The 288,358-nt window shown below is 39.6% G+C and overlaps 10 protein-coding genes across 15 annotated transcripts; 5 read left to right on the top strand and 5 right to left on the bottom strand.

Moving 5' to 3' along the window:
• Positions 1-22,199: 22,199 nt before the first annotated feature.
• pus7l (pseudouridine synthase 7 like) lies at positions 22,200-30,472 on the bottom strand. 5 transcript variants are annotated; one of them, XM_022202899.2, is made up of 11 exons: positions 30,384-30,472; positions 30,138-30,283; positions 28,951-29,771; positions 28,201-28,360; positions 27,882-28,101; positions 26,607-26,705; positions 26,396-26,477; positions 25,869-26,034; positions 24,564-24,690; positions 23,000-23,053; positions 22,200-22,920 (listed from the first exon to the last, which is right to left on the bottom strand). In XM_022202899.2, exons 3-11 carry the CDS (start codon positions 29,732-29,734, stop codon positions 22,609-22,611), a joined length of 2,004 nt encoding a protein of 667 aa, XP_022058591.1. In that variant the 5' UTR covers positions 29,735-29,771; positions 30,138-30,283; positions 30,384-30,472; the 3' UTR covers positions 22,200-22,608. The 5 variants fall into 5 exon arrangements, with proteins under 5 accessions (XP_022058591.1, XP_022058592.1, XP_022058593.1 ...); XM_022202900.2 differs by having other exon boundaries at positions 30,254-30,283; positions 30,384-30,466; XM_022202901.2 differs by having other exon boundaries at positions 30,138-30,280; positions 30,384-30,466.
• Positions 30,473-37,212: 6,740 nt separating this feature from the next.
• Positions 37,213-50,116, top strand: LOC110957064 (tetraspanin-8-like). The gene is made up of 9 exons (XM_022202898.2): positions 37,213-37,452; positions 44,991-45,056; positions 45,438-45,554; positions 45,643-45,717; positions 45,962-46,048; positions 46,566-46,658; positions 48,148-48,216; positions 49,309-49,392; positions 49,819-50,116. Exons 1-9 carry the CDS (start codon positions 37,393-37,395, stop codon positions 49,945-49,947), a joined length of 780 nt encoding a protein of 259 aa, XP_022058590.1. The 5' UTR covers positions 37,213-37,392; the 3' UTR covers positions 49,948-50,116.
• Positions 50,117-54,691: 4,575 nt separating this feature from the next.
• On the bottom strand, positions 54,692-63,804 carry LOC110957063 (tetraspanin-8-like). Its single transcript, XM_022202896.2, has 9 exons — positions 63,566-63,804; positions 62,958-63,023; positions 62,396-62,509; positions 62,171-62,245; positions 61,927-62,025; positions 58,900-58,986; positions 56,888-56,947; positions 56,694-56,777; positions 54,692-56,050 (listed from the first exon to the last, which is right to left on the bottom strand). The coding sequence occupies exons 1-9, from the start codon at positions 63,644-63,646 to the stop codon at positions 55,946-55,948; spliced, it is 771 nt and encodes a 256-aa protein (XP_022058588.1). The 5' UTR covers positions 63,647-63,804; the 3' UTR covers positions 54,692-55,945.
• Positions 63,805-65,984: 2,180 nt separating this feature from the next.
• Positions 65,985-72,974, top strand: LOC110957068 (ras-related protein Rab-19-like). Its single transcript, XM_022202905.2, has 4 exons — positions 65,985-66,899; positions 69,450-69,633; positions 71,823-71,926; positions 72,016-72,974. Exons 1-4 carry the CDS (start codon positions 66,705-66,707, stop codon positions 72,199-72,201), a joined length of 669 nt encoding a protein of 222 aa, XP_022058597.1. The 5' UTR covers positions 65,985-66,704; the 3' UTR covers positions 72,202-72,974.
• Positions 72,975-76,028: 3,054 nt separating this feature from the next.
• lrrc17 (leucine rich repeat containing 17) lies at positions 76,029-101,188 on the bottom strand. Of its 2 annotated transcripts, XM_022202895.2 has the most exons (5): positions 100,895-101,188; positions 91,991-92,354; positions 89,962-90,448; positions 80,418-80,573; positions 76,029-77,040 (listed from the first exon to the last, which is right to left on the bottom strand). In XM_022202895.2, exons 2-5 carry the CDS (start codon positions 92,240-92,242, stop codon positions 76,598-76,600), a joined length of 1,338 nt encoding a protein of 445 aa, XP_022058587.1. In that variant the 5' UTR covers positions 92,243-92,354; positions 100,895-101,188; the 3' UTR covers positions 76,029-76,597. The 2 variants fall into 2 exon arrangements, with proteins under 2 accessions (XP_022058587.1, XP_051811712.1); XM_051955752.1 differs by lacking the exon at positions 91,991-92,354 and having other exon boundaries at positions 100,895-101,182.
• A 30,231-nt stretch (positions 101,189-131,419) lies between these two features.
• ccdc146 (coiled-coil domain containing 146) lies at positions 131,420-185,621 on the top strand. The gene is made up of 23 exons (XM_022202892.2): positions 131,420-131,585; positions 132,329-132,525; positions 148,435-148,517; positions 149,498-149,713; positions 152,657-152,714; positions 154,340-154,422; positions 154,633-154,726; positions 154,945-155,018; positions 155,850-156,077; positions 156,380-156,469; positions 157,260-157,356; positions 158,456-158,548; positions 159,615-159,782; positions 160,410-160,498; positions 161,475-161,639; positions 161,870-161,945; positions 162,872-163,020; positions 163,126-163,354; positions 175,781-175,891; positions 175,995-176,132; positions 177,564-177,689; positions 178,915-179,037; positions 183,223-185,621. Coding segments are annotated over exons 1-23 (2,889 nt in total). The 5' UTR covers positions 131,420-131,584; the 3' UTR covers positions 183,424-185,621.
• On the bottom strand, positions 132,812-144,035 carry fgl2a (fibrinogen-like 2a). Its single transcript, XM_022202893.2, is given in 6 exon segments — positions 132,812-134,849; positions 134,948-135,118; positions 136,934-137,153; positions 142,156-142,360; positions 143,155-143,513; positions 143,516-144,035. Coding segments are annotated over 6 exon segments (1,524 nt in total). The 5' UTR covers positions 143,769-144,035; the 3' UTR covers positions 132,812-134,533.
• Positions 185,622-187,452: 1,831 nt separating the features above from the next.
• Positions 187,453-236,226, bottom strand: gsap (gamma-secretase activating protein). The gene is made up of 32 exons (XM_022202891.2): positions 235,458-236,226; positions 233,090-233,160; positions 232,115-232,171; positions 231,916-231,985; positions 231,442-231,489; positions 230,735-230,823; positions 230,334-230,403; positions 229,091-229,140; positions 228,637-228,747; positions 228,474-228,530; positions 228,301-228,347; positions 228,077-228,162; positions 225,514-225,591; positions 225,330-225,416; positions 224,958-225,050; positions 224,644-224,812; positions 224,078-224,168; positions 220,887-220,956; positions 220,121-220,200; positions 219,873-219,953; positions 219,316-219,447; positions 219,016-219,071; positions 215,853-215,884; positions 211,493-211,554; positions 206,628-206,723; positions 200,799-200,869; positions 200,571-200,665; positions 199,786-199,905; positions 193,522-193,583; positions 189,961-190,065; positions 188,794-188,890; positions 187,453-188,625 (listed from the first exon to the last, which is right to left on the bottom strand). The coding sequence occupies exons 1-32, from the start codon at positions 235,543-235,545 to the stop codon at positions 188,525-188,527; spliced, it is 2,622 nt and encodes an 873-aa protein (XP_022058583.1). The 5' UTR covers positions 235,546-236,226; the 3' UTR covers positions 187,453-188,524.
• A 4,196-nt stretch (positions 236,227-240,422) lies between these two features.
• Positions 240,423-266,942, top strand: nampt1 (nicotinamide phosphoribosyltransferase 1). Its single transcript, XM_022202889.2, has 11 exons — positions 240,423-240,601; positions 248,662-248,818; positions 250,541-250,644; positions 251,866-251,994; positions 256,374-256,532; positions 258,296-258,432; positions 261,896-262,121; positions 262,226-262,345; positions 262,459-262,599; positions 262,723-262,857; positions 263,189-266,942. Exons 1-11 carry the CDS (start codon positions 240,548-240,550, stop codon positions 263,300-263,302), a joined length of 1,476 nt encoding a protein of 491 aa, XP_022058581.2. The 5' UTR covers positions 240,423-240,547; the 3' UTR covers positions 263,303-266,942.
• A 313-nt stretch (positions 266,943-267,255) lies between these two features.
• sypl1 (synaptophysin-like 1) lies at positions 267,256-288,136 on the top strand. The gene is made up of 7 exons (XM_051947856.1): positions 267,256-268,104; positions 269,515-272,335; positions 272,446-272,638; positions 281,746-281,864; positions 281,943-282,147; positions 283,456-283,647; positions 286,176-288,136. Exons 3-7 carry the CDS (start codon positions 272,567-272,569, stop codon positions 286,302-286,304), a joined length of 717 nt encoding a protein of 238 aa, XP_051803816.1. The 5' UTR covers positions 267,256-268,104; positions 269,515-272,335; positions 272,446-272,566; the 3' UTR covers positions 286,305-288,136.
• Positions 288,137-288,358: the final 222 nt, after the last annotated feature.

Raw genomic sequence — 288,358 nt, 5'->3', positions numbered from 1 at the left:
CCCCACTCTGAAAAGGCTGCAGTCAGGACACACTGTGAAAAGACTGCCAGCTGCTTATTCACACTAATAAATGGTTTCCATTTGTGAATTTATTCTGGATTTTTGCAAGCGTTGTCACATTTAACCCGTCAGTTGCATTAAAAGTTGGATGAACCCTGTGTGATGTCACCCATAGGGTTTCTTGCACAGTGGTTTTGAAGTTCATTGTGGTAGCTCTGGGTGTTGCCATCTCACCAGCGCCTGACTCCGGCTATGTTCTAGCTAATTGAAAAATTAGCAAAAGAATGAGATGGACTTTCTTGTCACTCAAAGTGGCCTTAATCCAACTTAAACCACTGATTGATATAAACATTCACCCCTTGTACAATTGTCGTGACTGGATAAATTAGCTACAGAGATAAGAACTAATTTTCTGTAAACATGTATATTTCTGACAGACTGGCGACCTGTCCAGGGTGTCCCCTGCCTTCGCCCGAGTCAGCTGGGATAGGCTCCAGCACCCCCCGCGACCCTAGTGAGGATAAAGCGGTGTATAGAGGATGGATGGATGGATATTTCTGCTGTAAACTTTGGCATTTTTGTTGCTGTTGTTTAATACAGCAAACGGGCTTAGAAAACGCTACCGAACAGCTCATTGAAGATGAGAAATGGTGAGAAACTTATACCAGAAGTCAGTGTTTAGCAAGTCAGACTGGGTTTAAATAGATTTCTTTGTTCACTTTGGGTAAACACAGCAGTAGACTTAGTTGGAGTTCGTTTATGTACGTCTGACTGCCAACTCTGTCAGCCTGTTGTTCGATACTGGAAAGGTAGTGTAAATTGGGTGTGTCCAAGCTGTTTAACTAGTAACAGTTGCCAGCCAGAAATTAGTCCATAAAAGCAGTGAGAGTGAGCTAAAACAGTAAAGTTGTGGGCTGTTAAAAAACATGGCTGAGGGAAACCACAGTGATAAATCTCTGCGGGTTCCTCACTAGGAGCAACATCCTGAACATCACATGCAGTCATTGAATCCATTTTTAAAATCCAAATTAAGAATAAGAGCAGCTTTGAATGCTTAAATCGATATAGGTTACGTAATATGGTCAAACAAACAGACAAAACTGCTGTGAAATCCATTTTAATTCCACTAAAAACCGCCACCCATCCCAGTTCTCTAACACATAACAGAACCTGGAAGTGAATTCTCATATTACTCAACAATAACATCCATTAGTGATGAAACTATTAACCTGATGCCGTTTGTATTGGCAGGCTGCACCTTTCACATGGCCAAGGAAGGGGCGGAAAAAAATCAGCAATGGGAGGAAAAAAATAAGTCTGCGGCATTAAGGCACTATCACACGCTAATTTGGACGCATTTCACTAAATCCTGCCGAATGGAGTTTAGTCTGGGACATTGCTCAGGCTCTTTTAAGGAGATTTAATCCAGGCTGAAGGTGATGGCCTGTGACACTAATAAGCAGCCACCCAGTGACACGGACCACCACTCTGGAAAAAAAAAAAACACCCATAAAGTTGTTCTGATACTGAATATGGTGCCCGGAATCCAATGAATGAGATAATTTCATTAGATTTCCAGAACAAATTTATTTATTTATTTTTTTTAATTGAGTCTCCTTGGCAGACGTGAGGCCATTAGCAAACAAAAAGACCTCCGACTGGCTGAGATGGAGCCATGGGTGGAGGTGTGCAATCAAAATAGAGAGCCCTTTGGGGTGACAGAGAGATCTGGTGGCCAGAAATATGAAAATTATCGTTTCCATCACTTATATCCCTTAAGTCCTACTTCATGTCGGGAATGCTTTCTTGTAAGTTGGGCTTCCTAGACTGATTCCACGCCTCGGGTCTGTACAATACAATCAGCGACATATCTATAACATACAACATGTTCGACTCGCTTTCTCTGTTCCCAACACAAAACCAAGTCCTTTGTGTTGCTTTAACTGCAGCTTGACTATCTTTTTTTTCTTGGATCTCGTCTATTGTTATGGGGAAATCTGTCCTCAATCAGCATCGTGCTCTGAGGGGTGGTTCAGCAGTACTTTTCATGATGAAATTGTATGCTCAATGGTAAAACCTCAAGCCAGAAACGATAAATATCACAAACACATGTTTGTTTACCCGCCTGCCAGCGCTTGAACATGTGGATGCGGTGTCGTGTATCGTGATACAGAGATGTAGAGACCCGATGCTTGTGGGAAATGGATTAGTTACAGATTTCCTCCTTTTCCCTCCCTTTTCCCCCCTCACACAGACACAGAGCGACCAATGGCCACTAAAACCTGCCATCAAAGGCATGTTTGAGGCCATTCTTTCCGACTGTAAAATGCCCGTTGTCAGTCCATTCATGTGACAGCACCAAGCTTCGACGCTTGGTTCTCACCTGACCTGTGCAATAGGAGTCCTGTGGGGGTGTTTGAAGGGTTTTTCTTACAAAGGGTCGCAGTGGGAGCATGAATGTCACAGACACTCAACAAAACTCAAGGTCCTCGGTGCAGTGCCATTAAACATGTAGTCCATCACTGAAACATCCTGGGTGAAATCCAATGCTCTGAGGGTTGTTTTCTTTATAAGAACAGGTCAACATTTTTGGGAAATAATGGGAAATATGCTCTTTAGTTTTCTTGCCAGCGAATAAATGAGTTCCCTTTGAATCTAGTGTTTATGCTAAGCTAACTGACTGCTGGCAGTTGCTTCAGCTGCGAGAATGGTATCAATCTTCTTGTCTAACTTTCAGCAAATAAAGCCATTTCCCACAAAGTATTATGTTTTACAACTTCTGTACATTCTCATGTCTTTAACTTTTTCTCATCCCATTTCTCTTTTAGTCTTTCTAGAAGTCTTTTAGCCTTTTATTAATCCCAAAGGTCTGATAATGATCTTGAATCTGCCCGACAGCCTGAGGTTGTCATCTCTCTTATCTCAGCGCTTTCTCATTTCTTGCGTATTTTGCATGCCGCTTACTCTTACAGATTGCACATGCACAGGGACATCACTGCGGATTATCTGGGTAGGTGTCTACGTCTATGTGGGCCAGTTCTGACAGAGGCAGCGAGGCACGTGTGAGGCCAGATCGTGCCTTTCTTACCCACCCATCCAACTCTCCCATGCCTGACTAGGAGTGTGGGAATGTGTCATCTAATATCATACCTCCAGCAGGACCTGTGAGGACAGGGAAGGTAATCCAGCAGGAGAGAGGCGTGTCCTGATCTGATGCAGATTAGAGGAAAGCTAAAGAAGGGAGCATTTTTTTAAAACTACTTCATGCAGCCTTAAAGAGTTGGGTCGTGATTTAGCAAGTTGAAACAAAGGATGCCAAGCAGATGCAGAACTTAAACGATGCATCAATTTAAATTCTTTAAGAAAGGCAAACAGCTGCTGCTCGGGTGCTGCTTCTTGAGCTGCAGTGGAAAGTGTCCCAGTGTCACACACTTCACACCGAATCATGGCCAAGTTAAACCGAAGCTGTTTTGGCAGTTTGCAGTGGCCCAGCACTCCATTAAGGCATGGATTTAGGTGTTTCTTTAGTATAGGGAATTCCCATAATCCAAATCAGCATGTCATCATTACAGTTTTTCCAGTGTGTAAGTGTGCAGTTTCATTTAGATGCAGAGTGTGTGTTGGAGTGTGGCCAAGTTAAGTTTTCCGTTGCAGGAACTGATGCCCTTAACCCTTTGATGCGCAGCATGGGTCAAAAGTGACTCGAATCCAATGGAAAATGTTGTTCCTGACCCACACTGAGCATCAAAGGGTTGACAGCAAAAGTTAACAATACTTGAAATAGAAAATAAAGTACAAGGGTACTTTCTGGGCATCACTGAAAAAGTCAGACAGATCGTTGTTGCATTATTTTTCAACGTAGCCGTCTTTAATTCAATGTACTCCAACAACTGATGTTTACATCTTGAGCCTCCTCAACAGCATGCGTGACCTCATCATTCATCTGAAAATGGTGACAAATGAAATGGGGATTTCAGTTTGGAGAGCAGAAATCAGAGGGTGAAGGTCTGGTGGTTCATGGGGCAACAGCTCAAAGTCACATCTGGTTGCATCTGCCACTCGTGCCAAAAAGCGTCACAAGGATTGTTTTTGCATTATTTTTCAACATAGTCTCATTAAACGTCAGTGTTCTCGGGCCACAGACGGTCATATCTTGAGCATCCAGATACTCCTCAACAGCGTGCATGACCTCATGAATCTGAAAATTGCGACCACGTAAGTGGGTTTAAGTTTAGAAAACAGAAGTCGGAGGGGTATATAAGGTGCTGCAGCAACAGTTCAAAGCCACATTTGGCTGCTTCTGCCGCCTGTGCTGTGTGGTCAAGGACATTATTCTGGAGCAATGGCACGCTAGCTCAAGACTGCCTAAAATGTTTTGAAACACCCTTGGAAATATCAAAGTAGTAAAATAATACAATAACTTCAAGCAAATATGGTAAACATGATGCCAAATGATTGACCCCTAGCAGACACAGAGTAACTTTACCATGTATTTGGGATTGTATTTCTTGATACCTGATGTCCAACTTTCACTCCAACTCCTGAGCAAATTATCTGACTGTTGCATACTCCTACGTATCTGCCTCCTGTTGAGGCTGACATGAGCTCTCAAAGTGAACCAAAGCAGCAACGTTTTGGGACATAAAACAAAAACACAGAGTTTAAAGATGATAAACTGCTCTCCAGAGCTCAGAAGTGCAGAGTAGGGTGGAAATTCTCTGTGGGTTTGCCACGAGGAACAACCCCTGCCACAATACATGAAGTCATCTGAACAATTATCAATAGAAAAATATTGACTGAAGCAGCTTATTGGATGAACAGACATTGTAAATTCAAGCAGTGCAGATGGACACCCCATGAGGCGTGACTCAGCAATGGAGAAGTTCATATCCTAATTCAATTTCTGCAGGATTTTATTGCCCAATCAGCCAATGCACAATATCTACAATAAAAGGAGTTCATCTGTTCACATTTGGTCATTTGGCAGCTTCACTCCTTTGCGGACTCATAATAATGTCCGAACATTTCCTCTTAGATGTCAAGAGGAGTAATAATATCCACTTCACAGTTGCATAATGCAGATGTGTGACAACACCGCAGACCCAGCCAGCCTGACCATCACATGCTCCCAAAAAACCACAGAGGTCTGGCTTTCTTAAAAAGCCATTCAGAGTCTATTAAGTCACTCTCCTAGCAGATGACAGGGAGTGAGAAGGAAGAGAGAAAGATAAAGAAAGGCGACAGAGAGGGAAGAAAAGCGAACATGAGATGAATATAGTGAGACAAAGATGAGTAATACAGTGGAAGACAAAACCCAAAAAGACAGAAATGTGAACTGTGATAAACCTTAAACTTTCTTTAAATTAACTTTTTAGACAGGAGCCCTTTTGAATTTATATTCCCTGAAATTGTGCCTTGTTTTCCTTTATAGTGGGAATCATTAAGACCCACCTATTTGTGATTCTTTGCACACTGTGAGGCCATCAGAGCCACTAATCCCAATGAGCTGTTCACAGGAGACCACAGGAATTAAAGGGAATTAAAACCACTCGTTTTTATTCCTCACAATCACACTGTCTTATTATTCTATCTCTTATCAGCCACATCGTTTAAATAATGTTTCTTTATCCGCTTTAGTCTAAATATACCAAAGTCGGATAGTTTCCCTTTCTCTTCTCCTTGTGGAGCTACAAGAAAACATGCGAAAAAGGTTGATGCAATAACCCAGAAATGGCACAAGTGGAGAAACCTTGCAACATACCTCAGGAGATGTTCAGACATTCTCCTGCTGGAATGCGTCTGGAGGTTTTGCTCAAATGCTGAATATCCCTCATAAGGTAATTCCCTCTGACACATTGTGCATTTATAAAAAAATAAATAAATCCTTACATGTACGAGATGACTCCTGTAGGAAATCATCTGCACTGGATCCACAGCCTCTCAGCCCTTATCTTGATAAATCACACAGGCTTCACAACAAACCTGAGAGTCAGAGTCAATAGTTTCAGCCTACAATCATTCCAGAAGTCTGTTCGAGGCCCAAAAAAACATGAGCAGCTTTTTCCAATGTGATACACATCACTGTGAAAAGTTGCAGAATTGAACAGTGTGTGTGTGTGTGTGTGTGTGTTTTTTAAATAAGCTGATGAATTTCACACCCTGGTCTGCTGCCAGTGTGACATAACCCTGCAGAAATGGTTAAATATTGCACTCACAGATGCAGTTAAAGGTAGCAATTTTTTCTGCATGAGATGGATAGTGACTTGCTGGATGGAAGCAATTATTTTTAGGGTCATAGTGATTCAGAAGTGCCAGCTTAATCACCCAACTTGCCGATCAGATTCTCTACTTTACTTCCCCTTGAGTACAGTGAGATGCTCCTGGGCAGAACCTGCAGATTTATGGGCTAATGATTCCACACACCAGAGATGAAGAGTTCATGACCAAAATACTGTTATCCTTCCAAAAATGGAGTTCAGCTGCAGTGATTAGCTTACAAGAATAATAGTCACAAAACAGATTAAGCTGATGCAGGAAATATAAAATAAATGAACTAAACACCAACATGACACACTCCAAAATGACAAAATAAATGCTTTTATAGCGGGTATGCTGTTTACAAATTTAACCATCATCGTCTAGTATATCAATATGCTAACATTAGCTAATTAGCATGAAATCCAAATACAGTTTTATCTTCTTCTGAAAAATGAATGTCACTTCCTGCTCTGAAAAGTGAAAATAATGCAGATGTGCCTCAAATCTGTGCCCTTTCTAATGACCAGCAGTGACTAAATGCTGTAGTTGCAGTAAGATGTCTAATAGTGCGAAATTCTATGTGAAAGTATTCTATTTCTTGCTGAATTTTTTTTACCTAAGAAACACTTGTTCAAGAATTTATGGTCTGTCTCATGTGTCAAGTGTCCTTTAATACTGTACAGCTTGATGTTCATTTGGTAAACTATGGTCCCATTTAGAGAAAAATTAATGAAGCAGAATATGCTTTAGAGTAAGGCTACTCTGTGATTGACAGGTCACTACCATGTTGGTGTAGAGCCAGGTCCACCTTCACCAAATTGGTTGATGGCAAAATGCGAATCTCAAGGATTCAAAACTGCAGTGCACAAACCAATGAATGATGTCATAGTCACTATGTCTGTCTTTTAGATCCAGCTGGGGCTGATGGAAGAGCATGAATATTTTTTTTGTATCTGACTACAAACCAAGTATTGTGATGATGGCAAAGGGAAAGTCAGGGAATTCCCAAAGTTAATACAATACACTTTAGAGGCAACATGAATCCAAATTTCAAGGCAATCACCTCAAAGCTGCTGAGATATTTCACTGAAAAAGCACATTTTTAACCTCATGATCATGGATCACTACAATCTGTAGGGATCATCCAAAGGGAACCAGTGAATAACCCATCAGTTTATACTGAGATATTTTATTGGTTTTGTGAGAATTCCAAACTATTAGTGGTGCTAGAGGAAATATTAGTGGCTGTCTAAAGTCTGTTAGATTCATACAATACAAACCATAAATATATGTACTGAGGTTCATGGAAATCCGTCAAGGTGCTATTGAGATATTCTAGTCTGGAACCAAGCAGTGATACAACCATGGCCAGTTTGACATTTTCCCTCAACTTCCTAAGAACAAAAAGTTTCATCTCTCATCCAAGATGCTTCTTTCGTTCTAAACTGAGGTAGCCTCTTGGATGAGAAATGAAATCTCTTCAAGAACCTCAGCTGCCTTCCACTAAAACTCTTAGGATTATCGTGACCAAAATGACTGAGAATCTACACATTCCTTTAACTTATTTTAAACAAAAACTAATCATTTGGTCATCTTATCTGACTTTTCTGCCCACAAGTCTCTTCAGTTTGAAAACACCGAAGATGATAGTGCTCTCTGAACAATCTTCAGCTGAGAGGCTTGTCCAGGCAATGAGTCATCCTTACATTTAAATGTTTATTATTTTGCAAGCAGCTTGAGAAGCGTCTTGAGACCCGCTATCATGAACATTTCTCAGGCCGGAGCAGTGAAAGCTTACTTCAATTCCAACGGCATTTCTTACTTTCATGTGTGACTACTCCAACTCAAACATTCAGTCAAAAGATGACCTTGCGCCCATACTCATCCTCCAATGGGACGTATCTTGACATGCTGATATTGTTGACGTAGGGGATAAATTGACTGAGACGGATGTTCTCATGTCTCGATCTGAATGTGTTGAACTTCCATCAGAGATCAGGGAGACATGCAGGCTTTGTGCTCCTCCAAAGAACCATGTCAGCGAATGAAAAGAAGGGCAAGGTGGTCTACTTACCCTGCGTATTTACTGAAATCATAGCAAACTGCTGATAAGACAGTTCAACAACAGAGAGAAAATGGCTGGGTGTTTGGGATCAGTCATGGTATGGTTTTGAACGATTTAGCTACAAAAGAGTTTTGTTATATCATTCCAAACATCTACAAAAATGTTATATTCACATTTATTTCTCCCTGTGTGGCCTAGGATCGCATGTGTTGGGCTCAGTTGTTGCTACTCAGCAAAATGCCACCAGTTCAGCGTTTTCATGTTCGTTTATGGTGATGACTGATTTTTCTCATTCTCTCTTTTCTCGTCTTAACTGGACCAAATCCATTTCCTCTGCAGAACAATGACTTTTAGAGAACCGCTCACATAAATGCATGTCAGGTTTTTCCAGATGCTCCAGAACAAAGCCTCCATTCTTGGGAAAATTCCTCCAGTATGAAATTTAATTAGACATTGAACTGTGCTTGCTTCTCGATGCTTTTGTTTCTTGTTGTCTCGCCCCCGTCCACCGGCAGTTGGTGTCGTCTGGGTTTACAGGCCGGCCGAGTGACGCCCAGCTTTTCTGAATTGAGTTTAGCTGGAGCAGAATGTTTGTGTAAAGCACTGACAAGAAAGAAAAGTATGGGGGCCTGAATTGAGTTGTACACGTTGTGGTTGGAGTCTGGTGCAGCATCTCTGTGATGTGTCACAATGTGTCTGGATAGAGGACCAGCATCCATCGTATTAACTAGACTCAGAAGTAAAGTTCTGACAGTGGTGACAAAGCAGTGCACCAAAAAAAAGGCATGGAAAAAGACTGCTAGCAAAAAAAATACAGATGTAAATAATGCAGGTTTCAATTGTTTTAGTGGTATTAAGGTTTTATGATGAAGGAAATGCATTCAACACCATTTCCTGGACCTTTAAGATACACATGATGAACATTTGGTTAGGATAACTTTACTTTGACTTTTATTTTTCCAAAATGAGTTTCACCTTCTATTGACAACACGTGGCCAGATAATCCATCATTATAAATGTTTTTAATGACCAAAATAGTCTCACATAAATGCTTTGGCAAGCATTGGCTGGTTGCAACCAACTTTGACTGAAAACAATTCTTTTAGGTGCATTTTTGGGAAAAACGTCAGAGGGATCTATGAGCAGAAACGGAATATAATTTTAACAAATGCAGCGGCATTTAATCACCAAACTATGATCTGTTGTGTAGTCATCTTAGAACAAGCCCTTTTAAGGGAACTGCAATATTTCTACAGTTGTCCGTAAAAGGCAAAACCAAACTTTGATGCTGAACAGAAACTGTTATGTTTTTACATTGAAGTTTCAGTCACCATGGGTCCTCCTACATGTTTGGAAAGGGAAGAATAATTGAGGGATATGCAGTTGGTTTCAATTGGCAACCTCACACTGGCCCTTTAACACTTGCTGCAGAAGAACATCTTATAATGAAATGAAAAACAGTTGTCATCTGTGTTCAATTGCTCTTTTTCTTCTGGGTTTGATTTTCAAATTTAGAGGGAAACCGGTTCCCAACTGGCATAGAGAGGGAACACTAAGAACATTTTAATCACCTCGCTAAATGAAATTGTAGTTAAAAAATTAAGAAATCGCTAAAAGCCCAGAGCAAGAGACAAATATACCGTCAGTGGCTGAAATAGGAAATACATCTGGAGCCCACAGCTGCTCTTGTTAGAAATGCATACAGATGACTTAATGCTTATTAGGATGGATTTATGATCTAAAGGGAAGTGTTGAAGTTGATTTTCACATTTCTCCGAAAGTTGGTTTTGCCTGGACAGGCATGGAAAATTTATTCATGTAGCACATTTCACAGCCAAAGGCAACCCAAAGTCCTCTACAGAGTGCACATACAAATCCAAGGTATGAAATCAGAACCAATGGTATACTTTGGCAGCCATATGAAGTGCTTTATGACTAATGGGCTCAAAGAAGGTCACACTTTAAAATGCTTTGCTCTCTCGGAAATGATGCAAAAAGAGGACATTCCATTGCAGATTTGCTTGTTTCAAATAATTTTGGTAATGGAAAGTGACAAACCCATTTAGTTGATTGTGCAGATGATGGCAAAAAGCTTATTCTTTTAAAGATAAGCTTTACATTATACTAGTTTAAATGTATGCTAGCAACTTACGCTAGTTTAAAATGTTTGCTAAAATTTTGGGGAATTAGGTCAATTAGAAGTCAAAATAACAACTGCAAATCATATGTTGTACTTAAATGTATTTGTGTGCAGATGAAACAGATGAGGTGTGTTAATTGGTGACCTAATGCTGGCAGGTGTTGTTACCTGTGGACTGTGCTAGTTGTTTCATCCTGCATCTTTATGCTAAGCTAAGCTTATCCTCGCTTTGAGGGTTTTGTATCGATCTTCTCGTCTAAGTCTCAACAAAAACATGAATGAATGCATTTCCCAAACCTGGTCCCTCACGTTTGTGTTATATTGCAGCATAGATGTGAGGCTGCAACAGGGGAAAAAAGTAAGCTAATTAATTGGTATACTATATCTTGTATACTATGAGAAAGTTGATGTGTTGGGGTAAGGAATGTCAGCTTGTAGTCAAAATGCAAACTACAAATCACAGCATGTTGTATTTGTGTAAAAATGAAACAAATGAGATCTGTTAATTGTTAAAATGCTAATCTATAGTCAAAGGCAGGCTAGCCGTTTCACTCTGCGACTTTATGCTAAGCTAAGCTAATTGTAGCCCCTCCCTGAGTTTCGGAGTGCCAACAAGAGTTTGGTATCAATCTTCTCGTCTATGTCTGGATAAAAAAAGTGAATGAGTGCATTTCCCAAACAGAGTAGACTTAAGGCTCAAAAGGAAGAAAATTTGGGCGAGAAACGAAAAGGGAGTTACTGAGCGAGAGTAAAGCTGTAGTCAAAAATGAGTGGGAGTAGACAAACATTGGAAAGATAAATGTGCCACGAGCCTGATGCCTGTCTGTTTGTGTAGACACACCGAGAGAATAACAGCGCTAAGTATGTGCCATATCGCAACCATATCCAATTTTAGCAGCCTATAACGTGTCTGTTTGCCTACATCTATGATGAATAGTGCTTTGACTTTCCTCAACATATTATCTAATGGTCTAAGCACGACTGGATGTGAGATACTGTGGAGATAATTTGGTGCATGGAGATATGAGCGGGTCGTATGTAAACAGTATATGTCATTCCTCTGTAAAACAAGAAGGGAAGGTGGGGGGAGCATAGAGAGGAGGTTGAAGCGATGAGAAAGTGGAAAAAAAGATGACGGGCAGAATATTTAAGAGCATCAGGAAATAAAGATGGTTCCTCAGAGCGGCTCAAGAAGCTCTATCAGGACAGGAAGCTGCTCCATCAATCACCACGAGGACAGCTCTCTCTGATTTTCCTCCTCAGGCGTTGAGGCCAGCAAACGCACCGGTGCAGCTGCTCCAAAGTTGCCTGACTCCTATTTTCATTCCTATCTTTCCACGAACACACACATTTTTGTTGCAAATGCAGAAACACACACACAGCTGGGATTTAGTCAACAAGGTAATTACAGGACTACAGTCAGGCTCCAACCCAGCGTCACCGCAGAGACACCGACTGATGCAGAAGAGAGAAGTCGATGGCCATGAAAGGACGCAAGACGCCTAACCTCACCGATCTGAATGTGATTCTCTGACATCCAAGAAACATTACAAAAAAGAAAACACACCTCCTTTTATTCATAGGTGCAGTTGCTTAAAGATTATCTCAAGTACACAGTAGCTGTTTGGAAACCTTGATACTTTAAGACTACCTTATGGAGGTTTAGAAGACTGGAAACAGGAAAGCTGTCAGCCGGCTTCTATTAGGAAGTAAAGGTGTTTTCCTACAAAATGCAAATATGGAGCAAATCTGTAAAATGTCAGAGATGAGAGCATGTGTGATTAATTACCTGTTCAGCTGTGTTGGTGCAAAGTGATGCAAACAAGCATCCACTTGAGTTGAAAAATGTGTGCTTATCCGAGGACTTAGGGGCAAATCCATATGAAGTGCTCAAATGGTTTAATGGGCAAATAAGGCGACGTGAATATTTGCTTTCTGTTTGACTACATCGCAAATATGTCCTGGCTTAAGTGGAACAGTTTTGTGGAGTCTCGATGACTTTGCAAAACAACTACACTGCAAAAAGTTTCCTCCTTTTTTTAAAAAAAATGCCAATAAGACTATTTTTTTTCTTTTTACTTTGCAGATTTTCTTCACTGTTTTTGAAAAACACGCAAACTGCAAAAATATATGTGACAGTTAAGATTAAAGAATCAAAGTCTGCAACAGAAAATAACCCTACATTTTTGCAAAGAAATTCCTTTTTCTAAACATAGACTTACATTTGGAAATACATTGTAATTTCACAAATATTTTGTTTTTATTTAGTAGATGAGACTGTTAAATCCAATTTAATACTTATAATTCCTAAAATTGACACAATTTGTGACAACTCAAAGAATTTTATAACATTAATTATAATAAAATTACTTTGAACTTTGAAAACATTTGCTTTGTTAAATGAGTTATATCTCATATATCACCTATCTCATATAAATAAAATATTTTCACTACAAAAATGTTGAATGGATGCATTTTTATTGGTGTAAAATAGTGTCAAAATACTCTATAAGCAGTGGCACAGTTTCAGTACATAGTTATTAATCGTGTATTAATGTATTTGCATATCTTGATTTGATTTCAACATTTTTGCTCATATAAATATGCTTCATTACACATTAAAAAGACAAAAAATAGATCTGTTCACATGTAAAATTAAAACTAGCATATTTGTAATTAAAGAAAATGAAAATGCATTATTGAAAAGTTTTCAGAATGTATTTTGAAAAATTTCTGTGTATTATAAAATATGTAACTTTCCGGTATTTGACAGCATTTTTTGGCCAGTAATACTTCTTTTCTCTTAATATTTTCCCTTTTTTAACAATATTATTTTTTTACAGTGCATCAAAAAAACTATTTCTGTGCTTAATTGGTACAGAACTAGTTCAAATGTGTAGACAACTGTAAAACCACAACTTGTTGCCCTCTCTTTAAAAATAGCTTAGCGTTATGGTTTCTCCGCATTTCCATAAATCTGCATGCTAAGCTAAGCTAACCATCCCTTGAATTAGCTTCATGTTTAGAGTTTAGACACCACAGTAGTTTCCTAAGACTCTTATGATTTAATATGTTAAAAACCAAGAACCAGGCCAATGTTTTTTGTTTCAGAACATGGGTGTGCACGCTGCTCACTTTTCATATCTTAAAGTCTGTCTATCATTCCTCGCCAACAAGCCTTCAGTGTTGCCGTCTGCAGCGAGCTAATCTGGTGTTCTGGTCTCTCTCTACTTCTGCCTCCACCAGCAGAGACTGCGGCCCATTAAAAATAATGAGCTTTCCTTCACTTCTCTGTGCTTTGCAACCAGTCAACAGAATCTGCTGCTCTGGCACAGACTCCTCAGCGTACCCAGGCAGAGGTTTGACAGTTTTTTTTTCCCCCTTAACTTTTACAGTGTGAGAAAAATTCCCAGTTGTAGCGGGTAACCCATTAATGGCTCATGTGCAGGCAGTTTACCACGATCCTGCTGGTGTTGTACCGGAGCGCGTTTTTTTAAAAAAAAAAGTTGGGGGTTGTTCTTTGGGTCACAAACAGGGCAGGAAATTAACTTTTTCCACTGACTGGACACAGTGACTGGATTTCTTATACTTTAGCAGCCAGATTTTTTATGGCTTCTTATTTATTTTATTATAATAATAAAAATAGACCTGTACAGGGTCTGTGCTTCATTTACAGCCAGAAACGGGATCTGGCTTATGGTTAAAATACATTAAATTTCCACTCTGGTTGCAGCCACAATGTGCCACAATGGTTGGCGTTGGGAATATAGCTGTAGGTGCACAATTAAACAGAAATGAAATGGGATATCCTAAAACTTTAAGTGGCACTTGACATGACCTTGTCATGATGTTTTTTTAAATACACAGTTGTTCCTGACCTTTCCAGGAGAGCCTGACCAACCATGCACTAGTTTTTTGTTTGTTTTTTTACCACACTGAAACATGCAGTTGAAAGGATTTGATTTAGATTAATTCACATCTATCATACACTCGTTGTGGATTCATATTTTTCATCGTTATCTAATTGTACTGTGGATGTAACCGTTCTACATGAACTAATGATGCTCCCAAAGCTCTGCAGCATTAATCGTTAATCAATCTCATTTCCCTGCTCCTTTCCACTCATCAATAGCTCGGCTGCAGTTATCAGGTCAGCGTATTTTCCACATGCAGCCGTCTCACATGTGGGACACTGGCTGGAGCATGTTAAATGGGTGACAGAGCCGCCTCTGGGCAGCGCCGAGGTCCTCTGACTTCACTGTCGACTGGCACAGTCCCATAATCAAAAGGTTGCAAGTAAAGTCTTGCACATGGCTCACGTGTCCGGCCATGCGTGGGTTTTAAGATTCGGATGAAAACAGACGTCCCATCAGCTCATTAGCGCAAAGTCCAGGAAGTGCATTTGTGAACATTAAATAAATTTGAAAGCTTCTTTTATCAGTGGAATAATAACTTTAGTGCTGTCCGCGATGTTTTCCTTTTGGGTCCTAACCTTGAATGAGATAACAAACACAGTGATGTTTGATGTTGGAATCAAATGTTATGTTATGATATGTTGTAATGTCTCATTCTCTCAATTGTATAGTAAGTGTTTGAATATGTATCTTGTATTGTATTCTATAGGTATTGTGTGCCCTGTGCTCTCTTAACAGTTTGTCATGTATGTGTTATTTGTTACATTAGTGCCATATCAATGTGTTTAACCATGTTTTATCTCTTGTAGATGTATTTTATATCATGGCCAGGGGACTACAGATGAAAACTAGCCTTTTGGCTAATTCTGCCTTTTTTAACCATGTATAATCATGTGTTTTAGGAAATTGTATTGTCCCCTTTCAAATAAACTAAACTAAACTAAACTAAACTGCTGGGTTGTCTGTAGATTTATTATTTTTAACAATATGGAGAATGAGATTTCAGCATTGCAGTGGGGTAAACCTTAGAAATCTCACTCCTCTTTCCCCCAACAAAGAAATATGATTGTACCAGCATTTATAGTGAATACAAACTCTTTTTCTATTGGTTCGTTGCAAATAGATTTAAACCGTCTGGCTTTGCGTCCATGCCTTGTAAGAAATGCTGAGTCCGTGTTTCCAAAGACGAAAACCTTTTAGGGGTAAGCATTTTCTCTAATTGACCTTAAACCTTAACCTTTTTGACCCCATAGGGAACCCTTCCATAATTAAACTAGAAAAACACTCAGAGTGCAGTACTCCTCCAAGGCTGCTCATTCCTTGTATCATCTCCGACAGATAAATCCGTAGCGGTCTATTTGTAGGAGGATCACAGGCAGCGGACGTAGTGTTCACTTGATGTCATAGTTACAGTGACTCCGTGCTGTTATCAGTGATACGGAAATCATAGTTCCGGACTATAAGCTGCATCACTGTCAAAATCTAATCAGCTGGTCCTGGTGTCATTTCTGACCTTCCCTGAAAATTTCATCCAAGCCCATTATTCCCTTTTTGAATAACGTTGCTTCCAGACAGACAAACCAACACCGATCGTCACATAACTCTGCCGTGTTCCTTGGCCGAGTAACTACAGAAAAGTTACTCTAACAAAGAAATTTGTTCTCCAACAACAAAGTTAACCAGATAAGAAATGGCAACCAAAAAGCTTACGGTCTGATTTTGCATCCACAGTAGGAACAAAACCAAAAAACTTGCGTGCTTTTGCATAAGTTGAGTTGCAAAATAGCAGGATTTAAAGAGTATCATTTGAATAAATCGTTGAAAGGCAGTGATTTTGTTGATACCTAGCTGGTTGGAACATTCAAATAGATATCCAAATTTACCATCCCCTGCCTCCTTTTCCCTCCATCTTCCCTCTTTGTCCTGTTCAGTACATGAGCATGAACAGACACAGGACACACTAGAATAATGTTTTGTGGTTTGGTCCAAGGCATTTTTTTTGGTTTCCCAAGTTCAGAGCCAAAACTGTGTTCCAGCAGACTGTGAGGAGATATTTACTAAATCTAATTTTAAAAAACTGTGTTGGATTAGTATTTTGACTCACAATAACAGCATCCTAAAGACTAAATGATGGATATTCACAGTGAAAACAAAAAAACGATCACCTACTCTAATAAATTTACAGCACTAAAGGGATTGTTTTCATTTACCGAGACTCGTCAAACTGCATTTCGACACCAATATTGCTTATCCAATGCTCTCATGACCACCTTGTACTGATAGACTGTCACGTCTGGACGGCGGTGGCTCCTGCATCATCATGGTTGATAGGAACTAGAAACAACAACACACACACACACACACACACACACACACACACACACACACACACACACACACACACACACACACACACACACACACACACACACACACACACTCATACTTTATCTTTTCGCAGGCACTGACAAGCTCCAAACACACATACAGGTACACGTGCGTATCAGCGTCTGCTCCAGTAAAAACACACCGTACACGACCTGCCAATCAACCGAGGCGGCTCAGGAAGGTCAAAGGTCGCTGCAGGGTTTATGTGACTAGTCATGACTGTGTGTGTGTCTGCCTGCACGTACGTGTGTGTGGACTTTTCACACTGTTTTTTGTCAAAGCAGAAACTAGCATGCATGACTAAAGCGATCACTAATCCCTCCACTACTCACATATCCAATATTTTATTGTTTTTGCGACTGATTTACACTTTATTTGTGCTTTTTTTCCTTCATTTATTGTTGTACATCACATTGAATTTACCCCTTTCATTTGATTTTTCCTCCTCTATCCCTCTTTTTCTGAAATTTTATGAACAATTACACTCAAATTCCCAGAAAACGTCTCTTTTTATCATTAACTACGCCTCTTTAAATAGGCAGCAATCAATAAATCAACGTCCTCAGTTATTAGCTTAATTTCAAAAAGTCAGCTATTCTGCTTGATCAAAACTCTTTGAACTTGGAGAAGACAGTAAGACATGCTGTCTTTCAAGCAGACATACATTACAATACACTGATAGTGAATGTTGTTCTTGAATTCTTCTCATTCTTAAGCTAGCAAGACATTAAAGAATTGTCATCTTTGGTGTTGAAGTGGGTCACTGAGAAGCCACTATGTCTGTGTAGAAGAATCCCAGCAGAGGATTATATAGTCGCTGCTCTCTCTGACTGTAATGTTCAATCAGATTGATTATCTTCACCAGTGCTCTTAAAGTGAAGTTGCCTCAGTCTGCAAACATGAAAATGATACCAGTCCTCTCCCTTACTAAATAAAACATCAATGAAGCACTTTCCTAAAAGGTCAAACTTCCTCTTTTAAAAGAAGAAGAGTATGATTCAGTTTGTTCATTTTTATGCAGTGGGTGGTGACTTGGACTGTTTGTTTTTTTATCTACTATCCTTTTATTTTAAGTGAATCTGCTGCTAGGTACAAAGGCCATGCTTCACCAGTAATCATAGATTTCATGAATCTCAGTGCCAAATCACAATCAGATATTCTTGATTTTTAGAATAATTTTAGTGACATCCAACATGTAGTTGCTTGTTTGTATTGTAGATTCAATTTTTAAACTGATCAACTGTAATACCATGGCTTAGCATGATTGAAAAGTTAAATCCTAAACATTTTCCATTTAAAATTCTATACTTTTCTCAGATTTTCTCGGTAGATTTTCCCAACCATATCCAACATCTGAGTGCAAATAGGTGGACATAGAATATGTAAACAAAAAGTTTTAAAAATCCAATGTCTTCATTCAGACTATGTATGCTTTTAGGATGCCAAGTGATTGGCAGAAGATTGTAGCTTAAACCAATCAGATAACACCAAACCCTGACAATGGAATCCATGGTCTTTTACTCAAGCAGCAACATCTCTGCTCAGACATGACCAATGCCACATTTATATTATTAATACCATAACTGTTAATATAAACACATAAACAACCTCATGTCATTCCTGTATCATCCCACCCCATTCCCTCCTGCATCTTATTGTTATTACTTACTTAATTTGTTATTTTATTTTGCACCTTACCTTATTTTATTGTATCTTGTGTTTTTTATCGCATTTCTTCACACTGTTTTGCACTGACTGAAAAGCTTTTGCAATTTTGTTGTACTTGTTGCAATGACAAATAAAGTTCTATTCTATTCTACATGAATTGGTGCTAGACACGCTACCGTTCACAAGTTTGGGGTCACTTAGAAATTATTTTTGAAAGAAAAGCAATTTATTCAATGACAACAACATTAAATTAATCAGAAATACAGTCGAGACATTGCTAATGTGGTAAATGACTATTCTAGCTGGAAACAGCTGATTTTTAATGGAATATCTCCATAGGGGTACAGAGGAACATTTCCAGCAACCATCACTCCTGTATTCTAATGCTACATTGTGTTAGCTAGTGCTGTTGAAAGCTAGCCTAGCGGCGCTAGACAACCCACGGCAACGAATTTAATTCTCTGCCAGGGTGGGTCTAGTTACCCTCCATAAGGCTCGAGGTTGTATGCTCCTAAAACTGGCCGGATGAATCACCATGAAGTGTAGAGTCAGAAGGCGGGCGTAACTAAGTGACGACAGAGGCGCGACGATTCTGACAGAAACAACCGGCGCACAATAAACAGTTATCTTTCGACTCGGCTTTGGCCACAGCCCTTAAAGATTTGAAGCTAAAATTCAACTTGAAAGATAAACAAAGGATGGCACTGAAGTGTTTCATTGAGAAGAAAGACGTATTTGGACTTATGCCGACGGGATATGGCAAATCCTTAATATACCAGTTGGCTCTGCTGGTTGGGAAGCTAATTGAACTTAGCCACAATCCGGCGCTCTAGGAACTCCGTCAGCCTACTCGTTGCGTTGATTGGTTGTATACCTACCCAATTGCTGCAGAGTGATTTGATAGACAACCTTTAAGTCCGCCTCCCGCCCTGTCTAGCGTGCCTAGACCCTTGCGTCTTCAGAGCATGGGTGTAGCGCAGCTAGGCTAGTTGAAAGGCTCATTGATGATTAATTCTGACTCTGTAAAATGCAAAAAAATGCCATCAAAACTTCTTCTAAAGACTGATTTGTGCTACGTCAGTCAAAAATCCAACATATTTACCATTATTTTAGTCATTTTGCACTTAAAGTGTGACATAGCAGCAAATCATCACTTTAAAGCACCAGCTACCTGCAAATATTTAAAGTTTTGCTGTAAAAGTCATAAAACTTTTGAAATTTGAAGATTGTTGGGGCGATTTGCTGTTTTAATTTGTGCAGAATCACTGACATGTCACACAGAGCATAAATTACTTTCAGATCCCGGGGTAATCATGAAAAAATGTGCATGTCAATCTGAATTTAAAGAAATCATTACCCCTCAGAAGGAAGAATCTGGCATAAAGCAAGCTGTGGGCAAAATCCTGAACTTCCTTAACAAACAGAAATAAAAAGGACATAACAGATCTACTGACAGGCTTCATAAAATGAGAGCATATTTAACATCATGTGTATTGAGGGGGACAGTTTGGTATTTACTGAGTACTGAGGGGGGGATACAAGCCCCTAAAGTATGCGTAGTTACACCCTTCTGCAGCGTGAAGGGATGAGGGGAATTCACCCAACACATGACTCCCATTAGCTCCCATTTAGTGTCAATATATGAGTGCTATTCAAAACATTTTTTAAAAAATCACCTCATAAAAAACAAAGAATCCTCATGTCATCTGTCAAGCTCAACTCCTGAGACATTTAATATCTAGTTGAAGATTTATAAGTACAAGGATTTCAATTATCCCCTTTCTGATGGATCGTGTGTCATTTTGTAACAAACCTCCTCAACAAGTGGAGAAACTCATTACTGCTAATGTGTGTCTTTGGCAGACAGCTTAGCTTACAGGCAGACACTTTATCAAGCAGCTCTATGACAGGCTGCATGTCAGAACCCACCTCCAACTAAAACACCCATAAACTCACTCACTTTTCACATTTGCTAACAGTATAGGGCATTAAAAAATAGCTCCCAGGTACATCCAGCATGAGTTATTCATGACAGAGAGGTTTTATACGCCGCTGTCTGCATGAATTAATCACAGGGGCTCACTTTTAATACATATCGAAAGCTGCCCCTCAGCAGCGTAATTATAGCGGAGTTTTATGCTTCATTATGGTTTCATTGGGTCGTAAAATGAGTTTCTTGCCGGTCCACGAGTCTATATTTACACGAGACTGTATCATGTGGGCTGGTGTGGTGGATTCAGTCTCAGATTAGGATGCAATATGATCCGCTGATTTATCACCACACTCTCAGTCGAGCTGTTTTCTCTCAGATAAGGAAGTCAGCATCATCCTAAGTTGACCATCATTAAATTGGAGGTCATTTAAGAAACTAAATGTTCAAACTTTGCTTTCTAATTAGTTGAAACCACATTTCTATGGGACAGGAGAGCAGCTGGAGCATCTTTGGTATTTGCCTGACAATTACTGTTGCTTGTCTCCATCTAGTGGTAATTGGTGGTTAGTACACTGAGCAAAGTGGGCAGAGTCCATATTTAATTGCAAAGTGTTTTGACTTTATCGCATGTTTCTAATGGAAATGTGGTTAAAAAATGTTTTTAAAGTGTCATAAAAAGTGTGCATACTAAATTCAATATCTGTTATGAAGCAATAATGGATGGACTTTGTGAATAAAATGCATAAAAGAAAATTTGAGTTTGGATCTTTTAAATACTTGAATGCTAAAATCTGACTATGGGTTTGAAGGACATGTGATTTTATGAAAAGAAACCCAAAATATGACAATTTATCAGTGCAAGAAAGGGGTTTTTGACTCTCTGATGCTCCTGAAACTACTTATTAGCAACTATGATTTTTCATTAAAATCACTTTATTCGACGTCTCATTTAGAAAATGCTAAAAGAAACCATTTGCTTGAACCAGATTCTGTAAAAATCAAAAACTTCTGCAATGGACAGCACAACTAGGAGGCCATGATACGCTCGGATGGGAACGACAATCACGTGACAAAATTCTGAGACGTTTTCAGCTGAACTGCAGGCTGTGCGTACACATAGCAGAGTATGAAAAACCAGCAGTATTTAGAGCCACATTTTTGCCCGATATTGGTAGCATGTGTGGGCACTTAGAACAATGTGGTACATTTTAATTCCAGGTTACTTCAGTTTTTGTTTGATAGGGTTCATTACTGAGTCCTTTCAACTCCTACTCATGGTTGAGGTGTTTCCATAGAGGTGCAGGACTTTGTATTATAGTGAAAAATGAACCAAAAATGTGACAGAAGCAAAAGACGTCACAAAAACTGCATGGAAAGCACATGCCAAAACACAATGCCAATTGTTCAATAGCTACAGGATACTGAACACAATCAGTTATTTTACAAAGAAATGCATTTTGTTATCTTAGAAGGAAAACATTTCCCCAAAAGTTGAAGTTATGACTGGACTATTTGTCACCATTTTCCAGAGGAAAACAACCAAAGAGGCCAAACTAATGACTTTTCAGCCTTTTTTTGTATTTGTAGATTTATACAGACATGATGCAAATTGTATGACACACAAAGTTGTTCTTTTTTGTAGTAACTACAAGGATGTTGTCCTTTTATTAAAACTTTGAGTGTGGAAACAATGAATGGAATGAGAAAGTGTTGTGGGGTGACTACCAAAGAAATGATGGGAGATTTTTGTATCTCTTTACATAAATACTGGGTGAAGAAAGGAGAATTATACCACACTTTTATCAATGCACATTTAAAATGGGTAAGATTGCACATTGTTAAACATCATCTTTATTGTTTTAGAAGATTATCAATATAGAGTTTGACCAGTGAAGGTTTTAAATGGGGGGAAATATTAGAATTTCTAAATAAATGTGAAGAACAAAAAAAGTACATTGATTTCTCTTATTCTAAAGGTTTTATTCATGGCACAAAACACTGTTTTCATGCTTTTACACCTAAAGTTATTTACATTTGGCAGAGGTCCGTTTTCATTCGAAGTTTAATGATTTTTCTTTCTGTGTAACTTCTGCTCAGCACTTCAACAAATCAAAAGGCTACAGATAACGTATCATAATCACGCTCAATGAAAGTACAAAACAGTGTTTGTTACAAAAAGATGCATGTTTTCCTTTAAAAAAAAAAAGTCTACACAAATACAACAACAGCGCCCCCCTGAGCTTTAGGGGTCACACTTCATGATCTCTCTGAGGCAGATGGTAGCGTAGCAGGACGAGTCCAGGTCGAAGTTTAAGGTGAGAACGTCAGAATCTAAATCCTGCTTGTCCTCCCTGCTGGCTGCTTTGTGGAGCTGGTAGCTGAGGTTGTGAGGAGTGGCCAGCAGGGGGCGATAACAGCCGGGCAGGTTCAGTTTGAGGCTGCCGACTCTGAAGCGACAGTCGTTCAGTCCGTCTCTGGCCAGTCTCTCCTGGTACCAAGTCCCCATGGCGTTTTCTGGGTACTTCACTGTATTTCCTAGCATCGGTAACAACACCTGACAGGACAACAAAGTCACCATTAGTGACTGTAAAACCACAATTAACAGCATTTTTTTAACACAACTAGTTCCATACTTGATCTAGAGTGTAGACTGCCCCTATTTCCTCTTCATCTGTCACCACATGGATCTGGAAAAGCAAAGAAGGAAATGTCAGCGGCACTGGCAGGATGTCTGCAAACCTTGAAAATCTGTCCACACGTTTCGATTACGTGCTCAGATCAAGAAAATATGTCCCTAAATATAGCATGTCTACTGACAAAAGGTGCTTGGCATGTCCCTGGATTTACAACAGAGGCAAAAATTAAACCATAACAAGTGTGTCAAAGTGCCAAGTCACTGTATTAAGAAAACTGACTGAAAGTGAGAGCTGTTTTCCTTCCTCCTTGGTGAGGCTGCAAAAACCCAAAACGCTGACACCTCTTTTGGAAACCACAGGAAACAGGGCCGATGTTTAACTCACCCTTTGCTTCCATTTTGCTGAGATTAGTCTACCACCACTATTTACTGCCGCCTCATTTTGTGTCAGCACTCTGCTTTGGAGCATAAAGTCAAACTTCCGCTTTACCTCCTCAAACTTTAGATCAGTGCTCACAACCTGGAATTACGTAGAAGGGATGTATTTTGCTTTGACTATTGTCAACTCATTTGCATCTAAACTCTAAAGGGGAATCAGCGTCACAGGCATGTGTAGGCACATACTTGGTTTTCGATAATGAGGTGTGTCACAGACGCACCCCAAACAACAAGTTTATGACCGTGTTTACTCTAGTTGGAGCAAAGCGTCGCCTACATTAGGTCCACATATTACAGAGCCTTTGAAAGTATTCACCCTCTTCGAAGTTTTCTCTTTTAAGGTCAAATTTATGTGGCTTTTTTTGGACGACAATATAATGTATAGGTGTAATATAAGTGACTGGACTGCACATCATTACAAACACACTATGCTCACTGTGAAGCATGGTGGTGGCGGTATCATATTGTACAGACGCTTCTGAGTAGCAGCCACTGGAGGGCTTGTAAAGGTAGAGAGTAAAATGAATGCCGAAAAGTCTATGGAAATCCTGGAGGGCAACCTAGTGTTGTTGGCAAGAGAACTGTGCCCTGGAGGAAGATTTGTTTTACAGCAAAAACAATGAGTCGAAGCAAACTGGCTGAAAGCTTCGACTCATTGTTTTGCTGCATAGAAATGGTTCAATGGCAACAAGGTAAATGTTCTGGAGTTGGCAAGTCAGAGCCCAGACCCTAATCCACCTGAGGATTTGTGGCTGGACTTAAAAAGAATGAATGTTTATGGAATCATTTAGTTTACCGCCTATATTTTTAATTAATTTACATTATTTGAGTGAATCTGTTTTTACACGGACACAAAAGGACTCAGTGTTGTCTTTCGAGGGGGATTTATTGGCAAAAAAAAGTGTTTTCTCTTCTTTAATCTTTTCAGTCATTCAGTGGCTGCTGTGTTGCATAAACTATTAAATGGTGTTTTAATGGTTTTAATATTTGTATCGGCTTCTAGTCTCCCAATGGGCTTCATGGAGAATTTCCATTCCTGATCAAAATGTCATCCTAAAATACTGGGACATGAAATGAATGCCACAGCAAACATGTTTTACTATTTTCTGTCTTCTTTTTTTTACCTGAGGAGTGCTGCTTTCTCCAGAGTCCTCCATTGTGTTTTGTCCTTCCCGTATCCACACCAGGTCTCCTTGTCTGACACTATGCCCCAGAGTAGCCAGTCTGTGTGCTACTGCCTCGTTCCACACTCTGACAACCACAAACACATCAGCGCAAATATTAAAGACTCTCCTTGTGACATTCAGAACACCCTAGCTATGACGATACATCATGCTTTTCTCAGTTTTATCCATAAATGAATCGAATGCCCTGGCTATGTCGACCAACGTATTTATCCAACGTTGGTCACGGAAAAAAAATGATGTTTTCAGCTTCACTAGATACTTTCGTGTGTTTATGCAGAGTTTGTTCGGGAGTTGGCCGTTTGTTGATGTCCATTTCCAGAGAAACGTGAAGCAGTGACGCACACTGCTGGTGCTGTAGGGAAGTGAGACAAACCACTCAGAATTGACCATAAACATCCAATTTTTTTTGAATTTCCCTGGAAAATTCAAGTGTTTTAGATAGAAAACTGTCTCCGGACTGTTATAGATTTTAATCCATTCACTTATTGTCATTAAAAAAGGCAATTAACACATTTAAAATGTCAACTTTTAGTACATTTAGAGAAATAAAATATTCAGTGTGGGCTTTAATTTGACAAACTGACAATTACTTATTGTTAATATGACTATTTTAGTCTTTATTTATTTAAATAATTTTATAAAAATCGAATAATTCACTGACGTTAAAGAGAAAACATTTATTCTTCATGTAAAATTAAACCCAAATCCTAAAGATAAATACAAAACTAGATGTATAAAACCTGTCAAATCATTTAACACCCCTCGCTGGTGTCTTGAACAAATTTCCATCTTATCAGTAATATTAATCTCTGTTGAGGTTACTTTTTCCTTGTCTAAATTTCAGAGACAAAACGCTGTATTTTATTTGGCAGATCTAATTTTTCAGCTATTTGGATCCATAATGCAATCTCAATTATGAAAGTGTGTTTTTCACTCTGCAGCAGAGAACATATTTATGCCAAGGGTTGGAACGGCCTTTCTGTTCTCTGAAAATATCTTCACAACAGCATGGAGAATTTCAGCCTCATGACTAAAACGTTGTGGTGATGCAAAGAAGGCATCAACTGGGTCAAACCATAAAGCTAAATGAGATTAAGAAAATAAACAACGTCTCCATTTTTAGCATTATCTGACAAGTGAGTAATTCTCTTATCTCCCAGTCGCTGTAAAAAAAATGCTCACAATCAAGATGTTTGAACTGAGCAGGAATCCCATAAAAATAAATGAGTCCCTGCAGCTGACCTGCTACAGTAGGCATGAGGGTAGAAGACCCTCATGCTGTGCGGCAGACTGAGCCAGGCTTGGGCACAACCGTCCGAACCGGTACCGTAGCGGTTCAGGGCCCGAAGCATCAGGCGCTCCCTGGCCTTGGACAACGGCATCAAGGCCAAAGACTCCTTGGCGTTATCTGGTTGATAGAAGCAAGAAAGACAAGGAGAAAACAAGAACATAGGGTGAAAAAGAACAAAGAAGCATGTTTAACTAAAAAGATGCAATAAAGGATTAAGATAGACTTTTAACAGACCCAATATGCTACGTTAACTGTTCTCTAAACTGCAAAACATGAGCGGTTCTCGATAAAATATGATGAATTTCTTTGAAAACAGATAGAGGAACTGTGGGATTCATGCAAAATGTGCCCAAAAACACCAAAAGAAACGCAGCAAAATGTGGGGAAAGGTTTAAGGGTTGCTACTTTCACAGATATTTTTGGTGGCTTTTAGAAGAAATGAAACTGAATCGGTTGGGCGCATTAGCCGAGTTCTCACCAGTTTGGAGGAAGTGTCTCTTTGCGTGACTCTGAGGATCATCGCCTTCTTCTGGAGTGAAGAAGAGACGCACAGCGCTCACCTGACACACAACGACATACATCAAGACAGCATCAGACAGTCTGACAGAACAGGACTGCTTTCATGGGAATTGTTGGAATTTCACAATAAAAGACCATCGAGTCCTGCACACTGTAAACGTCAGTCTTACCATGTCCTCTTTCAGTAGAGCTAATCCTACTCGATCAGACTGGGCGCTCTGTCCACTCCCAAACCTCTGTGGTCCGTAGTAGTTGACGAAGCCTCTGGTCTGCAAAGAAAATCAACCAAACTGAATGCGGCAGTCGCTGTCACAGCTTGTACAAACCAAGAAAGGATGCAGATATAATGCAATGGTGCAAACAGGAAACAGTAAGATATTAGCTGTACGGACATGTAGCGAGAAGGAGCTAACAAGTTAAACTTCATCCTACTTGTTTTCAGACAGTACTTTAGGTTCTGGATTTGGTTTGTTTTGTTTTTCGTTTTGTGCATTTTATTTTCTCTTTTGCCTTCATATTATTGCATGTCTGAACTAAATCAAATCATTTATTTAATTGATACAAGAGGCTATTCTGCTATTTCAGTATAAAGCAGTTGATATTCTGTATTTTTCTTAACACCAACAAACCTATAAAACCGCTAACTTAAACCATCTCAATCTTGGCAATGCATTTCTCGGGCTCTATTTTCAGCGACTTAATATATATATTTATATTTATATTTATATATATATTTGATGCTCTAATTTGGCAGCAGGATGTCAGCTAGTGATCGTCAAAAGAAAAGAAAAGTAAATCAAACTGTACAGCATTAAACATCAGGAAAAAACACTTGTTAAACAATATTTAAAACAAGTTTTAAATTGAAATGTTGACCTAAAATTCCTGATACAATTCACTGCAAACATTTTCACAGGGATCTGAAATGACACTATAAATGTTTGCTGTGATCTTTCTTCTTCACATATTGCCTTAAAAGATCAAATATCAGCAGTAGAGATGGTAGCACAGTGCTGTCTCAGAGCTTATTCTTAAATCGTTATAAAAAAAAGTGCTTGTCAATTAGTAATAAGTTTCCATGTTTGTTGTGAAAGCAGTATTTTTGGAGAGTTTTCGTTAATTTTTCAACAATTTGTGAGTAATTTGGTGTTTTTTTTTGTCACTATGGATCATTTCTGAGAATTTGGGCTTTGGTGATGTATTGTAATGTTGTTAATTGTGGAAATACTTGTTAAAAGGTTCACTTGATGGTGATTTTGGTCGTCCTGTGTTGAGAAAGTTCAGGATATCACCAGACTTAGAATTAATCTCCCTAAGACAATACAGTATAACATAATGATAAAATGCAAATGGTGCCTTGTCCTTCAAGAAATTGTTCGTTTTCAGAATCACAAAACCAAGCACAGTCTGTTCTCGTACACAATTTCCGACATACTAAATGCTACCTTGACATTCTCCACTGCTTCCTTCACCAGCGTTGCCAGGCGAGTGTGCATGTCTGCAGCAGAGGAAAGAGCGTCACCGGACCCATGTGGTCTCAGGTCACGGACCACCAGGTCAAAGTGGTTCCCCTGCAGTCGGCCGAGCCTCAGAGGCTCACTGACAGAGCGGACCTGAGAAACACGCATCCCCCTCCTCTCAAAATCTGCCGCCTTCTCTTGTAACCTACATGAACAAGATGAATAAGCGGCTGTCAAAGGAAGAACCATAACATCTGAAACAAGAAGTAGTGACATCCAGTCCATAAAAGAGAAACAGCAGTACCGTTGAGGCGAGACCTTCTTGACCACCATCGATTGGTAGGTGATGGCTCTCTTGTCCTTGATCCCAGCATAGGTGAAATCTGACGGCAGGATCCCGAGAGCTGCTGCCATGTAGCTGATGGCCTCCAGAGTCTCCAGGTTCTCCTTACGCAGAGTGAACGCTGGAACACACATAATAAACACAGTTGTTTAATGTGTCTCTAAGTGTTGCTCATGGGAATTCTGAAAGGAACCGTTTTAATTACTTCTGCAGCATTTCAAACTAAAGACACTGTCTTATTTTTTATTTTTTTTAATATCAAGCACTTTGAATTGTCTTGGACATGTGATTTTGATGACGCACGCTGCATCATCTTGGGACACTCAATTAACCAAGGGACTAAAATAACAGAAAATGCATTGTCATATTTGCACTTTCTTGTATTTTTCCTAGACGTTTCTGCACTTTTCCTGTCTATTTTCTCCAGACTTGGCAAATACTCAAACAGAAAAAAATAAACCGTGACAAACTTGTGGTGTAATTATCATGTTACTACACCGGGAACAGTTACTACATCGTAATTTTTATGTCTGATCCAACACTGAAGTCTTGTTTTTAAACAGGAAGGTCATTTTTTCAGTAGTTCCAGCCACTTAAATGTGAATTTCTGGTTTTATTGGTGCTATATGAGAGGAATTTGAATATCATTTGGTGTTGAACTGTAGGTTGGAATGGAATATCAACCTAAAGATGACATTCTTCTTTTCTTACCAGTATAAACTTCCTCTTCCTTCCGCTCATCTGCGCTTCTCTTCTTTGGCCTCCCTCGCTCTCTCAGTCTAACTGAGATCGATGTCCTCCCCTGGTCATTGAAGCTTTTTGTCTCCACCAGTTTCCCAAACCTCCGGTTCAGGAAGTGATGGACCGCCGTCCTGTGCTCCTTATTGTCATCAGGTCCAAACGTATAGGACGAGCCTCGCACTTTAGCATCTATAAACCTGAAGAAGTCCTCTGCTTCATCCTCTTTAACCAGCTGGGTGAGCTCTCTGTAGTCCGGATCTTCCCTCACCCGGATCTCAGGCTGGATGGTGACGGTCATGAGGAAGGGGAAGCGGTGTCTCACGGCCCGGTGGACGTTGGCTCTCTGGTGTTTGTCGGCAAAGGACCCCAGGGAAAGCTCCAGCTCGGTGGGCTTTTTGTCTCTGAGTGTCAACACAAAGTGCTCGAGCTCTTCACTGACCGACGGGCCCAAAATCACGCCTAAATCAAAACTCCCCAGATTAGGCAGGGGGACATCGACCCCCCACTCCAACGAAACATCCGAATCCTGCGGGACTGAAGAGTTCTCCTTACAGTCTGCATCGGTTTTGCTGTTTCTATCTGAGGAGGCACAACCTGGAGACTGTCGGGCTGCTGCTGTTTTAACATAATGTCCATCGATGTCTATCTCAGTCACCACGAAGTCTTCGATAAAGTTCTTGATGCTCCCCAGAAAACCTTCATGGTCTGAAATGAAGCATGCAGGGACGTTCGCAACCTCACTGCCCTGCTTCATGGTTACTTTATCCAAATAAGGCAGTTTTTACTTATTCCTGGAGACGAAAAGGGCAGAAATATTAACAAAATGTGCAATTGCTGAAATGTTAGGTGAGGTAAATTAAGTACATATGGCATATGTAGCACAATTTAGACAACTTTAAAGTCTCATGTAAAATTGTAAAAAAGACAAAAGCAACTTAGAATATGGAAGAACATTTTTTTTTATCAGGAATATTTTATCGTCCAATAGTTTACAAGATCATTTAATGATTCTGAATAACAAAGCCAATGTGGTTTTAAACGACCTTGTGTTGATTTTCTACAGCATCTTAGTTTTAATACTATGACCTGAATGTATGCTAACACAGGACAGACACAAACTAGCACCAGATTTGAAACCTATTACTCTCGGTACATACCTTTAAAGTAATGCTAGGATGTTTAACAAGATGACTGTTGCTTTATTTCCCCGTTATACACGCACATTAGTCTGACTTTGTGGAGCACAATCTATATAACCTGCACAAAAACCTACCTCGACATTGGTGACACCGAGCAGCGGCTGCTATAACAAAGAAAACAAAGAGCATTGCTGGCTGTAAATGAGAATATAAACGTATTATGACTTTATAATAAAAATGTGATTGTTTATTTACTGGACGAACCTGCATGCGGTATGTAAACGAGCCGCTTGTAAACACAACCACGCTGAAAAGATGCAGTCTGCTTCCTGGTCATGTGACCGTCATGTGACTTTTCTTAAAGGGACAGTGTCACTATAGCTGCTTGGTAGAGAGACATGGATGAGCGAATTAAACATAAAAAGTAATACGCATGCATTTTGGATGTGAACTTGTGGATGGTTCAGTCAAGACAAAATTGAAGTTTTGAAATCAAAATAAAGAGTGAAAATCTCCTTGTTAAACTGCAGCACTTGCATTAAACCCATGTAAACAAGTGAGAAATGGCATTCATCTTTGACCCAGATCTCATTTTTTATTTCCAGCACAATAGAAACATATCTAAGGATTTATTTGACCATTGTCAGATCACTGTTAATCTCTAAAGGCAATACAGAGACAATGCTACACATTTCTATTGCCTGCAAGATTGTAATCCTAATGTATCTCCTATCTAAACTACAACAGCTTCAAAACTCAGCTACGCATTACAAGGAGAGCACAAATTTGACCCATTTTAAAGCCTTTGTGCTGGCTACTTGTCAGTTTCAGAACTGATTTTAAGATGTTTTAACTGGTTTCTACAACTCTTAATGGTCTAACCTATTTATTGGATTTACTTTGACCCCTCCAGTGGCCCTTTAATTAAACCCAAAGTCTGAAGACAAGCCTGAAGTGAGGCATCCTTTTGTTTTCATAGTCCATCTGGTTTTTCTTCATTGCATTACTTCATGATAGCCTGTCTACAATCCTCAGCCCTTGTTTTCACGGAGTCCTTTATTTACTACTAGATGATGTTTATTGAGGAATCAGGAGGGCCAAAGCTATTGGTTTATGTATTTTTTAAATTCAGTTTATTCTGTATAATGTGGCATTCTATTTGTATGAGAAGTGTTAGACAAATAAAGTCTGCTTGACTGACTCACAATGTTGCTGATTATATTAACATTACTGTAACACAATAATAGCATTTAATTATACAACAGGAGAAAATATGATATACAATTTTATCACAATAGCCTATAAAGAATAATCCAAGGACATTAATTGTTGTCCACTTGACATATCAGAACAGCAGTTGCTTGTTTGCATGTCTGATCATCAGATAAAGACAAAATATTCACTCTCTTTAGGCTCCATATTTGGTCTCCACCAACAATGAAAATCATATCTTACTAGCTAGTCATTAACTGTGTCTGCTTGTTGCTTTGTGCTGAGCAATTTGTGTTCAAGCAGGTTAACGGAAACTGAAAACAGCTTCCTGTTTTGACTGGAAATGACAGTATCAGAACATGACAGTGAACCAAAAGTTAGACTTCAGGGTCAGATTCAGAATTCATTGAACCAGCTTTCTGAAATAAGTCACTGGACTCAATATGCATTCTAAATAGATGAAATGCATATAGATTTTGCTGGTTTAATTCATATTTTTCTTTGTTTTGCTTATGTTTGAGACCGATTTTGCTACTTTTTTTGTTGCAAAGAATCCTTGATGATGACGATTTCTTAAAAAATAGCAAAAGTCAAGTCGGAAAATTGCCTGATCATAAATTCATAAAGGAAAATTGTCTGATCTGAACAACATGCTACATAAGGAAAATTTACACATCTACAATTAAATCGTGATGTGATTATAAGGTATTGAACAGCTACTTAATGGGTTGTGTTGGGCCTTTTTAGAGTGACGCTAATCTCTATGCACTGCAATGTTTCAGCAATATCTTTTACAAATGACATACTTCTTGTCTTATGTAACTGTTCAGTAGTATTGATTATTATCTGTGTTATTATCATACATGCCAGAACAAATCAGCAACAAACAACATGTCATTCTTTAAACATAAGTGTTTCTCTGTGATATATCGTCATTCACACAGAACTAGCAGGTCTGTTGGGTGTGTGGTTCACTGGTTTAAAGCCTGGGGATGCCTTGTGGTCAGACACTGTTCACAGTGAGAAGTTGTTTTTAATTTGCCAGCACTCCCACTTCCCAGAAACATGCGCATCTACACATACTCAGAGGATGGAAATTCGAGCCAGTAAATCGCCCATGCATTAAGATTTGATACCCACTCTGACACACCCGCTTTCTCTCTGCACTCTTCAACCGTTAATGTTTGCTCTCCTAAACTGATCCGCAATTCCTGGCATTTTGTTTGGCAAATCTGTTCTACCTTAAGTATGTTGCGAAAGGGAGGACATGAGTCATTTTCAGGAGGATACGAGGAATGCTCTCCAGCTGATCATAACAAAGGGGATTAGACGATGTTGTTGCAGTTCTTGGGACCAATTGGAAGGCAATAGGTCAATTTATAGGGAATTTATGGAGAAAAAAAAAGTCATTCAGCCTGACTGGAGCGAAAAAGAATGAGAGCACATTCACCAGAGTTCCCTTTTCCCGACAGCTAAACTCGAGGCCTCATTTCAACATTGTAGATCCAGATTAGTTACATAACTTCCTGCAAATCTTGGAACCGCTAGATCCAGATTGCACAATGATGATATTTACAGTGAGATGCTTCCAATACTTGCTCTGCTGCTTTCTAAGGAGAGAGGGCAGAAGACTTGCATTTGGAAGAGAACGTCCTCACAAAGTTGGGCTGTTTTTCTTTGCAAATCCTCAAAGCTTCAGTGACACTGGCTCAGTGTTTCGGAGTGAGTCGCTGAAGCATCAGGAGCTCTCCCCCACAGGAAGCAAAGAATTCAAAAACAAAACCTCTGTGTCTTTCTCGGGAGGGACATTTGTAGGGAGACACTCAGTTATTGTGTGCATGAAGAAGTAGCTACAGACAGCTTTAGAAGAAGAAAACTAGGCAAACTGGAAAATCTGGAAGTGTACATTCTGTACAAACAAGCAGAGGTATTACATGATTGGAGACAGAGAAGTAAGAGAAAATTTCTTGGGAATTCTTGTCTTTCCGCTTACTGACATCCTCCTCTGTGCCTTCATGTTAAACAGATGTGCGAGTGTGCGCCAGAGATCTAGAGGATGTCCACCAGTGAGCCTAACCAATGTAGGTCAAGGGACACTAAGAAAGCTTAACGCATGTGTCTGTATGGATGTTTGCATTAGAGAGTGATGTGTGTGTGGTCATCGTGTTCTCCAGATGTTTCTTTGTGAAGAAGTGAACTCAGGATCTGGAAGAACTCCAAGGACTAATAACACTGCATCCATGTGCATGAGGTGTGTGGGCGGGTGAGCTCTAGCAGATAGACAGACCTATGGTGTGTGTTCATGGGTGAGTTGTAAATGAGAGGTCACGTGAGGGAATTTCTCTGCATTAGTTCTTCTGAGACAATGGTAGACAAAAAGTGCTTTATGGGAGATTGGGCCAAGCTGTCATGGAGGCATCAACACACAGAGAAACACGAGTACCTCTGGTCTCTTTCTGTTCTTGCACTGGCAACATTACCAGATTTGGTAAACCCTCTGCAATGCTTTTCACTGTTGGTAGTCCACAGATGCACAAGACTCTCCCTGATACACACAATGAGCAAAATAGAGGGGAAAAAATCAGACAAATTGCTCTTTGTGTCTTCAGGATGGCAAATTTTAGACACATCAATGATTTTTTTACTTTCTGGACACTCCTTCAGGGACACACTGACTCATTAATGTTATCTTCATTTTTAAAAAATGGTTTTCTTTCAAAAATAAAGACATTTCTAAGTGACCCCAAACTTTTGAATGGTAGTGTACACAGATGTAAATGTAACTCTCCTACCAGTTTTCAGACCATTTAAGTCAGTTTAACCAGTAAGTTCTTCTTTCCTAAACCCAAAACCCCTTTAGGAGTGTAAACATATCTTCTCTGGTAGGCCTCAAACCTTAACCTTTTGATCCTGAGCCAATGAGCTACCGGAAGGTTACTCTACCAACAGAAATAATTCCACAGCAGCAAAGGTATATGTGCATGAAATGAACGCACAGATAATAAATGAGAACCTAAGAGTTCATGATTCATTTTACTTTCACAACATACAACTTGTTCAGTGCAAAAACTGGACACACAGTCCAGTGTTTTACACAAAGCAACAAATCAAAAACTGAAGTACACAATCAAATACAAGCAAACAAACAGGTTTAGATTTAGAAAGAGTTTGACCATTGTCTGTCACATTAGCAGAAAACAATGTTTGGAGGTAGACGTTGACATTCTTACTCTCGTAAAAAGCAGAATTCCATGACAAGACAATAATGAGCAAGCTGTAATGTACAGATTCCAAAGAAACTGTTTCATTTCCACCGACTGCATGAGGACACATTCCAGTTCTGCAACTCCTGATAAAATCTCTGTGGAGAACAGAGGGGAGGCAATAACAACAGATGTTCTAACTCCTCTGCATACCGCTCGCTCTCTTTCCAAGTATCCTTTATTTGTTGCAAAATGATGCAGTTCGAAGCCACTTAATGCACTGTGATAAATGACAAAAAAAAGAATAAATGTCATGCCCGGGGCCGGAGTGAGACTCATTTTCGGCCCTGGACTTTCATGCCTCAGACCGGCCCACTTTAGATCATGACTTATTACTATGAAAGTCATGTAATTCTAGACTTGTCTTGTAATTCAGTGTGTTTTTCTAAAATATTTCCAATTCAGTGCAAGTAAGGGTTGCTTCACAATGAGGATTTATCCCAACATGAGTGCACATCTCCAACATTATTCTTTACAACAATATCAGACTCTATATTCTGTTCAAATAAGTGTTCAAGGATATCCAAACCTTAAAAATGAAATAAAAGAAGAAATAAAAATATTACATTTAAAAAATTAAAAAATAAAATAAAAGGTGTTGCATTTTCTCATAACACTATCATCTCTTTTTCCTCTGCAAGGAAACAGTTCCATCACAACTTAAATTTCACAAATATGAGAACATCAGTTAAAGGGCTAATCTCCAACACAATTCTTTACAACATCACAATGTCCTTTTTTGCAGTATCAAATATCAAGCAAATCAGTGTTCAGATATCTAATCCTCATGAATAAAGAATATTTATTGCACTGTTGTCAGCACGTTTGTCATTCACAGTACAACATAACGTGCTCATGAAATTTTAAAAGTGCTTTGATTTTCATTTTATGTTAACAATAACAAGAAAATATAATCAACGAGAAAAGCACTCAGAGAGTGCAGACCTCTGCCAAGGATAGAGAGGAAAACAGGAAACTCATGCAGTAAAGGATCTTGAGCTGGAATCAAACCTGCATCTCTGACACAGTTCTGTTTACAAATCACCTTCTTAACCAGTTGAGCTATCTGGACACTTTGTTCCAATTTGTTGGACGACATACTAACCTATGATGTTTTTGTCATATTTTGGACCACATACTAAAACATACTAAAAAATTCAAAGTGATCCAGAATCCAGGATCCTTTCCGGATTGCCACCAAAATTAAATCAGCACTTCCTCTTACCATAGTCTACATCCCCTCAAAATTTCATCTGAATCTGTAAAGGTGTTTTTGAGTCATCTTGCTAACAGACAGACAGACACACAAATGCCGGGTGTCACATAACCTCCATGGTGGAGGTAATAAGAGACAGAAAAGAAAAAAGGTCCGTTTTTTCAGTCCGGAAGTGGTCATCAGCAAGTGTGGAGCCAAACAGAGTACGATGTATAGACTGTATATAATTTTTTCGTTAGTTTTCATGGTCAAAATGAGAGATCAGGTGGTCGATCCTAAAATAAATCAATATTGAATTTTTTATGGATTATTAATGTGTCTGACCAAAAGCCTCTAAAGACTCACTACAGCCAAGATAAAGACACAACTCAGCTGCACCAAATCCACTAATCACTGCACACATTAGCACCATGTGCTAACTGTGGCTAAAGAACCACATTTACCAAGACAGCTATCCAGTACAAAGCCCTAAAACACACCAAGAAACACATTAAAGATGATTTTACTGCTGGAAGCTGCAAGCCAACGCCTAAAGAACAAACTAAAGCAACGGAGCCAAACCCGGTTTAGTGAAGAGAAGCAGAGGAAATGTTTGACTGCAGACATAAAACAGTAAGGCACTCAGCTGCTCATGTTTTCCTGATAACACCAAGCAGCCACCTGGACAGCCAATAGGAACACAGCTTACAGGAAGTCCAGAGGGCTGGCTTCGTGAAATAAATTTAGTTTAAAGTTCAAGCAGAAAGTTAACAGAAAAAGTTGAAAACCACCTTCTGATACCTGAAATCTGAGTTTTCACACAAAGAACCTACTTTAAATTACTCCAGTAGAAAGATATGAGCTATATAAAAGGTGTAAACTGCAAGAAATTAGGCTTTATTGACCAGAAATAGTAGATCAATTTGATCTACACTCAACTACTTAAACCTGTATTAAATTAACTTGAATTTATAAACTTGTACTGATCTTTATGGAACTGGTTTAACTCTGGCTGATTTCTTCGGTTAGTCTAAGTCAGGTGTTAGACTTTAATGCCAACATTTCTTGCCGTGGTTTATGGCCCCAGGTTAGTTTGGACGTGTGTGTTGTCTTTATGTGGTCTTGAGGTGTTTTGTACAAATATTTCAAGGGAATTTCAATATTTTTTTATCTGTGATGTGTTTATTGTTGACCTCTAGGCTACTGGCAGTGGTTCTCTTGTTATCAACCAACCTAATACACATTTTAACATCATTGTTAACATGTCCTCCTTAATTTGATCTATAAATCCTCCATTCTAGAAGAGAAAAAGTCACATAAAAAGTTTGTAATAACTCTGTAAAATCTGTGCATCCGTGCAATTGCGTCACAAAATGACATAAATTATTAATTATTTGCCGAACTTCTCCAACTCCACCTCCTTTCAGATGGGGAGGACCTCTCTCCCTCTGAACACGGGGGTTTCCTCTCCCTCTCCCTCTCTCTCTCCACCCATCCAGATGTAAAGTTTCTCATTACTAAATCGCGGTTATCCTTCTGTGTGGCATTCGGATTGGCTTTCAAGGAAAGTTTTAAACTGTGGTGGGAGATCAAGCGAGGCAAAATGGGGAAAGTGAACGTTTGTTTGAAACGGACTTACTTAATTGTGATCAGTTTGATCGCGGTAAGTGTGTTTTTTCCCTTTTCGTTGCTGCCTTTATCATACAAATCTGCGCTGTTTGCGCACGTGTTGAGACAATTCTTTGTATTATCCATAAAAAATATCGAAATAGAAGTGCCAACGCTCCTCTTGTGTGTGCATCGGCAAGTGGTCAAGTAGTACCCTGAATTTCACCGGTGATAGTAAAAAGAAACCTATAAGGAGATGCTCGGAAAGACGCACACAGCGCGCTCTCAGGCGCAAAGAGAGGACTGGTTTTACGCATCTGATAGTTTTAATGTAAACTGGTGCAAAGGAGTCAGTAGTTGCTGATAGTTATGACAGTTTTTATGTTTTATTAATTAATTAATTAATTAATATTCATCAGTACATGTGCACATATGTGGAGTTTTGTTGGAGTCAAAGTGCCAAACCTTGTGTGTAGGTTCTGAAAGCAAGTTTGGGTTGTTTTTGGAGTAAACTAAGTGCTGAACCCCAAGTCAAGGTATGCAACATACAGCCAGTCATGTCTTTTGAAGGTCCCATGTGGTGAAAATCAATTTTCATTGGGTTTGTAAACTCAGAGGTGTAAAGTAAGCGCTGTTAACTTATGAAGATGTTTACTTCTACCAATCCTCAAGCCCCCCTCCACAACTAGCTTTACAAGCCAGCAAGAATTTTACTGAGCTGCTTTGTATCAGCTGAGAAAGCAGCAGTCATCTCGCTCAAGCTTTGTTTAATCCTTCAATGCCTGTTGTCTCAAAATGTATTTATGTTCTGGAGCTGCTTCTGCTGACTGTATAATGTCTCAGATACCAAATGTTCTTCTGTTGGCTGTAAGACTGAATACAAGTGTCTTCATGTACTCCCAGCATCTGAGATCGAATGGATTACTTTAATTATCAATGCCAATGTCACCACAAGAATAGGAAAATCCTTTTAAGTGTGTTGTACAGCTAATGTGGTGAACTTTACTATTAGCTTTGATTGTATGCCCACAGGTCAGAGCGCTGTGAAAACTGTAAAGCTGAGGGACTTTCACATGTGGTGGAAACTTTAAGAGCAATTTGAAACCAACAAAGACTAGATGGGTTACTGTGTTTTCAAGTTGCCTGTTGTGTTTCAGTGCAACCTCGGCTCAGCTGGTGTTTACGTCTCCTGCTGTCTGTGCTCACACATACAGCATTTTTATACAGTCGATTTCCCAATGCAATTGTTCTCATTTACATATTTTTCTGTTGTTAGACCATGGAGTACAAGTGTGAAAGTTATGACTAAAAGCCCATCAGGACTACATGTTATCCGAAAGTCGGTTCAGAGACATTTCCACGTGGCTGCTCCGCACTGCTAGAACTGCTTTTATAACCACAATGTTGATTTAAAAGAACAGTTGTGCTGTGATTCTGCAATATTTTCATGTAGAATGATCACTCACAGAGAAAGTTAGAAGCAATAGCATGTTTCGGTCTCATACAGAGAGAGTCTTCTTCCTGAAGGCGACGCGAACAGCTGCAGTTTTGTTGTATTTAAAGCTAGGTTGTTGCTAGAGATACGGACCCGTACCCGTAGTCTGTGGACTACGGATACGGCACTTGCCATTTGCCAATCAGATACGCGAGATCTGGTCACGTGACTCCCGGTAGACGCTAGCGGTACGGACCCGTAGCATCGGTACTACAGGTACGGAGCGTAAACCTGACCCTAACACTAACCCTAACCTTAACCTTTGCTTACCTTTCAACAGTTTGCAGTGGTTAGCAGCTTCTTGACTCGCGAGACTCGCGTACGGGTCCGTATCTGTCTGGCAAATGGAAAGTGCCGTATCACGGGTCCGTATCTGTAGACACTACCTTAAAGTTACAGACATTGAAACATCCTGCTTAGATCAGGTCTAAAACCAGGAGTTATACTGTCATGGTGAAATGAACCATTGTTGCAGTATGTTGAACAGATAAATTAAAAGACAAACTCTGGGGGCACATGAGACTTTCATTGTTTTGCTGAAAGGGGCAAAATATGGGACCTTTAAAGAAAGGAAGCAGGTAGATCAACCGTAAACATCACATTGTAGATATGTACATCGATAAGTCAAGACATAAAAAATAGTGACAGGTGAATTTGATTATCTTGGTAAAATGCAGTGTTCTGCTGGAAAGTCTTGCATTCATGTGGATACTGCTTTGACAACCACCTGACTTGACATTGTTGCAGACCAACTACCCCAACAAAGGCACTGACTTGGCCTCCAAACTCCTCATCTCACAATCTGACAGAGGTTCTTAGAGATGCACCAGATCCAGTCTGGTCTACAAATTCCCCACCACACAGTATTAAACAGGTGGTTTGGTGGTTTCAGTGTTGCGGCTGATCGATCTATTTACGCAGCTTAATAATCTGGGCATGTCTGTTTTCATAAAACAAAGAAGCAGCTATTCAACACTAATACTGAGATAAATGATCTTTGGCATTGGTGATATGTTTTGTCACACAAGTTGCTGCATAGAAAACCTACAGTATATAGCTGAAAGTATATTGACTTTAACATTACACCTGCATGTGATCTTAATCACACCCTTGAAAACCCTGAAACAATAACATGAGGTTGGTGTAATTTTGCATTTATGCGTAGAGACGCATCAATGAGCAAATTAACAGATTTTGATTTGTGTTGGAAGCCCAGTCTGGAGTGGGACGTTTCATATTTAGTCATAACAGCAGTCATTTTGTCCTCTGTGATACTGGTATCCATCCTCCAGGTGACAATTTTTTCTCCTGATATGTGGAAAAGGAATCTGTTGATCAATCTGAGCCTATAGAGTTGTGGATGAAGAAAACCTGTCCTGAATGTCTCTATGCCATTAGAAAAACATGTTAAGCAATATAATCATTTAAGAACATGAATGTATTTATATGTCATACTGACATTTTGTCATTTATTTTGTGTTGGAACCACTTCATCAGTTTGTGACCACAATGCCCATGCACTTCCCACATTCTGGATGTTGGAGCTCTGGCCTTAAGTGTTGGCTGTATGACCTGAAATATCCCATGACTGGTACACTAACTCATGCCTGTGGTGGATATACTGTATTTCCCCCAAAATTCCAAGATCTTTTTCTTTCCTGCATGCAAAATGTGCCTAAATGGTTTGATATGAAGCAGCTTTACTTGAATAAGACTCAAAAATCAAGCTAATGTGTAAGTGTTAAAATTCGTATACGGACAGAAGACAAATTCACTCACAACTTGCTCTGTTTGATGTACACCGTTAAAATTCGACTGAGTATTTCTTGCACATGACCACAGACTGTATGTAAATACTGGATGCAGCTACATGGACTACAGTTTTGAAGCCAAGAATTTGGAATTTATCCATTTTTATCTTGATCTGTCAAAACCAAGTGTGACAGGTAGGAGTGGATTTGACTGAGAACGAGTGGATTTGACTGAGAACTCAAAGACACTATGAAATGCACTTGTGGCAACATGTCAGTCACGCAGGAAGCTACACCGTGAAACATACCCTGCTTCCTCATTAACTTTTCTACTAAATGGGACCATAGTTTACACAATGAACATCATGCTGTACTGAAGGAGATGTCTAATGATCAGCTAAGACTATGAATGTGTTAGAAAAAAGGCAACTGAGGTAGCAAATCAAGTGAGAAGTAGTGTAATTTTCTCATTGATTTCTATAGAATCATACTAATTTCTGCAACCAGTGGAGTTGCCCTCTGCTGGCCATAAGAAAGAATGCAGGTTTAAGGCACCTTCTAATTGGTTTCACTTTTTAAACCCGAAGCCATATCATCAGTTGTGTACATACCCTCAAATAAGACCAAAAAACCAAACTAGACAAAATACCAGACAAGGAGCAAAATTATCTGATATAAAACGGTCCACTGATGCAGCGGATCACCAGGATTTGTTCTGGTTTGGCCAATGGCCACCCCACCACTGTTCGAACCCAAGCTGACAATGATCCAGCTGTTGTGGGGGCAAAAATACAGCATTTGATTCTTTGACCAACAGGCAGGCCCTTTATCTTGACTGATGTTATTGTTAAAGTTGTAGATGGCTGCTGAAGCAGTGACGATAGCTGTTCTATTGTCTATTGGAACAATGGAGATCCCTCTGAGGCTAAACACAAGAAGGTGACAGGCAGGCCAGTTAACCCCGTTGACTGTACAACCAGCACAACAGACAGAAGGTTCCTTCCTCTGTCCGTGGATACTGCAGTAAGCACACACATTGTTGCTGATGCTAACGTTACATTAACAGGCTTTATGTGTGGTGCTAACACTTGCCTGCTGCTATCGACCTGCGTGTGGTACTGGCTGGATTGGATAAAGCATTGTTGTCATCGTCTATCTGATATTTTCATGCTGTTTTGTTGCCAAGCCAACGTTATTTTGAGGTTATGTGGTGTAAATTAGATTAGCTGCTGACAGAGAGAAGCAAGCAGGTGAGAAGAGGAGCAGGTGAGAAGAGAAGCAGATGAGCGCGATGTGGTGCCCCGTGGGTAATGCAGCTAATTTATGGCCATCCAGAAAACCTGATGTGGAGAGGGCAATATAGAGTCCAGGCAGCTTGTAGGAAGTCACTGTGTGCAAAAAAAGTCTCTGTACACCAAAGAATAAAATCTAGGAGTGCTACAGTGCATATCAGTGAGTGCACAGCCTTTTCGAGCACCAAAAATATTCTTTTGAGAGGATCCTTTTTTGACCACTTAATTGAAATTCAGGACATTGTGTTAGCTCTCCAGTTCCTAATAACAAATTAGGTAAATAATAAATTGCTTCAGCAGTAAAAACAGAAAGCAAAACAATAAATCTTGGATTAACTAATTAAGGCCCCTGCTGATAACTTTTGATTGTCAGTCAAACCAATTATACTTCTTTGTAAAGTTCCAACCTATAAAGTGTATTGCCTTAATTGATGCATTGCTTAGTGTCTCTTAAATGTCTCATCATGATTCCTTTAAGTAAAAAGGTTGTGCCATGGAATTAACTCTTTTGTTTGACTAAAAGAAAAACTAAGGAAAGATAGATATCCTTATCAACCTTGTACTTCTGCTAGTAGTCATGTTAAGAACTTGTGATGCTCCTTATAGATGTTGAAATGTTACACAAAGATATGTTTCTAATGTGACCATGACAACGTGATCTAAACACATATTTTGGCATCTTCATTGGTGCCAAACTGGTTGGAACAGATGGCACATATCAGTGGTGATTTTGTGCCAACAGGGTCATCCTGATGCTTCTTCTGGGAAAGATCAGTCCTGTGTGAGTGGTAGTTATTCAGTGTAGTTGAGTTAGGTTGCGTTTTTATCTTCTCCTTTCAACTCCTCTTCATGGAAACTGCATTGTGCAACATGTGGCTTAGCTCGTTTAGGCAGTTTGCCCCTTCACATATCTATTAACTGTCTAACTGTTTTATCTGTTACTGGTCTTTCACAAGTCTGGTAGTTGCCTCTCTGTTGCTTAGTTGCCATTTGACTTTTTACCGCCATGCTCCTCCTCATGATTTGGCTCAAAGTTCTACAACAGAGCCAGACTCTGTATAATGCCTCAGTATTACTAATGCTGGTGTACAGACCTTTACCAGCTGATGTGAAGGATCGAACAGAACAAGTGCAGTATACAAATAGTCTGCTGTTAGATTACCAGAGCTATGGATAGCTTTATGAGCTTATTTCTCAACAAGTTACACCAGCGATGCCCATCATGTGAGTGATGGATTCGAGCAATGCTGCTTATTTTGAGTTTCGGGTAATTCTCACAAGCTTCTAGAACCTCTTTTTTGAGGTGCAAAATGTCCTGGTTCTCTAATGTTCTTCGGTTTCCACGCTGTTATAGCTTTCTTTAAATCCCACCAAAGGTTTTTCAGTGGGATTCAAATCCGATGACTGAAATAGCCACTCAAATACATTCCAGGAAATCTGGAAAGTTCAGTGTTTCAGTTCATGCACAGAGGTCATCACATACGTCTATAAAATGGCCTGGGAGTTCAAAGAACCCCAGATCCCGGTCACATGGTCATGGTTGCCAGTTTCTGCAATGGCAAAACATCTCCACGACACAAAAGACACCATTCCAGTTCCCAGGCTGTCAGGCCCATTCAGACAAGACTTGCCTTTATCAGCATTGTCACGGTTTGTATGTGACACAGCAGGAAGGGGGATCCAGCAGACCGGCAGGAACAATTCTGTGGCTTTATTTGAGAAGGAATAAAAGCTTACAGGAAGACAAGCAGGCACAGGTAGAAGAAAAGTGACTGCAAGATGGCGAGAACATACACAGAAAATGAATGATGTGACATTTACAGACTGTGAGCTGATTGGGAAGAGGCCTTTAGACTTGTCACAGTAGGGAATTAATCATGCCTCAAAGTAAGCCATTAAAGTGATCTGTGGTAGTGAAAAGTCAATTGGACAACAAATGAGGTGGGCGACTGCGTGAGACACACAGGCAAACAGGTTGGTGTGAGATATGGGTACTATTCTCTGGAAAAACACAAAATCAGCAACATGGGTGCATTTTTCCATTTCCCCAACGCTAATTGAAAATCAAATAAGTGGTTTGATGTAACCCAATTTTAAATGTGAAATGAAACAGCAGCCTCTTTTTCATTTTCCTGCTGTCCATTAACATTGAAAATTCCGTGGAGCAAAATGGGAAAAGAGCACGTTTTCACAGAAATTGAAGAATGGGCCGTTTTTGTTTTTGGTGTTCGATGGAAAAATGGATTAGAAGTAATTTACTCAACCAGGCAGTGTGGAGACTCTGATTACGGACACAGGGAGGAAAGTCTGAGCATATCTGGTGACTGAATGGAAAGTGATAGGAGATTTAGGAGCAGGGTTGATACGGGAATCATCATGATTAGGAATGGTTGCTACTCAGCTTGAACATCTCCACAAGTCTTATAATTATTAGTGTTTAATTCAGTGTCATTAAAAAGTTCCCAAACAGCTCGATTTAACTGTGTTATAAAACAGTTGGGTAACCTGACATACTAAGTAATTAAGACATATTGGATTCAGGAAAGCCATTATGGTTTTTCTGTATTACAAAGATGCTGCATTATTCTTCATTTAACATTGAACCCATATTCACTTTTAAATCATATTTACTTCTTTAGTCAACAATCAATAACCACTTCTCTGTGGAGTACCACAATAGTAACTTTATTATTATGTATTACACTGTATACTCTTGCTTTTATTTCCTAGTACAATGCACATTTCTGTATTTTTTAACTAATATTTATCTTGTATTTCTACTGCTTAAATTTCTAATTCTCTGAATGGGACCAAAAAGTCATCAAGAACAAACTCTTATTTGCAACTTGGCAAAGTGCAAAGCCTTTTGAGGAAATAATCTTGATGTTCTGTTTTGGATTGTTCTTTGACTATGGTGTTTGAAGACATCCCTTGCAGCTTGATGGCATGTCTTACTATTTAATAACTCTTTATTATTACTGCACAATAAATAATACAAATAATTGCTGCTTCTATCCCTGAAAGTAGTGAATAACATGGTGTGTTACTGTTGCAGATCATTGCTGTCCTGCTGTTGGGACTCACTCTGTTCAGTCATGGACACTTCCACAGAGAGGAAGAGGTAATTCAAGCATTTACTTGAAACCCTCAGGAGGGAGAGGCATGCGACGGTGTGTGTGTTTTAGCTCACCAGAATGTGTTTTTTCCATCACATTAGTGGCAAAACAAATCCAAGTGCCCCTTTTTGGCATTTTGATGCAAAATTGTACAACCTGCTTTTAATAAATGGTAGCAAAACACAACGTGTGCATAGTTTGAGTGGAAGTAATTGCAAAAACACCAGCATGGACCTTCAAGTAATAACTTGGTCACTCATAAAACTTAAAGTTGAGTCTTATTAAAAGCTTTAGTTTTTGTTTCCTTTTACACACACAATCTAAATGAACTCATGTTTTGAGTTCCACACATCCTGTGGAACTTTTTCTGTCTGTTTGCTCCATAGATAGAGGAAGTGCTCACAGCACTGCACGTCATGTACGCCGTTGCCGTTGTAATTCTGGTCTTGACCATCATTGGTGGGTTTGGTGCCTATAAAGAGAAGAAGTGGGCCCTGATAGTGGTGGGTAAAGACAAAAAAACACATTTTAAGTGCTAGTAGTAATAGTAAACCAGCCTATCTGATCACTATATATGTATTTGTGAATCAGTTTACAGTTGGAATGATTATGGGCAGCCTGTACATGATGGTGTCTAGTGTTGGTGGATTGGCTTCTCACCAGCAAGTAAGCTGACTTTGCAAAGCTTTTTTGTGTGTGTGTGTGTGTGTGTGTGTGTGTGTGTGTGTGTGTGTGTGTGTGTGTGTGTGTGTGTGTGTGTGTGTGTGTGTGTGTGTGGTGTGTGTGTGTGTGTGTGTGTGTGTGTGTGCCGCGCGCAAGTGTATTTCATGCTTCACAAATGAGCCTTAAAAACATACACTGTGATTTCCAAAACAAATTTTTAAAAATATCAACTTGTTTTGTTATGTAGGTTGAAAAAGACATGAGGAAGAACCTCCTGGCCAAGCTGCCGCTGAATAATCAGAGTGAGCATGACCTCATGGACGTACAGAGTGAAGTAAGTAACCTTTTGTCAGTGTGTGAATGGTCAAGGTCGGTTAAAGCATGCATTTAAAGAAAACAGCAGTTTCAAACATTTAGGAAAGTGACAAACCAATGAAAACTTCAAACACAGGCAGAGCACACAGAATTATCCAAAGATAAAGGTGAAGGTAAATACAGGCATTTATATAAACCAGGTTTGGTGATACAGAACACATGAGATGTGGAGGATCAAATACAGAAGCTTCAGATGTGTTCCGAACAAGAAAAGACCTTTAAGTGCATTGCAGTAATCTAATCTGACGATACATTTCCGTACAAGTGTTTATGATGACTTTATTTTCCTGAGAACACATGCACACCATCCTGGCACAAGTCCACATGGGTGTGTTCAACTCATTTTTCAGTTGCACAAACCAGGTGGAAGAAAAACAAGCCATTGTGATTAGGACTTCGAGGCTGGGTCAGGATTTGTTTTGTAGCGACAAGTTCTTGCTGTGTATTCAGATTTTCTCCTCTGACTTCCTCCTCAGTTCCAGTGTTGTGGGCTGGATCAGGGCTACCAGGATTGGAACTATTATATCCCAGAATCCTGCCTGTGTCTTGAAGGCTCCACTAACCCATGTGTGAGTGTATAGTTTCTGTACCATTGATGTATGGTGCTTCTTGGTAGAATTCAAACAATACTGCATAGCATTGTGGGTAAATTTATTTTCATGCGAAATTACGAATTCCAGCCCTTCCTTTTTAAAATGAATTCAAGCCATGAAAGCAAAATGATGGCATTTGGTTGGTCAGTCAAGTGTTTTGGTCCAGACTAAGGCATGTCAACTACTATTGAGTAGATTAGCCTGATTTTGCAGAGATATTCACAGTCAAGGGATGTACCAGTCAAGTTTTTCTTGCCCTTTGATCCGATTTGAGCCAGTTAATGTTTAGTATCAGCCGATATCAAGTTCCAATCCAACGCCATTTTCCTAGATAATACACACTTCAACTATGTTAAAGTTATTGAAATTGAATCATTATATAGACTACCATTTATATGTTTGGGGTCACTTAAAAATGTCCTTAGTTTTGAAAGTTTTGAAAAGCATTTTTTTCTCAATGAAGATAACATTAAATTAAGCAGAAATACAGTCTATACATTATTAATGTGGTAAATGACTATTCTAGCTGGAAATGGATGATTTTTAATGTAATATCTCCATAGGGGTACAGAAGAACATTTCCAGCAACCATCACTCCTGTGTTCTAATGCTACATTGTGTTAGCTAATGGTGTTGAAAGGCTAACTAATGATTAGAAAACCCTTGTGCAGTTATGTTAGCACATAAATAAAAGTGTAAGTTTTCACGGAAAACAGGAAATTGTCTCGGTGACCCCAAACTTTTGAACTGTGATGTATATCCGACAACTGAGCAGATCTGCAATGCATTAAGGAGAAAAAGCATTTCTTCATCCAAGCAGTTCCTTAATGTTCTGTAGATGTCTGAAATGTAGTGTAGAGCAGGTAAAGTGTAACGTGACTGAAAATGGCGAAAACCTGTGTTCTGTACTGTGACATTAGAAAATGTATTGTAGATTAGTTGTAGTACCTGGTTACGCCACTAAGCAGAGCCTCCTACTGTCTGATACCCAAGAAGGCTGTCACTCAGACTACTGGCAGCTGCCTGTTGGCAAGTAGAGGCCAGGGCATTGTGGGGGTTTAGCTAGCAAGAGGACATCAATGGTAAATGGTAAATGGTCTGTATTTATATAGCACTTTACTATACCTGCAAGGACAAAGCCTTCTGTGATACTGAATGCCCTCCAAACAGAGCTTATATAGGTACCAGAATCTGCTAGGAGAGCTTTCCTGTATCCCAGTGGTATATGTAACCGAGCTGCCATATGTCAACATAGAATACATTTTTGCTCACTTTAAATTGTGTTACCATCCAATCAGTTGATATTTTTATTGGTCTCACATGTGCACAGTGTTGATAGCATTCACCTGCTAAGTAAGGCTACCCTGCCTTAAGTCCTGTTCCTGCTCTACCTCACCGGAACATCAGCAGCTATTAAAATGCATTAGTCATTCAGCTAATGGTTCATCTCTAGTATGTTTTCTAGGTGGCGGCACCAAGAAACAGCAGCCTGTTTGTGGACAGGGCGGGTGAAGAGATTATGATTTATTCTCAGGTAATGAAGACATTTCCATCCACACACTCACTTCTGTATTTATGGGTACCCGATTAAACTTTGTGCTGCTGTGTCTTTATATATACAGTACATGTATGCACCGATCAGGCATAACATTATGACTACCTGCCTAATATTGTGATGGTCCCCCTTTTGTGGTCAAAAATGCTCTGAAACATTTTTCAAAGGACCTCTCAGGGTGTCCTATGGGGTCTGGTACCAGGATGTTGGCAGTGGGTCCTTTGGGTGCTCTGGCTGGGTTGTGTAGTTGGACCTCTGAGAATCAAACTTGTTCCCCTATGTCTTGTTGATGCTTGATCAAAATGGGGTCTTGGAAGTTTGGAAGTCAAATCAACATCTTGGGTGATTGTATGTTCCCCAAGGTATTCCTGATTGTTTGATGCTTTTAGGCTAAGTGACATTTAGGATTGCTATTGGCATGAAGGAGTGTGCTTGTTCTGGGGCAATGTATTTTGGTGTCTAAGTCTCATAAACACAGATGCCAAAATCCAAGGTTTTCCAGCAGAACACCGCATAGTACCAGTATGATTAATGTTGTTCACCTAACCTGTCAGTGGTCATAATGTTGTGACTCATCAGTGTTTATATATACGTTATGTGTGTATGAAGCAAAAGTATGCCCATTGAATTTGATGAGGATGCTATTAAAATACTAAAATTAAAACACCAATTTTTCACAAAGGGGGATTTAATTGCATTTAAAAAATAATTTCACAGTCTTTACAAAGGAAAAGTCAAAAAATATGACCTCACATTGAAACAGGAGAGTCTTTCCATTCATCACAAGCAACAAGAGTTTAGTATAAGTTATTTTTCATATGGTTCTCTTACAGAACAAACCAAATAAGAGTCTTTACTTTCTTACCTCATTTGACCTGTGATTCCACAAAAAGAAGCAATGTTTATCTCCAGATGTCTGCTGTTATGACCAGTTCAATCACAAAAACATTTTTAGTGTCATCTTCAAAATTCTGTGAAATCTCCGCTAGCTCAATTGAAACTCAAATTCTGCATTTCTAGTGTACTTGCTCAATGAAAAGTTGCACTAATTGATGTTCTCTCTTGTTCCAGCCGTGCCTTTCATACATCATGGAATACGCTATGCATATCTTGAATGCTGTGCTGGGCATTTTGCTGGGAATCACATTATTGTGGGTGAGTGCTTTCAGTCTATCTGTGTCTGTCTTGAATATACGTAGCAATGTGTCTCTATATTTATCTAGCTTCACTTTGACTTATGCATGGATTATTTGAAATTTGATAGGTGGGATGTAAAATGTCCTCCAATTCTGGAATGACCCTTATACCCTTAAATATACTTATAGAATTGCATTTATACCAATTATTGAGGAAATTAGCCTCTTTCCTGCTTTTGTATTAAGTCTTCTGGCTTCATTTTCACCCGAGCATTGCTTTCTACTGCCCGTCTAATTATCAGTCAACCTGCCATCTCATTTCCTTTGTCCTTTCTGCCCCCTTCAGTCTCTTTCTAGAATTGCAGCTCTTTTCAAAACTGGCTAAAATAACAAAACGTGAACAGAAAGTAAAGAAAAGTCTCTCTTTTTTCCCTCTGGACTTCAGGTGTTGTCGGTTGTGTTGGCTATCGTCATCTTGTGTCGGCTGGATCGGAAGCAGGAAACTCCCACAGTGGTTTACAGTCCGGAGGCAAAAGCAGGCAACTACGCCTGCCTCACAGAGGACTGCACCTGATCTTTTGCTCTTTTTAAATGCTTTGGCTGCATGTCTGCATATTTAGCAAAGATAAGAACAACTTTGAGATCAATGGGATTAACACAGCAACAAAAAAAATTGTATTGGTGATGCTTGTTTATACAGTATCCAACAAGTGAAGCTGCATTAAATGCATGAGGTAACATTTTTTTGGCCCTCTGAACCAGCAAATCTTGATGAAGCATTATATTAGTTGTATATTATTCCAGAAATATTGAGGTAATTCCCTTTATTTGTGATAATCACACACATTTTATCAGATAAGTGATGAAGTGTGTGAATTGTGTTAACATATTAATACATTTGAAATCTGTAGAGGCACTTCAGCCCCAGGGGGAATTGTGTAATTGATCCATGAAGTCAGGAAATTGAGGTGAGACATGCAGATGGAGTGAAACAGATAATGGGGCCATTCCAGGTGAAATGACCAGATATTCCTTGGGGGTGTTGCTGCACCATCTTCAAATTAGTCCTAAATTTGTATGCCATTAGATAGTCACAAAAGTACTTTCTATGCAAAATTGTAGGCCTGTAGCTCAAATAGTTTCTGAGTTGTGCGGGTCTGAAATTTTCAGAATTTGGGCTATAAAAAGCCTCGCCATTTTGCATCTTTAAGTGGTTATTTCTCAGCCTCTAGACATACCAGAGAGCTGTAAGTTGGTAAACAAGGCCTCTGCATGTAGCTAGTGCCCCACAAACATCCCCAGGTGTTTCCCTACACTCTGCAGGCCGTGGGGGCTTGCTAAAAATGCTAAAAATTAAGAGACACCTACTCACGAGTGGAGTTTGGGACCTTGAAAGTACTAGAAATACTGCACAGAAGTGTTCTAACACCCCTGGGTTCCATTCTACACAAACTTGTGTGATAACTTAGCAAACTGGAGCTTTCTAGGTACCTCAGTTTGGAAAATATGAGCTCCCAAAGTTGGACGAGATTTTAAATTGGCTATTTTGGGGGGCAAAAATCTCAGTGTGGGACAGGTACCAGAGACCCCAAATTTTTCTACAAGACAGTTCTATCTGTCGTCTATTACTGTACAAAAAAGCAGCAAGGTTATATTTGTAGTTACTGAGATATTCTTACTCAAAATGGCATGGATGATGTCAAAATCGTTTTTTGCTTTTCAGTACTTTAAATTGGGATACAAGTATTAGTAGTCATTCCAATGGTAGTATTATGTATGTTTTGTTCTTTTTGAAATGTTACTTGTTAAAGGTGACTACCTTCAAAAAGTGTAATGGTATAACTTAGGTATACCTAAGTTATAACTTAGGTATAGGTTCTTTTGCTTGTAACATGACATTGTACAATTAAATTTAACATGTTTAATCCCACTGCACTGATACTGTAAAATTCAACATTATTATTGTATTTTTAAATTAATCAACCATGAACTACTACAGAGCTCCCTGAATTCAAGTTAGTACATGTAATTTGTATGTGTATGTTATAATTACATGGATGCATTGCAAATGGTTGTCAACATGTCATGATATCTACAGGTATGGCTCTAAACGAAACCTTGTGACACAAAAAGGGCATTACACTTTTTTGCTTTTTAGTACTTTAAATTGGGATACAAGTATTAGTAGTCATTCCAATGGTAGTATTATGTATGTTTTGTTCTTTTTGAAATGTTAGTTGTTAAAGTTGACTACCTTCAAAAAGTGTAATGACATATTGACACCCATTTGCAATGCATCCATGTAATTATAACATACACATACAAATTACATGTACTAACTTGAATTCAGGGAGCTCTGTAGTAGTTCATGCTTCATTAATTTAAAACTACAACAATAATGTTGAATTTTACAGTATCAGTGCAGTGGGATTAAACATGTTAAATTTAATTGTACAATGTCATGTTACAAGCAAAAGAACCTATACCTAAGTTATAACTTAGGTATACCTAAGTTATACCATTACACTTTTTGAAGGTAGTCACCTTTAACAAGTAACATTTCAAAAAGAACAAAACATACATAATACTACCATTGGAATGACTACTAATACTGGTATAACAATTTAAAGTACTGAAAAGCAAAAAACGATTTTGACATTGCCCATGCCATTTTGAGTAAGAATATCTCAGTAACTACAAATATAACCTTGCTGCTTTTTTGTACAGTGATAGAAGACAGATGGAACTGTCTTGTAGAAAAATTTGGGGTCTCTGGTACCTGTCCCACACTGAGATTTTTGCCACCAAAAATAGCCAATTTAAAATCTTGTCCAACTTTGGGAGCTCATATTTTCCAAACTGAGATACCTAGAAAGCTCCAGTTTGCTAGGTTATCACACAAGTTTGTGTAGAATGGAACCCAGGGGTGTTAGAACACTTCTGTGCAGTATTTCTAGTACTTTCAAGGTCCCAAACTCCACTCGTGAGTAGGTGTCTCTTAATTTTTTAGCATTTTTAGCAAGCCCCCACGGCCTGCAGAGTGTAGGGAAACACCTGGGGATGTTTGTGGGGCACTAGCTACATGCAGAGGCCTTGTTTACCAACTTACAGCTCTCTGGTATGTCTAGAGGCTGAGAAATAACCACTTAAAGATGCAAAAAACGCTGGCGAGGCTTTTTATAGCCCAAATTCTGAAAATTTCAGACCCGCACAACTCAGAAACTATTTGAGCTACAGGCCTACAATTTTGCATAGAAAGTGCTTTTGTGACTATCTAATGGCATGCAAATTTAGGACTAATTTGAAAATGGTGCGGCAACCACCATGTGGTGAAACCACACGGAATGACCCAATGGGGTTTTCAAAGGAAGCACTGATGAAGATTGTGGAGCTTTAATAGGAATGTCTGTATTTTGTGGTTTTGTAGCTTTTAAATTTTCTGTGTTGTATTATTTCAAATTTTTATGTTTTATTTTCTACATTTTTCCAACTTTTGCAATGACATTTTTACAGTTTTATTACTTTCACATCTAATAGGCCATCACTGCTACATGTTGGTGTTCAACTTCTGTATTAGTGAGCACAGGGACGACGCAGCGAATGAAGGCAAAAATAAACACAAATATTCTTCTTTCACCTTTGCTGCATCGTGGCCTCCTCTGATTCATTTATCTACTGCAAAAATGAACGGAAGACATACTGAAAGTAGCATATATTGCTCAAAATGTCGATATCGATGCTTGTTCCTGGGTTTGTGGAGACATTCGTGACAAGCATTTGACTAAATGTGACATTATCAAGAGGATTTAAATGATAAAATATCCACTGCCTGTAAAGGAAATGATGTGTAATGCTAAACATGAGGTTGGCAGAAGTAACTTGAGGTTTCCAAGTTATTGGAACAAACAGCTTTTATAAACTTAGAACCTGTGAATGAAAGTCCTACATACACTACAGTCACCCGGGCAATCTCATGCTTTCCATAAAAGTCACACTTTTATCCATGTGCTAACATAATTGCACAAGGGTTTTCTAATCATCAATGAGCCTTTCAACAGCATTAGCTAACACAACGTAGCATTAGAACACAGGAGTGATGGTTGCTGGAAATGTTCCTCTGTACCCCTATGGAGATATTACATTAAAAATCGTCCATTTCCAGCTAGAATAGTCATTTAGCACATTAACAATGTCTACACTGCATTTCTGATTAATTTAATGTTATCGTCACTGAAAAAAAATGCTTTTCTTTGACCCCAAACTATTGAAGAGTATTATATAAAATGATATAAAAATGTCTTGTGGAATTTTGACAGTAATGTGAGAAAAATATGTTAAACTTGCTTGTAGGAGTGGACAGAAACTGCAGTTTTAAGATTCTTATGCTATTTTTGGAGTATTTAGAAAGTAGTTGTTTGATATTTCTGCTCAACTCCATTTTAGGGGGGATTTTCTTTTTATCTTTTAAACGCCGTTTAGCCAATAGATAAATTTCAATTTTAGGTTCAAATAAGCTCTCATTAAAATATCTCTTTACCTTCACAGCACTGTTAAAGTTTAAACCAGTGACTCTTGTCCTTTTGACCCCTTACAAAAAACTATTTCTTGTCTTGTTTCAGATTTCTGTGTTGTTAGCAGAAATCAGAAAATCAAAATCTGTTTTATTGCCAAGTAGGTTTTCACATGAGGAATTTGTAATTTGTGCATTACAGTAAACGCTGGCAAAGCAGGGAATTTAAAGAGGGACTTTAAAGAGAGCAAGTGTTAGAAATCAATGGACAATGTCAAATGGGCAGCTGCATGAATATTAAATGTATTTATTTTGATAATCATTCATTTAAACCATCAATTTTTGTTCCTCTTTTTTTGTGCCTGTAGCAACAAAAGAGTGTAAACTTCTGTGCAAACGTTTACTTGCTATCAACCTCTTAAGCTCAAGGCTATTTTCCTACATTTCCATTTGAAAAGACGTCTCTACAGGAAATACTGTAACAATTCCACAGCTTTAAGTCTAGAACCAACACACAGGGATCTATGGATGTGAGACACTTGGACGAAACTTGAATTATAATAAGTGTAGTTCTCCGCATCCCTAGGCCAGAATGAGATAAGAAAAACTTCACACCAAACCATGTGGCAATATGTCTGTTCACAGTGGTGCTACTGAACTTGTTCTAAAAATTAAACACCGGGAAAATCTTCCAAAAATGGTGGCGGGTTGTGTTTTGATAACTGACACAGGGATCATGACTTGTGAATGACATGACAGGAAGTTCCTACGCCAAAGAACACAACTTCAAATTAAAGTGAAGACAAGAAAAGAAGAATCACATCTTTATTCCTGCTATTTACAAAATATTACAGAAGTTCATCCCATAAATTAATAAATACATAAACAAAAACAGTGTATGACGGAAATGAAAACACCAAACACCTCATGAGAACATACTGTATAGTAGGCATTAATGGTTAAAGTGCACAGGTAGACACTGGATCTGCTGTTTTCGGATGAAATTCGTTTGACCGTACAGACGTCAAGGAGACATTTGAACTGCGGGCAGCTCATGCAGCAAGTCATATTCGAAGTGGTGTGGCGTAAAAAAGGCTTCTTCGGTGAGAGTGGCATCAGCATTTTCCTACAAGAGCCTCTCACGACCTTCTGCAGCGGCCTCGCCAACGATTCCACAAACCATGAAGTCAAAAGAACTGAGGATTCTCACCGCATGTCTACAGAATGTGCAGCTAAACACAATCTGCTCTCCCTCTAGTGGACGGATTTGCTCGCTACATGTGCTTCAAGAAAGAATGAAATATACAATCTGCATAACAAGGCATCAAGACATTCTGGTGTCCTAATGAGAGATGAGCCTCATTCCCCTTCCTGATAAATGTACCCAAGAAAATACATTGCTGAATAACATTATTATAATTGAATCACTTTGTAAACACTGTTTAAGAAAAGGTGCTACATAAAGGTTATTAATATTATTATTATTTAAAAGATTATTTGTTGCTCTAATGCAGAAAATTTGTGTGCTTAAGAGAGGTACTAATATTTAAATATGTTTGTTTAGTCCAGATGATGTGCTAAATTAGAACAAAATCAAATGAGGAAAAAAGAAATGCATTTTTTGTGAGTGCGTTTGCAAGTTTTACATGAATTAAATATAACTTTATTAAGATAAGTCTTTAGTTGTGCTGGAAATGGAGATGATTTTTACTGTAAATAACAAAACACTACAATAAAACTAAAAAAAACAAATGCTTTGGCAGGACATTCATTATAAACACAACTTTAAATGTGACTAAACCCTTTGAAAATGATTATTAAAGATCGGTTAACTTCATTAAATTGCTTTTTTTTTTTTTTTTACAGCAGTAAGGCAAAACAGAGTAATTTCAAATCGATCTATGCATGTAGATTACTTTTAGACATCGGTTACATGCATTAACATGTAGAAAATCATAACATATATTGCTATAGCACAAAAGTAGCCAGGTTATGGTTTACAGCATCATGTGCAAATTCAAACAAGTTCTGCTTGAAGTGGATATTAAAACGTACGAGGTGACTAGAAAGCACCGGGGACGTATCTGTTGGACTGGAGGAGAGCCATGAACTCCTGTTTCCTCTTGATCTGACCCATCAGCTTGATGCTCATAATGAGTAAAACAACCTGGAAACGGAAGCAGAGGCTACATTAAGACCAATGTTTCATTATGCTCATTTGAGTTTCTTCAAAATAATCAAGCTATCATGGTGGAATTAGTGCTCAAATTACACTTTTTGTCATATTTTCAAAACTCCAGTTAGGACTCCATTAGGGCAATTCACGTTCTTTGTCAATTATTTTAATTGTCTGTAAAATGCTTCTATTTTATTAACTTGCCACTTGATCAGTAACAAAATCTTCCATCTTTCTTGCCTTCTTTACAAATGTGTGCACGCATCATGCCAGAAATAAAAATCTAGTCTTCAAAGCCCTAAATTAAAGTTATAATAAGCCTCTACTTCCTAAAAAAGCCACACTGAAACAGCTGATGAGCATCTCTGAATAAATGCATCATTGAAACATTGAGAAAAAGCTGATTTAAGTTCTGTAGAATAAAGCAACCACACCTGAATCAATTCTCAATGGGAGAACAACCAGGTGTTAAAGTTAGAAACATAAAAATGCACAAAAAGGGACTTTTTGTTCAGTCTGGTTACAGAACAGAACAGAGGAGCAGGGACAGAAGCATAACAGCGGCATTAGGTTGTGATGAAAAGGAGAACATGTGGCCAAATGTTGATATTGTACTTTTAAAAAAAGCACATACCCAAAACACTCCACTTCCAAACTGTATACCCATCGCCAGTGAGAACGCAAGCTTCAGTTCAGAAACATAAATTGGTAGACAGGGCTGTGAAAAACACACGAGATACAGAAGATAAAGGTTTACACTAAAGAACATACTTCATGGGAAAATCAAAAGTTTATTGTATCAATAAGTCTCTTTATTAAGATTCTCACCTCTTGATAAACATATTGGTTCTTCGGTGCTCCGAGTGTAGCGCTGCCTCTTAGCCGGATCTGTGGAAGAGACAAAATCATCACATAATATGACGAATATAATACAATACAATAACTTTATTTACGCCTGGAGGGAAACTCAATATGAATACAGGGACAAATTCAAGTAACAATTAAAAATATGCCTGTTTATGTTACATTCCAGGTCTTTTATTCCCGAGTTTTCCCTTCACCAATCAGTTATGACAACATATTCCCCTCTGTGATGTGAAGCTACACTGTACACATCTGTTAGACACTGTAAACTGACTTCACAGTTCAGCTTACTGACTTACAGCTTTTCATTCTTTGTTTTCGTACTGTATATGTATTGTTGACAGGAATACCAGACTGTCACGGCTCTCAGATGAAGCCAGATTACATTTCAGTCCACTTGTTTCGCAGGTGGAAAACTATTTTTAGACGTACCTGAAGTTTGTTCCATCTCTACTGCAGCACTCTGGTAAACAGCATAGATCCTGCCCTGTGCTGTATGTAGACGTCTTTACTATAAAGTCAGTTCAACAAATCCAGGATATTTTTTGTTATCAGGCTTTGTTAAACCTAACAAAGCAGTCACATGATGCTGGTTTTGAATCTTGAACAAAAAAGCCACTATATTGGCATGAGATAATCAGTCAGAGATGAGCTGAATATTTCTAACATGGAGATTAAACTATAATCCTAAACCCATATGAGGAATTAAAAATATAATAATAATAGAGGCTTAAAATAACAGCTGCTGCAGTAAAAGTCAGGAAGGGAAGCTGGCAAAAAAAATAGTAGATTTGACTGTTATTGTAATTGTATATTCCATAAAATGTGCTGCTTAGATGTTCTTGTGGCATATAACCAGTTTTACTTTTATTATTTCAGGTAGCGGTGTCACAACAGTCTTGGGAGCAATTTGAGAGCAAACATAAAAACATAATTCAAACTGATAAATAGACTATAGAACAATAAAACTGCATTGAAATAGCTTGAAATGAAATAAAATAAAGCAAGAAACACTGAAATTCCCTTTACATGAGAATTTTTCTCTCATATTTGTGATCATCAGGGGAAAGAAAACGGTTTTGAACACTAGAAAGCGTCACTTTCTGTGCGCTGAGCTAAGCAAAATCAACAGAAAGAGAACTGATTGGTCACTAGGTGGCGTTTTTGTACAGACTGATCTGTTATCTTGAACAAAATGATGGAAGAAGTGAACCACTGCTGCCACCCAGAAAAACGGAATCGAATGAAACCAATGCAGACGAACCTCAAGTAGAATCTAGACTACATGTGCTGGTTTTCATTGATTCCTCATACATTTCTTGGTAGTTTTTGGCTGTAATACTGTGACAGTATCTACTTGGCACTACCTTCATCTTTATTTTGTTTATATCATCATGTAACACGATAGCTCGTTTTATATTGATTTGGTTGTTGTAATGGTCTACCTGCCTGTCTATTCTGTCTATATGTTCCATTTCTATACTACAGCAGGCAGTGGGACAATAAAGACACATGGAGCCGGTGTTTTTTTCTCCTGTTCTTCCTCAGTCTGAGAGCTTTGTGCCATTCAAAATAACAAACATCTCACTGATCAGCCATTCAGACACACATATTCTCACTATTTACGACACCGACTGCCTCATTTTGTGGCATTTTTTTGTCTTTTTTGTGCTGCTTTCACGTTTTTGCAAAGGTAAAATAGTAGACCTTTACCACGAATCTCACTTTTGAGTGAAAATAAGCTCAGATTCACATTATGTACCTGGAACTTGCATTTTAAAAATGCACTAAAGTTGACCTGATCCAAGCAACCTTTTCTGGAACCTGTGATTTCCAGTCTTTTATTGCTTCAGCGATAAAATCAGTGATCAAAGCATTTTTAGTCCTATTCTACAAAGACAAAGTGTGGCTATAAAACCAGCAATCCTGATGTGGGAACTTCACCGCCTATACTACATATAAAATGAGACGCTTACACATTTTCCTGGATACTGACAGTTACAGGAGGGAGGGATGGAAGAACCCCAGTCTTTGTATCCTTCAATAAGGCCACAGCATTCAAACTGGAGGAGACAAACACATTTAAAAAAAAGCACGTCAAATAAACAGTAAATCTCAAATGCAGCCTTTACTGCCTATTAATCCTCACATTTCAGTTTAAAATCTGGATTATTCAGCATGGATTTGTATGTAGAATGATTCCCCCACAGCTGGAAGATGTTTCTTTAAGAGAACACACACCTACTGATCAGGTGACGCCCTTAAACCTTTATATACTGCAGGTGTGGCTTCAGTCTTGTTTGATACTTTCTGAATGCTGTGTGTGTGTGTTTGAGGGGTTACTGCATGAAAAGAACATTCACTTTGGGGTATTTTAAGCTGTTTTAGCGACATGAGGCAGAAAGATGTTGGCTTCCATGCTTCAGGGTTACACTGAAAGCTGCCAGAACACTCTAGAAACCTAAAGACTGAATGTGCCAGCAGATCTAACCGCAAAGTTCATCACACTGTACAAGTCCTGAACAAGATGGTGGAAGCTGTTTGCTAGCAGGGATACTCTCATATGGGCTGGGTCTTCTTGATACCAGAGATAAGGTGTATGATATGTGAAGCCATTAGCATGAAATGCGGCAAGTATGCATCTTTATTCTTTTAAAACACCCTCATATACAATCTCTGCTGCTAAGAGATGATTCCAAATAAAAGGCCCAGTCCAAAAATACACAGGCCATGTTTGAAAATGGGGAATTTTCCTACTCAAGTGATCCCTGTCCACTGTGAAAATATGACTGAAGATCAGTCAAGAGCATGTTAAAGCAACAAACAGCGGTATAACCTTAACCCTACAACCATGCTGGTCAATCAGAAGCCTGAATAAAAGCTAATGCTACAAGCTCAAAGAGGCTACTAACTGTGGCACACTGAGAATGAGGGGAATATTCCGTGTGGTTTGAATCTAACAACTGCTTCACAATGTAGTGGAAGAGTAACTGTGCATTAGGCAAGGAAAGTTTTTAGTTGTATAGCACTATTCATCCACAAGACAAGTCAAGGTACTTTACAGAGACAGAGAAATACATTTGGAAAGGAATACTGAAATTAAAATCACAAAATAAATGCAAGATATTAAGGCGCAAAAATTAAAGACTTGCATTGAAATAGACATTAAAATCATAGAAATAAAACATGATTTTAATAATTAAAGAACAAAGATGATTCATTTGAGGAAGCTGTAGTAAATAATGATGTTTCCAGGCCTGATTTAAATGAGGGGATGGTTTTAGCAGACCTCAGGTATTCAGGACGTTTGTTCCATAGACTGCATGCTGCTTCACTTTGTTTGGTTTTGGTTCTGGGAACACAGTAAGCCTGTTCCTGATGACCTGAGGGGTCTGGATGCTTCGTAGGGAATTAACAAGTCTATGGCTGCCATACAACATAAAATTCCCCCCAAAAAGCAACAACATGTACACAGAAGTTTAAAAAGTAAAAATGTCGCACTGTAGAGTTAAACTGGAAACTTGAACATAACAAAAAAATGAAAAGAAGGCCTTGGTCTATGGATTGAACAAACTGCACTGTGGACAAACTACATATGTCTTGATTTTTGTAACCGTTCTCTGACTTTGGTGGTAGCAATCCTGTAAAAATACAGATGATTTCACAGCACAACCATTGTCTTTAGCTTGCGAATAGGGAGTTGGGAGGTGATTGGCATTAAATGTAACTGAGGCTGCAGCAGTTTGGACATGACTGCTCGCTAACATGTAGTCTCAATGGGTGGCTTTCCAGGTACCATTTCATGCTAACTTTTTTGTCTTAACACAGAAACAGAAAATACCTGAATGAGAACAACCTTATTGGGGATTTAGTTGTATTACAATACAATATATGTGAGCACAGAGAGCAAACAGAAGTTCCCTCTGTGTGTTTTCTGTGCGCAGTTTATAAATCACCTTTTGGTTCTGTGTTCATTTAAAATACTCCCAGAGTTTTGAAGCCCTGTTTTTTGGAATTCCCCCCCACTGAACCAAGTTGCGATTGTCTGAAATTGTAGCACTGACTGTAGCTGACCAATGACTGCCGCCAAAACCAAAGGACATCATGATGCAACAATTATGAAGCGATACTGATAGAAAAACATTCACTATAATGAACTGGAGAAAAAATAAAAGAGCATATATTATGCGTTATACGGTTAAAAATACTGATGTTCCTGCATTTGCAGCGTCTGTCATCAATTACACCTCTACTGTCCTGTTTGCAAGGTTAATATAGGCACTATTTTGGTCACACCTGCCATTGCATAAAGAGTTTCAGAACAGTTTCATCCTACAGTAGAAGGGTGAAGATATTTCCAGATAAAGCTCAGTTTGTAGTGACCTAAAAGTGTTTCTGCACGTAGACAAAAGGCCACAACATATAGAAAAGGCTAGATTTGAAGTAACGCCCATGTTCATGTGGCCATAGTCACAGACTAAAACAATAAAGCTCAAGATAAAGGCTTCAGCCACATTAAATAACTCAATGCGTGGTACAGCATACTTCCTATTTCCTTGTCTTGAGCATTATGGGAAATGTGGTTGAACAACTATCCTAATTAACTTTTTATTGAACACAATCAGAGTCTTGGATACATTGGGGTAGAAGTGGCTTGCTGGCCTCAGAGGGTCAGACTCTACAGTTAGTATTAATTGTACATGTGTGAGGACTCTAAAACAGTAAAAGAGCTACCGGGTACACTCAGGTTTGAATCATTTTTTAAAAGCCGAATTATTAGACAATATCTTGAGATGTCAATTCTTGTAAGTGTACCTCTATGTTCAGTGTGCTTTTGACACATTTTTTTAACCCTCTGATGCACAAGGTGGGTCAAAAGGGGCCCAAATCCAACAGAAAATGGGTGTCTCCTGAACCACAACGCGTGTCAAAGAGTTAAAATGACTGCATTCAAAACTTGGCACAACGGCAACAAGCTAAAAATACTAAATAATGCCGCTCACCTCTTCCTGAATGCTGTACAGCAGCGTCCTGTTGGCTTTGCTTGTTGTGCTGAGCGGCATCATGGACAGCAGCTTGGTTTCCTCACGCACCACACGTTTCTGAGGGGAGAACTCACATTGAAATCTTTTCTATGTAAACGCACACATGCCACAGCTTTTTATAAGCTTTAGTTTAGCACTCTAAAGAATAAATGAAATGTTGTGAAAATAAAATCCAAATTGCTGTTCAAACTGTGTACCGTACCTCATAAATATCTTGGTAACTTAGTGCTGTTCTAACAATTATTGTTTGACTGGCTGCTGCCATCCCAGCTGCATACTGCACACACACACACACACAGGAAACAGAATTTTGCACTATAAAGCACGTATAGTTTACACACACGGAAAAAGAAAATCGTTTGACAGAGATACAATAACACATACAGTCAAAAAAAATGCATAAGTTGGTGTTTTTTTTTGTTTTTACCAGAATCAAACACCATCTCTTTCCTTGGCAGGCTCCAAACACACCGAGCACCGAGAGCAGCAGGCAGCCGATCTCTATGATGTACATTATCACTACAGAAGCATGGGACACCATCTGCAGAGGGAAATCACACATTATGCTAGTTTATTGTAACAAAACAGGCTAGAATCAAAGGATACATGCAGGAAGAAAAAGTCACCCGACCTGCGATATTCACTTACACTTAGAATCAATCTCATTTCGTTTGTCAAGGATGCATTGCAAAAACAGCGTGGCTACAAAAGAGGTCATAGGTCACGGTCGGCCACAGAACTGCGTGAAGATAACTCACTGTCTGGCTCAGGGATGCTTCAACAAGCAAACACTTTCAAAATACGAGCCAGCAGTTCATCCAGAGGAGGGGGAAAGAAAAGGACACATTTTTAAAAAGGTGCTGCGTTCAGCCGGTATTGATGGAAGGAGGCTCATGCATTAATAATCATCTCCTTTTTGAAGCCGGGACAAGAGAGGAGTTATTTTTTTCTCCTGCTGGGACTAAAAAAGAAGCAGAAGTCAGTCTTACTTTGCCAGTTTGGAGGAGGTCCCTGTGCCACGCCACTGTCATCGTCAACATGAAGAAGCACAGCGCCTTCAGAGAGGAAACACATTTGTTAGAGAACAGAAAGTGTTTAAAGCTGCAGAATAAAGTGTCTCTGAGTTGGATTTTGCAGCTTGGACATGTTTTGAATTTCACTTCTTAAAGGAGCAGAGGAAGGCAGTGGGAGGAGATCAGGATTAGACAAAACAAAGGAAGGCCTGCACTAAACAAAAAAATACAGCATTATGAGCTTTTTATGAATATTTTTATGAATTATTTTAGGGAATACAGGGTCATATGAGGAAAAATAAAAAGGATGCAATTATAACCGTCACTGCTGCATCTTTTATGCAATCAACCAACATAATTTCCCCTATTTCTTTACACATTTGTGTATAAAACCAATGTAAAAACGTTCTGCAGGCGTTGCAACACAACACTGATGGAGATGCCTCGCTGCAGTAACAAATAAACTCCATCGCGACCCACAATGATGAGCTGCAGCAACATTTCATCACAGAAAACAGCCCCTACAAAGACAATCAAACAGGCCTCGGGGGGGCTTAAGCTGCATTCATGAGAAATGCACCTACCATATGGACAGCATTTGCAAAGATAAACGGCCTTTTCAGGCTCGTTTTATCCGCCACCACGACCACCGCGCTCCGCTGCATGCTGCTGCTCGCCAGGCTTTCAAAACGCCCTTTTCACATAGAGAGAATATTAAGGCTGAGGACCTGGAGCTGTAGCAGTGAGGGCATCTGTCTCCTGCATCCGCACAGGACGTCACTGTGATGTGCTGGATGTAGGGGGCTGTGCTGCGTTCAGGGGCATCAGGGAAACGCCGGGAGCAGGAGGATTTACAGATTCAATCAGGAGCGGCTGCAGCAGCGGTTGAGTGGATTATGTGCCTGATCCCTCCCTACTGGGTCTAAAAATACATTAATCGGATGATGTTTTGTAGCTGTGACACATGTTGACCATAAAAATACACGAATCAACAACAATATAAAGGTTATGTTACAGATATTTTTGCAAAACATTATAAAAAACCTGAAATTTCTTTAGAAAAATAAGTGCAATTTCAACAACATTATGCCTCAGTTTATCATTTGTATATTGCAGTTTTCAGATCGCAATGTATCTACAAAAGGCACAAAACATTCAATCTCATTCAGTATCTATCTATTATTTACTTTATGAACAAAACAACTCGTCAAGATCTAGAAATGATTTTAAAATTACGCTCATTTTCACATTTGTGTAGTAATCCTGACCAACCACACCACACAAACTAAAATGGGAACTAGAAAGAAGATTAAGTTACCCCCCCCACCCCCCCGCATTGTAACTGTATTAGATTTATACATAAAAAATACGTGAGCGGTGGCAGTACAGTGGACAAATTTAAAATGGCTGTGACTTTTACTGAAAAATTGCAGTTCATGTTTTCTCTGTAATTTTTACACTTTGCAAAGTCATCTGTATATTTGACACTCATGATATAGAGGAGCTAATCTCTAAATCCTTATACCATCATTTATATAAGGCCATTGTTCGTGTCTTCCTCATTGACCGCTCTTAAATAAATCAGGAAACCGCTAAACTGTCGTTTTTATCTGTTTCTTGCTTTGAAAATTGGTTGTAGCTGTGTACTTCACCTTTAAATATTCAAAAACACCCTCTTTTGTTTTCATTTTCAAGCCGCACATTTGCTGATATAAACAAGTATCTGAGTCATAATCCATACTTGTCCTTTCAGCATTGTTCAAATTGTCAGATGGAATTTAAAATCGAATTCTGAGATCCAAAGCTTTAAAGGATCCAGCATGTGTCTGCAGGCACAAACATCTAAAATAAGCTTTGCGCTGTAATGTAAACAAACATTGTTATGGTTCAAAAAGGCTTAAATGAAGTGTTGGAGTTTCCACATTTTGGTCAAGTAAAAGTTAAATTTTATTTTTAAAGAAACACGCTGAAGCACTGCACAACTAAAAAAAAAACAAAAAAAACAGCAAGTCACAAGAACAGTGGAACACAAAGGACAAGTCTTGATAAAACACAGTAAAATAATAAATATGGAAAGGGTGCACTATGATAAGGGTTGGAATCAGGGTCTCAAGCTCTATTTAGATGGAATACCAAAGAGAAAAGGTGGGTTTGAAGCAACTGGAGTTTCCAAACTGAGGTGAAAAGGCAAACTGTTCCAAAAATCAGAAACAGCTGCTGCAAGGCCTTGATCATCTTCGTTTTAGTGTCTAGATCTCAGAAGAACATCTGGTCTTTCAGTTATCTATCTGGGGTATGAAGATGTAAGAGTTCTGCCTTTAACCTACAACCCTTTCAAAACCTGAAAAATAACAACAACAACAAAAAAAATCCTCAAACGAATGCTGAAACTGACAGGAGACAGATAATATGATACAGTCAGGCAGTATGGAAAACAACTTTTCAAACTATAAAATACTTTAAAATTTTAAAAAAGCTGAATTTCAAGATACTAATTATACTAAATAACATTTTATTTGGTTTTACAATGAGGTAATATTGACAAAATTGCTCATAATGCAACATACATCTCTGCTTACCTGAGCATAAAACACATGAAATTATTATTTTTTATTACTTTCATGCCACTTTAGTTTGAAAAATAACAACCTATTCGCTATAACAAAACCTTGGAAAAGGAAAAGTGTATTACAGCTGCGTGTCTACAGAGGTGGATTTTGAATGAATGAATGAATGAATGAATGAATGAAAATTTTTAAAAACTTGATGTAAAAATGCACAAATGCTTTTGGAAAACTATAACAAACAGTTATGCACTAAAGTACAGTTGCTAAATTAATACCCCTGGATGCATTAATGCAGCATTTAGTGACTTTAAACAGACACTATTTCTGTGGGGTTTGAAGAGGTTAAGTGACTACATTTCCCAGAATCCACAGCGATAATGGGGCCGGGCCACTTGCCTGGAACAGGTAGGGTGGGTTTCTATTGTTACCACAGGTGCTGTGAAGACTGTAGAGAGACAGCAGGAGGAAGGAAAACCTGATGAGAGAGTCAGGTGGAGGAAACATACTGACACGTGTAGCAGCAGGTGGATCACACAGCAACCTGGATTATAAACAAGCATCTCTCTCAAAGGAAGCTCCTGTTTTGTTTTGTTTTGTCTTTCACTTTTACAACCAGAACCTGAGCAGGAGAGGATGGGATTCATGCTGTGTTCTGCTCTGGGCCATAAAGTGGGTCAACACCTGAGAAGGAGCTGAAAGGAGAAGCAGAACTGAGGCAGTTTTGTCCTGGGAAGGACTGAACAGACGGAGAAAATGCAGAATTACAAAGAAAATACTTCCCGTTTTTAGCAACAGAAATAAACATAAACAGTTGATTCCTTGTCCTTTTAAATGTACACACGGCTAATAGTTGAAATTTTAGCTCAAGTAAATGGATTGTTTTGGTGTTTTGTAGCATTTGAGCAGCTCCAGTTTGCATTTTGACAAACTGTGTTACATCCCTAAACTGGTTTTACAGGCTGAACTAATGCAGCTGCTGGAAATCTACCTGGCTGATCAGCTGTAGCTTCTGCTAGAGGAAGAAACTGAGCAGCTCTTGTTTTGGATAAAGATAACTCAGCATCTCTCACCTCAACCCCAAAGGCCAAACATTCCAAGTGATCGACAGTAAAAGGAGGCAGCGTTTCCTCCTCATCCGCACAGAAAAGGCTCCACCATGCAGACTCCAGGACCCGAGCATGACGATTCCTTTGATTTTCTGTTCAAGATCATACTGATCGGAGACTCCAACGTGGGGAAAACCTGTGTGGTTCAGAATTTCAAGTCTGGGATTTTCTCAGAGAAGCAGCAGAACACAATCGGGGTGGATTTCACTGTACGAACTGTGGATATCGATGGGAGGAAAGTGAAGGTTAGTCCTGTTTGTGGTGTGAAAATGGACTTTTCTGTGCAAGAAACCAAATGAAACAGCTCAGAATTGGAGTATCGGGAGTTATTATTGTTAAATATGACTTAACAGAAAACCTAGTAAACACTCTGATCCTTATCATTTGGCTGTAGAGTCAGCTGGCTCTGACTATGATAGCAAGGAATCAGGCCTTCTGGTAAAATATTGATTGAAATACACTGTATGCTCAAAAGTATGTGGACACCAATGGACTTCTGGTGTGTAAACGGGTTTTAGTGTTTCGTGTTCAGTGAAATTTGGAACAACAGGCAGGATTTTCCAAGTGCAGTTCTACAAAGCAAGGATTTTTTTTAACACAGTATTTCGAATAAATACTAGGTTTGTTTGTATCTTCTTTAGTCTTCTTGGTCTGCAACCTGACAGTACATTTCTATGCAGGACCGTCTTCTTTGAGATAAATTGTTCACCAGCGTCATGGCAGTTGACTCAGGTTTTTAGACACGTCCCTCATGAGTCTTTGGAATCTTTCACTTCTGCCAGTCTTCTTCTGTACTGTGTGGGTCTCTGTGAACTTCTTGATAATACTTCTCACCTGGAAATGCTTCAATTAACTTGGGTCCTTCTGCTTTGTGAGCATCAACAATTGTTTTTCTCAAGTCTAAGCTGATTCCTTTAGCTTGGTTTCCAAATACTTTTGCGTATCTAGAAAAGTAAATAGAAAGTGTAAGGTTTTGCTCCTATAAATGGGGCCATTTCTGGACTTACTTCACACATGCAAATGTGACAGACTTTGCGTGTAAATGACACAATAGCGACCAGTCTTTCAGCTACAGTTGGTCCAAAACCAGTCAGACCAGCCGCTCACATGAGGGACCTGCTGTTCAGGTTTTTCTGCTTGAGCTTTTGTGCAGACAAAAATAAACTTCTCTGTTCTGTCCTGAAGCTAGAAAAAGAAGTAATTGTTTAGGCTGATCACAATTAGTTCTGCCTGAACTGAAAGTCACTATATTACCCGAGTACTTCTGCTATGTGAGTCAGTTAGATTGCAGCTTATGCAGTTGTTATAATCTTCAACAAACTGATTATTCATGTCAGTTTTGTCCAAGCAGGCAAACACAAACACTATAGTTCACTGCCAGGTATAAGCTAAGGGTAAGGAAGGCCAGAGGGGTAAAATGAAAGCCACTTGCTGTACTGGTAAATCCCAGTTTACTACACTCTCTGATGCCTCTCTGTTTACAGCACTCTCTCTCTCTGTCATAGCCACAGGGGGAAGCTCGGTCTGTCACTCAACACACAAACCTACAGCTACTGTATTTGTGCACAAGACAAATGATTATATGATAACATTCCATGACGTGCTTTCTCCTCTTAACAATCAGCCAAACCTTAAAACATCAAGGAAATATTCCAACTCTCTGCACCATAAGTACTGATCTTTAACACAACAATGATACTAAAGGTCCATTCCAGACTCAAACATGCAACAGGAAGTCACCATTTTTACACAGTTTGGTTTTTTTGTACCATTGCTGATCTTTACATTTTAGCTGCATTTCTCATCTCATTTTTATATTTTTCCCATTTATCCATGTAAAAGGCTGCACTGGATTGAGTTACTTGTAGAATTGGAGGTTCAAAGAGGTTATTACAGTTCAGTGTTTTAATTCAACACCAACTATTACTTAAAGCCTGATGCTTTATATGATTGAGACAGTTGATGTTTAGTGCCTTTTTCTTTAGCATGTCTGGTCTCTTTAGTTATCAGAAGATACATTTCTTTGATTGTGCATGCACAATGATGACATTATCTGTAAATGAGTATGTTTGTTTATTAAAATTAATCGCACTATTGAAAGCACACTGCTTAAACATACTGGGCAAAGTGCAAAAGATTTCATATTTCAGTTAAATCACAGCACTGTCATGTAAGTTAAGGTTGCAAAGCAGGCATGTAGTTAGAAAATAGTATAAGGAAGTTAGTAGTGTTTCAACAAGAGCCAGTTCACTTAATGGTTTGCTAATGTTTTTACAACTTGTACATAACGGAGGAGTCACAATGCAGGGAAAAATACTGCCAGGATGGTCACTTTAACCTTTAATTGCTTGATTATATTCAGATTTTTAAGCCGAACAAACCATTTACACTTGCACTGAGAAGACAAATGACTGGGACTGTGAGTCTCATTGGTTGCTATGACAGTTGTTACCATACTAGTCTGTTAGATCCTCAGGGAGATTTCTGCACAAGGAGGCCAAAGGATCTGCTCTGAAACACTATTCCAATTGTGTGTGCGGGTGTGTGTGCTGGCATAGCCCAATTTCTTGCTGTTTATATGCATATCAGTCATACATCCAGTCATGTATAGTTTATTCACCGACTTACCGAATTGTAGGGGATCATTTGTGTGTCAGAACCCAAAGAAAAAACACACTGTGAGCAGGATATGATGCCTTTTATGGGAAAACCCCATTTAATTTCAAATCTCACACCTTAACCTGGATACTATTATCTTGATTGTGGTTATAATTTTCATACTTTTCGTGTCACAGATGCAGGTGTGGGACACGGCGGGTCAGGAGAGGTTTCGTACCATCACCCAGAGCTACTACCGCAGCGCTCACGGAGCCATGATCGCCTACGACATCACAAGACGCTCCACCTTTGACTCAGTGAATCACTGGATCAAGGAGGTGGAGCTGTACGGAGCCGCCAACGTCGTGCTGGTTCTCATAGGTGAGCGTGAGTGGGAACGTTAACGTATGAGTGCATGAAAACCATATGTGGGTGGACAAAACAACAGGAATATTCCAGAATATTGTGGAATGATTACAATAACCCTGCAACAAGAGCACTGTAAATATCAATATATTAACCTTCTCACTTCTAAAACCTCCTGATATGTCTGATAGCCATGTTTATTTTTAAATTATATCCAGAAACTGTGAAAAGAATTGTCAACTTTTCGATTTTCCAATGCTCCCCCTAAGTGCCATGGTTCTGGATTGGTTCCATCAATTAAACAAACCGAAAATAAGCGTAAAATGTGATAATTCATCAAAATCATTTAATTTTTCATGCCTCAGCACAACTGGAAAGCCATGACTGACTCAGCTGTGAGCAATAATCATGTAGCTAAAATTCAGATAGTTCTCAAGTGGACTGCAGGCAGTGTGGAAAATGCATTGCTATTATGCAATAATATAATAAATACAACATGGCTCAAATACAATGTAATATACAGTGGAGCAAGTTTTCAGCAAGATGTTGGAGGACACATGCAGCATGTGGAATAACTTTTTATAGTGGAGAGTAATGTCAAAGGGCAGCGCTTGTCGAGGTTACAACAACGTGAATATCCATTGCATTTTCAGCTTCCGTGTTATTCAGTGTTGACAACATCAGTGGGCCGTTGGTGAACTTGTGGTACATGTTGATTCCATGTTTTTCAGTGTTTTAAAAATACATTTTTGTGATTTAGGTCATTACAATTGTCATACTGCACATAGACTGTATATATAGTGGACGTAGCATCTGGCTCCAGAATTGAAACCCACCCGGAAGTGTCAAAAACTTGCAATATCACGCCATCCACTAGGGTTGGCTCCAAAAAGCTTTTTCTCCATAGACCCCAATTCATTTTTGGAAAAAATAAAATTTGATAGACTGATGTTCTACAGCTCAGGATTTTTTCCCCGTTAGTTTTCATGGTCAGAATGAGAGATCAGGTGGCCGATCTTAAAATAAATCAATACTGAATTTTAAATAAATCGTTAAAGTTGGCGGAGCCAGGGGGCGTGGCTATACTTGATGGACAGCAACAGAAGCCTCTGCGGTAAAACGTGGGCGGGATAAGAGAGTCCTCAGCCAATCCTACCCCTAGTTGCTCTCCGGTCCAGTCTGTTTGATGACGCTTTTTACGTCACTGGCTCCAAAAAAATCCAAAACGGCGACCAGGAAGTAGCAAAATCCGGGCTTCATTTTCTCGGCGTTGAAACCAACGGGTGACATCACGGTTAGTTTACGCCTGATACTGCACAGAAGACATTTGAAAGTTTGTTCCAGAGAGATGTAGGACTTTATATTGCTAGTTTGTAAAAATGGGACAGAAGCTAAAGAAAAGCCCAGAAACTGCTTGTGCTTCTGAGGGTTAAATAAAACTGGAATCAAGCACTGTGAGCAGTATTAGTACCTGCCCATTATCCAGCTCAGTACAAAGTTAAGTGACTTACACTTTGTACTACTACTGCTACTAATAATAATAATAGTTTTGTTTTGTTGTTGTTGTTGTTGTTGTTTTATCCCTAATGACACTATAGTTCTTTATTTTTAAAGGTAGTTTGTGTGGAAAGGTGGCACACCCAGGTCAACTAATTCCAAAAAATGCTTAATTACAAATGCATAATTAATAGCTTAGTGTAGTTTGCTCATGCAAATCTATACTATACACCTTGTGGAGTTAGTCTGTGGCCTCTAAATATTTAAATATTTAGCTTACAAGTCAATATTGCATATTATGCTTCACATTTTACTCTAAGGACTTTGAGCAGCCCACAGGTATCAACAGCTGTGAAAGAAAATCTAATTGAAAATACATTTCTAACATCAACTTATTATTATTTAAATAATAAAACGCAAGTGAATTGAAACACAAAGCAGTGTACTGCTGCTGGAGGGGTTGATAAATATTTTGAACTTTAATTCAAATGTATCCTCTTTATGAATGCTAAAAATTCAAACTGTCAGTTTGCTGAATCAACTCCAGTCCAACAAAGTACCTTCAAGCATATTGCTGTTAGCATTTAAAACGTATGTTTGCAGAAGTACTTGCAGCGCCATATTTACACATAATCATGCTGAGAGGTTAGCATGTAAATTGGGATACTGTGCATACACCACTCAGGTTCCCGTTTGTTCCCATACAGGTAACAAATGTGACCTGGAGGATGAACGGCAGGTTCAGTTCGAGGAGGCCTGCAATCTAGCAAAGGAGAGAGGGATCCTAGCTGCTCTAGAAACATCTGCAAAGGTAAAGAGTGTTTCTGCACAACTACAACACAAAGGAGGGGATCTGCAGTTGGTTATAGATGTCACACAAATGCTTTTTTCCCCATCTAGGAGAGTCAGAATGTAGAAGAAGCCTTCCTGATGATGGCCAGAGAGCTGTTGTCTCGTAATGGCCTTTATGTCCAGCAGGGGGACTTGGACGGCAGCACACCTCACATTCTCCTCAGATCCAATTCTCGGCCAGTCGATGGCGCTGCAGCTGCATATACGCCTCCAGAGAAGAAGACGTGTTGCTGATGCACAGGAGGAGAGGATGGGGATGTTAGAGATTGTAAATTGAAGGACTTGAATTATTAAAATATTCGAGAGAAATGGAAGAAAAGTGTTTGGATGTGTGTCAGAACCATCAGGACCTCGATAACCAAGAACCTTTGCATTGAGGAAGTTTAGGAAAATATTGTAAAGTATTAAAAACAATTCAGTGTAGTTTCTGGGACCTAGCTGACCTGAGAGAACTGTGAACCAGGCATTTTTAATAGTAAACAGATAAGAGATAGTGGTGATTGTGTTGGGTGTCATCAGTGTTCTAGGAAGGTTACAGTAACCAGTCTCATTTGCATCAATTATACCTGAACTGTTTGTTTTTTAGTAAATGCTATGTTTTTTAATGTCACACCAGGAAACAGATTCACGGTTCTGTATCTCTTCTGTGTTTTTACATTGGAATTACTGTTCTTTGTGTTGTATTTTGTCTAAATTCTGTCTTCATGCTTCGCTCTGCCGAGAAAACTTTTGAAAACTTGGAAAAGGACAACAAGATGAGACTTCAACCCTTCTTGTGATGCCGCTCTAATGAGCTGTAATGCTGGAAAACATCCACGAGAACTTGCTGCAAACCAAAACACTGTGAATTATGCATATTTGTTTGACTTTGTCTCGTGATAGTTCCAAACATGACGAGATCTCAGTTTGTCATAAACTGCTTTGGTTGTGTTCCAAATGATTTCTTTCAGTTTCTTTTTAGTTCGAATAATAAATCAGGGTCAAGACTGACCTGCTGTGAGGAACAACGGTTCTCTAAAGCAGGTTTTTCAGCCACTAATTCCCAAAATAACAGTGCCAAAGTGTCACAACTCCAACAGTCCCCTGAGGTGGTTGACTTATTACCTTCATTTAAGCTCACCTAATGAGGGGGCGTGCATTACGCTTGGAGCAAATCTGTTCTGTTTGGGAACCTATTTCTTTGTAAGTGCTTTGGTTAAGAGTGTCACATACACATTAGCAACAAATCAATACTGTGACTTAGTTTCTTAAATATTTTCTCATTTAGTGTGTTGATGGTGGAAAAAAGATCTGGCCAGTTCAACATCTACCAAAACTTCCAAGTAGGTTGAGAGGAAAGTTTGAAGGCCATACCAGATGATTCACAGTATTTTCAAATGGTTAAAACCATTCCGTAATCTGTGGACCATGTTAATTTTGTTGTCACCCACCCAGGTACAAAAATATAACTGCAGCAAGTAAATGTTCCTATGATTATCCTTTAGTTAATCCACACCCTTGTAAGATATGGCTTTAAAGGACAATGATCAGGTTGTGACCAATAAATATTCTTGTTTGACCCATGATGATCAAAAGTCACCTCAAAAGTCAAGGATGTTCAAATGGGATGATGCCACAGATGACAAGAGGAAGACGAGGGTTGGTTGTTGGCATGCTGGTTGTTAGTATGTTAGCTATGACCGTAATCAGGCACTTCAGTATCGACAGCTCCACCATTTGTCGTCTAATAATTTGTTTCAAACAACATAGTACAACAGACAATCTGCCACATAACTACAGACTGTCAAAACTAAAGCTTATGATCTTCACATCCAGCTCGTCCATCTTCGAAATCATTTGTGTTGAGCTCCTGAAGTTGGTGGTGTTTCACCAACAACCAGAGAATATCTGCTCAAAGTGTGAGGAATCGCCAAAGGGAATATGGTTTTCTATCATGACACCCACAACAAGGCCTTGACCTAAAAGCAGAGCATTGCACTCGGCTCCAGTCGGTACCCACTCACGTTTGTTGGACACTATCAAGATTGAGGACGGCCTTTATTGTTAACTTATCTTCTTTTCAGCTGACAGACTTTGCGTTTGGTGTCCTATGGGTGAACGATGTGTGGATGTCAACATTTAGGTGGCTCACAGAGAAGGACAAGTGATGTTGTAGGCAGGATATCAAGATGAAATCCTCACATCCATGGTTATCCTGTCCATTCGCCACCATCTTTTGACATTTCAAATAGACAGTATGCCATCAGAACATGCACGGTCTTTCTATAGCAGCTGAAAATCTTCCACTCCTACTATGATCTGGATACTTCTAGACATGTCACCCATTGAATATCTGTGGAATGTTCTGGGTGAACACGTCCAACAACATGATCCTGTCTCCCAAAATGTCTGCCAACTTCACCCAGCCCTTCAGGAAGGGTGGGAAAGCATTTTACAAGCTGGCATCGATAACCTTTATTAACTCTATGCATCACAGATATGTGACTTGTGATTTCTGCTCTTTGACTCCACTCGACTCCTACAGTGTTTTCTAGTATCATGCATACTTTGTTGTTTCATGACGTCTATTCTGTTGTAGAACTCAACCACATACTAATTCAGTACATGAAGAAGAATGGATAGAATATAATCAAATATAACAAGCTATATTCATATTTTTCTAATACTGGCACAACACCTTCCTCAAATCTTGAAATCATCCTCTGACTCAGCTTCTTCCTTTGAACACTAGATGGCACTGTTCTGTTACACATGACTGTCGTTGCTGGTCACTCACTTCCTTACACAATAAAGGTGATTTAAAACATCTGTGAGCGCACTAAGAAACAATTAACCAAGTTTAGATGCAAGCCAGGAGACAGGAAAAAAGTCAAATCATCCTTAGGGGCAAGCTGTGCCAAGATTACTTCCTCTAAAATCGAGCTGACAAGGCTCACATTCAGGATATAATCTTTCTTTTAGTTCTATGCCAAGTTGGCAGACCTTATTGAAACCTTGAAGTAATGTAGCTGGAACCATTCCGATTGTTGTTTTCTGACAGTGATGCAGCTAATCTGCATCAGAGTTTATCGATTTGGTTGCGCAATATTTGGGCCACCTGGCTCTCACCTTAAAGGAACAAAACAAATTTAGTTTGGTTCTTTATCGAAAACAGTGCTCAATCTGACAGTCAATCAGTGATTAATATACAATGTGACTCCTGGCATCTTTCTGCATGGAGTTTGCATGTTCTCTCTGTGCGTGCGTGGGTTTTCTCTGGTTATTCCATCTTCCTCCCACAGCCCAAAAACATGCTGAGGTTAATTGATGATTCTAAATTGGCCATCGGTGTGAATGTGAGTGTGATTGTTTGTCTATATATGTAACTCTGAGACAGACAGGCAATCTGTCCAGGATGTCCCCTGACTTCACCTTAAGTCAGCTGGGATAGGCTCCAGTGCACCACGACCCTAATGAGGATTAAGTGGTGTATAGATAATGAATGGATGGATTGTATTAAGCTCATTTTGGGGCTCAATATGTGACGTCCTCATAACTAAGAATACATGAGGTTTTGGAGAAAGAACTCTTATTGGGGCCACCAACTGACTATCAGTGAAAAGTGACTGTTTTGGTTTCCAAAAACATCAAATATCACTGACAGAGTTCCATTTTTGCACATGCAATATGCATTTTATGCAGAAATGTCACCTGCAGACCCTTTGAGGTGTATTTCAGTAGATTCAGAGGTCAAAACGCCAAAAACGCCTGATTTGCACTCGACTCAAAGTTTCCATCATCCTTACTGTTCATTGTAATCATCTCATATCTGGTCATTTTTATAATCTGGCAGGCTTTCCCCAAATTATCAGTCGTGGCGCTTTTTTTGGCATATTCTCGGCAAACTATCCGGAAATTTCGAGTCCTCGTTAAACCGATGAGTCACTGCACTGTGAGGTACATCTGCGTCCTGTCATTTTTAATGGATGAGTGGGAGCTCTGTGCTGTAGGTACAAAGTCAGTATGTTATTAAAAATGTTTGCTTTCGGTTATGTCTGTCCATCACTTGACCAAAGCAAGTATTCAGAAAAATAAACCCAATTTTATTTCCAGAAAAACAGGTAGACAATATCATACATTAATACAAACAAGACCAAAACTACTTTTTTGAAGGAGAGGGGAAAGGAAAAAAGTAGTATATCCTGAAGTCAATATTAAAATTACTGTAATGGAAAACAAAAGAGAGCACCTGCAGTTCACTGTCTGGGAGATTCAAAGACATCTTTCTGGAGGGAAACTGAGAAATATTAAATCCAAAACAGACCTTATTGGGAATGCTTTGCAAAAAATATAAAAGGAAAAGCTCAAATGAAATCTCTCCTAGCTCTTCTATTAAAGGTAAACTTAGCAGAATGGCACTGCAAGTAAAAAACTTTTAATCTAACAAAACAAATGGATCCTTTTTTGACTACGAAGATGACATCATAAGCCCAAGTAAGGGATTTTATCACAAAATTGTGCTTTTTAACATCAAATTACTGAGTCTACCTTTATTTAACCACTGTTCAGTTTATCCTCAGACCTCCATTTTAAAGCTCTTGTGGAAATTTCCCTCCATACTAAACCACCAGTCCAATGCTCTACCTCCATTCTAACTCAACCTGATGATCTCGAAGGTGTTGGGCTTCTTCTCTTTCAAGGGTCTTGGGAGATACTCATCCTGTCCCTCAGTCGTCTCCCCAATCACCTCTTGCGCTTCATTTTCGGACCCTCCTTGCGCCCCCTGTCCCGTATCGTTCTCCTCAGTTTGTTTATCCTTGGGACATTCCCCGTTGTAGGTCTTGACGTAGTCTTCGACCCTCCAGCCCTTGAACTCCTGCGGTTCCGAGCAGATCAGGCCGGTGTGAAACACGCCGGGGTGATGCTTCAGCCAGTAGACCAGGTAGTGGACGTTGTAGTCGCAGATCCAGGGGTTGTTCCCCAGAGAGAGCTTTCGCAGGAAGTAGAGGTCCTCCAGCACGCCATACTGGAAGTAATGGAGGCTGTTGTTGGATAGATCAAGTTCACGGAGGTACAGCAGGCCTGCGAATGCAGCTGGAAAAGAAAAATAAAACTAATTAGTTGGCTTTTCATGCTGCTTTCTGAATACTGAAACCTTTGTCCTCTGTTCTCTTCTATCAAAACCCTCCTGATTCTTTTTTGCTCGTGGTGTTTATTTTAATACATTCATAGGGCCAAGAAAAATTTTCATTATCAACAAAGAGTCAAATAACTATTTAATGTGAAAAGGGTTGGTTGCAGCAGAGACACCACAAAGAATGATCACTCTACTGTAGTTTCCCTCAGTTCTTCAGAGGTTTTTGGCCTCTTTCAGCAATTTGTTTGGGTTGCTTTTCATTTTGTCGACACTGTTTCAAGCTGCAGCTGTTCTTATAGAAAAAGCTTCACTGTTCATCATCTGTTGAGCATCAAACAAAACACTTTTATATTGCATATAGTCATTCAAAAGTGAATTACAGTCATTGAAACTGTTGCTATGAGCTGTTTTCCAAAGACAGCAACAATGCAAGTGTTTCCTTACAGATTACAAGTTACAGTTGTACATCATTATTTAACTGCATGTAAACAATTCAAGTGGCTGTAACACTGTGAATCAATGAATGGACTGTCACTTGAAGTTTGGTTTCATGATCTCCACGATCCAACAAAGTGGAGCTAACAGGTGACAGCTGACATCCCTAGAAAGGTTCCAGACATTGTCAGCGGTCTGCTTTTCTACTGTGTTTGAGTGGGAGTAATGGGACCGCAAAGACTGTCTCATGCTGTCCAGTGTAGCCTTTGGCCCAGCTTTGATCTTTACGGAGCGGAAGAGAAGCGGAGGAGGAGGAAAAAGAGGAGGAGGAAGAGGAAGAGTGTGTGGAATATAGTAGTTACAGTGAAAAGAAAAATGTCACTGAAATTGGAGACATGAAGGAAAATGAGGAGTGGATGTTAATGACGAAGATCCTTCCGTTGTCTGTTTTATTTACTGTAAGAGATAATATCATAATTTAGCTTTAAGGAGGATGCAGGAAACTGTAGTACAGTAAGGAGGAGTAGAGGAGGGATGAGGCCTTTCATTCATCTCTTGATTGTTTCACTGGATAACCCAAATTCACTACTGTTCATCTTCTTTTTTGGGTCACAATCAGCACCCTCTGTGATCTTCTGCAACAAGCACAATTCTCTCACAGTTCCAACTTATTCCTGAATGTCCCTGGTTGGTGTAAAATGTCTGTTTTTCCATAACCGGGTCGTTGTTTCATGCCATTCGCATCCTGCCATTCTTTAAAATTATTGTCATTGTTTGTTTTTCAACAAATTGCAAAGTAAAAGCCTTCATTTACAGCACCACAAAACAATAAAAGTAGCTTTGGATAACCTGCACCGACTTCTTTTGGACTCATGACACCCACATTGTTGCACATCCCAAAATATCAGGCTATTAGTCAGGAGGAAATTGCAGAAAATTAACCTTTATATACACTGTACTTTCCCGTGACTCCTAAATTATTGTTTTGTCTATTTAAGGAGTTGCCTTGCCAAGAAAAACTGCAACAATCTGGCACAACAACCGGCCAAAACCACCGCTGAAATACTATTACAAATACTGGTGCATTTTTGAGTTATATTCTGCAGCCTCGGAGTTGAATTTTTTTTAATTTCCTTTCTGGTCATCCACCACATGAAAAGCATAAACAAACAGCCTCTTCTATTTTTCTCTGAATGTGAACATGATTAAAAGGGGGAGCGAGGATTGGGACCACATGTCACCGACTATCACAGGCTCTCAGAATTACAAAGAATTTATTTTTCACTTTCCAAATAGTTTTCGACGTGCTGGGGCGAACTGCAGCAGATTGTTTACATGTGTTGCAAGATAATGAATATAACTACGAGCTTTTTGTAACAGATTTCCCTCCCGGGCACGAAGACATGAGCCCAGACATCATTAGCGTGATGAGAGTAATGAATATGCACTTTTTTTTTCTTTTTTTCTGCTGCTCCTCTGTTGCTGAGGCAGCATTAGCATTCAGCATAGATGCTCTGCTTCATTAAAAATGAACTCCACAACACTAAATGCTCTAGTTTTTTTATGAGGAAGCAGCTTGAAATTTTTGCAGCTTTGCTTTGATCTCTATTTAGTCAAATATTTGCCTTCTTAAATGTGGTCTACTATGTAAAGGTTTATAACCTTGACTGACAAGGAAAGCACTGATGAGCCCCTAATTCAGGTTAACATGCCAGTGAAGTCAAAATATGGTAGTGCCTTTCTAATAAATCGCCATCATCTGAGACCATTTTCCTCCACGTCAGCTGCACATGTCTGTCCTACAGGTGCATGTGGTGTGTTTTGGTGCTAGTTTTTGGAACATTTCACTGCAGAAGATCAATGAAAAACTGTTGAGGGGCGCCAGAGTGCTGATCGATTTAGTATTACTGGAATGTCTTACAGGTATTTTACATATAAAAACAAATCAATTTTCATTCAGAAACTCTATAATTTGGAAATTAAATAGGGAATATCAGCCATCCCGGTGCAAAGGTTTTATTCAGTGATCTACATTGTTTAATATAATCACTGACATTTTTCTGTAAGAATCTAAGCTGGTGTCTTGCTTTTAGTTTACTGTTGTGATCACTGTTGGTTTAATGCATTTTGTCATTAGAAAAAAAAACCCTTTATGGCCATATTATGCCACAATTTTACGTTGTAGGTCTCGTCCCTATATACACAGGTATTTTGAAAAATAGGGTTCAACTCCTCTGCTCCAGTAACTGTATGTTCACATCGTTAGCACTGGCACTACTTTGGCTACATCTGCAGCTGCACAAACTGCAATGGATGATGACCCCCACTCTAATATGATGAGAAAAAACATCCTGTTTTCCTTGTCTGCGTGTCAAAATTCAACACAGAGTTTCCTGAATGTCTGCACCCCAGAAAGAGTTTTCCAAAAGCTCTGTTTTCAGGAATTAAACCTGCGATGCTTCTGGACAAACAGGCCAAATGCCAAAAAACAAAAAGCTTCGAAAGTTTGAATTCATTCTGTTTTAGTTGTCTGTTTCCCTGCTTCTAAATTCCCTGTTCTTTCAGGCCAAGCACTGTTAACGGTTCTGCTTTCCCGCCATTCTTTCCCGCCATTTTCCAAACTTGCATCCAGGTCACTCACTAGTTTACACCGTCGGTCCACTATTCATTCCTTCCCACATTGTCTTTCTGTGCTTCACTTGATCTTTTCATCAATTTATGATCTTGTTTTGTACTTTTTGACCTCACCTACTAACCTGTAACTTTGTTGCTTAAGCCCTTTAGTATTGCAAACGTTCCTGTTTCTCTGGAGTGTGCGTTTGGGTCTTTTGAGGCCATATTGGATCTATATAAGGTATTTGTGTGACCAGAAACCTTGTTTTGAGGGCTGTTATGTTACCTGTATCTATACGGTGCAGGTTGTTGCTGCTAAGGTTGAGGAGCTTGAGGTCTTTGGACAGCAGGAACTGTTTGGGCCTGAGATGTTTGATGCTGTTACTGGACAGATCCATCTTCACGATGTCAGACGGCAGGTCAGACGGGATGTGATTCAAATCTGCAGTGAGAGAAAGAAAAGTATAGAAATATCAGGCTTGAAACTCAGACATAAAAGAAAATGTTACAATTTAAATTTCATATTTGCCCCGATTGAAAACAAGTATTTATCTTAGCATAAGAGGTAAAGATTAATTCATGTATACCTGCTGACAGATGTGCACAACTCCAGAAATCTGAATTGATGATCAGTCTGTCTGCATCTTTATGTTTTCAAGATGTTTTTTCAGTTTTACGCAAGATTTCACATTTTCAGGAAGGAGTCCAGGGTCACAGCATGTATATCAATATTTCACTTATTTGCCAAATGGGAAGTTCTGTTTTTTCCCACTTTTTTTTTTTTTTTACAGTGTTTTCAGTCCCACACATACACACACATTCACATTTATCTTTGAAAACTTTAATGTATGAACCAGCAAACCAGTCCTCCATATCCAATCTGTATAACAGAGCCTCTCTAGAGTTTTAAATCAGTCCCACGCTGAGACACATTTCTGAAACGTTTTACCATCTGAGCAATGTTGAGGCAGGTAAAATACAGATTTGATGCAGTCAATATGAAGCTACAATGAAGATTCCGTTGCAAAAGTTCGACTTTTTCACTGATCACGTTGTCATTAGACGTCTGTCACCTGCAATTTGTACAAATACAAGAACTAAAGGTCTTGTCTTCTCTTATGAATCATGCTGTAGTTCTGTTTAAACAGACTAGGTGGCCGATATAACCTGCATCATCAAAATGAGCGACTGTTTTTGCAGCTGTCAACAAAACGGTTGCAGATGAGAGAAAACACGAGTGTGTTTTGGCGCTAAGTACCGACTAAGACATAATCAAATGATGTTTATTTTTGATGTAAAATGAGTGCTTTTTCTGTCCATTTGAAAAAAGAAAAAGAAGGATTGTGTATGATATGTGTGAGGTAGAGCGTTCATACTAGTTTCCTGCATGTATTTATTTACACCGAGTACATAATTTGCTCAGAAGAATGCTTACGGACACTTTTATGGAGCAGATGTTGCAGTCTTTATGCACACTTTACTGCCACAGATGTTGTATTAATGGAGGCAAGGTGCCATAAATCATCACAGACTCTTAGAAAACATAATTACACACACACACACACACACATATTCAGAATGTGCACAGATGCAGCCAGTGCAGTCAGGAAATGTAATGATTCTCCCTCTGTGATGTCTGATGAATGCTGCAGCAGACATTCACAAAGGCAGGAACAGACTTTGGAGACTTTCCAGCTCCATGTTTCAACTTATCGGTCGGCCACAGTGAAAACTTCTGCTCGGCAAATGCCCCGGGGGGGATTCCCTGTCAGCCTGAGGTATACATGTGTCTGCAACAGCGTCCAAGCACATTTACAGATTTAGGAAAAAAGCTGGAAAAACGCTATCATTCTAACATCAGACCCCAATTCCCAGGCTCCTTTCTGAGGAATCAGACTTTAGGAGCCAAAAAAAATCTTCTCAGCCCAAAGAGAAGTGCATCTGTGGTCATCTGTGTTTTAGAGCAAATGAGGATAAGCTGCTACTCTGTGGATCCAGCAGTGACAGTAGTTTAAGCCTTGATAAGTGTCTCCGATCAGATATCGTTCTCTTGGTAACAAGGTTTTGTTTTTTTTTAAAAAAAGAGGGTCATTATGTTGCTTCTAATCTTGAGCTGCAGTGTTTCCTGGAGCTAAATGCGATTTCAGGAAGTCCGATCCTTTTAATCTCCTGATTTTAAATGGAGCAAATATTTAAGATAAGGCTAATTCCGACATTACCATCTGTTAACCTCTATCGATTGGACCGCTGACTGAACAAACATTCAGGAGAGGAAGAGGAAGAGAGAGAACATGTCAGGAAAAGTAAAAGTCATTGATTCTTAGCTGAGTTTGGACTGATGCTTTCTGCTGAATCTGCTAGAGTCATTATTCCAGCAAACATCTGTCCTTCATTGGACTTTTCTGTCAAGAGGGGAAAAAATATGCTTTGTGCTTTATTACGACCTGAGAATCTCATCCTTTGTGGAAGTGTTTCATCCTACAAAAACTCCTATTTGTTAACTTTGTTTGGTACATTTCTTATTGATTTCATTGTTTATCACCTGCTTTACATTAAAGTGCCAAGTTAAAGCTTCTTTAAGCAGCAATTTATACTGCAAAAACACGGATGTTCCACTTCTGGCAAGAGTTAAACACATGCAGTATACTTTGCAGTTAATGCACAGCAGTATTTACATAGTTTGAATGCATAGGGTTGAGCTGTTTCCACGATATAGTAGGAGGTCTGAACATTAATCTGCTCATTTATCTACATATCCCACTCCAGAGTGCATGGGCTAGCACTGCCGGTGATTTATGTGAACATGTAGAGCTAAGTGAAAGTCCGCAGCCTGAGTTTCTTCCCTGCTTTTCTTCTCCTTATATTTCATAAAATATCCCGCAGCAGCGCCGTCATTGTCACTTTCCCAAAGTGTGAAATATGCAGCTCCTTCAGTAGCTGTATATTTAATTTGCCCCAGTAAGAGTGAATCCATATGGAGCAATATGTTTAGACAGCAGAAACGGAAGCAGTTAATATTTTACAGCACTGACATGAGAACTCTGGGGTCAGATGTGTGATATAATGCAGTGCTTTTTTTTCTCAGTTTGGAATCTTGCCCTAAATTAGACAGGGAGGAAGCTGGATTCATGCGTTTTCTTCACAGTTTTAGGCGGAATATGTGCAACAAATTAGTTCATATTTAATATGGGGCTTTCTCACTTGCATTTTAGCTGCAAGACTGTACACAATGCAAATTATGAACCCGTCTGAGAGGTTTAATGCCATCAAAGTTTAAAATAATGGTTTGCACATTCGGAAAAGAAGTGACGCTAGCCCACACTGAAGCAACAAAGTGAGCAGGGTTGGGATTTTACGGCCACCAGTATTGGTGTGCCGTCTGGTTTTTGGGGTGATGTCCTGTTGGGAATTAAATGTGTGGGTTCAGCTGTGGTTGTGCTAGAGTCTCTGGAACCCCAGCTGCCAGCCATTCCAGCTGATGACACCAGACCTGACGACCTGCACTGCAATCCGGTTCTCTCCGACCTTCCTGATTGGGCCACCCTCCAGCTCCCCTCCACCTCCGACCAACCAGATGCAGCCAGCACCACACCTACAGGCTATATACCTGCAACCATGTCATTAGTCTGGGTGGCTTGTATTTGTGACCAGTCCGCCCTGGTGCCTCTGTGTGTGATCGTTTGTTTGTATTCTGATAAGTTTTGGTCTGTAGGTATGTGTGGTTGGGTTGGTGGGTACCGCAGAGCACTTTGGTCTGTAGACACTTGTGGTGAGTGCTACAGACACTGTGGGCTTAGTGAAGAAGCCATTTGAGTTTTGAGTCTTCGTTCCCTGTGTGATCAATGTGTGTTTGTGACCTCTGTGGTCAAATGTGTGAGTGTGAGGCACCTGTTTTGTTGAGTTGTCTTTGCACTGTTGTGTTAGTTTTCGTTATTGGTGGTGGGTGTTGCTGTTGTAGTTACGTTTGGCTTGGGAGTTTAGTTGCTTTGTTTTGGGTTTAGATAAGTTTGGGAAGCTCTGTTAGCCTTCGTTTTGTTATATTATGTTCTTTGATTTAGCAACACTCACCAGTCTTGTGTTCATTTTCTTCACTTTTATGTTCCTTTGCCACTAAGCAATAAATCCCTTCACCAAAACCAACAACATTCTGGTTGTTTTTGTTACATCCAGTCACCCTGTAGAGGTTGGATTGTAACATTAATCAGGAACTTGCAAAAATCTATATATATAACTCCTAAGCACCCTATATGTTTATGGCTTCTGGATTTTTCATGTGAGGTATGTTTGGCCATGACATAATAAACTCTGGCATTATTCAAGCAAAAGAGGCAAAGGTAAAAAGATTTTTCTAAACATCCTGACAACTGTGTTTATAGATTACCAAGCTATATTTACTAGTAGAACCAAATAAGTGCAGGTGGTTCCTTACAAAGATAATATTGCGGGTTTAAGTTATGTTGAATTGGTTTCAGTGGTCGTTTCACCTCAGAATACAAAAATCGGTTACACTGAAAGTCCTCTAGAAGCTTTATACAGCCTGATGCATGATACTGTCCTCTTTTTCATTCATGCTCTAGACCTCTGCGTCCTGATTCCTCTTCTCTGCTGGCTATCCTTACCCCCCCCCTGACGATCCAGGAAGTTCAGGGAGAGCATGACATAACATCAAGCGCGTGGGAGTCGACTCGCCATACATACATGACTCACTTCTCGCCTGCCCACTCAGATGGCCTGATGTTTTTACGCAGGATTTATGTTACCTCTGAAACCTACAGCGTGATTCATCGACCTCATGAGCGCAGTCTGGAAGGCAAAGTCTAGGAGCTGGGACAAAACAATCAACACCCTGGAGATGGGTTTCTGAGCAACATTGGGAGATTTGTGGGAAAAAAGGTAATGACTGTAAGATGGTTTTTGCTCTAATGTAACACATCTGGCATATGCATAACAACTTGGAATATCCATAATGAGGGGGGCTTTTATATAAGCTAATGTGATTTTAAGCACATTGGGGTTTGGGACGTGCATATGCCGCTTCAAAGATGACTTTGCATGAGCTGAATTGCACGTAATGTGCTTAAAATGTGGCATGTAGTGAGAACTGTCACGTACAGATTCGCCTCTACAGTGACTTTATTGGTTTCCAGTGAGTTGCTGTTCTTTTTAAGGGCTGAAAAGTATAACATGACATTGTTGCAAGGAGTCGAGATGGTTCAAAAATGGAAAACGATGCCTTAAAATGATATGACAAATCTAAATGCTGTTCTTAAGTAAGAATGTAATCCAGGATATTAAAAGAACCAAAAACAAGAAATCTGAAGGCAAATTCTAATATCATCCAAGTCTAAAGTCCCATCTTTGAGAAACGCAGCATGAAAAACTCCAACCGCAGCATTTGTCTCCACTGAGAACCATGTGGAGACTGAAATCTGCTGTGGTTCACCTCAGAGAAGAAGGGAGTCATGGAGAAAAACAGCGAGAGAGAAAGAGAGAGATAGACAAGAGGGAAAAAAAACTAGAGTTTCAAGACAGAGGGATTAGAGTAGGCTTCCACTTAGCTGTGAGTTTTGTATTTCTCAGTCCCTGCCTGCTCACATCTCACAAAAAAGGTCCAACCCTCATGTTCGTCCTCTTGTTTCGCTCAACTTTTACATCACCTTCACTGCTTTGACATTCAGTCAGTCCAAGAACTACATTGTATGGGATGTTTCTGGACAAAACTGGACTACCAAGCAAGGATTGTGCACCAAAACCAAATGGAGGCTTGAAAGAACCCAATTCTGTGCAAAACTGTATGTGCTGATTATTTGATTCACTGCAAATTTGAATAAAAAATGTATTTTTATACTCATGAAAATCTTTAATTCTTTAAATCCTGCAACGCTTTGCTTGTTTGGAGTCTTTATCCTTTTTGTTTGAGGCTTTCTTTTGGGTGCATTATCACTAATAACTGTCAATCAACTGAAAAAAGTAAAACGAACTGTCCAATGTGAATCAGTGCCACAAACAAAACAGGCACACAGTCAAAAACTTTTGTTCCATAGCACAACTGGTGGTAAAATCTCCATTGAAAACACCTTAATATCAACCGTAGCAGACCATTTCTAGTTCTATTATTTTAGCTGATGCCATAAAATACATATCATTAAAGCTTTCTGGCATCTAGTATAATAAAACAATATTTTCACAAGTGGATTTCTGTTTGTTTGTATCATGAATAAAATCTCATACGCTGGAGTCCGCCGGCTAAACAGTCCACATCCCTGTTGATGGTTCCATGTTATTTCAGTTATTAGCAGCCTGCAACAAAAGCAAATAAGAGGAAGACGAATGGAAGCTGGTAAATACGCACTTAACAACGGATTTGCAAATGTTTTCTGAGGAAGGAAATGCATTTGAAATCAGTTAGTGAATGTAAACACAGATTTTTGTTTGTTTACGGGATAATTTATGAGGTAGCACGGGAGCTCTGGTTGCACTTGATTTAATGGGAGCATACTGTATAAATGGTATAGAGGGCAGTAGGTGGAGCAGAACGGGGGCCTAAAAGCAGACGTTTTGACTGTGGTTTCATTGCAATGTTCTTGCGGGTTGGAGAAGGATTTGTATTATGGAACATTGGGAGAGCAGCGATGCCCTGATTTCGTAAAAAAAAGCAACTCCTCACTTGAGGTAAAGTCGTGGAATCCCATATAAGGGGAACGAAACATAGGGTCTGGAGCGATATTGAAATATGGGGGTTGCCATGTTGATGTCATACTTTATGACTTAATCCAAGGTTTTCATGGCTATTTCATATCTCTGCAGACCAAACTGTGTGCACATCTGTGAGCATTTAGAATGTCAAGAAGACAAAAGGCAGAGAAGAATGCATCTCAGCATAACAATATAATCTACCTGTGATTAGATCTAACACAACCATCGCAACTAATGAAAACACCGAAGCCGTAATCTGGTGCACAAAACGAAAATACTCCAATCATGTGGTAACATCTAACAGCCCCATCAGCTTGGGTGTCCTTCCAAATCAAAAGAGCTCAAACCATGTATTGAATGTCATGCACAACAGCTGTAGCGTATTAGGGAACATTCACACATCACATATAGCTTTTATGGTGTGGAATGGTTTAGAAGGAGGCAGGATGAAAAGAGTTATTACTGGGTATTTTTTAAAAAAAGGAAAGATGTGGACAGATGGATGGGATAATCAGCATGTGAGAGAAACGGAGGAACCTTCTAGTGGTTCAGATAAAGAATTGATTCAAAAGTCTCACTGTAGAGAAAAAAAATAATTAGGAAAATATGCAAAGGCTTCCTCGAGCATTTACACAACACAGACGCTGCATTGTGCGGTATTGGCTTGTCTGTAAAAGAGGGCATAAGCTCTCCATTTATACTTGTGTTCAATTGCTCATTCCAGTGTGGGAGCTCGCTTGGACACAGGCAATCCTTGGGTTCAACGTGTTGTACAATGGACGGGCAGAAGAAGACAAAAGGCAAAAAGTGTCAGAGCAATTAAGTTTAAAGAACCCACATAAAAGTAACCAAGAGCGATCCATCTTCACAAAATCCAGGAATTGTCATCTGCGCCTCTTTGAAAAGCAACACTGGAGCAGTTACAGCCACTTTTGATAGCAGTCTCATAGAACCAGATGTAAAAACATGTGGGGCAGAAAGAAAGTTGGAGAAGCACTCGGTTTCCTCTCTTCTCATTCTTTTATTTGGATTTTCCTGGCCTTTTTTTCCGGCAGTTTTTTACCCATGCAGAGTCATTATAAAATTAAAACCACAAGCACTGAAAGATGCATCTGATTACTGCCTTCTGAAATCTCTTGAACTACAGAAATCTGCAGAAAATTAAGGGATGCATTCAGATTACAACTGACACCCAAGAGAGATGTTACAGAATTTGCTCAAATACAACCGCGCAATAAATTAGTACACAAATGCACCAAAATGCAGCTCATCAAAACACTTCCCACATGAAAACACTCTCAACAGGAAGCCTGACATATGTGAAATTGCCTTCAAATATAAATCTGTACATGTACATAGCCCCAAATCTTTCCACTAAAAACTGCTGTGTGGCAGAATCTGCTCCCTCCCTGAGGCTCAGACACCCAAACTTATTAAAACAAACACATCTCTGCTGGCTGCCATGTTGTAGCCAAAGCATCAGACTGCAAAATTAACTCTCATGCGCAGTTTCATTAGACAAGCAAGTGTGCTTTTACACCAGAGACTGCTGAGCAAACCTCAGAAATGCACCTTTAATAGAAGGTGATCCTTGTTTCTGTGCCATGTTACACATCAAAGAAGTAGCCAAACTTCAGCTAACCACCTAAGATTGGTTGATTTTGATTAAATACTGGCAGCAAACAAACAGCTGCTGATGCGGAGAAAATAAAGGACACTTTGTGCAAGTTTGTGTCGCCTCTTATATTCACTGTGTTTGAAGTTTGGCCCTATTTGTAGACATAGCAGCTATCGGATGTTTCTCAAGGAAAGACAAACAGTGAAGGATTAAACTAGCTGGTGCATGTCTGATTGATGTGTTTTCTCATTTATGTTCACCCAGCATCCTGATTACAGTTCATATCTGTGGGCTCAGTGAGGTTGCCATCTCATTTTTGTAATTTTTCTTACATTTCCTTATATCTCCAAGAAATCAGTGAAAGCTTGGACATGAGGTGATTTTTCTGTGTTACTACAACTTCCCCAAATGTCATGTGATGCTCATTAGCCCAAGCCTCACAAACTTTGTCAAATTACTTTTTATTGTGATCAATTTGATTAAGTCAATGCTGGTTTATTTGTTGGGTGCTGGTAATGTCTGCACAGAAGTTCATGGCAGTCCATCTAATAGTTGGTGAGATAGTTTCAGTCTGGATAAACCAGCATCAACGAGGCAATGATGACCATCAGACTTAAAGGCACCCACTGCTGCCTGGACTGTGTCACGGGTTGTGTGTTATCATCCATCTAACAGGTTCAAACAGATTCCAACTTGCTAGAACTTTATCAGGCCTATGGTGAGGCGCCCAAATGTTGCACCAATAAATGTATCTTTGCAATTTAGACAAAGTGTGGGAGTCTGTTTGAACCTTTGGGTTATCATCAATCCATCCAATGTCTTCCAGGGTCAGGTCACTGTGCCAGTAGGCAGAGAAGAGCATTCCAGTTATCTCTCTTCCTCTGGGTTCCCAGGCCAAATGAGATATGTAATCCCTCTAGCAAATTCTGGATCTACCCAAGGGTCTGGTTCAAAGTGTACATACCCAGAAAACCTCCAAAGGAAGGAACCCAGGACGCATCCTAACCAGATGCCTGGACAGCCTCAACTAGATCCTTTCAACCCCAGGAAGCAACAACTCAGCTCCAAGCTCCTTCCAAATGTCTGATCTCTAAAACTGAGTCCAGCAACTCTATGTAGGAATCTCATGATCATAGGAGAAGTTTGGAAAATAGACCAGCTGGTAAATTAAACCACTCTTTACCACAACAGTCCAACACAAAGCCTACAATTACTACACATGTCCTTCTCCGACTCCATTTTTCCATCACTTGTTAAGCAGATCCAGAGATTTTTAAGCTTCAATACTTGTAGCAGAACTTACCACCAATCCAGAGGGAGTAATACATCAGTTTGCAACAGCAAACCACAGTTCACCAGTGTGTTATCAGTTATGTTGTATCATCATCCAAGTTATGTCACATCAGCATCAGGTTTTAAGCACATTTCACGATGTGTAATTACTGTCAACTGCATTTTAGTTGGAAACCACACAATATATTAAGTTTCAGAGAGGCATAACTTGACATTCTCTCACCTTTGCTGCTGCAGTCCAACAGAGGTTTGGGAAACATGTAGGTGTGACACATGGACGTGGCCTCTGGCTTCACCTTTATTGGCGGCGGCTTCGGTCGCCCTCCATCTCCACCGTCTGGCCTCTTGTTGGTCGCACACAACAAGTCCACATCCAACTTTCTCAGCTTCTGGCCCTTCACTGAATGAGGCTCCACGCACTTGGCGTAGTTGCCCAGGTTGCGGTTGCTCGGCACCTGAAGGGTCCTGACCAGGCTATCTAATGAGCAGTGGCAGCTCCAGGGGTTGTCATAGAGACGGAGGTAGGTGAGGCGAGGCAGGGGGAGCAGGACTTCCTCGTTGGCTGTTTTCAGATGGTTGTGCTGGAGGAGCAGAGTGGTGAGCTGGGAGAGGCCAGTGAACGCACCGTCCTCTACCATGGAGATGACGTTCTGCTGGAGATCCAGGCTCTTCAGCTGGGTGAACTGGGAGAACATGTTGTCCCGCAAAACCTGAAGGGGGAGAAAGGAACAGATGTTTTTGTGGATCTGCTCACAAGATGTTTGGAGCGTGTTGTAGCATTTACCATCTGCTGGTTTATATGTAACTAAACTGTTGGATTTACTACAAATTGTTAATCGATTGCACTACAACATTCATCATGCACCAAGGATTTTCCTCACAGTGGTTTCAGCTTCAGTTTATTAATAGCAAACTCTATTATAGTAAGTGAACACTTCAGCGCGATCAGCATCGTACCTCGGAGACCCAATCAGCTTTTAGGAAAACAACTGGTTTGTACTCTTGGATTTTTTTTTTCCAAGTTTACTTTGTGAACTCATGGTCAGATAACAATTTCTGAGTTCAGTTTTATCACCAGTCATTCATTAAATCCCTAAAAACTTATCTCTCTGTATAAATTTGCATAATAAAGTTTTCTTTCTCCATTAAAATAACTGTTTCTTGACTAAAATGGCTTAAAATAGAACTCTACACTGTTGCTTCCTTTAGAAAATTCTGAAAATATCTGCTTATTTTGCTCATGACATGTCTTCTAGTCAATAAAAAAACACCATGTGAGCATGTCAACAAGGTCAAAAAGTTGGTTTTAAAGTCTTGAAATAACACTCTTATACAAGATTGCCAAACAGTTTTACAGTGATATAGTCACTGCTACTTACAAACCCACATGGAGCAACATTAACATCAACTTTTGGTCTCCACATACTTCTTGGGTCAATATTAGGCTCCTCAGATGAACTATGTTCACCGTCTGGCAACTTTGACTGCCACTGGTGCCATGCTGTTATAATACAATAGATTCTTAGAGGTTTTTAGCTGGAAACAATGGCCATGTTGGGTCTGAAAGTAGATCTTTTCAAGAACAGAACTCAAACAAACTATAGAGCAGGGCAATGTTTCTCCGTGCATGACCGCATGAACTTCAACATCTTTTACATGGTTTATAATATCAAAGTAGAACATAATAGATTTAATGCAGCTTTAACTCCAGGTTAAAGCTTTAAACCTCCAATTACAACTTTAATTAGCACATTTTAAACGTTACATAACGTGGAAATCCAACAAGGCCTAAGTTAAACCTAAAAATAACAGAAAATCCGCTCACTAATTGTCTTCACTTTTCATTGCTTTGATCATTGTCTGGGACTCATTAGCCTTTATTTATTACCTTGCTGGCATCGCATTTTGTTTTGGTTCTCTCAACACCTGTGACACACACATCCTGTTCATTTGTGCATTCTCTCAGATCTGCAATAACCCACTTACACACATGCACACATAGCAGGAAAGTCCGTCTTTGATCTCTCCCAAATGAATGGTGCACAGATGCTCACGGTATCAACAAGCTAGCTGGGTTTACATTCGGCATAAGAGGTTTGAGACATTTAACTCTAAGGAAATTGATGCATTTGTTGCACAAAATTGCATCAAATGCTGTAATATCTGTAAATGATAATTAGTTGTGTGTTTTATCTGAGCAGGTTTGTGCAGGAATTTCTGCACCATGCAAATGGAAATCTGGTTGTAAATACCTGAATCTTATTTCTTGCCAGCAGTAGGTGCTGAATATCTGTGGGCCAGTCCTGCATCACTGTGGTCAGCTGCCTGTCCTGGCAGTCCAGGTACTTCTCCCCTGCCTCCATGTATTCCTTACACTCCTGAGTTTGGCGCCTGGAGACCCCGGCCCTGCCTCTGCCTCGGACAGAGAACTTCGACCGAGAGCCTCTCCGGGGCTCAGCTGACGAGAGGAGCAGCAGGAGGATGACGGCGGCAAGGAGATGCATAACTAAAGATGGAGGCTGGGTCTCTTAGTGATCAAGCTGACTTTGGGAGACTGTACTTGGCAGATCGGTGTTGGGGGAGGGGGGGGGGGGGGACACAGGAGGCCGGTCACAGCTGTGTGCAAAGAGGAAATAAATACATTTTTCGATGGGTACTTCATGCAAAATCATATTTACACTTACAATTTAGCCATTTAAGTTACATTTGAATTGCTGCTGGTGAATTATTTGGTGCTTTGTTGGACATTTGGATTACTAAGCTCAATTTGATTGAATTGTGCTTTTAGAGACTCACTATTTGCACCGTATTTGACAAGCAAGAATCCCACTGTTTAAGTTAGGGAATAACAAACCATGCACAACTATGTGTAATCCTTAATTAACACGTGATCATTCCAGTTTGTCATAGGATGACATAGGGTAAACAAATAAGGCTTTTGGTCGAAAAAATAATGCACAAATAAAAATAAAACAGAAAAAGAAAAAAATTCAAGTGATTCTGTAGGAGAGAAAAAGCTCACAGGAGAATATGACTTATTATATCAACATGTGCAGTAAAATGTGCAGGGGTTTCTCCTGGTGGCATGTTGAGAGACGCTGACAACTAAAATAGTTAACGCTGCACATGTTGAAAGAATTAGTGGAAAAGCAGAGTGAGAGTGGAGTGGGAAGAGAGGGAGAGAAAACAGGAAAAGGAGGTTTAGAAGGAAAGAAAGACATTTGCTCCATATTAACATCCATCCATCCTCTATACACCGTTTTATCCTCATTAGGGTTGTGGGGGGTGCTGGAGCCTATCCCAGCTGACTTGGGCGAAGGCAGGGGACACCCTGGACAGGTCGCCAGTCTGTCACAGGGCTACATACACAGACGAACAATCACACTCGCATTCACACCTACGGACAATTTAGAGTTATCAATTAACCTCAGCATGTTTTTGGACTGTGGGAGGAAGCCGGAGTACCCAGAGAAAACCCACGCATGCTCAGGGAGAACATGCAAACTCCATGCAGAAAGATCCCAGGCCCACCCCGGGATTCAAACCAGGGATCTTCTTGCTGCAAGGCAAAAGTGCTAACCACTACTTCACTGAGCAGCCCTCCATATTAACATGTTAAAGGTTAAACTGTGGTCATACCAAAGCGCCGTTTCTCTTTGTTTTTTGGCATCTTTTTACACATACTTGGTCTCTTTATATTCCTTTGTCGTGGTAGTGTTTGGTTAGTTTTGTTGAATTCAGAAATTCCCTTTGTCCCTGTGTCGGATTAATTCAACTCCAGACATTACAAATACAGACATTTAACAAGCAAGTGCTACACAGCAACATCGCAAACAATCAAGACCACAAAATGCAAGTGACACGCAACTCATATCACCTGGATTTGGTTAACACAGCTATTCCGTAAAATATGAAGGATCTCTGGATACTTAAAGTCAACTGCGGCTTGAATTCACCAAAGACAGGTAGTGATGCCTTACTAAAGATTGCCTGCCTTTTCCTCAACACTCTGGACCCACATGCAGTCATACTGGGCAGTTATTGACCCACAATCAGGCATTAAAACAATTTCTAACAACAATCTAAACAGAAAAGCAGAATTTTGTCCACAAATGAGTGATTACAAAGGATGCAGTAGGTGTTTGTTGACTCGAAACTGTCAAAGAATGAAATATAATGCCTGTAATAATCTCCTGTAAATGGAATTTGAGCTTCATTCCTATCAGCTGCTTTACTTAAAAATTTGTTTTGAATTCCCATTTTAGTGCAGTCACTAAATTAGTCATCCAATTCATGTTGTATTTTACATTTAAAATGTCTACAACAAAGCCAACAGTGACTCTTGCGAGTGTCATCCAATTTGCCAAAAATACAGTTAAGTTTAGGCAAGTTAAAAAAAACATGCTCGCTCAGAGAAATTGGCCTCCATGGTTAAATCATTTGACAGCACATTACAAGTTTCATCACCGTGAACTTGCCAGGAAACCAGTCGAGATTAGCCAAGAAACAGTCCTGCACTAACCACAACTTGTTTTTTCACTTCGTTTTTTGTGTGTGGAGTAAACAAACAAGATAGTGTGATAATTACTGAATCTTGGAGATGCTGTAAGCTTATTTGGTTCCATTTGGACAGAACCAGACTGCTGGTTTCTCCGTGTTTCCAGTGAAGCTATCAAAGCCGACTGTAGCTTCATATTACCTCACTTTACCAGAAAACACATTTATAATATTTCCCCAAATTTGAAAGCATTGCTTCAAAACCACTATCTGACACTGATTTACTGCCTCTGTCTTCTTTTTTCACTACTTCTCGCAGCCTTTCTGTCTTGCAATTTGCACTGCCAAACTGTGAAACTATCATCAGCCACAAATATGAAAATTCCACGACTGGAAAAATATGAGCAATTATCGCTCAAAAAATGACTGTGATTGTCGTTTTCTGCCACACAGCTGCTTGTGCTAAAGTCGCTGTCTTTGTGAACATGCGGGGGTGCGCTGGTCATATGGCAAAATAGGGGAGTCATGGATCCCGAATGTGATCAGAGGAGAAATGGCAAGACCCACAGGTTTGCCAAGAAAAGTCGCACACACAGGCGCACACACGTGTACGCTGACTCAGTCCAACTGTACCAAACCGCAGCCCTCTTACCGTCTTCCAGTCTAACACAGTGGAACAAGCCTGTCAATGCAGATGGTGTCGTTCCATTGTGAATAACAGACTGGGCATGTTCGCTAACTACAGACAGAAGCAGCTGAGAATGTATCTGGCGATGCACTTTCCATCCCACTGGGCATTTTTCAACTGTCCAGCTATCAATCACTTCCAAATGAGGCAAACATGAGAGCTCGTTTTCTTCGACTGAAGCCATCATGCAATAAGACACTTCTAGTGAGCTGGTTTCTCCAACTGGATCTTGGTGAATTGCTCTTTCAGCTTCTTTCTCGGTATTTTTGGACATGTGTTCCCTCATATTGCCGTGCATCATCTGCAGAGTCCATGTTCTGGTGTCTGCGCTGCACAATTATGAAGGTGATGAGAGACATGTTTCAACACAAGGAGGGACTTAAGCCAGGATAAACTCCCACACTAGACTAAGGTGGAAAACACGGAGAGAGTTCTTGAGTGGACCCAGACACATCCTCTCTCGACAACTGTATAAGTGTTCTGTTTTCAGGCGAAGTCATTAGGTTACAACAGTAAAGAAAAGAGTATGTGGTTACTATCAATCATCTCATACATCTCTTCTCACTTTAACCTGGTAGAACATTGTGCGATGAGGGTATTTTGAAAGGATTTGCTTTGAAAATTGTCTAATTTTGGAATTGGGTTGTGCTATGAAGTCATTTTGATAAAGCCAGGGTTTCTTTGAGTTAACTGGTTTGACAAAACCTAAGATTGTGGGTATCATGACAGTGGTTATCAACTTTTTTGATACATACTCATGAATTTTCTGAATGATTAACTGGATGCATGTAGGTTCCCATGGCGAGACAATGCATTCAGTTTGCCTGACGTAAGGGTTAGTGGGGTCGGTGGTGCTTCTTATATCTGATTTCAATCCCAGACTCTGAAGATAACCCCCTCTGGAGCAGGTTAAGCATGCAGTCTCAGTTACCGTGGTTATCTTGTAGGCTAAAACTCCAACTTTAGGTTCAGCATCTTGCTTTATGTTGTGAATGCTGGGTAAGTGCCGCCGCCGCTGTAGTTCTTGGTGCAGACTTTGAATAAAACTACACATTTTCCCAGGATGAAGTTTTCCCCAAGCTGTTGTTTCCCAACATTCAGTAAAGTAACAGTGAATGCTTACATAGGTCAGTCAATGTGTTGTTTAAGCTCATTCTCAAGTTTAGTTTCACCCAAAATGCATAAGAAGTAACAGAAGAAAAGTCTGAAACAGGATGATTTAATCATTCACTTTCATTGCCAAAAAGCATTCGATACACATCTATATATGGTCTTTACTTCCCTCTATAATCAATGAACCAAATCCTTTGAACCACTGCTGGTACCACTTAGATCTTTTCCACATTGCAGCTGTTCAACAGGAAAAGTCCAGGCCTTCTTAGTTAACTATAGCCAGAGTCGCCCTGCCATGCCCAACACACATTCCAGCGGTGGCCATAACAAACCCACTCAGGCCAAACCCATCCCTGAGGTTCACCTAATGGCCACGCCATCCCAAATTAGCCCTCTCAGTCTGGTATTATTTCCCACCTCAGCTCCCACTGGTCAGTCCATGCCAAAGTAAAACTGTCTCCCACTGTTTAAAAACACCGAGCAGAAAGCTCTCAAGGTTTTGGTCAGTTGCTTCCTCGGGGTTCTGCTGTAAATATCACGCAGACTGTTTTTGCTGCTACTGACATCTGTCCTGAACCAGTTTGTTCTGGAAGTAAAATGTTGTCCTTCAATTTTAACTCTGTGAAAATAAACCTGCTGGAAGAATCAGAGGCGTTTTTGAATCAGCCCCAAAGATTGGAAAAGTTAAAGTTACTCCTGTATGTCACTCATATTTTATTCTTCAGCACTTTATGCATAATAAAGTGCCAAATTTGGATTGCAGTTTTATCTGTTTTCTCACAGTTTAGCAAAGATACTCGATGCCAACAAGAGTGCAGTTTAAAAGCCTCAAGGTCACCCTGTTAACAGAATTGGTTGGGGTTTATAGTGGGTGCTAATTATTTTATTTTTTGCCAACATATCTGGCTTGGTTGCAGTGGGTGGATTTCTAACCACAATCAGAAAACACTGCCTCTAAAGCCTTCAGAGAAATGAAACAATGAGAACAGGATTCTGTCATCAGAGGTAGATATTTGGTCACCAGAGTGCACTGAACAGACAATAACTATGCCGGTGTGTCTTAAACTGCTGAGCAGATGGAAAAATCACCGTTTGATCATTTACATTAGTCATTTCTAATGGCTTTCCCAAGTAAAACAACTTACCTCATCGGTTGGAAGATGAGTAAAGATAAGAAAGTACTCAGCACAAATGTACTCTCAGTGAAAACAAACCACTGAATACAGTAAATGCTTAAGTCTGCTGTGTTTAATGCACCTTTATCTTAAACTTGAATCAACTCTTGCACTTCTTACTTGGCGTTTTATTTATGAAGGCATTAACTAAAAGCTTCAAGGTAAAGCTTCAGTGACCACAGGCACAGTAGCACCCTATATATTGTACATTACATGCACTTAAAGCAGGGCTGTGAGTGTTGTGTAATGAAGTGGAAAGTTTACAGTAATGTAAGCAGGAGGTTTGGCTGGAGTTCTGAAGTGACATTAGCAAGAAGAAGTGACCATTCTGTCAAAAAAAAACTGGAGGTCACAGCGTAAATGTGTGAAAGAGGCAGCAGGAATCTCATGCAGATATAGAATAAAAACAGTATATTTATGCAGATACGCATTAAGGGGGCATATATACGGCAGCAGCTCACAAAGGTATTGAGAGTGGAGGAAAAAAAAGAGCACAAAAAACAGACATATGCTTGCACATGCTCCTTCTGTGTATGTTTTCTGTATTGTCTGCGTGGGCTTAGACGGGTCGTTTGGCCTCACCAGACCAGAGGAAACACAGACAGGTTGGCCTCTAACACCATCACATACCACCTACGTCAGGAAGAGGGAGTTGAGGGATGACTGCGATCAAGAGAAACACACATGGAGGCCACTCGCATATTTGGAAACCATTTGCAGGGAACCACAGGAAGGCAGCGAAAGTCGGAAGGAAAGTCCTGAGGACGCGATTAAAATCAGGAGCGTAATAGAAAATATCAAGGGAAATTACACCTGGCTCGGAATAAAAGACTTGCGCTCACTCCATATGTGCTCAGATTACATTTGTGACTCAAAAATACTTTCTAGATTCAAGTCAAAATTGCTCGAAACATGGTTGATTTATAGGTCTTGGCTCCAACTTGTCTCAATCGAGTGGCGAGATATGAGCCCTAAACCGCTGGTGACCTCGACTATTTATTAAATATTACATTATAAGACTAGAACATATGTGTCCTTGGCTTATTGTACACTTTGAAATGAAGACAAGACAAGTCAGAGACACTGCAAATACGACTTAAAGGCTTATCGACAAGAAAGCCCTTTTATAAAAGCTCTGAAAAACCTTATCTGTGCTCATTCCTGTCACAGTTTCTGAGACTTGAACTGCGCAAACTTCACTGGCTGCCCCCAGAGGATCTTCATGCTCCAGTAACAGTGAACAAACCACCAGGGATGGAAAGAGTTCAGAAACATAGGGGTCACTGTGCTGCAGAGAGAAAGTGAGAACAAGAAGGGGAGGCTGTAAAAACAAAGAATGAGCTTTTTCTCCTGAGCTACATGTAAAAAAATGTGAAAAATCCTGCCTCCATCCAAGCTGCATGCACAGGGAAAGCCGACAGCCGCTCATTCAGGCTGTTAATTACCTGAAAAACTGACAGAAATCTGGAGAGCAGGAACAAGGAGCGAGCTTATAGGTAGTTTTTTTTTTTCATTTCAAATGCCAGCAAGCCTCCCGGTAAGCTGACCTGACTTTGTTTCCTTTGGGCTAAATTTCCTGTGAGTGTGTCCGTGTTCAAAGGTCTGCAGCTGGTTACCGTGTAGCTACAACAAAGAGATTTAGGGTGATAGGAGTGAAAGAATAACATACAGAGAACCAAAAGAGGAAAGGAGTCTGATCAGAAACCTGAGTCCAAAGCCAGAAGATGAGACAGTGACAGACAGCGTGTGTGGAGAGAGCATGCAAAGAGAGAAACCTTCATGCAACCCTGAGAGCCTAATTGAAACCAGACATTCCTGCAGCGAAGGAAAAAGAGTGGAGGGGGGAAGTTTAGAGACAGAAAATGACACTTTGAGTTTTTTCAGGGAGGGTCAGAGGTGCTGAGCTCAGAAAAACAAACAGAGGGCGACTTTTTCAAATGGAAAAAAGCCAAATTGTCTGCCTTTGTGTCTCCTTTACACCCAGGAGAGAGCAGTTTTCTTGTATTCTCTGCACAAAAGCACCAACAACTAGCCTCATGCACACCTGCAACCCTTGTATGCAAACTTTCACGCAACATCCAAGCATCTTTTCTTATGTTTCTTATCTAATTATGCTCCAAAATTGCTTAACAACACTCAAAACCCATCAGAAAACATCACATTTATGAGCATTCAAGCCAAAATGTGTCACATTTGATAGAAAAATGAAGAGTTTATCTAATTATTATGCAACATTCTGCAGTGTTTAGCTACTTGCTAGTTTGTTTTCCCATTAAAAGTCTCGAGTGTCTGCAAGCTGCTTCATTAGAATCGGGGAGTTAAAACACTGTCAAGAGATGTTTAACAGAGCTTAAACACACACACAAGCAGACAATGTCTTCCCCCACCGCCCAGCTAATGTTGACTGGTCTGGACCGCTGCCAGACACATCTGCACGGTAAACACACACACACACAGGCAGAATTCTCCCACTCATTCTCTCACTCCTCGTACTACAAAGACTCCAAGTTAACCGCGGCGAGCTGAAACAGCAGATATTGCAATAAAAGTCACCCCCTGCACTTTGTAATCGGAGTGCAAGTCAAGCAAGTTTCTGTTTCCCCCATTTTTTTCCTTTTTTTTCAGATTCCAGAGTGAAACCACACGCTGCTGTCGTTCTGCACACATGGGGCATGTAACTTTCTGTGCACATGTGCATGTAGCTGCACAGACAATGACATCTAACCAACCCACACATGCGTACAACATCAGCTTTGGCTTCCCATTGACTATCTTGTAGTCGAATCATCAAAAAGAAAAACATTTAAAATTTGAAAAAATAGCCTTTTTCTAAACAAGATAAAGAACCGGCTTTGTATTCAATGAACGGGAGTCACTTGGTAGATGTGGTTATCCAAAATTCCTTCCTACAAAGAGGGTCCGAGAGGAGACGCTAACCCCTCGCTCTGGCAGATTTGGGGTTTATCTCAATCCATTATGGCAGCGTGGGGACCGCCTGATGGTTACATAACAAAAGCACCAAGGAAGCATCTAAAATCAGCAACAGAGTGTTTTCTTTGCGGGGGAATTCATCCGCCTTCGGGGGGAAATCAAGATGAATGCCGGGGTGCAATGACCCTTCATAAACTTGGCATCTTCAACTTTTCTAAATCAGTTTTTGTAGTGGGAAAGGAGCGCTTACTTCAGCAATTCCTCAAATGCAAAACTGGAAGAAACGTCAGGAGTTTAAAAAAAAAGTGATTTCAGGTTTTTGTTCTCATGCAAACTCAGCTCTGTCCATTCATATGTTCACAGCTGCAGCCGAAAGGAGCAATTATTGAAGCAATATCTCACAGTGAATTCAAATGAATCAGCTGTGTTCATTCTTTGTCCATGCCTTTTAAGAGATTTAAAAAAGAAGCAAGAAGCTCATCCTTTTTTGGGTTTTATTACAGCATACTCTGCAACCTTGTACCCTCTTTACTTCAACATTAATATAATTTGCTGCGGCCTCTTTCTTAGCTTTCAGGGGATTAGATTTTATCAGCAAGAACTATACCAATGCATGTTGCCAGATCATTGTTGCCAATTTTTTTTCTCTTGCATATTGAATAATGGCTGGCTGGCTGAGCAAAAAAATTGGGAATTTAATCTTCTGTAGATAGATAAATCCGGTGCACTTTGCTATGATATTGAAGTCCTACCTGTGCAGGGTGAGAATCTGGCTGGGGCTGATCCAGTCGGACCTGCAGATCTCCGGTTGGTCCTGCGTCCCAGGCTCCAAATCCTGTCATGAGCGCTGCATCCAAGCCAAGAAAATCTGCCTGGCTGCCTGTAAACTTAGAGCCTGGAGTGAGGGACGAGCGAGTGGCTGCTTCTCCCCCTCTCTCTCTCTCCCTCTCTCTCTCTTTCTCTCTCTCTGAATGATTGACTACTGCCTCCTTATACAAGCTGCCTCTCTCTCTCTCTCTCTCTCTCTCTCTCTCTCCTTTGCTTTTCACCCACTCAGCTGGATCGCACTGAGAGTGTGAAGACAGAGACAGAGAGAGAGACTGTGAGCAAAGTAAAACTGATTCTCCTAGGAGCCACAAGCCTGTGTCTGGTTTAACGCTACACACATAAACACACATATGTGGGAAGGCTGCAACCCCGCACTGGTCCCCTCAGTTAAACCAGTGGACTTAACTGGTCGGATAGACCAAGAGAGAGGTCTGAGCATGTGGGTGGCACAGAAGCAAAAACACCTCTGCAAACACCAGCGTGCCCTCCTATCAGTCTGCTTTTCTGTCATGTAACTCGCAGAAGGGAGAGCCAAGGAGATGTACCATAAATCTTCACAGGCCTGTTCCAAAATAGCCTTGGTCCACTTCCAACATCTGCCTTTGATCGCCGCTCCAGTGGAGGATCTCTCCATTCTTATTAGGCCTTGGAGGATGTTCCAATGCATGTTGCAGGCTACACTTGTTGTTTCACAAGGCTGTGTAAACTGTTTGCCAGTCGTCGCCTGGCTTACGTCAGTTTACAGCAGTGTAAGCGCCGGAACCAGACACCTTTAAGAGGTCGTTTTCTGTCCTGCTAACTTTCAGGCATGCTGAAAGGTAGTGTGGCTTCAAAGGTCCTGTACTGTGCCCCTTGAATATCTACACAAGAGCCCACAATTTATTATGATTTTTCAACTCAAAATACTGCAAAGAGGGTTCATTTCAATGTGACTGTAGAACCCTGGATTTAACCCTTTTCTAAATGGGTTGTTTCAGTGTCTGCAGTCCACAGCCCCTTCAGGAAGAAGACTCTCTCTGCATCTGTGATAGGGCAAACCTTATGGCAGATGATACAGACCATAAATGAATGTGTAAGACCAGGACTTTTTATCCCTTCAAACTTTCTTTTTTTGCAATCAGTTTACATAAAAATATCACAGAACTCACAGCACAGATGTTTTTAACACGTGCTTGGAGAATTAGTAAGACAGCACTGTAGTTTTAAAATAAGTAGTTCAGTGGTACAGAGCCACAGATTGGAAATGGTTGTGAAGTGGTCAACATTTAGCGTCAGTGGGTTAGTGAGTGCATCATTTGACAACAGAAACAGAATAATATGCAACTTATATCAGCTTTATTGGGAATCTGGCATATCTAAATACAGTATATATGAGCACAGAGAGCAGGAGAGAAGTGAACAGATGGAAACAGCACCTGAGAATTTTTAAAATTGTTGTGGTGGCATTGCCATCAAAATAAAAAATAAAAAAACTTTCTGGTCTTCAGTTGCTCAGATGCTGAAGGTGCATTAACACTCTTGAGTTCACTCTTGCACCCAACAGCAGAACATTTGTTGTGTTTTGCTTGTGGATGAGACAATTTAGAGTTCACAAAAGCAGCTCTGGAAAGTAAATAAACCTGGTGGATTGTGAGGCAGCTGCTCTTTCTGAATGGATCTGTTGGTTCCTCTGCTGTTACATAGCAACTCAGTAAAATTCTTACTGGCTTTTAAAACTGGGGTTCTTGAGGAATGGCGGAGGCTGTCATCTTCATCTCCTTTTTTAGAAGGACCACAAAACACAATAACGTGGATTTTCACCACACTGGACATTCTAAATATGACAATGCTTGTTTGTCAGTTGATTTAGACTGAAATATCTTAGCTGTTGTATGAATTGTCAGTACATTTGTAGAGCCATTTGTGGACTATTTTGTCACCAGCAGGTTGTGGTTTGTAGTTTCACAGGTTCTATTTATTTTTTATTTTTTTGCAATTTTGTTACAGCCAAAAGAAGACTACAGATATACACATATATTTTTAATTTCTTTAAATAAATCTTTATATTTACCTATGAAGCAGTAAAGAGAGTGACTAGACACTCCAGTGCTTTGTTGACGAGAAGCGGTTGGCCACCATGTTACAGAATAGCAGCAGGAGCAGTTTATTATACTAGCAAGAGAGACTGTGTGTAGCCTAATGGTCTTGGAGGACACTCATCTCTGATAATCAACACTGTGCTCTCATCTCTTCTCTTCTCTGGATCAACACTGAGTGAAACAGTTCCATATTAGGATCACCATTCTGCAGCGTCTTAAAGCCACTGTTTACTGCTAAACACTTCAAAAGGCTTGAGGGCACTTATACCAGAACAAATGTTTTAGTAAGTAGGACGAGCTGGGATGGAGACCTGTGTTTTTGTTTTGTTTTTTTCCAGTAAAGGCTATTTTACAGTCAACTTGTCTTCCCCGGCAGGCAGTGGATTTATAGTAATTCCTCTTCAAACACACGTTCACCTATGTACAGTACACTCACATCTGCAAACGCATGTCTGCAGGACTCTCAGACCTGCGCCTAAGTGTGTGTTAGTTCATGCCAGAGGATGAGAAGGCCTGTTTTTGTGCCTGACCAGCTGGTCTGCCAGTGGGGAGATGAAGGATGTTTGCCTCGTTAAAATGCCTCAAACACGTTCTTTAAAAGAGCCAGGGCGACTTTTGAACCCAGTGCATCCATTTAAGACAACGTCGGAGCCTCAGCGAAGTATATAAATTTCTAAATAACTCTTTGATGGCAGCAAAACATGTGGATATGTCTAATTTTCTCAAACTGGTTCAAGGTGACTCGCTTTTATGCTAGGTGTCACTGAAAGAATCAAAGCAAACAAAAAGCTGAAAGAATCTGCCTCTGCAAGTCGTGTATTGAAATAAATAGAATCCAATGGCTCCCTGGGAGGTAGGAGATCCATCAAAATGCCATAATAATTTATTCTAACTGTACGCTTTAGAGACTGGTTCGCAGTTATGTAATGTAAACATGAAAAGTGCCCTCTAATTAGGGTAAAACTGCACTTCCTCCATTCGCAGCCTTTGCCGCTGGGAAAATATGTCATGAATGACAGGCAGTGAAGCGCCCAAAAAACGTGGGGGCTATTTCTTTGCACTTGCATATGTTGAATCATAAATGTGCTAATCCTACTTAAAGTGGCTGCAGTTCATACTTTGTATGAACAAATAATGAAATGACAATATAAAAGAGGTCATGGAACCAACTCCACCGCACATCTCAGATCCATAAAGCATCTTTTAGCCCTTTTAATTTGGTTCAAAAGTACAAAACTTGACTCACCACTATCATCAACATTAATAATGAGCACTGATTATTGTTCATGCAGAGATCAAAGGCATAATTTACTTGCTAAATGTGGACCAGGTCCAGTGCAGAACAGCAGATTTTTCCTGGAGTTGGTGGTGAACAAAACAGAGCTAAAAGGAAAGTGAATTTTGGGCTTCTTTTCTTTGAAGCACATAAAAACCCCAAATAAACATGCATTTGTAACCAACTACATCAGGTATAATCAACATAGATTATTCACACTTACACCAATGTTGAGCAGCAGATTTTCCCTGCAGGTGGTGGAGACCAAAATGGAGCTAAAACGATTGTGAATATTGTCCTTCCTTTCATTGCTACCCCATAAAAGCTCCTAATAAATATGCTTTTTCCTATATCCAAAGGTTTCATGCTCTACAGTTTATTTTTGGAGATGCTTGCAAAGCTCACAGATGCACTTTTCAGGGTAGGGATGAGACTTATGAGACACTATTGAATCAAGAACATCCCTTTGATCACTTCTTTCTGCTCTACTCCCCTTGCGTTTTCTCTTTTACATTTCCTGTCTCGGTTTGGCCTCCTTTTTGATTGTCTCTCTGACTCTTCACGCAACCCACAGCAGACTGGAAACTCAGCAGAACAACACATGTACACACAAACACAGCCGTACGGATGCAGCTATTTAGACAAACCAGATGACCCCCCCATCTCCATCTGCTATGGCTATAAACCTAAATCCTGTTTAATCAAGGTTCTGTGCACTGAGAATGCCTTCCGTTAAACTCCATCATTGCACTGGCTCAGTCAGCGCTCTACAGGTAATTGCTCACTTCAAAGACAGTAAACATTAATCACTCCTTTAGCTCTGGGAGTCACGTCATCTCCTTTTTCCCCTTTTTATTTGCCCAGTTCTTCTTCTCACTATCATTTTCTCACCGTCTTGGTGTGCATGTGTCCTCTTCCCTCCTCTTTCCACTCCTTTTGCCGATTTATTTGTTTTGCATAATTTGGTTTTCTAACTCTACCTCCCTTCCTCTGTCGGTTTAATTTTCTTCTCAGCTTTGCCAGAGGAATGGTTTGAAGAAATAAACCGTAAACGGATTGCATTTACATAGATTTTTCTGAACCTTTTTAACACACTCAGGACAGGGTTGTCATGTTTGCCTGCCATCTGGACTGAGCTTGGGTTAGGTGTTAAGCTTCAGCATGCGGATCAACCAAGCATCAAACCTCTATTAGTGGACAACCTGCTCTACCATCTGAGCCATTGGTGGAAAACTGGAACAGAGCTGCTGTGCAATCTGTCATCTGAATGTCGTTATGACATATAAAATAAGCTAAAAGGGTGGAAATAAAGAAAGAAAAACAAAACCAATGGATCATTTCAGCAGCTTTGTATCTGTGGGATCAATTATGTATCATATAATAAATTGGGTGGAGGTTAAGGTCTGTTTTTCTGGATGTCATAGTGGATTAAAAACTCATTTCATATCACAATAACAGACTGCAAAGACAAATGAAGGTTGGATGGAGAGAGAATAAATCGAACCATTAAAACATCTAAATAGGTGTCACAGACGTCAATAAGACACTTCCCAGACATTCAGTGACTCAGTGACTAAAACATGACTTAGCTGTATTTGTGTTTAAAGTAATAATGACTATTAATCCAGGCAAACACGAGGATGGAAAGGAGACTCCTTGGATGCATTTTTATCTAATGTCCCTGTCGCAATTTGTCACCCGAAGTGCCACAGCAGATAAATGAATCCCGTCAAGTCATATTTCTCTTGTGCAACACACTGGAGGGCTTTAGGTGTGCTTTGCCAGACAATTACAGGGAGTTATGATTATTTAAGAAGTGGCAATGTTGGTTGGAATCCTTGGATACGTCCAGACAAACATAAAAAATTGGCTCTGAGACAGTAGAGTAATGTTGCAGACATTAAACTGTCTAAAGCACAGTTCATCCCTACAGGATTCCTGAGTGGGATACAAGTGGTTTCATTGCTGTAAAGTGACGGATTACTGGCTGCAAACATAACTTTTAGCTGCTCTAGTCATTTTTATATCAGCAATGACTCAACTGACTGTGTGAAAAGAGTCATTTGTTGTTGTGAATCATGAAACTCTGCAGTTCCTCTCAGCTCTATAAAGGTTTTATCCTCCTTTAGCTGATTGTTTTGATTTGACGAACCCCCTCCATGATGCCTGTCCAGCCCCAACATAGATGAATGTCATAGTTAGCTGCAACTTGGGGAACTTAGTGGAACATTAAGATCCTAAATGCCAGATATTTCCTTTCAGGAGTTGGTGGAGACCAAAACAAAGCTAAAAGCCACTTCAAGGTTAGATTTATATTGATCAGATGGCCAGACATGTGATTCAATCTTCAGTGTTTTTAGTTTTTCTGGATCAATCTTGCTGCTTTAACACTCTGAAGTCCATTTTTAACTGGAATCTCTAGTCCCACAACTCCATAAAAACATCACAATCATGACTAGAAGTAGACAGAACTCAGTACAACAAAATTAGAATGCCATAAATCATAAAAAAGAAAAAATGACAGTTGAATTTCTTTGGTATTTTACAAAAACTGATAAAAAATTTGGAATCAACATCAACAATATTGTATCCATAAGACTTGCCAATGCTGGTTCTACATACTAAAGATTTTTTCCAACTTATTTTTACCACCACCAAGGAGGTTATGTGACACCTGGCGTTTGTGTGTCTGTCTGTCTGTCTGTCTGTCTGTCTGTTAGCAAGATAACTCAAAAATGCCTGGGCAGATTCACATGAAATTTTGAGGGGATGTAGACTCTGGTAAGAGGAAGAGCTGATTTAATTTTGGTGGCAATCCAGAAAGGATCCTGGATTCCGGATCACTTTGAATTTTTTAGTATATTTTAGTATGTGGTCCAAAATAGGACAAAAACATTATAGGTTAGTATGTCATCCAACAAATTGAAACAAAGTGTCCAGATAGCTCAACTGGTTAAGAAGGTGATTCATAAACAGAACTGTGTCAGAGATGCAGGTTTGATTCCTGCTCATGATCCTTTATTGCATGGGTTTCCTGTTTTCCTCTCTATCCTTGGCGGAGGTCTGCACTCTCTGAGTGCTTTTCTAGTTTTCAGTTTGTTTCCATATGTGTCTCAATCTGCTCCATGCAGTTCAGCCGAGTTCAGCTAAAACTGTTGGTCGCAGTTGAGAATTTTTTTCTTTTGTTGTAAAATTACATGTAGAATATAGTAATTTTGATGGAATATCATAATTTTAATCTTCAATTTCGCTCATTTTTCCATATCATAGGTGCAAATTCAAAGGACTGCTGAAAAGGCAGAAGATAACAGGACTTTAAAACTTAGGATGTTTGGGGATTTAGACAGCTAAATATCAAATAATTTAACGTCAAAAACAACGATCTTCCTCATTCCAAAATACCTTTTTTTTGTACAGTAGCTGTTTGTCTGTCGCCACTCATTAATGTAGTAGTTCACACAGATCAGTATCAGGTAGGCAGTGTTTAATAAGCACCATAGTGGATTTCTGGTAATAAAAGGTCCCATACTGAGTTCTACTGAAGCCTGTGAAGTCAACTGTCATGCTCTCTCTTGTTCCTAATGAACATCAGTGCATAGCTGTTCTCTCTAATGCGATTAAATAACAGGCCAAAACGAGTCACATTTTTCTGTCTTATCTGTCTCTGTCTACTTTTTCAGGACTAAAACTGATAAAATTATGAACAAAAACAACTGAAAGTAACAGCTTGGGGGAGTATTTGAGTGATTAAATGTTTCCAACGGGAACTTTCTTATCACTGCCCAGCTGACAATGAGGTGCAAAGTTATTGACATTTCAGAAGTTCTGCGAAATGTACCTCAGAATTTGAACAGGCTGTGGACAAAACCATGCAAATTTAAACCAAAAGCAGAGCAGACAAACGCTTAAAACAAAGTCACATCGGCTCAGAAGCTTCGTACATACCTGCTCTCCCTGTGGGGAGTTCACAGTGAGGTCAGCAGGACAAGTTATCCAGCACCGGAAATTTCCAGTGCCAAGCAAACATCAGGCCAAGGAAGCTCAGTGTTTTCAGTGCTTAGGGGTGAACAGAGATAAATTCATGTAAAAAGCATTTGCACAGAAAGTTGGGGTGGTTGCAGGCCAGCGTAATGTGCTGCCAATATGCAGGAGCTTACTTTAAGAAGAGCCTACAGGATATAAGGAGATAGACATATGGCAGGATGTGGAACCATTTCAAATACGAGGTTGAAAAGTTACAAGTTAAATCAAGACAAAGTGTCATTTTCATCACTTTCCCCTTCATATTTCAGCATAGTCATCTGTCTTTTGTTACAGTAAAATTCCCAGAACCACAGTGCATCATCTTTATATACAATATTTAATTGCAAATGTATTTATAGTTGCTCATAATCGGCATTTATTATCCCTTTTTTTTTCCTGTTTTGTAATTGTGGATTTGAAAATTAGAATAAAAAGCTAGAATAAATGGCTACATTTCACATAAGGGAAAATTGAAGGTTTTATGAAAGCCAGTGGAACAATTTTCTTATTTTCTCGGTTCCTGGAGACTTTAAGGGCAAATCCCATAACTACTTCAATATGCTCAAATAAATTTCTGTCTTGTAGAATGTAATTTTAGCACAGCAAACCGTTTAATTAGAAGAAATGTGGTTAATTGTTGCTTTGGTGTGTGTCCTTTACAGTGGGTGTTAAATCTGAAAATGCTGTTGACATTTATTTATTTATTTTCTCTCATGTAAAAGTCGGAATCTTTAATGTTCCCATATGGGCTTGTAAGCTGTCCTCCTTTAATACGTTTCCAGAATGTGGTGAAAATGCTGAAGAGGAGTGGCTCTCTGATAGTAAATTGCAGCTACTTTTACACAATCCACTTCACAAGCTCCCCATTTTAGCTCAAGATGTAACCCTTAAGACCATTCTACAGGGAATCCGTTTTATTTTGGATTAATGTTTTGCCAGACAGGACAGAAAATACGCCGTGTGAATGAGATTTAACGAGCCGCTCCACAGCTTTGCAGTCTTTTAGGTTGTTTAAATTTCTTGTCTAGCATGGTTGCACGCTGTTACTGTCTGCTGTTTCCTTTATGCTACATCACATATATTTAATGCAAACTGTCTGCCCATTGCCAAATGCTGTAAACATGCGATAAAGCAGCACAAGAAACCTAAAGGCATTGCTTCAAAATAAGTGCTTGTCATATCATAGAGCAACACATTTAGGATTTAGGGAGACTGTGGGGATAAATATACAAGAAGACTCTTCTTTTTAGCTGTTTGCATTCTCTGCAACATCATGAAATCATTTGGGGAAACCAGTCACTGTCCAAGACTTTGTACAGTTACCTGTGCAATTCATTATGCTGATCAAATAAAAAGCTAATTCACCATGACTTATCAGCCTCAAGTTCGCCAGCTGACTGATTCGCACATCTGTCGAAAGTTTGTCGATTCATTAACTCAAAAAGTCTGGTTATTTCTGCGAGTCTGCCTCTCAGATGTGTGATCCATGGTATTCAATCAGGCCATATTACTTTTTCTGCACTGCTGAATAAAGAGAAAGCCCAAATGACAGCATCTTGGAAAGAGAGAAAGGGCCATATTTGCGGTTTGATCCAAGAACTTTTTTGACTGAAGAATCTTTGACCCTTTCTGCCTTGCTACAGTGAAGAATGATTGTTTCTTAAGAGTCTGTATGAAGAATAGAGTAGATTGGATTAAGGTAGAACTGAAGAAACTTACAATATCTTAATGTATTTTCCTCCTATCGTCAAAACTGTCAATTATCTCAACAATATCTCATCCTAGTTCTATTTCTGGATATGTATATTATCCTGTACTGGCAGAACTCAGAATCAGAATCACTTTATTCAGCCCCGAAGGGAAATTCAGTAGGTGTTGTTATGATATTTTATGTTCAGGCAATGAATTTTTTTGGCTTCTCTAGTTGTACCCATGAGCTGCAGTCTTTGTTCAATACAGTATTCAGTAGACACAGATGTGTTCTCTGGCTCCAAACTGTCCTACATTACAGTTGAAATGTTTTCAATCACCTCAAGGAATCTGAACTTGCCTCATCCCAAGACCTTAAATGAATACTCCAGTGTGCTAAATATCTGGTTCCAGTGTTTCCACCCGTTTTCTGATGTAATGGACTTGTCAATAACCGGAATCAAGCATGGAATGGAAATTCTCAACTTGGCCCTCGCGAGGAGTAAATTCAATTTGGCTAATTTCAGTTGTGTTAAAGCAAAGAAACAGCAGAAGAAACCTTGTGACCTTTTGGGAAAGATGCAAACCTAAACAGAGTCTGTGTGGGGCAACAGCTGGAAAGTGATGTCACCTTTTTTTTATGACAAATGAATGACACACAAGTGCAATTTATTAAATTCTAGTGAAGACAAAGACTGGGTGGTGTTTGGATGAGAAACAGCAAAGCATTTTTAAAGATCCCATATGGTGAAAATTCATTTTTATTGCATTTTGTGGTTGTGAACTTGGAGGTGTTAAGCCAAAGCTGGGAAATTATGAAGGCATGATGTATAAACAACGGCTAAGATGTGAGTTCAGCAATACTTTAATGTAAAATGATCGCTCGGAGAGAAAGTTAGAAGCGACAGAAAGTCCTGATCTCACACTTATTCACATCTGCATCATCTCACACACTCTGAACTGTTTGCTCAGCGCTGTCGATCACAGATGTAGAGTCTTCTTCCTGAAGGGGGCGTGGCCAGCAGCAGCTCAGTCGTATTTAAAGCTACAAACTGTAAAACAAAACAGAAGGAGCTATATGGTGAAATGAACCTTCTTTGCAACATTTTAAGCTGAAAAGTTGAAAGATAAATTCTAGGAACATGTGAGACTTTCATTCATTTGCTGTAAAGGGGCACAATATGGGCACTTTAAAATCAATTAGACACATCTGACACTAAGCCTGTGAGGGAGCATATCTTTGTTGCTGTAATGGTGACTCCTATATACTGATCAGACCAATTGGAGAATACACAAAATACAAATTTTGGGACACAAAACCCAACACGTAACTGACACTATGCTTTTTCGTAGGGTGCAGGCAGAGAGCAGCTGCCATTTTGGGGCATCTTGATTGCTTTGTTTTTCTTGCTCACACACAAATCAAAGCACAATTGTCGAAATAAAACATCCTACAGAAGTGCCAAATGATGGATGCTTCCTGTGGTCACAGTAAAAATCTGACTTACTGCGGCTGCAGCTAACAGATGGTAAGAGCTCACAGCAGAATAACCTCTTGCACTTCCTTTTGTTGCCAAGGAGACCATAATGTGGAGACCAACACTCTCCAAAACTGTTCTCGTGCCAGTTCATAGCCTACCACGTCTGTCCTTACACATCACCAGACAGCTTACTCGTTGTATCCTTTTAGATGGTCACGGGGGGCTGGGCAAAAAGCCCGACACACCAGTCCATCACACTGTCAATACAAAGAGCCAGACAATCTTACACCTACACTTACACCCAGTTTAGAATCCCCAGTGAAGCCACCATGCTCATTTTTGGACTGTGGGAGGAAGCTGGAGTGTCCAGAGAAAACCAACGTAGAAGGGCATGCATACGCAGATTCAAACATCTGCAGGCGATCACAGCCTTCTTTCCAAAGAATCTGGAATAGACTTTTCCTGGGAAGCTAAGGAGTTTGTTTGCAGATTTAATATGGCACTTATCCAGGTTGCTTTCCCCTGACTAGATCCTTGCTTGTGTTGTATCTACTCTCAGATGTAGATGTTTGGATAAAAGCTTCTGCTAAATGAAAGTGTAGAAACCCAAAAACTTCCTGCTGTAAGGCAACAGTGCTAGTACCCACACCACCATACTGTCCAGACTAAAACTACAAACTATCAATTTCAGAGACAAACACAACTAAAAACCTACTTTATATTGTTGTTGTTCTCCAACCAAGATACATTGCTGCAGTCAAGTCTTATTCCTTTTCATCATTTATGTCCTAAATAGCAGCATTTGTGTTTCTCAAGGTTATCTCAGTTACTTTGTCTTTCCTTTTCTGTTTTAGGCTCAATTAAAAGGGAGCTGTATTTCTGTGCTTGCTGAGGGCTGAATTTCAGATTTTATTACATTCATATAACTTAACATTCTCAAGTGTATTTCATCACATTTGCCCAGTGAGCCATCTGGTCAGTTTTAGCACATGTCTTCCAAAATAAAAGCCTGTCACAGCTGACTAATCTCAGCCTTGGAAAGCATTTGTATTCAAAAGTATTCAGTAATCTTGTAAATTAACAGTATTTTGTCATAAAAGATGAGGTCAATTCTGTTGTTATTTTACAAGCCATCATTTGGTAGTAATGTAACAAGAGCTGTCATTTTCTATTTTACTTTCATTCCATGCAAACCACTTCCTGTTTTTACCACATTTTACAACCTGAATCTCTGCTCCAAGCTAAGCTGCCTAATGAGGTTTTCGATGCATCTCTGTTGCCTCAACAAGTTATGATTCATCCGTGATGAAGTCTGTAAGCCAGAAATTAAAGAAACGCATAAATTTGAAGCAACCAGGTGTCACTATAATCACAGAGCAATTATTAACTCACATGTCCTGCTGAACCATTATTAATTTCTCTGATATGTCACGCAATAAATTCAACAGCATTTTCCAAGAATCACTGACGAGCACTGTGAGTGCAACACATGTACTCACACACAGTTCTGGGGGGAAAAATGAAACTGTCATATTTATTTTTAGAAGTAATAGACTTCTCTGTAATGACAAACACAAAACAAAAACACTGTGTTTTTTGGAATAAAAACTTGAAAATGAAGCATGACAAACCCTGGAACATCATTCTTGGCTGTCCAGTGCTGTTTAAAACAACAGTAATAGGAGACCTCAAGCTACATTCTCTTGTTTTTTCTTCTTCTTCGGATCTAATGAGCACAAGATCTGCATCTTTCACATAAAAGTCATAACCAAGTAAAACAGTTCCCTCTCCACAGCATGATATGGAGGACTGTGGTAACTAAAAACTAAGGGAAGTCTTATCTCAAGGTCAAATTCTGTGTTATTTAGTTAATAACCAAATGCATATTCCCATCTCAAAGAATGGTGGCGCTATTTAGGTGAAAACATTAAGCACATTTGATCTTTGTGATGACCACTGGTTTTGCAAGAAATTATTTTTTTACATGTTTTACATCTTTAATTGGATCCATTTTCTGCTGATTTTCAGGGCAAGGTCACAGTGGAAAGAGGGTAAACAGGGCATTCCAGATGTCCATCTCCCCAGCAACGTATTCCACTTTGAGGATCCTGAGGTGTTCCCAGGCCAGATGAGATATGTCATCCCTTTCGAGAGTTCTAGGTCTACCTTGAGGTCTCTGCCTTGTTGGACATGCTCGGAAAATCTCCAAACAAAGGCACCCAGGATCCATCCTAACAAAGTGCCTGAACTACCTCAACTGGCACCTTTCAACGGATGGAGCAATGGAGCACGAGACCTACATCGAGCTCCCTCTGGATGTCTGAGCTCTTCTCTTTATCTTTAAGGCTCAAACGCATTTTGAGCACTTGAATTTGCAGTCACTACCCAGAGCTAGAGAGTATGGGTTAGGATTGGAACATAGACTGAGTGGTAGATCGAGAATTTTGTGTTCTGGCACAGCTCCCTCTTTACCGTGATGGTGCAGCACAACACCGACAACTGATGGTGAGCCTATCCCTTTCTTGTCAGACATTAACATGATCCCACAATACTTAAATTCCTTCATCTGAAGTAGCACCTGCCCTCCAACACTCACATCATGGCTGCAAATCAACCCAGTGCGCCCTTAAGGTCACTATCTAATGAAGTCAACAGAACTACATCATCTGCAAAAAGGCACAAATCTGAGGTTCCCAAACCAGACACCCTCCTCAACCAGCTGTACCCTAAGATCCTGCCATGAATACCTCAAACAGAATTAAAGACAATAGAGTTCAACAATCTCTAGAAATGTTCTTGACTGTGCTCAGAATGCAAACACAGCTCTCACTTGGGTTGTACAAGGACTCTACCAATGGCTGTGGTACCCTATATTCCAGCAGTGGCCCCCCAAGTGTTGCCCAGGGGTTGTTGTAGACCTTCTCCAAGTCCAAAATACGCACATAATCCATGTCTTTGGTTGGTCCTATGACCCTTGTATTGTCTCCATAAGGGTAAACAGTTGATCCAGACTTTCATGGCCAGGACAGAATCTACATTGCTCCTCCCAAGATTAAGGTTCCTCAGGCAGTCACAGCCTTTTTTTTCAAAGAACCTGGCATAAACGTTTCCTGGGAAGCTTAGCAAGTGGAGCACACCCTCCGGTTTATTATTGTGCAGTCTGTCTATATAAAGCTGCAGTCTGTGTTTTAATCAGATGACAGCACCATAACCCTCAGCCTGTTATAGGACTGTGTTATGTCATACTGCTCAGATGCTGTGCCATTTTGTGGGCCAGTTTTATATGCAGCCAGCTGTTTATAAAAAAAATACAGCTAATACTGAGCTGTTACTTTGATGAGGATCTTAATCACGACAATGTTCTTCTCCTTATCTGAACATAGTTTGACTAACTTAGTCTTAACTGCACTTTACTGAAGCTGTCATGCATGGATATTGTTGGAATAATCAATTTTGAGATATTAAGTGTTGGAAATAGTTTCCATTGAACATAATCATCATCTGATATCAGTTCTCTGTTTGAGATGTGGCTACTTGTCAGGATATTGTGTTAGAGCGAAAGACCTCTGCAGAAGCCATAAAAGGAGGCTGTTTATGTGATTTTACAGCCTACAAATCTTTCATCACGGCAGTAAAATGCAAGTGTGGAACAACTTTATTTTTATATATATGAAATACTTGTTCTAACTTAGAGATGAGCCCATAGTCAGACTGTGACAGGCTAAATGTGTGTGTATCCATCCAAACTGGATGCTTCAGTTCATTCCACTGAAAGCATAAAATATCCACGTACAAGATCCTCCTCAGCTCTGCAGCCTGCTTCATCTTTTTCCACCACAATCCTTTTTATTCAGCTCATATCCCCTCTACTCATTGCTGCCATCCTTTCCCTGTAGCTTTTTTGTCAGTCTTCACCTGTGTCTTCAGCTTCTTGCCCTCCTCTTTTGTCCTTCACGCCTAACACAACTCCTTCCACCTTATTCTTCCACTTTTATTACCTCCTTTATACCCACCCAGTCACGTTTTCGGCAGACCAAATCTGACACAAACATCAAGTTATATCAGATCAGGCCTTTTTTGGTTCTTGGTGGGAAGTTAGCTGAAAGAACATTTGATTTAGAGGTGCATGCCATGCCTCATGTTGCTATCGGCTATCATTTATTTTTTGTCACATAGATGTATAAAAATAACCATCTCACATCTGTTTCATGCAAAAAAAAAAAGAAGTCATAAAATCATCCAAAATCACAATTACTCATTCTCTGGAAACTGCAAGTGTATGTAAGTGCACATGAGTGTTCTCACTTTGCGTCAGACAGGAATTTCTTAAACAAAAGACTGATAAATTGTGATTTATGTGCTTAAACATATAAAAATGAAGCTCTTGCACAGGATTGAGATGTGGCTCATTGGTGGATTTTTGCAGTCTTAATGATAACATGAAAACACTGAGTGCACGGCATTGTAAGGGACCATGTGGTACCCTGAAATGGAAAAATAATTGTTGTTATAGCAAACATCAATGAGAGAAGTGAACGGAACTGCTTAAAATAATGAAATAAAAAATGCCATTTTTATATACAGCTTTCTAAATAATTATTAGACCACTGCGACCACTGTTGTCTTTTTCCTCCTTTGCGGTTTTTGTTGGAGCCGCACTGAGTTTTCTTCTAATGGATATAATCTTCAGCTGTTTGCTGATTCCAAGCTTGTTAGCCTCCTCCTGCTCAGGCAAAAACAGAGATGAATTTTCATAGCGTATGGCTAAAGAAATAAAGGCAGTGACAGCAACATTTTGTGCAACATTCTGCAGATGCACATCTAAAAACATGGATTTAATAGTGTATTGCAAAAGGATATTAAAATGCAAATCATCTGCCGCTGGAGGCTTATTTGGAAGCCTGAGGAATACATTTATTTTGTCCTGCATTTATTTTTGTTTATCTGATGTCTGTATAAATATGCATAGCTCAGCTGTTGGAATGTAAAGTTTTTTTTTTCATGGCTCATTTTTCACAAATGCAGTTATTTTGGGTGCTTTGTTTGCAACATTTTTAATAGAAATGCATGGATTTGTGCCTTTTAATTTCTGCAACAACACAAAAGCATCCCTGTGTTTGAACGTCACAGCTGACAAAGCTGCTACTTTGTCTCTGTAAGCTTTTCCCTTTATTTTTGGCTGTACCTTATCTTTCTCATCTTCCTTCTAATCTTTTTACTCCCCCTTCTTCCTCTCTTCACCCTTATCTTGTCCTCCTTATTTGCCTCCTCCATTCCTCCCTTAATCAATCCTTTTCTTATCCTCCCTGGGTCGCCTTTTTAAATCGTGGTCATAGGAATGCAGGAGTGAGAGGTGTTTTTAATGTGAGTTTGTGCCAATATCTGTCACTGTGTGTGTTATCTAACACATCTTTGACATTGTTTGCCCTATCAAGTACTAGTGATGAACAGGATTTCGTTTCAGCCTGTGTATTTTTGTAAATATCTATCTGTTTTCTCGCACACGCACATCGACTGAGAGCTGAACACAAACTGCATGTCAGCTGATAACATCTGCCGACATCTCAGAGGATTAAGGAGGTCAAAAGGGCAAATTACAGAAGGTCAGAAGCACAAATACTGAGCTATGTTCTGTTCTGCCTCTCACAATGTCTCTTAAACTGCTTTCCTTTCATCCAAGAATCCAAGAGGTTTTTATTATTATTATCACATAACCTCATACAAACTTTAATGAGCCAATAGATCAGTTAGACACCGCCTTGATGGTTCTGGATGAGAAGATACACATAAAAAGCCAAAAACGTTTGCTCATTGCTGTCTACATTATATTATAGTGTGTCCTGTATGCAGGCAGATTTGGACAGATGTCTGCTTCTACATATGTGTAGATTTTTCTTTAAAAAAAAGCTGCATAGTGAAGTAAATAAATGTCTCTGTCTCATGATGGCTAAAAAGCATCCTCTTTGTGGTGTCTCCTCTTTGTAATTTATGTTGTACTCGGTCTGAGTGCGTGTTTGTGTGTTGGAATGAAATACATTCATGGTGTGTCGAGCGGTGATTTACCATGAAGGATACATTCTCATTGGAACATCTGCTTTCCCAGCACTGCAAGCTGAAGTCTGTGTGCTGTGAGACCTAAAGAAGAAGGAGATGCAGAACTTTCCTGCATGTTTTGTTTCTTCTTCAATTAATATATTAGCTATTGAGAATAATGGCAAACTGTATTTAATTATGGTTTATTTTGCCTTGTAGCACTGCTTCAGAACATGTAGAAACAAAAATCTAAACGTGGCCATTAATTTACGGCAGATCTTAGTGTTAGAAGACAATAAAAGTGTTTGTGGATCACATCATGAAGAGCTGGGCAAAATGTGGCCCATGACTGAAGTTGTTGGCAGGGTTCCTTCTTAAAAATCTCCAAAATTACAACATCTCTCAGAGCCTGAAACAGTAAAAGCCGAAGAACCTTTTTCAACTTTCTGACAACCTTTGAATCACTCCTCTGTGACGTTTAGTTTCATCATGAAAATGGACCAAATCCGAGTTTGAAACGTTGATATTTCATCAAAATCAGTTTATTTAATGCTTTTTCAAAACAGATCCTATAAAAACAAAATAATTTTGTCCTTCTCAGTACAATGGTGAAGTCTCGGCTATGATGTTCACAAACTTATTGACTAGATTGAACTGCAAGCAGTGTTTTCGGTTTTTGTAAAATAAATAAACTTTTGCTTTTTTAATATGATTTATTACATCCTAACTTTGTTATTCAACAAAAAAAGACATTTTTGAATCATTTATACTCCTTATTATATGTATATATATATATATATTATTTTGAAACATGCATAAATATGTGACATGAACGAAAACAAGAAAAGCACTCAGAGTACTCTGCCAATGCTGCTCAGACGTTGTATCATTTTCGATGGCTGAAATCTTAAAAAAATTTGTGCAGAAATCAAGGCAACACAGAATGTGGCCATTTAATCTAGATGTACCCACAAACAAAGTGACGTTGCACTGAGAACAGGTGTGTGTTATGCATGTGTATTTTATGTACAGATACTGAACCCTCAATATGCAGGCAGTGGGAATTCATGGGACTTGGAAACACCCCCACAATTTAATCAATTGTTCCATTCATTTCGGACACATAAGTCCCGATAAGTCCAATAAGTCGATTTGTAGTAGGATCACAATCATGTGATCTTCAGCAGGCAGCTGATGCAGTGTTCACTTGTTGTCATGGTTACAGTGACGATGTGCCACTATCTCGCAATGATGCAGAAATCTTTAACAAATTAGTGGATCCAGACTATGAGCCGCATCACTGCCACAATCTAGCCACTTGGTCCTTGTGTCATTTCTGACCTTCACTGAAAATTTCATCCAAATCCGTTTGTCGGTTTTTGAGTAATGTTGGTAACAGATAAACAAACAGACAGATAAACGTACACAGATTGTCACATAACTCTGTTGTTCCTTGGTGGAGTAAAAATGCCCAGAGACTGGGTATCTACTTCTCATCACAGTAAAGATGCATTTAAATAAAGAGTACCTTGACGTCAACATAGTTTTAGTAACGGTTGACTTATTGTATAACACTCTGTTTCTGATTTTTGACTGTTGTTTGTGGAGAAAATATACATTCTTTACATTTTATCCCAATTTAGTTGTCTTTCCCTCAGTTTAGCTGGGCCTTGTCATGTGGCATTACTGTAGAAATCCTGCAGTGAAATATAAAAATCCTTGGATTCTTACCGTTCTTGCACTTTAGCTAATTCGCTGCCAGACTGTTTTCCTTCTGGCACTCCATTTTTCAGTCCACTCAGCTCAAACTTTTATTTGACCAAAGTCCCACTACACCTAATTCACTGGAAACGCTGCTCTGCATGTTCACTTCAGGTCATAATGAAAAGCCAAAACAGCAGGAAGACAGGAAAGAACTCTTTGGATCAGAGAAAAGCCTGATTCTTTCTACTGTAACACCATGAACACATACCGTATTTGTGGTCCTTCAAAGACACCACAGGGAAGCAGTTGATTGGGAAAAGGTTGCAGTGATGTCAGTGTACAAGTTTCCATGTACGAAGATATAAAAAAAAAGTGGTGCAAAAAGACACACAGAGAGGACTTGTTTGGTGAGCATCATTGATTCATCGTGGCTCAACAAAGAGGCTACTGTGCTACCATTTGCTGTGCAGATCTGTGTCACTGAGATTAAAAACGGTGAAAAATGTGAGCGAATCCCAAGCAAGCAAGCACAGCAAAGAACTCTACATCTGTATTCAGTTTTACATGGTTGCAACACAAAAGATCTGCGAGTTAAATCAAATCCATAAAGGAACTTTGCATCATCTGGGGTGAACAAATGCTACAAAATGAAGAGAAACCTTCATAAAAGCTGCTGTGAATGACAAGTTGGACTCTGAAGGGTTTTGTGTGTTCGCGTTTCTTCTCCAAATGCAAGTTTTGCTGTCCTTAATTGAGCTTGGGAGCATTGAAAAAATGCCCGCGCACATGTGCACACAATAAAACTTTACAACCGCTGGAAATCTGGTCACAGAGAGCAATATTCAGCAGGATAAACTGGCTGCTTGTGCTTCGACAAAGCAGTGAAACAAGGATATTGAACGTTGAGACTCAGATTGCAGATGTGATATAGTTACATTTTTGCTCTGAAGGGACATTTGGAGTTGATCTTTGAGGGGAAACAGCTGCATGAAGGTACAAACAAGGATAAACTGGAGAGTAAGAGAGTGCATAATGGTTTTTTACTAACAGAGTTCAGGAAATGCTCTTAAGGAAAGCAAATATAGAGATACAAGGTCTTCTTATAGTTTTTAAAGGGAATATATGACGTATTCATGCATGTTTCTTTACAACAAATAGATGCAGACATGTTTGTATGTGTTTGTGCATGCACACATTGCACAGCCTTTGCATACCGAAGCATTAGTCAACATTCCCCAGCTGAATGAGGGGTCGGAGGTCACCAACACTGCCAATATCTGATCCTGGAGCAGCATATCTTAACATCTGTACTCACCTTTACTGAGCACAAGTGTTAACTTGCTGACTTTACTCACAAAATAACCATCATTGGTTGTGCTTTTACACATGATTCACCCTTTAAAATGACTTCAGTCTGACTGGTCGCCTCCTCTGGGCCGTTAAGTTGTATTTTTCACCAGCTTGTTTTGCAATGGAAAGCCCTCGCTAAAGTGGAGTCTGCAGGATTTGGTAATGTGTGTAACAGCGTGAAGTCTGGGTCACTGTGGGGGGTTTGGTTTCCAGCTTGACACTGTAATAGATTCACTGAGACCCGGGAAATGGAAAGGTAGTGAGCCGTGACCTCACATGTATATAGACACGCTCGAATTTCCATTCTCTTTATTCTTCCTCTGGGTTTCGAAGTTGAGGCTTCTTTCAAGACAGCTTGATGGTATTTTTCATGAGTTTACCATCTTTAAAGGAGCCTAATTGTCCTTTTTGAAGGTCAGATGTTTGCATCACTTTAGCTGTACATTCCCTCCCTCCTGCTCAGTCTGAGCTCCGTACTCTATAATTTTGGTTTTGGACTCCAGGATCCTCCCTGAGGACTAAACAGAAAACCCTCCGAACTACATAGAAACATCCCCAGTTTGTTTCTGACCACAGACAAAAACATACTCGAAAAAAGAAAGTTGCGGATGGCGCATATCATGCTATAAAACTCAACTGGGCCTTTCTTTAAGATGGCACCACCAAGCATGGAAAATTACAGCTTGGGTGTGTGGTTTGGACATTTAGTAAAAATAAAAAGACAACAAAGGAAAGTAGTAGTTTAGGCCTTTTGGATGGAAAATAATTGGAAATAGCCTGAATGTTAGGGAAGATTTTTTTTATTTTTTAGCTGCAAAAGTGGAAGACTTTGATGACTTTGATGCCCATATTTAAAAGTTGCATTAAATAACAATCGAACATTGCAAAAGAAACAAAAACTAAAGGCTGTTGTTCCACCTTTGTGATTTCATATTCTGCATAATAATCAAATGTGTTAGTTCAATGTTCAACAAAATCTCAATCTAGATGCATCTGAATGCTTTAAAGCTGCTATAGAAGCAACATTTTTATAGTAAAAATCAACACATGACTTTGTACGTGCTTTCTGTGGTGACGCTAACATAGATTTATCACTAAAGTTATTAGTTTTCTCCAGCAACACACAACTTTTAAGCAGTTTTAAGTTCATTGTTTTGCCTCCAACCTGTATAACACCAAATAGAAAGAACAGTTATTGCAGCTGATAATTGGCCACATTGCTGACACATTCCCCATATTAATTTTACAAGGTGATAACATAATATGTTTTGCTCCCAGTTTGTTTCCATCGACTCCAAGCAGCCAAAAATCCTGCAGGTTTCTTAGAGATCAGTTCCCTCGTGTTCTCGGTCCAGCTCAAATCTGAGGGATCTTGAATAATGCTGTACTGAAAAACCTCATAACATACCATATGATTTGATTTAATAAGAGGTATTACTGTATCACTGTGTGGCCACTGCGCCGAACACACAGACAGATATTTCCGCAATAGTGAGTGCTAGTTTTCCTACTTTCAATGTAAGCCTGATATATCCACAACGGATATATGAAATGTCTGTTTTTCCCCTCTGAGATTTGACTATTGTCATTTATTAGCGGTGACGAGTGACGATGTTTACCAGATGTGTGTGCGTGAACTTGAATTACTCATGTTGTGGGGACATAAAGTCACATTTGGGGGGACTGACTGAAGTCTTTTTCCTGCTATGATTCACTTTTCGGATGAAAACCTGGTTTAAAAATGGAGTAAGGTGAGATTTGGCTTAAAGACAAAGGTTAGGATTTGACAAGTAACATGAAATGAATAGAAGTCAATGTAATTTCCTCTGAGAAGTGATGGAAATCTGTGTGTGTGTGTGCACAAGAAAATGAGGACAGAAAAACAGAGAAATCTAGAACATAAAGCAGCAAAAGCAGCAATAACAGGCCAAGCAGGAGTGGATTTTCCTCGTAGATGTTCCATAGTCTGAATCAGCGAGGGCGGCCTTCACGAGGATGTGGCTGTCTGCTGATGACTGTGGCTGGGATGAAAGGGAAGGAAGCCAGACAACCCTGGAGGATTCCTCCCTGAATCTGCGGGGAACACGCACACAAACTCACAGACCAAATGTGCATGTAAATGAGAGGCTATCCTCTTGATCTGGGGAGCAGATGAGCTTAATTGTTTCCATCCTCCTAAGCAGAAGGCAAGTGTGCAACTCTCCGAAATCAAATTACACTACACAGACTCACATCAGAGGATCTTTCTTTCTCTCTTTCTCTCTTTCTTTCTTTCTTTCTTTCTTTCTTTCTTTCTTTCTTTCTTTCTTTCTTCCTTTCTTTCTTTCTTTCTTTCTTTCTTTCTTTCTTTCTTCCTTCCTTTCTTCCTTTCTTTCTTCCTTCCTTTCTTTCTTTCTTTCTTTCTTTCTTTCTTTCTTCCTTTCTTTCTTTCTTTCTTTCTTTCTTTCTTTCTTTCTTTTTTTCTTTCTCTGACAAAACATTCCAGTGTAACCCATAAAAGAGGTTCTTACCCTCAATGATGGGTCAGCTACAGATGTTTGCAGGTTATTAAGGACCCTCTGACGTGATGAAACATGCCGGTCTCTGTTTTCCAACAACTTTCTTTCATTTTTTATATCGCAATGTATGTAAAGATATGCCAAGATAATGATGCCTGATATTACTGACATATTCCAGTTTTGATCTGTGTGTTCAGCTGATGCTCGAACAGTTAAAATCTTACTTGTTTACGGCATTTTTTTAAAGCCCTTTTTGAGCTTGACCTCAAAAATATGGCTGCCAAATCTATAAAATTGGTGAGAAGCATAAAATAGCATGAAGTGAAACTATCAAGAAAGTTCTTTTCTATGTCCCCCTGGCACTAAAGTGTATTTTTATCTTTCACTGGAGCTGTTCATTTCCCCTTTTTTACAATTATGATATTCTATCTTTAAACTATTTGGGTCGTGTCTTGGATATTATCCTTTGATGATTGTTATATGTCAAGACATTTGTGCTTTATTAGTGTGTGTCCTGCAGAGAGAGGAATGACAGACTATAAAAGATGACATGCAATAGAAGGTCTGCTATGAGTTCAGCTTTGTGAATGTATCCTAAGTTGATACTCCAGAGAAACCTATAGTGGTATGGATACATTTGAGGGATGTAAATCGTCTCTGAATCAACAAATGCAGCTGGCAAAGTTGTAAAAGTGATCCCAGTGACACCTGGATTAACTCTCTGAAAGTCCATAAAGATGTTATTGCAACTTGAGTCCATTTCTGTGAGAATCATCGCTTGAGACTGATTGATTTTGCTTTAAAGAGGCCCGACCTTGTCTGTTTATGTGGGTTTAAATTCTTTTCAATAAAGTAATGCGACCTCTTTGTGGTGTATAAATATACCCCCCAAAAATCCTTGACCATGAAATCCATACAGAGCAGTAAAATAGATACAGGGACACTCTATTCTTTCCTCAGTGGAAACAGGAAAGTGGTGGTAATTTCACTCTAATCCCCTCGGACATTTGTAAGGTGTCCTGGGATGGATTCCACTTCGGAGGTCATGGAGGGTCGCATACCTGGAATCAATTTTCCCGGTTGCTGCAGCAGCAAATCAAGCTTTACCCACAAGATTTCTGTATATACAACGACGTGAAGAACTTTAAGCTAAGCAAAAGGATACACAAATCCTTACTGCTTCCACTATTGGTGTTTTCTACAATATTCTCCTGTGTAAAGACTTCCTTGACGACAGTTCTGCTTTGTTTCACCGGTTTCAATTTAAAACCATGTGTATGAACAAAGACAGTGATTCAGCAGGCTCCAGTAAACTATAATTAGACCGGGCATTTCAGGTAAAAGGCATTAATTCAGCCTTTCATTTACCATAGAGTTAAGCTCACATTTTTCTTTCCCCCCAAAATGATCTGTAATTATGTTTTTTTCCATTGGTTCTCTCCAATAATTAGCATTTATATGCAGTTAGTATAAATAAAGTCATTGTCAGAAGTCAGGATCAACTTGATTATCTCATTTAGGGAAACTTATTTGGCAGTAGAGGCATGTAGTTTGAGGACACAACGGAAATCCAAAACACAAAATTGCTGATATTAAAAAACGTACTGTAAAGATAAATATGAACAATGCACGAGTGTAAAGTGTATCAGAAAAGTGTCCCCCATAGGCTGAAAGTGCATCATAAATCCTGACTAAGAGCTAATGCAGGGAACTTCTAACGTCACAGGTTAACTATCCAGGCAGCAGTTTGCAATTTGCTTCATTTTATTGGACATCAGTCTGGTTCCCAGGCTCCACGCAGATACTTTTTATTTAAGCAGCACCATACAGTATGTATTTCCCTCAGAAGTATCATAAACAGTGCTGGATAGTAGCTACATAAGTATATTTAGTCAAAGAGTGCACTTACAAACAATTTTGAGGTACTTACATTGTACTTTTATGCTACTTTATACCTCTTCTCCACTACATTTGAAGAGGAAATGTTCTACTTTATACTCAAAGGACAGCTTTACAACTTTAAAGAAGTGGGCACTTTTAGAAAACAACTTAGAGCTATAGATTAAACTAGTGGTTTCCAAACTTTATAGCTTTTGGTGTCTGACAAAAGCAGAGAGACCAGAAGACATAGACAACGTTTTTCTTTTTCATTTCATAGCAACTCCTCTCAGTGGTACAAAAAGAATAATAGTACAAGATGAAGAGATAAAAGCATCACTGGACCCAACAACTCGCATATGGAATAAAGAAACTGGGGGCAGCATAATCAAATCAGAACTGTACATTAGTGTATTGGCAGTGACAGGCAGACAGTGGAGTTTTATTAACTCCACCAAGTATCGATTCTTCCCTCTAAACCTCCCACATGGTTTAATTTCAATACAAGTTCAAAAATCCAATATCTCACCAGAAATCCAACCTTAGAAGAAAAGTCTAAAAGTTGAAAACAGATCTGTGTATCAGAACTTTGTAGTTACTTCTTCCCTCTCCCATTAATTATATCACGACAGCTGATTTTATTTGCTGTCCATGTGTACAAAATTAGATGTAAAAAGTTGAAATGATCTCAGCCTGCAGCAGCTACAACAGTAACATGCTGCTGACACTCTTATGTTCCAGCATTAATAATCTAATATATAATCTAAAATATAATAACATCAGTCAGAGAGACCAAACCAGTACTTTTTTGACACTTAAACTACATTTTTCCGCTAATATTTATGTAAATAAATTCAAGTAGGATTTTCCATACAGGTCTTCTACTTGTACACTCTTAAAACATGATGATTTTGCCACAAACAAAACAAGTTTGCATCTCTTTTTTGAGTTGTGACAACTGCTAATAAAACCACAGTTGGGCTCATAACTTTACATACCCTAGCAGAATGTGTAAAATATGTACCATTCTGTAATGAAAACATGAATGATCAGAGAAAATGCATGATAATAAACTAGAAAAGCACTCGGAGAGCGCATACCTCCGCCATGCCATTTGTCTGTCCGTCTGTGTGTGTGTCTGTGTGTGTGTGTGTGTGTGTGTGTGTGTGTGTGTGTGTGTGTGTGTGTGTGTGTGTGTGTGTGTCTGTTTGTCTGTTAACAGCATAACTCAAAAAGTCATGGACGGATTATCACCAAATTTTTACAGGATGTCCGGAAGAGCAAGAGTAAGAATCGATTAGATTTTGGAGGTGATCCGAATCACCGTCTGGATCCAGGCCATCTCTCAATTGTCCTTCGACCTTCAAAAAATTCCTGGATCCAGACGGTGATTCGGATCACCTTCAAAATCTAATCGATTCTTACTCTTGCTCTTCCGGACATCCTGTAAAAATTTGGTGAAAATCCGTCCATGGCTTTTTGAGTTATGCTGTTAACAGACAAACAGACACACACACACACACACACACGGACACACACACACACAGACGGACAGACAAACAAACTCCGGTGATTACATAACCTCCTGGCGGAGGTAATCAACAAACTAAAAAAAAATAGCACAAAACAACACACAAAGAAGAGGAGAAGATGTATTATAAATGATGTGGTCGCAACATAATGTACAAATAGGCTGAGCTTTGCTGAGACCCTGCAGAGTTACACATTTCACTCCAACTTTATCACTATTTTAAACTGTATCACAAATTGACTCATAATTCTTTCAGGAAAAAAAACACTGCAGACTTCACCAGCAACATAAAAGTTACCTTCCACTGCCATAAACTTCATATATCTTTGTTTCTTACATCACCTTGGCTTCCTGACTGAGGGAAAGTATGAAGACATTACTTCATTCGAGGAGGCCTGCACTGGCAAACCTCAGTGATCAAACACTTTAAATGTCAGCCAAAGCATTTGCCCCGACACATGTTCACAAACACACAATGGCACATCCGCCATATTTACACCAGGTGTTGCTCTAAATTGCAATGAGAGAAGGATCATCCTATAAAAAGCAAGTAGAGGTTATTAAAGTGATTAATCTGAATGTTCTGACACTCAGGTAGATTCAGCTCTAGCACGTCCTGCATGTTAAACTGTGTTTTGCAAGCCAGTGTTATAGAATATAGATGAAAGTTGTGTATCTGTTTGATATCATGGCAAAAAGGCACACGATAAAATGCAAAATGGTGCAATTTCTGCAATTTATTGATGATTAAAAGCTCTTAAAAGATCAAAATTTCTTCCAAATGAGTCGAGATGGTCCTCAGATAGTGTGCACAGCTGCTCCAGGCTCACACACATGGCTTCGGTTGACATTTCATGGAGACTCGGATTCTGCAAACACAGACAATCCTGTTCAGTACATACGTTTTTTTTCCTCTTTTTTTTCCTTTGTCTGCAAGAACCGTGTGAGTCAGGGGAGTTCAAGCTGGAGGGGGTCTTACAGTCTGCATTACAGTAAAAAAAGTTTTCCTCTGGGCCTGACACTCTGTGGAACAATGCCTTGGAATCTCCACTGAGATCCTGCAGAGACTCACAAAAATGACATCAGACTCTCAGCCTGCCAAGAGCTGCTCTCGGCTTCTCGGTGATTTATGTTTTAGGTAGTCCACTAAACTTAGATTTGACGGTGCAAAATATTTAGACAAAGTCAGCTCAGCGGGGTGAAGTGTGATCCAACAATGCGGACAATAAGAAGTCGGATGAAGTTTCCATCCCACCAACGAAACAAATTACAGTAATCATAACATCTCATGTAGACTGAACGATTGGTTTATCCTGTTCTATTATTCATCTTCAGGTAAAGACACCTCGAGGACATTTTATTCTAAAAATGCACAGATGATTCAGTCCCAGAGCTGGTTTTAAGAGGCTTTAAACATCTGCTTATAAAATGTCTCCAGACCCTTCGACTGAAGGACAAAGTCTCTGACATGAGAAATCGGAACAGCAGATTACGTGTACGGAAAATAACACTGCACATTGTGTGTGTGTGTTAATTAGGATAGTTAAAATGGCTTCCCAACACCCTTCCACACAAGAAAGAGAAGGACAAGGAGGCGGAGGAGTGTTGTAAAATTACCCACAATTCCCAAGTTGCATTTGTTGTGACTACAATACGGCAGTAAAACAAAGATCTGGACTCTGGGAAGTACAGTAAGTTTTTCCTAAGGCTGGTATTATGGGCTTTGGAGCAAACAAGAACATGTGGGACCTGCGTTCACATAATGTGACAACTATAGCTGCTGTGGCTCTTCACCTGTTTTGAGAAAAAAGATCAGAAAACCACACTAGAGCAGAAAAATTACCCTAAAATCCACTTCCCTGTGAGAATTTAGAGTTGCAATAACACACAGGATAGGAACCAGATATGGCACTTAGCTTCAGTAATATGTTTTCTTTTAGAATTTTGACATTTTTACGAGGTGGGTGTCTGTTTCTGAATGCTAATCTTGCACATATTTCCATAGAAGATCAGTATCGGCAAGAATAATACGATACCGGCCACTGTACATTCTGTTTAATGCCAGTTTTCAGCCCCCTCTGAGCTGCCTCTGGTGACTGATACCACAGTCATCACCCACATCTGTTGTAGATTGTTAAACTTCACAGCAGCTACTTTGAACTGTGTCGGAAAAAAAAAGAAATCAAGAACCTCAAACCAGCAATTATGGGCGAGATGACGGGAAGACAATCTGGAATGGACTTTTACAACATATAGAGTCAGCAGATTTTGACACTTTGAGGTGGAAGAGTAACGTGACATCTGCAGTACACAAAAAAGCTTGTTTTTCTTGATTCATCAATAAATAATCTGCAGTAAAATGCTGCTTTTATTCACTGGCTTTCAGTGTGCAGCATTCTCACATTTATCTGCAATCCTGACTTGTTCACCCCAAAATAGCGTTATTCTGGGCTGTGTATTATTTAGCCAAAAAAGGTAATACTAGTGGCACAAAGAGAGGCATATTTTTTTATCTCAAAATAAACTGTGGCCCGCCAGGACTCTGAAGTTTGCACATCCAGACTGCTGGAGACTTTTCAAGGTTAATTTGGAAACCTGGCTTCCACCAAACGCATTCATCACAAAAGGGCTGGGGCGATTTGTTCGGATTTAACAAGGGGCGATAAAATTAGGTCTGTGTAATTAACACGTTTAATTAGAAAGTCCATTAAAGAAGTCTGACTTGTTCATTATAAGGGGGTGAGTCGGGTGACGTTACCCCTTCGTCTCTTCCCCTCTTTGATTCCCTCGTGTTGCTAAATCTAAAGCAGAACCCAAACCATGAACAATGTGCCAAGCAAAACTGCAATCACTTGGAAAATCTGTCATTTCAGCTGTTGGCTTTGCGCATAAAAATAGCTAATCTGATCTGCCAGAATAACCAAATTTCTTGAGAATACAAGCAAATGGTCAGGCATGACATGCAGCAGAGTAACAGGCAAAGCCATTATTGTAATGAAGCCAGTCAGAAAGGTCTTGTATATACAGCATGTGCATGTAAATGTTAATGTGTGGTTGTCGTGGCTGCTTTCATGTATGGATTTGCATGCCTTTCTTCCAGGTGCACATAAAAGCAACACTTACCCTCACAGCATGGTAAATGCACATAGTTGTACCATATGTGAAGCCATATGGTATTATTGAGTTTTTGTAGATGAGAATTAACTAACGCTGAAAATGCTCTTTGAAGATGAAGTTTATTTGTGCAACAGTCTATAAATCAAAGATAAATCAGGAACCTACAGAGACACAAGTCCAGAATTGTCTTTTACAGTCTGTCATTGAAGAAAGATTAAAGAAATGGATTAAAAGTGCATTGGTGCATGTGGTGATTTTTGCAGTTATATCACGTCTTTACTCATTTATGTCAATGCATCATCCTCAAGAAACCCCTGTCTTCTTCATGCAAACTGACACACACACATTTTGTTGAGATAACGCTTCCCTGCAGCTGTTGCAGGCAGTGTGTAGCAGTAATCATGCCAGCTCCCAGAGTCAACTGTGGGAAAGAAGCTAACAGGAGAGCAGTAGAGTTGCATCATCCCCATCATTTCACCTTGGATCCAGGTCAGATGAACTCCCTTTCATTTCAGGGCTTTCAGTGCTCAGTCATTCTGAGTGTTCAGCCAGCTGGCCTTTGATGCAGCTCCAGTGTGGCCAATGAATGACACAGGTTGATGATATGCTGTAAGACTTTTATTTGCCGCCACCTGCTGGATAGACATTGCAGGTTGTACGTTTTTGGATTACATAAGTGAACTTGTTTAAGATTTTTACCTTTTTGTATACAATCAGATGGTAGCTTTAACAAGCAAAATATAAATATAGTTTACAGATAAAGAATCAATGCCAAAACATGTAATTTTGTTTTACAGAGGCACCTCCAACAGAAGACAAGGGGGCTCTGGAATCTCTTTGGCCACCCCTTTGGCCTCCATAGATCTTATAGGGTCACATTTATTCACTGAAATCGCAAAGTCCAAGTTTCAGTGAATGCAAATGCAAATTTTAAGTGCAAGTAAAGTCAGCTTTACATGACTGTACGTTTCATAGCGTGCATAGACTAGCGGCCAGTACGCTGTATGGTAAGTCCATAAACATCTCAGAGAATGCAAAAGAAACATTTTTTCATGCCTTTAGTTGAGGAAGACCTAAGTACATTACATGTAGCTGCTTACATTTGTTGGTTGCTTCCAGATATTTGTAGTAGTCTTCTGAGTTTATAAAACACCTGCAGCCTCAAACAGAAGTAGGAATAATATTGATCATCTCATCAAGAGCATCTCCAAAGTGAGACAATTGTGCACATTTAGACTCAATTACTAGTATTTGCAAATCATCCCTGACATGGAGACAGAATCTAACTTTAAATGAGTCTCATGTAAGTCCTTAACTGTGAGCTCTGTCATAGCTGGATAATTTTATACTGGAAAAGTCTTATCTGTTTACTGAAGTTAAATATTTTTCTGTCTGACAATATTTGCCCCGCAAACCTAGTGAGGATAAAGCGGTGTATAGAGAATGGATGGATGGATGGATGGACAATATTTGCAGCAGTGACATTTTTGTGTGCAAACACAGCAATATGTTGCACATTTTATTGCACCATAATTGATTGCAGTTCGATAAATTATCCCAAATGGACAGAATTTTAATTTTTTTTAAAAAAATCAGAAATAAACCAAGAATTTCTGGGTCAATGTGTGGCTTTTTCATCCCCTGTTCTTAAAACAGAATATTAGAAATTGTGAGATTCAGTCATGGTTTTTAGTTTATATTTGCCCCCCTAACATTTTCCGTGGCGCCATCTTGCCACCCCTTCGAGCAATTCCTGGTGACGCCCCTGTCGTCATACGCAGACGTAGCTTCTATGGTAACCACAACACGGATACCAGCTGGAGACAAATCTGTGATTAGCTTTGCTAACTTCAGCTGTTAAAACTTTATACGTGGTATCATATTGTATCGTCGTTTTAAAGAACGAAAAGACTAACCGCTTCAAGACGCTTGCAAAGACTCAAGAAGAAATCAACAAGTAAGACTTCTGTAGATTTATTTGTTTCCTTGTTTAGAAGACAAACACCGACACAACATTTATTACTTGTTGCCAACTCGTTAGCTAGCTCCCCTATTGTATTGTAGGACACGAGCACACACGTCAACCGTCTGGATAACTTTCAGAAAATAGTCATATTTAGTCAATAAGTGCGGTCAAAAAGGCTTTTTATTTTCTGTGCAATAATATGACAAGACAGAGTCACTGTCAGTATTTCAAAGGTAGTTTAAACGCCAATAAGGAAAGCTAGTGTTAGTTTGAATGCCACTGTTGTAGAAGATACATTTGTCATTTGGCGTTTTGTCTGACATAATATACAAAAAAATATCTTTGTCCTTTGCATGTACACATTTGTCATCGTACTGTTGTTGAATTTTATATGGATAAAGCTTCAGTCCCTTAAAGTCAACTATAAATACTGAAAGCATAGCAGCTCTGCACCAGTGTGTCCTGTTAGTTCAGCCCTCAAAACACAAGCACAAATGTTCAGCTTTGACTTGTTTCTTCATCATTTGTGACACAAGTCTTTGTACCTGTGACCCGTCTATCAACATGCATATTGCAGCTGGAAACGTATGGAAATGATCGACAGTGTGTATATTTGTACATAGACTTTGCTTTTTGTTATTGTTGATATCTGTGTAGAATTTCTCCATCAAATTCAAAGTTTTGTATTTGCAGATAGCTGTGTTGAACTGCTGTATCTGTCTGTTTTGCATCAGTGAATCCATCTGAGGAACTGCAGGATAGCAGGCCTCCCAGCAGACAAGAAGTTGAAGTGGAAGAACAAGAGGAAGGCAAAGAAATAGAGGAGGACATCCCCCTTGTGGTCTTTGCGCCTGATGCCTCTCTCCCAGAAGAGCAGCCCCCTGCCAGTGTTGATGTCTCTGCTAATCCTGCTTTCCAGTGGCTGGATGAGGTAGGACTCTATATGCAGTCGTATTTTATGAATGACATTTTGAGGTGTCATAGAAAAGACAAATGTCCTATTAGGTAGTTGAAGTGACAGTATTTACTTTAAAACATGCAGGAAAATGTAATGAATGTTTTCAAAAGGTGATGCAGCGATGTAAGTATTTGATGTGTGTGCTTTTCCAGCTAAGTGGATCTTTAGAGTTGAAATGGATATATGTGACTTACAGGGTCTACCATTACCATTTTAATGTTTTAAGGTTGAAATACAAATGAAGACTTGGAACCTGACGTCATCGTGTGAATGAGCACAATATTTTTTTATTAACTTGATCAGCACAGACAGTAAACAGACATTGAAGTCACAGTCCCACAGTTTGATCATTTATCTTCCATGAAGTTGATATGAACTCAGTCTTTTGTTCAGTCGCTTTATTGAGTCAACACCTCATCAACCCATTTACTATGGGCATGCAGCACCTCACCCTCCATTTTTACAGGCAACACACAGCCCTGGATACTAGACGGCAGACACTTCAGAGTTTTCTATTCATGGATACACATGCTAAACTTGTATACGTTCATCGAAAGGTGATTCCAATACAGAAGATGTTTTTAAAGATGAGCAGGCATCATTATGGTTTTTAAACACTGCAATTTACACAGCCATGGAATTGGAACTTTATTCATTTTTTTTTAAATATAAAAAGTGCATAATATCTTTTGGCATGACGGTTGAGTATGAATGATAAAAAACAAGATCAGTATGGTATACACACAGAGCTCCAAATACGCATATATTCACTATGAATGGTCACAATTATCACAGTCTTTATCATTGCTCAAATATCAACAATCATTAGACTTTATACTGCATGACCTGTGTGTTATAAAAGCTATCATACCTCACAAAGTAAAATAAATACTGTACACATCCTTAAAGTAAAACATCTCTTTCCCCGATCCTTCCCATTCACAGTGTGTATAAAATGGATTAAATGGTGCTATACAGTTTCCTAACATTAGATAGCAGTATTGTACAAGTGGTGAGTCAAGGAGGATTTTTACAAGTGAAATGACATGAAGAGGTGTGCAGTAGTCCTGTACACCCAATGATAAGGTTGGAAAAACAATTGGAGCTATTTTTTCTGACAGCAGTGTGCTGCTCTGTGGCTGCTGTCAAGAAGAATTTGCTAAAGCATCAATAATGCAGGATGTACATGGGAGTCACTCAAAAGAAATTTATCTCCGGCTGCATATTTATACTGGGATATTGTGTAGGATGGTGATGCAGTAGGAAACGGTCCTGGTGTAATTAAATAAGTGGCACAGAAGCTTTTACTTGTGCACAGCTTCTTAAAGACTGATTGCTGCCTGTATACTTTTGAACAGTTTGTCTCTGACCCCAGCATGAAGTCTTCCACGATGAATTTCAGACGCACTCAAAACTGTATCATCAGCTCTCGTATACCTCACTCGAGTGGCTGCTGTTAATTATGAAATCATTTACAGCGGAGAAAATGATAGCTCATTAGTTTTTACTACTAGTATGTGCTGTGCTGTGTCTCAGCTGGGTTTATAGCAGGAGGCAGCAGGACAGAAAGAGAAGAAATGTCAGAGACCGGTGAAAAATCTCTCACAGTAACCCTCCGTATAACATTATGGCCCCTGCAGGAGGCTGGCCTTTACACTGCATGTGTGGTTTTTTTATTAGTCAATCATAGTTCATAGTCCATTGTCCTTTATTATCATCATTTTAATCCAACATTTCGAAGGCCACACTCACTACAGCAGAAAAAAAAAGAAAGAGCACACTTAAATTTTTCACAATTACTGTTGTTAATACTGCATTCAAACTGTCTATAAGGGCTTAGAGTCTTCTTTTGGTGTACACGTATGCATGTGTAAATGTGTGCAAATGCATGACTATGTGTATGAGTCTTCATGTACTTCCGCTTTCTTTGTGTTTCTCCGTCTGTCTGCCTGACAACATCCTCAAACATTCACCTGTCCTCTTAAGGAGCATAGTTCTTGGGCCGTATCATCATCTTGACCGTTTTGAAGGCCTGCCTGTAGTTGGTGGGGTAGTACTCTGTGGACATGTTGTGCCATGTTCCCCAGAAGATCCCGTTCCTGACTCCCTTGTACCTCTTGTGATAGTACTTCCCGTTGAGGTTGGCGGACATGCAGGCGTCGAACCACCAGCCGGAGCTGTAGTAGGCGCCGCAGTTTCCGGAGGGGTACATGTCGTTGTCGCGGTCGGGCGTGGAGAAGAACTTCTGGTCGTGGTTGAAGTGCTTGTTGAAGCTGATGGCATTCCCAGCAGTCCCACTGCGAGGAAATAGTGACATGTCAGATGTGCGAATTTATAGACTTGCTTAGAAATTTTTGATTATTCTTGCATGCATACAGAGAAACCTCTACTCTACCTGTATCCACTGATAGACAGGCGGTAGCGCAGGAACTCATTGGCCACATAGAACTGGTCATACTTTGCATATTCCCGGACACCCTCAAAGTCCTCCAGCTCGATACGCAGAATCGTGTCTTTGGCTTTAGTCAGCAAATGGATATGGTCATTGCCCAGCCAGAACTCACCTCTGTAGAACAAAAGAAGGCAGAAGGACGAGGGGGCAGAAGAGAACAAAATAAGTCATATAATACAAACAAGCTCATATACTAATGCACTCTGTTAGAACGTGGTCACTCAAACAAAATATACTTATCCCCACATACTAGAGGACAGAAACGGGGGATGCAAGGCGAGAGTTGTGTGACAGTGAAAAATGGATGAGAGAAGACATTATTCTTTTAGTGGGTGGTACTGCTCGATCTGCAGGCATGGTTATCAAGAAGTTACCATGGTTATTTCCCACTAAAAAATATCGGAGAGTAGAGAAAATGAGCTGAAATTTGAATCCAGATGAAGTTGAGGCACTGCATTACAACAAACGGCTGCTTTTTCCCCCCGTTAACTGATTACATGAGTAGTTCTTTTGTTTGAAATCATTCATTTTGATTTGTTTAAAGGGGGTCACATATATTTACTTAGTTTTATGTGCGATAATCAATCAGTGATAGTTAAAACAGGTGGTGAGCAGTCAGTGATTCTGAGAGCAGGTGTGCATCATTAGGTCCTCGGGGCACTGAGTGACTAGGCTTTCTGAGGTGCTGCAAGGAGGGATAATGGTGTTGTGTAGAAAATGCCATTTTGTTTAAAGTCGATCCACTGATGGAGTGCTGTGGTGCCTATAGATAAACAATGAGTCATGCAAGTAGCTGAAAAACCTTGAATTCTTGTTTTGTTTCTTACTGTGTATTCTCTGAAGGTGTTGTATCATTTAAGCACACCCCTGTTTACCTGAACAGATGGTAGGTTCCAGTGAGATGTGGATGAGAAACTAACAAATAACCAGTTTGTGGCCCACAGTGTGGGAGTGTGGGCAGCAGTTTGTTGTGAGGATTGTGGGTTAATTATTTTATTTTGGTGGGAAAAATGTGGAACTTAACAGCTAGGATGCAGTGCACACTAACTAGAGTTATCTTGTTGTTCATGGTTTACAAAATGCACATTTTGGATTTAATGGCTTTATAATTAGCTTTGCAAGACACAGGGTGGAGTGTTTTGTGAATGCTTTAAACTCTCTCACCAACCAACTAATGGCAATGTAGCATAAAACTCCAGTGTTAACAAATGAACCCTCCTGACAAAAACACACTGTATCGCTTTCTAAAATGTAATCCGCTTCGGCAGGAAAGCAGCTCCTTTTATATCGTCATTTATTCTCAGAGATCTGTACCCTTAAAGCATTTTGGACAGCAGAAAGGGTGTTGCGCATCAATGGAGACCTATTGTTAACAACACAGCAGAGTGGTCCTCTCATTTTGAATCCAGTCATTACTGAATTAAAATGTGATCTAAAAATTGCAGTACATTTTAGATTTCCAAAGATTCCCACCTTGTTGTTTCTGTGGAAGCTTTGGAGGTTTGTGTATTGCACATGTTTTAACACCAGAGGAGTACTCCGGCAGCAACATCTTTTAGCAGATCTTTACTCTTTATTACATATCTCTGTTTATATTGCAAGGTTTCTGTTTACACTGATAAAGTGAACTGTTATTTTTCAAACTTTAGAAAGGTTTACAGAGACACGCAATATCAACTGTTCTCTACACATGGTGGAAACAACATAGTCAGCATGCATGAAACCTATGACTTCTTTTGAGGTCCTATTTGAACTCCGCCCTCCTCCACTTAGAGTTATGTGGTATTTAAGCTTCATTTCCTGCATACCAGTAGCAGGAAATTTAGGTAGGTTTTTCATGCAGAGTTTGTAAATTACTTTTAAATCCACAAACCGTTCAACCACCTGAACAATTTTAAGTAATGTCTTTAGTATAAGACTAAAAAATACCTGAGGTTCCCGAAGCCTTTCTTATACTCGGCCCAGGTGCGGTTAAAGCTGACGGACCCATCGAGCCGTTGCTGTATCACTGTCCAGCCACCTCCAAAGGACTCCATGTCACAGTACACTTCAAAAGTCCCGTTGCGAGGATCGGGGGTCACACGATACAGACCACTCTTCCTCGTCTCCAGCACATTGTAGTCTGAGCAGTCCCGAGGGGCTAAGATGACTGAAGAGAAAGAAGAGAGGGCAGTTTTAAGAGGATGTTTCTGGATGATATTCAGTAATCTCTTCACTTTGGTCTGGCATTTTTTCTCTGCCTAACTGAGGGACTGTAATAGAAACAGCCCCGGAGGCCGAGGAAGACTGGAGAAAAAAATGAGATAAGTTAGGCGGAAATCCAGTTTTAACCGTCTTGGAAGTTCTCATTCCTGCTTTAATTTCCGGGGAATGTATTCAAACACAAACCAATTCACAATTTTTTTCTTTTTTTTTGCTACCAGTCTTTTACCTGTGACTTATCAAAACCATTCTTTGCATGAAAATTGCATTTCAGCATATTAACAATTAAAACTTTTGTCTTGCTGTATTCTGTCTGGTGGTCGTCAAATCGGACACGTTTCAGTCTCTTCCTTCATGTCTCTGCATATCTGAAATACAACACTGAGAATCACAGGACTCAGACATGAAAGTAATGTAAGCTAAAGGATAAAAGCAGCTGTCAGGGGAGAAAAGTCAGTAACCTTCCTATGTGCTGCACCACAGGCCATTTCATACACCTTCTCTACTTTCTAAGATTTCTTCCCCCAATTCTTTTTCTACCTGCCCACTTATTTATCTAGCCCTTGCTCCTGTCCCCTGTGTCGCGCTGCGGGCCACGGATTCAACCCAAAACCAAGGTCCAAAGGCCCCTGTCAGTTAGCATTTGGGAACTGAAAGGAACATACTTGTCAAAACGTGGGAAAGTGTAAAACTGGATTAGAGAGGCGTACCCCCTCACTGCACATTCAGCACCTTGAGTCTAAATCATTCTGACACTGGGCAGGCAGCATGTGGACCCCTTCGGAGTTTGTTTGATGCACCTCATTGTTGATGCAGTTTTGTCGTACTGTTAAATCTGTTTAGTGGGGTGGTAGATTATAATAGAGCTGGGGTAGGGAGGACGCATGCTGAGTACAGAGGGCCAGACATCAGGTAGTGGGAGTCTAGACTGTTTGTGGAGAGTAGAAATGTGCCAATGTGGTATTTCCAGGCACCATAATGCAAAATTAGATTTGCAACTAATGCGTGGTGACCCACTATCTACTGCATTTTCGTGCCACATAACGGACAATACTTCAGGTGCTAAAATGGCTGCAGATGGTAAATGAAGTCTAGGAGCTGAAGTTAAGGCATATCCTTGTCACGTTAACAACTTTGTCGGCATTTGGCATCCAAAGTGTTGACCTGTAAATTCTTTCATTGTCCCACTCACTTTAAGTGTCTGACTGCAGTCTATCCACTTAACATCTCCCTCCCTATTTGTTCCCATCTATCTGACCGGGCAGCCAGTGTCCCTAGACAGACAAGAGCCATCTCAATCTCAGTCACTCTGGCACTGTGCCTGACCTAAATAACTCCAATATCAGTCACTCACTGATTCTTTAAAGACTGCTGGCTGATTGGCTGGCTTGCTGTCTGACTGTTGAGTCAAATTAATGGCTAATTGGTCTGAGATTGTCCTTGCAAGAAAGAACAATCAGTCATTTCCACAAATGCCCCAACACAGCATGTTTTCATTCAAAGGGCAAAGCCCTCTAGAGGCCCTACAGAGTTTTTACTTGTTAAGTGCAGAGAAATATTGTGAGGCTGTTCAGCTTCAGGGTGGTCCAGTGGGTCAATAAACCATAAGACTCATACAAGAGAACTGTTTGGGTTGAGAACGGTCAAGATTGTTGTTATTTAACTATCCTCATGATTGTTACTCAGTCTTTACTGAATGGATACATTTTCTTTGATTGTCTTTACTGAACCCAAAGTCATTTTTGTGCATACACTAAACCAAACCCTAACTCTGGACATGTGACATACAGTGGTTTTGTTTCTCTACCAGTACGTACATGTGATCATTAAAATGCTTATGTCCTGGAGGGGCAATTTCAAACTGCTTTCCTAAAACTGTTGAATGTAATTTGAAGGTGCTTTGCCTGCTTCCTTGCTTAGTGACTTGTTTGACTGATGAGTGAAGTTAGGCTCCGATGACAGATTGACTGACATCCCGAGATGACTTCTTGACAGACTCGACTACTTGACTGCTTAAACACCACATTTGCTGCTTAGATTTCAGACTGCACAAGTTAATCCTTGTGACAAGGAAGGACATGTGTATCAAAAGTGATAGTATAATCTTTCTGCGCAAAGCGATTCAAATAGAAGACTGGAGATAACTTTTGATGGAAGGAAACTAATCGTAAAGAAAATGCCTTTCCTGTAGGAAGTTTTGTGTCTCCACATTTGTAGAGAAGCAGTTATTGACAGAGGACGGGGCATCCGTACTCACTTTTTTATAACCGAGTTAATGCAGCCATAATGTGAATTGCTTGTCCATTCACTTTTAGGCCCCTATATATGTCTTGCAGGAGTGAAAGTGAAGATTAGCACTGGCAGCAAGAATGGGAATTGGCAAAAAGAAAGAGAAAATAAGTGTCTACAACACTTGGTCAAGAGGCTTTTATCACCTTAGACATACTATTAGTCCTGCTTGATAGTGAAATTGCAGTTGTACAATAGCTTAGACTGTTTGGCTACTATGGGCAGCCACTTTATTTACCCCGTGGTCTATTTCATCCTCATGAAGGTTTGTATTAAAGGGTGAAAATCGTTTGTAAAATGTACTTTCTAGCTATTTTAAATGCCTTTAAATCTATAGAGTATAAATGTTTCTGAACTACAGTGCAGCTTAATGAGCTGCACACAGACATTTCCTCATGACTTCAAATGTGTTCACCTTAGGTCGGCTTGCTTGTCTTTTCTTTTTAATGAGAACAACATAAATTTGGTTTCTTCAAATCTCCATTTAACAATTAGGGGCTTTAATTAATTAACTGTTTAGCTACAATGTGGCAGCTGGATAGTTTATACAGGAATCAGGAGACCCGTTTTACCACAGATTGCTTCAATAAGCACTTTTGACTCTGTGATTAACAACCAGAAAACATTTAGCTTCTCTTTTCAGTTCTTGAAGATGTTTCACTTCTCATCCAAGAGGCTCCTTCATTTGGTTATTGTTGAAGCGTTTAGGACTATTAAAATCAAGTAAATTAATCTAACATGTGGTATTCAGTTTACAGATTCAAAACAATTCACATTATGTGCCAAAATGGGACTGCATTAGGATTGTTGGAAAATGGGACATTTTTATCAGCTTGTATGTGTCATTTTTGATTTAAGACCTATGATATGAATTAAACCGCAGTTACAACATTGTTTATATCCATGTTGCGAAACTGGCCAAGCCTTATCACGAGGTTTTAGTCAAGTTTCCTTGGTAACAACAGCTGTTTCATGTCTGCTGCTTTTGGATTGACTCACCCTCAGTTTTCTAACTTGGAGCTGAATAATTTGCAAGTTCTTGACCTTGGTGTGACAGACTGATGCACAAAGACAAGTGTGACTGACCCTGTGTGCCATCTGTGACTACTGTAATGTCAGGGAAGCCACTTACATTACTACTTGTGATATTGACGAGAGATAATGAGAGCTCGTCGTTTTATGCTGGAATGAGCACTCAAGAGCATGACCTCCAGAGCAAGAGCGGTAGGGGGAGAGGCAGAGGGAATTAAACTGAGGGCGACACAATGAAAGTTAGCGTAAGAGGAAAAGAATATGAAACGGAGTGGAGAATTGAAGCGAGGGGTGCAGATGCTCTGAGGATAAGTGCATGAGGAGGGGCAAAATGACAGGAATTGAAGGAGAGTTTTGAAGGAGAAAGAGGCAAGAGTTGAGAGGGAGAAGCAAATGCAGCAGAGAAAGGGATGGGATTCCCTTCACACCACTGTCCCAGCTAATCTACTTAGAAATAAGCTCACATCTGTTTTCCACATAAAAGCCCCAATAGTGTGTCGTATTCACTCATGCGGTATCAGGATATTATTCACTTTCTGAGTGAAAAGTGGCCGCATTTCTACTGTGCTCTCATCCAAATAAGCTTTTACATCAATGTAAAGTGGGGTGTTTGTTATGCTCAGCTAGTTTGCAATCCCTACTGGTAGGTTTTGACAGACGGCATCACAAGATTTTTCATTTTAAGCTTGTTTTTTAAATGTTCCAATATCCACTACATAACTGCAGTGATGCTCACTCCATTTCATGTAGATGCCAAGTATCTGTCTTATTCTCTCTCTTCTCTTTGAGCTTCTGCATATGGAGAGTAGTAGAGGGTCATAACAGTTGAATGAGTTATATATGAAGCAATATAAATTCTCACTTTGAGCCTGTACTTGTCATATTGCCTCACTCTTGTACAATATAACCTCAAGCTATTTCACTCTTTTCATTTTTGCTATGGCTACTCTGAACCGGCTGCTCTGCCACAGTAATGTAGTGGATATGGGAGCCTTTTGATGGCACTAATGCAATGGAAATTCCTTTTCTCATTATACGAATCTCCCCTAAGTATGTAATATTGTTCATGGAGAAGGTATGTCGCAACGAACCACTACACAAGGTCATTGTGAACCTGGAAGATTTCATTTCCTATTTCCCAGAACGAGAAGCCTTGCCAGGTGATTGGTTCTCACCCAGATTTTGTGAATTGTAATCACTTCAAAAGCAATCAATGTGCACAAGTGATTGAGTAGATGCCATGCTAGAAAATTCACTTCACTTCACTTCATTTGGTGCTGGAGTTTCATTACCATAACAACATCTGGGGTGAATTTATGGGAATAGAAGAGAATATAGATGGGGGGGCTCTTGATCATGCTCAGAGAGACCACAAAAAAAAAATACATGAGAGGAAGAGTAAAACGAGGAGACATCTATGAAATGGCAAAGATAGAACAGAATAGAATATAACACAATAAAAAACACATTCCCTTCTGACTGAAACTCTTGTAGCTAAGGAGATGGAGAGGGCTTAGAAAGGTCAAGCTACAAGAACAGAACAGAAGTAATAGCACAAAGGGATTATAGGATTCAAGGTGATAATGTAAAGAATGCCACAAAACTAATCTTGGTAAAAGCAAGCTTACACTGAGGGCTGGTCTGCACTGCACACTGGGTGGTGCAGGTGGAGCTGAGCTTGTTGACCACTCCAGTGATGTTTTCCACCCGTCTGTCCACCATAGCCTGCACGTTGTCCAAGTTGAGCAGGTTGAGCCCCTCCAGACGACCCTGCAGAGCAGAGATCTGGCTCCTGGCGTTGCGCAAGCTGGCTGACATCCTATTCAGCTTCACCTGAGATAAAGCCAGAGCGGGCATGAAGGAAATTATGTTTGGCACAGAATACAAAGCAGGTGGATTACTGAAGTCACCAGCCTCCTTCATTGTTTTACCAGCCAATTTGAATTTTAGAATGAAAACGGGGTCTGCGTGATGATTGGCTGTCGGCCAAAGTGACTGTGAGAGTCAACAAGCTTACCAGACAGCAAAAATTTACCGCCATTTGGCCGGTGTCTAACGCTGATTCCCCACCCTGTTTACAGTACCAGGAATTTTCCCCAGTGGATTGGTGCCAGGTAGGACTTTACCGGTCTTTTAACATCTGGTTAGTTTACATTCCGGCCGGGTGCATTTGACTGGGCAAATTCCAGGTGACATTGTATCCACGATGTTTATAAAGCACATCGTCAGTTTGTTCAGACCAGTGTCCCTGACATTTTAACAAGACTAATAATGATATTGGCTCACTGACAGTTAGCATGGCTTTGATGGGAATGGTGCAGTGTCACTATGGCACTCTTTGTACAGCCCTCTGGACATTGTTTATGTGTAGAAATTGTGCACTGGTGTGGATTTTACAGCTAAAACCATCCCAAAACCATTACCTAGCCCAAAGGGATAAAGCATACGCTTAACCTTAAACAACATCAGTCATTAAAAATTTAGAAGTCTGACAGTATTTCTAAAAAATGACTTGGTTTTATTTTTGCTCTGAACCAAGTGCATTTATAACATTTTCAGTACATTTTCCAAAGCGGTATTAAAAAACTGTCTGTTTATTTTTACAAAGACTGAACTTTGCCTCTCACCTGCATCTCTTGCATTGTGCTCGGGCTTGGTGTAATTTTCCCAAAAATGGAACCTTGCCCCAGTCCAGTACCGTCCATTCCAGTAGCTCCAGGAACCATCCCATCTCCTCTCTCCTCCTGGCTGGACCCACCTAACACCTCCTGGCCCATCGGGTCCAGTCTGCCGTTGTCCCCATCATCCCTCTGAATCGGGTCCTGCATCTGTCCCTGGTCTTGCTGATGTCCAAAAGCTCCGTTAACTCGTGCCCCACGGCACTCCTGGCACCCACTTTTCAGCTTGTTCACCACCTCCTTCAGGCTCTGCAGCTCCTTCATCGTCTTTTCCAGCAGCCTGAACTGCTTGGGCAGCTGGATGGTGAGGGAGGCAGTGTGAGCTGGTAAGGGCAGTCCTCCCCTTCCTCTGCCCCGGCTCCGGTGCTCCCACACTGGCCTGAGGGTCTAAGTTTCACGGAGCATGAGGCTGGGGTACCAGAATCAGATCCCAAATTGTAGGTTCCTCTAGCGTCCCATCTGTGGTGAGAGTTGCCCGGGAAGTCTGCTGCCCGGCTGGTCCGCGGCACCAAGGTGGCTGTAAGCAGGAGACTGGCACAAACGCAAAACACAGTTGTCCTCATTTTCTGTGCGAGATTTGTAAAGGAGAAATAAGTGTGCGTAAAGCTGGAGTGTCTGCAACTGCCTCCGATGTGAACTTGTAGTGTGGATGTGTGATAGTAGTGTGTGTATGTGTGCGTGCCTGCAGATTGCCTGTAAGTATAAGAGTAGGTGAGTGTGTGTCCAGGATCTTATTGGTTTTAAGAGAGAGAGTGTGTGAGAGTGTGTGTGAATGAGTGCAGCCTGCAGGATGGAGAGAGCGCAGGGGAACTGCCGCTGCCTCAGATAGCTGTGTCATTAATATCAGGACAAGGGAGGGAGGGAGGCAGAGAGAGGGAGGGAGCTGCGATGGAGAGGATGGGAGGGGCAGCTCTATTGCGTAATGAAAAACACCATATCAACGGCATAGTGAAGAACTACAGAGATGCAGACAGATTATAGGAGTGGTGGTGGGAAGGAGGGACGGAGGGAGGGAATTAAAGAGGGAGAGAAAAAAAGGTGGGTCCTTTGCCTGCAGTTAGTGCATGTTGCCATGCAGCCTCACTCAAAACTCAACCCATTTCCCCGAAGAACAAAATGACTCCGTACGCAGGAACTGTCCACTCAACTGACAGTAAGGTGACGTTTTTCACGTTTTGTTGTTTTGAATGTCCCCCAAAATTTGTCCTCTCGTGTTGACCCAGTCCAGATTCCAAATCCTGACTCACTCTCAAGTCCCCAAATTAGGTCCAGGTGGGCATAATTACAGTAAAATCCATGGTCTAGCCAGCAGCAACAATAGAAAAGATTTGTTTCAATTAGCACAGCTGTAAACAACCTGTTGTTCTGTATTCACGCCCCATGCTTGGGATGGTGCAAATGAAGCGTAAGGCTCATCGGAGACTTTTTCGAGAATGTTTTTCCCTGACATTCTTGAATCCTGAACACCTGCCAATTTTCCGTCCTGATCAGATTTAATTTTCCCACAGTAATACACCTGCAGAGTGCACACTTAACTCAGAGTAGAGCTGCATTAACATAACAAGCCACTCTAATTCAGATGTGTTCGGATAGCTAACTACTGCACCATTAATCTTACATAACCTGCGTTACGTTTTAAAGAAGTCTTTTGGGGTTTTCATGCAAACAAGCAAAAGTTATGTTGATTCACTGTTTCTTGCCAAAACAGTCTGTGTATCCTTGGCATCAAACATAAGTGTTAAATAAATTTTTCCTCATAAAAATCCTTCATTGTTTACATACATGTTTAAATGGCTGTCTCAAGTGCTTGTTGGATGATCAGATAGCCGCAGGACCCCCAGTCCACACACCTGTCCAAAGTGAGGAGCTTGTTTTTTCATTTGTTATACAACTATCCTTGTCGCATTTCAGGTGAAGAACAAAGTGCAAAGCTGTCATCATCACTATGCTGAAAATGCGTAGTCTTATCTAACGTCACAGGGTACCTTTTTTCCTGTTACAGTGCTGTGTTGTTAAATACCCACAGAGAATGAATGTCAGTCTGGCACTTTGCTGTGTTTTGTCAGGAAAGTTTGGACTGGATATAGACATCTTCCTCTCTAGCCTAGAGAAAATATGTTAATTCAAAAGCTCTCTTAACCAACGGCAGGCAGGTTACATCTGCAGCATGTCACTGAGAAAGATGCAAAACAGCCATTTTTGCCCAAGCGGCTCAGCTTGCCTCCCTTTCTGTCAGTGGGAATATCATTAATTGGAACTGCTCTTTATTTGTGGTGCTTAGTGATTTACCAGGAGTAAGTTCTGGTGTTTTAATGAAGGGAAGTGGGACATTTTGGAAATAGAAATAAACAAAGCATTAGTCTGTTCAACAACGCCCTGGAATTACAACAATATGGGCTTAGAGAAAACTTTAACTCGCCTCCTCTACAGGGATCTCGTAGGTGAGAAACTGAACTCTTGAGCTGAAATATTACAATCAGTGCCTTCTTTAAAGACAATTCCAGAATGCAGATGTATGTTTATGGGACAGTGTGAACCTATCTATGAGAAGATTACACCATAGTGATTTAAAATAGATGAAAACTTTAACTGCCATCGTGTCACCAGGCCTGGATTTATGGATCGGTTTAGTTTGTTTAAATATTTAACAATGCAAACATATAATGAAGCCTTTATTAATTAGCGAATGAGTAATATACTTGTTTTTGTATATAGGCTAAAGATGTGGCGTTGTGGTCAATTTTTGGTGGTATTAGGACTGCCGTTATTGAAATTGCAGTCATTCTCTGCCACAAGCATCATTCATACATTAGGCAATCTCATGGAGCATCTTATAGAAGTTATTAAGCAATGGAAGCTATTAAAATGAATTCTGCGGCGCTAACAGTCCTAACAGTGACTCTCTCAGACCTTAATGTTACCCTACTTGGAGTTTTGTTATAAGCTTCTTGTAGGTTCATTAACTTGGCACTGATTATTTGTTTGTGAGACATCGTTATTGTTTCAGTTATTTATGTGATTCATAACCACGGGACCTGCAATTGGAGCTTTTTTTTTGTTTATTATTCTGAGGCAATAGATGTCTCATGCACATGTCATATTTCTAGAGAAGTGACACAGTTTCAAGTAACTGATCTCATCTACAGAAGTGGCTCACAGCCCTGGTGGAGGAACACTCGAGAAAGGGGAAAATATTTCAGCAGAAAACTTCTCCTTACAAAGTGATTCAATCTGGCTGTATAGGCTCCACTCCAATTCAAACAGTCAATATGAGGACATGAAGGTAGAGGCGGCGAGAGAAGGATGGTGGCTCTCTCATCACACGGTGGAATGCAGGGCTGTGCTTCGTGGCGATTGTCATTATTTTTCTCCCCGAGGGTGCAGAGTCGTAAAGCCCACAGCTTCTTTTTGTTACACACTCCGCATACCTGCCGCCTTACACGCTCATATTCCTGGAAGGTTTCAGTGCTGTTCTGCAGCACAGATCACATGCCTGCTGGTGTGAGTGAGCGAGGGTGGGAGAAGATGGACAGGTACGAGTGTCCACGTGTCCGCATAAATATCTCGCGGGTGATTGTCTCTATCTCACTTCTGAGGTGCTTTGCCACATGTTAGCCTCATGCAGCCGCCCCATAAAAAGCCTCTCTGCTGCTGAAGATAAGTTTTGGCAGCAGAATTAGAGAGGCTGCCCGAAACTGCTTCAGGCTGCTCCTCTCAGATAAATGCTCGGTGTACAGTCGGGGATGTTTCTTCCATCACTGTCATCTGTACTGCTGAAAACACAAAACTGACCGCTTGAGAGAATAGCCTCTAATTCAGTTTTAAATTGTTTTTGTGTCAGAGCAATGACAGTTTCCCCTCCTGAGGAATTATAATTCCTATACTGACTGAAATTGCAGTTTAAAAGATCATTTGAGACCAGGTAACCCACTTAACACTTTAAGATGTGAGCGTAATGCTTGTTATAGTTTTTCCTTGTAGTAATGCGACCTTGGGTGACTTAACAGGGAGGAAAAAAAAGCTCTGAATAAATCATATTAACAAGAGTCCTAATCTACATCGTTCACAACATTCATATCTCTGTCCTTTCAGCCCTTGGAACGTGGTTGGACGCTTGCGAGCACTTTTGACAATAGCCAGATAAACACTACAATGGGATGAATCAGAAAACATAATCGCCTTTTCCTAATGTTTGAAGTCAGGACGAGATATCACTCCACATATGTGTGTGTAATCAGAATGTTTGTGTGTTTGTTACCGTTAGATTGCTTGCTACACAGTCTGACCTGAGATATCCTCAGTCCTGCAGCTCTTTGATACAGACAAGGCTATCCCTCATTACTCCCAACTCTACCAACCTGGCTCTGAAGATAAGAAGCAAAAAACACCTGTCCTCTGTTTTCTATCACTGTTGCGTACACAGAGAACTCCCTTTTTAGATAATTTCCCTTTTGCAGTGCTTTTGACCTGATATCTTTGTTGTTGCTGTTCTGATTGTAGTTTTTTTTAAACTTTAAAAAAAAAACTCCCTCAGGGCTAATGGTACCTGCAAAAGTGAACTGCAGGTACTTATTAGACACATGGTCCGTTTCCAATAAATGCTCTTACCCTTTAGAGATTGCAGATAGTTCATGTTTGTTTTTGTGACTGATCCTGATGGGATGATTTAGTGATATTTGCCAGCTTTGGATGGATCTTTCGTGTTGTTCTCCAGAGCTTTCTTGTGGGCGATCATTCTGTGTTGGCGAGTTCAGACAGATACAAGAGCTTTTACTTACAGCTGCAACTGAAATTTCTGCATATTACAGCAGAAATGAGGCATTTTTTTTTGGTAAAATGTTCTGACTGTTATGAAATTTGAAACCGGAGTTAGAAATAAGAGTCTCTTGTGAGTTAGTTTTCAACTTCTGAAACTTAATTTTGCCATTAAATAATATTGCACAAAACCGCTTACTGATCAGAAGTCTATCTGGTTTCTTGCCGTTTTGCTTTATTGAATATTCAATCAAGGAAAAAAATGGAAACAAGAGATTTCCACAGAATGTGATATGCTATTAATATTTTAGCTTTTGTAGAGGCAGCTTTGGGGTCAGATCAGAGACTCCGAAATAATGAAACCTGAGCTGACAAACCCAAACAGGCATATGCCGATAGGAGTTTGGAAATGCCGCTCAGTTTGTGTCCCCAAATCCAGTATTCTTGGTAATATTCCTCCTTTGTGTTTTTCAGTTGTTGTCGCTGGGCAAGATCAGCCAGACCAAAGAAATCAAACTCAAAGCCAGCTACAAGCTGCTCCACGATACCTTGAAGAGGTATGCTTTACTGTTTTTCTTGATGAAACTCCTTCACATTTGTATTGTACATTTCAATCAATATTTGACCACAACAGAGCTGAGCACAGCGCATCAAATAAATATGTAGAGACCTGTGGTCAATTTTTGTGACAGCCAGAACGCTTCCAACAGAAGTGTCCTTGAACAAGTTCTTATCAGATCCAGTACTACTCTTGTGTACTCGAGGGAAAAAATATAGAGGTAGCTTCTGAAGACACAATTTAAAGCTTGGATTAGGTTTATTTATCACTCCATTTTTTGGGGTCGAAAGTCCTAATATGTACAAAGTTTGTTCCTGAGGGAGTGTAAACAAGTTTCAACCAATACAACTACTATTGAAAACATGTTTAATAAAAAAAAATCCCTGGCCTAAACATACTACTTTCTAATCCTTATCAAATCCTGAATGGATTCAACAGATTCTTCAAATCACCAAGGTGCATATTAGAAAGTGAAATTAGCTTCTGAGACCCCAATTACTTGTTATAACAAGAAAACCTGAATGCACACATTAAATTTAATTGGATCAGTGCTCAGAAGTCTATCATGAAAATGAGCAGCTACTGTGTGTTTACAAGCATTTTGTAAAGGCTGGATTCTGGTAACTTGCAGTTACATGTTTTGTCCTTTATCTGACAGTAAAGGGTTGTTTTCCTGAGAAAAGAATCACGAGATCCAGTCAACTGTTAATTAATAAAACATGAAAACATTCTCAGGCGGTATTATGACTCACCATTTCCAGAAAGCAGGAAAACTCATGTTCATATTTACTTTTTTTAATGGCTAAATGAACCGAAAATTCAACAATATTCCATGGTCCTTGGGACGACCTGAGTAAGGATCCAGTGCGTAATCCTAATCAGCTTTTGGATTGTTAAAGTGTGTTTAAATGAACCCAGAAGTTATATGAGGTGTATATACAAAATACCACATACTTAAATCATCGTTTTATCCAACAGTACTCAGGACTGTGAGATCCAGCTTTTGGGAGAAGCAAAGCGATGTCGTGCTGAGCTGGAGAGGCTTCGGGCCAAGGTGGAGAGTACAGAGGAGCAGAGCACCTCGGAGGAGCCTCAAAGTGAGGTCAACGAACTGAGGCAACAGCTCCTCCAGGCATACAATGAACTGAAAGGTGCTGAGGAGAGAGAGTACAAGACACAACATGAACTGAAGTGGTGAGCTGTGTATATATACACAGATTTACACACACCATTATTGCAATCATTGATGCCGCACATTTCATTTTCAGTCAGGTATCGAGTCAAATGAATCAAATAAAACTGCCATTTGATTCAATAAAAGACATCCATTACCAATTTCTGTCAAATTTCGCTGCGGCTGTGTCACACACAAACACACACAGAAATACACACTTCACACTTCTGAGAGGAACCCAAGAGACAGAAGAGAGTAAGGACAAAACACAGAAGTGAAATTGGAGTGGTGAGGAGAGTGGTTGTGTATGTTAGGAGGGGAGTGCATGGAGGTCTACACACAGGAGAAAGATGTGCACGCACAGTCACATCTAAGTAAGTGGGAACCAAACACTGAGGTGAGCTACATGAGGCAGCATCTTTTTATTGACTTTGGATGGAGGTGAAGGTGAAAGAGTTTAAGAAACACACACACACACACACACAAATAGTATTGATGCCGTGTTTGTGCATCGCTTGGCCTGCAGCATTTCTTTCACTTTAATAGGAATAAAAACACTACTTTTTAAGTGAATTTATTGTTATTATCTTGCTGGTTTTATTTTCCCAAAGATTTATGACATCGAGAAAACTATGAGTACACAATTTATGATACGTTTACTTGCCTGAGCTCTCGACACTAGTTAAGTTTTTTTTTATACACCAGTCTTGTGGTTGTTTCTGTTCCTCTTCTCTCATCCCTTCCCTTCACTCCCATGAGTCTCTTCTCTCATTGCAACCAATTTCCCTCTTTTCTGCTGCAGGTTTTTCTTTCCTCCCCCAACTCAACTTGTCCAAAAGGTCAAACACACCCACAGAAATGGAAAATAACAGGCTCATTCGAGTATCTCTCACTTCTCTGTACACAAACTCCACTTTTTCAAGTGCCAGAGGGAGGTTACTGGAATATTGCTAAGCAACATGATAACATACACCAGTGGTTCCCAAACATTTTGGCTTCCGACTCTTGAAAACACATGATGTCTACGTGTGACCTCTCACAATTTTGCATCATTTTATTCTGCATTGAACATTGAGTACATGATAATGTAATCATCTGAGGGGGTCTGAAAAGTGTATGACACCTGGATAAAGTCTATGAAAGGAATAGAAAAGCTACACATATACGAAAAAGGTGGTAATAGCTTTTAATATGTGCATGAGGTTTGAATGAATATATCAGTAAGTATGAAGAGGCTTAAGAGTAAGTAGAGCTTAAGTGGAGCAATGTTTGAAGAAATACTGTATCTTACCTGGGCTGCACAGTAGGTCAGTGGTTAGCATCGTCGCCTTGGATCTAGAAGATCACCAGTTAGAGTCCTAGCATTGGCCTGGGACCTTTCTGCATGTTCTCTCTTTGCAAAAACATTAATTGATGATTCTAAATTGTCGGTGGGTGTGAATGTGAGTATGATTGTTTGCCTCTGTGTAGCCTGTGATAGACTGGTAACCTGTTCAAAGTGTCATCTGTGATAGACTCCAGCCCCCCTGCTACCCTAATGAGGATTAAGTGGTGTATAGATAATGGATGGATGTATCTTACCTGGTAATCTGATTAATTTGAACTTCCCTGATTGGCATCTGGTTTGGAACCACTGGCGCACATTATTAAGAAATATTTTCTGCCGCTAAAACTCTGGAGCGATAGTGAAATGAAAATTTATCTTAGAAAGTCAGAAGAAGAAAAAAAGCTCTACTGTAATCTTGCTAATAAACCTTATTTACTCAATCATTACGCTTATCTTTCCTGCATTGCGTTTGACTTTGGATTGCCTCAGCAATATTAAGCCCCTCGCTGCACATAAACTCGACACTGTATGGCAAAGATATGATCTGTGGTGTGGTTTTTCGTGCGTAGCACACACACACACTGGGGCAAAGAGTTGTAGGCCCAGCAGTAATTGAAATATTAAATGAAAAGCACTTGCAGAGCATTCTCTGAGAATGCAGTAATAGACAGTATTACACACTGAGTGTGCATATTATTTGTGACAGCTTTTGCTCGTGAACTCTCTTGTACTCTCACCATCTAGTTTGTCCCTCTCTTTCCACTCTTTCTTTCATCCCCTCTGGCCTCAGCTATCTCTCTCCCCCCCTCCCTCCTTTTTTCCCCTGACTTTTTTTTCCTGTTCTTTTTCCTTTCTCCCCTCTTGCCCACATGGCTATCAGTCTGCATATGACAAGCAGATGCTCACCATGCAAATATGCTTTTAAAACCATCGTGTCCTTTATCTTTAGCCAAACACATACACAGGAATTCAGCACTTTTCCCCATCACAGATTGTAGCATTCATGCATTTTTCCCCGTATATCAGTTAATATCCAATATATATCAACTTGTCAGGAAGATTAATATCATTTACTTTGTGAAACATGCAGCTGTACAGTATATGCTATTGTAAGGTTTTTCATAATGACAGAGCTGACTTGAAATTATTTCATACGAACTTTAATCAACTGCTCAAAAAGCATCTGCTGCAGGGGGATGAAAAATTCACAGAAACAATTTTTATATGCACATTCATTCCATACCTAAGATTTATGTGCTTACGTAAGATGAAACTTGCATTTATACACTGTTTGTGTGTTTGCCAGTCCAGCTTGTAGGTTTATTATTAAATTACTAATATAAGCAACTTATTAAAACACTTTTTGACATGTATTTTAATAATGAATGAGTTCTGCATCTTTGCTTTTTGGTGGGAGTTTTGTTAGAAACTGCATATTAGTCAGATTTTAAAAATGCAAATGCTGGTTCAGGTCTGTGCATTCCTTTTTCAGTTGAAACAGGAACTGAAACGTGACATTTCTGTCTCTTAAAAACTCATTTATGTTGTTCTCTTTTTTTGCATTCTCTCTTCTCCACGCCTATATGCTCTGCTCCTCTCGCTTCGCCTTACCTCACCTCACCTCACGCTTATGCAGTCTCTGGGAGGAGAAGCAGTATCTGGAGAAAGAGAATGAGATTCAGACAAAACCTGCTGTAAGTTCATCAATTCACCATCCAGGTCTGGTTTCTGAGGCATGGATTACTACTAGAACAGCGGTCTTGAAAGAGGATAAATATGAGTTTTACTTTAAGCCTTCATCCAGACTTAATCCCTCCATATGAAGCTAAAACATTTTTCATTCCAACCTTCTATTTAGTCAAAAGAATGGCGAGCAAGTTGGACAAGTTTTAATCCTTGCATGGAGAGAGGGTTTAAACAGTTAAGCAGGCAAGTCAAGGTAGCAATGACACAAAGACTATTGATGTAACTTGATGCTGTGTGATGTCAGTCGTACTTTGTAATGCTGCAGAGCATGTTAACTCCATTTTACTTTTTTATTCATTCTATTAGACGTCAATCACAATATAATGTACCACTGTCACTATGTGTATGGACGTGAAGATCTACAGTAATTGTGGGAATCATCAGCTCTAAAAATCACATTTGTTTTAGACAATCTAGTGAGAAGTACCAGAATGAATCGAAGATGCTTTGGCTAGGCTCGAGGAGCATCGCATTTACAATTCTCCAGTCGGACAACTTTCTACATTCTGCTGCCTCTTCCTCTAATGGCAAAAGAAGCTTAGAGCCTGGGCTTTGGATAACTTGTAGATTGAATTCAGCAACTTGCACTATTAACTGCTGGATATGTTGTGGTTGCAAACTACTATCACAAATGTGCTAAAACATCTGACTTGATTATGTGGATTTGCAGGAGTTGAACCGGCAAGAAATACAAATACATGAACTGAAAATAGACTAGTTAATGAAAAACGTACTTGCTTCCTGTATGAATTTGTGCTCCATAGAAATAAAAAAAAAAATACTTTAAAGTCTTCACATTTCTTGTATTGAAAGTAGGTGGTTAAATTATATTCAAGCATCCAAGCGAAGAATAGCATTGCTTGTATGAATTAAAGAAGACACTACCTTTCCTCCAACATTTCAGGCAATTTATTCAGTTAATGGAGTATATGTGTAAAAGTGCATTTTATGAGTCTCTTTCTCAGTTTAATTGAAACAACATGCCATATTGAACCAACAACATGTCTGAACTCGGGGGAGTTTGCAATTTCCATACTCTGCAACACACAAGCACACACACCTGTCAGACATGATTAATAAGCTTACATACAGAACATTTCTAATTATTTTCTTTGTCTGGTAGATGGATACAGCATAAAGCCACAAGTTGCCCTTTTAGAAGCTGGAACAAAGATAGCTGGTGATTATTTTCATAGTTTTGTCTGCAGAGTTAAGTCGCCGTCATTATTAATTAGATACTGTTTTTATCGTTCAGATAAAGAGCATAATTAACCAAGAGCTAAACTGAAATGCTTCTCAGGCTTCCTAACAATAGGAAAATACATTGGAGTCAAGTTCAAGAAGAAATTTTGCTGCAAAATTTGGTATTTTTCATCAATTGCATGCACCTCTGATGCAGCAAATGCTTAAAGTGAAAGTGCTTCTACCTATAACTCCAACTCTGAGTTATGCTTAATGCTCAGACTCTGAGGAAAAGCTATTTTATTTTCACTTCCCCTCAATTAAATTCTCACCACTGACTTGATATTCTCGATGTGTGATCTAATTTCTATGCTGTTGGTGGGTCCTGTAGGGGCTGGAGAGCAATATAAAGGCCGTGCAGGACAAATATGAGGATCTGAAGAAAGAGGTGACCCAGAGACAAACGGAAATCAGGTATGCCATCCTGAAGTTCTAACTTTAGTCACTCCGTTCACGATGTCTTCATTACAATGTCTTAATTTCTGTTTGCTTCTTTTTAATAGCTATATTCTTGTGTTCATCTATGGCTTCCAGTTAATAAGAAGCACTTCAGCTGCTGCTAATGAAAATTACTCTGAAGATAAATGCACTTCTGTGTTCATTTTTCTCCCGCTCCCCACACAGAAGCTTGATTGAAGATGTGGAAACCCATGAAATGCAGATATTGAAAGAACAGAAACAGCTGGAAGACAAGAAGGGGATGATAGAGCTTAAAGAGGTGTGTGTGTGTGTGTGTGTGTGTGTGTGTGTGTGTGTGTGTGTGTGTGTGTGTGTGTGTGTGTGTGTGTGTGTGTGTGTGTGTGTGTGTGTGTGTGTGTGTGTGTGTGTGTGTGTGTGTGAGAGAGAGAGCATCGCTTACAGCACATCATCGATAAAATAACAAATCGTTTGCACCCCTCCATTTGTGTTCGCATGTGTCGGCGTGGCTGTTACAAGGCTGAGAAAGCGCGGCTCATCAGTATACCTGACCAGATTTTAAAGGAGACCGAACGGAAACGCTCGAAAAGGGAGTAAGTATATTTAACCCTTTCATAGGTTTTACTGGGGATGAGATTTCCTGTTCAGCCTGTTAGGGTGCTGCAGTCAGATAATACAGACGAGAAAAGACAGTAAGGGCCACATTTATTCTGAAATCTCCACCTCTTCATCTACATTCCATCTTAAATCCAATAAAATTCCAGTTTTAAATCATGGAAAAATTTTGCTCATTTACTTGTTTCTGCTGAGTGTAAACTTCTCATCGATCCTGATTTGTAACAGAACTACTGATGTCTGTTATTCCACATTTCCTACCTTCAACCATAATTTTTCAGTTTTATACTTGTTCAGCTTCCTCTCTGTAAATTATGTCTCCAATCCCCAGCTTTTGATGTTCAGCAGACTTTGAATTCTTGTGGCACTGAATTATTTCTTCCAAATAATGAGCTGAAACATTGGGTGCTATTAGCGCAGCGGTTCTAATTTAAAGGTGTCAATCCTTCTAATTTGATAACAAATGACGACCACGTGTGTCGGGCGTTGTTAATTTTTGAATGCAAATGCAGCTGCAGGGATGCTTCACTCACGGCGTCGCTGCTGCTCCCTTTTATGTTTATTTCAAATTAATATTTGGCTTGCAAGTAATGCAGAGGAACTGAGCCACGCGGGCTGTGACTTGTAATTTCAAATTCACAAAGCTGAGGACTTCTGGGGGGTGTATGTAAAAGATGGATGCACATGCTGCTATTTCATAAGATATGCACTCTTACAGAGACAGTACTGAGAATCAGAGGGTGCTTTTATCCTCTTCTCATACTTGCATTTATTCTTGGTATGTTCTTTTTTTTTTTTTTGGTCACCAGAGCTGCAGTGAAGAAGATACAAGCACTAAATATGGAGATTTCAGAAGTGGAGCGGCAAGTGAAGAAGGTGGATGAGCGTAACCATTCCATCAGGAGGAAGAGGGAGGAGGTGATGCAGGAGCAGGAGGGTCTCAGGGTCCAAGTAGAGGCCAGTCAGAGGGACAACAGACAGCTGCTGAAAGAGCAGGAAATCAGCAGGGAGGAGATGGCGGAATTCATGGGCAACAGGTACAGACTTCCTCCACTGTCAACATCAAAAGTGAAAAGTATTAGATGACCTGAAAGCTGAGAGGTCAGAGGACATAGCACAAGGGAGTAAGTGGCCTGAGCAGTGAATTTCCCCATTTCCTGTCACTGTGTACACACACTAAAATATCCAAAAGCATATTTACAAGATAAACCATGCTGAGGGCACTTACAAGAAAAAAAATCAGTTTGAGTAAGATAATTATTGTAGATTAAGATGAAAATACAGTATTTGATTTGGCATTTTATAAATGCATGCATGTCGCTGTGTTTTTCGTTACCAGAGGCATCCTGGAAATGAAGCTGAAGAGCATCATGTCTGACAGAAAGCACCTGTTTGAGAGCCAATCTGTGCAGCTCAGGGAGAAAAACAGGTAAAGAACGATGTGTGACTCAGCACCCCTCCCACATGCAAATGAGCCTGCACATAACAAAAGACCTTAAAGGTACCCTGTGGTGCTTTCTTCTAAATAAACTAAATACATGTTTGCGTTTAGTGTTATCCTTGAGCTCTCACAATGATGCCAAGTGCAATTCTATCCTCACAACACTAGCAAATCCAGATTTAAGTATTGCAAATCCAGCTTTGTTTACATCCATATTTGCTATTTTGAAATCTTCCTCTTCCCTGCCCCGTTAGCACAGTGCTGCATGTCTGTTGCTGTATTGCTATGCTAAGGTGAGACCTGTTTATGCAAAAACAACTCCATAGAATTGCTAGAGGTCAAAAACTCCACATGGAACTTTAAAAATTGTAGTGTTAAAAACGCTAGCACTTACTGTGAAGCATCCCTTCTTTACAATATTTTAGAGTTAAATTGTAAGTGCATTGTCCTGATAGATATTCAGTCAAGAAGAGGATGTTTTACAGGTTTGTCAGCTTCAGTATGTGCATACGCTTTCACTCTGAGTTGTAATGGATTTTTTTTTGTGAGCGTATGTATTTTGGATTAGACTTTAAGTTCAACAACAGACCAAAAAGTTCAAAACATTTCATCCCCTGCATTCCAAACACAGCTGAACAACCTTCATATCTGACAGGAATCCATATACAATGCAGTATAAAGAGCCATATTTGAGACAATGAATTTCAGCTGGAAAGTGTAGGAGGCACAGCCGTATGATGATGATAAATATTTAAAAGGTGCCTGTGTTTCTCCTCAGGCAGATGCAAGTCCTCAAGAGGATGGAGCATGCACTGACCATGGCCACAGAACAGCTCGAACTCACACAATCTGTCTACAACAGGTTGCTGGTGCAGGTGAACATGTGAAATGTTACCGTCACGTGTAATACATCTACTAAGATTTGGAGTGTTAAAGTGATAAGTGATCTTGCTTGGAGACATTTGGAGCTTTTATGTTAAAATAGTCTACAACGTGGACTTTTGTACACGTACCACCTCAGATTGCAGCTTAGGTTTTACCAGTAAGCCTCATAATGTCTAATACAAGCAGCTTTTTGTCTGCAAACATGTTTTTTGCTGGTGTTGGCAATTGGTGAGGAAAAACTTTCAGGTGTTGACACAGGTGTGGGAGTATTATGAGTGCAAAATGTCACAGTGGCAATAATCACCACATTAAATCAAGAGTCTGTTCCACCAGAAGGACTTCTTTTACATTTGTGAGCTTCCTGTCATTTTACTGATGTGCACAGTTTTTAAACAGAAAGTGGAAACAAGAAGAGAACATTGCTCGTCGGAAACACATCAGCACAGAACAATATGATCGGAAGTCACTAAACTGCATTGGGGAATTCGCACATTAAGGAAACAATGAAAACAATGCTGTTCTGCAATATGATTCATTCAAACTGACAACCAATAACGACTAATAACAACTCTCTCATGAACAATTACTCACAATAAATTTGACTGACGGCTGCTTAAATGAGTCTGTGGTGTTGCCACAGAAATGCATCACATTTAAATTGAACAGAATGTGATTGATGGGTTTAATATTTTCAAAGTATTACATTGTGAGCTTTACACTGCACGAGGGCTAATAATGATTATTTAGTGCTTCATGTAGCTAGCTGAAATATAATTGTGGTATTGCATTATGGTTTTTTTTGAAACCCTTAAGCTTATTCATGTAATTCTGTTCCTGCTCCGAGCGCTAGAAGCTTTTAAATATTTCGCAGTGTGGCTCATACAGCTGAACACAAGGCAGTGTCTCTGGATCCAGTGGTTATCAGAGGCTCTGACATCAGCTTTGCAGTCAGTGTTTAATGTGGGAGTGAATGTGCACTGACTGAACTATGAATGAAGTGTGAGAAGATTTGTTAAGATTCAGGGCCAACTTCAAGCGGATGAAAGATGTCATAGCAAAATGAAAATTTGAACATTTCTGAATTTTCAGTTAGACGCTGTGCCCAAAAGAGAGGCTAGCATTCAGCAAAGGATGGAGCTTCAGAAGGAGGTGGATGCTCTCAAAGTCAGCTTTCAAAAACAGGTGAGGCTGTGTGGTTCAAACTGACAGCAAAAGGGGATTTAATTATAGCACGGATTTATGGTGAAAATGTATTGTTTGTGCCTGTTTTGTGGTTCTTAAAAAAAACACTAAAAGAACAAAAAAAACATGCTTACGTATTTTATTTTGCATAATCCTGCCCCTTATCCCCTGCTGCTTCCAAGGTGAGCCATTCAGAACGAGCAGCTGCCTCACAGTACGCCAGGTTTATTTTCTTTTTGGAGCTGCTTCTGCTAACTCTTGCCGTCTCAGGCACAAGCAGAGTACACCAAATAAAGCCAAATCCCCAGTAAAGTTGTTCTCATTTGCATATTTCTTGTGTTTCTGTTGTCAGACAACAGATTGAGTGAGTAATAGTGACTAAAATGCAGCCCACTTAGACTCCATGTTCATCAGCAGTCACTTCAGAGCCATTTTAAAGCTGCAGCTCTGCCACAATAATGGCAAACTCAGAGAACAGACAAGGTAAAACGACAGCTGTGCTTTAAATTTAATAATGTTTTCATGCCAAATGTTTGCTCATAGATAAAGCTAGGAACAGTACATACTCTGCAGACAACTGTCAATCAAAGACATGGAGAGTTTTCTTCCTGAAGAAGATGTGGACAGCAGCAAAAGGATGAAGCTGTTTAGAACAGAACTAAAACCAGGAGTTATGCAGTCACGGTAAAACGAATCATCTTTGCAGCATTTTGAGTTAATAAATTAAAAGACTCATTCTGGGGATTCTGGGTGAGACTTTCATTAATTTGCTGAAAAGGGGCACAATCTGGGATCTTTTAATTTATGTCTCAAACCTTTTTTTTCCCCCCCCTTTTTCTTGTAACTTCCATTTCCTATGTGAATGCAAGAAACAGAAGATTTCAAATAGCATACTTTTCTAATACTATATCGCGCAGCAAACTTTAATGATCCATTTGGGGAAAAGCCTGCACTTTGCACAGAAAAGTTTCATCATCTATCCATCTTAGGAGACTTTGCCTTGCTGTCCCATTCATCGAAACAGTCATGAGATTTTTTCAATAGCCTACAATGTGTTCCCAAGCAGCTATCAGCGGTTGAGGAGGAGAGCCAGAAGAAGCAGCAGTATGGGGTGATTCAGGAGCTGCTGAGGGAGTCAAACCGCCTCAGAGAAGAGCTCCATAACCTCAGATGTCTCACACAGATCAAAGCAGAGGAGAGGGGCCAGAAGCACCGTGAACTGCTCAGGGCTGAGGTGCAATACAAACACACGCTATGACACATTTAAAAGACGTTTTGATGTCATCATTAGTGCATTTAATAATTTATGAAGACACAGACATGCACATTTCACGCTTAAATGTGTTAAAAACATCAAAGAAGAAACAAAGCTGATTTATATTTTTGGTGCTTTCGGTGACAAAAACACAATTTCTGAAGAATGTCATCTATGCTCGCAATATTATATCCACACGGTGGGGTAATTTCAGAACAATTTAGAAATATAGAAAGTTCAAATGAATTTAATCTACGGAAGGGAGAGCGGTTCTTTCTCGTCCTTTAAAAAATTCATACCCTTTCTCTCCTGATTAGTAAATAATGAAATCCCAAATCAACATCGACCAGCTCAAAAATAAATGAAAGCGTACAGGAAATTCATAAAAATCCATACCGAGAAAACAGAACCGCGAGATCAGCTAACTTATTTATTGTTTTGTTTTTATTTATTCAGAGTCCGAAGGGGAAGCCGCTACAATACTGAGAAATGTGCACCCACAAGTATGAGTGTAGATTGATGTTTGCGAGCACAGACATATACATAGAAGCACACCCACACAGAGGTGATGATGCTGTAGTTTTACCTGCCTAATTCTACTCGCAGCAATTGAACCAGCACATCCGGCGGGAGCTTCGTGAAAAAGACCTGATCATCGCGGACCACAACAAGCTGAACGCTACACTACAGCGCAGGTGTCACCGTTGTTTTCTCTATATGCAAAAAAGGATGTTCCAGAGAGGCTGTTAATATGCAGTATTAGGGAAATCATAATCGCCTCCTCATTCGGCTTCACATCTTCTGTTTTTTGCTGTCTCTCTAAAATGAAATGAAATATGGAGATTTCGCTGCACAATATTAATGTGGCCAACCGATAATTGATTCCCTGGTTATTTGTTTGGCTCCTCTGATCTGCATACGGGCAGGAATCACAATTAATTCAGACATCTGCGCATGTTGTCTGGCTAGAACACCATGTCGTACTAATTGGTCATACTTCAGTGTTCAGACACAGACTAATGCTTATAGCGCCACCCACGACAGCAACGGCAAACTTATGAATACGTTTATTAGGGTCACGACAGCAGAATACAGTCTGGAATCAGGCACCCAAAATTGCAGCTAGACAAGCAAAAAGAGGGCAGGATGACAATGAAATGTTGTGTATCCTCTTGTGTGGTTATTGTTGTTTGCAGCTCACATTTCACACATGAATTTAACATTGAAATTTAATGAACAGACTGAATGAAACTTGAGTTCTGTCACATTTTTTTCCTATTCACTGATCACTTGTGATGAATTATGAAAGTTTGATAATTACTCCGCGATGATTATGCCAATTTATAATCACTTTTTTGTCAGTATTACCAAACTTTCCTTTACAAGTACATGCAGATCTAACACCCGCTGCAGGAAATGTTATCTGTACAGTTCATATTACTTTAATCAGCCACTGATAACTGTCACTGGCTACGGATATAAATCCCACAGTAGTTAGGAAGATGGTAAACAAAGATAATGAACTCGCAGCTACCACTGGCTAATTAAATGCAAATGATCAACAAACGGATAGGGGTAAATGACAAAAATGTCATAAACCTGCTGTGATTGGGGAGTCTGACTTTGTAACGCGGTTGAAGAACGCGTCTAATCACTGGTTTCCCCCCTCAGAATATCTCAGTATTCTAAACTGTGTGACATGATCATGGAAGAGAAGAATAAGTATGTCAAGTTGAAGCAGATCGCCGCACAGACAATCACAGAGTTAACAGAGCAGATAAAGCTCCTGGAAAATGAGAAGGAAATCCAACGCACCATCGTCATCAACAAGGAGAGGTGTGTTTGTTTGTTTCATAGAGGGAGGGCCGAGGGTTAACTGGCTTAGAGACAGACATCTAGAATAAAATAGTGTAACAGCACTGCATCAAATCCTGCCTTAATGAAAGCTATAAACTTTTGTTTTGTTATTCAGACTGTGAATTTATGTGCAAGCAGTGTGTTTGGGGGTAATTTCGTTTGGGAGCTATCTCTGCATCTGCTAGATAATTTCTCTTTGTCCATTCCAGATCACTTGCAAAAGCCTCTATGAAGATCTCTAATAGCACCACAATGAGGGACAAACTACACAATGACATCTCCAAGGTACACACACACACACACACACACACACACACACACACACACACACACACACACACACACACACACACACACACACAGAGAGAGAGAATTGGAAATACTTTTCTGCCATAACTGCAGTTGTTGTTTTGAAGGAATTCTAAATATTGAGCGGCGCTTTCAGAGAGCTTTATAGAGATAGTGAGACAAACTCACATCAACTATTTGTCCTTCAGCTTACACATCTTATAAAAGACACAAAAACAAACACAGATTAAATGAGATTTTGTGTTGTCTGTTGTGCTGTAGAAGTTGCCTCAAGTTATTGTCTACCACGATCCGGTCTTAACATCAAGTAACTTTTTGTGTGTGTGTGTTTCATGAGCAGACATGCAGCAGAAGGAAGACTAGTTCCAAAGTGTTAAAAATAGGAAGATTTGCAGCATTTTGGACAATGCGCTGGAGTAATTTTGAAACTCTAGCACTATCAGGTGAAAGCATATCGCTGTACATATATATCAGAGTTTGCTGATAAGGAATATTTTGTTGTTTCTGTGTCTTACACATTAGACAAGTGACAGTTTTTGGTTCGCTCAGAAAAAGATCTGCACATTGCAGTTTTAGCTCACACTGAATTTAATGTAACAGAACAACATTTCTATATAACAGATCTTTGTTGGGCAAAATAAGAAATGAACAGGCAGAAACACATTCTTTAAGCGGTAGGCTGTGATGCACATGATGAGAACTGACTAATCAAAGCAAAGCTGGTGCTCCAAGAGGCATAGAAAGGAAAATGTACCTCAGAAATCTGAATTGTATAAATATTTCAAAAATAGTTATCTCGTGTGACTCTTTATTTGAGAATCTACGCAGCCTGCAGTTGTTGTTTTTTTTCTGATATTACATTCACATATCACACCTTTCCTTCTTAACCTAACATCTCGTAGGTTGCCTGGAAGCAACGCCAGATCAGTCAGGAGTTTGATGACAACAAACTTGAACTGATGAGACTCGCACAAATGATCAACATCCAGGAGGAGACGCTTCTGGAAACAAACAAGAATCACGAAACTGCCATACAGCGACGCAACATTCTGTACGTTCGCAGCTTAAAGTTTGCGTAATGTTGCCTGAACGCAAGCAGAGGATTTAAACCACTTTGTCTAATGGTGTGTGTTCTTGCCACTTCACATGTCCACAGAGGAATTCAGCTCCTGGAACATGAGGAGGTTTTGTTCAACTACCATGAGAAGATAAACATCCAGGAGGCAGCCATCACAAAGACCAATACGGCTCTGGAGACTCTGGAGAAGGACATGAAAGACTTGGAGTTAGCGATCAAAGAAGAGAAGAGGCAGATAGACCTGAAGAAGAAGGAGGTGCTCCTCAAGAGAAAACTGGAGGGAGAGATCGCCGAGCTGCAGATAGAGGTAGAAAAAAATGTTCCGCGCATCCAGATACATGAATGACAGCTGACAGTTTTGCACTGATAGAACAATCAACAAAAGAAGCAAATTTGCCAAACTTTCAGAAGTACAGTGCACACTAATTACCTAAAAAGATGAAAGTGTTGTAGTCATGAGACACTTAAAGTTGCTGAGAATGGGTAATTGGCACGTTTGTTGGAAATCCTTCATTAGAATCTATTCCAACACCCACTTCTCCTTTCTCTGTAACTCCTCTTACTCCTCGTTTACAAGAAATGAAAACACTTCCTGATTTCAATGTTTCTGATAAACTACAGCCAACTTTATAGTCCCCAGACGTTACAGCAAAGGTGCACTGCAGGCCCCAACAGTTTAGTGTTGCTTATTTTTCATCGGGGTCGATATTAGAGCCTCCGTCAGGTTTATTATCATCTTGAATGAGCTTTGCAGATGGCCCGCTTGTGTTATTGTTTTCTGTAACGCCCCTACAGTTTCCCTAGAGTGACTTCACTAACATAACCACTAATTGGTGCAGATTGTGTCTGCTGAATACCGCTGTCCACATTTCTCCAGCAGCGTGACCACGACTACATCAGGATGTGGATTCATAATTCTATCTGGAAGCAGTTGGACCTGTCAATTAGAGCTTCCCGGTGCAATCAGATCATAAAAGTTGGAGCGAGCAGACAGATTGTGTTTCTGTAAAGTTTTCCTTGGAATCTTTTGTCTTAGTCTCTGGCTTGCAGGCAGATATGCATACTTTCTCCATGCTATTGTCCAGCTACGTGTGTGTGTGTGTGTGTGTGTGTGCGTTCCCACCCTTACTCGTAAAAACTATTTATGTGAGTTATTTCATGTCAGTCGGGATCACGGGGAGTACATAACTGCGTGTGTGCATGTGAGTCGGATGTGTCTCGGGTTTTGTAGATAATTGTTTAACTTTATGCCTGTCGGTGTCAAGCCAGGGGAACTCCAGTAAGAGCAGTTAAGTGCAGCACTCCAGAAGACAATACTTAGAACAGTTCAGACGCTCAGTTCACTGCTAATGAGCAGATCTCTGTTTTGAAACGCATTTAGAAACTTATCTTGTAATGAGACTTGCTCGAGCAAACATACACTATAGGAAGGCTTTCTCTTTAATGAACAGACTCATTGCTCATATTCTAATTTGCTCTCAGTAAATAGCAGCAAACACATATATTTCGACCATATTCAAGATTAATTTCGCTTGTGCATGTGAGAGGAGTCTCTCCGAGGACTTAGCAGAGCACTCGTATCAAAATATTGAGTGTACACACATAACTTCGCCGTTTCAAACAAAAGAATTTACAGAAAGGAGTACATTTATGGGAATGTTATTGTTCAGCTCATACCCCGTTACTGTTCCTCTAATCTGTCTTTGATCATTCAAACAAAGGCTGTTTATTACACTCTCTTCAGACGTGATTCTCTCACATCTAAGTTTGAACAGAGACAGAAAGAACACTTGTTAACTAGCCTCAGAACACAGGCAGAGATGCAGAAAAAAGACAAAGATCTAAACCAAGAGGGACAAACCCAAACAAGCACATGCTGCACAAGTGTCACAGACAGACTTGGATGCACATGAATACATTGCAAACATTCTCGAACAACTTTACAATACATTGAGAGTGACAGGCACGTAGACGGAGAGAGTTTTGAGAAGAGACGCACAAACACATGCTGAGTTTCCCTGCCAGTGGCTGCATCGTGGGACTGGGCGTGTTGCTGCTCTGGATCACAACGACTAGTTCAGACTTGCTGCTTGACCAGACCTTCTCTTATCTGAGCTTTGTGCTCATTTGGATGAACTCGGCGTTGGATGAGACTTCACCATGTGCTGCTCCTCTGAAAAACAACCCTTTCCCTTTCCTCCATCTGTTTACGCCTTCTGCTGTTTGTCTTCTACAACAGACCTCGTTGGCGTCATTTTAAAAAAAAAAAAAATCTTTCACTCATACTTTATATTGTTTCTCTTTTTGTTAGTTTTCTTTCCTTTCCTGACTTTGTCAAACAATCCTTGTTTTCATTGTTCTCATGAGGAATTTTGTTAACTGGAAGTAACTTTATCTATCCAAACCCTGGCCTGTCTTTACGTCCTTCTCACTGTCTCTGACTGACCTTGCATTTGGCTGTGCGTGAATTAGATCCCTGATTGAAATATTGCCACAACTATTAGACTGGAAATGGTTTGGAAGATTCTGTTCGAAGTAGTGCCAAGAGAATTATAGTCTTTGCTTTGAGCACTACCAAGACGTTGGCATTTGTGCTCTTGAGTAAAGTTTCATTGGGAACATCATGCTAAAACTTAGATTTGTCTCGCACTTGGAGGCGGAGTCTGTGATTCTGGAGAAGGATTGTTGATATGTAGCCAGTTAGCATATTTAGATATCATGTACCGGATTTAGTGGACCTCGCCCTTCAGACTCCCATCACTGTCTCCCTAAGCTGCCGTTGTGCAGCTTGTATTTGTACAGAAAAAGCTGTAATAATTGTAGTATTTATTTCCCCTTTATAAAGCCAGGACTTATTTGACATTTAAGTTTGTAATCAATTACGAATTATGTTCTCGTTCCTCTCAGTATGCTAACACACTAAATTACAAACGAGATGCTTGCAAATTATACCTGCTGAACATTAGCATTTTTGCATTGCCGTTGTGCCATTTTAGCATGCTGCTGTTAGCGTTTAGCCCTGCTGTACCACCTCGAATTAACCTCGCTGAGATGCCAGCTCAACTGGAAACTCTTAGTCATGTTTGGATAATCACGCAACTCTGAGAATCAACAGTTCCATCCCTGATTAGTTTATCAATCCATCTGTTTGTTCATCCATCCATCCTTTCAGCCATCCAGTCGTTCAGCATTTCTCCCTCCCCTCTGTGTGAAAATAGCAAATCATTTTCTAAATCACAGTTTTCCATCGTGCAGCCGTCGAGCTCCCCCGGGTGCAAAAAGTGAATCATGGGGGTCTCTCCTTCTGCAGGAGGTTTGCCAGCTCAATTCATTCTGCCTGTGAATTCATTCTCTATGCGAATTCAATCTCCATGCAACTGCCCTGCTGTCGATTTATCATATATATTGTATATTTGTATTCATCTGTGACCAGTTTATCTGTTCATTGCAGACAGAGCCCCCCTCCTCCCTTTGATGGGAACTTTTGACAAAGATAGATTGGGCCATCTGTGAGTCTATTGAAGTTCAATATACTCTGAGGCTTTCATTTGCACTGAGGAATTTTAATTGCTACAAAATAAACAGAGTTTGGTGTCGGATTCTGAATTTACTACTTGTTTATGAGTTGCTGGCACATCAACATCTCAAACGCATACAGGTGCGCATGCATCAGCGCCCACACTGAGATCTGTGCTGTGTTGGTGACATCCGAATATCGCTGAACAGTCGTCTAATGACTGGCTACACTTCTGTTATACACAGTGGCATGAGCGCTATCACAAACATACAGACACACTCGGTAGCAGAGCGAGATTTACAGGAGGGTGGGGTTGATGACAGACAGCACTGTCCCTATGGTGGTGAGTCATATTGTTTGTCTGTCCCTCTCTTAAATCTTTGTCCAACCTGTCTGGAACTTGTTACTGTGGGGGAAACCCTTCCAGAATCTCGTCTTGACAGTGTTTGTGTTGTTGTTTACGAGTGGCTCCCAACCTTATGTGACGTATCCCCACAGGCCAGTCATATGAACTCAAGAACCCCTTTATCAACAACACCTCTCATGTTATTTTACATTGGATCTGATGCAACACTTTATATAAAAGTGAATATTGGTCAAATATTTTTTCATCCAGATAAAATATAAACAGTCAGTTTTTCTGTATGTTTTACTATCAAAACTACAAAAATAGAGTTTTTTATGTTTGTATACACATTAAACGGCACATATAAAGTTACAATGGAGGTAATAACCTATAATAACATGATGGTAATTATAATTACATAGTAATAATCCAGTAGTAGCATACTTCAAACAGAAAATGGTTACAATAGGTCATTTGGTTGGCGATGCTTATTAATTTTAACATAGAAATGTAATTTATATAATTTCCATCCATTACATTCATTAAACACCTGATTTTTTTTTCCAAAATATATACTGTTAGCTAGCAACTTTAACTATTTATCCACACTTCATGCTGACAATTTCTAATTGTTTATCAATACTTTTAGCTTTTAGCTACTTTTCAATCAGTAATCCATACTGTTAGCTAACAAACTGTAAAACTGTTAGCCATGCTGTCAGCTGATAATGTCCAGCTGTCTGTCCCTAGTTGAACTGGCTTTTTCTTCTGTTTGTTCATATGTTTGGCTAGCAATTTTATTTGTTTATCCACTTCTAGCTGACAATTTTAAGGGGCCCATGTTTGGCCCCTTTACAAGAAATCAGCGAAAGTATCACATGTCCTCACTTCAATCAATTCAGCCCTAAATGCTGTGAAAAACCCTGCTTAGGAAGAAAACTCTCTGTAACTGGCAGCTTGGTGATTAATAAAATCCTGTATAGAAATCTATGGGAAAATTCTCGAACACCCAAGCTGATAGTTGTTTATCCCACCCTTTCCCCTAAAAGCCAATCCTTTGCTTTGTAACAGTCAAACCAGGAAACATCCAGCCAATCATGTTGTCGCAGGGACTAAGGTGTGGTGAAGGAAATGCTTTTTAAACCTTATTTTGGGGCAAAATTACCAAACTTTTTAAGTCTCTATTAGATCTGACTGGTGATCATATACATGCGGTTTTAATATCTCCATGACTATTTAAATTGCAGTTCTGGGTCTCTTCCCATTCAAGGCATCTGGTTCTGTTAGCTTGAAATAACTACAGGGGATGTTATCAAGAAGGCTGCCAAGTGACGAGACTTGCCTGTAAAGACTTGAACTGTTTAGACATCCTGATCGCAAACAGTTTATCCATACGATAAGCACGGTTTTAGGTCGCTCTTTCAATTATTTATTCACTTCTTTTACTGCTATTTATCAATTTAAACAATTTATGAATTCCTTTTGGCTGCCCGTTTGTCCTGATTATTTATTACTTGCTGATAACTGTTAACTTCTCAAGTTCTCAAGCCTGTCCAGGTCCACTCACGTCTTTAATTAGGTTGTAATTTGTTTTTTCGGATGAGTAGAACTAATTTTTCAATATACCCTTTGGCTACTGAAGTACCCCTCAGGGTACTCGCACCCCTGCTTGGGAATCACTGATGTATACTGCATGTGAGAAAGTCAGACGGGGTCGAGAGCAAGAAAGAACAGCCGGCACACAGAAACAGGAAGGCTGACCAAAAGGCTTTGTGTGCTATAAGAAACTCAACAACCCTTGAAAGTCATTTGGCAGCTCACTTCTTAAATCTCATTTCTCTTGAGACTGCTGGCTAAATAGCCAAGAATATCTAGATTTCTAACTCCTCAGACAGCGGTGGGCTTAAGGCCAAATGTGGTCATGATAGTTTTACAAATCTGTTTGTGGAATCACTGGTAAATTTGTGCTTGGATTTTCAGTGAAATTTTGTGCTGCTGCTTTTCAAACATACAGAAAACACACTCTTTCAGCATTTAAACCATAAGTAGGTTAAATAGAAATCTAAGAAATGTAGTTTTGTTTTTGTTTTTTACCCTCAAGATGTTTCTACCTCCTCAACCAAATCCAATAATAATTTAGCATATATTTCAATCCATGGGCCATAAATCTAAATGATATCTGATTACTTTCATGGTTCTCCACAGTGTGTCTTCCCCCTAGTTATCTTTCTTTTAATGTATTATGAACTTTAATGTATCCCGTGGTGCTCTGCAGGCAGGAATCTTACAACTATTCCTGTATCCCAGATTGAGGATGAAAACTGAGGGCTTTTGTTGTCAGAGGCTTCAAGGCTGTGAAATGATTTGCCTGAGGAATTCAAGCCGGCAGAATGAGTATCGTCTCGCAAATCTCTCCTCAAAATATACCCTTAACTTTAATTTTATTATATATTCCAGCGGCCTCTGGGGTAGTTTTACTTTACTGACCTTTTTGCTTTACTGATCCGTCCCTTTTGTCTTTTATCTGTGTTGATTACGAGACTTTCTGTAACCTAATTTTGGGATGCTGGTATATAAATAAGGTCATTATTTATTTTATGATTACACCGTTGAGCATGCAGTGCATCATCTATTACTTTTAAAGCCGTCAAGTTAACCGCTAACTGAGCTGAAATTATGCAAATGATATGCAAATTGTAGGCTGCATGGATGCTGTCGGATGTGCGATGTTTTACAGCGTTCATGAACCAGGAAAGCGGCTATTATTTCTGACTGTCAGATGAAGAAAACAGAGAGGCAGGCAGGCAGAACTGAGACACTGACACAGGGACAGATGAATACAAAGAGAAAGACAAACGTTGGTGTATGCGAACGGAGGGAAGAGGACGGGCATAAAATGCAACGAGCAGGAGGGGGAGAAAAAAAGATTGATTGAAGATTGGAGAGAGGAGAAGGAGGGTGACACCGGCACTCTGTATGCCATCCATCATGTAGTGTTTAAGTGACTTAGGGTGGTTACATATGAGGGAGGAACGCACATCAATCAGACTCAGAAGTGAAGAGTGGACACACCTGTCTCAGTCAGGAGTCTGACAGCTGAAGTTCAGTGACATTTAGGGCTTTGAAATGAGTTGGTGTTTGTTTAGACAAAGAAATGTGCGTTTTTTCCTTAGTGGTGACTTACTGAGTGTGCTGATTTGATCAAACATTTAAATACAGGTTATTCCATCTCTTCATTTCGAACAGCTCTGATTTGTTTGAAACTTTTCTATCATAAACTATGAATATTCAAAAGGATATCAGTCAAATTTTAGATTGAAATTGCTTTCCGAGATAATGTTTTTTCCAAAAATGCCGCTTTCAGCTCGTTTGATATTTGAATCTACCTTTGAACGACAACATCTCAGGAGCTATTAAAGATGTAAGCCTGAAATGTTCACGCTTATTTGTCATCATGTCACTGATTCGGAATCTGCAATATTGAACAAGTAGTTAAAATAGTCTTTGATTGTGGATGAGCTGAAATATGAAAAAATATTTAAGCACTCACGAAAAGTCCAACTTTAAGCATGCCGCAACCAAAAAAAAGAATTATGCAAAAGTCAAATATTGATAGTTTTTGAACACTGTAGTTGCATGTTACAAAAGTAACAAAACTAAATGGACTGACATTAAAAAAAAAAACAGCTGAAAATGGGTGAATAGGAAGTTCTTTTGATTATTTATTAGAAAATTTTTGATTTATCAAGGTACCACCCAGACATCCCCCTCCCGGCTCATCTGTGCAATAAGAACATACTTCAACACTTGACCACTTTATCAACACTGACCACTTTACTTTGTATATAGTACTTTGATTCTTCTTTTTATTTTTTAAGAGTATTTTTGTTCTTACTCGCACTGCTGCTAATTGTCGTGTTCTTCCAGACAAATTTCATGCACAGTGACAATAAAGTCTCTGTATCTTTATCTTATCTTTATCTTTAAAATTTCACAGATATCTTTGCAAATTTTCATATTTTGTGCTGTAGACAGTTTGGACAAATCAGAAGTGGTCGAGCAGAAATTGTTCAAAAAAATGTGATGACTTGATGGAATGACCCGTACTCAAATGAGGAAACTTAAGTTTTAGGGCCATCCAGAGGGAGTAAATTAATTTACCAGTTGATGCTGGTAATGTATCAGAGCATTATCTATACAGTGTAAGAAGTGGTGATGTTATTATGAGTTTTTTTGCTTTAGAAACTGAACTTTTCAAAGAAATACATTAGCTAGAGTCCCTCCAGTCTTAACTCTTGCATTGTAATTCTGCAAGAATGTCGCAAAATGTTTTTTTTATCCCCTTTTGAAAAATTGCACAGTTATGCAAAATGCTGTAGAGTTGCAAAACAGGAAAGCAGTCATCTCAAAAACTTTACTTCAATTAGTGGTCTTACTACAATATTTGTAGGCGTTCCTTTGCAAGCTCAGCAGGAAACTGAGTCATTTTTGCCAGATTTGTTGCTCAATTCTGCCTTTGACATGCTGTAATCATGCATTCAGCTCCACATACGCTGAACAAGCTTTTGTTGTTGGAGACGTATTCTCTGTGAAATCTACAGATAACCCCGGTCCCTGTTGGTCAGCCCCAGTTCCTGTTTCTCAGCATCTCTTGTCTCTCTAATTCTGTCTGCCTTGTCTGCTTTCACATCGTATCTCTCGCTCCTTCCCCCACGCTGGCCTTCGTGCTGTTCCTCCTTTTGCTCTTCTTCACTTCATCTTCCTCTGTCTGTCAGTCTTTTATCAGCCAGCATCCGAGCACATCTCTGACTTTCAGTCCGTCATCTGCTCACTGTCGGTGTTTTCCTCCCTTGTTTTTTTCTCTGTAACTTTTACCCGAACAGACACCTTCAGCTAATCTCATGACAGCCATGCTATCAAGTTAAATCTCGAGTCATGTGACGGTGAGGGAGAAGCAGCTTTTTAACAGGCTGATCACCTAAGTCACTTTTAATCAGCCTCGCTGTCTGCGTACATAAGAGAGGCTTCATTAATCCCGTCCAGGAAGGGAGGGGAAAATGGGAATCATCGCTTTGTTCCACACCGTCTTCTCTTCACTCGCGTTAGATTCGTTCATGTACGTTCGCACGCCTCTATACCGTACGGTGGAGTGGAGAGAAGCTGCTGTTTCATAAGCAAGGTCACTTCAGGTCAGGCCGGCTGTGTACAGCATTTTTCCACACCCTGTTTTTCTTGGACTCATCCCTCTTTTCTCTTTACTCTGCTGTCCAGCCAATCTCTTCTTCTTCACTCAAATTTGTCTTCGATCTCCCCGGGCGTCTATTAATACTTCTCATGTTTTCTCTCTCTCTCTCTCTCTCTGCTGTCATCCGATCGAAGTTTTTTCTATTTTCTGCTTGCATCCTTTTTTTTCTTTTGCCTGTCGTGGTGGCTCCTTGATCGTCTCAGCTTCATATATTTTATATATAGACCGCTTTTATTGTGCTGTAATGGTGCCACTGGGCTTTTGAATTCCCCGTTGAGATAATGCAGCTCCTTTTAATTGCTCGTTTCCATCTGCCGTCCTTGCTTAGAGGTTAGAAGGCCACCCGACTTCTTATTTATCTTTGTCTATAATCTACTTTCAATACTGGATATTAAAGAACCCCTTTTTCCATGAAGTATAATGACCAGGTGATTCATTTTGCAGCTGTACTTTGCAAATAATCATCATTATTTCAGATAATATAGTGGTAATTTCTTTCAATTGGTTCATTAGTTGATAAAAAATAATTTCCAGTGCTGCTTTAAACTAAAGGTTGAACATCTGTTTAAAGGTTGTAAGACTGTTCTTCCACGCTGCCTGTGAGACATGTATATTCTGAACATGTAGCTGTTTATACAAGACTCCAGTGGATTGTTTAGTTTTGTCACTATTATATTTTTTTGGCTGCACAGTTCCATCAAACAGAAGTAGTTTAGACACTTTGCACATCATCTTATACACATTTTCTTCCCGAATTCAGCCTGACATATTTGATATCTTTCAAAACTTTGGGCTCTCCACTTGAATTTTAATAACGGATCTTTACGTTTGAATGCCAGAACACAAAAAAATATACATTTGTACTGACTGCTCTTATATTTTTACAGTGATATGAAAAGAGGAAAACAGAGAAGCACTACAGCTTGGAAGCAGGAGTGATTGTGAGGGTGTTTGGCTTTTTTTCCTGGAAAGCCAGCTTTATATGTGCACTATAGAGTTTCTATACAGTTACTCTAAACACTTTGTGTGTAGTTTTGAGATCTGATTAAAGCACTGAATGCTTGCTTCCTCATAAAACACTTGCAACGCTGCTTTTTAAGCAGTTTAAACTCTTCTTTTTAAATGTTAGTTTGCTGAATTTTGCTCTTTTTTCATCATTTTATTCTTTATATTACCAGGTAGGATCTTCCCGGCAGGAAGAAAGATAACAAATAAACAATACATATACAAAAAATGACACACGTGTTTAAACAGAGATTAAAAACAGCCCAAATTAATGCTGGCAATTCAGTGAGAAACAGTCAGCATGTGCAGCGGGCGGCTAGGGTCGACTGCAGCTTCTGCTTAAACATGTAAAGTGATGGAAGAGCTGACAGTTTGAGAGATTTTTGGAGGGATTTTCAATTGATTGCTGCAGCAAAGCGAAAGGATTTCCAGTCAAAGACATGGAGTGCTACGTGATCCCTGGACCTCTGGATAATTATGGGAGGAGTGTAGGAGGTTGGACGGGGTACTGACGTGTCTTCCCTGATAGGGTTTTGTAGACGAGTTAAAACCAGTGCTGGAGTCGCCTGGTGTAAAGGAAGGGCAAACCCACCAGCTGGTAAAGGTCACAATGGTGGGTGGAGAAAGGTAGGAAGATGGATGGCTGAATGATAAAGATCATCAAGCCTGTTAAGGGCACACTTAAGGGCCATTTTGTAGATGACATCGAAGTATTTGGACATGGGGAGGATGGTCATCTTCACAAGAGTGTTTTTGGCAGAGTATGTAAAGGAGACCTTATTACAGTAAAGGAACCCCAGTCTAGATTTGATCTTAGCCTGTAGAATATGAACCTGGCAATAGGCAGATTAATAATTGTGTAGTACTTGATAGTACTCCACAATATCAATCTGGGACCGCTCCATGTAAATCCGTTCGGAGGAAAGAGGCACGGATTAGACAATGCAACAGTATGTCCCGCCTCTGACAGGTTTGTTTTTAGCCAATCGCGGGATCTTCACAACGAGTGGAGCCAATTGGTAGATTAAACTCTTACCAAAACCCGTTGGTAAAAAAGCACAAACCTCTTTACCATCCAGAAATGCGCAAAGCGCCTCTCGTTGTTCTTCCTTCAAAGAAGCGATAGGAGATTCAACTAAAACTGACTTAATAGCAGCATCTACAGGATCATTGTCCTCTGTTGCCATGTTTGTTTTGATCTACTGGCGCTTGGTGTCGTCTTCACACCCGGATATCCCGCCCCACACGCGAATACTGCTGCGTGATTGGCCCGAACCAACTTGGTGCTGTACGAAAAGTGAAGGCGGGAGCGGAGCAAGATGGTTTCTTGAGAGATTTGTGAACTCACAAATATCGCGAGAAATGAACTTGCTGGCAAGGTTAGTAGAATATTGAAAGTGAAAGAAAGTGAAGAGTCCAGCCAGAGGTCAAAGTACCTGTAGGAGAGTCAATATATCATTGAGGGACTTTTTGTAACATAGTTGACATTTTTGCTGTTTTCAGACCTAAAACCAGCATGGCCACCTATAAACAAACCCCACATGGCAGAGTGGGAGAAATTTTTACAAAAACAAATCAGAATTGCATGAATAAATGTCATAATTGAAAAAATGAAATTGATTGATTTTAAAGAGAAGAGCTGTAATATTTACAGAATAGAATCATAAAACATGACAGAAATGTACATGAAAAATAAGTTGAATTTTTACTGAGGAAAGCCTCAGATTTAAGCTTGAAGTTGAAGGAAAAGGTGCATTCTGGTCACTTGATGAATGAAACGCAGTGGCAGGAATGCTAAACGTGTTTCCTGCATGCAAGTTCACATGAATGAGTGTACGAGATCAGGCAAGAAAAACGAGGACCGACTCATTAGAAGAGGTCAAGAGCTCCACAGGCTACCTTTAATTCATGTTTTATATGGTAATTTCTTGTCATCCGTCTAAAGAGTTAATCAGTAAGTCATGTCAGCGCCACATTTTTTTACTCCAGCGAACCTCCAACTCCCCCTTCAACACTCATTAATTGCAGCTGTTCAGGATAAGAGTGTCTGCTGAAGGCGTGAATCTAAAACACCCGCCCTGCCCCTTCACTTACTTTTAATGCCTCCTCTTGTCATCTGTCGTCTTCTTTGTGCTTTCTTGTGTATCCATGCCTCCGCTTCTATTTCTGCTGTCTTAAGGGATGTCAGAATTTTTTATTAAAAAAAAAAAAAAAATCTTACAGTCCCCTTGAGGGATCCTGTGGCTTTTTAAATTTCGGTTTCTCTTATCACTCTTTGCCAGTGACTTGTCACCTAGCGGGAAGTGGCTTCACCATCTCTGGCACTACATTTAGCTAAGAAGGGGTTTTAGCTTTTTATTTTTTTTAAATCCCCAGTGCAATAAGTGTCTCAAACGCCTAGAGGACGAGACACTCGAAACACAAACAGTAGAAGACTAATTCTAGATTCTTCCTTTCACACTTTCATGTTGTTTATTCCTTTTGTGAAGTGTGAGGTCCTGTGGGAGGCTTTCGAAGATGTATTTGCTAGCTGACGCCATTAACAGTGACTTGATTGTGTATACAGACCTACGCGGTATCAATCCTCTTCTAATTGCATCTGATTTTCTGTTTCCCTCAGCTGTCAGAAGCCAGAGACAAAACCCTCGAAGGTCTGAATCGAACAGTCGATTACAAAGAGCTAAAAGGCAGCAACCCATCGACTGTAGAACTGGTCAAAAAAATCGAGCAGGTGCCACTTTAAAATGCTATTTCCCTCCGAAATCTCTTCATCATGATCTCTGTGCTGCAAGGCCACAGCTAATAATGGCATCCCTGTGTGTGCTCACATGCAGCTCGAGGTGAATTTAGCCGAGCGCGAGAGGCAGCTGCTGGAAAAGGAGCTCCTCGTGGACCAGGTGACCCGACTCTCGAAGCCACTCGGCGAGCAGGCTGAGAACTGCCGACAGGACAGACTCGCACTGGCAAAGAAGGTAGACGACAGAAAATCTAAATGAGAGAAGCTTAGCTCATATGCACACGGATTAGATAAGACAGACACACACCCCCACGCAATGGAAGTCAGGCTCAGAGGCACTTATATGATTCACCTGTTAATTTACAGTCTGCTCTTTCTCCCTCCCTCTATATATATCTGGTGCAAATTCGCTGACGCATTGTTTGGAGAACATGTGCGGTCCATGTGACGAGCGAGCAGAGTGGGCATTTAGGAGTTCAAGCGTTACATTTTGCTTGTTCTCTTCACTTTTCTCTCTGAGGACTTCTCTCTCCCTCTCACCGGCTATAAATAAAAGTGGAGGCTTGTGGAAGCATGTAATGGCAACGTAGAGATAAATTTTAATTTGAAATGCAAAGGCACTCAAAAGTCGTGTAACAGGACAGAGGTGTCAAACAAACCCAGCAGAGGGTCCAATCCAGCCCGTGGGATGACTTTGTAAAGTGTAAAAATTACAGAGAAGACATTAGATGCAAATTGTAAAATTATAAATTTAAAATAATTTTGAAACGATGACAAGTTGTTTTGATCATAAAATAAAACATGAGATTGTTCATTGTTCTTTTGTCATTTTGTGTCTCATTTTTGTCATATTTTGTCTTGTTTTTATTGTTTTTTTCTTTTGTCTCATGTTTTTGTCGTTTTGTGTGTCGTTTTTGTCTTGCTTGTGTTTTTTGGCTTATTTTTGTGTTTTACTTTATTCGTTGTTTTGCCTATCGTTTGTCATTTTGTGTTCTTCTTTCGCTTATGTTGTTTGTCTATTTTCGTTTTGCCATTTTGTAGTTTTGTTGTCAAATCTTCTTTTGTTTGTGTCGTTTGTCTCATATTTTGTCATTTTGTCTCGTTTTTGTCGTTTTGCCTCATTCTTGTAACATTTTGTTGTTGTTTTTATTTGTCTGAGTTGTTTTGATCATAAAGTAAAATACTATATTGTTCAGTTCCAGATAGCTGTGATTAAACGTTGTGTTCCTTTGTAGACACTCTGTGATCTGTAAGTTGTAATGTGTAATTGATAAACTGAGGAATAATGTTGCTGAAATTTAATTCATTTTTCTTCATAAATTTCAGGTTGTTCATGATGTCTTGTTAAAAAATAATTCCTTAAATGTGAACATTTTCAGAATGCACTTTTTTTTGGATTAAAACGAAGGAAAAATTTGGAGTTGTGGTTACTATGCTGTGATTTTACTGGTCCGGCCCAGCTGAGATGAAATTGGGCTGAACGTGGCCCCTGAACTAAAATGAGTTTGACACCCCTGCTTTAGAAGGACAGTATATGAGTATTATGAAAACAAAAGAGCTGCTTAAATTATAACTTTGTATCAAGACAGGCATAAATCAACCTCAATTCTGCACCTGAATGCGTATAAAAATCTGAATTCCTGGTTTTGTTGTTGTGTCTTTCCAGCTGAATGAGCTCCGAACCAACATAATCAACACCAACCACCGTATGATGGCCGTTTCCGCAGAGCTCTCCGTGAAGCAGGCGGTTGCTGTGTCTCAGCAGCAGCAGATCAAAGAGAAAGAGCTCCAGGTCAGAGGGGTCCTGGTCCCTCACAGCAACACACCGTTCACCCGCCACGAAGTGATTCTCAAATCCGCGCCACGCTCCTAGTTGCACATTCTCCCCCTCGCTCTCCCGCCGCCTTTCCTATTATTTTTGTCACTCTCCACCGGCTGCGATCGAAGAAAACAAAAAAAAAAGTGTCTGAAAAATAATTTCTCAATGTCCCGTCCTTCACCTCCAGCCCATTTATTTTGCTTAGTTGCACAGGAAAACAAATGAAGAAGTAAACACAGACACAAAAACCACAACAGCCCGTAATACGTTTCATAAATAAAAAAAGACTCCGAGGGGTTTTGTAAAAATACCAGAATGTGGCGGTGCAGGAAGTGAAAGCGGTGATGAATATTTAGCAATTCTGATGAGCACTCAGCCACCTCTGCAGCAAGCAATTAATTTATTTTTACACAATTTATTTTGTTTGGTAGCCTGATTAACAGACTGAATTTATGATTTGCTTTCATCACTTATTCACATTTCAGCCTCTAACCAGGCGAACAGCCAGAATATTAGTGATGCCTGTAACTATAGCAACCAGAAAATGTTCTGTTGTCAACATCTGAACACGTGGGGAAGCATTTGAGTTAATTTTTTTTTCTTTTGCTGCAAATCAGAAGATGCAGAATTGCATTAACAGTAAGTGGATTTTGTGTAAATGGCACCTCTGAATAATCTCAACTTGCTTTGCAGATTAAGAAATGACATTTAGGTCTGTAAAAGTCTGGTAGTGTCGTCGTTTAAAGCTACTTACTAACTGTTCATCAGCTAGCTTTATCCATCTCTGCATAGCCTGCTATGAGCTTTAAGTCTGAACATCTCAGCCACTTTTGCAACAATTTTGTCAGGAAATTCAAAAAGCCACGAGCTAAATAACTGAAACAATAAATCTTGAGATTCTTACACTGGTTCGAGCAGAAAGTTCTTGAGTGGATTTCCCACATAGCTCCTAAATATTTCAAGACATTTGTGTTAATAACCTGAAGAATCCCTGAAGCTGGTGTTTGCCTGGAGCACGCTGCTGCAGACAACTCCAGCGAGAAAATGCAGAGGCACAACTTTGCCCTAATTCTGACACTAATACAACCATCTGTTTTTGGGGCGCAGTTGGAATCGAATCGAGCCAGGAGAGAGCAGAGCGGACGCGGTGAAAGGAATACAAAGTGAATGTTTCTTTGCGCCGCTCCTGTGTTTCCAGATGGACAGATGCCAGCGGCGGCTGGAGCAGGGCCTGCCACCGGACCCCGAGATAGAGGAGGAGTGGAGGAGGATGCTCCGGGACAAGAAGAGGAGACAGAGGGACAAAGAGGCGAGAGCCAAGGTAAAGGAACACACCGAGACACACAAAGATCGCTGGTCAGAAACTGATTAAAGCACTGAGGGGCGAGGAAAAAGAAGACAGTGACAAAGGAAAGAAGCGTGGCATGGGAAGGAATCGATTAAGAAGTGAGCGAAAACTTTTCACACACAGACTAAACGGGAACTACAGTCATTTTCAGAACGTTCACAAACACAGGATGTGATGGCCAGAAAGGCTGACAAACAAAAATAGCGGCTGTCTACACAAGGAAAGCACACATTCAGGGATCAGCTGTGTCTAAAACCAGTCCAGCTGTCTTCAGCCTGTCTGGAGTTGTGCTGTTCTGTCTGTTTTCACTTTTTATTCCTGCTTTTAGCTGCTCCAAAAGTCCAAAATGACACAATACTCTGTAAGCAGAAAATAGCCAGAAACCAGCAAGAACAGGAGCGTCGGTGTGTATCTAAAGAGTTTTTGGCGACAAATTAATGGTGTATTTTAAACTTCTGCCACGTGAACCTCATGAGAGGGATGTTTATGTATTGGCACTTGGTGATATGTATTTTTTGGCATTCAAAGCCATTATTCCTTGTTTTGTGTGCGCTCCTTAGATCACACGCCAGCGGATAAACTGATCATATGCATGAGAAAATCGCCATCTCTTTGAAGTCTCAGAGAGATTTAGGCACAATTCATTTGCATGCTGTTGTGGGGTGAAAGTCAACGGGAGGACTGTAGCGTCGTGAGCGCGCTCCGCTATGGTTACAAATTGATCCATCAGCCGTGATGGCTTCAAATCAATTTTGCCGACCACCGTCAGTATCCTACGAGGAGGAAAGAAATTTTGCAGCCAGTGTTGAATTATACTGTGATTTATGGGAATCCGTCTCGATGATGGCTTTCCACATGGTGTGGGGTCAGCGTGGTTGATTTGTTTGCTTGTCGTCAACAGCAGCAGAAGGCTGTTAGCTTTAGCCTAGCATGAAGAAGGAAACATTGATTGTGTTCCAGCTTCGATTGTAATGCAAACTGTTATCTAAGCACACTAATTATTAAAATTAAAATTATGCTTCCACAATTCTTTGTTGGTGATAATGATAACTCACTGTGTCTAGCAGGGGTGTCAAACATGCGGCCTGGGGGCCAAAAGCAGCCCTCCAGAGGGTCCAATCTGGCCCACGGCACGACTTTGGAAAGTGTAAAAATTACAGAGACGACATTAACTGCAATTTGTAAATTAGCAAAACTATAAATTTGAAATAATTTCTAAACCATGACAAGTTGTTTTGATCATAAAGTAAAATACGAGATTGCTGATTGTTCTTTTGTCGTTTTGTCTCATTTTTGTAATATTTTCTCTTGTTTTTGTTGTTTTTTGTGTTTTTATGTCTGACTTATCGTTTGTTTCTCGTGTTTGTCGTTTTGTGCATCCTTTTTGTCTCGCTTGTGTTTTATGTCTCATTTTTGTAATTTTGTGTTTTGATTTATTCATCATTTTGTATATAGTTTTTTTCGTTCTGTTTCATGGTTTTGTCATTTTTGTCTCTCATTTGTCCATTTCCCTTTGTCATTTTTGTGTCAAATTTTTTGTCATTTTTTGTTTTATGTCATGTCGCTTGTCTCTTTTGTCATTTTGTTTCTCGCTTTTGTCCTTTGTGTCATTTTTGTAATATTTTGTCTTGTTTTTGTTGTTTTTCAAGTAAAATACTATATTGTTCAGTTCCAGATACCAGTGACTAAATGCTTTGTTCCTTGTAGAAACACTGTGATCTGTAAGCTGTAATGTGTAAAGGACAAACTGAGACATAATGGTGTTGAAATTGAACTTATTTTTCTTCGGAAATTTCAGGTTGTTTGTAATGTTTTGTAGAAAGTTAGTGCCTTAAATGTGAACATTTTCACATACTTTTTTGCACTAAAACAAAGGAAAAATGTGGAATGGTCGTTATTTATTGGGTATTGTGATTTTGCTGGTCTGGCCCACTTGAGATCAAGTTGAATTTAATGTGGCCCCTGACATCCCTGGTCGAGAGACACGCATAATGTAAGGAAGGAGCATTGACTCGTACTATTCCTTTCCTCTCACAAAATTAGATGAAATGGAGTTTGACTAAATTAAATTGCAAAGTTAAGACCCCATGGTATTATTGATTATGGAGATTTGCATGACTAATTTAAAAATTAAAGTTAACCCCCTACAAAACTATAAATGGGAAATCCAAAAACTGTACATGAGCAAGCATGTTCCCAACAGTGGAGAAGAAGAACTGACTTTGAGCAGAACCAGGCTCAGGGAGGGCAGCCGTCTGCCTCGACCAGTTAGGGTGAAGGTGTGTGCAGGCAAAATGTGCGCCGCTTTAAGTGGCAATCACCAAGATTTGCATTTAAATAAATGTTAAGTCAAAGTGGTGATTGAGACTATAATTCTGGGATGAATTCGTGTGAAAGATCTTGCATTACAGTATTCTGAATTAGAAAGCTTATTGTAAAATCACAAGCTGTGCGGAATTAGTGTCACGTGTTCTATCACCCAGCAGTGATCTTTCTGCCAGACACGGTTGGCAGACAACAGATTCACTCTACTACACAACTGTGTGTTTGTCTGAGGGAAAAGCAGAAACGTTTTTCCCTCAGCTGGAGTTGCAAGTACACACAACTGGGGCTGAACGAACAGAGAATGTTGTTAATGGAGGTTGACGACGTCACACAGGCGAGACTGTCTTAGATCTTTGAGTTCTCCGAATGAACTTTCAACATTTACACAATTTGTTGTTTCTTAACTCGGCATTCATCTAGAGCAATGGAAAATCCATCACTGTTATTCCTTATACACTTGGATTTAACTAAGCAAATAGGTAAGAGGCTTCCTCTGGATAATTACTGCAGAGATTAATTTGTTTCAGCTGCAAAAACTTATTTAACCCTAGCTGATGCAGTGAGGAGCTTCTCATTTCCTGAACAACTATGTCAGAAGACACATCCTGTGTCGTGGAAAAGATGTTAATTCGTCTCAGAAGGGTCAAATTATTGTCCAAAGAAAACAACAAAGGAGATTTCTGAAACTACTAAAGTCAGGTTAAGAACAGTCCAATCCATTATTAAAACCTGAAGGATAGAGGATAACCATCATCTGCAAAGAACAAACTCAAATAATCGCAGGAAATCAACAGTAGAACTCACGGTTATGTTTTTCTTGAAAGTAAGAACATTTCCACATGCACAATGCAAAGAGAACTCAAGGGATTGTAACTAAACAGCCGTGTAGCTCTAAGAAAACCACTGATCAGTGGAGCTAATCAGACAAAAAGGCTTCAGTTTGCTACAGAGCATAAAGATTGGACTCTGGAGCAATGGAAAAAGGTCATGTGGTCTGATGAGTCCAGATTTACCCTGTTCTAAAGTGATGGGGGCATCAGGGTAAGAAAAGAGGTGGATGAAGTGATGCACTCATCATGGCTAGTGCCTACAAACCTGTGGGGGTTAGGGTTATGATCGGGGGTTGGTCAGGTTCAGCAACATTATGTTCCCAAAGAATGAGGTCAGCTGATACCTGAAGATACTGAATGACCAGGTCTTTACATCAGTGGAGTTTTTCTTCCCTGATTGCATGGACATGTTCCAAGATGACAATTGCAGGATTCGTGGGGTTCACATTGTGAATGAGTGGATCAGGAAGCATGAGACATCACTTTCACACATGGATTGGACTCCAGAGTCCAGACCTCAGCCCCACTGAGAATCTTTGGGATGTTCTGAAGAAGACTTTGCACAGCGGTCTGACTCTACCATCATCAATATAACAGCCTGGTAGAAAATGAATGCAACTCTGGACAGGAATAAATGCTGTGACATTGCAGAAGCTTATCGAAACGATGCCACGGCGAATGTGTGTCGTTCTCAGAACTAAAGGCAATCTGAGAGTGTGCAACCTTTTTTTTTTTTTTTTTGTGGCCGTGCAGTGTATCTGTTTGCAACTACTAAAGATCCTGGATCAGTTTATCCTGCCTTGTTTTTTCACGCTAAGCTCTTCACCAGCGTCCTTGCATTTGTCTCGAGATCTAAAAACAAAACAAAACTGCAGAACTGATTATTCCATTTACTTGATTAAAATTCGGAAAAATTCAAATTTAAGTATTTAGTCCAAGGTCACGCAAACCTGCATTAAATATTAAACCTGCCTCTGCTGTGTGTTTGTGTTTGTGTGTGCAGCTTGCTGAAGAGGAGGAGTGGAGGGAGCTGCCCAGTGGACAATACACCACGGCCGAAGCTCGCCCAAACGCCTACATCCCCCAGAATGACCCGCTCCCGGTGCCCAAACCCTACGGCGCCCAGGCTCCTTTTAAACCCTCCCAACCAGGCGCCAACATGAGACACATCCGCAAACCGACTGTGAAACCCTTAGAGATATAGAAAACAGCTAAGTGCTCTTTCTTTCCATCATAATCCACTCAGTCTTCATCACTGTCCTTCAAAAACATTTAATCGTATCTCAAGGAGTCAACAGATCTTAAAAAAAATCAATGGCCACTTTAATTATTAAAAATGTTTTTTGGTGCAATTTCTCTGAATCGGCTCATTCTCCTCTAGTGTGTGTTTGTGTCCACTATCCAGCATACCACTGCTGCTTTGTCATGTGAGCGTGCATTTGTGAACTGCATCTGGTTTTAATTTTCTTTTTTTTTTAAATTTACTGGGAATAGCTTGTTTACAGTCAGTCCGCAGTAACACTAAATACTGCAGAAAAGTGGAAGGGGAATCACTGGAAACATGGGAAATGAAATTTGTGTTGTTCCATAATATTCCCCACTTAAGTTCTGTATTGTAGCAATACATCACGGCTGTTTTTACCACCTTGCTCTCCGAGATAAATTCATTTCTCAGGGACGCCGGAGTAATTCTACATATTCTCCTTGAGTCTTGTTGCTGTTTCATCCCTCACGCTTGTAATCTTTGAATAAACTGCAATGGGTTTAAGCTCTGTGCAAGGCTAGGAGTGCCTCCTTAATGCCCGAGATGATAAATGTAAATACAGAGAGGAAGCTCAAACACTGAAAGAGCATAGAGAATGACAAAGAGAGAGGAGAATTTAAATGAAGTGGAATGAGCGATGGCAGTCGGAAAAAAGGCAGCAGAGGAGAGTCAAAGGCAGAAATACATTAAAGTGGAGCTCTAATTTGGGTGGAGAGTTCAGCGTTGGTTACTAGCGAACATTTTCCCTCCAAAAAGTCCTTAAAAGTTACTGGAAGTCTCTGTCTTCTGATCTTCGATTGAGGTAGAAATAATTTTGGCACAGCATGTGGTGTTTTATTGAATTCTATCCATTCTTTTTAACGTGGAGGAAGAAGCGTTTGCTCTTGCAACACACAGCATCACTACAACAGAGTGGATGCCAAGAAACAATCAAATATTCATTATAATGGAAATGTTAAAGGTTAAATAGTCTTTAGCAGATCACACCTCTGCAACTTGTCGAGTTCATGAAGTTTTTGACGCTGCTTGTAGAATGTCCAACTCTTCCTGAAAGACTCGGTGAAGTTGATGGACATTTTGGTGGACTGAGTCACACCGCTGGACATTCAGAGGGTCACTCAGATGTTCGATGAGTGACGTGTCTAGAAGTATGCAGGCCATAGTAGCCCTTCTATAGCATTTGTAGTTGTTATAGAAGGGCAGTGCATATTATTGTCTTGTTGAAATATCAAGTCATGGCTGTGAATCAACACGATAACTGAGTGTGACGATTTCATTTTGGTATCAGTGGGCAGTGAGGTTGCCACTGATGGAATGCAGACATGCTCTTTGTTCATGCCATGTTCCTTCCTTAAACGTTCATTGTTTTATGATTTGTCTGTTCCTGATCTTCTATCCTGCTGTCCTCCACCCCTCTCATCCCCACTCTTACCCCAACTGTTTCAGGGCAGTTGGCTGCTTTACCTGAGCCTGGTTCTGTCAGAGGTGTTTCCTCCTCCCCATTGACCCTTTAAAGGGCATTCATTGAAACTCTAAGTTTGAAATTCAAAATTTCAAACTTAGAGTGTTATTTGAGAACATTTAATTTTTTTTAAAGTTTCATGCTGAAATTCAAGGTTAAAGAAGTTACCATAGATGGTTCCTTGCCTATGGTTTAAAAAAAAAACCAACATTACAAGAAATGTATATGGCATCACTTACCACAACTACTCAGCTGTAAAATGTGTGAGTTTCATCAACTAACCATGATTAGTTTTGATCGCAAATATTGAAGATGACCGAGCCATAAGTCCGTCTTTTTCCAACTTCGGAGAAAAGAGCAAGTTTGATATGTTCCAGGCTTCTGCTGATTGGCCAAACGCCACCATGTACTGTGCTGTAATGTTGAGTGATCTTCGCTGATTGGCTGGGTGGAAACCACATGGTTGTTGACCTCACAGAGACACAGCCACAGAGTAGTTACCAAATATGATCACTTGCCTGATGAAGGGTTAAAGGGGCGACTGCTCATAAAGGAACTTTGGGTTGTTGGGTTCTGTGTTTAAAATTTCCAAGGTTTTCACCGTACTATGTTGAATGCTATGAGATGGTATATGTTGTGAATTGGTGCTATGTAAATAAAATCAAACTGAATTGAATTATTGGTCACTCCTCCAACTTCATGGGCTGTACTTTTTATGACACTGACACCAAATACGACATCTGACTTCTGTTCTTTATGACTAAAAACAAAATTCATCCGTGAGAAGTGCTGTTTTCCGTCTTGTTGGTGTGCAACATTAGGACACCATTCTGACATCAGATCGTGCCTTGGTATGGGCAGCAAGATCACAAATCAGCTTCCCTTTGGTAATTTCTTGTGGTTTGAGCAGATATTCTTTGGTTGTGCACACAAATCATTTCATAAGTAGCCTCTGTAGCCCATTTTGTCGATGGGCAAACCAGATGAGATGATTCTGAGCACGTGGTCTTTACTAATGTGGCTGACTGTCACAACATGACGTCTGAAACGGCTTCTTAGACGGCAAATGGTGGAGTTGTGGACAATTAAGTACCTGGCTATGGCGTTAACTGGCCTGCTAGCATCCAGCATGCCAACAACCTGTTCTCGTCTATTTTAAAGTGACCTTCGATGGTGCTGTATGTGTGTAGGTAGGTTGTGTGGTTCTTTTTTTTTTTTCTCATTTCAGGTGGTGCTTTGAGAAGCAGCTGGAGTGGCCAGGTCCATCTGTGGCCACTCTGCAATCAGCCAGGAGCTTAAAAGCCAAGCTGCCTCCATTTTCATTGCCAGTGGGCCAGATTGGCAGCTAGCGTACTCTGTGGTGTCGTGACTTAGTGTCTTGCCTCAGCCAATCGTCTGTTTAATTGTAAGTAAATTGTTTTTTGTTACATAATCAGTTTCGTATTTCTTTGCTTCTTACTGCCCTCGTCCCCTGGCTTCACAGAGATGCAACAGTAGAAACACTGGTCAAACAGATGTCTCTTATCATTGTTCGTTAAAGCTCGGTGGTTGACAATTTATCCCCCAGTTGAACAGCTTAGAAACTTCAAAGCCATTTACATGCTGCAATTATACTCTGGTTTAGATTTACTCCTGAAGTATTTGACTGACATAGCTGAATAGAATCACTAAAAAGATGCGACAAATGGCTAAAAGTAAGAGATAAACAGGTAAAAGTAATTAATAATCAGCTCAGATAGTTGTCCAAAGGTGATGAATGAGTGGTTGAAGAATCCAGATGAAATGTTTGAAGTAATTAGCATGCAGCGTTGACGAAGGTGTTGACTTGTTTGAAGTTTGAGAACAACTGTTGTACGCCGTGTTAGGCTACGTTTGCGTTACACGCTGCGTGAGTCAACTTTTTAAGATGTGACGCAGTGATGTGATGTGTGTGTGATCATCCATCGCTGACTAACGCTGGGAGCTGTCAGATTGACTTATCCTCTACCTGTTAGCCGGCTACATAACACTGACTGCATAACAGAGAGCAGAGGAGGCAATCAGATGGGGAAATGAGCGATTTGTTCACATTTAGAAGAGGAAATACCCACAAGAGAAATGATTAGAGACGGTGGACTGAAGGTGATGAAGCTCAAGGTTATATAAAGTCGAAAAGATTCTGGCATTGATGAAGTAAAAACCATGATGGGTGTGCTCTTCATTAAATGTGACCCGGTGTGTGTGAGGACTGAGATTATTTCCTGACTTCAGCGGAGCACCGCTGAGTCTGTCCAAAGCACTCAGGTATTCTCAAGCATCCCAGAGCTCACTTCCTCCTCTGTCGAGCTGTTCACGCTACAAATTATCTGACAGGGAGCTGAGATCGTTTCGTAATTTATCTCGAGGCTCCAGAGTGCAACTGGCTCTCGTTTTTTTTTTTAAGTCTCTCAAGTAAATTCACTGGCAACAGTGAGAATAACTCTTCTCCCTCTTCACCGTGTTCCTCAAAAGTACGCCAATAAAAGAGCTCGAAAAAAAATCTCTTTATTTGCAATCCAGTTGACATTTTGCTTGTGTAAACATATTGAGAAATCCCTTCTTTCAGAGGACATTTTTGCAATCAACATGAGATGTAAATAGTCTGGAATTAAGTAGGAAATAGTGCCAACAATCTAAAAAGGATCACAAACACGAGTACAAAACAATTTCTCCACTTACAGTAAGAATTCAGCCTCATTATTCAATCTAGACGTTTGCCGCTGAGTAATATCTTCCTGTTTTAGTATTAACCCTTTATTCAAAGAGAATTCTGCACTGATTCCTCCAGTTGTTTTGAAATCTTACAGATCATTAGTGCTCGGCTCCTTCTAATCCCCTCATTCACATTCGGCTTTAATCAGGGCTAAGTGTTCTGTTACTTTGTCCAAACTGTACAACACTGGAGTCTCACTGCGCCACAAAAGGTTCAGCACGAGCTGGAATCAGATTTAATGCGCGGCGCCCACCGACCGACCATATCAAGCCTCTCGGAGCGTTTGTCAGCATGTAATCAAGTTGATGGGGTGCAGCGGCATTACAGGAAGCACAGGGGGATAAACAAGCGTGTTTGATTTATAAATACCGTTCGCCGGTTTTGACATCAGTGTTCATAAATTGTACATAAACAAAGCGGGGAGAATTGTAGCTGAGTGAAGAGAAAATAGTTGCCTGTGCTTATTGGTTTCAATGAGGAAAGTCGCTAATTTAAGGTATAACTGTGCTTGGGTTTTCATTTCTGGTGCACACAGGCTTCAGTTTTTCCACCCTTGTCCTTTTCTGTTTCTAATTCCGGGCGTCTCCATCCATTCATCTCTCTGTCCACGCCCTAATTTGTCACCAAACACTGAGAACTTGTTTATGAGCGCTCTGCCTTTTCACTCTTCCCGTTCATCTTTCATTTCTCGCCTCCTCCGTCCTTCCATCATCCATCCATCCGTTACTTGTCCTCGAGGCCCAGTCGATGATGGCTGTTCTCTCTCTCTCAAACACATTTTCCCCCTCATCTGTTTTCCCCTCTCAATCCATCCAACCCCAGCGTCCCCCGCCGCCCTTCCACATCCTTCATTTTTTCTCGAAGCCCAGCAGTATCAGCGTCTGTTTCAGAGCCGTCTCCTCCACAAACTTGGCGTCCACGTTCTCCTGCTCCTCGAACGGGTTCAGAGCTGTTCAGAGACAAAACTTCTTAAAACACAGCCGCACACGTTTCCTCCCTCGCTCCCTCATGATGCTGCATTTTGACCAAGCGAGCACGTAAACACACACATTCTGTCTTAATCCTCCAAAGGCCTCGATATCTAAAACCAGGATGCACACACACACACTTTCTTTACCTTGTTCCTCTATATCAGAGAGTATTTTTGCCAGGTAGGTAAGAGGCAGAAACTCAGGTCTGAAGCCGGGCTTGTCTCTGCCGGTGAATGTAAATCCCTGAGGAGGAAGTAAAAAAACAAAAACACAGTTGTGGATTCTGCGAGGTTTTTTTTGAGGATTCACACAGTCAAGACAAATCTGCAGCAAATCCAGAAACTAGTCACATTAACTCTTCTTACAGATTAAGTTGGCAGCAGTTTGACTTCGAGATTTGGATCAGTCGGGCACAAAATGTCACAGCCTCTCTGAGAACCGTGGGCATTTACTGCAGGTTGTGGGTTTAAGTCTGTCACTGGCTTTCACTTCTCACTCCACTATTTTCATGTTACCGTTTTCAAAGTCTTCTTCACAGTTGACTGAGAGGACACCACTGCTGCATCACGGGCTTAACTCCACCCAGTGCAACTGTGATTGGTTTAAAAGAATACAAACAAGCTAGAGTGTTTTTCCCCATATAGCAGAACAACGAAAAAAAACCTCAACATGCTAAATATTATACACTACCATTTAACAGTTTGCGGTCACTTAAAAATGTCGTTATTTTTGAAATAAAAGCAGTTTTTTTAAAAAATATAACATTAAATGAATCGGAAATCCAGTCTACGTAGACATTGTTAATGTGGTAAATGACTATTCTAGCTGGAAATGGCTGATTTTTAATGGAACATCTCCATAGGGGTACAGAGGAACATTTCCAGCAACCATCACTCCTGTGTTCTAATGCTACATTGTGTTAGCTAATGGTGTTGAAAGACTAATTGATGATTAGAAAACCCTTGTTAACACATGAATAAAAGTGCGAGTTTTCATGGAAAACATGAAATTGCCTGGGTGAGCCGAAAACACATACTAAAATTTACCGCATTGTCATTCTGAGCATGTTTGCTAACTGACATTAGCATTTAGCTCAAGACACCACTGAGACTGAATACTGCCTCACATAGCTGCTAGCATGGCTGTTGACTTCTCTCCTTACTTGAAATATTAATATCAAGTTCGTGTTTGATGACTAAATGTTTCAATGCAGAACCTTTAACTTCATATTTTCTTCCGTACGATCCCTCCCCATTTTGTCGGTTTGTTGTCTCTAAGTGTTTTGACATGTGTGACGCACTCGACCGTGATACCTGTTTTTTGTTGTGTTTCTCCAGCAGAGTCCTGACATAATCTCTGGAGATTGAAGCCGAGCTGACAGGATGATCCCACATATGGTAGATCCTCTGCTCCATATCCTACAAACACACACAGAACAGAGTTTACATTCCAGGCATGTAGCTCATGTTGTCAACATATATATTAAAAAACAAAGTCCCTGGAGCATGTGAACATCTGTCCCTTTCTATTTTGCCAACTGGAACGCAAAACTATTATTGAGGAGTGGACTGATAATAAGCAGTTCCAGAGAAATCTTATTTTACTGATTTGTGAAATACACAACACAGTGAGAATATTTTAAGAAAACAAATTCTCTACAGGTGCGATTTACAAAGAAAAAAGGCAGCTTTACTGACGTTGATAAAAAAGCTGCTGAATCACTTAAAGGATTGTATTTTCCTCAGAGGTGAAGAAGAAACAAGTTGAGACAAACACGAGCAGCCTTATGTAAGGATTCTACCTAAGTAGGGATTAACACATTTTTTCACTGCATCATCATCAGGGGCTGAAACCGTTTGCCTGATATTTTCTCCAGATGTCATCATCACAGTTTGGTGTTTATGAACATGCAGCTGCTGAATATTAACTGGGGGAATTTGTAAAAAAAAAAAAAAAAGAAAAAAGGAGTGTTTGGCCTGAGCCTCCAAACTCGTCAGCTGTGATATTTATAGACAAAATAACCAAATGGGATACAGCACCGGCAACTGACAAAGTTAAAGTGCCTCTCCAGTCATTGATTGAACTCCAAAAAAAACTCATCTGTATGTATCAGAATTATATATTTGGAAGTTGTACCATGAAAATAATTGTCTTTTGCCTTTAAACGGCTTAGATGCAGCTCTACAATTACTTCCTTTAGAATGTGCAGATCTATTAAATCCTTCACTCATCACTGCAGCTGTAGCACACCAGCTCACCTGCTCAAACACTGTGAGGCTACTCATGGCAAGTTCTTATGATGGAGTATTTGTCCATACATGTATGTACATGAAGGAGAATAATGAGCCATTAAAGCCGATAGGATTGGGTCCTTGGGTTTGTGATGTATGAAACTCAAGAAGTCTGAATCTGTGTTTTTGTAAATGTCAAATAATTGAAAATTGTATGACCTTATAATATTGGCACTACTTTCAAATTGAAAAGTACAGGCATTTTCTCGGTAAAATAAAAACAATAATAGTTGAATCTACTATATTAAAAGTATAAGCCCCACAGTAGCAGCTTGATGCAACAAGAGTTGGTCCACCTTTCAGTACTGAGATTGAGGTTGTTTATTTTTTTTCTAATACTTCATATGTCCAACTTTATCTTTGATGACAGAGCCGATCCTCCTTGGCATGCAAAACAGCGTAGCACAAATTTCTTTAAGGATTGTCTGACACACTTCAAAGACCATTTTTCACCTGTTTTTTTTAGCTGGAGGGGTTGTGTTGCTCTAAATTTCTCTTTAAAATACCCCACAGGAGTCAAGTCAGGCAACTTAGTTGGCCAGGTCATAGTTTTCACTTTCCTGTTTCTATAGAAACTGTTGTGTAGTTATTAACAGCATGCTTTGGATCAGTATCATGCTAGAATATTCCTTTTCTACCAAACTTCTCGACACCTCGTCCGCCAGTATTTTGGTGGATCTACGGACATTCATGGTGATATTTGTAAATATCATCTCCCCAGCACATTTAGCACTCAAATAGCCCCATATCATCACACTCCTAACTCCATGCTTCACTGTCAGGACTATGTAGTCACTGTCACAAGTTAATGGCAAACATTTTGGACCCCATCCGACTGAAGAATGTCCTCCCAGTATTCCTCAGGGCTCCTCCGATATCTTTTATTTAATCTTGTAGTTTTGTACCAAACAGCATCTAGGGTTCTTTCTTTAAATGCTGTCTGTTTTTCAGTGCACTGTCCGTTGGATTGGAGCCATGGTGGCTCTGATTAGTGGTACCATGGCTCGTTCAATACCTGCTGATTACTGCTGCAACTGTGTTTCGACTGATTTTTTTTTTCAGTTGGTTGCTGGTCTTCTTGTCATTTTCTATCTTGGTGAAGTCTCGCAGTCAGATTGTTCAGTTTGTCTGACGATTCTTTTCCACATGGAGCCATGATGCAGACATAGACCCATAGGTATAAAAATGAGAAAGTTCTGGCGTTCACAGGTCATTTTCTAACCTTGTTCATGTACTAAGGTTAAGCGGAAATCACAGGTTTACTCAGTGTTGTTTCAGTTTCATGTTGGGGTCCGTACATTCAACACAGTCTATCTATTGTATTTGATTGATAATACAAGGAAATACTCATCTTGTCAACTTAGAAATAATGCAGTTTTTGATAGGTGACAGTTTAGAATCATCAAATCACAGAATCCGTTGACATTTTGGGTGATTTACCTTGCTATGTGAGGTTCTGGCTTTGTTGTCCTAGTGTTTAACAAACATCAGATCAGACATAATGACCATACTCCATCTTGTTTTGAACGGGTTGTATGTTAGCAGGCTGGTGCTAACTCTGTCATTTAATTCAGTTAGGTGGGATACATTTACACCTGGCAGCTACAGTGTTTGTGAATAAGCAATTAATCTCCATGAGTAATTTGTGTGGTGCAACCTGTTTTCATTTAGTGGTAGCTACAGTACGTCTCCATTTAGTAAACATTCACAATATCAGCATATGAATTTAAAAAAGAGCTGCTACAACTGCCCCTCTGATCCCTGAAGTGCATAAAATGAGTATGAAGCTTTTTAATGGAATCTCCTGGGGGGGTTGGGGACATATACATATATATATATAAAATGGAAGTTATGGCAAGATTTTTGGCTTTAGTGCTGGCACAAATCTCCTACAGTGGCCGAACATCCCCTGTTTCTGAACTCTATGGGAGCGGGTGAGTGCGTTGTACCTGCTAAATCTCAGCTGCCTGCCAAACTCACCCAACAAAAGTCTGACAGGCAGGAAACAGAACAGAGACACTAAACACTCGACATTCCTCTGATCACAGTGCGGACGGAACACACACACACACACACACACACACACACACACACACACACACACACACACACACACAGCTACAAAAGAAATATACTGCACCCACAAGGGAACACGTGGAAGTTACACAAGGGAAAGGACATAAACACACACAGACTCGGGAGACGACTATCGACGCAAACCCCTTCCCCAGCACACACACAAAGATATACACACCAGCTGGTTACACAAGTGCTTTGTGATTGGCTTGAGGGGGGCTTGAGGGAGATGAGACCTAAAATAACTTCAAACTCTTAATTGGACCAGAATGGGAAGTTTGGGGGGAGAGAGAGCCATTCGAGAAAACACTTCGCCCCTCGCTAACGGAATGGATTAGAATCGCCTCACACATTGTTTCACTCCTTATAGAAATTGACCTCTGAGTTTGTGCACTTCAAATATTCTCTCTTAGAAGCCCGATGTGCCTTTTCTGGAGTTCGAAACCATTCAAGAGTTCACCTCACCTGGCATTAGGACTTAATGCTTGGACACACATAGAAAAGTACCTGAGGGAGTCTCTTAAGTACGCTGAACTTCAGTCTCTCGTTGGCGTCGCTGTTGTCCAAATCTAAGCACAAAGAGAAACAAAAAGTGAGGAGACGTGGTGATAATTGAGACAAATCTCACATGGGAGGACGACTAATACCACTTCACACATCTTCTCTATGCACTTGTATCTGTAATAACTGCTCAAAATATAACAAACCATGAGATTCAGCATTGGCTCATTCTGTTTTCTGAACAGGTAATATTCCACATTACTTATTGGTAAGAGGCAGCACGTAAGATGCAAATTTTACAATTTTTTTTCCACTGTTTACCTCCCAAATGCTTCTGAAAATAACATTTATCAGGACTGATTAATGTGAATAAAAAATGAAAGCAATATTTCACTTTGACAGAAAACAGATGAGGCGTCACAACTGATTACCGAAGTAAAAATGAGTCTTCGTCGGTACAAATTTTGGTTCGACCCATGGGCATCATTACTTATTTAGTTTCCCCAGATGTATCTCAATTCCACCCCATGCTTTTTTTCTAGGCTGGATGTGTAGCTCTAAAGATGGTAATGTCACCCAATCTGACTGGTCAATCCACCACTCTGGTCCAGACTGAAACATCCCTACAACCACTGGATGCAAAACCACTTTTGGTAGTTTGTCACCTTGTTAATTGCCCATTTGTTTACAGCAAAAACAAGGTTTAATTAGGCCAAGTGTTGCATGTTATTGTGTAATGTTCAAAAGCTACAAAAAAATGTGAAAATATGGGGTAACAAGGGGATAATAGAGGTTTAATCGGGGCTCTGAAAGGGCCTTTAAATGTGTCACTTATCCCGCACTGCATCCCGTTTTGGGGATTTAAATACTAAAACTAATGAAAGCTCAGGCCGAGTGCTCCTTTTCCAAATTTAATATTCAGCGGCTGCAACTTCATAATCAACAAATTGTGATGATGAAACCTGGAGAAAATATCAGGCAGAGGCAGGGACTTCAATGATACACAGCAACATCTAAGACATTTTAAGGCAAGAGGGGATTATTTTCATGGGAAAAACTTTTCAATAAACAGCTCATATTTTCTCAGATGGATTTTTCAGGGTTTAATCAATGGCTGTCGATCATTTTTTTCAACAATTTGCAAACAAATATCTGTCAATGCCATTCTCATCTGCGGTGACTATAAATTTTGGAGTAATTAGCGAAAGATAGCATGCTAACACGCTAAACTGTGATAGTGAACTTGACAAACCTTATATTTGCTTACTATTAGCATGTTAGCACTTTCAATGAATAGCTCAGGTGGATTTTTAAAGGTTCAATCAATGACTAACTTTTTTCAACAATTTGCAGTCAAATACCTGCAACTTAATTCCATTCTCATCCATGTGAGCTGTAAGTTTAGGGGTAATTAGCTAAAGGTAGCATGCTAACATGAAAAACTAAGATAGTGAACATGTTAAATGTCAAATTTGCTCAATATTAGCATGTTAGCATTATTATTCTGATGCTGATTTTCGCACTCAGCTTAGATTTTTAGTACTACTTGTAAAAATGTGTTAAACTTCAACGTCCCTTCTACTGTTTTGAAGATGGTAAACAGGCTAACATGAAAATGTTGCTGGCTAACCCAGCTAATTCAGCTTGTAGTTCTCCTTCTTTTGCATTTGCACCATAAAAACCTCCACAGTGAACAATGACAACTACTGCTTCATGTTAACTTGATTTAAATAAACCTCATCACTTTCTATAAGCTAGTTTGTGTATCAGAGATCTACACCTGGGCTAAGTAAGACCGGCTAAGTTGGGAAAACTTCCAAGAGAACATGTTTGTGAGCTTGTAACGAGGCACAAAGTCCTCACCTGTCCAGTCAATTACCCCGACTAAAAGGAAAGCGGAATTTTAAATAGATGTATAGATATTTGATTAATCCCTGCGGAGAAGTGACGCATGAACCGTCTCACTTCAAAGTCTCGAAACATCCCCTTCTCTCTCACTTTGAAGTTGGAGACCATTTGGACCCGGCTGCTGCTTTGAATAATCGTTTCATCTTCAAGGATCTTTGTTTGTTCTGTTCATGACAAAGAAGCATGTAAACTACAACAAAATCAAGACGAGCGAGGAAGGCCAGATAGTTTGGTGCCGTTGATCTCTGTGCCAAGTCACTGAGTTTGGAGACGGAACAATGCAAAATGGTATGAAATCAACAACTAGACAAACAAAACACAAACAGCAGCTCTTTTTTTTTTTTTGGCCCGTAATATTTCCTAGACCTGCACCTCTGAGCTTTGTGCATAAACAGTGGGAAATTAACCATAAAAAGAAGTATTTAATATGTCAGACTGGTAAAGCATCAAGGCACCAGCACCCCCCGCGACCCTAGTGAGGATTAAGCGGTGTATAGAGAATGGATGGATTGATGGATGGTAAAGCGTCATGTGTAGTAACACACAGCGAGGTCAGATAAGTGCAGCATCCTGCCAGCAAGCTCTATAGTTCAACCTGCTTTTACTAGTTCAGTGGTCAGGAGTTAATTACCCCCTCAGCAGCAACCATTAGCGCTGTTGCACCATCTCATTTGTCTGCATGTACAGGTTGCTGCAATTATTAAATGCATAAATAAGACCTCATACAGGAGTATAAACCAAATCACAGACTGCTAAATACCACTTAGAATATAGTTTAAGGCTTTTTTTCACAGTAGGATGCTTTACTCACTGCATGGATTTGTATTAATATCTACACTGCAGTTTTGTTCCCAGCAACAGTAATTCTGAGTAAAATAATTAATCATTTAAAATGTCCTGAATCCAGATAAGCAGCAAGCAAATGGAATGAATGAAAATGAACCAATTACAATTATGAGTCAATTAGATTCCTAGCTGTCACAGTCGTTGCCACGTCCCAAGTTTTTCGAGGTGTTTTCTTTTCCCCGTGCCTCCTGTCAGTCCACCTTTTCAACCTCGTTCCTGGTAATTCAGTTGATTTCGTGCGTTGTCTGACTCTATTCGTCAGTAGGAACTTTAAGAAAAACTATGATGAAAAATATTCAATGACAAAACATTTTTCAAAACGAAAATAAAAGCATAATTCAATTAAAAGTCACGTTGCAGCCCTGTCAAAGTTTCCTCTTGTCCTGTAGATTTATTACTTTGACCTGCTGCTGATTAAGAAGCTCTTTATATTCAGTAACATGTCCATCAGTGATGTTATCTGGAGATTCTTGTAAAACTCGTCTACAAATTACAAAGAGAAGCGACAACAAAGCAACTTAGAAAAACCACAAACATGAAGGCGGCGGTTTAAAAACAAAACAAAGCCAGCTGCTGTTGTAGCACAAGTATGCAGATGTGATATTAATATTATTTTCAGCTTGATATCTTCACTGTCACTGTGATAACATTATCCAACCATTGAATCTCGATAGTGAACAGGACTTTAGTAAACAAGCGAGTGACTCATCTACTGAGTGAGCTGCTGCTATTCAGTGGAAAGAGCATGTTGTTGCTGTGATGAGCTGAATGAACAGAGAGGGAGCAGTTCAGAGTTTGGGAATGAAAACATGACGTGGACACAGCCTTTTCCACTAGCTTCATCACAGATGGGAATAACAAACAGAACCATTTGGAAAAAAAGAAGGTGAAAGTTGAGGCCTCAGATGAGCAAAATGAGACTTAAGTGTCACTGATGAAAATGTGACAAAAACGGTTTCAGTGACTAACAAAAATCAAACTAATGCACATTTTTGTCAAAGGAGGAGAATGACCTCAAAATCATGTGCCAAAAGTAGCACTGATGTTGGTTTTTCTAGCTCTTTTCATGTTTTCTCTCCTTTGTGACTGCCTGCACCACCTTCACTAGATTCACCTGTGTTCAATTAGTCCATTAGTCCCTGTGGATATATACTGCAGTGCCTCCCTCAGTCAGTTTGGCTCTGCTCTTCCTCTGTGTATCTGTTCCTCACCTGTGCTCAGCCAGTATTTTTGGTCTGCCTTTTCCCTGCACTTTTCATACCCGTTTAGTTCTTTTTTTTTTGCATCTGAACCACATTCAAAAATCTCACTTTTGTTTTTGTGGATCTTGTGTCCACAAAAACTGCCTTCATTTGGGTTGTAACACATGCTACAGTGATTAGCTTCATCCTACTTAGCTTTATTAGCTTTCAAGGCCGCTAGCTGGTTAATTAGGCACAACTGAGTGAAGAGTAAAAACTCCCACTGCATGCTAACTCTGAGGAAGTTTGGAATACGCACAATGTTTTACTAGAAATGTGACTAAATGATGCTCACTCGAACCATATCACCGATTGGTGAGTGCGTTGCTGTTGTCCCACAAAGTAAATTTATGGCTCACAGCTGGGTTTAGTCAGAGTAACTCATGGGCGGTGGCGGAACAGATTCAGAAAGGTCCTGCAAAACAAAATAATTGTAGAAACAAAATGCTTTCAGTTCGTGAAGCAGGAGAGTGAAGTGAAAATTCACACTTGTTGTCACTTCCTGTTAGGATAAAACTGAATTAATTCACAGAATTAGTAGAATATGGGAAGAAGTGTCATTATAAAATTAAAAATTAACAGTCACTCCAATAAAGTTAAAATGAAAATTGCAACACAGTTCTAGTTTTAACCAATTATCTATAATATGAACTCTAGGGCTCCATATACGAGCTGTTTACACGTATTAATCTGTTCATCACAGTTGCTGCCAGTGGCCTTTGTTGGTTTCTGACTCAGAGAATATGCCACAACTGAGCTTAAGAATCCAACTTCTTGTTAACAATAAATCTCCTCAAATACACATCAACACTACAGACCACTAGACTTCACACTAACAAGCTGATGGTTTTCACACAAACAGCAACAGGGTCACGGCTTGAGCACAACAGGAGAGATTAGTGTCTTTCTGCTTCGCTCTAGTGAAGTCTCCTCACTTCTTTATCTTATAGCCATAGACGCTGAGCAGGTCAGAAAGGCTGAATGTCTCCGCCAACCAGACCGAATGCAGTTAACAATCATGTCTGACCAGATTCCAGACTTGGAATCATTTTTCTTTCAGTTAACTTCAACTCTTCAGAGTTAAATTTCTCGTACGTTTTCACGTTTGGCCAATAAAGCGGATTCTGATGGAACAAAAAGTTTTAACCATTACAATCGACAGTGTTTGAAATATGGATGTTACTGCAAAGAAGCAATAAGTTCAAAAACATGATGATTCTTGCTTATCTTTATCCCAGCAGCACAATATATATACACACAGCCAACTCGGTTTCAGGGTTAATTCAGTATCAAATCAAAAGTGAAATAAAGTCACAACCTCCCCTTCTGTTCCTGACTTATAGTGTTGAATAACAGTCAGAAAAGTGTTTCTGCTGAACATTATGATGCAACAGAGAAGCTGACCTTAGACCTTTTGGGTATCAAGTATCATCACTTCATAATTAAATCCTGTTTGCGTCAAGTTTTGTTATAATGAGGCTGAGTTATGGTCAAACACGTTGTGTTGTGAGGTCTGGGACCTTTGACTATCAAATTCTAAACACCTCATCTGACATGTGTACTAGATCTATTGAGATTATGAGAATAACTCAGACGGACAGATGGACAAACTGAAAACATAATGCCTCTTTTGCTGCCACTTCTGACCAATTTTGTCAGCTAAAACAAAAAGAATTGTTTCGTCAAAAAAATTCGTATTTGATGAAAGAAAGCATGATTAAGAAAAGTATGTACTAAAAGTATGGCTCTCTAATGTGAAGCAACTGGTAGTTTAGCTCACTACACTTGTTAAGTATGTTGCTGAAGCAGACCATGAATGTACCAAATTTATTCCATTCAATCTGTTCCATTTATCTTGAGACATTTTACTGAAAAGTACAACCTCATGGGGATGCAGTTAGGGCTGGACCCGAATATCTGTTCGTGACGGTGGTATCCGAATATTTATTAGATGATGTCATGAGATCTGTATTCGTCCCGTCAATTTGCCGAACGGGTCCCCCCATCGGACGTGACGATATGAACCTATCCTAACATTCGCCCCCCTGGTGGACGTTACAAACCGAAGCAAATATTCGGATATTCGTCATTAATCGGGGCCGAATATCCGGAGCCCATAAACTTGGGCCAGTCCCAATAGCAAATGTCAATGGATCAGCAAAGTCAGGGGAATTCATCCTCTGGGGATCAGGATTGTCTCTTTAAAAACACTATTTCTGAATGGTGTTACATGTGTACGATTAGCTTTTCTCAGCTTGAATGCGTGCTGCTGTACCTGTCATGAGACGAGACACAAAGGTTTCGGTGAGCTGCAGGAAACCGTGATCGATGTACTGTAGAAAGGTGTGATGAGGGAGGCAACGCACAGCAAACACAGCAAACAGGGTGTGATATCCTGGAGAGAGAGGGAGGGAAAAAAGATGAAAAGAAGAGCCATTAGCTTTTGATGTTCCTGAAAACAAGACAGGAAAAGAAAAAGTTAAAAAAGAAGAAAATGTTCTCAGATTTCAGTCGATATGTTCCCACATACTGTGTTACTACCATGTTAGCATACAAACTGCCAATTAGCAATAAAGTTTCATATTTAGTCTGTGCATAGGTCAAAAGGCCATGTTGATAGCAAAAAAAAAATAACACATAAAAAATATAAATTCGCCTACACAAGCATGCTCCTCACTGCACAACTTCTGAAGGATTTTTCATTCCTTTATATTCACCAAAGGGAAACACACTCAGTATGCCTGCTGTGTTACACCTTCACCCTCACATTTACACTCATTTACACCAGCAGGATCAGTGTTTAAGGTGTGCTGCCTTGCTATGGGCCATTTCTCATTACCGCTCTCGTTCCTGGATGATTTTTAACCCACAAACTTTCGCTCAAAAATGGCGAAAGTTAAGGAAATGTGGGTTTGTGTCCAGGAACGCTGTAAAATTAATTCAAATTATTCTAAATGTGTTCTGCCTTCACACATGTCTGCACATCGCTAATGCAAACACACATTGTGAGACGGAGACAGGCTGGATTATAACAACTAAAAGCTGAGGTGTGTGTGGTACCGGGTGGGAGGGGCAGGCAGAGACCCCGGGTGGATTCCAGGATCCGAAACATGAAGTGAAACACCGACCACTCAGACGGACTGCCCTGCTGAGTCCTGCAACACACACGAAATATTCGAAGAGAAAAGTTATGTAACGTGAGCACATGCGTGAAGATGAACACACACGTTCTGTCAGCACTTCAGCTCTGTCAGTTGGAAAAGTTGAGAGGAAACAAAGGCAACTCACAAGCTCAAAGCACGAGGGCCGAGTTTGTACTTCAGCCAGGCCGACTCCAGCATGTGTCTGATGAGCTCCAGCTAAACACACAAACACACGCCTTGTTAGCGCTTTGAGCGGGAGATGCTCGACTAGATTTAAATGAAACGCTTTCCTCGAAATGGAAATTTCCCTCAGAATGGAAATGTTGCAAACGTTTCATCTGACACACCAGAAAACATGCAATTTAGACACATTTCCCTGTGATGAGGATGTTCTCGACAGCATCAGTCACCTTCCTTCCCTCTTTTTTTTTTATTTTCCTACTTCCCATTTTCATTTCCACAGAACGAGCTCATCAGGATGTGAACGCACGTTTCGCACCCTCGCCCACGTCGTTTCACCACACATTTGTACGCAACTCGGGATCATTCGAATGCACTTGACCCGTCGGGAACGTGCCAGCCGCCGCTAAATCACCCACACTTCTTCTTCTTCTTTCCACCCATGACCATGCTGTCCTCTCCTGTGCAAAACAGGAAGTCGATGTGCCTCGTCCACATCCTGCACAGCGGTGGGAAACCCTCCGAATGCCAGCAGCAACATCCTCCACTGACCTCAGGGTGGGAATTTCAATTAGTTTCACTTATGTAACAGACGAGCCCAAAAGTAAAAGAGGTGTTCAAGACAAACATTATAATAGGATCCTCTGGGCTTTTGATTTTTTTAAGCTTTCTGAAGTTTCATACAAAGTAAAAGTTCTTTTAAAAGATTCTTATTTGCATACCGTCTGAGCCAAATGGAGGAACAGTACTCCCCTAAAATCCTGCATCTCTTATTACCACAGTCAGTAATATCATTAGTAACACTGTTAAAAGTGGTGTTAAAAAACAAACAAGAAAACAAGTAAGAACAACAATATGAAGAACAAAAACGACAACCATAATAGCAATACCAGTGTTAACAACAAAACGACAATGGCAACAAGAGCAATAATAAAAACAATAACAAAAACAAGACCAACAACATTAATAACAAAAAACAATAATATCAACATCAATAACAATAACAAGAGCAATAACATTATTAATCATAACAAAAACAAAAATGGCAACAATAACAAAAATAAGAGCAATAATACTAAAAATAAAACAGCAACCGAAAACAATAAAAACAAGAGCAATAACAAAAAATAGTATCAATAACATCAGTATCAAAACTGACAAAAACAGGAAAAAAAACAACAAAACCGCAATAACAGCAACAAAAATCAAAATACTAGCTTGCAGTTATATATCACTTTTTAAAGGACACAAGGCCACTGTAAGTGTACGAGAGCACAAGAACAGAAAACGATCGTGTCACTGCTTGCTGGACAGACAGCATTAGTTTAGGACCATCGGCCTTGATGAACAGGTGAGGAGTTGTTTTGTTTTAAAGTCATGATAGAAGCAGCATTGTGGATTTCTGTCTGGAGAGTTTGAAGGTTTTGTTGCCACCGACTGCAGACAGGTGTGGAGGATGGAGGAGGTCTGACGGGTTTTGAGGGTCGAGGGCATAAAAGGCACAATGTAGAGGTGAAGAGGAGGATTTTGAACAAGATGTGGAACTAGTAAAGGTGAATGAGGGGCATATTGCTCGAAGAAGCCTCCACTGTAGGAAATGACGATTCTGAGAGTGAGGATTGACATCTGGAGATGTTTCTGAGAGGGTAGAGAGCAGATTTGGGAATATTTTTCTGTTATATATTATAGCAAAGTGCAGCTTTTTCCTCCATAGTGTGAGTTTGTTTCCTCCTTAGACTGAATTTGTTATTTTTTTTCATTTAGCTTGTTTCTTTAGTGATATTTTTCCTTTATTATCTGATATATTACATTTGCAATTACTCTTAATATTTGTACTCCTTTTGTTGTTGTTCTTCTTTCCTTTGGAAGTATTTTTTCTCCATTTTTATTTTGTATTCTGTCAGCTCTGTAAACACTACACTAAAAGCGCAATACTCCAAAAGTGCTGTTCTTCAGCATTTGAAACTGATTGTTTCGTGTATTTTAACAGCTCTTCCCCCCCAAAGTTACATATTCAGTGTTTGGAGAAAAAAAGGTGACAACTTATCAAACAAAATGAATAATTCAAAGCTGAATTTCTTACATCCCTTTGCTGCTGTAATCACGTAAAAAGCAGAAATAAGTCGTGTTTTTGTGCTGAAAAACGGTCAAATACAAGGCAAAAAAACAAGCGATTTAAAGCCACAGATTCAGAAATCCCTACGTGGCTTTTCGTTAGAATAAAATCCAAGAATCAGCAATTTGCCTTAATGAGCCTCGGTTCAACAAAAGACTGGATTTCCTCCGTGTTTACAAAAAGTTTAGTAACCTTGGGTATAAAACAACTTCTATGCTGCATAAATAAGAATATTGCAGGCGATTTTCAGTTCATTGCGTTACTTTTTGGTTATTCATATTCAGCTGTGAGTTAGTTGTTCTTTGCCTTGACATTGGCTGGGATATAAAAAGAAACGTATCTCAAATGTCTTTAGCAACAGGGACGGGAAATAAATAACTATGACAATAATGTACTGCAGAGCTGCAATCTATCATAGCAGAGGTTTCCTGGCTCTTAAAAGCTACAATCTATTTCACCCCCAACTTCTCCCCCGTGTCAACGCAACCATTAGTCTCAATAAGCAGCAACAAGAGGGAGAGATGTTCTTTATTTGTAGAGTGGACGTCAGCGCTCTTTGAAAGAGTACCACCCTGAGTTTTTAAAGCATGAGTCAGCTCGAGGTGGAAGCACATCACCCGGGCAGCCGCTCGACTCTTCTTTAAGTAAAACGTCCCTTAAGGCTGCTTCTCGCGGCTCCTTGTGTGAGGATGTTTTAAATAAGTCTGTCTCCCCGGATGAGAAACTTTTTCACTTTCGCTCAGCTGAATAAAATAGTTTCATCCGGAGTCTGAAGGCGCAGGTTAAAACTCATGAGTCTGTCGTACCGAGCTGAGCCGCCGACCGATCCGACAGCGAGCAGGGGAGGATTTCTCTGCTCTTTTCTTTTTTTACTCTGTCATTTGCAATTCCATAAAGTCCCAAAACGTGGTGCATCCTGCTTTCTATTCAATTCCACCCTTACCCTTGGCCTGATTTAATACTGTTGTGTTGATATATGCTGTATGTCTGCTTTCAGTGGCTCCTAACTGTGGAGGGATTTACCTCCCAGGAATACTAAAAACTGACTTTACAAAACCGAGAACCTCCACAGGGTGCTTAAGCAGAGGCTCGGTTCGTCTTTGCACTCGGTTATGCAGATCCCACCTGAACCAGCGGTAAAGAGCACGTCGAGAACTTATAATGAAATTTTTTGTTTGTATTTTTCTTTAGCGACAGTCACAGTGAAATTTGAAACGCAATACATCTCTCTAATGGGAAGTGAGAGGGAAAAGATTGATATTGTCTGCTAGCTTAGCTTAGCATGAACTGGAAACGGGAGGGAAATAACAAGTCTGGCTCTTTCCAGAGGTAATAAAATCTGCCAACCAGCACAGCTAATGCAGAATAATTAACACATTATGTCTAATGACTTTGATCCATCCAAGAAAATGACACTTTAAAAACCACAATTTACACACACAGTGTTTCTGTATTACTGAAAGTGTCCAAACTAATCCCATAATGCATTAATTCTCATTAAAATCCAGCTCAGTTTCCTTAATGGAGTTCTAATGACAGTTTTAGTTTTGCTCTTTATTGTGACTAATGTTTGATTCCAGCATCTTTTAAGAGACTACTGACTGAAAATAGAATATTTAAGTGATTTTTTTTTTGTTTACTACACCAAACCATAAAGACAAGGTAGCAAACATTCCATTATTTCCTTTACGTGAGTTAAAATATTGACACAGCAGCACAAATACTCCATTACAAGAAAAAGTCCTGCTACTTTAGTAAAAAGTACATGAATATTAGCAACACAAGATTGCTAAAGTCTTAAAGTTAAATAATTGGTTAGCTCTGACTGATTTATTATTATAAATGGCATTATTGGATTATTATTAGTGAAACATCTGCATTTTTGTTCAGAGGATTAATGAGAGAGAAGGAAGAAAGAGCAAAGTTTTGACACATAATTCTGTTTTCACTTCTTTTCTTAGCTTTCATTTTTAGTGAGATTCTAGATTATGTGGATATTTACTCAAACTAAACAAAATGAGAATGTTAGAGAGAAGAAAAACTATTTGTTGGCGCATTTAACAATTCTTGACATCTGAAATGCGCCAAATTACAAAAATAAATCTCTAAAAGAATAATAAAATAAAAGTGGAAATATAAAGGAGGACAAATCAAATGAAAAATAAATAATGCTGCTCTGTAAAACAATATTTATCAAAAATGAATCCATAAAAGAAAGGGCTAATAAAAGCAGAAATATAAAGACAAATAAATAAAATAATAAACAAGAAGAATGTGCTTGTAAATAAATTATTATTGGTTTATAGTGCCACTTTATTTTTTATTTTATTTATAAGTACATTTCTTCTTTTTTATTATTTTATTCATTTGTCTTTATAAAACAGTATAACACTATAATGTAATGTATGTTTGTATATTTCTGCATTTTTTATTAATATTCGTTTATATTGCCACATTATGTATTTTTTATTTTATTTATAAGCACATTTCTTTTTATTTTATTAATTTGTCTTTATATTTCTGCATTTTTTTAATAATATTGGTTTATATTCCCACGTTATTTTTTTTTATTTCTCAGGACATTTCTTCTTTTTTATTTTTTATGCATTCGTCTTTATATTTTTACTTTTATTAGCAGACACCTGCCTCGGCAGGTGTCTGGATTCATTTTTGGATGAATACTGCTTTATATAGCCCCATTACTTATTTTTCATTTTATTTATTCTTCTTTATATTTCCACTTGTATTTCATTATTATTTTATAGATTTATTTTTGCAGTTTGGCACTCTCACTGCTCAACACTCAACAGCTTTGTGTGAGATGTCGGAGACCAAAAAGGTTCATATTTATAAATGTGTTGTATTTTTAAAGCTTTGTTTAAAATTTTCATCCTAAAACGAACTGAAGATGTCAGATAAATGTAGTAAAAATACAATATTTTCCAAATGAAATGTGGTGGACGGGAAGTATAAAGCACTTGAGCGATAAAATAGAAATATTAAACTACAGTGCAAGTACCTCACAACTGTACAGTACTTGACTAAATGTACTTTCCACTGGTGGAAGTAATTACTGCAGTTTTTCTTTCTAGTTACGTGGATCCCCAACAGATTAAATTAGGGAAGACTGCTAGCCGTATAGAGCCTGAGAGGCAAAACCCAGGACAGAAAAGGTCTCTAATTGCCGCCCCTAAAGGTACGTTGTGGAGTTCTGATCATTCTGTATTTTTCAGTGGCTTCATGTTACTCCACTAATCAACAGTTGTCAGTAATGTGCAAAGCGGCACCGCATCAACATTTGTCAGTCCCCTTTTTTTCCCTCGGTGCTGGGACATAGCGGCTGCTTTCATCCACTTTAGCGGAGACACAAATATACAAAAGAAAAAAAAGTCTTGATGGGTCTAGGATACATGCCTTAATAAGAGAAGTGATGTTTGCTTTGGAACACTGAAAGACCCGACGGTTTCCAGTAACCTCCATAAAGTGTTGTGTCAAACCATTTAGTTAAAGTGGAAAACTCACTGCCTGTCACTTAACCTCTGCTAAGGCAAAACATCAGTAAATATAACTTTAAGAGCTGCGCGGCTTTAAAAAGGGCAGCAGAAAGATATACACCGAGCTCCTCGACCTTGCTTTATCTGTGACTGACACACACACACACACACCCAGTGTACCAACCAGTTTGGCTACGTAGTTGACAACCAGCGAGTCGATCTTCTTCTTCCCCAGCCGAGGCAGGTGTCTGTTGAGGTGATCTCGGAGCTTGTCAACCGTCTGCAATGTAAAATACAAGAGAAAGGGGGGGGAAATAGATTATTTTCCATGCGTGAATGTGCGTGCGACTTGGAGTGCAACTTTGTGTTTGTGTGTTTTAAGCATACTTTGCAGCGCATTCAGCAGGGTCAAATTGAGTTCACCCTCGAATTTTCCCTCGACTACAGTGTCGCAAAATTGATTTAAGCGAGGAGGAGCGAGGAGAGGAAAAGGATGCAGAGGATGAGGAAGGTTTGAAAAAAAATGACAGACAGTTTATGTCCTTCTGGGAGGAAAACAAGGGAAGCGAAAAGGAGACAAGGAGGTGAGCAGAGAGTAAAAACGAGACAGAGTAGACAAGAGAGAAAGGGGGTAAAATGGAAGAAGTGATGGAAAGAACAAGGAGACAGAGCAGAGGACTGGGTCATTCTAAGAATAGCTGAGAGACTGCTAGCATCTCCACTGAACTCCATTAAATTGAAGCTATCTGCTCTTTAAAAACTATGCTGAGCACAGGAAAACTGGAGGATATGAAATTGTCCATCAAACAGCACACAGTAAAAAAAAAAAAAAGAAAAAAGATGCAGGACAGGGACCTTAAGATGCCCTTTTTTTTAAAGTGTCGACTCATCTGAAGCGTAACAGGAACTTCACCTTAAAAGATGACTATGGAGGGAAATAATCGGTTGTCAGCATTTCACGATGGATTTTAAGCGCTCCATATATCAGCTCTTGTTAAAGGAAAAATCCACCTTAAGGAGCTGTTAAACTGTTGTATATCAACAATCTGCGACACTCGATTGCGTTTTACAATGAACTGCTTTTCTATGCAGCCACTTCCTCTTTTTCTACAGTTAATGTCAGTGGAGGGAAAACACACATTTGGTGCATTGTGCAGAATTTCTGAAACTAGCAAAAGAGGACGTCAATGTGGACGCCAACTGATAAACAATCCAGGCTGTTGTTTATCTTCTGCTCCTGCTCTTTGATTTTGAATGACAGGATGTTAACTGCTGTCTTTCTGGAAGGCTGCAGGACTTTCTGCTTTTGAAATATCTCCATGATTTCTCATGACAGACTGAATGATCCTTTAAATCAGTATTTAACCTCCTGAACTCAAAGCAATTTCCAGGTGTTTTATGTCTCCACTACCAGTTTTTCTCACTGTGGGCGTATTTTTCACTGCAATATAAAGTCCTGCACAACCATGACCAGAAGTAGAGAGGAAGTGCAGTATGACACAGCTACAATGTCATAAATCAGAATTTATTTCATTATTTATCTATTGATTCTTGTTTCCATACTTGTCTTCTGTCTGCACTTGGTGGACACCGCCTGCAGTTCATCCTACAAGTCCCAGATTTCTTTTTTTTACATAACTGTTGGTCGTAGCTGAGTCACTAATGGCTTCACAGTTTTTCTGAATTGAGATATTTAAATTATAGTCATATCATATATCAAATTTTAAGCTGAGATTTGGTTAAGTTTACCAACCAAATAGCATGCCGCACATGAGAAGTTCAGGGACCTTCGTAAAGTTGAAAATTCTTTCTATTTTTACAGTTTCTGTCATGATAAGTGGATTTTTTCATAAAGACAACATGCCTTTCAAACAGATAGGTAGAATTTTGGGCTCAGAGGGTTAACTGGGATCACAGAATTTCAGTTAATTTATTTTCAAGTTCAAACTAAAATGTCATTGTCAACTGCAATGCCAAATTTTGGCCCAAAGCATGTGGACACCCAATCCAAAGGCAGCACATAAAATGCAAAATTCTAAATTTTACATCTTGTTTTGTTTTTTTTATGTGAATTAAAATATATATGCATGCACAATACATGTATAGACTACGTATTTACATCTAATCTAATTATGATCCTTCTCAGGTGAGGTGTTCGGGCATGTTCAGCCAGGAAAATACCCCTGAGATTATGTCTGTTGTGCGGCTTTGGAATGTGTCAGAAGATGTGGCTGCTGCCCCTGCAACCCACACCCAGATAAGCGGTAGAAAATGGATGGATGGATTTACTGTGCAGCTTTCCCACCACATTTTTGAACCTGACTGCTTTGCTGATGATTGATTTGTTCCCACACTGATGTTGGGCCACAATGAACATTCATGTCATATCAGCGGTCCTGTTTCTGAACTTTCTGCACAAGTTTCTGAGCTGTAAATAAAGTTCACGTCAACATCCAAGTTTGAATTTAGGACAGTGAGAAACTCCAATTGTTGTGAAAGTTCTTAGACATCTTGCTGAATCAGTAATTAAATAACTTGGAAGCCTGAAAACCAGTGAAACATGGACACATCACGTCAACCAAAGCTGGTAGTTCAAGGTAATTAAACCCTAATTTAATGAGGTCAGATCAAGGGTGTAAACTTCAGACTTTGGGGGAAACCTGGTTTATTTGAGCTGATAAAAACTTCACCCCCATAACTCCAGTCCCATTACATAATTAAAACACTGAAATGTAATTTCTGCTGCTGTGTGATGCTGCAGGTATTTATTAAAGTCATAGGAAAGAATCTGACACACAGCCAGCTGTGGGCAACAAACAAGACGTCAGTAGGTGTATGCGACACCTGAAAAGTCACAATAATAGCTATATTTTGCCAGACGTGATGCAGTAAATACCTGATTCTAGTGTAGCGCTGCCTGGACACATGTTTGGATTTGATCTACCCTGAATGGTTTGCCTGGCTGACTGTGTGTGATGCTGAAAGACCAGACAACCCCAGGAAACATCACTGAGCTGTTATACTGTATGTAATAGACAGCCAAGGAGCAAAGCAGATGAAAGCTGATTTATGATGCTGCGGAGCTCTGAGTGTTCACACCTCTGCTGACTAAAGACACAAATTGAGGCTTTTGAACTCTGCAGTTTTCATTCTGGGTCAAACTCTGCAGAAATGTGAAGAAAAGCTTGAAAGACTGGAAAGCTGCTCCGCTCACTATGAGAAGTGACTTCACTACCTATGATACGTTCATGAACTCTGTACATCTTGTAACGTGCAACAACATACACTCCACTTCCACTTCAGACGGATTCCACTGACGCCTTAAATACTGTCATTTTGGTTGTCGTTTTAATTGGAGATGCCTATATTTTTGACAGAGAGTTTAATGCCCCCCAAGCTTTGCCACTTTTGTTTCTATATCATGTGCTGTGTTGGCGTAGCCTCCAAGATATAGGAAATCGTCAACTTTTTCAATTTCGGACCCATCTAGTGCATGCAATGTGTCTTCAGATGCTGGGTTAAGGGGCATGAGCTTCGTCTTTCCAGCTTTCAGGAAGAGTCCAATCAGTGTGGTTTCACAACATATTCAGAATTTCTGCTTAATATTGAGGGCGGTAGATTGATATTTACTCACTATTGGGGAAGACATGACCCACCCAAAGAATGTATGATGACAGCAAGACACTGACTCTTTGCGCTACATTAACTTAGAAAGTGGATTATTAGCGGGCTGCACAGTGGGTGGTGGTTAGCACTTTCACCTTGCAGCTAGAAGATTCCCAGTTCGAGTCCCGGCCTTCCCAGGATCTTTCTACATTGAGTTTCCATAATCTCCCTGTGCATGAGTGGGTTTTCTCCGGTTTCCTCCCACAGTCCAAAAGCATGCTGAGGTTAATTGGTGATTCTAAATTGTCCCTAGGTGTGAATGTTAATGTTTGTCTCTATAGACTAGTGACCTGTCCAGGGTGTCTCCTGCCTTCACCCTTAGTCAGCTGGGATAGACTGCAGCCCCCCGTGACCCTAACGAGGATTAACCAGTGTGTAGATAATGGATGGATGGACATTTCAAGGTGTTTACATTGCATACCGTGGAGTTTTGCACATTTTCGAGTCATTAATTTGCACATTCCTGCACACTGAAAGTATTTCTGCTACTTTGTGTGATTTATAAACCCTTGATAACATTGAATGCTAATTTTTCTTGTAACTCTGCTTCTCTGCTTCTTATCGCCCGGCCAGCAGGCAGATGGGTCCCCCCTATATAGAGCCGGGTTCTGCTCGAGGTTTCTTCCCTGTTAAAAGGGTGTTTTTCCTTGCCACTGTCGCCTTTGGGCTTGCTCTGGGGGTCAGGCATTTGGGTTCTGTAAAGCGTCTTGAGACGAGTTGACTGTAATTGACGCTATATAAATAAAATTGAATTGAATTGAATTGAATTATTTTTCTTATGACACCTACTGCCTACTGACTGGCAACACTTGATATGTTTTGCACAAAAAAAAGTCAAATTCCTTGTGTGTGAACAACTACTTTATTCTGATGACATTCTGGGTCCAGTTGCTGCCAGTTCATAATAGTTTAGCCTTCATACAGCTAACTCTGCAACTATCTTATTGACTGTCCTTAAAGTTTGGTGATGTGAATGCTTGCAGCTAGCAAACACAGGACTCTTCCACATACTGTCTGTTCCATATTGCATGAAAACAAAGTCGATTCATTTGCAAGGTGTTGGATGGGGCTGACTCAAGGCCCAAGTCTTGTACTTGGAAAACATTTTCCTACGAGCATGGCCTTGTGCACTGGATCTTTTAAGTAGAAAACAGCTTTTCCCAAACAGTTTACCTGAATTCTAAGGCACACGTTTGCCTAAAATACTAAATTTCAGGCAAAAGTGTGCCTAAAATATTACATTTTCAGCAAAAAAGCTCTTCAATTCTGACTCATACACCTTATTTAAGTTGAAACTGAAGCGCCCCAGCTTAAAATACAACAAACATACTTTTTTTTAACCAAGGTCTTGTGTGTGTGTTCAGGCATTGACAACTTTCTCACCAGGCCTATGAGTGCCCTCTGTTGATGGTCCTCCTCCTGGAAAAGTGGCACCAGCTTCTTATCTGGAAGAGACCAGGCAACAGTGAGTGTACGCACATAAAAGAAACGTTTGAAGAAACCTTTGATGCTGCGGCTATGCTAGATTGAACACTACAGGTAGCCTGAGGTGTGTCAGCGCGCTACCATCATTAAACAGGCCATCAGTGGAAATAGAAGAAATGGGAAACTTTGGCTTTTTTATGACTTTAATTTAAAAAAAATAAAGGACATTAATATATTCTTTTGGTGCTTTTTTCGCTTTAAAAATACATCCCAAACCTCCAGGGTTATGAGGCTGCAGTCCCGCTGTGTGTGTGTGTGAAAGTGTGTATTCTTGCTGCAGTCGTTTTATGTCCGTCACACAAAGGAGGACCACACTTCTGCTTGGGTACTTTAGATGAATGATTACACACTTGCATACACAAATGTACGCCGTCTTTTGATCACTTTTATACACATATGACTTACAGTAAAACATGACAAAGATATAAATAGCGCTCTTAAAGGTACAGCTAACGTACAGACTCTGCTGCCAAACTCACGATGTGCCTGTCAGCCGCTCAAAGTGCTTAACTGTTTTAAATGTACATATTTTTAGATGTTGAGTTGATGCTCTTATACACAGCTAGCAGGCATGTCTCCAGCACTCACACTCACTATCTCTTCAAAATTGTTTATGGAATGTAGTCTTCCAAAAAAAATTAAACAGAGATCATCAACAATTTTGCATAAAGCGACTATCATTTAGGTAATTTATCTTTGAAGAAAGCTAAGTATTAAGTAGTTGCACCTGTTCAGATGTGAGGGTTTGCTGCTTTTCCCTTTCTTTCATGATTATTTATTGGTGTTAAATAAAAACTGAAAACATGAATATTCTTACAAGCTCAACAGCCACTCAGAATTTTGTCCAGTTGCTACCGTAAATAGAAACTGAGCAATCAACAGTCATCGAGCTTAAATTTCCATAATCCTGCTTCCTCGCTGCCCATGAAGTGAGCCATTCAGAATGAGTGGCTGTCTCACAGTCCACCAGGCTTATTTACTCTCTTGAGCTGCTTCTGCCAACTGCATAATTCGTCAGCTATGAGAAAAAAACCATTGAATGCTCTGCTGTTGGGTGCCAGAGTGAACACAAGAGTCTTTATGCGCTCCCAGCATCTTAATGACTAAAAATCCAGGGAATTACTTTTGTTTTTGCTGCCAATGTCACCATAGCAACATGAAAATCTTTAGTGTTAGCAAGTTGTTGACATGCAGCTAATGTTGCTATGGCTAGCATTAGTTTTTATTGCATTCCCATTGGTCGGAGCTCTGTGGAAACTGTAACAATGCGGGATGTGAGATGGTGGAAACTTGAAGAGCAATACGAAACCAATAAACTCAGCCAATGTTTACATCTGTTTGCTTCTCTCCTGCTCTCTGTGCTCAAATCTGTTTATTAACATATCCAAATTGACATATTCCTCTGTTTCTGTAGTCAGACAACAAAACGAGTATGAAACCGTGACTAAAACTGGTGTGAAAACGAGTCTGTTAGCATCACACGTTAATCCGTAGTCACTTCATTTCCAAGCACCACTAAACTACAGATTTTCTTACCCCGACATTTACTGACAAACTCACTGAACACACAAGTTAATAGCAAAAGCTGTGCTGTGAATTCGACATTCCCATGTAAAACATCTATGTTTGCGTTACGCAGTTAAACAGAGGCACAGAGAGAGTCTTCTTCCTGAAGAAGGCCTAAACAGCAGTCATTCAGCTGCATTTAAAACGGGGATTTAAACATTTTTGCAGTATTTTGAACAGATAAATTGAAAGATGTGAGATGTCGATTTATTAACTGAAAAGGGGTCACAATATGGGACCTTTAATTTAAACACATTGTTCTTGGTTTTACCCTTCTTTGACTATATAAATTATACATGTCCATATCACAACGGACTCTTGGAAATTGTAAAGAGCATTTTTCTTTCCCTCCATAATTTCCAACTTTCTTTACAGATCAAGCATTTAATTAAAAAGGGCCTCAAAGCACAAAGTCTTTGGGGTTTCTGTTTAAGTCACTCGTATTAATTCCCTTTCATTCATGCCAGTTTGTTGTACTTCCTCCCTTTGTTTGTTTACCCGCCAATTTTATGCATCACCTGTCACCGAACATCCAATCCGTGCCCCCAGTATCTATGCTCCCTGCTGTTCCTCGTTCAGTTGCCAGATTGTCTGTGCTGCTTCGTCCTTTGTTCATTTTCTTGTGTTTGACTGTTTGCTTGTTTTTTGGGGGATTTTTGCCTTTGCTTGCTCCCTTGTTAGAATTGTTTCCAATGCTGACAGATCTCCTGTGCCTGAGTCATTGGCTGCTTAAGTAAAAGATTTGTCTAGTAGACGTTAACCTGGTCTCCTGCGTCACATTTGGTTGCACTATAGCCCTAAATCAAATCTCTACACTTTAAGTCATTTGAGAAGGTGCACACAGCAGAAATAGACAATTGCATAAGTAACACGTAACATAAATATATGCTACAAGACTAACAGCTCAGCCATGCTAATAGCTCTCTGAGGCTGTATTTGTGCACACTGGTGCTTTGAGCTAAATGCTAAGTCAGCATGCAAACACAAATGCTATGTGGTTTGCTGTTCAACATCTTAGCTCAGAGGGTTAGGAGGCTATTTATTGCATTTATAAACCAAATTTTGTCTCGATGACGACACTGTATCTGAAAAATTAAGCCCATTCTATAGTGGTTGAGATGGTTCAGTCCAAAGCAAGGTGTGAGATCACAAATCCAAAGGACTGACAGGCTAACAATGGCCTGGCTAGAAGCACACCGCTGGCATGACTGTAATTTGGTACATCTGAACAATAACAGTCATCAGAATGGAGAAATTAAGGAGGAATTGGCATCATCAATCCAAAAATAATGACCCTCAAACCCACCGGCGGGGTGAAAAGTCATGCTGGCTTCAAATGAACCTCCAAAATTACACCATTTATCAGAAACCATAAAACAGAATCATTGGATTTTCACCTTTTCAATGGGCCTTGAATTATTTATGTGCAATTTGCAGCCTGGTCAAGAAAATGAACCAAATGTAAGCTTGAAATTGTGACAGTTCCTCACAATCAGCTTCTTCTACATATCTTATTTTTAAAATTACAAAATATGTACAGTTACCTCTTAGCAGATCCTGTAAAAAAAAAAAAAAAAAAAAAAATCACAACTGAGAGGGTATGACTGAGAAAAGTGTCACCATCAGTCATGTGACAAAAAATTCAGGGACTTTTCAGCTGAACTGCAGGCTGTGCATATGCAGAATAAAGAGGAGACACTATGGAAACAAATGCAAGTAGTTAAATACATGTAATATGTACAGCCATAATCTTTTTCCTATTATTGGTAACAACCCCAGGCACCAGTAAAAATGTTGCACATGCTGGTTCCACATTTTTTTCAATCTTTGTAAGATAAATATTTCAAGAATACCAGCTTTAGTTTTTGCCTTTTTATGATTTACGATATTAGAACTGTGTCACTCTCTCCTTCTGGCCATGGTTGCTCTGTTGCCATAGAGGTGCAGGACCCTATATTTTAGTGAGAAATGAGCCCACGGTAGGCAAAAAATGTGACGGGAATAAATAAAATGCCCAGAAACTGCCGAGGGTTCAGTGGGTCAAAATGAACACTCGGTTTGTTTTCCTCTAACAACACAACAAAACAGGCTCCTGTGATTATGTGTGCAGTACATACCAAGCCCTGTAATAGCCAAATATGCATGGAAAGTAATCAGAATGCACTGTGTTTGTGTTTTGCGAGTGAATCTGAAGGAGGTTGTGGGTGTATGAGGTCATGCATGAGGTAAGGGAAGGTCCCGTGTTGTGCTTGACACTGAACATCTGCATCGGAGTCATGAGATAGAGAGATGGGCGGAAAACGAAAGAAAAAGAAGCTGAGAGAGAGGAGAGGGAAGTACCAGACTCCTCGCTGTTATGTAATTGTAGCATTCCTCATCTCTCTGCTTGTTCTATCTTTCACTGTATTTTCATCTCCCTTTCTTCCTCCCTCCCCTCCCCTCTTTCTCAACCTCTCCCTCCAAGATAAATTAGTGTGGTGGTTTTGTTCAGCCGAATTCTCCAGTGGGCATGAAGAATGCAGCCTCAAAAGAATACACAAACCCGTGCACACTCGCGCACAGTTTTGAGGTACATTGTGAGCCAAGGTTTTGTTATTTATGACATTCACACTCCACATAATACATGCGTGCAACTGTGAGTCTCTGTATAAATGTTTGTGAGTGTATGTGCGTGTTGAGTGTGCCAACTTACCCAGGGACCAGGTGTCCACCATTGATAGAACTCTACAAAATAAGAAGAAAAGCTTTGTGAGAAAACAATCCCTCAAGCCAGCATTATAATAAGAGTCTTACTTTTTATGCTGTAAGCAGAGGCAGTATAATGCTACACTGCTGCAGTCGGCAGCAAAAATATATCGCAACTATAAAGGCAAAAAGTTGGTAAGCAGGTTCTGGAGTTCGGCCTCGAGGAAGAGCTGTTAGTTATGAACCAAAAAAGGATGTTGGTTTGATCTCTGGCACAAAGAGGGCAGAGTTATATTTAATTCAGACTCCCTCATTAGGTCACTTCATTCTAAAATGTTGAGGAGTTGCAGTTATGTTCTCATTTTTAGGGTATTTAAAGTGAAAGTGGGCATTTTCCACCTGGTAACTAGCTGAATAGATCTCAATCAGAGCAGGGATTGGATATTGTGTATTTTCAAACTTGTGAGAGTTTGCAGTGAGCGTGAAGATCAAAAGTAAAATACGGAAGTCAATTTCCAAAAGAAGAAAGCATTCGCTGAAGTGAGAATCTGGTGATCAAACAGAGAACAGACGTTTCTGCTCTGTGAAGTCGGTGTTTTTTTTTTGTTTACACTGACTTAAGTAGTGGAAACTGAACTTCTGTCATCCACAATCCTGTTCAACATCCATGTTCATATCGCCTTACAAAGAGCATGTAAAGATGTATTTGTCTAGACTCATGGGAGGTCATGAAAATTATGTAATGAAATTCTGTCTAATCAAGAACCCCATGAAAAGCCCAAAACCAACAATGAACTGACTGGAATAACAAGTGTTTCCTGTGTAGCCAAAATCTGATATTTCAGTTCAGTACAGTCCAGTTTCATTTATACAACGCCAATTCACAACATAAGTCATCTCAGGGCATTGCGCATAGGAAGGTCAAGACCTTACAATATTAAATCATAGAGAGAAACCCAACGAACGCCTTTGAGCAAGAACTTGGCACCAAAGGGAAATAGCTCCCTTTTAACATGAAAAACCTCCGGCTGAATCAGACTGAAGGGGGCAGCCATCTGCCTCGACCTCTTTGCCCTCTATCCCCACTGTTGTCCTGAAACAACCGACTGTAGTATTCACATAGCACATTTCATTCTAGTCTGGAGTCAATGTGCTGCACATTAAATACAGCAGGTACATATGGAGCACACATGCAAAACATACATGTGACTAGACACAACCAAGTACATCAATGTGGCACTTAAAATGGAAAAAAAATGTTAAGGGAGTGTATCTAATATAGTCCGGCAGCTGGGAGCACAAAAACCGACACTGTTTCACCAACTCTCTGAATGTTCCAAAGCATGTGCTAGTAGAACATATGAGAGTTCTGAAAGGTTCATATTTTGTAAGCAGGTCAGGGAGATGCTGTGGAACAAAGTGCTTTAGAGCTTTATGGACAAGAAGGCTAATTTTGTAGTCAATTCTGAAATGAACTGGTTATGCACCTGAACACAGGTACGACATGATCAAATTTGTTTCTTTTAAATAACTTCTCTTGTAAACACGGTTGAGTCATAAAACCTGAACCTACCCCCCTATTTACCCACACGGCTGTTCCAATAAGCCTGCCCACAAGTCTGTATGATGACAAGAAATAGGCGTTACCTTGGATTTTTTTTTTCTGTATCTCGGGCACGGAAGGTTGCAGAGACTCAGGATCAAGGCTGGCATGTTCAGCATGGCCGAATTATGTCAACGGATCGCACTACCAAATGTCTAGGATGTTTAGTTTGGGAGATATTTGTGAACATTTTTACCCATTCACTTTCAATGGGGAGATGCATAAGTGACTCCCAAAATTTACCCCACAGAGAGGGCTTCGGAGCATGTTTCAGACCATTCTGAGTCATCTGGGATAGATTTTTGGTGACACTTTTTGGGTCCCATACTACGAGTTAATGTCGGAGTAGGGTTAGGAACAGGAGTAGAGATGATCTGTTTTGAGGATCATCTGTTTTTAAGAATTCAGGCAGCAGCATTTTGGATCAAACATAGACTGGTTGCAATCATTGTCATGAGAAGGGCATTACCAAAGTCCAGTAGACATGAAATATATACAGCTTCTTCAGATTCTGTTGGTGGCACAGTTCTAAAATGTTGGATTTAATTTATGACCTACACAGCATTAGTCTGGGGAAAATAAAGCTGGAAGAAAGCATAGTTCTTGTAGCAAATGGTTAGCAAAAATTACTTGTCCTAATCGAACTGGATTAATTTGTGGGGCATCCAACTGTTATTTTTTCCATGCAAAAGCAGATTCTCCGTGTATAATCGTGTGTCATCTGCGTACAGACGCCTCAGATCCTGTGTTTATGAATTACGTGGCCAAGAGGCAGGATTTATAGATTGCTGCGCGTGATCCTCTTGTAGTTCATCCTGAGTCGACCCCTCTATACACCACGATCCTACTGCTTTAAAGACTCACAAGAGCACTTAATAGCACTTCAAACTTAATAATTTAGAGCTCAAAATAGTCCCAGACAAATGCACTTTTCTTCCTGTAAGTAAAGCTTCCTGAGAACTACAGTGTCTTTGGAAAGGAAGAAATTCAATACTTGAAAGCCAGTTTTAAAGATATAAATGTATTGTAGGAGCAAGTAGCCTAAGAGCCTGGAGAAGTCAAAAAAAAAGTATTCAGAGGAGGAGTAGTAAGCATAGTTTGTTTGGGTCTTTTCAGGGAATAAGAAAAATGTAGAACACCAACTTTATCCTCAAAGGTTGGATGCTGTTTAAAGAATTTCACAGCCAGGTTTGACTCCAGCTGTTTTAGGAATCAAGTGTTTTTGGCAATAATCTAAACTAAACTGACAGTAGCTGCAAAAGTGCTAAAATTTTAGACCAAACCTGATTTTTACGCCCAATAACCCAGGCCGATCAGCTTATGCATTTTAAAAGTAGGGCACACTCCTAAAAAGTCCCATTCATTCGACCTTTATCAAGACAGGACCAGCGGTGTTGCAGGTCTTTAGAGGTTTAAAGTTTTGACCTTATCGGACCTCATTAGAGAAAACTATGTAATTTCTCCAGACACAGTGTAGAGGTGCAGCCATGCCTTCCCTCCCTCCTGCTTCAGGACAGCGAGTCCGTAGCACATTTCTTAACAAAGCTCCGGTGGGAGGCAGACCTACTTCTTTGTGTTCTCTTCCATGTGATTCATGTGGCTGGAAGGTCTCTTCTCGAACCTCTGAAACAAGCAACAGCATCATGGGAGGGCTGAAAATACGCTGCCATTGTTTGACAAAAACCCACATGTATGCTGACAAGGACACACATAAAGAGACGCACAAAGCAGTCAGTTTCCCATCCCTCGCAAGCAAACAATTTATCAATCACTGGTGATTCAACTTCCAGTATGGAAATGATGTTTCGCTGGTGATTTATGATAATTAATACACGAGAGGTTTCGGCTGGAGGACACAAACACGTACCTCTGCCACCAGTTTATCCCAGTCGGCCTGGATGTGTGAGGGTCTGTATCTGGCGTTGGGAGCAGCATCCAGATATTTTGTCCTCTCTGTGTTCCACTGCAGCTCTGACCAGAAACCCTGGAGACTCCTGGCCTGCGCACAGATATACACAGGAAACAAACAACAACAACAAGACCATAGTGACAAAGCAAGGACATTGCTGCAAAAAAAAATGGACACAGTATATATATATTCAAACACATATATACATTGATGTATTTTAAACATTTGAATGAAGTTGACTATGGTATCTTTGCTGACAGTATATACATATCTTTCTGTGTCAAACACACATTCCGAGCCATAAAAACTATAAATATGCACCCACAGCATATTCTCTCAATTAAGCCACCAAGCTCCAAAACAAGGCCACATTTTAATTTACCAATCCTGAAAATAAAGCAGTAGAAGGGCGTTTTTTCCCATGACGATAAAGACAAATCATACATGTTGTCCTATAACTTGTGAGTGCCTATAGTGTTCTTAAAGTGCATAAATTTTGAAAAACATATTGTTACCTTCCCTTTGAAGACAGTTTCAATATGCAGCTCAGTGACGCAAAACACACCAGGAACCTCCAACAAACACACTGGGACCACCTAGAACACAAAGACACACCAAAGGGAGTCTGTTTATGCTACTTAGGGCCCAAAGAGAAGAATAACATCGCATCCTGCTCCGCATTTATATCAAGACATATAGAGCTGCTTGCTTCCTCTCTATGCCTTTATGCATGTGTAAATATATGCATAAGTGTGCGTGGTACCTTGGTGTTGAATACAGAGGAGTATGGCAGGACTTTATCCAAGCCGAGAGACTTCTCATAGCCTATTCTGTACGAAGAGGCTGTGTGGGAGAGACAGACAGTCAGACACAGTACAGACAGACTTTTGTTTCCTGGATTCAAAACAGACGCACGTAGAATTTTTATCTCCTACGACAAATGAGGCACTTGAGATCCCCACTGTCATTGTAATGTAGCAGTGAGTGCTATCTACTAATGCATCATTTAATAGGTCACCGTTATTGTCTTCCTATATTGTAGCACCTGTGTTAATATAAACTCTTAAAGCAAGGTGGAGTAGTTATTCCAGCACCAATAAAATGCTAATTTATGCAGCTCCGCTATCTAATGTAATTATCTCCTCTCTGGGTGATGTTTTCCTTATATCAAATTAATATCTTGTACTGTTCTTATTATTTCCTTTAACACAAGGCCAGATAAATGCGTTGCGTGTCGACACGGTATTTTGCCATATTTGCACTGTTCTCCGCCAGTCTCCAAGGTCTCGAATCTATTTTTTAACTCCACAGACCTACTTGGGTTGCCTGGCACAAGTGCATGAGCAAAAAAATTTAAGAGCCAAACAAAGCTGATGAAAGAATTTAGCTTTGTGTAGACAAGATGTAAGCAGTCGAGTAACCACACACAGAAAGAGACATAAAAAGGCAAGAGAGCAGTTCGAACTCTAAAAGGAAGAAGTGCTACTCGGGAGGCTCTTGTGTGTCCCAGTGATTCAGCCTCCACTGACCTAAAATGAATTCCTGGATCTGATTGAAGCATTCAAAGGTGTTCACGTTGTCACAGAGCCATTCAATGATCTGGAGGCATAATAGAAACACACATTAGACAGGTGGTATTGTCTTGTAGGTGGGAGCTCAGCATTAGGCAGCTGTTTTATTGCACGATGTTCTTGTATCACATTTTCTTAAAATGTGGACAATCCCCTCTGCAAAATCACTTATGACTAGACAGTCTTCTACCCTTTAACCCTTTGAATTCCAAAACATACCAGCAGGTTTGAAAGGTATGTTATCTTTGACAGAAAATCACCAAACTTGTACCGTTTTTGAAGACAGAGAGAACTAGAAAAGCACTCAGAGAGTGCAGACCTCCACCAAGGATAGAGAGGAAAACAGGAAACCAATGTAGTAAAGGATCATGAGCTGGAATCAAACCTGCATCTCTGACACAGTTCTGTTTCCAAATCACCTTCTTAACCAGTTGAGCTATCGGGACACCTTGCTCCATTTTGTTGGACGACAGACTAGCCTATGATGTTTTTGTCATATTTTGGATCACATACTAAAACATACTAATAAAAAATTCAAAGTGATCCAGAATCCAGGATCCTTTCCGGATTGCCACCAAAATTAAATCAGCTCTTCCTCTTACCATAGTCTACGTCCCCTCAAAATTTCATGTGAATCTGCCCAGGCGTTTTTGAGTTATCTTGCTAACAGACAGACACACAAACGCCGGGTGTCACATAACCTCCTTGGCGGAGGTAATAATTAAGCCAAAAGTTGTGTTTTTTCATGGGAAGCATGTTTTTTTTTCCAATTTGCCCAAACAGTTAAGCTGTACTAACAAGATTCAGTATAAAAAAACAAACTAAGAATTAGGCACACCACAGCGCAACAGTGAAGCCATTAGTGACTCATCTGCAACCAAATACACGTGGCAGGAATTTGGGGAGTTTCAGATGAACTGCAGGCATTGCTTTTACAATGTAAGTAGTAAAATGTCTATAGTATGTAGAAACGCATTGTTTTTCCTAGTATTGGTAATACCTGAGGCATGCCGTACATACTAATTCCAGCTTTTAAAATTTCTTCTAAAATAAATAATCAAAGAAATTCCACATTTGGTTTTTCGTTATATTCATGATTTATGTCATTATAACGTTATTATACTGCAGAGAAGAAGTTTTTGAGTTCTCTCTACTTCTAGCCATAGTTGTGCTGTTTCCACAGAGGTGCAGGACTTTATATTGCAGTAAAAAAAAGTAGCCAAAAGTGAGAAAAAATGTGCCAAGGGCAAAATATGCCCAGAGAATTTGTGGAAGTATTAGGTTTCTTTAAAATTTAGCTGACTGAATCGCTAATACTCTGCTAAAGTAAGCAGCAGGATGGCTTAGCTTAGCATAAAGACAGAAGAAAGGGGGAAGCCCTCTCGCTTGCCAATTAACACAAAATATCTTGTTTTCTTTATTTGTAGTGTGTAAGTGTAAGAACAAAAAAAGTTTAAAAGATTATTTGTTGAACTATTTCTGACTTGTGGCATTTCGGTTATTTTTAAAAAAAATTTTTTTAAAAGCCTTTCTACCTTTCGTTATGGAACCAGTCTAACTTTGTTCAGCTTTTATGCTAATCTAAGCTAATCATCTGTTGGCTTAATTTTTACTGTAAAAACATGAAGGTGGAGAGTAGTACTGAGCTTCTCATACAATCCTCAGCAGGAAAGCTAATAGCTAAGTGTCTCTGAAAATGGCAGACAAATGACAGATATTCATGGTTCCTCTGCAGTGACATTCCTCTGACTTTTTATTTAGCGCCGTCATCAGGACAACATTTCTTTATTTTATCAGAAACTTTGATTTATGACCAACTACCTCCTGGTTAACTAATGGCATTCAGGCTTATATTTTGCTAATTAGCAAGCTATGACAGTGCATGGGCAAACATGCTTCTAAACATTAGCATGTTAGCATTGTCATAGTGAGTGTGTTAGCATGCTCATGTTAGCTGGGTATCTTATTTAGGAATATGGTATTTTTAGTTTCTGATAAGATTTTTATGGGGATGATCTTGCTTGAATGTATAATGTTTGCATTACAGAAGTATGAAAAATTAATGATGCCCTCCCAGATAGATCCTCAGCCTGTAAATCTCTCAGCCACAGAGCATCAGAGGGGAAACTCATTTTCTGCAGCCAATTTCTCTGGTCTTTGAACAAATACATCTTTGCCACAAGTTGGTTTGAGTCCAGAATCATTAAACATAACAATAATCATTACACAAGGTAGAAGAAAAAGCAAGAGTGGCGGGGTTTAATTTGTGCAGCATTCTCTTCAAGTTTCAAACTCTTTTGAACAAAGAAAAGACGTCAGGAAGCAGTCGCCTTTATTGAAGCCACTACTTTGGCGCTGCTGTTATGTGCGGTGTCCAATTTCCCAGTGCTAGCTGCACTAATGAAGCTGGTGACTCATTTAACCTCAGAAGAAAGAATTTATTACAATCTATCAGAGCAGCTGGAACATCTTAATTTAGGTGTAATACTAATAGTGTCTGAGTCACACTCAGCACTGTGCCCAAACAAAGAATGTATCCCTTTCTTTCTGTTGTCTCTGTTTGATTCTATTTGATCTCTTGGCTTCTCTCTTCTCCATTTTTATTACTGCATCCTGTCTTTTCTTTCTTTCTTTCGTTCCCCGTCTTCTTCCCTCCAGCTGCTCGCCTCCAACTCAAGGTTGACACCTACCGCTTTTACACAGAATTGCAGAATAAGTTTAATTTCTACCTTTAACTGTTCGTTTTTCCTTGAATGCACATCCATTTTTTTAAGAGACGGTGCCTAATGAGTACATGTATGTGCACACTGTGAAATAAATAGATGCATTCTCTTTCTTCATCCTGCCATTGTTCTGTCTTCTCTCTATGTCAAGGAGACCTTATTGATCTTATGACTGTGTGTAAAGGCCAGCAACAATCGATAAATATGTTTCTCTTGATTTAATGTTTTGAAACAATTGATATTGTTTTGTGAGAAAGTGCTTTGCGGAATGAAAGTGTAAACACACAGATGATCCATTGTGTCGTTTTTGGAAGGAAGAAAACTAGGTGTTGAAATTTGATGCAAGAACTGTACTGGTTCAGTATATTTGCTTTAAAGGTCAATATTTTTTGTCCACAAACTCTGTTATTCTGTCTGCATCTGCACCTTCAGTTCCAGGTTTGGGTCATTTCCCATGTAAACCAGCAGGCAGTGGAGTGCAGCCAGGCGCTGAGGGTCAGTCTTACTGCTGGGGCACCTTGGGAAAAAAAAAAAAAAAAGGTGACGTAGAGCAAATTTTACTTTTATACAACATAAGCAAGGCAGATGCACAGGCAGATAGCCAGCAGTCAGGCACTATATTTTGATGTATGTACCGTTTTAAAAAATGTGGATTTATTTTTTTAAATGTGTGAACAGAATGAAAAATTGTCCAAGAAACAAACAGAGAAAAGAGCCACTGCTGCATCTTTATCGAGCTAGATGGCCCCATCCGAGGTGTCTGCTGGCACGGATTCAAGTTAAAGCTAAATTTATTTCAGAAAAACTCTGCAGGTGTATGCACACAAAAATAACTTTTCTTTTCCATCTGTCTGCTTCCTGCCTACCCACAGTATATTCCCCTATGCTCTCAAGCTCCTCATCTATGTATATATATATATTTAACACCTAAAAAATAACCCCAGCCACATATAGGTCCTTCATTTCCACAAGAACTTTTGAATCCGGCTCACCTAGAACTTGTGTCTGTTTGCAGTATCTGCAGCAGGAAGGCAGGGCAGATCTCAGCAGTGTGGATCCTCCCACTGATCAGGTCCAACAGACAACCACTCGGCTCTTCCTCTGCATGCAAAACTATAATATTGGATGACTGACTCTGCAGGCCCAAGTTCGCATCTTCGCCTGAATGGTGTTGAAACAAACAGAGAGAGAATAAGGCTGTATATCTATATATTTAAGAACCAGGATGAAACAAGCATGCACTGTAGCTGAGAAAACGCAGACATCACTCTGCTTGGACTCAGTTTGTTCACAGACTTTCTCCTACCACAGAGGAAGAGGGAGTGACAGAGCATCTCCTGCTGCCTGGTGTTGATACAGTGGAGGATAGAACCCTGCAGATACACCAGGATGTAGTAACCTATAGAAAGAAGTAACAGGGTGCATGTTAGTATGCTTCGTGCACACCAGGTGTTATTATGAGGCTGTATGAGGACATGCACATTCATTTGTATTTGTGTTTTGAATGCAAAGGTAGGAAGTGCATACAATCTTGGATGAATTTTAACTCATAAGAACCCACTATGTGGTCCACTTCGTCTGTGGTATATCCCACATAATTTTCCTTTAAGGAAAAATGGGTCTAGGTTCTTATGGGTTAAGGTGTGCGCCTGTATTAAATTTGTCTGTGTGCACTGACCTATAGGAATGAACAGTGGATGGAGCTGTGAGCCTTTCGGGGGCGACTCGTCGCCGCTCAGAGACACTCTGAACTTCTTGCTGCAGTCTGCAGGAAGTGAGAAGAACCAAATTTGTCACTTTCAAAAATGGGAAAAAAGGCAGCAATAGATAAAGAGAGGGGTCAGGAAACAGCACACACATACCTTTGTGAACTAAAACCACAGTGTAGATCAGTTCCTGTTTGTCTTTGAGGGGCTGGCTGTAGCACACACACATGCTTCCTGCAAGAAAACCACAGGACAGTGCAGTTATGGATCACAGACTAGATGACAGATCATATGTATCCACGGCAACAATCATAATAATCAATGAGTGTCACATGCAGCAATCAGTAAAAGAAGTAGGTGTAGATTCTGTATTTGATTCCACAATCAACCAATATTTAAAAGAATCAATCAAACTGTATTTCAAAAAAATGGCTCACATTGTTTGCTGTCAAACTTCTCTTTGAATATTATTATTCTGCCTTATTTTGATCAATTTTATTATTGAAAACTCTAAGAGAAAAGAATTCAGCTGGTGCTGTAGTCTTCCAGCTGTAAACAATATCTACATAACAAAGCCTAACTACTACAACAGGAAGAAATGTTTTACACTTCTGAAAACAAGACTTACAATGCAGTAGACGTCTGCAGTTTTTAGATTTCCACCCTAATTAATGCTACTGGATGGGAGTCAGAGTAAATTCTGATTGATTCACATTCTGCTCGAGGCGGAAATTACTCTTGTATTCACATTAAAGCTAAAAAAAGGCAGTTTCATGACTGTGCAGCTCATCCCATGAATGTGATTCTGTCATTTTTTCTGTGGGCTATTTTGAGTGTCTGTATTTAATCATGTGGCAAACCCCACGGGACACAGAACCTGAAGATATAGCCGAAAAGTGGCATCAACCAGAATAGATAAATTAGGAAACAAGGGAGAGGATAAGAATGAAGAGAGAAACTGGCAGATTAACTGTACAAGTCAGTTTATGTATTAATACTTCTAAATTTATTTATATATACGATTTTTACTTTTTTTTTTTTACTTCTATAGTTGCAGTTGCAGCTTTCACATTTTTAATTGCCTCTCTGTAGTTACGTCTGTCTTCCAGTCTTTTTTAACTTACACCCAAAATCTAATTGCCTTTGTGGATAAATAAAGTAGGTATGAAGTGATTTTAATTAAAACACCTCTCAAACTTTGAAGGTAAGATGGATTTTGTGATTATCTGAGCCTCAAAATGCTTTCAGGAAATCAAGCAACGGTGTTCATTGGTCAGAAGCTCATTTTAAAGTGAACATTTCCCAACAATCTTTGAATATTGAGTTACTTCAACCACGATTTTCTGATCCTTGGTGATCAAAATTACAATTTGTACATTTAGTCTACACAATACAACAATCAAAGATTTTGGTGCATAATTATGTAATCCAGATTACGGCAAGAGGTGTGACTTACCTTTTTCTTTCACAAGCAGAAATACAAAACACAGAAGTGTACAGAATTAGTCATGTATTTTGAATGGCAGTCTATTTACAGCTGATGACTGTGGGAGTATGCATATGAATGTATGAGCATTGCCAGATGGGAAATGTTAAAGTATCATATCAAAGGCTTAAAATTTTATACTTTGAGGAAAACCATTGTACAAGAGAACAAATAGACGTAAATGTGAAATTTCAGAAAACACATTTATTGAGACATAGTGTATTTTGACTGATAGATAAAAAATGAAAAATAAGACAATACTGACTTAGTTCCCTTGTAGCCTCTTAAGTGGGCATCTCGGGAAAGTTTTAGGTTTGTAGAGGCCAAATTTATGGGCGTTAACAATCGCGGTAACCATGTTTTGTTCCATTATGTATATAATACAGGAGCTCCTGTTATGTTTTATTCGCTTGGTAGATCAAAGTAGAAGAACAGCTTATATATAATATGATGCATCTATTTAGACTGTCCCCTCAACACTCAACAAGACTCTTAGTCAGAGCTGTAAATTAAGTATAAGACCATCTGAGAAGACAACTAGAGAACTTCTCTTCATCTGAACATCTGCAACAGGCACCTATTAACAAACCGGATGGATGTTTGCAGCCATTAAACACAATTTAATGCCCTCTTGGAGACAAAGGGAGAGGTCTCCAACCCCCCAAAAGACCCCTTAAGCTCTCAAGTGTCAGTTCTAAACTCTTCAAAAGGCGCTATGTTGTAAGTAGGAACCAATCTTTGTCTGGGCAAGTGTTCCGCCTGGAAGCTAAACAGTTTTGACTGGCTGAAGAAGCCGGTCATGGTGAATTGTTTGTTTGAGATGAAGAATGTTGGGTTGCAGTTGCTTTGGAGCAATAAATGCACCGATTATTGGAACGCAAGCTATTGTCTTGGGCGCTCTTCGTCAGATGCAGTAACGTTTGGTGGCCAGAGATCTGGGACGCCAGAGTTCACCGCCTAGCCTGCTGGAGGTGTTGTGGAGCTAAACAGGCAAAACACCGTTGAAGGGAGGTTTCCACCTGATGACCCCCAGAGATGTGTTAGGAATCACTGCTCACTGGTGTGTGTAGTAATAGGCCAGGGATCCTAGGTCCTTCATTGAGTGTACATCTTTCTTGTTTGGAGCACAAGTGTCTTGTGTTTAAATTACCATCTGGCAAAACTGATATATACGTGTTAGTGGACAGAATTCATACAGGGATTTATGTGTCTGCATGTGTGTGAATGTCTTACCTATTCTGTTTGTGAACACTTCCATCCTCACCAGGTCCTGTTCTGGTCTCTCTGTGTGATAATGGTCAAAACCCAGATTTGTAAACCTGTTGGCCAGAAAAATCACAACAAAAAAAATCCCAATTTTTAATGTTTAGTGCCATTCCAAACTAATAACTTGCACTGAACAGAAAGTCGACAATGAGAAAACATATTTCTATATTATTGTGTACTGGTCGCCTTACTTGACTGTGCGGAAAGAATTAGCAGGAAACTCTAATGGGAGCTCCAACTGTTGGACAGAAATATGAAGCAAAAGAAATACTTCAAAATTAAACACTGAACAGAAGATGCAGAACTGTGATTATGGCACAAAGACTAGTGGTTGATTAGGCTTTGAGAAACAGAGGTGACTTACCACAGTTTCACAGTTATGGTTTGGGTAGAACTGAACACATCGCAGCAGGAACTTGTCCTGTGAGAGGCATGTTATAAATTTTGTATTAAATCAAAAGCAAAATGGCCTTGAGATGTCTGTAGGTATATTTGTATGAACAAATATAAATCAATACAATGTTTACCTTGTGTGTGAGATAGTAGAGTCTTTGTGTGTGTCCGTCCCACTGGACCCAGCAGAAATCTTCTACTATTCGCTCTGCCGTCCTGGACAAGCGCTCGGGATTTGCCATCACCTGGTTCACACAAACACATTCATATTCAGCTTTGCAGACACACTGAATTCTTAATGCAAAGCTCCCCGGGAGCATAACACACACTCACACAGTATAGTTTATGGCTTGAGGTTGAAACAATATATTCTTTTCACTGGGTTATGTAAATACGTTCCAACTGTTTTACTTATTAATTACTAAATTTGTGCACCCTCGGAAAGAATTTATATGTCCACAAAACTACACTGAACCAAGCAGCCACAGAATCCTTCATTTAATTTATAGCTTAGCTTAGGCAACTATCCACAGATACTTCCATCATAAATAAGAAATAGCTTGCTAAAATGAGCAATGTGTGACTTACCACCCTGTAACCTTCCTGCTTGGTCAGCAACACATGGTACAGATCCACATCTGAAACACACAAAATTATAATTATGCAACTACAACTAAAAAAGATCCGATATCGTTTCTCTTTTCAGAAAATTAACTAAACTCTCACGTATCCCCGGAATGTGTCAGTTTTTCACCATCAAATACTGCAAAGATGGTTCATTTATTTCAGTGTCTGTTGCTTTAAATGCAGTTGAGCTACTGCTATCCACACCCCCTTCAGGAAGAAAACTCTCTCTGCAGCTGTGATCGACAGCACTGAGCAAAAAGTTGCCCACAAAGCAGGTAACAGAGACTTGAATAACTGAGAGAGATCAAAACTTTCCATCAGTTCTGTCTCTCTAAACGAGCATTTAAAACTGAAATAACAGCAAATTTGCATTACAGCACTTGTTTTTAACTCAAAAATATCTTCCGCTGTATTAAAATGCAGTACATTTGAGCACATACAGCAGGAGAGAAGCAAAAAGACGGAAATATGAGGCAAGTTTAGGCTGACAGGTGACATGAAAACACAATAATGCACCCCGTATGAGTTAATCAAACGTTCAAACTGGTCTTAAAGTTTTCACATTCTCTAAAAATCATTTATAATTTCCACTGAGCTCTTCCCTGTGGTCATGCGATCAAAGCTAATGGTAATGATAGCCACATTAGCTGTACAACATGCTAGCATTAAGGATTGTGCTCGCATTATGATCAAAAATAAAAGTAATGCAGTGGATCTTCACTTCCTCAGATGCTTGAAATGCATGAATACTCTTGTGTTCACGCTTGCAGTGGAACATTTGCATTCTTTGTGGCTGAGACATTTTATAGTTCAGAAAAAGAGCTGGAGAAAGCCAATAAACCTGTTCTTTCTGAAGGCTCACCTCAGATGCAACAGGGAGTGAGGAGGTAGGATTATAGTTTGAGCTCGACGACTATTGGTGCTCACAGAAACATTATTACTAGCTTGTAAAGCTGGGAGACGGTCTGGTTGTGAGGGGGCTTGAGGACTGGCAGAAATCGTCATATCTTAACAGCTTTGACTTTACACCTTAAGTTTATAACAATCACAACACATAAAAATAGATTTTCACCATATAGGACCTATCATGTTTCTCCAAGTAACATTATTTTCCTCAGCAAATCTAAAAACTCGGATTATTTCTCTTTGGTTTCATGTTTTAATTTGTGGATGGTTAAAAAATGTAGCGTAAACAAAGACTTACATCCATCTTCAGTCAGCAGCAGCAGATGGCTCTCCAGCACTGATCTCCTGTCAGTGTCTTGATGGAGGAACTAGAAAAAGGCCCCAGAGAAACTGCATGAGTGATTCAGAACATTTACCAGATGAAGAAATCTGGTCGCTGATTTCCATGTTTTAATGAACGGATGAAAGAATCAGACATTTATATTATCACAGAAGTAAACAGAAGTAGAAAAGATGAAGTGATTCAAACAAAGTTACAGAATGAGAGCTGGAGACCAGAGACCTTCTGGTTAGCTCATAAAAGACTCTATGAAACCTGTACACTTTCAGCGCTAATGCTCCGTAACTGCACTGTCAGCTCGTAGTTGCAGTAAAACCTGAAAGAAAGCGGCCAAAACAACAGACACAAACACACTGTACCTGCACTTTGACTCTGCAGTCCACCGCCTTGAGGACTTTAGTGTTGTTGATGGGATGGATCTCAATCAGGAGGGTTAGACACTTTGAAACTACGAAGATGATGAAATTTTTTATTTTAAGAAATGTTGAATGAAATGTTAATGTTATAGCCTTGGAACCCCCAGATTTTTAAAAAAATCATCAAAATTACACATTGATTCGAGCTTGAAACTGTATAAACAGAAAGAATCGCAGTCCTACTCATCTGTAATATGCTGTTCTGTTGGGAAATTTTATGAAATCTGGGCTTATAACTATATCTAAGTAAAAATCACTTTACTCTACATGTTTTGTTTTTTAAATTACCAAAAATAAAATGTTTCCACTAACGAGATCTGTCAAAATCCAAAAAAATCTGCACCATGAAGCCATCTTAGCTGCAGTCACATGACAAAAATTCAGGGGCTGTTTGGCTGAACTGCACGCTGTGTTTGTTTATACAGTCCAGATAGGATCAAATTATGGAAACAAATCTTATTTTTATTTATTTTTTTTCAGTATCTGTAACGCATGTGGGCACTTGGGAAATATTGCTCGTGAGGATTTCAAGTTTTTCACTGGTGCAAAAAAAGATAATCAAAGAAATACACTTTTTTTTTCTTTTTTTATGATTCATTGCATCATAACTTGGCATTCATAGGGTTTAAGTGGAAAAAAAAAAATCTTACTTGGGTTGAGGCGGTCATATCCTCTGGTATTTTGTGCCAAGCTGACAGCTATGTGGCAAAAAGGCACAGTTAGGTGTTAAGTGACTGAACTTGCATCCGTTTCCTCCACAAATCAGTCATCTTTAACTATGATTTGCACCACTACTAACCTCTCACAGGGTACTGTTGTGTTGTACTTCATGCATAGCTATGTACCATTTTTGTGTGATTATATGTGTAATGACTCACACTGCAGTGAAAATGAATCCCCCCTTGCAGGCAGTAAAGTCTAACTTACTCGCTAATTAGCACCCAAACTGCATCCCTGCTCTTGTACTTGTGAGTCCTTGTGTTGCAAGATCATAAAGTTGCCTTGATACTGCTGAACTGCTCTCCAGACGCCGACATTTAAAGTTGATTTGGGGTCAAGAACCCTGTATTGTTAACAGTGTCTGCTGCAGATAGATTCATTATCTGCGCATTACAGTGGCTCACCTAACAGCGTCTCCTCCTTGTTCAGGGAGCAGCTGCTGACGCACACCTGCTTGTCAAATGTGTACAGGAGCTGTAGGATAAAATACACACACACACACACACAGCAGCATGGGAATGAGTCTGCCGAGATACAGCTGCACACAAAAAAGGAAAATCTGCAGCATTGAAGGGAAGTAGATATGAGAGACGCGCACAATACCTTGTTCTGTTTGCTGCTGGAGTCGTATTTCCCGATCCTGGTGGTACCTGTTGCTCCCTGTCAGAACAGAAAAGAACACAATCTTTTGTGTCATTGCATCAATCAGACTGAGGTGAATAATCCCAATCTGGGTAAAATAAGAAGCTCCACTTCCCCACAGGCATCTTCCACCAATACAATATGTCTAGAAAGCCACGCTTGACCTCTTTATTACCTCGTCTGACCCCACTGATTATCCCGACCCGACCTGCCTCACTTCAAACCAGCACATTTGTGGGTTCAGAAGGTTTAAAATAAAAGGAATTCTGCTCTGAAAACCACAGCGCAGCCAGGCATGCATAAAACTCTGAACCTTGCACTAAAAAAAAAGAGATTATTTTCTCTTTGCAGGCTGCACACCGTCTTTAACCTCCTAAACTCACACAGTCTTCGGAGGGTCTATCATTAAAAATTTACGCTGTGCAGAGGAGCGCGGTCCAACACACAAGACTTGTGTTTTAAATTCTAGTATGGAGCCCGAGATTGCCAAATATATACCGAATGTGTCGAGCTGAATTACGGCGAAATAAAAAAGAATATAAGATCTCTCATTTAATGGCGTTTCATTTGAAGATGAATGGTGGAGACATCAGAAAACTGCATCTGGGATTTGAATATTTCACTCACTGTAGCTTCAGTGAGGAATTGGGACGAGCGACTCATTTTTAAACAGTTTGCATTTAAGAGCCATTTAAGCAACAACAACATCTAAAAATGTGCAGATTAAGTGGCAGTTTATGTGAAGAATGTATTCTATTCCTCAAATTCAACATACATGTCTGATTATTTCACATTCTCTGGCCCAAGTGCCACAAAAACGGCAACACAAACCAATTATATTAGCCGTAAATAAAGTGAAACAGATGCAGGTTTAGCACAACAACACTGCTTTAATTAAGAGTCACTTTATATGCGGCGCCTTCACTGTGGTCGTACCTTCCAGGAGTAAAGGATGCCCCCATCTCTCTCGATGTTCAGGATACGAATGTCCACTGCTTCAGAGTATTCTGCAGACACAGCATCATTATTTTGAACACACAGAGCTTATCACCTCTACAGCATGTAACCTGACAGCTCCTTAGTGTCCCTGCCACCGCTCAGCAAACTGAGCGTGAGGCAAAATCAGCATATAGTCTGTTTCCGCTATTCTTTCATTCATTCAAGGTGTGGACGCCTCATTAACAAAGCAGCTGAGTAAAAAATGGAGGCACACAGATTAGAAAACTTGGGTAGCAATAAATATTAAAAAGGCAAAGTTAGCAAAATATTAGAGCATTTAAAAAAAAAAAGCAATAAATCGACTAAAACTAAAGCAGCTGGAAGTAAAACAAGATGAAATTAAAAACCTGAATTGCCCTCATGATAAAATAAGAGGTTTTTTCAGGTTGCAAAGTGCTGGATTTTCCAACAGCTGGGACCTGCAACATAATCCTGAGCATATACATTAATGCCCACATTAAAAGACCGCAAAGAAGTAATGTAACGGGACTGATAAATAAGTAAAACCCCGGTTGTCTATCAGGCTGTGTACAGAGAGCCACAGCCACCCGACCTTAGCATGCAGCCCACAGTGATGAGTACTCTAATTATCAGCAGTAATAAATCTTAATGCAGAGCGATAAACAGTGTCCAAGGGCTTAGGAGTCACTGCTGAGGTGTGCATGTATAAAATGTCACCATAATCCGGTAGAAAAGTGGCCTCAGTTGTGATTTATTCCAGTAAAAGAAGCCAAGTTTTAAATGTAGTTGCCAGCCAGCTTCTCCTCGATGCAGAGTTTTTGAATTTTTGTTCAGATCTGAGGGGTGAATAATTACATCGTAACATGCAATTATGAACCATAAAGAATGACTTTCTTATTATTCCTGTTATTTTTACTGTAACACTGTATTGAGGCTTTGTGATACTCTTTTTAAATGTAAAATACCAGCGATTTTGCACCTTATTTCTTCCACCAGCAACAATTTGCATGCTATTTTGACATTATTTTCCTTATTTTTTTAAATGCAACATCTATCTGTCTGCTAAACAATCATTTCTATGTATGAGCTCAGAATAGAGTTTACAATATAAATGCAAAACTTGTTACTGTAGATATCTTTATTGCCTAGATACCGCATGACATTTGATGTTTTATCCTGCAGTGTTATGCACCATAAATTGACAGTGAAAATGCACAGAATAATCATGAAATATTTCTCCAATTATTGCTATAAATAATATTTTTATGGTAATTTTTAATAGAGTCATTTTAATAGTCTTTTTAAATGTAAAATACCAGCAAGATTTTGCAGTTTATTTTGGTCTGTCAGTGCAATTTGCACATTATATAGCATATTATCTTGCACTTTATTGTCCTTATTTTTCTTAAATTTGACATATGTAAGCCACTGGACAGCTTGTATTTCCCCTAAATGATGAAAAAAGCATCTATCTATCTATCTGTCTATCTATCTATCTATCTATCTTAAAATACAAGTACAAAACATGCTACTGTTGACATCTTACTACCTAGATACTGTATGATACTTGATATTTGCTCCTGTATGCTTATGCACCGGTAAGTGTCACTAAAAATGCAAAGTATCTTCATTATATTTTCTCTAATTGCTATTATTACTATTATTAATATTGCTATTATACCACATATAGACTTTTGAATACCGTAATGCATGAATTTGCACCTTATTTCCTCTAACAACGTGATTTACATGTTATTTTGCATGTTGTTTTCCTTATATTACTTAAAAGTAACATGTGTGAGCTACTGCATACCTTAAATTTCCCCAAATACATTTCATACTGCAGTGCTATGCACAAGTAATTGCCACTGAAAATGCACAGTAGCATTAGATTTTCTCTAATTAAATGCAAGAATGTGTGAGCAACTCCTTATTTTGGGGGGTATTTTCTCGATAAATCTGTTTATCTGTCCTATTTTATTTTAAATGTTGCTCCATTTCTTTAACGTTTTTAACACCTTTAGGACATATGGGAGTGATTTAATTAATTTATTAAAGGGTATAAAAAGTGAAAGTATGCGGTGAAACAGCGCCATCTTGTGTTAAAAACGAAAAATGGTAGTAGTTACAGGAACTGATTAAGCTAAAGTTGTCAGTTGTACACAGCTAGCTTAAAAAGGCAACAAGAAGTAAACTTTTTGGTTATAATTGTAGACTTTTTAAACTAATTATAATAAAAACAGCAAAAACGAGTTAACTCGAATAGGATAAGTTTGACTTAGCTGTTTATTAATGAGGAATAAACCCAAAAAAGACGCTGACCACTAACACCTGAACGCCTCACCTTTGACTCGACACACCGACGCCTCCTTCCTGAGGATGTCCGACACCACATCTCTGTTCAGGTCAAACTTCAACTGTAGCTTCAGCATGTGTTCCTGTCTGTAGTTTTCACCTTAAAAAAATCCCACTTTCTTTTACGAGCAGTCCCGGAGTAGAGGCAGCACCTTACGGCTACTGTCTGTCTCTGCTTCACATCATGTGACCGAAAGTCTGTTTGCTCACTTTGGACTCCAGTGAACGCATCATAGCTTTCAGGTGCGTATTTAACTTTCTACTGTTTCCTTCTTGACTTCAGAAATGTGTGTGTTTTTTTATTGACATGCGGAAATGGCACGCAGTCCCGAAGTTCGCTCCTCCCTCCTTCGGGATCAGACAGCGGGGAGAGTCGTTGCCATAGATATAAAGGGTATATACGTCTATGGCTTCGCCGGCTGCTGCAGCGCGCTGGCGTATCTACTCTTCATATTGATGGTCGCTGCAGCCAAGGAGAGCATCCGTCCGGCGGGTTGGAATCTCTCACCGCCCCGTTGGAAGCTGCACCCTCCAGCAGGCCATTCACAGAGGCGTGTTAGGGTATATTCCAACACTTTTTCTTATTCCTTGTGGAGAAATACAACAAAGTACATTCACCCAAGTATTATTGTACACTTCGGTATAAATTCAAGGTACTTGTACTCGTCTTTAGTACTCCAATTTCATGCAACTTTACATTTATGCTCCCCTAAATCACAGCAGCAAATACTGTACTTTTCATTCCACTATTTGTCGCACAGCTTTACTTACTAATAAGCTTCTAGATTACAGTTTTCACTATAAAAAATAAAAACAAACATGCATCTTCAAATAAAACTGATCTAATAATAGACATCTGTCCATTGCATTACTTGAACATGTTGCATTGGACTTTAATTTCCTCAATGTAATCAGTCATTTCACACTTTAGGGTGCATTTTATTCATTTTATTCAATTTAATACGTTTCCATTCATCATAAATTTTGCAGTTCATTGTGCATTTTGTGTCTTACTATATTTTTTTCAATTACATTAGTATTATATTTGTAGATTTCTACTGTGGTGGTAGTCACTTTATTCATTCTGCGTGCTACTGCAGCAACAGAATTGGTGATTAATAAAGTATTTCTATTCTATTCTATATAAATCATGAGATTCCTTTATGAGTCACTTAAACACAAAGAACATGCTTCTACTTCTTAAAGTACATAAGCAATCCTAAATATGAATATTAATGTAACATGTAATATTTTTCTGCATTCTGCCTGTTGTTTTTAACAAAAGAATCAGTATTTGTTGGTCCGACGCGCCTACAATAGAACTGACATCATGAAACATCTGGTGTCTGGTCACACTGTCTGATCATTGTAGGTCGAGAATTTGTGAGAAGTTCAACAGTTCAAACACTTTTTCTGCACATATGGCTAAATTTAACAGTTTTTTTTTTTCAGCTATTACAATTAGAAATGAGATGTTAAACCTTTTGTCTAATTCAGAAAACAAATTCACTTGGATGCTCAGTTCATATTTTTGTGCATTATGCTTTGTCACCAAACTACAAATGGGTCTGCTATTCATGATAAAGTTGACTTTATACGGATTTGTGGCTCCTACAAGACAGTGACACAGCAAACATATGATGCTCTAAAAGGATACAATGCATTACTTTATTTACCAAACAGCGTGCAAAGTAGTTAAAACTGGCTTAACAGCAAAATATAACACAGACGTTAATTCAGCAGGAATTTGAATGAGGAACATTTTCTGCAGAATAAGTGCTTTCACTTCTGATATCTTTATAATGTTACTTTGGTAAAGTTTTGAACGCAGTATTTTAACTCATAATGTTTTCATAGTGTGGTGTTGCTGCCTTTAGTTAAGTAAATTGTCAAAATGATGGGGTTTTCAAGTTATTTAAAAGTGTATTTTCACCCCAACAGCATGCTGATAAATTAATGCATGTGAAACAGAAATAATAAAAAACGCTTCATACTGCATTTCAAAAAATAAGGGAATAGATGTTATGTCAAATGTTAGTGATTAACTAAGTACCAGTGAAACAATTAATCGATAAATTGACAAGTTGAGACCACAGACAAAACACTTGATCTGAGCAGTATATCAAATGTTATATATTTCTATTTTCTTAAGAATGTTCACCATTAAGCATGTCTTGAGGGCCTTTAAAATCTGATTTTGTTGTTTTTTAAAATATTCTCTGACATCTCACATTTGAGGATTTCAGTTTTTTTAATCGAAAAAAGATTTTATTTTTTTTTAAATCAAAAGCCTACATTTGGATTTTGGAATACTGATTACAGAAAAGAAGACATTTACGTAAAACTTTGGACTTTCTATATAAGGATGCCTTATAGCACATTTAGAGATCAGATTTTTTTTTTTTTTTACAAAGCAGCTTAGTAAGAAAATATATAATGTTGGCACACAAGTAGGAAAAACTTGAATAACGACAAGTATTTAAAAGGCAAAGTTAGCAATATATATTTGAATGTGGTTACTGTGAGTTTAGTGCTTACAGGAGCTTCTAGGAGACCAACTTCTCAATACTAGGAAAACGGAGAAATAGAAACAGAAACAGCGAAATCCAAAACACAAGAAGTACCCTTAGACACTTTAAGAGCTCTCTTGAATGTTAGAAGGTTAAAATTGGAGAAAATTCATCCAAACATTGGGACAAATACCAATCTGTAAATTCCAGAAATCAGATGTAAAATGCAGCCAAACTGATTGCAAAATACCACATGCTCACTCTCAGCACTTTGTTCTCTCCTCTATTTATTCAGAGTATTTGTGTAGCAGTGTCTTGGCCTCGTTTTCCTTTATTTTTTGGTATATTTTGTCATGAAGAAAAGTAATGGGTTGACACATGCACTGCACTGAAAACACTGAAGTCCACTGAGAATAGTCGGTCTCTGTGTGTGTGTTTTTCTTTGTGTTTCACCCTCTTTCATGTGATAAAATCTACACTCTGCACAGTTTTCTCTTCATGGCACGGAGAAATTGTCAACAAATACTTATGATTAATAATCAAAACATATTTATTTGTAAATGTCACAGACGGACTAAGTTGTCGGTCATCTGCTGATCAAGATAATCAACTGAAACCACACACACTGGCTACTAAATATGATGTTATGTGTGTTTTTACCATATCAGTTTCTTTCCATGCGTCTGAAGGACTGCGTGTGTATTTTATCCAAGAAACCACTCATGCAAACTTCCCCTGCTGCACTCATTTCCGCAATAATACTACGTGCTACTTCTGTACGATATACTGATCCAGACAGGTTTCCTCATTTAAAATACTCAGAAACTTCATTATACATATGTTTACAAAGCATGCATACTTTAGAAATCATACAAGATGAAAATGTGTAAACATAAATATTATAGCACTATTTAAAAACAGGAAAAAAGTGGTGTGTTGATTGGAAAATAAATACTGTGTTATCCAATATGTCTTCAGAATGAATACAATTAAAAAAGAAAGCCCTGTAAATTTTGCCTTAAATTATTTGTTTATTCTTGGAACTGCTCTACATGCTTTAAATTACCCCCAGGGGACAAATTGAATTGAGTCGAATTTAAAAATTATCCAAATCATTTATTATTTTAATTTTGAGTGCTATGCATTTCCTCACTTAGAACAAACTGTAGATGGGATGAATGCCATCCCACCTACACTCAACCCTTTAAATTGTGTCTCAGGGGTGAGTTTTAAGTCATTTGACTGGGGGAAAATAAGGTTTTTGCCACCCTTAATCTCCATGATACCCTTAATTAGCTTGGTGTGCCCAGACTGCAGTTTGTCAGCAGCTGTCACTTTTCTGCTTGTTTAATTTCCCTCCTATGTTGAGTTAGATTTTGAAATTTTGATTGCTGCATGGGCTTTATCTTCAACACTGTCCAGAGGTCAGCCAGAATAAAGGAAAACATCTATGTCGGTTGCAAGATCTTTCAGTGCTTCCATTCATTTGCAGTCACACCTTAAAAACAGTGTAAAGATGCACATGTATGTATAAATGCATGTATTATTGCTACAACTGTATTTGATGACCAGCACTGCCGCCATCTGCTGAGCTTTAAAACTGCATATAAGGGTGACATCTTTTCATGGAGAGGTAAATGAAGCACAGAGCTTCCACTCTTACGCCAACAGACTGAACAGCCTCGGCGGCAAATGTTATATTTAACGGTGCTGTAAAATCATTAACCATTAAATAAGCTCCAGGAGGCTCCAAATGTGCTCGTAAACTGTCTGCGTTTGTTTTTATCCTCGATTTTACAATGGAATCCTGTCTGGTAGCACACAACATTTAGCACACAGTATTTAGACAACGGTTTATGCAGATTCTTTGTAGCGTAAGACAGGACTTCATTTATCCCAAACCCAATCCTTGTGCCAGATATTCTTCAGAAAAATTATAGTAACATCAGAATAAAAGTAGTACCAATAGAAAAGCAACATAAGTATGAAACATTACTAAAAATAACTAAGGTAAAATAACACTGGAATAGATAAGTAATACGGACAATTATACTTATGTAGTGAAGTAATATTGCATTTGAAGGGTTAAGGTTTTATTATTATGTAAAATATGCATGGTGCAAAAGCAGACATTAGTCACATTGACCCGGTAATAGCAAATTTTTAAAATCAGATTATATTATTATTAATATCTTTGTATTTTGAACAATTAGTAATTCGGTTTTGGGTAAGGTTTCATAATAATGTGTATAAATACCAAAAATAAACGTGTTGTCCTTTTGGTATCTTGGTCTCAGTGATACGTGATTCTTCTTCGTCATTATACACGATCTTTGCTTCAGCCGCGTTAGATGATTGGCTGACAGTACAATTTAGCCGAGTGTCTCCGAATATAGCCGAAGGACGTCGGAATTTTGGTGACGATGGACCGCCCGCCCCTTCCCCCGCCCGGATTTCTCCGCTCGTCCTTCCCCCTGAACAGCTCCACTACCAGGCTGGAGTCTCCGGCAGCACGGCGCGTAACACAACAGACTGACAGCTGCGACTGACTCAAACCGAGGGGGGAAAGATGGAGCACAGAGGCGCCGACTTCAACATACTGTTAGCGACTGATTCGTACAAGGTAAGCTACAGGCGGAGGTTGGAGTCGGTGGGCGGGCTGGGAGGAGGGCAGCGGGGAGGAATGAAAATTGATAAAGTCAAGGTGGTTTCATCACCAGTCCCAAGGCCATCACTGGTGCTGTGTGTGGCCGGTCTCCGCTGGTTCACCGCAGGCCGAATGGGGCTGGAGGAGGAAGAGAGGACTGGAGGAGCGGAGACGGGGTACCAAATTCAGAAAGCGAGCATCCCTGTGTGAGCTAGCGAAGTCACGGCTAGCAGCGCTGATCGGCGCCAATCGTTCCCCGGCTTTGCTAGTCACAGCTAGCCGAATTAGCTAGCTAGCTCACAGTGAGCGCAGGAGGGAGATAGAGGGGCTTGATATAAAAAAAAGCTAGTATTAGCCTCTAGCTAGCAAGTGCTGCTGTAGATGTCCCGGTGAACGGCACATGGGGCAAAGACTGAGTCACATCAGCCAGGTGTAGCGTTAGTTAGCATAGATCTAACTGCGAACACTAAGCATGACTTACGAGAAATCAAAACTGAAAGTTAAAATGAGACCGAGACCATCTGCTCCTAGCTACCTGGGTCAAAAGTCTTGCATTGAATTCACACCCTCGGGGCCTATGTACGATGTTTCACAATTAAATACAGGCTTTTGAGCACTGGAGTCAAGGGATGTGTAACAACAAGCTAATTAGAAGTGTAAACAGAAGAAATGCACTTGCTGTAATGTTTTATCGCATGTAGCAAGTGGTTGCCGGGACTGTTGCCAGACCAGTTGCCGTGTCGAGCAGTCATGTGACAGCATCCAGTGATGCTGATGGTGGGACAGAAAGAAAGAAAAGGGAGGTAGTTGTGGAAACCAGCAAAGCCTGACTTTTAAAGACAAATTACACATAACTAAGACTGAGATCATATGTAACTGGACTGTTGACTTTTAATTATTAGCGTTAAGGAAGCAGCAGTAATAAGCTTATTTATAACAATCAATGGTGTATTTAAGAGGCCGCTATAATAAAATAAACTACAAATATTGTTCTTCCATTCCTATAAAATGCTACACAAAGCCAAATGACCTCATGCAGCCTTTTCTTTTTTCTGCTGTTATGATAAACTCGTTATCACATCACTTTATTGACTATTATTTGTTCTTTGATACGGTAATTATTGAGACAATCAGATGTATTTTGATGTAAAGCTAGTATGTTTTACTTGCCAGCACATGCCTATTGTACATGAATATTAATAATGAGTTTTATCGTGTTGAAAGGCCAAACTGGATTGAAGAAGGTATGGATTAATCCTGTATTTATATACTATACTGCTTAACAGAGAGCCCTACAAGTATATTTTAATGAACCTGTGTCTGCTAATGCATTCTTTTTGATTCCCAGCCAGGCGTAGAGAGTGTGTGAGGTTTTTTGACTGAGGTCTTTTCACATATATCTGTATTCATATTTATGACAGCTGCATTATCATGTAATGGAGCTGCTCATGCAGAGCATAAATCTAGCCAAGAATACTCCAAGAACATTCCCATAAAATCTCCTTAAAGGGTAAAGATAGTCTTTTACTTATGTATTTTTAGTTTAACAGAGTAACTGTTTTGTACTTGGGATTTCACCTCAAGGATATTGGTTTATATGTTCCCAAGGCACAGTAAGAATTCTGGTTTCTGTTTCTTTGAAAAGACTAGTTTTGGTTTCAGTTTTGCATTTTTCCGATTGTGAACAGCCAATACTATGAGCTGTGAGCACATCAGTGATGTTGATAGCGCTGCTGATTAGTCATAAGTGGTTGTGGAGTGAGGTGATTAATGAAAAGGAGTTCACAAGGAACCAAAAACCAGCTGGATGAAAAGTGCAAATTTATTGCCCAAGCTGTTAGTGTTGCCTCACCGCAAGTCATAACTTCAGTTTCATTTTGGCACACAGATACAGTCTAAGCTGTAACTTAACAAATAACTTAAAAAATAAGATAAATCTTTGTTGCTTCATCAAATTAAATCAACTGTCATGCATCTTAACTGACTTGTGCTAAAAAATTTCGTCAAACTATGAAAATCAGTCCTGATACAACAGATTTTAGTTTTAAAGCTATTTTTTGTTTAACTGAAGTGTGTCAACTTAATTTAAAGTAATCAGAATTTTCTTATTAGTTTAGTGCAATAGAAAAAAACAAAGTAAATCATTATAGAAGCATATTTGATAATATCATTTCAGAATTAGGCATGCATGACTAAAGCGAGCAGCTACAACGTCCGACTGATTTTAAAATTGTCGAATCACTTTTTAAACCCCAAAACAGTAGAATTTAGTTGATAGCAGGTAACAGTTTCCCTTTAAAGACAGTAGGATTTTCTTGCATTTTTTTTTTTATCTCCCGGTAATTATTTTCATTGTGTTAAGCATCTTTTCCCAAAATGCTTCTTAAGTGTTTCACTCGGCAAACAGAAAAGTTTGCAGTTGTTTCTTGTGGTGACAAGGCATGAGCACGTCCAATGTCATCCAGGGAAAATGTCTTTCTAGTCAAATCAGTGTAGTTAAAAGCTCAAGTGATGCAGCAGGCGTTTGCTATAATAACAGTAAAGTCGACTCGGATCGAATTTCGTGTTTCTTCTTTGCCAGGCAACTTGCTTTGACTTTGCTCCGCTCGGCTAAAATTAGCATTATTGTCCCTTTCAGTCACGCAAAAGGTAAACATTTGTCCGACCTCTTACATAGTGTGCTAAATTCACAAATGCCGCCACATCTGTCTCTATCGCGTGTTTGGGTGCACGGTGTTGTTTCATTAAAAGCGGCTCATGTGTGTTTATCTTGTCTGTGCGTGACTGCGTGATGACCTTTGTAAAGAGAGAAGGTGTATTGCCGGGAAAACGCTTGACAGACTCGCGGCCCGAGCGAAGGCATCACACTTTGTTCGCAGGACATACAACAAACTGCACCTGAATGCCTTTGTCTTTTGTCTGTTTGAATTGAGAACAGGAGCTCTGCCCCAAAGCCAAGCTCGCCTATTGTCTGGAAACACACACACATGCACACATGGCCCATTGTTAAAGTGAATATCTGTCAGATTTAAACGTACTACAGGGTGGAGGTGTACAGTACGTCATTGTTTACACAGATTTTTAAAGGAATACGCCACACAAGTTGTTTGCCACATGACTGCGTTTACGTGACATGACATTTTTTCTGATCCTTAAATCCAGAGAGAATTACAGTGAGCAAGTAGGTAATGGTTCAGGGTTTAGTGGGAAGAAAGCATTTTCAAATAGCGGGACCGACTACAAAGAGGGTTGAACTGGTGACATTTATGTAGTGGGATGGTCCCTTTCAGCATTGTACTCAACAATACTGTACTGCTCCTGCTGCTGGCTTTAGATGTGGTGATATTTGTAAAGCGTTTTAGTACCTGGAAATGTTGTTTCTGGTGGCAGAGTTAGGGTTCCTTTGTGTCCACGAATGTCTCCTGGTCAGTCTTCAATATGCAGCAAAGGAATAACCTGCTGTTTAAAGTGGCAAACTGGCTTTACTTGAACGTGCAATACCCATATGGGAAATTGTCTTTGTCAGTTTCTCTCTATTAGTTTTATAATGCAGGCAAAAGGAGGAAGTTGGTTTAATATTTCAGTAGTTTTCACAGAAACCATGTCGGCACCAGATAACAAACCGCGACGACGCCTTCTTTTGTGTGACCATCGATCCACAACCCAAAGATAATGAAATTATGATCATGTGTAGCAAGGAAGGATTATTAAATCCTGCCTTTTAAAGAAGCTACAACCTCCAAAGATTTGGCTTTTTTTTTTATGTACGACTGAAAGGACTATTTTACTGTCAGAATGCACTGACTGATGAACCGTCCCGATAGAGCCGACATAAACTCCTCGTTGATGTAAAAATATTGATTTGTGACTGAAATGTGCAGACATCCATTATAATAAAATCTATGTTTTATAATCAAATACATGTTTCCGTTTTATTAGCTGATAGCTGGTAACTCGTTATATGGTTATATTGGTGGATAACTGGATAATATTGTTGGGTGATAATGGAAAGGTACTTGTGATTTTAAAACGGTGTTTATGTGTATACATCGGCATGTGTGCCAGCGAATTCACACACACGTGGTCTGGCCCAGTGTCATGTTGAGTGTCTCGACTCTATTTTGAGTCCTCAAAAGCCCAGAGGAAAGGACACAGTCAGGGGTCAAAGAAACCGAGTAGTTCATTGACATTTATCTGTTCTGTACAAACTGTGAGTGAGGAGCTGTTTTGTTGCTCCCTGCATGTATAAAAATCTTGTTGTGATCTTGCCCCTTTTGGAGAACATTGCAGGTAATTAAACGTGACCTTTATGAATTTACAGTGGGAGTTTTTTTTCTCCCAAGGTCGTAGCCAAACGAAGATGTTGGTAAATGTTTCCGTTACCCTGGAGGGGAAATGTTTCAACACTTCATGCTTTCTCAAGAACTGACAAACACTTGTATTCTTTCTGGCTTAATAATAGGGGCACATTGACATGAGTTTTTCATGCCCAATGCTCATTATAAGTCATCAAGAAGAGCAAGAACTGATGTTTGGAGGAAAAATACAACACAAATTCAGTTGAAATGTGTTCATTTTGGGTTTGAATGATGTTTATATTAAAAGAAAATATATACTTTAATATTAATATGCTATTACCTGTGCATTTTTTAACAAATATATTTTATTAAGAGTCACTTAAAAAAAATAAAGATACCAATAATCTGAAAAATGCAGAATAATGAGCTAATGATTGGTGAACTTGCAGTTTGTACAGTACAGGTTTAACTAGTCCAGACCAGTAGTCTGTGGTGACTAATGTTGGCTAATGGCAGCAAACTTTGGTTAGATGTTAAAGTAAATTGCCTGATGTAATGACTGTTCATTAGTTGTGCTATGTTTTAGCATTTCAGACTATCCCATAATAATTTGTCGTGGCTACGGTTGCCTAAAGACAGCCTATTAAGCCGCAGCAGAGTCCTGCGTCGTCTTCATCTCTTCAACTCCATGATGGACGAGTTCAGTGGATACTGTGGTACTGCGATGAGGGTTAAATCCTCAAATGCCCCAGTGTACTCTGTGGAAATCCCTGCAATCATTTTGGATTTAATTGATGGTCAGACGGCTGCCAGCTGACATCGTGTCTTCTCTTTTTTTTTTTTTGTGAGAGAGTGTATCTTAAAGGTACACTCACACTCAACATGCTTGGACATGTCTCCAACTGTTTACCGGATTGCACAATCCTTATTTGAAATTTCCTGGCACCAGTCAGACTGCAGCAGTTCTGTAGAAACTTACACAAAACTCCAAACTGGCATTTTCTGAATAATAATAGAGAACGTGGTTGTGTGGGGAAACATTTGACACGTCTCACCCTGATTGTGACATTTTAAGGCTGGATTTTCTGCTGTGATGCAGTAGACTGATTAATGGCTCTTTTGTCCAACCGGATTGTTTGCTGTAATCATAGATAAAACACCACGGTGGCTGCACACCATAAACTTCAGGTTATGACCTCGAATAGATCTCTACACCGAGTTCTTCATTTCTGTGGAAGAAAATGTGATTTTCTGTTTGAAAATCGTTTAGTCGTACCTCTGCCCTCCCAAAATTGCCCAGCAATCAAACAAAAATGAATACGTGGGATGTTTGGTTGGACTTTGTGTGCACGAAGTAATTTGAAAACCAGACTTGCAGTGTTATTTTAAAGGCGTTTCAGCACTTGTGTCAGACGTTTCGTCAGTTCCACAATTCTGGGTTTTTACGCTGTGCATTGTGAAACTTGATGAGTGCATAGCAAGTTCAACTACTCCTGTTTAGCAACACCAAAATACCACTAGACCAGGCGAGAACTAACCGAGACGTCACCCGTTGGTTTCAACGCCGAGAAAATGAAGCCCGGATTTTGCTACTTCCTGGTCGCCATTTTGGATTTTTTGGAGCCAGTGACGTAAAAATCGTCATCAAACAGACTGGACCGGAGAGCAACTAGGGGCAGGACCAGTCTATGGGCGGGGCAGACTGAGAGCTGAAGACTCTTAGCCTAGCCATGCTAGACCCAAGTTTCTGACGGCACAAGGGTCTAGGGAAGCTCGACAGGGAGGGAGGCGGGCTTAAAGGTTGTCTGTCAAATCCCTCTGCAGCAATTGGGTAGGTATACAACCAATCAACGCAACGAATAGGCTGACGTAGTTCCTAGAGCACCGGCGGATTGTGGCTAAGTCCCATTAGCTTCCCAACCAGCGGAGCCGCGGAGCCAACTGGTATATTAAGGATTTGTCATATCCCGTCGGCATAAGTCCAAATACGTCTTTCTTCTCAATGAAACACTTCAGTGCCGTCCTTTGTTTATCTTTCAAGTTGAATTTTAGCTTCAAATCTTTAAGGGCTGTGGCCAAAGCCGAGTCGAAAGATAACTGTTTATTGTGCGCCGGTTGTTTCTGTCAGAATCGTCACGCCTCTGTCGTCACTTCGTTACGCCCGCCTTCTGACTCTACACTTCATGGTGATTGGTCCGGCCAGTTTTAGGAGAATCCAGCCTCGAGCCTTATGGAGGGTAACTAGACCCACCCTGGCAGAGAATTAAATTCGTTGCCGTGGGTTGTCTAGCGCGGCTAGGCTAGAAGACTGTCTTTATCCTGCCCACATTTTACCGTGGAGGCTTCTGTTGCTGCTTTCGGAATAAAAGGATCTGTCAATCATTTCAGACAAGACTGTCTATCAAGTATAGCCACGCCTCCTGGCTCTGCCAACTTTAACGATTTATTTAAAATTCAGTATTGATTTATTTTAAGATCGGCCACCTGATCTCTCATTTTGACCATGAAAACTAACGGGAAAAAATCCTGAGCTGTAGAAAATCAGTCTATCAAATTTTATTTTTTCTGGTGATGAATTGGGGTCTATGGAACAAAAGCTTTTTGGAGGCAACCCTAGCGGACGGCGTGATATTGCAAGTTTTTGACACTTCCGGGTGGGCTTCATTTTTGGAGCCAGATGCTACACGTCCATCTTTATATACAGTCTATGCACTAGACCTGCATGACTGAAAATATCCCCTGTGCACCCCAAATCCAACCTTTTACTGATTTATGTACACTACAGGCCAAAAGTTTGGAAGCAATTTGCACACAAAAGAGATCAGTTTCATTGGCATACTTCGCAGTAAAATAAACTTTATTATTCTATAAAGAGTCACTCATCAGAATACATTTTTATTGTGATTATCGAGTATTTGTATCTGCACTCTTGTTTCTTTACTCAGCTGTTTCTTTCTAGCCATTTCTGTGGTAGTTATAGAGATATGTTGAGATTTATTAGGATTTTTGTATGCAGATTCTCAAAAGTCGAAGAGCTAAAGTGAATAATACAAACTGTAATTTGTTTCTTACTTTTGCACTGAAATTCTCTTGCAAACCTTCTCAATTCTAAAACTAATCGCTTCTTTCCTTTGTTAACATTTATTCATAAATTGCCTGGTAGCATCAGTGTATACCTAATTTGAGGAAATTGGTGCGTAATAATGAAAGCAAAGTCTGATTATGCTGTAAATACATCCCAAAATCCATAGAAATCATACTGTTTTTTATTGTTTTTACGTTCCTAAGAAAGACATGGTGAACAGAAACTTGAAGTTCCTTCCAAGCTTTTGTCCTGTGATGTATGTTAAAAAGTGTATGCACAAGTTTTGTAACTTACTCAGTAATTATGCATTTTTTAGCCTCCTGACCAGCTAATAAATGAGGCTCACGGTGGACATTGCAAGCTCAGTTCCTTTCATACTTCGAGGTAAAGGCAGATCAGTGAGGGCACAGTCAAGATTATGACTTTGCTCATTAATCACGATGCTGGGAATAGTGGGTACGTCGATGAGAGTTGCTTATTGTGGAGCTAAACAGGTCATGGAAGGCACCAGCCAACTTTTTCCACTTTTAGGCTGAGTCTGCATCTTAGCAATGTGATGCTGTCTTATTTCACGATGTCAGTGTTATACATTTCTCTGAGTCAGCTGCGTGTTTATTACATCGTTCTTTTTGTCTTGTGTTCTGTCTCGGCAGGTAACACATTACAAACAGTATCCCCCCAACACGAGTAAAGTGTACTCCTACTTCGAGTGCCGCGAGAAAAGGACAGATCCCACCAAAAGCCGAAAAGTCAAATATGACAAAACCGTCTTTTACGGCCTACAGTACATCCTCCACAAATACCTAAAAGGTAAGTTTTGATTGACAGTTGCATTATGCTATGTAGATTAGAAGTCACCTCTAACCCAGTGAGGTTGTATCGGCTGCCAGACTGCATGACTTTGCAGCTTGGCCACCTACTTCACTATCATTTGTGTCAATAAAAGCTTTACAAATCAAATAAGGGGTAGCATTCCAATACCTGGATGGCATAACTTTTGCTTTTATTAACGAAATGAGCTTTGTACGTGACAGTACGACCTCTAAATCAAAAGATTTTTTTAGCCGAGATAAGTAAACCGGAAGTACACAGAGCTAAAAAGTCAACACTCCAAACTTTTCACATCCTTTTGTGAGACTTTATTAGTCTCTGTGGGAGCTCTGAATCCTTTGGCTCTTCCCTGTTCAGCGCAGGGTCAGCGAGCAGGGTCAGAATGCCTTAAGCTATTCAAGGTTCATTGCATTGCTCAAGGACACTTCAGCGGGGTGGGTGCTAGCTATTAAGGCCCACAGCAACAGTTCTTGTATTCCCTTAAAAAGCCACAAGGTTACAGTGTGCTTCGTATTGATTAGACCGTACAGAGCCCCAAACAAAGAAACCAGTGTCGGGAAGGGAAAAAACGTAAACAAGAACAAACTGTAACTAAGACCAAATGTACTGCACACGAAATCGTCTCTGTCCTAATTAACTGGAGCCGGTGAAGGTTTTGATGTTCACGTTACTTGATGTCAATCCTGAGAGAGCAGGAGAGACAGAGAAGAAAGGAGTCGAAAGAATGCATCTTTCTCTCCGGTCTCTTAAGAGGATTTCATGGTGTGGTAGCCGAGGTGCGGGGGAAGAGTGCCAGGGAGAACAGGGAGAGCCGAGACAAAAGCACAGCTGCTCTTTCACTGTCTGAAGGAGAAAGGCCAGCTGTCTGCGCAAAGCATCCCTCGCAGCTCAGTGATCAGGCCACTATTAGAGATATGTCCCTGATCCGTGGACTTACAGAAGCTCAAGTGTGCTTCATCATTTTCTGGACAAAGGCGAGAGTCAAAGTGATAGTGAATGCAGAACTTTTGTTAACCAAAATCTTATTAGGCATAATAGACAGAGTTTTAGCTTTTATAGTGTTACATTTTTTTTTTAAAAATCCTGATTTATCAAGTACTTCTGGCTTTTAATGAACAAAGTTAGTTACACTTTTGAAAAATGTTAATAGACAGTGTGTAAAAAAATGCAGATTTTCAGATACCGTCTTACTGTTTTTGCATTCTTCCAGAAAGTCAGCTGAAAAAATAGCATGAAGTAGCTTAGCATAAAGTCTAGAACCAGAGGAAAACAATGTGATAAGCCTTTATTAATCCCACAGTGGAGAAATTTGCAGTGTTACAGCAGCAAAGGGGATAGTAACACTGCAAATTTCCCCACTGAGGGAGTACAGACAGGAACATGGTGTTACTCTACTTATATAACCTTCAGCAGGAACTCAAATACATGAATTTCCACCTATATTCGCATATGCTTTTCCCACTTGCGGATTCCATGGTCTAGAAAGTAGACAAGCCTAAGATGAGTTAGTCGACAAATTGGACAAAGGTGCTTTGTCTCTGTCCACAGGAAGCCTCTAATTAAATTACAGTCGTAGACAGTAGAGTACCACCTTTGTGTCTTCCAGTATGTTCCTCCAACATCTCACTCTGCATCTTCTTCTGCTTTCTTCTCCGTCCTACTTCCCCAACTCCTCCCTTCCTGCTCCTTCCTCCCCTCCAGGAAAGGTAGTGACTCCAGAGAAGATTCAGGAAGCAAAGGAGGTATACAGAGAACACTTCCAGGATGATGTTTTTAATGAGAAGGGGTGGACTTACATTTTGGAGGTAAGCTGAAAATGCCTAAAAATACACTTTTTATTTTGTCCTGGCGATGCCTTGCAGTTGAACAGAACAGTTTTTATACATATTTATGAGTACATTCCATGAGGGTTAGAGTCACTGGGGGTTTTCTGAGCAGGAAGCTGGAGGTTATCAGCAGGTATGAGAGTATACATATACACATGTGCCGGTACATGCTAATGTTTGAACAGGAAACATTCTGAAGGCTTCAGGTTTGTCTCAAACATCCACAGGGCATACAGTGTGTTATTAGAAAGCAGGACAAACTTGCCATTTCATTACAGGCAGACTTACTTTGTCGGATGAGTTTACAACAACTTTTGATGAATTAAAACTTATCAGCAAAAGAGTGAAGTGCTGCCAAGAATACACAAAACAGATGTATAAACATTTCTCGGGACGTTGTGATGGTTTAAAGTGTATATGCTTAATAAAAAAGAACATTTTCTTGATGTTTACTTAAAGCGTGCATCAAAAATAATGAAATTCTGTAACAATTCTGCACTGTTTTCCGTAAACGCACAGGACACACCTAGTAAAACTCTGAGGATACAAGTCAGATTAGTCACTTATTAATGAATTACAGTTGATTTATGCGTCCAAAAAAACGCTCATACTTTTTGTCTAGTTATTGAGGTACAGTTTCAGCACCTTGGAGAGAGCACAGCTCTCTGTACTGACGAAGTATTTTCTCGAGTGAGTAGAAGCGTTAATAACATCTGATTTATCGTCGCTCATCTCTCTGTCATCTCTTGTCACATTGCTTAATCAGCTCTCACTCTGGTAGCATTCTTTCTTTTTGCAAATCGCTGTATTTCATGTTAATAATCATTAAAACCAGCGATCACAAGGCCCACTTCCAGCTTACAAATGTCGCTCAGCTTTTGTTGGCGGCATGTATCTGCTTGTCATTAGTGTGAAGTGCCTCAGAAATTCAGAAAATATACTTCACACCAGGTTTACAGTGTGCATATTTTGCATAATTTCAGTGAATCTCCAGGTTGCACCAGGTGTGACATGTTTATTTATACATCTGAAGTTCCGGGAACTGTGTTACTGCCAAATGTGTCCCTTTTTAATCACCTTTTGAAGTAATTCAATTAAAAATAAAAATGACAGCTCTCTGTACGAGCAGCAGAGAAGATACTTTGACAATGCTAATGTGATTTCAGCTGAGATATTTGCGCTTCTTTCTTGCATTTACAGAAATACAACGGACACCTGCCCATCGAAATTAAAGCAGTTCCAGAGGGGAGCGTCATTCCTCGTGGCAATGTTTTGTTCACAGTGGAGAGCACGGACCCTGAATGCTACTGGCTCACCAACTGGGTGGAGGTAGGTTTGTTTTGTTTGTTCAGAATAGACAGAGGGACGGGACGCTTCCCTCAGGGTCCAAACATGATATGTATTATTCAGTTAGCCTCTCTCTGGGCTTGAGGTGTTATTTTTCTGTGTGTAATCTAAAGCAAAACGCTCTATTTTGACCATTCCTCTTTTTTAATTCAGTCTCCTGCTGCTTTTTAAAGTGCTGTGTTAAATCACCAGACCACTATCAGTTGTGTATTAGCTCTATCATGTTAAAAGCCTTTATAAATCTCTTACCCAGAGGCCCCTCATATAGCTGTTAAAATTTTATGTGCCCCTCACATTGCTACTAAAACTACTCTGCGAGGCATATCAGTGAGATTTAATGATTACCTTAATTTGATTATTGATTAAAGACACAAGATATATGCAACATTTATACCCTATTTATTACGGCGGTGAGTTAATCGTTATATAAAAACTATTAAGTTTTTTAGCTTTGGCAGCGTGCCCGGTGATGCCTCTTACCGCTTCCTAAATCTGAGTGAATTACATCCCTGTCGTGGCTTATTGCCTAATTGCTGATTAGATATGTGCTGGAACTGCAGCAAAGTGATTCATACAAGTTCAAAAGTACAAAAGGCAGAGAGTCGGGTGGCCTAAAGATGTGAGACGATAATTCAAGTCCTCATTCAACCCCCTTGTCTCTGGATTGTATATTAACAGAGTAGAAAGTGTTTGTCAGCTGTATTCGTTCAGTATTTTAATTTACTTACAGACACAACGGGGACATGAGGTTCATCTGTGAATGATTTAATTCCCAGCCTTACGTGTTTTGATGAGTTATTAATTAGCCAGTGCTGTATGGTTGGCGTTGCACATGAGTTGTGATATTTCTGACACCAACACCTAACTGTTGGATGAAAAGTTTCTCTAAATTAACAGCTCAGCAATTCTGGAAAATGCACTAATTAATCTTCTCGCTGATGGTTAGATGAGCGTATTGATTAACTGATAAAGGCACGGCCACTACTGGGTGTTTGAAGCAACTATAAAAAGATATTTTACAGTGTAGCAGCAAACTTTATGCTCCAGAATGACTGTTCACTTCACTGGAAATGGAATGTTAATAAATAGCTTTTTCAAAATGTCTTAACCAAAATAATACTGTTGCCTCCATAATGCTGAGTCAAGACTTTGCCATAAACATTCAGGAGAAACTTGCTACATATCTAGTGAAAAAACAGTCTTTTAAAATTTAGCTTTTCTTAATTGAATTGCTCAGTTTATAGAAGGTATCAAACTGTTAATTCTGATTAATTTATACATGTAATGTTAACATTGGTTGGACTCCTCTTGTTCAGTCTGTTTCTGTTGTTTTTACCTCTATGTACAGCACTTTGACTGAAAGCGCTTTATAAATACATTTATTGTTATTATAATGTATATGAGCTTTGATGCTAACACATTAGCCTCCACCCAACTCAGAAGCTGTGAAGCCATTTTATATGTTTTCAAATGAGTTTATCAGACAACATATATGCCAACACCAACACACTGGGTTCTTCTCCTGATACCATGTCTGTTCATAATAACACTACAGCAGGCAGCATAAAGACAGGAGGATAGTGAAAGCGCTAGACTGAGTCTGTATGAAGGGAAATCCACCTCTTAGCCATTTCCAAACACATTATATATAAATAGTTGTAGTAATTGTATTACCTTTTGGCAAAGGAAGGCTGCCTGTTTCCTCCTGTTTCCAATTTTAGTGCTAAGCTAAACAGCTATAGCTTCATGTTCACCACAAAGATATGAGAGCAGTATCAATATTTTCAGCAATATTTTCTCAGCAGATTGAGCAATCCCTTCCTGTAATCATTCTGTTATGTTGGCAGAGATTTCAAGTGATCTAGTGAGTGATTGTCTCATCATATTTAAAACATACAAGCATGTGTTTTGTATTTCTAAATCCACAGCAGAATTGAAGTAGATCTGATTCTGGAAGTTCTTCGTGCCATATTTTATGACACTGAGCTAATCCACAGTGTGACTCGGTCCCCGAGATCAGAAACATTTCATGAACTTAATGCTGCATGAACAGACCGCCTGCAGTGACTCGGCAGAGCTAAATTCATTTACCGTGAGCAATATCTTCACTCTGGCTGTCTCGAGCCGCTGCCTTTCACTCACGCTGCTTCTATTTCTCTTTCACCGTGTCGGCCCCATTCACAAATATCATGTTTGGCTGCTCCCACAGATTAATCATGCAGGGATTTCTTAGAATATGATTAAACAGACACAATATGCTTTTGTTTTCTCTTATGGATGCAAAAGAAAGCAGTCTGATTACATTTGGACCAACAATGATGCATATTTTCTATTATCGTGCGCTGTATAATGGCAAATTCAGGAATGTAATAGTGCTTTTACATAGGTCACCCACAGCTGAGAGCACTGTGGCAAAACACATACACACACTGTTCTGATAAATTTGGTTACACTACACACACACACACACGCACACACGCTACACCCCTCGTGTGTTGCCGTGCCTGATAAAAATACACACAAACACACATGCACACACACACAGGGTCATTCTTCATGGCTGATGTAAAATTAGCGTCGAGCCCGGTGTCCTTGGGCTGCGTCATTTACTCAACCTCCATTTCTCTCCGTCCCCTTTGCTCCCACTGTCCTTTCTTCCTGTTAATCATCCTCCTCTCTTTGTCACATCGTTTTATCATTCCACTCCCTATCGCTTTCTTTTTTCGCTTTCTATTCCTATCACCTTCCTCATTCCCCTTCTCGCTTGTTGCTTATCTCCCTCCATTTTGTTCTGGGACATTGACAGAGAAGTTATGCTGGCACATGTGTGTGTGTGTGTGTTTGTGTGTGTGTGTTTTTGTGTGCTTGTGCGTGCACATTCCTGCTTGGTGTTGTTTTTGCTGAACTGCTGCCTGGTTTTACTGGCATTATCGCTTACAAACTGTCTCACAATAGCTGGAATCGCATAAAGAAATGCTGCAATCACCTTAATTCAGCTCCTATATTGAGCTAAACAGAAATGCACAATTGCAGATCAGAAGTGCAGAGTGTTAATCTGCATTCAAACACTCATAGTGTTAAATGTCACATACATGTATCATGAAAAGATCCACATGTAGATAAGATGGAGGGAATATTTCTCTTTTTATGTGAGGATTAGTTTGAGTTGTAGACCTTAGAACATTTTGGCAGTTTTATACCTTCTGTCACCCCCTTCAAAGGGCCGTTTAAGGGTTGACGTTGGACATGACTGGAGGGTAAAGGTTAGAACTAGGTTAAGGTAAAGCTCCAGAGAATGCACAAAGACAGCCACACAAACACACACGTGTGCACTTTGGCCTTGCTCTGGCAGTCACATGAATCCATTTTATGGTTTATATTTTGATTAGTCTAAGGAGGCATGTGACCAGCTGAGGGCTGTGGGGTGGAAACACACTGTATAGTGTTAGCAGGCAAAGCCGACGAGGAATCAGAGCTGGACGTTTGCGCAGATTAGATTTTTCTCCCTCATTTTTCTTTTAAATCACTGTAGGGGACGGGACACAGCCCTGCGTCCTGGTGTTTTGAATTTTAGTCATGCATGCTCTCTTTGTCTGCCGTTAATGAGGTTTGACACACATTGCACAGCACTTAGTGGTCATTGCTAATGTATTATACAAACACAGCTTCATATGTGTTGTTAAAAATAGAGAACAGTGTGTAATTGCATGATATTAGCTTGATCTTGTTGGATGACTCGGTATTAACCATATTAGATTAGATTTCTCTTTCTAGGAAGTTCAGTGATTGGTGGCATTGTGATTATTGAGTTTTTGCTGTTTTTAATATCCCTCTAATGATGTGTGCTTTGACAAACTGAGTTTTGAAAATGCAATTAAAAACACAACTATGTAGTGCTTCGAAGGAGACAAACACACACACAGTGTCTGTGCTTCATGGAAACTGTGTATTCATTCAATTTCCCAGGTTTTTATGAGCACAGATAAGCCGCTTGTTTTTATTTGAAATCTATGACTCTGGTCCAGACGCATTGAGGAATGTAGTTTTCTCAGAATTAGTCTTTTGTGAATGAGCAAGCTGCTTTGATTCCACTGAGCCTGTTAGTTTGGGCTTTTAGTACCAGTTGACTATTCCCAAAGCGGAGCGTTGGACCAGACGCTCACCGGTCTGTACAGCGCGGCAACTAATAGTTTTTGTCATTTTAGAAATGTGAGTAGCGCTGACACGGAAATGTTTGCTTGCTTTGGAAATGATGCAGTTTTCTTGTTTGACGAGCTTATCACCAGGGCTGGTGGCAAATTAGAAGAAGTGACCCTGAATGAACTGAACTAAACTAAACCTTTTTTTTTTTTTCCCGTCAGACCATCCTGGTTCAGATCTGGTATCCCATCACTGTGGCGACCAACTCCAGAGAGCAGAAGAAGATCCTGGCCAAGTACCTCCTCGAGACCTCTGGAAACTTGGAGGGATTAGAGTATAAGCTACATGACTTCGGCTACAGAGGCGTGTCCTCACAAGAGGTATGAAGCAAATTAAAGAATCAGCCTCATTAGCCAAGTATGTGCACACAGATAAGCACTCTGTGTGTAGGTGCTCTTCTTTGTCCTGTCATTGAGAGGCTTATACACAGTCCCATAAACCCTCCCTGTAGATTAGACACAAAAACATCTCATTTTTTTGTACATGCAAGCTGACATAGTACACTGGAGTTATATACATATTTATAGAATTCCTTTAGCCCTTTGAACCCCAAGCAGTTTCAGAGCAGTTTACTCACTGATGGTTTATTTTATTTAGGCAATAAAAAAGCCCTGTACCTCAATGGAAACAGTAGAAGGGTTAGTAGTAGGGAGAACTCAAAAATGTCACAAATCACAATTTTTTCCACATTTTTCCAAGCTTCTGTTGGTGTTGGGGAAAAATTGTGACTACATACTGGAGATACATTGACATTTTTAATGTGTCTCCTCTCTGCTATGTGTAAACACAACCTACAGTTCAGCTGAAAAGTCCCTTAATTTCTGTCACATGATTGTTGGTCTCAGCTGAGTCAGTAATGGTCATGCAGCTGCACCGAGGGGCGCAGCTTTTTTTATTGTTTTTTTACAGAGTCTGGTTAGAGGAAACTAGTTAGTTTTGGCAATTTATTTTAGATGGGAATGTAGAATGAAGTGAGTAAAAGTGAAATATCAGAAGTTTAAGCCTAGATTTGGTTGAGTTTCAAATATCCACACAGACAAGCAGTTCAGTGACCAGTGGAATGTGGGTCTCTGAAAAATAGTGTAACTTTGGTGATTTTAAAAAAAGAGAGAGAGAATACCATGCCCTTCAGAAGCACTGGCAGGTTTTGAAATTCAGAGGGTCAAACAACTCAGCAGCATACTTGAAACATATGGAAAGTTTAGTGTAAAACTATTTTTCTGATACACATTTAAAATACTTCCAGCTCAAGGTCCATGTACTGGCATTCATTCATTCATTCATTCATCTATTTATTTTCCAGAACACAGTATACAGTCTTAGATCATTGACAGAGAATGTGGTGTTTAACCCTGTAAATCCCACTGCTGCAAAAATACAATGTTTGTTTATATGTGTGTGTGTGTGTGTGTGTGTGTGTGTGTGTGTGTGTGTGTGTGTGTGTGTGTGTGTGTGTGTGTGTGTGTGTGTGTGTGTGTGTGTGTGTGTGTGTGTGTGTGTGTGTGTGTGTGTGTGTGTGTGTGTGTGTGTGTGTGTGTGTGTGTGTGTGTAAGGAAAAAATGAGCAAACAAATAAAAATATCACAAAAATATAACAAAAAATGAGTTGTATATGGTGTATTTTTTATTTTTAAAAATAAAAATGTAAAAATTAATCATATATAATTTATTTTCATTTTTTTTTCTTTTGCTCATTTTTTATATATTTGGATTTACATATTTATATACATGTATATCTTTTTTTTTTCTATGTTTGGCTCTTATAGGGTTAATTCTGAAATGGCCTTGCAGGCTTTTGAGACAAAGTTAACAATCCTGAATACAAAAATTAAACTTATATATATATATATATATATATATATATATATATATATATATATATATATATATATATATATATATATATATATATATATATATATTTTAACATCAGTACAATATAGCATGTCAGGTTTTTGCTTAGCTATTTTATGGTACAGTGGCATTGTGAAATTATCATGTTTTGTGAAGAACATGTGGCTTTTTGCCGCTGTTTTAAACAAATCATGGCCTATAACCTCTCCAATCCTTTTCCTCGTTCACAGACTGCAGGCATCGGAGCCTCCGCCCATCTCGTCAACTTCAAGGGCACAGACACGGTCGCTGGCATTGGAGTTATTAAGAAATACTACGGCACCAAGGACCCAGTGCCGGGCTTCTCAGTCCCTGCTGCTGAGCACAGGTAGACACACATACACTCCTATTTTCAAGCCTTTATTTATTTAATATGTGGCCTACTTTTCTGGTGTTACCTGACAGTTTTCAGAGTGATGTAGGGCAGCAGTTCACCACCTGCTTTGCTTATTAGAAAGTAGTACAAGACCTCCAAGTCCTGATGGATGTCTGCCAGAGTGCCCCACACTCCTTTCAAGGGACTTCTAAGGTCTGCAGAAACTTTAAGCATTACATGTCGCCCGGAGAGGCTAAATCCCTGTGCGCAGTGTTAATTATCAGCATAAGCCACGTATTCACATATTCCCAGAGAGGACAGGGTTACAGATTCTCCACTTCAGATCCACGTTCGGATGCCAACTTTTTCATCCGCAAGCCAAACAGATTTTCAGAGTAGAAAACGTGCTCCAAATAACGGCTAATTATCTGCCAAAGCTGTTGATGTAGGGATTTTATCAGCCAGAGTGAGAATTTCCTCAGCATTTTGGCTGAGGTTGGTGTTAATTTGCTACCCCTGATTAGAGCTTGTCCGGCCTCGAACTCATCATCCGGTGCGTCTGTTTCATTTCCTTGAATGAGACCGTGATTGGCTTGAGGTGAGGGGTTTTTATGCTGGCGGCTGCTCACATGTCGCTCACATGTCCTCGCTGGTAGTTGATGGCGCTGATCCATTTGTCCTCAACACACACTCGTAATTCTCTCTTTCTGTTTTGCTCTCCTGCACACATGCCGCATCCTCGCCACCAGGGCAGTTACTGCTGCTCCAGCGCACCCTTCTTCCCTGCACCGGTGCATTGTGGGATGGTGGCAGGAGTTGTCATAGCAACTGTTATGTAATGCCCCCCCCCTAAATTGGTTTCGTTTCTACCTCAGAGGGGAGGAGTCGCAGTGAAATTCCACTTTGATTTCAACGTTTAGGGAAGAGAGAGAGAGAAAGGGGGAGGGCTGACTTTAAAGAAAAGGCACGTCACCTTCAAGACTCTTGTGTGCAAAACTTTGAGTCTCCTTCAATGGAACGAAAATGCCCTATGAAGCAAAATAAAACACTTTTACTACTGTCTGGACAGACAAGGTAGTAGTTAATAGAAACTGCAAAGAGACTGTTGTTGCATCAAAAGGACAAATTTACAGCAAATCTGTCTCTGAGTTTATTTTATTCTTGATAAATGGTCTGTATTTATATAGCGCTTTACTATACCTGCAAGGTACCCAAAGCACTTTACATGATACATCACATTCACCCATTCACACACACTGATGGTGGAAGCTGCCATGCAAGGCGCTAACCACGACCCCATCAGGAGCAATTCGGGGTTAGGTGTCTTGCTCAGGGACACCTCGAACACGACGGGGTGAGGATCGAACCGGCAACCCTTCGGTTGCAAGACAGCCACTCTACCCACTGAGCCATGCTGCCCCTGCTGGATTGCTTAATTTTACTGTGTATGCTACAATATTCTGTTCAGTAGCAGGTCCAATTGAACCAAAGAAAAATTCTAGATACTTTAATGTTATTGGAGATGTGACAGGAGACTGAGATCCAGCATAACTGCTGCAACTATGTTCAGAGCCATTTTTAATTTAGAAGAACTTTCAGGAAACTGGAATAATTCAGTTGCATTCACCCGTATATTTGTAAGGAAGATATTTTAAAACAGAGAAGGCGCTAATCTGACGGGTGATTCGTGTGGAAAAAATACAGAATGATCATCGTAAGCAGCATTAAATTGAGCAAACCTGGTGTAAAATACGTTGATCTGAGCTGACAGTTCACTTTAGAGTACCGACTCTCATATTATGCCCACATACATGAGACCTGACCTGCATGTTTTCATTAGCCTCATATTATCACACAACATAAACGAAGCCCTGCTTGGCTGCTCATCTAACAGTAACTATCAGATGGCTAAAATGTTAAGGTACATTCCAGTGTCCGTCCGTCCGTCCGTCTGTCCGTTCGTTGCTTGAAGGAAACCTTCCACAGATTCGTGGATTTTGTGTCTCATGTCTCTGCCTCATTATGTAAACCCAGACTGACTCCCGGATGCTGGGATCAGAGTTCTCTCGGGGCCACGACCATCTGTTGCAGGGCTCCTTCTTCTTTATGTTACTGGAGGTCTTTCTCTGTGAATATGAATGAATTAGGGAATGATCAGATGCTTTCCTTATGCTACAAGGTGATTTAGAACAGTCTGCAGTGCCTGCAATGTCAGCATTATACTGCACATATATTACATGGATGTAGTAAACAATACAGCTTTTCCCCAATTGCGACTAATCATTTCAGCTCTACAGAAGAGGACTCTTTGCACCATTATTTCAGTTTCTTACTCTAAGTCTAATGTTTTACCTAAAATACATGTGATATCTACACCAACAGAAACAAAACCTGTTTAAGCTTTTAGATTGGTTCTGGGCTTGTCCCAGACTAAAACCTGGAGTGCACTGCCCTCTCCTGGACAATCTGTGGTATTATTACTTGGTCATTCTCTTGTGATGCTTTTCTTCAGCCTTATTTTGTGAGAGAACACTACACCCAACTCTTACATTTTTCCCCCAACATTATTTTGCTCTTTTCACATCCTCCTGCCTTCCTAAAGTTTAAAAAGTTCAAAATACGACTTTAACGTCTTAGTTGCAATTAATTAATTGCAGAAAAAAACACGTTAAAAAAAACACAATGCATAGTCAGTGCACAAGAAAGTTTGGTGACTCATGAAGACAGACGAGACCGCATTGAACTTGGTAGGCGTAAAATTTTCTTTGAAAAAAAAAAACTTCCTGATGGCAGCTTGGATAACAGTGTGGCTGTATGTAAACTGTGCCGCAAAATTGTCTCATAACTGCAGCTCTCCAAGCCAACGGCATCACCTCAGTGTAAAACATGTTGCTGTTAGCACCAGAGCTAACGTTAGCTACGACAGTCCTGGTACGAGCTAACGGTGTTGCCATCCCACAATAGACCGCTTTAGAAGAAACTGAAAGTGCTTGAGTTTACAAAAAGCCTTAAAATGTTGAATATAATCGCTATAATTGCATTTTGACTTTGCAGTAAGCTGTGAATGTAGCAGACAGATGAAAAATGCAGATAAATAGAAATGAAACAAGCATTTTTGTTGTTTAAGTTCAAGTATGTGTCTATTCATCGATTCAGTCGTCAACCAACATTTACTTGAACTGAAAAACTTATTATACCGAGTATTGCTATTTGTCGTGATCAATTAATTACAAAGCCGATTTTTTTTTTTTTTTTTAATCACGTCCCATCACTAGTTCAAAGTCTAGGTTTGTTTTAAATTTACACTTCTCTGCTGCATTTTCTATCTCCTATCGCTTCACTGCATGTCTATGTTCTTCCTGTTTTCTTCTTTCATTTCCTCTGAGGAAATAGTAGGAGACTTGCATTTTCAGGTTTGTTTTTTTATCATGTATAATTTAGAAAATCTAAACTTGCCCTGCTGTTGTCTCTGCAGCACCATCACAGCGTGGGGCAAGGACCATGAAAAAGACGCCTTTGAGCACATCATCAAGCAGTTCCCCAGCGTCCCTGTATCCATAGTCAGCGACAGCTACGACATCTACAACGCCTGCGAGAAGATTTGGGGAGAAGACCTACGAGGGCTGATAGAAACACGCAGCGCAGACGCTCCGCTGGTTGTTCGACCGGACTCAGGAAACCCGCTCGATACCGTTCTGAAGGTGCAACAGCATGAGCAGTTTGTCTTTCTTCTAGAATCTCTAAACAACCCAGTAAACTGACCCTCACCTCTGTCCACACTCCTCTCTTCTTTTGCTGCTGCCAGGTTTTGGACATTCTGGGTAAGAAGTTTCCTACAGAGGAGAACTCTAAAGGTTTTAAGGTTCTCCCTCCTTACATCAGAGTCATACAAGGAGATGGAGTTGATATCAACACACTGCAAGAGGTATAAACACACAACAACCGGTTGTATCTCTCACCAGATGGTCGTAGTTTTGAGGCAGATTTGAGTGACAGGCTGACGAGCGTAAACAGCGAATTATGCACATTTTTCCACAGATAGTGGAGGGTATGAAGCAACACAAGTGGTCCATTGAGAACATTGCATTTGGATCAGGAGGCGCTCTGCTGCAGAAACTGACCAGGGATCTGCTCAACTGCTCCTTCAAATGCAGCTATGTGGTCACTAACGGACTGGGGGTGAGGACTGACATGCTACCGTGAAAAACTGTTCTTAAAAACACAGATGTTAGGTTTAGGAGTTTGTGATTTGAAATTGTCTTTCCGTTTAAATGTAATCTTGTTTCCTGTGCTGTGGCTCAGGTGAATGTGTTCAAGGATCCAGTGGCAGACCCCAACAAGAGGTCAAAGAAAGGTCGCCTGTCTCTACACCGGACACAGAGTGGAGACTTTGTCACCCTGGAGGAGGGCAAGGGAGACCTGGAGGAGTACGGCGTGGTGAGTTCAGCGCACACAACAGCAATCATAATAATAATAATGATACATTTTATTTGTAGACGTCTTTCTTGACACCCAAGGTCACTTTACAGGAAAAACAAATACAACAGAACAGATTAAAAAACCATACAAAAAGAAAGGGGCAGTTAGAGAGAATAAATAGTCTTGAACAGATGAGTTCTGAGTCTGGACAGCACACAAGCACTTTTGTACACTTCAATACTTTGTAGTCCAGTGCAAATAACTGAATTTCAACACTAACCTTCTCACATTTTTTGTTTCTTTTCTCTTTCTCCTCCTCCCCCCTACTCATTTTCCTATTTCCCTCCAGGACCTGTTGCACACAGTCTTCCAGAACGGGAAGATTGTGAAGACGTACACTTTTGACGAAGTCAGAGACAATGCTAAGCTCAAAGAGAGCGAGCTTGAAGAGCTGCTGCACTGAGTGCAGTCCTGCTAAACCCCCACATACTAGCCAAACCCCCTCAAAACAAACCCTCCTCTCCTTTCAGTCCTTCACCTTTTGGCCTCCAGTATCACCATAGAAAATGGAGGTAGTGTGCACTGCTAACAGAACCCACTTCCAAAGCCTGAGAACCTCTGAAAAGTTCCTTAAAATCCTGAGACTCCCTAAAAAAATTGATAGATTCACCCTCATTCCCAAAACGCTGTTTGTTGGTTCTCCATCGGAGTGGGGAATGAGAGATTTGGAAACACACACCTCAGATAAACGGCAGACATCTCATAAGTGTTAGAGGAGGAGGAAATGAAGGAGAAGGTATGGAAAGCAACAGAAATGACAGATGGGTAGAGGGAGTCGTCATGATGTTCAAACCTGCAGTCACATCTTTGTGCTGCTGCCCCAAATTCAACTTCAACACGTTGCACTGACCGAGCGTATCACAGTTTAATGATTGTGATTGGCTGGCTGCAGACGGGCGGCGTGTCGGCAGACTTTCTCATGCCGACAAAAGCAAAAGAGACGATTGTTGGTTGTTCTTTGTTTATTTTTTTTGGAATGAGCTTCTGGCGGCTGCATGCAGAGTGAACCCACGATGAGTCCAAGTCATCATGACAGAAAGAAAACACGAAGCCACACCCACACCAATGACTGTTCCCCCGTAATCTGTACAGATCTGTTTAGAAACCAGTACATGTCTGAATCTACTTAGCTTCGTCTTTTATGTGAAGGAAGAAAAATGATGATCGCCTTTTCTAGCGGCGCACCGATACCACTGGCAAACAGCAGTTTATATTTTTGCTTACAAGATCATGAATATGTAGACTGTAACTAAGGGTAATGAAGGAATTAATTTTCCTCAGATTTCTTGCTTAAATCAATAGTTATGGGCCAAATTATAAAAGGCCAGTATCTATCCAGTACTACCTGAATATTATGTACTCTTTTCCGCCAGCAAAAATGCTATCGGTGCATCTCTGAAGGTGTGTAAACGATCATCTGCTTGCCATTATGTTGCCCACGTCGCGTTCACATCATGAAGGTCCAATCCAGTTTAGTCGCACCAAGTAAAAGTTTGTCCATTCTCCATTTTGGCTTTTAAATGTTCGTTGAGTTTCAGATAGGTTTGATTAAATACGTGCACATTGTTCCAGCTTTTGTGATAAATCTCATTTTACTCTTTTTTTTTTTTTTCAATGTTTTCCGAGTCCTGAAGATTAGATTTTTCTATCAGTTTTTTTTTTTTTGTTGGCAGGGTTGGACCTTTATGATGACGAATGCTCAGTCTATGCCGTGTAAGACCAAGAGAAGATGTAAAAAAATAATCATAATAATACATCGCAGAAATCGTCTTCACTGGAATGAAGATGATATATGTGTTTATGAAAGATTACATACTGTGTGTGGCTCCTGGGTTGAAATGTGCGTTCAGTGTCGGTTCCGATGTGAGTGTGTGTTTGTGTGCATGTGTGCTGACATTTCCTTCCTTTTAAGGGACAGTGTAGTATTCCTTTATGCAAATGTGCTTGTTGATGGGGGGGAATAGAGAACACTCTTACTTTGCTGGCCTTTTATTCTGAGAGGAGACGCAGCGTTGTGGCAGACGGGTGGTGATGGAGGAGTGTGTCCTCTTTGGGGCGAAGTTTCTGACGCTAACCAACCGTGCATCAGCGTAGTTGCCGGTCAGCCCTTAGTATCACTGCCTTAACTCGTGAAGAGCAGAGAAGCTTTGAACAGCGGTGTTTCTGCCGGAGTGCGGCTGGTTTGAATTTATTGTCCACCTCTAAACGGGGTCCCGCTCGCTAATGCCTTTCTCTGAGTTAATTATCTTTCCATTCAGAGTGTCTTAGCGGAGCGTCGCTGCTGTTTTCCAGGTTGCGATGGGTCTCGGTGCTCAGTTGGCCTTTTCAGAGTGAAGGGACTTTTTCTGTCGTGGAGCTGGAGGGGAGTTAAAGGAGCTGGTGGCATCACAGGAGAGAGGATTTCCAGGCTGTAGAGGGCCGTTTTAAACATTCATGGCTAACAGAATCCATCATTGGTGTCACGCTTTTCATGCAGCGTTTGGGTTTATTTCTGTAATATTTGACATTCCTATTAGCCTCAGCTGTACTTTGTGTTTAGTAGAGCTGCTAAAATATACTGTTAATTTCATTTTGCTAATCATTTTGAGTTTGATTCCAGTTTCTTTCATTTTTATTTTTTATTTTTTTCAATCTCTATGGCAGTAAATTGAATATATTTGGACAAAACATGTTTGAGGATGTCATCTTGGGATGCTTGAAAGACTGATCACAATTTTCCCCCGTTTTCTGGCATTTTATAGGAGTGCAGTCTACACATACTAGCCAAACCCCACCACCAAAACAAACCCTTCTCTCCTTTCAGTCCTTCACTTTTTGGCCTCCAGTGTAACCCTAGAAAGCGGAGGTAGTGTGCACTGCTAATAGATGCCACTTAGAAAGCCCGAGAACCTCTGAAAATTTCCTTAAAATCCTGAGACTCCCTGAAAAATTGATAGAATTCACCCTCATTTTCCCCGTTTTCTGACATTTCATAGGTTGAACAGCTCATTCATTAATAGAAAAAATAATCAACAGATTAATATGCAACAAAAATAATCAGTTACACTCAACTTTGTGCTTAGTTTTCACTAGCAGATGTTGTTTTTGGCTAAACTACGCCATCACAGCTGCCATCTTAGCTGCCCTGCTTTGTTAAAACTTCTAAAACTCCTGCTGATCATTTATTCCCAGACTTCTGTTTCCTCCTGAGCAGCTTCGCTTTCTGCCTTTAGAGCCTCGGTGACTTGATTTTCAGGTTGAAGAGAACCCGTGATGCGGCTCGCCTCCTGTTTCTGTCCTCCAGCTCAGACCATCCTGTTAACGCCCGGTAAAGACCACAGCTGGTCAACTGAAACATCATCATTTCTTTCATTTTCCTTCTGTTCTTTTGCAAACTGTCGCTGCTGTCATCCGCCACGTCTTTTTGTTCTCCAACTGTTTCCAGTAACGACGCGGTAGTTCCTTTTCTTTTCCACTCATGGGGTGCATTTAGTAAAATTTTCATTTTACTATTTTGATACTGTCTCGGTTCTTACCTCAGAGAAATATTATTTTGTATGACAAAGGAGAAACAACAAAAAAAAAGCCAGAAATATTGCAGTAAATATCCTTATTTACAAACGATGCGGCCATACTGCCTTCTCACTTGTACATAAAACAAGTAGTTTGACTGAAAGCGGAGAGGGCAGGTTAGGGAGACGACCACACTAGATATTATTATTATTATTATTATTATTATTATTACTGTCAGAAAGACCATTTTTGTACCAACAGAAGAATATCCAAAACTGCTCGATTGACCTGGCAGTGTGACTGTTTCTTGTGACTGCCAAGCTTTTAGCTTCTGTGTGAGAGAGTGTGTGTGTGTAGTCCTGAGTGAATGCGTCGTGCGTATTGGATGAAAAAGTGTTTGTGAATACTTTTTTTTTCTCTTTATGTTGTTGTTGTTTTACTTGTATGTATATGTTGGTTGTTCCAAATTCTCTCCCAACACAACTGATATTTTAACGAACATAACTTGCTATATTGTCAACAAAACATTGATTAAAGATTCCACCCTGTCAGTTTGAAATCATTCATGTGGTTATTGTGTGTTTGCTTTTGGATTTATTATGAGACTGTTTCAGAAAATATTCTAAAACGGTGCACATTCAATCAAGCGATTAACCCTCGTGCTGTCCTGCTGGTCAAACTGACCTGGTTTAAAGTTTGAAAATATGGGGAAAAATATATATATATATCTTTTTACAGTGAAACTTCTGATGTCTACATTATCAACATTTTTGGGGAATTTGAAACATTTTTTCATGGGGAAAAAAAGGTTTCTTAAGAACATTCACAAAAACATCAACCAAAATCCAGCAAATTTTGCTGGTTTTTGGTTGTTTTTTTTTTTTTTGAATGTTCTCAAAGCAAATATCAGAAGTTTTACTGATATATATGGAATCACTTTTAATATTTTTAGGATTTTTTGGGGAACATTTTTACTCATTTTTAAAAAATATTTACAAGGATTTTCTTACCTAATTTGGGGGACTTTTTTTAAAATATTTTTTAAGGGAAACTTTTAAGGAACTGTTGGAATTTTCTTCCTAAAAGTTTTGCAAATTTACAGAAATTTGGGTTTTTTTCCAGACATGGAAACAATATTTTTTGGTGCTTAGTGAATGTAAAGCAGTAGATAAGAGTAATTACCTGAGGCATAATATACATTTCCAGTCTAGCAGTTCATAGGATAACTGGATTTAGGTGGTAAATTTTGCCAAACCCTGAAAATGTTTTATTATTCACTAAAAATAACGTGTTTGTACGTGTTAACGTGTTCTTTTGTATTTTATTTTCCTTCAAAATTCTAATTAATAGTAATAATTATGTTTGTCCCAAGTCATGTTATTCCAATAAATTGTCACTAGGTGGCAGTAATCAACTGTAAATCTATTGGTCACCTCAGTTTGTAGCTACGGTAGCCTCTTAGGATCAGAAAGGAAATTACTGCTAAAAAGGAACGAACCACTTCGTTCTCTAACGAATATTTACTACTTTTCGCAGCTCAGTAATACCTTAAAACTGGCTGAAGCAACGTAATACTCACACAAAGCGTCGTATAAATAAAATACTATGATGTTATGGCCACAGTTTGTCAAATGATGCTAAAAGGATGTTTAATGGAGCCATCTATGTGCTAAACGTTTTGCTAACTTTGGCTAGTTAGCCGCTGAGGTTATGGTGAGTGTTTCTCATTGTTTTCTCGGTGTAAATCAAGACATACTATACATTATACTTCACTGTGAATCCAGTGAAGTACAATGTGTCTAAACTGCTTCATTTGTGGGCGATGAAATCAGGTACAGTGCTGTAGTTTTATAAGTTCTGTTAGCTAAGTTAGGCTTCTGCTCTGTTGACTGTGTTTAGCAGAACTTGAACTTGTCAATGTTTCAATCTGGGAAGTGCTTTTACAAATGTACACTTATGCAGACAGTCTGTTCATTAAGGGAAACAGAGCACGGAACTGAAAAATGTTATGTAGAATGATTAATAAAGGGTTTGCATCATAGCTCAGTGAGAGATAAATAGAGCAATACTATATGTTAATGTAGGGGTGAGAGATTCCATACACATAATTATGAATCATTTTTAAATACTGAAGCCTATTTGTCAGGATATGCAGGTATTAACTTCAGTGTTTATATCCAGTGGAAGACACACATGTGGGGAAAAAAATACTCAAATAAAAATAAGCAAGGATAAAGGAGTGATCTCACCTTGATACATTTTTATAAAAGAAAGTAATTAAAACCTGGGTGACACGGCTAACCCATCTCACAAAGTCAACCGCCAACCCAGAAAAAGACCCACCTAGACACTAACCAATCTGCCTTTAAGAGACCTGCACGGACGCCAACATCATTATAAATATCATAATGGATAACGACAGAGCCCAAAGAAGCTCTGTGGTCAAGATAGGGAGCACATTTTGTCGCTTTGTAACTTTTATGTCTCTTTTTTTTGTTATGTTTCGTGTCGTTTATCTAATTTTTCGTCATTTTGTTTCTCGCTTTTGTCATTTTGTGTCTCATTTTTGTAATATTTTGTCTTGTTTTTGTTGTTTTTTTGTCTTTTTTTTGTCTGACATTTGTTGTTTTGATCATAAAGTAAAATACAATATTGTTCGGTTCCAGATAGCTGTAGCTGAATATTTTGTGCCTTTGCTAACATTCTCTAATGTGTAAATGATAAACTGAGGCATAATGTTGCTGAAACTCTACTTATTTTTCTTAACGCATTTCAGGTTGTTCATGATGTTCAGTAATAAGATAATTCCTTAAATGTGAACATTTTCAGAACGTACTTTTTTGCACTTAAACAAAGGAAAACATTTGGAATTGTCATCATTTTTAGGTTATTAAGCTGTGATTTTACTGGTCACTTGAGATGAAATTGGGATGAATGTGGCCCCTGAACTAAAATGAGTTTGACACCTCTGCTATAGGGTAAAAGGTAGGAGAATAACATTAGTCTGTAAAACACCAGCTGCCGGTGCACTCCTGACCTGATGGATCTTGTCTAGTCTTTGAAACTGTGGACTCTCACTTATCTCTGATTCAATAACTTCTCTTCCCTCACCTGCCTCCACAGACAGATGTGCACCCAGACAGCTCTGGAGGACACAAATCAAATCGGACAGTTGGCCATCATCGCTCACCGGAGACTCCAACAAGAGCGTGAGGCTTAAAGTGCTTTGACCATCTATTCACCTCAGCCAAGGTGGTTGTTTTCAGTCTCCACACTTTGTTTCCACAAAGTTTGACATATTCCTGTCTGAAAGCAGCACTCGACTCTATAAAAGAGGTCATCTACAGTAGTACTGCTGGCTGCTAGAGGCTCTTTAATGATTCATGTCTTAACTTAAAATCACATTTATTCTCAGAGTTGTTGTTGTGAAACATTAAACGTATGATTGTGGAATTTAATATAAATTTCGGTGCAAAATGGATCTCATACACGGGTTTCTGCCACCTTCAGGAAGTTCTTTGAGGTTTCAGCTTAATTAATGTGCTGTGAATATTATTGTAGTCTGTTATTTTATAATGGTATTTGGTTCCAATGACCTAGATTATATCACATTATACAGTTTATCCATAATCTGAGCAGCAGTTTGGAATGAAAGGTCCATTTGGAAACCATGTCGCAGATTAGTATTTAAACTATTTAAGTATTTATGCAGTTTCAATATAGAAAAAACCCAATATTAGTATCATCCTTTTAAAACACACTAATCCACCAAATCTTTGTTTATTGTTTTCAAATCACTTTCAAAGTTTCCGCTATTATCAGCTTTACAGTTTCCACAGAGCTCTGACCCATAATGTTTTGCTGCTGCCAAGAAAATTCTGATTGTTTTGGTGACTTCGCCGTCATAAATCAAAGTAATCCACTGGATCCTCAGTGTCTTGGGTGCTGAGAGTGCATGAAGACTCTTGTGTTCACTCTTGGAGCCAACAGCAGAACATTTGGTGCATTTTGTTCATTGCTGAGACATTTCAGGGTCAGCAGAAGCAGATTTGGCAAATACCTGATGGACTGTGACGCAGCTGCATGGCTCACTGCACGGAATGACCAGCGAGGCAACAAGAATATGCTCATTTTTAGCTACACTACTATTGGTTAGCCAGTTTTGCTTTGTTGTAAAGATATTAGACTGTCTAGTTAAGAATGGGCTGGAGCAGGGGTGTCAAACATGCGGCTCATGGGCCAAAATCGGCCCTCCAGAGGGTCCAATCCGGCCCGCAGGATGACTTTGTAAAGGATAAAAATTACAGAGAAGACATTAACCGCAGATTGTAAAATTGTAAAACTATAAATTTAAAATAATTTCAAGATGTTGACAAATTGTTTTGATCATTAAGTTAAATACTAGATTGCTCATTGTTCTTTTGTTGATTTGTGTCACATTTTTTGTAATAGTTTGTCTTGTTTTTGTTTTTTTGACTGCCTTTGTTCGTTTGTCTCATGTTTTTGTCATTTTATTTCTTTTTTTTAATCATTTTGTGTTTCCTTTTTGCCTCGCTTGTGTTGTTTGCCTACTTTTTTATCGTTTTGTTTCTCATTTTTGGGATATTTTGTCGTATTTTTGTTGGGGGTTTTTTTGTCTCTTTTTGTCTGACTTTTGACATACTATATCATTTAGTTCCAGATACCTGTGACTAAACGTTTTGTGTTTGTAGATAAACTGTGATCTGTATGTTGTAATGAGTAAATGATAAACTTATTTTTCTTAAGAAATTTCAGGTTGTTCATAGTGTTTTGTGAAAAGATAATTAATTCAATGTGAACATTTTCAGAATAAACTTTTTTGCTCTAGAACAGGAACAATTTGAAGTTGTGGTTATTTATGGGTTGTTATGCTCTGATTTTACTGGAAATCAAACTGGACTGAATGTGTCTCCTGAACTAAAATGAATTTGACACCCCTGGGCTGGAGGAATGGCAGAAGTGAACACATTCATATTGTTACAGCTTTTATTTTACTTCCCCAAGCTTTTAAAACATGGAAAATGTAATAAAAATAGATTTTTACCATATGAGACCTTTAAAGTGGAGGAGTTTATCATCTAATTCAAAAAAATAAATCCATCATTAAAGTGAGTAGATGCCACGTGAACATTCAAATAGTTTATTTCTCCCCAAAATGAGTCACAGAACAGTAAATCACGACCGTATGGGACACTAAATAAGAAAAGTTGATCCACAGGAGAATACTTGAAAGGAACACTGAAATGTCACCTGGTCTCTGAATTCTATGGTCTGCTTTGCGTAATTCCCTCAGAATGCAGAAAAGGAACAAAGCAGTGCGTAAAAAGTCACCTGAATTTCTGAAAATGAAGAGTTTGACTCTCCAAAATCCCCCAGTTCTCAACGTCTTGTGCTCCCCCTTGTGCGCTTCCAGTCATATGACCCATTCGGCACCAGAGAGGCGTTCCGCTCACGAACTGCAAGCTCAGCAAGGAGGAGGCAGCCTCCACGTTCTAGCGGACGGATCCAACTTGGTGGGACACTTCCGATACCTTTTAGGTCCCTCAGAAGTTACTGAACTGCAGCTTTCGTGCGGAACTGAATCCCCTGGTGCTGATTTGCATGTTTTTTTCTGCGGTGAATAAAAAAGCCCCCTCGCGTGTATTGCAGCTGCAGGATATTTAAAGTTTTTTTTTCCAGCCTGAGGGAGAAAATTGTTGTGGGGCTTCTAGATTAGTTTGCATTTGGCATCCTTTTCCTGTAACCAGACACGACGCGTTGTGGCTAAGCGGAGTCTGGCACACTTTTACGCGCTTTATCGTTTTTGCGCATCACCAAGCGGAGCGCAAGGATCTCGTTTTCTAAACTCCACTGCAAAAAACTGCCACATTAACCAAGGATTTCGCCCTGAAAAGATCCCGAAACAACCCGAGCTGTATCTCCTGTAAGTATCCCGATCTCGTCCTCATGGATTACACATTTCCACCGTTTTTCAGTCTAACATTGGACTGTAACGCTCACTTCAAATAACTTCACTCTGGTTATTTTTTGCAGCGTTTGCAGTAAAAACCACGTCATTCTGTCAGACAGCTCCCCCTCCTTTTCCTCCCTGCTGGAGCAACATCCACAGCTTAGGAAGCAACTGGGTGAAGATTTTTTTTTCTGGATCCCAATCATGATGACCGGATTTCGGCTCAACTTGTCGCCCCTGAAGGAGCCTCTGGGCTTCGTTAAACTGGTGGAGTGGGTGAGTTAGATGCATAGATTGTACTTTTGTGCGTTTGTGAGACTTTGTGCGTCTCATAGCCAGAGGACAGGGAGGTTCAGTCCTGGCTTAGTCCTTCCTTGGTCCTTGGGTTTTCCCTTTTTCCCGGCGAACAATCAGACGTAATCTGCTTTAGGAGGAATTCCATAGAGACTCGTGTGGTTTACAAATATTCTGGAAAAAGGTGGCAAAATCAACCTCTTGCAGCTTGTAGTTGGACACAATCATCGTCATATCTGCATTTGGAGTGTTTAATTCTCATTTAAGCACGATGAATCTGCAATAATGTCATTTTGGGGGGGCAAAAAATGGTATTTTCACCAAAGAAACATGATTTTTCAGCTTTCTGTCTTTCATTCTGTAAATGTGGACCTTTAGGAATGTGAGATTTAACTTTTTCAGGTTGAGTGCAGTGCTTATGCCCAGTTGCTGTTTTGCGTGGGCCTGCCCTTCACACTGCACAGTTATAGATTAATGCATCCCTCACCAATAATTTACCTTAGAATAACTGAAACATTTCAGCCACACGCTTGTTTGAACTCTAAGCTCGCGCAACAGTTTTCTTATGGAAACTGGAGTAATCAGTCGTGCTGTAAATAAGTGGGTCAGAGGAATCCAGTGTGGGTAATTCAGCTCAGCTCCAGTTTCTCTCAGCTGTTCTCTTTTCTCATAACACACACAGTTATCCAGAGCTATAGAGCAACTCAGTCATCTGACCCGGGACGGAGCTGTGTGAGTCTGTGTGTGTTTCAGAGCGCTGGCCTTATATAACACAGCGTATTTTTGTGTTCACCGGAGGCTAGACGGTCACATATTCACGTAATAATACAGGAGTCATAACGCACATAATGGTATGAATGAATGCAGGAGTGTGAATCATCAGCATAATGAGGCCGTATCCCAGGTAACAGCTGAACAAACACAATTTTTCGAGTTATTATTTGCAAAATGTTGTGGTGGAATGATTTTGCTGAGAAAATGGATTATTGGACACTTGAACGATTTTTTAAAAAATTATTATTAATCCTTGTGTCAAAATTGACCCAGTTTAAAGTTTGAAAATATGGGAAAAAATATTTTCACAGTGAAACTTCTGATGTCCACATTTTCAACATTTTTGGGAAATCTTTGAACATTTTCGGAGGGAAAAAAAAGAAATATTAAAAATGTTTCTTAAGAACATTCATATAAAAATCAACCAAAATCCAGCGAATTTCGCTGGATTTTGGTTGATTTTTATGTGAATGTTCTTAAAGAAAATATTAGAAGTTTTATATGACTTTAGATATTTTTTTGATTTAAAAAAAAATTTACTCATTTTTTGAAAATATTTACAAGAATTTTCTTGCCAAATTTGGGGGATTTTTTTAAAATAAAACTTTTCAGGCAGATTTTTAAGGAATTATTTGAATTTTCTTTCTGAAGATTTTGCAAATTTTCAGAAATTTGGTAAATTTTTTTGCTGAATTTTTGGATTTTTTTCAGACAAGGAAACAATATTTTTTGGTGCCCGTCAATGAGGACAACAGGAGGGTTGAAAGCACTATTCGTGGGTTATTTTAACAATTTTTGTGTCACATCTTCTAAGTTGCACCACATATGAGATGTGTTTAAAAATGTAACACTTGGCTTTTGGAGCTGGTGACGGGCATTTCTTTGTGAAAATATTTCTGATCGAGCCCAACAGTTATGTATGAATCCATAAATAGTCATCAATTTATGCCTGTCCCTAAAATACTTTTTAACAAGAAACTGATGCATGCACACTCAGTAGAACCTTCCTTTTACAAACATACCATTTTTCAAGTGTTACATGTGTATATAGAGATGATATCTTGGCTTCGTGCAGCAGGAGTTTGCGTGTGAGATATTTAACACAGCTCCTGAAAAGAAACAGCAAATTAATGAAAGACTTTCTGAATTCTGACAGATGATTAATCACTGTAGTTGATGGAACTGAAAGCTCTCTAACAGGTTGTTCTGTATATAATGCAGCAGCACTTTTGTCCAATTCCCATCTACCCCTTGAAGTGTTGAGTAATGCAAATGAAAAAGCCGTTTACTTGGTGTGGCCTGACACTCATACCTCCCTAGATGTTATCTTCCACCCAGTAGTAAACAGGAAGAAGGGTTTGGTGTGACAAACGCTGCATTTCTGTGGTAAAAACGGAGAAACTTACAAGTTTGTTGTCACTCAGACCTGAACTGAAAGAAACACTGGGGACTATTCTATTTCCTGATATAATTTCCAAGATGGAGGATGATATTCATGTTTTTTCCTAGCTTAAATTAAATTACAGATCATCCCCAGTGCAAGCAACCTCTCTCCTTCCTTTAGCTTCTTGTTTGCATCACATGCATATATTTATCGGTCAGTGTATAATTGAGGGACTTTTGAAGTCCGTGGTCCATTTTTATTAAAAGTAAAAAATAAAAAGATTCACTTTGATCATGTACACACATGGACAAAATTGTTGGTACCCCTCAGTTAAAGAAGGAAAAACCCACAATTCTCACTGAAATCACTTGAAACTCACAAAAGTAACAATAAATAAAAATTTATTGAAAATTAAATAATCAAAAACAGCCATTACTTTTGAATTGTTGATTAACATAATTATTTAAAAAAACAAACTAATGAAACAGGCCTGGACAAAAATGATGGTACCTCTATAAAAGATTGAAAACTATTTGACCAGAGTGACATGATTAACTCAGGTGTGTCATTTAATTGACATCACAGGTGTTTCCAAACTCATAATCAGTCAGTCTGCCTATTTAAAGGGAGACAAGTAGTCACCCTGCTGTTTGGTGAAAAGGTGTGTACCACACTGAACATGGACAACAGAAAGCGAAGGAGAGAATTGTCCCAGGACATCCGAAAAAAAATTATAGACAAACATCTTAAAGGTAAAGGCTATAAGACCATCTCTAAACAGCTTGAAGTTCCTGTGACAACAGTGGCTCATATTATTCAGAAGTTCAAGACCCACGGGACAGTAGCCAACCTCCCTGGACGTGGCCGCAAGAGGAAAATTGATGACAAATTGAAGAGACGGATCGTTGGAATTGTATCCAAAGAGCCCAGAGCAACCTCCAAAGAAATTAAAGGTGAACTCCAAGGCCAAGGTACATCAGTGTCAGATCGCACCATTCGTCGTTGTTTGAGCCAAAGTGGACTTCATGGGAGACGACCAAGGAGGACACCACTGCTGAAAAAAACTCATAAAAAAGCCAGACTGGAATTTGCAAAAATGCATGTTGACAAGCCACAAAGCTTCTGGGAGAATGTCCTTTGGACAGATGAGACCAAACTGGAGCTTTTTGGTAAGGCACATCAACTCTATGTTCGTAGACTCAAAAACCAAGCATACGAAGAAAAGAACACTGTCCCTACGGTGAAACATGGAGGAGGCTCAGTAATGTTTTGGGGCTGCTTTGCTGCATCTGGCACAGGGTGTCTTGAAAGTGTGCAAGGTACGATGAAATCTGAAGACTATCAAGGCATTCTGGAGAGAAATGTGCTGCCTAGTGTCAGAAAGCTTGGTCTCAGTCGCAGGTCATGGGTCTTCCAACAGGACAACGATCCAAAACACACAGCCAAAAACACCCAAGAATGGCTGAGAGAAAAGCGTTGGACTATTCTAAAGTGGCCTTCTATGAGCCCAGATCAGAATCCCATTGAACATATGTGGAAGGAGCTGAAACATGCCATTTGGAGAAGACACCCATCAAACCTGAGACAACTGGAGCTGTTTGCTCATGAGGAGTGGGCCAAAATACCTGTTGACAGCTGCAGAACGCTCATTGACAAATACAGAAATCGTTTGACTGCAGTGATTGCCTCAAAAGGTTGTGCAACAAAATATTAAGTTATGGGTACCATCATTTTTGTCCAGCCCTATTTCATGAGTTTGTTTTTTTAAATAATTATGTTAATCAACAATTCAAAAGTGATGGCTGATTTTGATTATTTAATTTTCAATAAATTTTTATTTATTGTTACTTTTGTGAGTTTCAAGTGATTTCAGTGAGAATTGTGGGTTTTTCCTTCTTTAACTGAGGGGTACCAACAATTTTGTCCACGTGTGTATTTACAAATTCCATAATTATTTATAATGGAAACAATCACTTATTAACAAAAAAAATGACTGGATATCACTAAAATGTCAACTAAATAACTATTCGAATTTAATAACAACCACCTTCTAATTAGCTAAACACTCATAAAATGAGCTTATTCAGAAATTGTTTTGTGTTCTTTTTTATTAAGTTGAGATAATCATGACAGATGTTTCTTTTTTGGCAGTATATCAATTTTTATATGGAAAATAACAAATTGTATCCAAGAAATCACTTTCAACTAAGTTCCCCATTACAAATGCACCTCTCAAGGAAGTGTGTTAATTCCAGATCACATGACCTGCTCCACATGATGTCATTTCCTCCTGAAGAAAAGACCGGCAAGGCTCCAAGGCTTTCTGAGTTAATTACTATAAAGTAGTGTTTATGGTATGTCAACAAGTTTACTACAACATCTTTATCAATAACTTTCAATTTTACTCAGTTGTATGTATAATATTTAGAAGAATCTTTCTATAAAAATGCCATGTGGTGTTTGGTTATCAGCGGCCATGTTGATTTTAGGCCTCAAAAACAGCAAAAATGTCAACTATGCTACAAAAAGTCCTGCATTTATATATTGACCCATGTACTCCTACTGCATATTAGGAGTAGTTGCTATGTGTGCTGGACGCCTTTTCCGTCTCGCAGCTTGATTGTGACGTTGGAATGCCCATAAATTGAGTTGTTTGCACTTTGCAGATGTCTGGGATGCCAGCAAAAAGAGCCTAAGGACTGTTATGGTTATGCTATGTGTTCGCAGTCTTTGGCAGCCGCTGTGTTTGGAGAAGGTGCCACCAGTAGACTTAATGAGGATCAAATAGTAATTTTGGAAACCTGACAAAGTATTCAGCTGTCCTGGCGGTGTTTGTGCTTTGGCTGTGTGAGCATAAATCAAACAACAAAATGTGTGTTTGTTCGCGGGTCCATGCTGCTGCCCCGTGACCTCGACCTGGGAGAGTGGCAAAGTCAGAACGCGAGAGAAGTAGCTTATCGTGGTGTGTAGCCAGAAAAACAGGAAGTGGCAGCCAGTGACATCTGGAGAAACATCTGGAGAAAGGCCTCGAGGTGTGTGTGCACATGTGTGTCTTGCGGTGTGAAGCTAAACGTCTAGTCGCCAATTTTGTCAGCACTTTGCAGCAGCGAGCATGTGTGATGCAGTTGTTCCTGACAGAACAGGATTTAAGAGGTCAGTTTAAAGTGTTACTTGTGAATGTTTTGTTTGCTGCGTCCTGCTAGATGCTCATTACCTTGGAATTTCAATCAAAGACGGCGTTCTTTTTCATGATGCAATCCACTTCCTGTTCACTCCCTGTCATCTGCTACAGTAGAGGAGTCTTAAAACCTGATTTATTGAGACATAATTTACTGTCTTGGATCCTCCGTTTGACTTTTTGTTCTTAGTTGGTCCTTCAATGTATTCCGGGTCACATTTCTCAGCTTGTAAGCGTACAGTACAAAGATAACAGTAGATCCCTTCAGCTCCACGGAGCATCTTCAGCTCATTGATTTGGTTTATGGATGCTCTCATCAGTGTCACGTCCAGCCTTATCAGCAGCTGTTTGCAACAACAAAACCCTCTGCACACTACTTGCCCAGCACCAAACAGCAGAAAAGGGTTGCATTTAATGATTATTTTTTATCATTTATTAATCTGCTAGTTATTTTCTTGAGTTTCTAGTTAATTTTTGGGTTTGTGGTCTTGTCCAAAACTCAAGGATTTTCAGTTAAAGCAAAGAAAAATAGTAAATAATTTCAAAATTTGTCTAAAAATTGCTAAAATGTTAGATCAGTTATATAAATAGTTGCCTTTTTTTTTAGTATTTTTCTCCTTCATATTGAGCCTACATATGCTACAAAGGCTCTCCAGCTGTGGACGTTGCAGTTCTGACTAAATATTCGGTCACCAGACATCCCAGAATAAGTGATTAATTGACCCATTGTTGCAGCTTTACAGAGGAAAGACAAAGTTAATGAGATACTGGTGAGCACAGTGAAATATTTAGCAGCTAAAGAGCTACATGCTTCATTCAAAAGCAGAATTAGAGTAAAGATTACACCAAAATTGTAGTTTGAAAAGCCAAAATAAACGTTACTTTTCTTTGAGAACTCATGAGGGCTTTTGAAAAGACAGGAGAATGCACTTAGACAAGGCTACAGAATCATGAGACAGCAGATGTTGGCGATGTGGTTCTGCTGGAAGATGGCGCGTAGCTTTAAATACTGAGGAACGAAGGAGAAAGGAAATAAAACAGAGAAGCAACCTTCATTAGCTTTAAGAGAATTGGACTAGCTCTTCTCATTGCTGCCGCTTATATACTTCCAGGTCATTTCTGTCACTTAACAAACTTCTGAAGCAAAAATGACTCTTTGACTGCAGCCCTTCTTCTCTATATTAATAGGTTAATGTTGTAATTACAGCCTTTTCTGCTGCTGCAAGGGTAAAAAGACAGCTTAATGAATGCAGGTTTAACCCTCTGAGCCCCACATTTTCACTCACTGGGCTCATTTTTTACTGCAATATAAAACCCTTTACCTTTTTGGAAACAGCTCAATCGTGGCTAGAAGTAGAGAGAATTTAAAACTGTCTTTTGTGCCATATATAAGAAATATATATGTGTTAAATTTCTTTGATTATTTTTTATACCCCACCCCAAAAAAAGACGTGTAGTCAACATGTACAACATTTTGCGCCCACAGTTGTAGCTACTGCCAGTACAGTTTGTGCGTTTTCCTCACTTCTCTGTGTGAACTCAGCCTGCAGCCAAAGGCTCTCAGATTTTTTTGTCATGTGATCGTTGGTAACAACAGAGTCACTGATGGCTTCTCGGTTGCCCTAAGGAGCACAGAATTTGTTGTTTTTTACAGAATTTGGTCAAAGCAAACTGTTTATTTTTTTTGGCAATTTGTTCAGGAGACTTGTGGAAAAAATAGATTTTGATGAAATCAGCTTTCTGACATAACAGCGTGTCACAGATGTTCAGTTAAAGGATGGTTTAATATCTGACAGTTCTTTATGTTTTCAGTTTCTGGCTTTGGTAAATGGTGTAAATTGTCTTGTTAAGGTGTCTTTCAAACCCGCATGTTGGTTTGTTGAGATGTTTTAGTGGAACTGATGATTGCCTGTGGTTTCCAGTATTCTCGTTGTAAATCTGTAAATTCCTTTATGTACCGTACCACTGTAAGACCTGCTTTTGTTGAGCTGCGTTCCTTTATTTATCACCATGTTGAGACGTTAAATCTCTGACTTAGTCTTGTCCTGTAGCACAGCTGTGGAAGCTTCCGTCAGAACCTTCTGCAGGCCATAAATCCAGCAGTACTTTGTGATTTGTAGCGCACATTTTCATGCCAGATTGTCTTCATCAGTGATGCTGTAAAGTGGTAGTGAGCGAGTATGTTTAAGCTTAATACCCAGTGAATTATGCGATCATTGTTTCGCCTACAGCCGTTGGAGGGTTGAGCTCGGCAGCAGCCACCCTGACTGAAGGAATTTAGTTTGTGTTGGTTTTAAGGAGAGCATTAGCGTCACATGGTCGACACGCTGAATCAGATGCTTTTCTGCAAGAAAGAATTCGAGGGCTGAATGGCAGCTTTAGTGCAGCCTTGTAAGCGATAATGTTAGGAGAGCAGTCATCTTTTCCTACTCTGTAAGTAAAATAATGATGTTGTTAAGACTTACATGCTCAATTAGTGTTTTCAGGGTTTATTTTCTATCTTACCACAGGCGGAAAATGAAGGAACTGATGCACTCTTTACAATTCTAGTGGATAAGAACTCTAGTTGATCCTCATAAATTTAGTTTAGCTTTCATCAGAGTTTGTTTGTTGGTTCCCAGCTTCGTTTTGTGTTTGGCATTTTGTTGCACTGTGCCTGAGTTATCCTAGAATACATCTGCACGCCTGCAAGTGGTTGCTTTTGAATGTTCCCCAGATTCTTTCAGACCTTTTTTTAATCTTCAAAAAAACTCCTAAACTAGAAACATTCATATCTGTTTGTGAGTCTAACAGTATCACAAAGAATACAACTGATAACTTCTGAGTTGTGCTATGGCTTGAATGTCAGCAGGAAACCACTCTAGGCCTTTGCCTGTGCGGTGCTGCTTATGACATGAAATGGCCTCTTATATACCCTGGGAATACAATGAAGCTAAGCTTCAGTGTACCGCCGGCGGTACACCTACTAATTTGCATAGGAATTTCAGGAATGTCCGACGGGTGCAAACGCGATTATACAAACACTATACACCGATGGAAAGCTTAGATTCTCATGAATCCGCCGGTATAAACCACTTTCAGATGCGATTACCACAGCAGGTGAGAAAAACACATTTGTCCGACAAAAACAAATATTCATCCATCCGTTCTCTATACACGGCTTCAAAGCACACAGCGCGACTCACATTTCCGGGTTTATTATTACACACACAAAAAAAGATTCCACAAAAAACGGCTATAATCCAACCTTTTACATCAGATGACACAAGCCAGGAAACTATTTTGTCCAAAACATGTCCTGAAGTCGGTATAAAATCCCCGAATCGGTCGTTTTCAAGGAAATGCACCTCCCGATGCGCGTCCAATATTCCCCGTATTTTTCGTAATTTTTTTAATTTAAAAATAGAATATTAGCGATTTTTTGTACTGAAAACGGCTGGAATTGACTGAAGCTTAAAGGGTTAAGCATGTCAAATAGGACACAAAGTATTATTGAATCAGCTGCATTTTTTGTTGTGTTCATTGTATTCTTTAGGTAATATAGCTTTAGTGGTGCGGACATTGAAATGAACAAAAAACTGAAGAATACAAGGGTGCTTTACTAGAAGACATGTTTTAGACGTCATCCCATCCTCTTAAAAATGTCCAGTATCTTTAGTGGCTTTAATTAAATTTTCATCCATTATCTCAGCAGGTTTTCAGACATCAGTCTGAATCATGTCTCTCTCTCTCCTTAACCCTCTGTCCTTACAGCTCACAGCCATATTTGCTTTTGGAACCTGTGGTGGATTCTCTGGGAGGAACATCGTATCTCTCTTCTGTGGAGATGGCAGGAACGAAACGCTCAACGCCAACTTTAACTACCCGTTCAGGTGAGAATCTCAACACATTTTGTTTATTTTTAGCACCAGGCGCAGTGATATTAACCTTCTCTCTTGCATCGTGGCCAGGTTGAGCGATGTCCCGCTCATCAATGAAAACACCACTCTTTGTAACCGCTCCGTCGCCACCACACACATGGTGGGAGACTCGACCTCCTCAGCGGAGTTCTTTGTGGGCGTCGGTATCATCTGCTTCCTGTACAGCATGGCGGCTCTGCTGGTTTATTTGGGCTACATGCACGTCTACAAGGACTCTGATTTTGGACCTATTTTTGTGAGTATTCATCTTACCGCCAGTATATATTATTTATTGATTGTAAGGCTGGACCCGAATATCCGAATACGGCGGTATCCGGATATTAATTTTGGTATCCGAATATTCGAAAATATTCAAATACAATTCTGCCAAATCCATAGGATAACTGTGTGCGTGTGTGGTGAGTCTGTCGGACCAAATCGAGGTAATAAAATCAGAATTATGAGCCACATTTCATCCACTGTTTTATGCTCGTTTCGTCGTATAGCAACAGAAACAGAAAAATATGTAAATGAGAACAACTTTATTAGGAATTTGGATGTATTAAAAGACAGTAAAGTGAGCACAGAGAGCAGGAGAAAAGCCAACAGATGTAAAGTATCTCAGCAGTAGTCTGGATAGTATTCAGACTACCTTCTGTTTCTTGGATTATTTGAAGAACTTCCATGTTTACAAAGCTAAGGGTCTTTGGAAACTTTTACACTGGCCTGACATGACTTTGCTGCTGCAGCCATTAGCTAAAACTGTCGCACTGATTACAGCTAATCACTTACTGTAGCAAAGAAAAAGACTTAAAAATGCAAGAATTACGCCATGATACTGAAGAAAACTAGCCTGGCCGCGGTAGACCCATGTTCTGAAGGCACAAGGGTCAAGGACCGCTCGACAGGGAAGGAGGCGGGCTAAAAGGTTGTCTATCAAATCACTCTGCAGCAATTGGGTAGGTGTACAACCAATCAACGCAACGAATAGGCTGGCGTAGTTCCGAGAGCACCGGCGGATTGTGGCTAAGTCCCATTAGCTTCCCAACCAGCAGAGCCAACTGGTATATTAAGGATTTGCCATATCCCGTCGGCATAAGTCCAAATACGTCTTTCTTCTCAATGAAACACTTCAGTGCCGTCCTTTGTTTATCTTTCAAGTTGAATTTTAGCTTCAAATCTTTAAGGGCTGTGGTCAAAGCCGAGTCGAAAGATAACTGTTTATTGTGCGCCGGTTGTTTCTGTCAGAATCGTCACGCCTCTGTCGTCACTTAGTTACGCCCGCCTTCTGACTCTACACTTCATGGTGATTCGTCCGGCCAGTTTTAGGAGAATCCAGCCTCGAGCCTTATGGAGGGTAACTAGACCCACCCTGGCAGAGAATTAAATTCGTTGCCGTGGGTTGTCTAGCGCGGCTAGGCTAGAAGAAAACTATTTTCTATAATGAACTGAAGTAAAAAAAAATACACATATGCTGGTGAAAATGTTGATGTTGGAATTTAATTTGTCATTAGAGTCTTGTAGCTTCTGTTGGAGGGGCTGATGTGTTTGCTCTTTCCTCCAGGACTTTGCGATCACAGCAATCCTGGTCTTCCTGTGGCTGGTGTGTTCATCCGCCTGGGCAAAGGGCCTGCAGAACGTGAAGGACGCCACGGACACTGAAGGCATCAGCGGCACGTTGGCGCTCTGCAAAGGCAACAACGTCACCTGTGAGGTCACGGAGTTCGCCAGCATGCGAGCCCTCAACATCTCAGTGGTGAGAAAAAACACAAGGCAGCAGCACAGAACAGTAGTTTGGTTTGTTCTGGTCTCAGTCACTTGTTTTGAACTTCTAGTTGAGCTCTGAGTCTCTTGCTGAGCTAAGAATCCACACAGTTGACACCCAGATTCTGACATCATGTCATTTAATGCAATAAGAATATAATAATACACCAGCAGTGCAGTCATGAGACACTGAGCAGTAACACTTTAATTTCACTCAGACACAGTAACTGCTCAGAATGCGTCACATCCTACTCTATTAAACTTAAAAGTCCAAATCAGATTTTGTCTTTTTAGCACGACAAGGCTTTAGAGATGGCGCTTTCAGTTTGTCTGTCAGTCAGTCTGCAACACTGGTCTATACAAAAATATCAGCATCATGTGGATGACATTTGTGGTTCTAACTGAAGCATCTTCACTACTGAATGGATTATAATGACACGTGGTACAATCAAATTGACTCTTTAGTCCCCTGAGAATAAATTCTAGAGCTTTCATTTACACTTACACCTCATTATAGCATCAAATTTTAGTTTCATTTGAGTTGTTTTAGCCAAACTTAGATGTGAAATAAGCTAAATATCAGCAAACTACAAGGGTATTGTACATATCTAGTATAGTACAGGAAGTATTGTATATATGTAGTATAGTACAGAGGTATTGTACGTGTGTAATAGTACAGAGGTATTGTACATATATCGTATAGTACAGAGGTATTATACATATATAGTATAGTACAGAGGTATTCAGCTAAAACTCAAAGCCGTGGGAACCCAACACGTATGCAGAAATCACATAAATCTGTTTTTTTGTTTGGTCTGTTTAAACTGCTGCTACTGCACAGAACACAAATAAGAAAACTGATTAATTTATGTTTTTATTACAGAGAATAATTAATCAGTAACTTTAGTTTCACTTTGATTTGGCCACAAATTCAAGTGATTTCTTTCATTATGAGACAGTGTCAGACCTAAATGCACTTAAGTACAATATCATATGTGATTATATGAAGTTTGATAGTTTTATCATCTGTAAACTAAATACATTACAGATGTTTTTTTTTACCAGCATTCCTGTCTTACATAATTTCCAGTCGCAGCTTTTTACTGTCATAAAGTTTTATGTTCCTCATTGTTCTCCAACCTGTTTGCGTTCGGTTCAGTTTGAAAACAAGTCAAATGAACGTTAAACGCTCCTGTTTGTGTGGGCGAGTTTGAAGCTGTTTTTGTTGAGGCTACTTACACAAAGAAAGCCTGACTATGTCAAACTGGCTTCATAGTTCAGCCCTCTGATCTGCTAAACCAACACCACAAACACTAGAAAAGCAGCACCAGTCAAAATAGAAATATCCGGTCAAATTTAAAATTCCCTTATGATTTATTGATTATAGGTCTGGGTCTGTGTAGGATGAAGTCTGGATCCGGACCAGTTAGTGACCTGGAGTCTTGTCTAAAGTGGAATTAAACAAAGCCTCTATTCAGATATTTTTGTCTCGAGGAATTTTAATAAAAAAATTACTCGAATAATTTGAGGAATCATTTCAGCCCGACTCTAAAGCATCACACAATTTCCTCTAAATCGTACCATAATGGAACATCATACTGTTTTGAAAAAGATTCGAAATTAGCAGTCAAGATGTTTACTGAGGTAACAAATGACAGGAGTTTAGGGTCATTTCCTCTTTGACTTCTATACATTTTGACATCTCTTTTCTATCAGAGGAAGTCTCCCCCTGCTGGCTGTTAGAAAGAATGCCGGTTTCAGTCACTTTTTTTCATTGACTTCACTTTTAAGGCCTAATTGGCACAAAGTACAGCCTCACAGAGCTCAATACTGGCTGCATTATTTAATTATACTGCAGGATGACGGTTCATCTTAGTAGACATCACTAAGAAATATGTTTGATTTGTGTTTTCAGTCGCATCTTTTAACTCAACACAGTATGAATGCTCTTCCATAAACAGAGGGCTGTTTTGAATATGTCATCATCAGTAGTATTAAATATTAGTAGTATGCTTAACTCAAATATGGTAGTTATGTGCAATTTTGAGGTATTTTTACTGAAGTATTTCTATTTTCTCCTACTTTATGTGTTTAATCCACTACATTTCTATGGAAATGTTGTACTCTGTCCTTGTCTCCATTCATTTTAAAGGTTTAGTTAGCTAATAATCAAACAAACTTTTAAAGTAGGACACATTGTTAAATACATTAATGGTTTCCAAACTTTTTAGCTTTTTACATAAGGTGATGTGTAGCTGATTTCATTTGATTTCCTCAAAATGTCTCACTTTGTTTCATTTAAATGAATGATCCAATGTCTCACATTTGAATACTTTAACTACATGTCGCTGCTAATATTCTGTAATATTCCTTTTATTTAAGTACTTGTCGTGGATTTTTTTAGCGCTGTTTTGTACTTTTACTTAACGAACGGATCGGAAGAGTTCTAAAATCTCCATGAATGTCGTGCTTTATCCCAAGTGTTTTCCAGTATTATTAATGTGTTTCTTGCTCTTCCAGGTGTTTGGCTTCCTCAACATGTTTATTTGGGCGGGTAACGCCTGGTTTGTGTACAAGGAGACTCGTTGGCATGCCCAGAAATTCTCCCATCCTGGACCAGCAAGGCAGCAGGTCCCTGCACCGATCTAACATCCATACGGGAAGACATACTAAACAAACAATGCACGCACCGAAAAACACACTTCCAGTACACACTCAACTATGCATACATGTTTACGTATATGCATACACAAATGTGCATGAAAGCATTTTTAAACATACATGCACACAAAAAATGCTCAGTGAAGACAGATAAAATGAAGGATAGATTCATTGATCATACATTGAACTGTTGTTTTGCTTGATTTGGACCCAATTATTGGCATTTTGTGACCTAGAATGACTTGATGTCCCGTCATTCTTTGCACATTTGTACAGTTCTGAAGGAAATGTACATACAAATACCAATAAAATATTCCTCTGTGGAAATAAGTAGGACCAAGTAGGCAGAAGATGCTGTCCCACTTGATGTTTAATGTGCCTTTATTTTTTTTCCTGTTACACAAACTACAACAACACCAATGCAATTAGGATGCCAAATACTTTTGAACATTTCTTATGCTTTAGGAAATGTCTAGATTTAGATTTTATAACAGTTTTGTGTCTTGTTTTTTTTTAGGAATTTTACACTTTTAATTCCATTTTCTGCTTGAGTTTAACACACTTAATTCAATACAGATGAGTGTAAGGTACTCTAAACTTATTCTCTATGACGTCAGACTTACATTTTTAGTGAGGAGAAGGTAATTCGAGGTTTTCAGGGTAACACAGAGAGGAGTACTATTAACTGTGAGGCATCATTTGACTTTTTTTTTCTCTGTTCCATTTTATTTTCATGGATTTTTTAAGTATTTTTATGCCTAAAGAAGCAAGTGGATCGCTCAAATATTCTTTCATTTCTATTAATTGGCTCTCTCACAGTTAAACCATTCACCCTCTACTGGTAGAAATCAGATATTGCGAATTTCAACTTAGAAACTAAACTCGAAAGTGTCTAAAGAGTCTCTTTTCTTGTCGTGTATTGATAAAAATGCATGTGTGAAAGCTTTTCTTCTTGCAGGTTTTCTGATTTAGCTCATTTTTGAAGCTTCCACGTATTGAAGACTCTGCAAAGTGCCTCCAGCTTAAATCTCGAGAATGTACTTTGTGCATTTAATGTTTGATGTTTTTGTTATTCATTCACACGTGGTGCTTCATGTGATTTTATAAAGTCCTTTATAGCTCTGTGAATGTCATTCCATGAAGAGTTTGCTTCTATGTTAGTCCAGGAAATCATCTTCTTCCAAGGTACCAGTTTGCAGATGGATCCTTTTGTCATCATCTTGAATGTATGAGTAACATCCTATTTACTATTTAATTGTAATTTTCACTTTTTTCATAACCGAAAGATATTCTGCCAAATCTTTTTCTCCTCTGTTCGAGCTTGTTTCATATCTCCATGTGATGCTAAATCAATTATTTTGTTGTTGTTCCATTCAGAACATCTTGTTCTCCATTATCTGCTTTTTTTTTTACTATTTTTATTTTATAATCCATCACGAGACACACAAACGATGAGCTGGTTTTGTGTTTTTAGGAACTGTTTTTCACTTTTAGTATATGCAGATTGTTAGGCTGAGTAATGTGATTCTGTTTTCTTTGTTTGTCTGTTGGGTTTTGATATATTAGTAATGTAAGATGATGTAAATTCCTTTAACCTTATCCATAAACAAAGTTAAATGAAGCGTCCAGTGAGTGTGTGCGTGGTGTACTGGTTATACCTCCACACTGCTGCAAACATCATCCGACCAGCTACAGCTTTCTAATGATTCCTATGCATTTAACCTGCCTAAATGTCTTATTCAAGAGAGATATGCACTCAGTGACATGCACAAATCCAATGTATTTTTTGTTTTTTTTTCAATAAAAGCGAATGATTTTTTTCATTGATCTCTCCAGTGAGTGTCCTTGTGATCCATATTTTGAAGCTTCCATAGGACAAGCAAACAATTGAAGAAAATGTCTCTACATTCTTCATCGATATCTCGAGTAAATGTCCTTTTAATGTGCCAATTTGTGTGTTTGTGTGTAGTTGGGCCTCCATATAGAAATGGAATGTAATCTCTATTGAACTGCACATTTTTCCTGCTGGTTTGGTGCAAATG

Source organism: Acanthochromis polyacanthus, chromosome 1 (assembly GCF_021347895.1).
Source record: "Acanthochromis polyacanthus isolate Apoly-LR-REF ecotype Palm Island chromosome 1, KAUST_Apoly_ChrSc, whole genome shotgun sequence".
NCBI lineage: Eukaryota > Metazoa > Chordata > Actinopteri > Pomacentridae > Acanthochromis > Acanthochromis polyacanthus.
This window is presented reverse-complemented; position numbering and strand designations above follow the sequence as displayed.

Excerpts from the sequence above, each read along its gene's own strand:
- gsap (XM_022202891.2), bottom strand. The coding sequence starts at position 235,545 with ATGCTGAAGCTACAGTTGAAGTTTGACCTGAACAGAGATGTGGTGTCG. Across the intron at positions 230,824-231,441 it reads ATATGACCGCCTCAACCCAA|TTTCAAAGTGTCTAACCCTC; the intron begins GTAAGATTTTTT and ends TCATCTTCGTAG. Across the intron at positions 219,072-219,315 it reads GGGATAAACTGGTGGCAGAG|AGGTTCGAGAAGAGACCTTC; the intron begins GTACGTGTTTGT and ends TGCTTGTTTCAG.
- lrrc17 (XM_022202895.2), bottom strand. The coding sequence starts at position 92,242 with ATGCATCTCCTTGCCGCCGTCATCCTCCTGCTGCTCCTCTCGTCAGCT. Across the intron at positions 90,449-91,990 it reads TGGCAAGAAATAAGATTCAG|GTTTTGCGGGACAACATGTT; the intron begins GTATTTACAACC and ends CTCCCCCTTCAG. Across the intron at positions 80,574-89,961 it reads GTTGGACTGCAGCAGCAAAG|ATTTGAATCACATCCCGTCT; the intron begins GTGAGAGAATGT and ends CTCTCACTGCAG.
- LOC110957068 (XM_022202905.2), top strand. The coding sequence starts at position 66,705 with ATGCAGACTCCAGGACCCGAGCATGACGATTCCTTTGATTTTCTGTTC. Across the intron at positions 69,634-71,822 it reads CGTCGTGCTGGTTCTCATAG|GTAACAAATGTGACCTGGAG; the intron begins GTGAGCGTGAGT and ends GTTCCCATACAG. Across the intron at positions 71,927-72,015 it reads CTCTAGAAACATCTGCAAAG|GAGAGTCAGAATGTAGAAGA; the intron begins GTAAAGAGTGTT and ends TTCCCCATCTAG.
- pus7l (XM_022202899.2), bottom strand. The coding sequence starts at position 29,734 with ATGAAGCAGGGCAGTGAGGTTGCGAACGTCCCTGCATGCTTCATTTCA. Across the intron at positions 28,361-28,950 it reads GGAAGAGGAAGTTTATACTG|CGTTCACTCTGCGTAAGGAG; the intron begins GTAAGAAAAGAA and ends TGTGTGTTCCAG. Across the intron at positions 26,478-26,606 it reads CTCTACTGAAAGAGGACATG|GTGAGCGCTGTGCGTCTCTT; the intron begins GTAAGACTGACG and ends GTTGTGTGTCAG.
- sypl1 (XM_051947856.1), top strand. The coding sequence starts at position 272,567 with ATGATGACCGGATTTCGGCTCAACTTGTCGCCCCTGAAGGAGCCTCTG. Across the intron at positions 272,639-281,745 it reads TCGTTAAACTGGTGGAGTGG|CTCACAGCCATATTTGCTTT; the intron begins GTGAGTTAGATG and ends CTGTCCTTACAG. Across the intron at positions 283,648-286,175 it reads GAGCCCTCAACATCTCAGTG|GTGTTTGGCTTCCTCAACAT; the intron begins GTGAGAAAAAAC and ends TTGCTCTTCCAG.
- ccdc146 (XM_022202892.2), top strand. Across the intron at positions 154,727-154,944 it reads GGATGATAGAGCTTAAAGAG|GCTGAGAAAGCGCGGCTCAT; the intron begins GTGTGTGTGTGT and ends GGCTGTTACAAG. Across the intron at positions 156,078-156,379 it reads GCGGAATTCATGGGCAACAG|AGGCATCCTGGAAATGAAGC; the intron begins GTACAGACTTCC and ends TTTCGTTACCAG.
- LOC110957064 (XM_022202898.2), top strand. The coding sequence starts at position 37,393 with ATGGGGAAAGTGAACGTTTGTTTGAAACGGACTTACTTAATTGTGATC. Across the intron at positions 45,057-45,437 it reads ACTTCCACAGAGAGGAAGAG|ATAGAGGAAGTGCTCACAGC; the intron begins GTAATTCAAGCA and ends TTTGCTCCATAG. Across the intron at positions 45,718-45,961 it reads GATTGGCTTCTCACCAGCAA|GTTGAAAAAGACATGAGGAA; the intron begins GTAAGCTGACTT and ends TTTGTTATGTAG.
- nampt1 (XM_022202889.2), top strand. The coding sequence starts at position 240,548 with ATGGAGCACAGAGGCGCCGACTTCAACATACTGTTAGCGACTGATTCG. Across the intron at positions 240,602-248,661 it reads TAGCGACTGATTCGTACAAG|GTAACACATTACAAACAGTA; the intron begins GTAAGCTACAGG and ends CTGTCTCGGCAG. Across the intron at positions 262,600-262,722 it reads TGGTCACTAACGGACTGGGG|GTGAATGTGTTCAAGGATCC; the intron begins GTGAGGACTGAC and ends GCTGTGGCTCAG.
- LOC110957063 (XM_022202896.2), bottom strand. The coding sequence starts at position 63,646 with ATGCAGCGGAGCGCGGTGGTCGTGGTGGCGGATAAAACGAGCCTGAAA. Across the intron at positions 62,246-62,395 it reads AGAGATGGTGTTTGATTCTG|TATGCAGCTGGGATGGCAGC; the intron begins GTAAAAACAAAA and ends GTGTGTGTGCAG. Across the intron at positions 56,778-56,887 it reads ACCAATATGTTTATCAAGAG|CCCTGTCTACCAATTTATGT; the intron begins GTGAGAATCTTA and ends TGTTTTTCACAG.